General features: G+C 41.2%; 6 protein-coding genes, 1 long non-coding RNA gene and 2 pseudogenes across 11 annotated transcripts; 5 read left to right on the plus strand and 4 right to left on the minus strand.

Annotated features, from left to right (window-relative positions):
* The first annotated feature begins 8,932 nt into the window (after positions 1–8,932).
* Positions 8,933–12,064, plus strand: htr7 (5-hydroxytryptamine receptor 7). Its single transcript, XM_039685463.2, has 2 exons — positions 8,933–9,604; positions 10,760–12,064. The coding sequence occupies exons 1-2, from the start codon at positions 9,105–9,107 to the stop codon at positions 11,511–11,513; spliced, it is 1,254 nt and encodes a 417-aa protein (XP_039541397.2). The 5' UTR covers positions 8,933–9,104; the 3' UTR covers positions 11,514–12,064.
* Positions 12,065–76,805: 64,741 nt separating this feature from the next.
* Positions 76,806–106,366, minus strand: kif20bb (kinesin family member 20Bb). 4 transcript variants are annotated; one of them, XM_039685336.2, is made up of 31 exons: positions 106,260–106,366; positions 105,900–106,012; positions 105,714–105,803; positions 105,342–105,461; positions 105,100–105,238; positions 104,819–105,003; positions 104,656–104,704; positions 104,351–104,548; positions 104,030–104,141; positions 103,838–103,909; positions 103,611–103,760; positions 103,351–103,513; positions 102,982–103,239; positions 102,761–102,897; positions 102,396–102,525; positions 99,270–99,474; positions 99,136–99,197; positions 98,915–99,034; positions 97,589–98,643; positions 96,453–96,591; positions 96,243–96,365; positions 96,094–96,154; positions 95,865–95,987; positions 93,995–94,098; positions 93,775–93,906; positions 91,649–91,822; positions 91,324–91,518; positions 83,470–83,544; positions 83,220–83,358; positions 83,000–83,136; positions 76,806–77,742 (listed from the first exon to the last, which is right to left on the minus strand). In XM_039685336.2, exons 2-31 carry the CDS (start codon positions 105,999–106,001, stop codon positions 77,659–77,661), a joined length of 4,833 nt encoding a protein of 1,610 aa, XP_039541270.2. In that variant the 5' UTR covers positions 106,002–106,012; positions 106,260–106,366; the 3' UTR covers positions 76,806–77,658. The 4 variants fall into 4 exon arrangements, with proteins under 4 accessions (XP_039541270.2, XP_088977995.1, XP_088977994.1 ...); XM_089121869.1 differs by having other exon boundaries at positions 91,324–91,479; positions 93,775–93,909; XM_089121868.1 differs by having other exon boundaries at positions 91,324–91,515; positions 93,775–93,909.
* A 642-nt stretch (positions 106,367–107,008) lies between these two features.
* Positions 107,009–116,030, plus strand: rpp30 (ribonuclease P/MRP 30 subunit). Of its 2 annotated transcripts, XM_039685338.2 has the most exons (11): positions 107,029–107,392; positions 107,543–107,598; positions 107,686–107,742; positions 107,834–107,899; positions 107,990–108,058; positions 108,196–108,285; positions 114,789–114,905; positions 114,981–115,010; positions 115,107–115,144; positions 115,236–115,315; positions 115,556–116,030. In XM_039685338.2, the coding sequence occupies exons 1-11, from the start codon at positions 107,311–107,313 to the stop codon at positions 115,666–115,668; spliced, it is 798 nt and encodes a 265-aa protein (XP_039541272.2). In that variant the 5' UTR covers positions 107,029–107,310; the 3' UTR covers positions 115,669–116,030. The 2 variants fall into 2 exon arrangements, with proteins under 2 accessions (XP_039541271.2, XP_039541272.2); XM_039685337.2 differs by having other exon boundaries at positions 107,009–107,392; positions 115,236–115,630.
* ankrd1b (ankyrin repeat domain 1b (cardiac muscle)) lies at positions 115,769–131,550 on the minus strand. The gene is made up of 9 exons (XM_089121870.1): positions 131,524–131,550; positions 130,325–130,451; positions 130,138–130,247; positions 129,944–130,051; positions 129,764–129,862; positions 119,570–119,668; positions 116,981–117,079; positions 116,798–116,896; positions 115,769–116,257 (listed from the first exon to the last, which is right to left on the minus strand). The coding sequence occupies exons 1-9, from the start codon at positions 131,548–131,550 to the stop codon at positions 116,171–116,173; spliced, it is 855 nt and encodes a 284-aa protein (XP_088977996.1). The 3' UTR covers positions 115,769–116,170.
* A 15,586-nt stretch (positions 131,551–147,136) lies between these two features.
* pcgf5b (polycomb group ring finger 5b) lies at positions 147,137–187,897 on the plus strand. The gene is made up of 9 exons (XM_039685381.2): positions 147,137–147,294; positions 150,767–151,006; positions 153,262–153,358; positions 153,664–153,719; positions 153,883–153,942; positions 159,933–160,078; positions 178,609–178,707; positions 179,893–179,982; positions 186,195–187,897. The coding sequence occupies exons 2-9, from the start codon at positions 150,895–150,897 to the stop codon at positions 186,240–186,242; spliced, it is 708 nt and encodes a 235-aa protein (XP_039541315.1). The 5' UTR covers positions 147,137–147,294; positions 150,767–150,894; the 3' UTR covers positions 186,243–187,897.
* An 11,246-nt stretch (positions 187,898–199,143) lies between these two features.
* On the minus strand, positions 199,144–200,320 carry LOC120466946 (uncharacterized; annotated as a pseudogene).
* Positions 200,321–227,912: 27,592 nt separating this feature from the next.
* Positions 227,913–229,153, plus strand: LOC148971448 (uncharacterized; annotated as a pseudogene).
* Positions 229,154–240,964: 11,811 nt separating this feature from the next.
* On the plus strand, positions 240,965–242,058 carry LOC148971449 (uncharacterized). Its single transcript, XR_016147164.1, has 2 exons — positions 240,965–241,252; positions 241,368–242,058. It is a non-coding gene; the product is annotated as an uncharacterized LOC148971449 (long non-coding RNA).
* Positions 241,987–243,901, minus strand: LOC148971450 (uncharacterized). The gene is made up of 3 exons (XM_089122475.1): positions 243,330–243,901; positions 242,815–242,944; positions 241,987–242,692 (listed from the first exon to the last, which is right to left on the minus strand). Exons 1-3 carry the CDS (start codon positions 243,617–243,619, stop codon positions 242,306–242,308), a joined length of 807 nt encoding a protein of 268 aa, XP_088978601.1. The 5' UTR covers positions 243,620–243,901; the 3' UTR covers positions 241,987–242,305.
* Positions 243,902–257,725: the final 13,824 nt, after the last annotated feature.

Below are 257,725 nucleotides of genomic sequence, written 5' to 3' on the forward strand. Positions count from 1 at the left end.
AATTTTTAAAGCTCATTTCAAAAGTCTAGCTTTATATGTTACCTTCAGGAGCGCCAAAGTGCAACCAACAGTCCTGCTGGCTGAGCGAACCACTTTGTTCAAAGCTTTCTTCTCTTTTAGGGTGAGATTACCAAACCAAACAGTAATACAACTAGTTAAAACACTCTCAATTACACAATAATAAAAATTCAGAAGAATCTTAGTATTTTGAGTGAACTCTCGAAGCCTTCGTAAAAAGAAGAGGCGTTGTCTCGCTTTCTTAGCAATGTTAGTTGTATTTGAGCTCCAGTTCAAATCATGAGTAAGAGTAACACCCAAAAATGCATATTCCTCAACAATCTGCACATTGGAATCATAAATGGTAATAAGCACCTGATTCCTATTCTCTGCACCGGAAGAACCACGGAGAATGAGTGACCCTCAGAAAGGAATGACCACATGCGCTTTACTTACTCAGCAACACAAGAGAACCATGTGTGCAAGTGTCCATCTTCTCGAGCTTTCAAAGCGTTTAAGATTTATTTTACGCCATTGAGGGTGATTTGATATCTTACGCCGCTTTTCCACTGCTGGTACGGTTCGGTATGGCTCCGTACGGTTCGGCTCGGCACGGTTCAGCTTGCTTTGCTTTTCCACTGCGTGGTACGACTCGGCTCAACATGGCTCGGTTCGCTTTAGCTCGGTTGCTTTTCCACTGCAGTTAGTTTAAAGTGGGTGGGATTATAGACTGTTTGATAACAGCGGTGGCTGTTACAATAGACATAATATATACATAGACGCCCTATTGGCTCAAATATGTGGTTTGTTTATAAAGATAAGCCTATTTAAAAATTTGATCTGAAGTTGTCTCCCCCGCCTGGAACAGCCGTACCACGGCCAGTGCTTCTGACAGTTGCCGCTGGCTCGGATGTCTCTAGTCAAGAGGTTAAACATGAGATATAATTCGTATAATTTGTGTTTATCTTTGGTCTCATTAATCTATTAATGGTTCCCTGGTAAATAGTTTTGGCTGAAGGCAAAGTAAAGTTTCATAACTTTATATTTAGGCTATTTTAACAGTATGTTTGACTGAAGCTACTTCTTTTATAATGGCTAGCCTATTACTGATCAATAAAACTGAAATTTAGCACAAAGAGCTAAATATTAAATATATTTTTTGTGTGTGTTTATTCTCTAGAAATGTCTTATTCTATTGCTATTATTATAGAATTATTAATAAACTATTATCAATATTTTTACATGTATTCATTACCATTTTATTTGCTGTATACTATTTGTTTATTTTATTGACTAAACTATTTACTAGTACTTTTCACTTTATAATTTCTATTTGCATTGCACTACAGTTGTACCACAACATATGTATTATCATAAATGATCCATCAGTTATCAATATTATTGCTAAAATCTGGTCAATCACATAAAATGCTTTTTCCACAATGAGCAAACCTAAATATCTCAGTATGGGGATCTTCACCATTCTTATCCAAGAATGTTTTTTTTTTATCCAGAAAAACGCAGTTTACTTACATTTAATTACAATGCAGTCTTGACCTCCGCAAAATGGCGGACCCGTTGACGTATCGCAGCAACGTTCCAAAGCGGCCAATAGGGCGTCTATGTATATTATTATGTCTATGGCTGTTACTGGCTATTTAAATCTAGCGGGTTTGATTTCTTGTGTCGATGTCTATTGGTCGCAAATACAATGACGCTGGTAGTGACGATTCTGTCTGACCAATCAGTGATCTGCAGTGTTTCACGTCACATTTTAGTACCGGTACGATACGCCAAAGCGTGCCATACCGAACCGTGTCGTACCGTACCACGCAGTGGAAAAGCGCCATTAGTGTCTCTCTCTCAAGGTTCCTGTCTCTGTGATTTTGCCATACTATTGACCACTTTCGAATTCTTTTATCTTTCATTTTCTTTCACTGTTTTTTGCTATGTTGTATATATATTTAGGAAGCACTAGGGAAGCGCAAACCTGGTCATCAAGTTCCTGAGAGGCACCAGGAGGTTAAATCCTCCCAGGCACGGCCTCTTCCCATCCTGGGATCTCTTGGTGGTCCTTTCTGATCTGATGTGAACTCCCTTTGAGCTCAAACTGTAAGATCTTGATCTTGAGCTCAATTCAGGCATTTTCCTTGGTGACCTTACAGGCATTTTCTGTCAGCGAATCATGCCTTTAGTTTGGGCCACCCTCTACTTACGTGATCCTAAAGCCGTGTGTCCACCAAAGCGTTTTTATGGAGCTGAAAACGACACTTTGCTGAAGACGCCTAGCTTTGGGCACTTGAGAGCATTCTGGCAGCGCACCGTTTTTTTTTTTCCATTGAGACGTTTCGTTGCTATGATACGGAATATCCGTAGCACAGTTTAATTGTAACTGATTTCTGATTTAATTGTAACTGATTATAACTGATTTAAAAAAAATATTTTTCATCCATTTTGTTCTGTTAGCTTGTCAGTTGATGCTGTTGTAGCCTACAGAAAGAATGTTGTGACAGGTGGTCGGTGTGGTATTAGTCCCGCCTCTCCTCCACTGTGATTGGACGGCTGGGTAAAAAGTGACAGTGATGAGCGCTGCGTTTTACCCAAAGTTGAACATTTTTCAACTGTCGGCAACCAGTAAAAATGCAGAGTGCTCAAATATTCCTTGTATACTGTACGTTTTGTTTGTTACACTCTGGAAATTCTATTATGTGCAATAAAAAATAAAAAATAAAAATAAAAAAAACAGAGTGCTGAGTGCTTCAGTGTTCTAAAAACGTTCAGCGCCTCGCTCATAGCGTTAAAAAAACGTGGCGCTCCCATTGAAAACAATTGAAAACATACGCCAGGCGTGTGGAAAACTGCTTTGGTGGACACACGGCCTAAGACCCTGGCCCAGATATGAGCCTAAAGTTCCCAACACTCTTTTTCGGGAGCAGGTTGTAAACTTGCAAGCACAGCCTTTGTGTTGCTGTGTCCCATTCAAGCCCTGTGTGTTTACGTGGACTACACGCAGAGCTTAAGAAGTCTGCTTTGGAGGTCAGCAGAAGGGAAGTGCTGTCTCCAAACAGAGGTTGCTCCACTTGATAGTGGATGCCATCACCTTGGTGTACCAGTCATAAGGCGAGCTGTTCACTCAAATACAGTGTTGCCTCTTTGGCAGACTGCAGAGCTGCTGGCTTGGCAACAACTAATACCTTTGTGAGTTTCTACAATCTCTGGGTGGAGTCGGTGTGTGTTGGGTACAAACGGGTAATGTGCCGGAAGGTTGTTCGATGTCTCGCTTGCTGCGCCAAGGGGGGATACGATTGCCTTCTTTGCTTTTCAGGTGAGTTCTTCACTTGGCGAACCCTGGATTGAGTTTCCTCCGAACACCCTTTGGAAGTCAGGCGCAGTGGAGTCGTCAGATGGCAGGCCAAGAGCTAGATGCCCCAAATGTTGAGATTCCCCCTTACCAATCCTATATGTTTATTCTTCCACGGTACGATTTCCCAATCAGTAAACCCTTGTATTTTTCTGGGCCTTACATGTGCACTCATCAGCATTTTTTTAGAGTGCAAATGTAATGAATTATTTTTACACGACTATGGAGACAGTACCACATTACTGTAACTCACACTTCATCTTAAAAAAGGTCATAGATTCAGTCATATTGTAAAGTGAGAAGTTCGAACATTTACTGTATTGGCTGCATACTCTGTCCTAGCACAAAACCTTGTTGGCTGTGTTATTCCTCCATCTCATCTTTTGATAACACACTGGATGATACTATTACAAACATTATGGATTTTATATCAATTAGGTAAGTGATGTATTTTCTAATGTGGCACCTGTAGCCTGTATTACTTTAATTATTTCAGCAACAAGGGTGATTTGAAACATGCACTCTTAGAAAAGGGGTTCATTGGGGTTCTATATGAAGCATAGGGTTCTCTACTCAACTCCAAAAGAACCTTTTATGCTAAAATGGTTCTATAATGATAAGAAAGAACCCTTTTGGCACAAAGGTCTTTATAGGCTATTAATCATTCAAATATGACATTATTCTGCAACATTTTGTAGTTGTAATTAAATTATTGTTTATTAAACTGTTGTAGTAACTAATATCACATTTTAATCATGCTGATTTTTGGAGGAGAAAACCTGAAATGGCACTCTTCGTGTGATATTGATTAACTGCATAAAAATGTATAAATACTGTATATACATTTTCTAACCCCCATATTTTGAATTGTGTGATCATTCACGTGCATTCATAAATAATAATAAAAAAAAAAAACATTTTAGGGCTTGATGTTTGTCAACAATATGAAATATTTAATACAGAAAGGACGAAACAAAAGATAATGAATGAACCCAAAAGGTTCCTTTGAAGCTTTTTCCTGGTTACAAAGAACCCTAAAGGGTTCTTATTATTGAACCCTTAAAAAGGCTTCTGTATAGAACCTTTTAGGGGTTCCAAATATGTAGTGCTGATAGAACTTTTTAAGGTTCTATATAGAACCCTTTCTTCTAAGAATTGAATGAACTGATTTTCTTGAAATTACTAATTTCAAAGATCATACTGTTGTGTTTCGGTGATTAAACCAATTGTTCTCATTACATATTACAAGAATCTTGTGTTTTGCAACAATGATTATGTGGACTGAAAATATGTATAGACTAACTATAATAAAAGAATGAGATCAGGTTTTGAAAGTATGATTTGTGTTATAAGTGTGAAGAGTACACCTAAGTGAATAAAAAAAGACCTGTAACATCTTAGACATCATTAAACTGTACTTCAGAACTGTCCAATTATGCCATATGTATTAACATCTTATGCCAAACCACGTTCCCAAGATCCCGTACATGAAGAATTAAGTTAAAAAATTAAGATATGACATTATTTCAAGCTTAACATTGTTGATGTCATCATTGCTGGCATATTGTATGATTAAAACAAAATAAAAAATACTAAAAAAAAAACTACATTTAAAATGGCACAGGGAAAATGGAAAATCAAGATCATATGCTCCAAGGAGTTCATTTTTCTTCACCACAAGGTGTCACCTTTTTGAAACTGCTCATTCTTTCGGGGTAATTTCTGGATGCTTTACAGATGAATAGGCTGAAATATTAAAACATTTTTTTTTCTCATAATTGAATTTTTAAAAATGAATATTTTTTTAAATATTTACTTTATTTGACTTTTGTCAATTATCTTTTGTAGTTTTTACTCTGTGGTGGAAACTAGGTGTGTGTGTGTGGGGGGGGGGGAGGGTAAGAAGAAAACAAAAAAGGATGTCACACCTTCTGGACTCAGAATTTTACACAACAAGGATCATTAACTTAAATCAATAATTCACTGTAAAAAAATATTGTTGGTTTAACTTAAAAAAAAGTAACCTGGTTGCCTTTAAATTTTAAGTTGATTCAAATGGAAAAAGTGAGTTAATACAATGAAGGAGATTGATTTAATCATCAAAAACTCAAAATAATATGTTATCTGAACTAAATAAATTATTTTATTATTGATATAATTATTACGATATAATAATATGATATTTTATTATTATAATAGTTGATTTGACAAAAGAAAAAATGTTGTGATAACAAATCTTGAAAATATTTTTTTACAGTGCTGATTGAGAATTACCATGAACCGTGGTCTCTGTAAATTTTTCAGCAGATCAGGTAGGGGTGACAAATACTTTAAAGCAATCTAAGGTTTTCTACAATGCTATTAATTTTGTATAATTAATAATGTGTTGTAATCTCTTCTTCTTGTTCTTCTTGTTTCTCTCTATTTTCATTTGTATTCATCTTTATCGTGTTCTTGGCACACATATTTTACAAATGTGGCGTAGAAAGGTTTTGTAGCAATATGGTTTCCAATCCAGTGACCTGACCTTGTGCAGAACTTGTGCAGATGCTAAATGTTTTGAAGATGAATGTTGTGGGGTGGCAAGAAAAAGGGGTCCACAGCTGCTTCAAACCTAACTTTGACTATTATTGTTACATTTATTCTGCTGTATAATTTCAGGAATCATTGTCAGTATTATACTTTTGGTTTGGAAATAATCGCACTCCCTAGAATCAGTTTTTATCAGTTTTTATCTGAAGCTGCCTTTCTCCTATACATCTCCCAACCCAAACATTTATCATGCATATGAATGCCTTTTGGAGGGATAAACTAATTTCAATAAATTCAACTAGAAATGGCTCCGTATAATATAGGGGAACGCGGGGCACAACGTAAAGCGGGGCTAGTTGTAACACACTTGTTTTAAATACTTCCACACTTGCTGGCATGCATGACAAAACTTGGTGTATTTACTAGTTGCCATTTCAATATAGAGAAAAAAATTGTGCCAAAATTCCAAAATCTTTGTAAGATATCACTGAACATTTGTTTAACCATAGTAAAAGTACATTTCTTACTTAAGTTAATTTTTCATCTCTATTTTTTGTGTTTATTTAAAATTAGACAAATCTTACATTAGTTTAATATCCAATCTGTTGTTTAACAGTTGATATAGTTCTTTAATGCTTCGCTAACTAAGACACTGAATTCTTGCAATATCGAGGTGCTCTCCTCACAAATTACTGTTTCTTATTTTTCACTTCCACTTCTCTTAGGTGTTAAGCTATAGGGCATCTTTAAGCCTACATTCAGTACCAGTAAAATACTTAAGTCATATTGGCCTTTGGGTGTGAGAAAAGTGCATTATAAATAAAATGTATTATTATATTAATATTATGCTTAAACTTAATGCTTTTTAACCCTCTATCTACTATCTGTTTTACATAAAATAATCCAGTTGTGTCAATTAGTTATTTTTATTTTTTATTGATGTGGGTAAGAATTTTAATAAATTATAGTGAATTATAGTGCTCTGACAACATTAGCTGAATACATAATAAATACATTAATAAATACATAAACAAGTAAAAACAATTCATCATGGCCAAAAGTAGCCACTGTGAATGGATAGTATGTGAAACCTTTACAATGTTAAAAGTCATAAGATTATTTTTTGTGTGACTGCATGTTTATGAATAAACCTAAGTAATGATTAAAACTCTAACAATATGGATAATAAATTCAGTATCTTCATTGCTTAGTGGAGAAGAGGAAGTATCCTCAACTAAGCTGGTAAGTCCTGGTCACATATATTCTGTTAAAAAACTGAAAAGACAAAATAATGTATTGACATTTTAAGCATATCAAGTAGCTGTTGAGTGTCTTAGTTTGATGGTTGAGCTATAGAAAATCAATAATGAGGTGGGTTTGAAAGGATTCTTTGACAGTTATAAATGTTACAGTTTTGTTAACAAAAAAAGGCTGTCATAAAGATGCAGCATAAAAAAAGATTTGGGATGAAGTGGTGAACAAACATTAAAGAACCACCTTTTTAGAGTGTAAATGATCACAATATTAAATAATCTGCTAATAATTTTTCAGTTTGACATACATCAATTATGAATCTACAATGCCCACTTACATAGCCTTAATTTACACTGTCCCTGATGTCTCCCCGTCACTCTTCTTGATCCTCCTATTTGTACTGCCTCTTAACCTATCATCCATTTCTTTTTCTTACCTGTCCTTGCTGTCCATTTTTCTCTTGAATAATACATGGCCTCACCTCTTTATTTCTCTCCTGCAGGGGTTTTCTGAATGCAATTGTCCCTCGTTGTGTGCGCTGGGGTCAATCTGTAGAGGCAGAAGACATAATCATATTCTACCTCAGTTAATGATGACTGGAACCCAAACACTGTTCCTGTGCATCAGTGTTCATCCAATTTTAGAAGCTTTTTTCACAAATACTTCAGCTTTCTCTGCAGTTCTAAATGATTATTTGAAATTAATACCATATTCAAAGCTATACACTGCAGTTTACAAGTTTCAATAATGTTCTCCTTATTTCTCAAAGTTTCATTCACCAATTTACCATGCTACTTCTTAAATCTAAGATAATATTTTATTGAACAACTGTGTGAACATTGTTCACTGTTTTTACATTATTAAACAGTTTGTTTTGCCATTCAAGCTACTGCCGATAGTTCACCCAAGACTGAAATCATTTACTCACCCTCATGCTGTTCCAAACCTGTAGGCCTATGAGTTTTTTTCTTCTGTTGAACAAAAAAGAAGATATTTTGAAAAATGTTATAACCAGAAAGTTGAAAGTTGCCAACTGTCTGGTTACCAGCATTGTTCAAATATCTTCTTCATTTTTGAACGAACAATCCCTTTAAGGGGAATCAACCTAAAGAGGACATCTGTAAAAGTTATTCACATGAGGAAATAAGAGGAAACTGTAAAAATATATATTAAGTATGGTCACTTGTATACACTGCTCCTGGAAAACATAGTATTTCATAAAAAATGAAAACATCTTATTATAACCACAATAGATTCTCTCAACTTTTTCAATGGATTTAAACTTGAAAGTGATAAGTGCAATGAAAGCACTTTGTAACTGTGGTAGTGGTACCACTTTGATTTTATTTAAGGTAGCAAGTTAACTTGTTCAATTTGAGTGGTTTGCATTTTATAAAAGTATAAATATATGATCACACAATTGGTAATCATAATTCTATGTAAGGCCATGATATGGTAGAGAAAAGTCTTTCTTAAAGCAAAGTCTTTCAGAAAAGTCTTTCTTAAAGAAAGTATTATTTGCAATATTACTTTTTCTTTACATTAGCACCGAATTCTTTTAAAAAGGCAACTCTTAAAAAAAAAAAAAAAAAAAAAAAAAAAACAGATAATATTTTCCTGTTTGTCTTGTCTCATGACATCCAATTGCTACAGTCAGAGTCGCAACACTGCACATTTGCAAAAAACAAAACAAAAAAAAAAACACTTTAGCACTTTTTAAAGATTTACGCTTAGGCTATAAGCACCTCACGTCATTACGCACTGTCAAGACGCCATAAAATAAAAGCCGCGAAGAGCGCGCGGTTCATTCTGTGAGTGTTAACTTGACAGTTTGTGTGACTCTCAGCGTGTTGGGATGTTCTTCTATTATTTCAGATAGAGCCAGAAAAACCAGTGTAGTATAGGTGTGTGCTTAGTTACACATAATGTATTTAACTTGGACTCTGATATCTTATGGATAATGAGAGCAACATCGTTTCAGAACCAAGGACAGCTCTCGACAGTCAACATGATCTCCGCGGTGACGAAGGATCGCGTGCAAGCACTCATGACCAGTCTGACATCTGAAGTGATGGACACCACTACAACTTTGCCGACGCTAAGTTTTATGGACAACGAGACCAGATGCGGACAGCCGATTTTGAATTACGGACATGTTGAGAAAGTGCTCGTCGGAGGAGTTCTGACCTTGCTTACCCTTTTAACAGTTTGCGGGAATCTTCTGGTGGTCATTTCAGTGTGTTTCGTGAAGAAACTAAAGCAACCTTCTAATTATTTAATCGTTTCTCTGGCCGTTGCAGACCTTTCGGTGGCGGTGGTCGTCATGCCGTTTGTCAGCATCACTGACCTCATCGGAGGACAGTGGATTTTTGGTCGTGTTTTCTGTAATGTTTTTATCGCCATGGACGTGATGTGCTGCACCGCTTCAATAATGACACTGTGTGTCATTAGCATAGACAGGTAGGTCTCCCAGATATACGTGCTGTTTGATAGAAAGCTAACCAAGTACATGTTAGATTAGTTCAGATTAAATGTTTTATTCAGTCTGTATATTTAGCTACAGTATGTTGAGAGACCGTCAAGTCACACTTTTTATTTAAGTGAAAATTTCAGGGTGGGTTTATTTTTTTGTCATACTTTTAAGTTGTTAAGTCAGTTTCTTTATAGATACACACCTTAAGACTTGCCTAGCCTTCAAATAAGCCACCAAACATTTTCAACATTATTTGACCAAAAGGAAAAAAAAACACGCACCATATTTAGCGTACCTGCAGCGGGCATATTGTCACAGTTAGACCTGTCATTAAACAGCATAGGCTTTTCAGATAAATAATTATGAATGAATGAGGAATTTATATAGGGATTTTATATGTAGCCTACTTCTGCAAAACCCAAAGCGCTTTACAATCATATAAGGGTGTGCAGCATCCACTTGGATGAATTATGAAACACAATTCATGAAATCAGCCAAACTGTAAAGAGAAAGAGATAGAAGAAATAATAAAATAAAATTACAATACACTGAAAAAGTATATACTAAATTAGCAGGTTTTATACCTTTATTTAAAATATTAAATAAATAGCCTACTAACAATTTTAAATCAGGTAGAAATAGTTTTTTAAGGTATTGCTACCACTTTTTATAGATTTAAATAACATACTGTCAACTGTGTGCACAGTACATAACTGTTGAAAAAACAAAATAATACTGTAAAAACAACTAAATCTACTGTAACTTACTGTACATAGATTATACAGTAAGAAACTGTTGACAAAAACAGTATAATCCTGTGAAAACAACAGAAATCGTTTACAGTGTAGATTTAAATATTGAATGCATGCATGTCACTGTGGTTTTATGTGGTTTTGTGGTTTTTATGTCTAGGTTCAACTATATGTTGAAAACCACCATGTCCATATCAAAAACACTCAAAACCTTATTTAGCCCTTTTGACAGCAGGGGTCTCTTTTCAAGAAGTTATTTTAAGCTTCGATTTATTCCAAAGAAGGGCAAAGAATGTCACTGTGAAATTGCCCACCTTTATGCAGTCTTTGACTGATGCACTTTTTTTCTGCCTTCTTTCATTTTTCCCATTCTCCACTCCATTTTCTCAGATACCTGGGCATTACTAAGCCATTGACGTATCCTATGAGACAGAGTGGAAAGTGCATGGCCAAAATAGTGCTTTCTGTATGGCTTCTCTCTGCCTCCATCACCCTACCCCCACTGTTTGGATGGGCTCAGAATGTCAATGATGACAACGTGTGTCTGATCAGCCAGGACCTGGGCTACACTATATACTCCACTGCCGTGGCTTTCTACATCCCCATGTCCGTGATGCTCATTATGTATTACCGGATATACAGGGTGGCGAAGGTGAGTGCCGCCAAGCACACGATCGCTGGCTTTCCCAAAGCGGAAGACGAGGAAAGCGTGAACTGCGTGACTGCGGCCCTAAAGCTGCAGAGGGAGGTGAAAGAGTGCGTGAGCTTTTCTCGACGTCTCAAAAGTAATCGTAAAAACATCTCCATCTTCAAAAGGGAGCAGAAGGCGGCGGCCACCCTTGGGATTGTCGTGGGGGCTTTCGCCGTGTGCTGGATGCCCTTCTTCCTGCTGTCCACGGCGCGTCCGTTCATCTGTGGGGTGCGATGCAGCTGCGTGCCTCTGTGGGTGGAGAGGACGCTGCTGTGGCTAGGCTATGCCAACTCACTCATAAACCCCTTCATTTATGCATTCTTCAACAGGGACCTCCGGACCACCTACCACAACCTCATTCGCTGCCGCTATCGGAACATCAACCGCAAGCTCTCGGCAGCCAGCATGCACGAGGCTTTGAAACTTGCTGAGAGACCTGACCTGGTGCTGTAGGCTGTCCGTACCCTTCATGTCTCTCTAGGGACTGATGCAGGCACACGGAGGCTGAGAGACGTTTTTGACAAATTCCTTATTGCTCTCGAGGAGGAGCTTTTCAGTCACTTCAATTAAGTCGAATTGCGATGACTTCAATTACGTGAACTTGGAACGGTTGTAAAACTTAATTAAATGCTGTATAAAATGCTTTATAAATTAGAACTTATTGCTATAAAATTAGCTTGAAGAAGGGGAAAAATAGTCATCAAAATTTCAATGAGTGAGGAATCCTCCAGTATCTTGTCCATATTTCATGCAGTATAGGCTACTTTTTCCTGGTTATATTATATAAGTAATAGTCCTCTATAATAATGAACCCATGGCAGCATGGAAGTGGCATTTTTACATTATGGATTATAAATGACAGTTCAACCAAAAGATAAATACTGCCATAATTTACTCACCCTCATATCATTCCTAACCTTTACTAAGTTAGAAAAGATTTGTTTTATTTTTTTTTTCCATATAATGGAGGTCACTGGACCCTCTTACCACCTTAAAAAAAAAAACATGTTGTTGAGATGTTGTTAAAAATATATTTTGTGTTCCACAGAAAAAAAGTCACAGGTATGACAACATGATGACAGATTTTTCATTTTTGGTATCTCCAGGTATTCGACAAATTTATAAAGCAACATTAGAACTCTACAATAAAGTATGCAGTGTGCAAGCAATCATAAAGATGAACACTTCACTTCGTTGCAGTCCCGTCCCTTCTGCCCTCCAAACAGTCACCTGATTTGACCATCAGTGATTGCCTCTAATGTGACTGCAAGCTGAGCGTGTCTCACCTGTAGTTGTATTATTAGAAGCAAGTCATTTATTGTCTTCTAGCTGTGAGAACGGCAGAGTTGGGCACTGGGCAGGTGCCTTTAATTTCTGTCAGCATGCTTGGCCAACAGATGGTAAACAATACATCAACACTAAGTCAAGCTGTGTATTCATCAAGCGTTTTAGTGACCACACTTTTGGATTTTAAACGTCTATGCAAATACAGTTAAAATTAATATTGTAAGAAAAAGTACTGGACATGAATAAGGCAGAGTTTGAAGTAGGTGATTTTAAATCATGTGTAAAAAAAAACATCATTATTGCAGGGAAAGAAAGATTAGGCCCACCTGCCTGAAAAACATTGGACAGCTCTAATTGATATCAATACAATCAAAATTACTATGTACAACTATTAAACTTAAATAAATGTAATACAATTAATACTTATTTGGAATATTCTTTTCAAAATAAAAATGTAAAGAAACCAGTTCCAAAAATATAACAAAAACAAATATACAGAATATACCATATATTCATGTTATGCAGCTGATTTGTCTAAATAAATATATATTTGTAATGGACAAAAAAGTTGAGTGTTAGATGACAGCAAATAATTAAATATTAATTTGAAATATTAAACATAGGGAAGTGAGTATACACAATTAGATTGCCTGTATTGACAGATAACATTTCAAAATATAGACTAAAAAATGCTTTAAGATTTACAGGCCTATAAGAGAAAAGATGGAAGTTTATCATTAAGATGCCGAGGGCACCGAACAGGCACAAAACAACAAATCTGTTCTGCTCCACCAGCTATTGTTTGAATTTATAGAAGATGCAAATTTTGGGGGATGGTTTTGTGAGGAAAATAAATATATCATATGTTAATTCACAAAGACAAATTACTGTGGTCATTGAATTAATGATTAATTATAAAAAAACAAAACAAAACAATAGGTTTGCATACATCCATTTTGAGGTGACATGTTGTTGCAGCCCGTTCTCATCCTTTAACGTCATATAGAACGCTATATGCAAAAACGGCGCTATACTACGCACATGGCACCCTTTATCGTTAATATAACACGCAAACCCAAGACGTCATAAATCCTTTAGCATGAATATGACACGCAGACCCTACCCCACACCTAAACTTAGCCCTCACAGCGCGTGTTATATTAACGATAACGATGTTCTTTATTCTATCCACAAGTTTCCGAGGGGCGCTCCTGTGAAAAATAAAGTGGGTGAAACTTCCGGTGAGGCGGCGGAAGTAGCATTCCAATGGTATTTTGTGTGTTAGTTAGCGAAGAGGCTAGCTGTTTTTCGGAGAATTATTTTACTATTTAAAGACGCAAATCTTTATGAGAGATGTCGTTACGGAGCTCAGGGACATCATGTGCTGTTCGCGGTTGTATGTATAACCGGACTAAACTAATTCAGTGGCTTAAACATGATTGTTTTGAACATAAACTGAAAACGAAATCACAGTGATCCTACCAGAGCCCGTCTCTGATCCTGCCAACGACTGTAGTTTCCATCACCTCCCAAAAGACGACGAATCTTCCTGTGTACATTTGTTTAAATTCTTAATATTCTATAAACTCTATCAGCATGTGATTGGCTGTTACACCTAAACTCAGGATCTAAGCCTGTGTTGATAGAATACCACATGTGCCAGTTAATGTATTCAAGCAGCACATTCATTTATAATTTTGAATATACTCCAAAGCACAATGATTAAGTGTGTATTTTTTATTTTAATTGTTTGTCAGCTCGCACAACTGTCTGTCACCATGCCTTGATGAGTAATGATTATTAATAATGTTATTATAATACTCCCAATCAACTACTGCGGAGGGTAAAGGTACTGTTATTTCACCCTTTTGAATTTCGTTGAGGTTGTGTTCCCACATCGTTAGCTAGTTTGGATCGCTATAACTTGAATGACTGTCAACTGTTGAATGAACAAGTGTCAAGCATGTCAAATCGCGCTTTGTTTACTTCCAACCGGAAGTCGCGCCCACTTTTGACGCAAGGCATCATGGGGCGTAGGAAACTTGTGGATAAGCAGAAGTGGAAATTAATGCAGATGTAATCAGCATAATACGTTAAGCCTCCAAGACTAAAAAGCATATAGCTATATTGGTATTACATTAGTGAGAATATTATTAGTATATTAGAAAATTAAAATGAGAAAGCCTTTCAAAGAGTTTCAGAATCTATACAAGAGGTTTTGTTCTCATGTTTTACCAGAACTGAACATGAATGACTGCTTCGTAAATTCTTTCTGAATTCTGTGATGGTGACATGCTGCCCTGCTGAGTCTTTCAGTCCCATGAGCCAAGTAGACCATTTGCCATTGCCACACAGTCACACCTGACACCCCAGTTCTCCCACTACAATCCTCCCTCATTAGTTAGTACAAATGAAAATGTTATTCCTGAAATTAGAAATAGACTTAGTTTATATTAATATCAATAATTTTCATTTTGAATAGTGCAAATGTAATTAATGATATCAAAAATGCTTCCTAATATGGCTTGCCATTCCATGTCACTGTGTTTTAAATGATAAAAGCAATAATTGATAGGCTACTTGAAGGTTATTATTTATTGAGGGATGTGCATCCATAATGACCAGTATATCCAGCCAATCAACATTTTAAATGCATCATAGTCAATGCAAATAGATTGCTTTCCATCTTGCTTTATTGCAGAGTTGTATAAGTTATCACGGTGACTTGGAGACTAGATAATCATTGTCTTGTTTGAAAAGTATGAGAGCCTAATGAGGATTGCCATAATGCCCATATTGTACTGGTAACTGGTCCCCATATATGTTTTACTGGAAAGTGCGCGTATCATTTCATGCACGCGCATATGAACTCATGTTAACATGCGATGTGGTTCTCTTCCGAGCTGCAGTTTATAAACAACGTTGCCCTTTGTATTATCAAACGTAATTTCAAGAAAGTGCGTCTGTAACAAGAATTTAATTTCTCGTGCTATTTGTATGGCATTTTTTTTTTCATATAGCCTACACTTTGGGCGTATAAATGGCATGAGAAATTAAATTCGTGGAATAGGTGCTTTCATGAGATCGGGCTGGTTAGACAGACAGATAGAGAGAGATGCACATTGCTGTTCTTTGCTGACATCAAACTTGGAGAGTACAACAACACAAGTCTGCCTCATCTCTGTTCCGGCAATTTACTCACATGGTGTTTTTCTCTCAGTCTGTCTTTTCGATGTTGTAAACTTTGATTGACGCGCTTTGACATGAGGGGGAGGCGGGGCCTTGAGTAATTCGCGGGGCCCTACGCAACTTGCGTAGTGTGCGTATAGGGAGGATCGGCTCTGCAGCAAGGCATGAGGGCTGCTTCCTGTCCATTTCGCTGGGGCCTTTTTTGGAATTGATGTACCTGCATGAATTATTCAATGTGATAAGAAATAGCTGTGTACTTTATTGAGTATACCTGTCAGTTTAATAATGTAAATAATTAAGTTGTATTCCTGTAGTTTAATTCTAGATATGTAGGCCTAGCATCATTCTGAAATGGTAAATTTCACTTTCAAAGATCTCTATTAAATTAACTTGATATCGTTTTTTATGTTCTCCATGCAGTCTGGCAAAAATTGTCGGTAACACTTTATTTTGATAGTCCACTTTAGACATTCAACTAACTATAAGTAACTTTGCCGCTATAACTAACTATCATTAGAGTATTAGTAGACTGTCAGCTTAATATCTGCTAACACTTTATTTTGTTGGTCCCTCAACAGACATTCAACTGACTGTAAGTAACTTTGCAACTACAAGTCAACTTGTTCTCCTAACCTGAACCCTAACACCTAATATAACCCTAACCTAACAGTCTACTGACAGTCTACTACAGCCTACTAATACTCCAATGACACTTAGTTGACATGTAGTTGAAAAGTTACTTATAGTTAGTAGAATGTTTAAAGTGACTATCGAAATAAAGTGTAACCGAATTGTCTGCTTAACTAAACCATAACAGTGTTTGAAAGGCAGCACTGTTTTGATATTCCTCAATTTTTTATCTTAAATATAAGATTTTTTTTTTTTAAATAATCTCCCTTGACTTTCATTTATATGTTCTTACAACATATTCTCATCCCAAGACATCATCTAACTGACGCTTTTTACCATACGTCAACATCCAAAGTTTTAGGGTACCCTTTAACGCAGGGGTCTCAAACTCAAATTGGCTGGGGGCCACTGCTGTTAACGAAAACCCATAGGAGGGCCATTTTACCATTCAAGTACAAGAAAGCGCAATATTTTTCTGGAAATTTATTTCATATGCTGAAATGTTAGCTCTCATTTATTTCAGATTATGTAACTAACATATTTGTGTCATTCTTAAAGGGTTAGTTCACCCAAAAATGAAAATAAAGTCGTTAATTACTCACCCCCATGCTGTACCAACCCCGTAAGACCTTCGTTCATCTTCGGAACACAAATAAAGATATTTTTGATTGAATCTGAGAGCTAGATCAGTCCTACATAGACTGCCTAAGGGACTGGCTCTTGACGGCCCATAAAGTCATTAAAGAAAAGGTTTAAATATTCCATGTGCCTACAGCGGCTCAATTATAAGTTTATCAAGCGACGAGACTACTTTTTGTGCGAAAAAAACATAAATAACGACTTTATTCCACTATTCCATTACTTCCTAATGGGCGCATGCGCGAGAACTGAGACGAGGACGTTCTCATTCGTCTACTTCTTGTTACCGGCTGCTCACCGCTTAGGAGTTTTACCGCCCCCTACCGTATAAGATGATGTGCTGATATACATAGATATCATAGAGACCTATACGATGTCTATGCTGATATAGCTGGAAGCGCAAAACTTTCTGTTTACAAGCAGAGGAAGATGCGCGCTGTACATACGCTTTTCAATTTGCGTATTTTCTGCACTATAAGGTGCACTTAAAAGCATTTAATCTTCTCAAAAAACGACAGTGTTCCTTATAATCCGGAGCGCCTTATATATGGATCATCATTTTATACGGTAGGTGGCGGTAAAACTCCTAAGCGGTGAGCAGCCGGTAACAAGAAGTAGACGAATGAGAACGTCCTCGTCTCAGTTCTCGCGCATGCGCCCATAAGGAAGTAATGGAATAGTGGAATAAAGTCGTTATTTATGTTTTTTTCGCACAAAAAGTAGTCTTGTCGCTTGATAAACTTATAATTGAGCCGCTGTAGGCACATGGAATATTTAAACCTTTTCTTTAATGACTTTATGGGCCGTCAAGAGCCAGTCCCTTAGACAGTCTATGTAGGACTGATCTAGCTCTCAGATTCAATCAAAAATATCTTTATTTGTGTTCCGAAGATGAACGAAGGTCTTACGGGGTTGGAACAGCATGGGGGTGAGTAATTAATGACTTAATTTTCATTTTTGGGTGAACTAACCCTTTAACAAAAAATGTAAACATCAGTATGTATTAAACAGATATATTCAACAATATATAATAATTTTAACAGTTAGTGCAAGTCTTTTTCCCTTTATTTAACTTGAATAACTTCAAAACATTGTACTGAACTAAACCTTGCAGTGAATACAATCCCTGAATACATTTGCACACTATCACTATTCTATTTCTTGCCAGAAACTTGGCAGCGCTTTTGCTCACACAACTGAGCCACGCTTGCCCTTATGGAGGTCACAGTTGAAACCCTGAGTACAGCTTCAAGATGAGCGTCACTAAGCTTAGACCTACTTGGATTCATTGAAGTTCATAGTTGAGAACAATTTCTCACACAGATATGTGCTTCCAAAAAGGCAGATTACCCGACTGAACACTTTGGATAGCTATGGGTAGGAGGTAACTCTTTAAAAAAAACTGTCCAGTCTTTTCTGCTTTTCCCTGTGCCTCTCTGTATTAAGGTTTTAGCTCACTGTTGCACTGCAAGTCAACAAGCTCCATTTGCAACACACTTGGGACACTCTCCACGTCAGCTGAGAAGGGATCTGCGAACAGCTCGAAAGTGTCAGCAAAACGCTGATCAAATTCCTTCAGCTGTCAATAGCAGAAGCATATTCATCACCACTGAATGCTGTGCCTTCCTCGACAAGAGATCTGCATATAGTGAAATGACTGAGGTTTTTTGCAGAAAGCTGAGTTTTCCACAATTGCAGCTTGTGGAGAAAGCTTTCACACTTTCATATACTGCTGTGATGAGCTGACCAGGACCCTGGAGCTTCAAGTTAAGGACATTTAGCTCCTGTGTTATGTCCACCAAGAAAGGTCCATGACCCATAGGATCATCAAATTCAGGAACATCCATTCTGCCATCTTCCATAAATCTCTTCACCTCTGCTCTTAAGTCAAAAAACCTCTTCAGGACATTCCCCCTGCTGAGCCAGCGCACCTCAGTAAAGTAAAGTACATCGCCATATGTTGACTCAATTTCTTCTAAAAAGGTCAAAAACTGGCGGTGCTGTAAACTTCTTGACCTGATGTAATTGACACATTTCAGGACATCAGACATGACATGCTGCACAGCGCTTGTTGGTGTATAATGCAATGCAGAACAACTGCTGGATCTGCATTTTTTTTTCTTCTAACTTTCTTTGTACCAGCGCTACCAGCCCATTTTTTTTGCCTGTCATAGATGGGGCGCCATCAGTGGTAATGCATACCAATCTGTTCCACGGCAAACCAGCGCTCTCAATCGCATCGCACAGCTGCTGAAATATATCATTGGCTGTGGTACGTCCGTGCATTGGACACAAACTTACGTAATAACTCCTCCGTCACTTCAAATTGTTCATTTATAACCCTGATGAAAATGGCAAGCTGCGCAATGTCTGTTTTGTCTGTGCTTTCGTCAAACGCCACAGAGGCCCAAACAAATTTAGGTTCTGGGAACGTTCTGGGAACGTTAGTTTTTAGTTCCCAGAACGTTCCTAGAACTTTCCCTTAAGGTTAAGGGAACGTTCCCGGAACATTCTCCCTACGTTATAAAAATGGAACCTAAAAATAACCTACATGGAACGTTCCTATAACGTTCTTGTTTGGTTCCCAAAAAAATAACCTCATGGGACCATTCGGGAACGTTAGGGGAACGTTCTGTGTACGCAGTGAAATTCTCTAGCTTTGCCACACAACTCATATAACAACCCGGTCTCATCCCAAGACGTCATATAACTGGCGTTTTGGGACGTCTTTTGACCATTCGTCAATTTTCGCCTTTTTAGGGCCCCCTTAAACGTCGGTAGATGAGGTTATGGGATCCTAACTCTACCCCAGACCTAAACCTAACCCTAAACCTAACCCTAACGCTGCCTTCACACTGGCAGTTTAAATCAGCTCCGTAATACGCAATACGTTCCCAACGGACGTCGTAATACACAGTGAAAAGTCAGACGCGGGTAGAACAAAAATTGCTGAGAGATTAAATTTTGATTGTGTCAGTTCTGTATGATCTCTCTGATTAGGGTTATGCTGCGTGAGGAAAGTTGCTCAGGACGTTGACATGTCAGGTCGAATAAAAATGTGATATATAGTGGTCAATAGTTCAATGTCTACCTTCAATTTAATTGTATTAACTGCCCTTATAAACGTTAGAAAGTCATGAAATTATAAAATGACATGACAACTTACCGTTATAAAATCATTATTTATTTTATTTAAAGTTGATAATTCAGGTTTGTGTATCAGTACCATAGCAACGCTCAACTTCCGCTGGAATTGTCGGATAGGAACCGTCCGTAGCTTTTCGCACGAGTTCAAATTTTTGAACGCATCCGGATGACCAACGGACACGATTTTCTTCGCACCGCACTCGGTCGGACCCGTTTCGGACCCATTCGCATGCAGTCTGCGAATCTCCATAGGAAATGAATGACTTCCGGTCGTTTCGCAGCCGCATCGGAGCTGATTTCAACTGCCAGTGTGAAGGCGGCGTAAACCTAACTGACGTTAAAGGTAAAGCGTCAGTTGTATGACGACCCGGGATCGCCATCTACTGACGTTTAAGGGGGCCCTAAAAAGGTGGATATTGACGTATGGTCAAAAGACGTCCCAAGACGTCAGTTATATGACTTTTTGGGATGAGACTGTGTTAGATATAATAAATGTCACTGGACAACTCGCTATCCGCTCTGCCACTGTGTTTGTCGATAGAGAGATATTGTTGAACAAGCTCTTCTTTTCTGGACATAGAATCTCAGCGACTTTTAACGTACAGTCCTTCATAAACGGTCCTTCAGTGAATGGCTTTCCTGCTTTAGCGATCAACTCACTCACCACATAACTTGCCTCAACTGCTGCATCAGCATCCTTTTTGTCTTTGCGGAAAAGGCTTTGCTGGGATGTTAGCTCTCTCTTCAACTTCATGGCTGTTTTTTCTCTCTCGTCTGCCTGGTACTTCTCGTACTGTTCTCCATGTTTAGTTGAATAATGATGCTTGAGATTATACTCCTTTAGGACGGCAACCTTTTCTTTTACATATCAGACAGGTAGCATTTCCATTAAACTCCACAAAAAAATACTGCAATGTCCATCTTTCCTGAAACTGTCTGTGTTCGTCGTCCACTTTCCTTTTCGGTTTGGATAGAGACATTTTCGTTTTCGTTAGCAGCCAAACAAACTCCTATGACCAAAATCAGCTCTATTTACAAATATGCCGGGTTTGCGCGGGTTTTCTTCTTTTTTTATGCGTACACGCAGGTTTTTTTTATATATATATAGAAGGATCGTGTTTGTTTCAATTTAATTTAAAGTGTTATTTTTTTAATTGGCATGAAGCAACTAAAATAATTAATAAAAATAGTTTTGCGGCCGAATTATGTTATATTTTCTACATCTGATGTGGGCTGGAGGAAGGGGGAGGGGGGGCCGTAAATGGTCCGCGGACCGGCAGTTTGAGACCCCTGCTTCAGTTAGATAATGATCCTAGGGCCGCCATCCATCTGATGCTTTACCTTGAGCGTCAGTTAGATGACACGGGTGGGTTTAGGTCGGGGTAGGATTAGGATTAGATAGCGACATCTAACTGACGTTAAAGGGTGCCCTAAAACGTCAGATGTTGACGTATGGTCAGTTATATGACGTCTTGGGATGAATTGCATAACTCGTCTTAAAAGTTAGTAAACTATGTTTTTTTTTTTTCTACAAGACTGGTCCTAACTTTTTAAAATCAGTTACATAAAAAGGTAGATCTAATTTGAAACTGTAAAGTAAGACTGGTGACCTTTTGTCTAACTGCAAATTGGTCAAACTAGTACTTGAGACAGTCTTAACATATCGGTAGTTTATGCAACTGGCCACAGAATTTAAATAGTAATTTACCGCAATGTTGCCTTTGTAATAATTGCATAATCACACATTTCAAATTCCTAGTATATGTATACTGACAGCCCATTCTCACCCCCAAGGCGTCACTTAACTGACACCTTGGGAAGCATTTGGACATGCTTCAATATCTGACGCTTTAGGCGCCCTTTAGCGTCAGTAAGTTGACGCCCTAGGATCGCGTGTACCCTACCCCCACCCCACACCTAAACCTAACCGCGTCCTCTAACTGACGCTTTCCTTTAGCGTCAGTTAGATAACGGCGTAGGATCGCGTCATGTAAGTGACGCTAAAGGGCGCCTAAAACGTCAAATATTGAAGCATGGTCAAAGGTGACGCCTTGGGGTGAGAATGCATTGGTACACGCGATCCTAGGGCGTCATCTTACTGACGCTAAAGGGCGCCTAAAGCGTCAGATATTGAAGCATGTCCAAATGCTTCCCAAGGCGTCAGTTAAGTGAAGCCTTGGGGGTGAGAATGGGCTGTAATTCAGTATAATTCAAGTGTGTTAATGATTAGTCAACTAGAAGTGTGCTACATATTTTGGAACAACTCATTTTGTACTAAGTATATTTAAGTTGTAATTAAATTGTAGTAAATAATAACTTTATTTAGTGTACTTTAGTGTAAATTAGATAAACTTCAAGTATAATTAGAATTGTATATGCCTGTGTAGGGATTAATTCCATGCTTGATTAGTGATATTAAATTGATTTGTTACATCATGTCTTTGAAACATACAACTAATATACGAAATGTATTTGATTAAAAATATGCTCAGTAATACCTTTGGCTTATTCCAATACTAAAAATTGCACACATTGTCTAATACTTTTCAATGCATTGTTACAATGATCATTTCTGGACTAAAATATATTTTTAACCTCTTAAGTGTTGCACACCCTTTTTTGAATAAACATGAAAATGCACAATCTGAACAAAAAAAGGGTCTTGTTTTAAAGAAGAAATGTTGACATATTTCTATCAAGTTAAATAAATGAAGAAAGTGAAACAGAAAAAAAGTTATAGAAGTTTGAGTTTATGAATATGTAAAAGAAAATAATTATTCATATTTTATATAAACTATATATATATATATATATGTATTTCAAAATCCGGTGGACACTAAAACTGCACGAAAATCAAAGCCAAGTTGTATTTCAAATTTTAGGTTGATATCTCAGAAAATGAGCTTTCAGTAAGATTTTGATAGGGCGCGGTACCAAACTTTCCCATATGTGTTTTGAGTGATCTGGACCATTATTTCCACAATTTTCATACAATTTATGAAGTAGGCATCTGTCAGGGCTCCGGCACTGGCGGGCAGGCAACGGGCTCCGGCTCTGGAGGGCACGACGTGAAGCTCTGGCTCAGACTGAGAGGATACTGTGGGTTTGCATTGTTCCTCATCATTAAAACCCACAGTAATATTTGAGTCACTTGACAAAAGGGCATAATCGCTGTATTCCTCTAGGGAAAAATGAATTTTACCCCCAGGCAGTTTATAGCTTAACAATTCATTTAATACATGACAGAAAGTGTCCTTTAATGCTATGTTTTATTAAAGTCCACAGGAGATTTCCAGAAATTCAAAAACATAGTTCTCAATTGATCTGTTACCTTGACGTAGGCAAAGTAGGGCAACTGCTGGATTCAGCTGCCATATCAAAAATGGTGAATCTATAATTTTATTATAGACATATAAACATTTTCAGACCTTCTAAAAAAATTTATGAATGTTATCTTTTGAACTAATGGCATGAAAACAAACTGAGGTTTATACAATTCTTTCTTGATTTTCAAGTTCATAACTAATAAAGTTCTTAACACGCCTTAGGAGTATGAAAATATTCTTTTTTTCAAATTGATAGATTATAACTCATCTGTAATTTATTTTGAAAAATCAATCACCGCATATAAAAACAGATTGTAAGCTTTCAAATTATATATAGTTTGTCAATATTAGTTTAGGTTTAGTAAGGATATTACTGTTTTAATTGTTCACTTATTCGCTTAAAATCCATGGGTGATAGGGCTTTTTCTTCAAATGCTCCAAAACTTTGGAACTCTGCCAACTAAGATTAGTCAAGCTGAATCCATTAGTGTTTTTAAATCATCCATTAAAACTTATTTGTTTAGGCTTTTACATAATTGTTCGTAATTACAATATTATTGTTATTATTATTATAAATCGAACATTTCATACTTATTTTTGTATTTATTCTATTTTTTCTGTCATTAATGTATTGTTTGAATAATTGTATGTTTTATCATGTTTCTATTCTTGCGAAGCGCTTTGAGATGCTACTTTTAAAGGCGATATCGAAAATAAAGTGTAATAAATTATTATTCTGCATGACCATATTCTATATCCCTTAATCCTAATACCTAAACTTAACAGCTACCTTACTAACTATTAATGAGCAGTAATTAGGAGTTTATTGAGGCAAAAATCATATAATTAATAGTTAATTAATAATAGTGATAATTTGACCCTAATCTAAAGTGTGACCGAATATTTTTCATGGAACCCACATATTGATCATGATAAGCCACATATTTTGCTCTATATGAATATAAATGGTGTGCCATTCAGTCATGTTAAATAAGAAATATTTACTCTGCATCTCAATACAATAACATGTATGACTAGCTGTTTCTCAAGGTTCACTGAAGAGTTAAATTAGTGCAATTGCAGCTTTTCAAAAAAAGTTTACTTCACTGTAAAATAAATGTAATGAACTAAAACAATTATTTCATACAAATTATATTTTTTACAAAATAATTTTGGACTCTAAAATCAAAGCCACATCTAACCAAATTGTGTTCACAAAAGTTGTAGCTGTCTAAAGGGTTTAAAGTACCGTTTCAACACAATGCCTAATTTAACATCAGTTTTCACATTATGAATCTGTTTAAATTCAAAGTAGTATGCACACATGGAAACAACACTTAAGCTGCTCTGTCAAAAACAAAAAAAAAACAAACAAACAAAAAAAAAAATAATCTATTTCCGCTCCCCAAGATGACCACAGATGGTTTTTGTCAGGCTGTTCAAAGCCATTTCCACATGCAGTTAAGCTAATTTTTTTTTTCTTTCCTTTTTTTTCTGCAGGTCCTATCCAGTTCCTGTGACTTTCCCATTGGGAAATTATTTAATCATTTCACAGTAGCTAGTGAATTAACAGCATAAAACAGCTGAACAAATAAATCAGCATTCAGAGGTTGTCCTTTCTCTCTTTCGTACCTGTTCCTAATTGTTGTCATCCATTACTCCCTGACTTCTTGTTAGTAATGATACAGCTGTGGAGAAATCTCTGAGGTGTTATTTCTGACCGATTGTGAAGTCCTGTTAATATTGTAGTCTGATTCTATCAAAGGGCATTACTTTAACAGCCAGGACAGCTGGCCAATTACAGCTCCTTATCAAGGAAGGAGAAGTTCAGGCTCCTGGAAATAGATCAGGCACTACAACATATTTTTAAAAAGGTCCAGCAAGCATAGAGTGCTTAATGAGAATTTTGTGTTAGATACGTACAGTTTGTGTGCCAGAGCCCAGATGATGTTTGGCTAATAATATCGCCTCCTTGCGCTTTCAGTGCGTTTGGGACTGGCGCGGTTGGTCTGTCCTTCAGGACTGTGTGATTTATTAGTCTCGAGACTTTTTTGTTTCAGAGGTAGCGGCGGAGAGCATGTTCATGAAGCGGCGTATTGTGTGGAGTCTGCTTGGGGCCTGCGGTATATTGAGGAACAACAGACGGGAGGTCCAAGCACTGACAGGGTCATTCTGACTTTCCTTTGTAAGTTTAGGCTGCAATTATAGTGTGTAATTAGTGTCATTAAGTATTCAAGTATTCAAAGTATTCTAGTATTCAAAGATCTGGCTGGTGGAGCGACAAGCGTGATTATGTTTTATATATTATAAAACAAACCAAAAGTAGCAAATATTGGTGTGAACTTCTTTTTGATCAGCAAGATGTAAAGCAAGAAAAATGTAGCTTCCACAGGTTGATAGCTATATAGAAGATCAATATCTGGAGTATCTTTTCAAAACATCACTCTTACATGATTTGTACATGGTGTAGGTTTAAGAACGTGTCTCTACTGATATGTGTGCTGGTGCTTCTGAAACTACTAGCAATAGATTCACCTTGAAATCTTCCCTGCATTCGGGGTGTTGGGATACAATTCTGAAATATTTATTTATTTGCAGATGGCCTAATTTAAAACAGGGTGAAATTCTTAAAAAAGATAACACTGTCAACCATGGATGAAAAAAACAAAAACAAACAAACAATAATTATAAGTTCTGCAATTAATATATTAATAGAGTTATAAGTCAAGTCATTTATGTATATAGCACTTTATACAATACAGGTTGTTTCAAAGCAGCTTTACAGTGATAAACAGGAAAATGACTCAATGATGCAAACAGAATTCAATTCTGCTGAAAAGCAGCTCTAAAAGAGATGTATAGTTGTCACGGATCCACCCTCATCGGCACGTCACCCTCATCATCAATCGTGTTTATCCCGCTGTTTACTTAGCTGTCCATCATCCGATCTCCGTCCAGTCTCCTCGGCTTCTCGTCTCGCCTGGTCCACCTTCCAGTCTGGTCTTCAAACTCTCTTTCTTCGGATCCTCACAAAATCCTTGAATTCAGATAAGAGACTCTGTCAGACTTCCATTACCATCCGTCTTCCTCTTATCAGGTATATTCACCTATCTATCTGCCATTATCAATTATGTGCTCATTTAATAAACCTTTGTGTTTGCTGAATCTGTCTGCGTCTTGCCATTTTAATGACAGAAGACTGGACCAATATGCAAGAGCCAACAGATCACGTCGATGGAGACGGTTCTGAAGCTTTACTGTGGAACCGCTGGTCATCTCCTCTTCGCATGTCCAGTTCGTCCACCATGACCTAGGGTGACCTTCTCCATCTCAACCATAAAACATACCCCAGTCATGCATACGTATTTTCTACGATCTCTTCCAGTGAAAGCATTGATTGACTCTGGCTTCGTGGGCAATTTCATTCCTCTCTCTACACTTCATAGTCTCAAAGCTCATCGGAAATCCATTAAACAATGTTTGCATACAATCCATCCTGGGAAAAATGCTTGGTCGTGGTCACATCAAGTATTCAAGTCCCATCCTTTCTCTTCAAATTGGCTGCCTGCATGTCGACAGATTATCTTTTCTGGTACTGGAAGGCTCCACTGCAGACATCATCCAGGAATGCCCGTGGCTGGAACTCCATTCCCCAAACATCTTCTGGTCTACTGGAGAAATCCGTCATTAGGGAGAAAGCTGTTTTTCTCAGTGTCTGTCACCTGTCAAGAAGGTTGCTTCTTCCTCATCTACCTCATCTATCGGTTAAACCACGATCGTAAGCCCAGCCACCGACATCGAACCTGAGATCCCCATCTATTACCGGGCTTTCCAGGATGTGTTCAGCAAGCAACTGGCTACAAAACTTCCACCTCATCGGCCATGGCACTGTGTGATCGACCTACTGCCTGTGGTGACACCACCTCGCGGTAAAATCTGCTCGCTGTCAAACCTGGAACAGAAGGCCATGGAGGAGTACATCAAGGAGGCTCTTCGCCAGGAATACATCCAACCTTCTACATTCTCTGCTGCTTCCAGTTTTTTCTTTGTAAAAAAAAAAAGGACGGAGGCTTGCGCCCCTGCATTTATTATCGGACCCTCAACGCTTCTACTGTCAAGTTCCGTTACCCCTTTCCTCTGGTTCCAGCCACAGAGCAAACTACGTGATGCTCGGATCTTCTCAAAACTAGACCTTCGCAGTGCCTACAATTTGATACGTATTCATAAGGGAGATGAGTGGAAGATGGCATTCATCACCCCTGCTGGGAACTATGAGTACAGGGTCATGCCCTTCGGTTTATCCAACTTTCCAGCCGTCTTTCAAGGTTTTATAAATTGACCATTTTGTTTATGGTTTAAAAATATATATATTTTTTGTAATGAATAAATACTAAATTCTTTATAATAAGAAAACAATTTATGGATAAACAACTGACATTAATAATAAACTCTTAGACCCCATTTACACCTGGTATTAAAATGCGATCTGTATCCAGATAAGTTATCCGGATAATAAGTACCGATTCCATTTACACCTGGCCACATAAATGTGTTTTTGCAAAACGGATATGAATCCGATCTTAAACTCCCGCGTATGCAGATTTAATGGATTGCACGCCACCAAAAGCAACAGATTTGAGCTGCATTTTGTTGATCATCAGCTAATTTCCAAATCAAAGACATCAATAAAAGAGTGGCAACAGCGCAGGTAAGATAATTTCGTTTATTTACTTGAAGATGATTGTGTGTTAAGCGTCTTTGACTTACTTTCACTTTTATTTGCGATGTTTGCACGTTGGCTCGATGAATAGATGCTCAGCTGCTCATCTGCGGTGATGGGATGTCGCAGTAGCGCCGTCATATCTGACTATAACATGACATATAGCCTATATAACAAGCTCACTCGTTTATTTTTTGCCTTTTTGGGAGGAGTAAAATATACATATGTGGTTTCAACAACCAGACTGCGTTTACACCTAGTAAAGATCCGGACACAATGCGAGCCAGACTACCTCCAGATGTGGTCAGGCAGATCCGATCGCGATCCGATCACAACGCATTTACACCTTGCATTAACATGCGTTTTTTATTATCCGGATAACTTATCTGGATACAGATCGCATTTTAATACCAGGTGTAAATGGGGTCTTAGATTCTAAATTCAAATAACTGCGGCTTTACTTAAAATTTAAGGCCTGGGTGACAAAATCAGGTTTTAGTTGACATGTAACTGTAGAACTTGCATTTCACTTTGGCCAATAATAAACGTGCAGAGCGTACCCTTCTGCTGACATACTGTTATTCACCAGGGAAACGCTTTTCAAGGACCCTTCATCAGGCAGCAATGTGCCAAGGGTTTCTGGACAGAATGTCAGGTGTCAGGTTTATTGTCTAAATTGGAATTCCTCAGAGTATTTATTCACATCGTGAATTTCAATGAAGCCCATGGAGTGACATAAATCCTAAAGAGGTCATCTTACAAACTTTATGTGTTCAATTAGGGAGACTCATCTATCAATGGGGGACTAAAGAATTATCATTGAAATTCAACTTGACTTTGTTTGGTTTGGTAAACAAGGAACCTTGTAACTCATAATTTATCCTTGCAGGTTGTCTTTGTTTAAATGTGTGAGAGGGATGATCAAAGACAGAATGTATGGGTACCAGAAAAATGAAACACAGGGTGCAAATTGCAGTCAAATGACACAGTTGCCTTTGTCTTTTCAAGGTTACATCTCATTTGAGAATTCGATCACATTAAGCTCACTGATGACAAAACACACTCAAAATCAGAGGATCTTTTTGTTCACAATATGGAAAAATTTGGCTCAAAAAGATCCTCTCTCATTGTGTTTTACATATAAATAGGATGGACCACATGGCACGAATCACAGTCATGTACTGCGATGCTCAAAAATTATTCATAGATGCTTATGTAAGTCAATCTGAACTTCAGCAAAGGCGGACAGCAGTTAATGCAAGACTGGTGCACTCTAAGAAATAAATGAGGCTATGCCAGAGATACATTTTTTAACACCACTTTATTTATATGCTGTTATTTGTAACTAGCTCCGTTTGTCAGTTGTTTTATTGCAGAATGGTAGTTGATTAATTTGGATCGGTAATTATAAGGGGGAAAAATAGGTCAAATGCGGTTCACTGATCATGCAGCAGCTTAATGAATGTGAAACTGTTTCTATTAAAATCAATTACCCTTGCCGTGCTGAGCCCCCATTTCAAATGGCCAATGGTTGAACCAAAACCACAATGAAACTGATTAAATGTATTTCTTTCTGGAATTCAGAAAAAAATCTTGGTGTCTGCTGTCTTAGCTGTTTTAGAGAGGTGATGTACTGCCATTTGATGTTGCAAAACTAAAACTAATTCGCAATAACTGGAGTTTTTCCTCCTGAGTTTTAAAAAAAATCCTGTCCACATAAAAATGCAAAAACACGCTATCAAGCGCTGTTAAGAACATGCCACACCAGCAGGCGGCAATATAACCCTAACCGTAAAGCCACATTGGCCAATCAGAAGCCTAACAAAATGTTATTACAGGTTCCGGTAGGCGGATAACTCTGACGTCGCAAGGCGGATAACTCTGACTGTCTACATGACAACACTGTAACCGCCGTTTCTGAAAATCCTTGTTCCTTTGAAAACCCTGTGAAATCGACACTACAATCTGACAGAACAACATGAATAAAGTGGTTTTAGAAAAAAAACCCTGAGCTTCTAACTCCACCTGCTCATCGGGTCCAATCAGCGCAGGGGGGTGTGAGATCTGACTGTCAATCACAGATCGTGCACACGCCACCTCTCGCGCAAGTTACAGTCGGATCGACATTTTGAAAGAGTCAAAATGCTCTCATCATGAACACCATATATTTTATGAATCTTAAACGAAATTCATCTTCATCACAGTGTAAATGATGGCAATGGAAAAACGTGTATCATACAACCTGTTTTAGCTTTGCCTTAGGCTATAGACTAGCTCGTTATCGAAACTTTACCAATAGCTTGATGCTTGATAGTGAGTACTACAATACATCTTATTTGTTTATCTTCATAATTATAAAGTTAGATTTTTTATTTCATGTGATTCTGACATGATGTCACTACATGCACTACACTCCTCTCGTCTCAGGTAAATAATGCGTCTTCAGCTCAGCGGTCGGAGTCGCACGCTCATGTGTTTTACGGGCGTGGCTTTGGAAGGACCCCAGAAGGGAGGGGGTGAAGTGAATGGAAACCTTTGAATGGCTATCTTTAGAACAGTCATGAGTCTACAGACACTCGATTTTATACTTTCTTTTTCAGCGTACTTACATTTTACACTGACACAGAGTACATCACACTGACAGAAAAAAAGCATTTCATGAGAGAAAAAAAAAATATTTGAGAGAAAAAGTTTTCATACCAATAGCAAAAAATATATATATATATATATATATATATATATATATTTGAGACTAAAAAGGTTTTGAGAGAAAGTATTTTCTCACATAACATAAACAAATATAATTTGAAATTTTTTAAATTATTTTCTGAGAAAAAATTCTCTCTCAAAATACTCAAATATACTCAATATTTTTTGCTATCACTAGCTACATTTACATGGACACAATCGGAATGAAATCAATATGATTGATGAATCCGATCACGATGTTTACATGAATGATAAATCAAGTGATTGGGTTGATGTGCGTGTTTATATGTCACAAGATTCAAATTGGAATTGATTCTTTGACATGCGCACACTGCACGAATATGCCACTGACGCATAAGCATAACTATTCGAGCCCGTTCTCATCCCAAAGCGCCATATAGGACGCTTTTGCAAAAGCGTAAATATCCAACGCACATGGCACCCTTTAACGTCAAATGAGACGCAGATATATTTGGGCAGAAGGCGCCCCTTAGTGGTCTAACCCTTACCCTACGCCATACCTAAACTTAACCATAACCGAAGCGTCTCATTAGACGTTAAAGGGTGCCATGTGCGTTGGATATTTACGCTTTTGCAAAAGCGTTGTATATGGCGCTTTGGGATGAGAATGCGTTGACTATTCTCCCCTATTGGTTCTGTATTTGTTTTAAACAACAGACTTAATTTTTATCTGTCTCTGGTCATGATTTGGAGACGATGCATGGACCGTTTTGCCGTGCTGATTGTATTTATCACGCAGTAAAACCAGAGGTGGAAGTAACGAATTACAATTACTCAGATTACTGTAATTAAGTAGTTTTTTCGTGTACTTGTACTTTTATGAGTACATTTTTTAGTCTGTAATTTTCCTTGTACTTGAGTACAAATTAAGTTAAGTAATGTACTTCACTACTTTAAAAATCCCATTAATTACAAAGTACTTGTACAATTTGAATTCAACAATTATTCAAATCTTTGACCAGCATTTGGGTAACCAATGGAAATAACTGATCGTGGGCGGGCCAATAAAAACCCTTGTATTTGGAGCGGGAAAAAAGCCCTGTTTCTGGAGACTGAGAGCTATTTGTCCTCACACGTCCTTCGGTGTGTATTTTAGTGTTATCAAAGAACTTTGCCGTAATGGACATGGACATTCGAGACACTGAATTCATTGAAAATTCCGAAGAAATACCAGATGACGAGTGCCCATGACCCCACATGGAGGAGTTGTTCTTAAACAGAGGACGGAAAGGAGACGTTTTATAGAAACTTTGTTTCTGCAGTGATATGTGATAGTTCAGTTGTTTTTGTTTTTAAAGTTGGGTAGACCTCACGATAATTTGACTAAAAACATCACTTGAAACATGAGCTTCAGCGTTACTCAGGTGACAAGCACATATACCGTAATAAAGATTTAGCATTGTAAAGTTAGATTAAAAAGTTATATTGTATGTCATTGTCATCACATTGTTTTATTAATATAGAATCCGTGTTTCAAGCTTAGAATGAAGAGTTTAATAATGACTCTTTCATAAAAACAGTATCTTGCCAGCCACGACCCACTGGCATAACAGTGTAACTGCACTGATTGACAGTCTGTCTAGATGGCACATTTGTGTCAGCGCTAAATGCTGATAACTTTTGAAACTTTTGAAATATTAGTAGGGTACTTTTGGAAATCTTTATTGTAAAAAAAAAAAAGAAAAAAAAAAGAAGTTTATAAATAAAATAATCCAATAAGCTTATTTATTTTGCATTATAATTCATATAATAATAATCATATTAGACCATTTTTATAACTTGGTTACCATAAAAGTAAATAAATATCACAGGCTAAAAGTAATTAGTAATTAGTACTTGAGTAGTTTTTGAGAGGGGTACTTTGTACTTTTACTTAAGTACATTTTTAACACCAGTACTTTTGCTTGTAATCGAGTATTATTTTAGCAACTACTTGTACTTGTACTTGAGTACAAATTTTCAGTACTCTTTCCACCTCTGAGTAAAACCCCGCGCCCAAAAGTCGTGTGTGGATGAGAATCTAAAACAAGCACTGATGAGACGTTGTCCTGCTTCATTTAACAGACATGGACTGAAATGAGAATTTTTAAATAATGGAACACTCATTTATATGACACTTTATTCAACAGGAAGAACAGTTCGTTCCGTGCGTCATACGTCATTATGCTATTTCAACGTCATTGCACATGCGCAGTCCTTTTAGTTTTGGTTTTCAATCCGATCAAGTGTTTACATGTTCTCTCACTCGGATTACAAAACGAGTAAACCACCCCTTTCAATCCGATTGAAATTCTAGTCGGATCGAGCTCAGTCGGATCGATTACATGTTTTTTTAGTCCGATTGAGCCGTCAATCCGATTACAAGGTTCCATGTAAACGCAGCTTGTGTGAAAACCTTTTCTCTAAAAAAAGTGTTTCTCTCAAAATGCTTTTCTTTGCTCTTGATGCAATTTCTTGCTCTTGAGTCAGGATTTTGCTTTCACTGTGAAAATTGTGTCACGGGCGTGGCCACGTTCCTATTGGCCAGTCGGGTGAGCATCGTCTTGTCTTGGGAGTCGAACTGAATCATTACACCATTGTTCGTTTCACCTAGATAGATGCTTTAGTTGAGCTAGAGCTTAGATTCTCTGCCCGAACCCGAACTTGACCCGATTTTTCCCGTCACTATCCTCGGGCCGGGTCATTGATCTAGAGATGTGCACTTCCAACACAATAGAGTGCGGCGCGGGACTAGATTTGATGGCCGAGTGCGAGCGTGGAGTGCGTTCTCAACTCGTGTAGTGAGTTACCTCCTGTTGTAGATCAATCACGTTGCGTTGTGTGGTGTGAACAGCTAAACAACTTGAACACTCCTGATTTTACTGAGAGCAAGTCATGTAGTGTGAACCGCACAGTTCAGCCCGACGTTTTAAAATCATGTAGTGTGAACAAGGCTTAAATTGAGCATCCACACTCCAATGTTTGAGGTAGATGAGGTAGCTGGCTGAGCAAGTTCAGCATCACTGAAGATTAAACAATAGCAAAAAATAGCACTCATGAGTGAATGTGTATTATTAGCTTGCTAATCGCTAGTAAAGCTAAATGCTAATTAGCCATCATGCTAGGTAAACTTGAGTTTTAATATTTAATCTTCATTGATGCTGAATTTGCTCAGCCTGCTACTACAGCTACTCGAGTTGTGTGTGTCATCATACCAAACATTGGAGTGTCCGTGCTCAAGCAGAGGCGGCATCTATTTATGTAAACCGAACTATTCATCAACCGTGTAATGATTCAGTTCGAGAAGACAAGACGATGCTCACCCGACTGACCATTAGAAACATGGCCCCGCCCATGACACAATTTTCACAGAGAATTTTTTGTCTAAAATATTATTTTTTGCTATTGGTATAAAAACTTTTTCTCTCAAATATTTTTTTTCTCTCATGAAATGCTTTTTTGCAATCAGTGTGATAACTTTTTCTCTCATACTTTTTTTTCTCTCTCTCAGGTCATTTGTTTTCTTGCATGTAATAAAGACACAATCCTAGCTCCATAACTAATCCCTCGAGATATTCAAACGTCTTGACCCCGTCTTTGCTTCAGTTTCATTGGCTGAAGCTGTAAACCAATCATTCCCTTTCAGTCGCTCTCGTTCGACGTAACATCAATGTGACGATGTAATTGGTATCGCTTTGAGAGACCAATTAACTTCGCGAGTATTAAAATGAGCATTAATGCATATTGGCATGCGATAATTGCATCAGCTACTCTGCTTGCAGCGCTAGCATGTAACAAGCAGCAGGTGTGTCGCATATTGTCTATCGCTTCGGAGCTGAGCGGTTCAAATAAGAAAACGAGTCTGCTCTTTAGGGGAACGCCTCTTCAAAGCTGGTGTTGGTGTTACAGCGCAGACAGTGCTGACCAATCAGAATGTAAGAGCATATACGGTTTGACACTGCGTCTTTCAAGATGTCACTCAAACCTTGTGTTTCTGGATGCGGTCGTTTCTTATCCTCATGTAATGGCCACGATCACTGTTTCACATGCCTTTGGCTTAAGTTTGCTGAAACTTTGCTGGTGGGTGGTTTATGTTCACTCTGAGATCATGATCATGTAGGCACGTTGTTCATCTTGCCTATCTTAAGGTTTAAGTGATCAGTGTGCCTTCTAGCTGCCGGCTGGCGGTGTGCGTCGTTCGGCGCGGTACAGACTGAAGTGCCTCAAACGAGGTGGAGTCCCCTCGCCTATGCCTCGATCTAGTTCTTTTTCTGGAGCTTCAGAAAAGGGCTACTTCTGTGTATAGCCATCGATTGCTACATCAGAGAGATGGTTGTCATGCTCTGAAAATGAAGATGATGCTGAGCTCCACTATAATGGTGTGCATGCTCACGCTGAATCAGATTCAGACTTGACAGCCATGCTTTCCCGGATTACACTGGGGGAAGCAGTGTGACGCGTAATCGCCTTGCCCCGCCCTCGTGCTTTCTTGGATGTGTGTGAATAACTTTTTGCAGTATGGATGCATTTTGGTGCCAATAAGGCAAGCCAAACGTGCCAAAAGCTGCAGAAAATTTTTCCTCTCTCACTACCCTCAATGGTGGGGCGACAATGCTACTGCAGACCGCCTCTTCCCTGCAGGGTAGTTCTGAGTCGAGGTTGAGCTGCGCTTGGTGACTGACTGTGTTTTAAGTCACAGTGCTGGCCATCGGCCTGATGATGTCCACCCTAGTGGTCCAGAAGTGCCCCCTGGCTAAACCTTGCAGGGGTATGAGACATCACCAAAGTTCGCGTTTTTGATGCTCCCATCTCACGAGGTAGCCTTTCGGCGACACTGTTGGAGACGATGCCCAGCGGTTCTCCGCAGTTAAAATGCAGGCTGAGGTAATCAAAAAGCTTGCCACACTGTGCTCCCTGAGTCACTGGTGGGCTGCCCCTCAGTCTGTTTGTCGCCAAGGGTGTCAGTCCCCCAAAAAACAAAACTCCGCCACAGCCAGCTTTACTGGGATGTCAAGCTTTCGCAGGAAGATGTCACCACACGTCTCAGCAGCCCTGATATGGGCAACCCAGAGTCACCTGCTCTTCCCTGGAGGAGGGCCGGGTGGAGAACTTATGTTGAATCATTCTGTTCTGCCACTGGCATCCAGCCAGCTGTACCAAATTCTCAGCAATAGTATCTTCTCTATCTCTGGGTCTCAAGAGAGCGATATTGGCGGTGTGCGACGCTATAACTTGCAACCCTCTGCCCCCTCTTTCTTCGCCAGCGGTAGCCTGATGTGCTCAAGGCTGCACCTATGCCATCTCACTCATCCCCTACTGATCGATGGAGTCAGGTTAGTGTTGCACACTCAGACCCCACCTCGGGCCACTGTGCCATCCAAGTCGGGTCCCTGCATTCCGCCGTGCTGCCCCACCTTGAGGACGTCTGCCGTGCCGATGGTCCCCATTGTACGTTGTCTGGGACCCTGGCTAGTGCTTCCCAGCCCATCTCGCTGGCTCATCCATACCATCAGACTCGGCTATGTGATTCAGTCTGCCCAGCGTCCCATGCATTCACCAGGCATAGATTGCAGTCCTACTGGCAAAGGGCGCATTCGAGCTGGTCCCTCCAGCTGATATGAAGACTGGCTTCTTCAGCCCGTACTTCATTGTACCCAATAAAAGTGGAGGGTTACAACCTATCTTGGACCTGCGTGTCCTGAACCGGTCCCTTCACAGGCTGCCGTTCAAGTTGCTTACGCAGAAACGCATTTCAAGAGCATCCCTCCCCAAAATAGGTTTACAGCATTTGACCTGAAGGACGCATGTCCGATTCTACCTTGACACAGACTTTGCGTTCGAGGGATGGGCATATCAGTACAAAGTCTTACCTTGCTCTCAGAGTGCCCCGTCCTTATGGCACCCGCGTCCAGTCTTCTGGAAACTCCATGTCTGGTCCCTGTACAGGGCGGAGAGGTTTTAGGTGACCTACCTCTCGCAGTAGTCGACCTACCCCTCGCAGTAGCTAGAGCATCCTCTACAAGGCGCCTCAATGTGTTGAAATGGAACCTGTTCGTTGAGTGGTGTTCTTCTCATGAGGAGAACCCCCGAACTTGCTCGGTCAGAGCCATGCTTTTCTTCCTGCAAGATGGGTTGGAGAGAAGGCTGTCTCCCTCCACTCAAAGTGTATTGTGGTGAGGGGGGCGTGGTTTTCGCGCTGTCTGCACTGAGAGACGAGTCAAGGAGCTGTGCGGTGAGTAAGTGGGTCAAGTGCAAATGATAAACACCTGTGTCTGATTGCAGTGATTGGTGTGGGGAGACTGATGAAACCAGCACAGCGGGAGAAGGAGAGAGAGAGAGAGCAGGCTGGAACTCGTGCGGTGAACTGTGAATTGAGAAGCTGTCATTATCGACGTGGAAAGAGTTTTCTGAATGACATGTGGACGGAGTCTGCGGAAATGAGCATTGTGAACTGAGAAGCTGTCATCATCGACGTGGAAAGAGTTTTGTGAATGAGAACTGCTGTAGTATGAGCTACGGTGAATGCGCTGTGTGCGCGCCTTTTTGTTTTGTGTTTTGAGCAATAAAATCCAGTTCCAGTTCCGCCAACCCTGTCTCCTCCAGTTCCGCCAACCCTGTCTCCTTCTCATCACCAGAGCAAAATATACCTTTACAGTTTAGTAGTAATGATTTTATGAATTACTTCAACGCGAAAATAGAAAGCATCCGAAACAAAATTATAAATGTACAATCCGCTATGGTGTCTTATGATTCAGCTTCAATTATGGACCCTCTAGAACAACTAAACCGCTTTACAACGATAGGACAGGAGGAGCTAAATAAACTTATCATTGCATCTAAACCAACAACTTGTTTATTAGATCCAATACCCACTAAACTACTGAAAGAACTATTACCTGTAGTGGAAGAGCCTCTCCTCAATATTATTAACTCGTCTTTATCTTTAGGTCATGTCCCAAAAATATACAAGCTGGCTGTAATAAAACCGCTCATTAAGAAACCGCAATTAGATCCAAATAACTTGGCAAATTACAGACCCATTTCAAATCTTCCATTTATGTCCAAAATACTTGAAAAAGTAGTGTCCGCTCAATTGTGCTCTTTTTTGCAAGAAAATGATATCTATGAAAAATTCCAGTCAGGATTCAGACCGCATCATAGTACAGAAACTGCGCTAGTTAAAATTACAAATGATTTACTTTTAGCTTCTGACCAAGGCTGTATCTCAATACTAGTCCTACTTGATCTTAGCGCTGCGTTCGACACTATAGATCATAAAATACTCTTGGATCGACTACAAAACTTCACCGGTGTTCAGGGACAGGCATTAAGCTGGTTTAGATCGTACTTATCGGACCGTTCTCATTTTGTCTGTTTAAATGGGAAAAAATCAAAGATAACGTCAGTAGACTATGGAGTAGTACCGCAAGGATCGGTTTTAGGCCCTCTGCTATTCTCAATATATATGCTGCCACTTGGTAATATTATAAGAAAACATGGAATTAATTTCCACTGTTACGCTGACGACACTCAATTATATATTTCATCACGACCAGATGAAAACACTAACTCATCTAAAATGACAGAGTGTCTCAAAGATATAAAATGCTGGATGACGCGTAATTTCCTGCTATTAAATTCAGATAAAACGGAGGTATTACTTATTGGTCCAAAAAACTACTCACAAAACCTCTCACAATACAACTTTAATATAGACGGATGTCCTGTTACTTTATCCACAACAGTAAAAGACCTGGGTGTTATACTAGACCGCAACTTGTCTTTCGAAGATCATATTTCATATGTTACAAGAACAGCCTTTTTCCACCTTAGAAACATTGCTAAGCTACGTAACATGCTATCTATTTCTGATGCAGAAAAATTAGTTCACGCATTCATGACCTCGAGACTAGATTACTGTAATGCTTTATTAGCTGGTTGTCCTGCATCCTCAATAAACAAGCTACAGTTAGTACAAAATGCAGCTGCTAGAGTTCTTACTAGGTCAAGAAAATATGATCATATAACACCGATTTTATCATCTCTACACTGGTTACCTATTAAGTTCCGCATCAACTACAAAGTACTGCTACTGACCTATAAAGCCCTAAATGGTTTAGCACCTATGTACTTAACGGACCTTCTTTCGCCCTACAATCCACCGCGTTCCTTAAGATCACTAAATTCAAGGCTTCTGGTCATTCCTAGGATATCGAAGTCCAGTAAAGGAGGGAGGGCGTTCTCGCATTTAGCTCCAAAACTCTGGAATGGCCTTCCCGATACGGTCCGAGCCTCTGACTCGCTGACACAGTTTAAAACTAGATTAAAGACGCATCTCTTTAGTCAAGCATTCACATAATGCTTACCTTCTAGTCCTCTGTTATGCCATACGGAACCGTTTGCCACTGAAACTGCTTAACGCACCAGTGGGGCTCGACAGCCTTTTAGACAAACGGGTCGGCGCGTATGGTTGGGTTGCGGAGAGTTCGGGTTACGGAGAGTTTGTGAGTTATAACGGAAATTATTATGAACATCAGCTATGCTAATTATTTCCCATCTGCCTTTCTGCTGTTATCTCGGGACGCTTGTCCCGAGAAAAATGGCGTTCGTCAGGTCCAGTTTTGTGTCCAGCCTCTCACGGGGATTTCGGATGCCCCAACGCCTGTGATGAGACGACTCAACGCCTGTGATGAGACGACTCAACGCCTGCGATATGTTATGGCGCCGTTTGATTCATAAACAATATTTATATTTAATATTTATATTTAAACAATATGAATGTAAGCCAGAGGAGAACTGGCCCCCGACTGAGCCTGGGTTCTCCCAAGGTTTTTTCTCCATCCAATCTGATGGAGTTTGGTTCCTTGCCACTGTCGCCTTGCTTTTGGCTTGCTTTGAGCTTGCTCAGTTGGGGTTATTTATTTAGTGTTTAGCAATGTTGTTGATCTGTGTTGTGCTACTTACATGTTATCACTGTGAAGCTGCTTTGATACAATCTGTATTGTGAAAAGCGCTATATAAATAAATGTGACTTGACTTGACTTGACTTCTTCCTATCAACTTATTACGAACTTTGTTACATGTATGTTGCCGGTTTTGCCTCACATCACAATGCATTTGAAGGTAAGTGGCAGGAAAAGCATAACCTGATCGGCAGGTTCCTGAGGGGGGGCGAGGAGACTAAATCTTCCTCGCCTGCTCTCTATACCCTCTTGGGATTTGTCTCTGGTCCTTTCGACACTTCAGAGACCACCCCTTGAGCCTTTCCAATCAGCGGAGTTCAAAATTCTGTCCTGTAGAATAGTACTCCTGGTTGCATTCACATCAATCAAGAGAGTAGGGGACCTGCACGCATTTTCGGTTGACGAATCGTGCCTAGTATTCGGCCCAGCTAACTCTCACGTGTTCCTGAGACCCCGGCCTGAGTATGTGTCCAAAGTTCCTACCACTCCCTTCCAGGCTTCCCATCCATGCTCTACACCTGTACGTGGACCGAATGAAAAGCCTCAGGACCTCAGATCAGCTTTTCAAGGCACATATGGGTCCCATATGTGGTGATCACTGTGTAGGGATAGGAATCGAAAACCGGTTCCACTCAAGAACCGGTTCTAAATTTTACGATCCATTGATATTGTATGCCCTCGACGTTAACGATTCCTCTTATCGATGCTCCTGCTCAACCAGTCAACCAGTATGTAGGCTTCAGACAGTGAACTCACAACTGTCCCTTTGTCCTTTATCAAGCACCATAGCATGGCATCCAAAGCTCAAAACTAAGCACTGTCTTGCTCTCTCTCTCTCCCTCGCACATAATAATCAAAATAATCGACACATTGGTAAGGTCGGGAGACTAAAGTTTCATGTGCAGCATTCAGAGATTTGTTTTTCCTTAATTACCGCTGGTTGTGAATTGTGCTAAAATAGGCCTATGTTGCCTTATCTTCTCTCAAAACCGTTCCACACATTTAGCTGACATAAACCACACTTCAAATAAACGGAAAAGATGAAATGTTTCTGTGATGACGCACATCTTGTGTGGGATGTCCCAACCGCCGGGATAAATCACACACAATGCGCACACGTCTGATAATGATACGTTCAATTCGCGAACTAATGACTCATTTGAACCATTTGATTCGTTTTAATGAATGGTTAAAACAACTGAACTGATCTTCCAACACTGAACTCATGGGACGTTTAATCGGTGTATAACTAATCGTAACACTTTTCAATAAGGTTTCATTTATTATATAAATTGCTTAGTCAAGTGTAAGGTTTAACACTAGAATGGCCACAACGGTCATTTTGACCGTTTTGAATTTTATATAATAACTTTGTTGAAAAAAATAATAAAATCCTGCTGGTACCTGACTTTTCCTAAAATTGTCTGTATTTTCATTTTAAATGCTTTTCATATAAATTAAGTTACGTAAATGTAAGGCAAAACAAAAAAAAAATGAACATATTTACCTATTTCGGCCTTAGACGGTCATATTGACCGCACTGAATTTTGTGGTATTTTTTTGTTAAATATCCCGGGGTTGATCGTGGTCTCTCTCAACTGTCAACAGAAAGGTCCGTCCGGTCACCTCTGTAGCGGTGTTTGCAATATAATAATTTCTATAGTTGTTGATCAGAAATAAGCAAATAAAACCGGACTACAGTTATCTATAATACTTACGTTATCTATTAGGCTATATATATATATATATTTTGCCAGACTAAAATGTCTAAAATGAATGAGCGAATGAGGAGGAACATGACTCGAACCATGGCCCTGGATGCTTCAGAACTTGACGAGTGATGATTCGGATGCAGGGGAACAATCGGAGGTGGAAAGTGACAGCGACGTTTCCTGGGTGCAAGTTCCTCCTCATCAGAGAGTGATTGAGAGTCAGAGTCCACATCAAGGAAAAAGAGACGGCTGCTATCATCAGACACGGCGGATCCAGATGTTTCATTCATGTCGGGTGAGCTCTGCCCTGTCCTGCGCTGTTTGTTTTGCTGGGCTGTTCACTAGTTCTGCTAGTCCTATTATTATTATTAGCCTATTGACCGCTTCGCAAATCGTCACTATCTAACATTTTTGTTATAGTTTTTGTCATTCAAACCTAGTTTTTATTTAGTTATCGTCTCGTTTTCGTATTTGAAAAAACGTGGTTGACGAAAATAATTGCGAAAATTATTTGTCAATGAAATAAACACTGTTTTGAATCTAACGGTCAAAATGACCATTTGTGGCCGTTCTAGTAGTTTTGGAATTCTGGCACTTCTAGTGTTAAAACAAATAAAACCACTTGTTTTTTTCCCCCCCAAAAAAGCATATGACTACTTTTTCCCACACAGTGCTATCAGAAATCGTTAAAGAATCGGAACGATAAGCAGAATCGTTAGTGGCATTGATATCGAAAAAATATTTCCCATCCCTATCCCTGTGGCAGTCCCATATGCATATTCTTCCACCTGCGGTGATGTCTTTCCCTTGGCAGAGTCTGCCATGCGGTCAATGTCCGTTGTAGGCTCCCCCTTCTCAGGCTTGAGCTACCCCAGTGACATTCCATATATGTTGCACTGCCCCTTTCCGGCCAGTCCATATGTGTATCTCCACCTTACCTCCCTTCGGGTATGATGTAGCTTCTGCAGCGCCCCTCTCCCAGTGTTATCCAAGAGTTCCACTGTGTAGATTATAAAGGAACAGCAGTTCAAACTCCTTCTATGCAGGCCTACCGCGCTAGTCAGTTGGGGGTCTGTGAGTGTTGCGTAGGGTGCTGGATGTGGCAGCAACCGTGGAGTTTTCCATGAGATCCCAATTACGTCGAACATGAGTGACTGAAAGGGAGTCTCGGTTACTATTGTAACCCTCGTTCCCTGAAGGAGGGAACGGGAGACGTAACGTCTCGTCACCACAGTTGCTGACCATCGCTGTACGGCTGAACACATCTCGGCTCCTCAGCGTAAAACGATATGGGATGCACCTGATGCTCGTTATATGCTTGCCCTGCAAGCAGAGCAGCTGTTCCATTTATTGCATGCCAACATGCATTGACTCGTTTTAATACTCTCGAAGAAGATTTGTCTCTCAAGGCGATCCCAATTACGATGTCACATTGACGTTACGACTCCTGTTTCCTCCTTCAGGGAACAAGGATTACAAGTAGCTTTCCTTTCTGCCCTCAGAAAATTATTGAGTAAGTAAAACTCCCATCTGCTGTCTTAAAAACCTTTCCACAGCAACCAAACAAGCCACTTCTCTTCATTCTATGAAGGAAAACTTGGCAACATTTTACTTAAAGCCTTTATATATAATGCATCATAAAAACTTTTTTTTAACTCTTTCCACTGCCATTTGAGAAATATTTTGATGCAAAAAAATTGCATAAAAAAATATTATTACAATTATTATTAATAATTGTTATTTGCGAATTTCCCCACCACTTTTTGCTTTTTTGTCGATATTTCCCCCAGCACTTTTAATCATCTCGCGGCACGTATGTACCAATACAAATAAATAAACAGTGGTGGAAAGTAACTAATTACAAATACTTTCGTTACAGTACTTGAGTAGATTTTTTCATTTTTCTACTTTCTTGGGTAATTGTGGTACTTTTACTCTTACTTGAGTAAAATAAAAATAAAGTATTCAACTTCTCTACATTTATATTACATAAAAAGTACAAAGGACTTTGACAAAGGTGCCGACGGAGCAACAGGGCAAGCTGACATTTGACAGACACTTTTCAAACTACTGCGGTGGAGCCCTGCGCTTCAGCCAATAACAGACATATCTGAAGCAGTTCAGCCAATATATAAAACATATCCGGTTAACTAGCAGAGCATTCATTTGTTAAATAAGAGGCGATATAGCACGCTGAAGTGTGTTGATTTTTTAAATCAAGTGATCAAAGTGCTCGTTGACTCGATCAGTGGTGCTGATAAAATGTTCTCTTGTGGCTCGCGCTGCCACAAGAAACATCTTTTTTTTTCAGGGAAAAAAAAAAAGAATAAGTATATTTGGAAAAACATCAAGGCAGGCAAGACAGGCGAGAAGTGGTTTCAACGGGACAGCATCTCTGGCCCAATTTGAGACACTCTCGCACTGTACTCCCTCTTTTAATGCACTTTAGACATTGCACATAACACAAAAAAAAAAAAAAAAACAAAAAAAAAAAAAAAAAAAACGAAATAGGGACTGATGAGGTGTGGGGGAAGGTTGTCTTATATTATATTATATTATATTATATTATATTATATTATATTATATTATTATCATATTTTATTTTATACAGGATTGACAATGACAATTGTTACATAGGAGGAAGGATGGAAATAAAAATCTACAAACACAATATGGGCAGTATGGTGGTAGTGGGGAGTGGGATGGTAATGACAATGGTAATAAATAATAAATGGTTACTTTGTGTACACACGCATACACATACCCATGCTCACACACGCTCACTTACACACTTAGATCACTCTTGCCACTGCTGGAATTATGGATTTACAAGATTGCTCACTACTGCACTATGTTGGTTTGTTATGTATGTCTGACTGTTAAATAAAAAAAATAAATAAATAAATAAATAAAAAGAAACATCTTCACACGGACACGCGCTTGATCCGTTGCGGAGAAATCTCTATTCGTACCGGTGAAATCACAAAGTAAAATGCAGTGCTCTCAAACATGTCCCTGCCTGACAACCACTGATAAACATAATCGTTTTTAATGAGGGGGAAAAAAACTATGCGAGCGTGGATTAGAACCCATTAACTCTTAAGGCCATTGCACACCGAGTCCGAAATTCGCATCCGAAATTTTCGCACGTTAAAAAAAAAATTCGACCTCACGTTATGTCAGTCACGCTTGCACACCGCCTCCGAAACTTTCGTCCGTCACAAAATTAATCGGATCGGGTTCGATTTTCTGCGTTTTTCGCATCCAGAGCCAGCATTTTGAGAGGTCTTTTGACAATTCAGGGCCGGGGGGAGCTCGTCCTCAAATCATTGCACATATGCGCCGTGCTTTCAGTTTCGGTTTTCAATTCGATCAAGTGTTTATGTTCTCTTCTCTATATTGGATTATGAAATTAATAAACCTCCCCTTTCAATCAGATTGAAATTTAGGATCGAATAAGGTGTGATTGAGCAGCCTATTCGATAACTAATGTATTATTTGGGCACAATATACACAATAACAGCCTAGCTGTTCTGTCTGCCCAGCGCTTCCACCGGGCCGCGCGCGGGTGTGTGTTTGTCCGTGTGTGTGTCCATACCTGGTTCATTTCAGACACACTGCCAGTCTCCGTTCAGAATCGATTGGTTCACGGAAATTGGTGGTCTTGTTTTTAATATGTGGCTCCAGAATCGCAAAGCATCAAACTGTCCCACTGACATTCTGAGGTAATAATTTTGAATCGCTCAGGATAAATTCGCAACTCCTTGATAAGGAACACTCTCCTTCCTCTCGGCGCAAATTCAGGATTGGATGGACGCAATATTTTCTCTTTCTTCCCTTTTCAATAAGAGAGAGGGCAAAAATCATCCTCACTGCTTGACGAATCCATTTGGTATTTTTGCGTTTTTTCCCGCAAAGGTTTAAGAAATACGCAACGGACTCGGTGTGCAAGGTTTCTATGCGTGACGAATTTTTAAGCTGACGAACACGAAAATACGCATACGAATATTTCGTGCTCGGTGTGCAATGGCCTTTACACTCTAGTCTACAAAACTGGACCATTGAAGCACTTACGAGTAAAGGGCGGATTGGATTTATCTATTCCTTCACGTGAAAATTCTTGGCACCAACACATATTAGATCTCATTAGACAACAAATTAAACACAATTTACTATTTAAATAGATTGCTGGACATTTGGTATTGTATAGCCTACATCTGATTTATGATTTAGCATTGTATTAGAAACTGTGGTAGGAGGGGCATCAATGAGCTGGGGGCACGGCCCTCGAATGCCCCACCATAGCGGCAACCCTGCAGCATGCCCAGTCAGCTCTCGAGGGAGCTGATTGTGAGCATTGTGAGCCATTAAGAATGCTGTGCTCCTGCTGATCGCTCTCTTCGGGGAGGGCGGTTCAGTTCACACTCCTTGCGGCTCAGGTCCCGCTTCTGGCAAAACAGAGTGGTGACTTCAGATGTGGGGTTAGCAAATAGATCTGACAGAGGGGTTCGAGACAGGCCCAGCCCTTTCTCAGCCTTTACCTGTCAGATCCAGTCCCTCAGTTCAGGGTTAATAAGCATGCAATGCAGTCACTTTCGCCCAGACTGAGGCCGGTGTAGCAACCATCCAGTTCTAAGAAGCTGGATGTTGTTGTTAGTATCGGCACAGGAGATACTGAAGACTTGTCACTTCAGTCTCCTGCATATGAGGAGCTTGTGGAGGTGCTTACTTGTGCTGTATAAAAAATAAGTATTGAAAGGCCAGCGGACAAACAAGACTCAAGGCAGAAAAGCAAGTTAGATGAACGCTTTTTACTTTCCTGCATGCAGCCTCCACGCTGGGGCTTGCCGTTCTTTCCCAACCTCCACACTGAGGTGTCGAAGTCATGGAAAAGACCAGTTTCATTCCATGTATTTAGTCCTTCAGTTTCCACATATTCAAATATTCATGTCTCTAGACAATCGATTGTTTCGAATTTTTTCAAGAGGGCTTCATCTAAAAAAAAGTTCCTGATGCCACCGGTCACAGGGTTCTGAGGGTACTCCCCGCAGATTGAAAACTAAGGGCCAATCCCAATTCTACCCCTTACCCCTTCCCTTTCCCCTAGCCCTACCCCTTCGCCTTCCCCTTGACCCTTGAAACAGAGTGGCAATGCGTAGGGGTGAAAATATTCCCCTAAGAAATGGGACACCACTACGCCTCCGTTAAACGTCATTATAAGTCGTCGCTAGCGCCTACGTCACAGGATATGCGCCGATGTTTATCACAACTTCCAAGATCCCGTCGACAGCTGCAGTTATCTCAGTCGCGTGGGTTACAGCTATTTTCTTGTGAAGTTCGCAGGAAACAACGGAGACGACGAAAATATGTTGCGGGACTATCACTAGCAAACTACAGTAATTTTAGCGATTTTTTTACAAACGTTTCTGTGAAGAAACTGACCGTAAATATGAACACAATATTGAATGTAACATAAAGCAAATCATTATTTGTCGTTATAATACTTATTAAAGCCACAAATACTTAAATTTATGGGTCTCCTTTGTCGCTTGGGCAGCCAGCCTGGGTTAGCAGTGACACTTCTCATACCTCTTCGTTTGAAGTGTGCTCCCGAAAAATCTTCGTTTGAAGGGCTATCTGGCCCTTCACCCTAGCCCTCCTCCTCCAACCAAAAGAGAATTGGGACAGCCCTACCCCTTCACGTGGACGCGCAAAACGGAGGGGAAGGGGAAAGTGAAAGGGTAAGGGGTAGAATTGGGATTGCCCCTAAGTTCACCTCATTATATGGTGCCGTTCTCTCTCTGTGCCCTCAGGGGACCATTCTGCCAACCCTGCCTTTATGCCGGGGGGTAGAGGGTCCCAGCGAGCGTTTTCCCAAGGGGCATTTGCTCCCCCCGAGGAGGGGCCTAGAGCAGTCAGAACAATCGGTTTCTGAGGTTCACTTTCAGGGGCCAATATCGTGTTTTTTCGCCCGGCCTAGCTTTATCACCCCACATGTTCACAAAGTGAATTGGTTCTGCTGCAACTCCATGGCATCTGCATACTGAACTACATATTTCAATTGGTTGATTCTAGCTCAATCAGAGCATCAGGCGGTTCGGCTTTGAGATGTCTTTCTCGCTCACATCAAAAAATTGAGGTTGAGGTTAAATACCAAGAAAAGTGTGCTGTCTCCACTACAGAGGACCACTTTTTTGGGTGTGGTATGGGATCCGTGAAACAAGTGAAGCTAGGCCAGCCGCTCAGTTTCAAAGACTGTTAGGTCTGATGGCAGCAAGTTCACGTGGCGATGTTGACATTTTAGCGGTGTTCCAGGCTCTGAAACCAGTCTCTTATATAAACCATCAGTGGGGTCTGTGATCGCACCCCTAATACAACCTGGCTCACAAGATCCTCCCGTGGGCCCAGGGGAAGCTACTTTAATTTTGGGGCGATTTATATCCCAAGGTATCTAAAGGAGGGGGAAAACATCCTGTTGAGGTAGGGACAGAGGCCCGTGGAATAGAGACTTCTGTGGAATAGAGACGACCTGTTCACTTCCAAAGAGACAACACAGTGGCCCTCATTTATCATTCTTGCGTAGAAACGGGTGTATATGTTGGCGTAAGATTATGCTTACACTCCTCTCACCGCCTGATTTATGAAGCTGTGCGTACCTTTGAAATCCAGGTGTACGGAATGCCTGCCCTTGATAAATCCCGCGGCCGAAAACGATCGTCATTAGAATAACACGCCCCTAAATATTCAAGTCTCCGCTCCCCCCACGCCCTCATTTTACGCCATGGACACACGGAACACGGCAAAGAAGAGAATCATCACAATGCATGATTTTACAACACGTCTTTTGAATAAGCATTCAATTTAGAATCACTTCACATGTATTGGGGTGTACAATAGTGATGATGATGGTGTGATGTGGAGTACCATTAATTCACATTAATAATTGCATGACAATTTGCAATATTCTTCTTCTTATTTGTATTATTAATGGCGCTTGTTATTTAGAAGAAGAATGTCGTTATTCATTATTATTATTTGTATAATTTTATGTAAAAGAAGAGGAATGTATTTTTTATTATTTTGTCAGTCTGAATTATTTTTTGGTCATTGAAAGCCTTTCATTACCGAACCCAGTCCGTGCGCACCTACCGGGGCTTACCCTGAAACGGCAGGGTCCACAGGCTCGCAACTGAATGAATGCTTACAAATCAAATGCCTTGGTAAAGTCTCACAAATTAAACATTGAAGTCCATGTTGCACAAAAATAAATACTGAAGTTTATAATTACTATGTTGTTGATTTTTACACTGGGTCATAATATATCATATATTTTAGTTTGCCAGTGCGTTTTGTGGTGTTAGGAATTTTTCTGCGCATTTCTGCACTAACTCGAAACGTGCGTACACCACCTCCTGAGCTGGTGTAGGATTTGAGCGTGCCGTACGCCAACGTCCAACGTCTAAAATCTTAAAGTCAACGTGGTTTTGGGTGTACGCTGGAAATTTGGTGTACGCACTTATGAGAGCCAATGTCCACTATGGTTCTCTCTCAACCGTCCAGCCCCTCCGGGACTTGACGCTATGGTGCACTGCAGACATCATAAGTTCTTGAAGTGGAGATTATTCACTTCCGGGTGTGAAGAGCACTAGCTAGACGCGGTTAACTGCCCAGAGGGTGCATTGATGGAGTTTTTGCAGGTGCACTTGTCTGCTGGGTTATCCCCCACCACACTGAAGCCTTAGCTGCTTACCACGTCCCTTTGAGTGGAGAATCTCTGGGGGAGATATCCATTAATAACGTGTTTCCTTTGTGGCATTTTGAGGCTGAGGCAAGCAATGCTCATATGCATTTTTATGTCTGCTCAAAAAGGGGGTTGACAGTTGACAGGTTAATTATCAATGAACTATTTAATAAGGATGTAAAATATAAATGTATTTTTTACAGAACTGTATGCAAGCAATATCACATGCTGTACAACACACTTTGTGTGATATTGCAGTTGCCAGAGTGAGAAGAAATACTACTAGCCGTCATATATTCGGTTGCATAAAATCAGTTTGCCACAGAAATAAGTTGTTTGTTTTGCCAAGGGATCTTGTGGTAATTGATAAGTGAAGTTGTTGAGCTGGTGCAGAGACCCATTAGATAAGAGAGTAATGAAGCTCAATATGGCACTCTTGAAAATGTTCAAGAGGCGGCTGGGAACAGTATGGGATTTTCACTCTGAAACAAATGAGGTAGAAAACGAAAGCTGACATGCTAGCACAGATTTAAATTTTTAATGCCACTTTTCATAAGTCATTGCGCCTGCTGCTGTCTCTAAAATTGGCCATCCGGACAGTGTTTACATTAGGGCACCAAAAAGCCTTGCACATGAAAGCACTGTAAGCCCACTATACTATTAACTCCTGTCAGATTTATGGATGCAGATGAGCTTTTATTCTCAATAGTCAAAACCATTTTTTCTGAATTAATAACCATATTTTCCCCCTAATATTTATCACCCACAAACAACCAATGTCTTAATAATCATACCCATTGTTGACTGAAATTTTTGCAGAAGTCACCAGCAGTTACAAATTCAGTTCATGTAGATTTTATTTCATTAAAATTAAGTCGGACAAGATTGAAATGAGCCAGGGGCCACCAAATTTATCCCTCTAACCTTCAAAACATCATATTAGCGGCACCATGCAGTGTTGCCCTTTCTATGTTTAGTTGCATGGACAGAGTGAGGTCAAAAACAAGCGCTTTCTGTTAATGGACCACTTGCTGCCTAGAGAGTGAACAGATGAACAGCCACGACAGAGTGAAGATGTCAATCAATTCATCACACTGTGGCAGGAGCAGACACCAAAGCAAATCCCTCTTCAGGCTGGCCAATTATAATCCACTTATTATGTTTGACGGTGTTTTTTGTTATATGACACCAAAGATCATTGCAAATTCTCTGTCGTTTAGTTCCCTGGCTAATGCAGATTTTATCAATGTGTCATTTGTCATTTTCCTTAAATGTGCCTACTCGCCATATTGAAAATTAAAAACAGTTTTTTTCGCTATGCTCCTACAAATTTTGTCCAAAATTTGCTCAGTTGATCTTTGGACCGATCCGCACAAAAATTACTGAACAGATTTTTGATATTCTCTACCGTTCTTGAGAATCTCTAAAGTTGATCCTGCATGTGTTTGCTGTCTTACACTAGTTAGCTTAGGATGCTAACCAGTTGCTATTCTTTATAATGTGGCTCTTCAGGTATTAGGTTAACCATAAGATACATTATCATTACATTGTCCTGATGTACTTGTTACATCATAAGAAGAATGGCATCTACGCTAATTTGAGTAATTGTTTATCTCAATTTGTTAATCCCAAGGTTTTCCTGCAGCCTGGTGGATCCAGGCCGTATCCAGATCTGACGAGGAGCTTAGCGTGGACCCAAAGACAATGCAGTGCTGAAGTGCCAGCTAGCCTCTCCCTATGGAGGATCCCTTTCCCACTCTACAAATAAAGCATTGTAAAATTTGTTTCGTGTACCTAATAAAATAATGATAAGATAAAATTAAAAAAGTGATAAAATAAAACAAAATTCTGTATCACATTTATAGAAAAGACAAGTTGTTCAGACATGATTTGTTGGGAATTACAAACCTGCACACAAATATAGCCTATATATATATATATATATATATATATATATATATATATATTCAAACGCACATAACTATAGAATCAATTCTTAATGCGCATGTGAACAGTCGGTTTAGAGACATTAATATACATTTTTACCTTACAGTTACTGTAAATACGCCCTCTATCATAAACGCCCCCGACTGATCCTGGGTTCTTCCAATTTTTTTTTTTTTTCTCCATTGGGTCAGGAGTTTTTCGGTTCCTTGCCACTGTTGCCTTTGGCTTGCTCAGTGGAGGATATGAAGAGTTCAGATGCAAAAGCCTCTAAATGCCATTTGAAATTTTCTTCTTTAATGATGGTTTTTATCAAACTTGTATATTTAAGTTCAGTAATTTCACTTAAATAACAATTAATAGGTAATTATCATTGCCATTTAAGTGAAATTACTGAACTTAAATATACAAGTTTGATAAAAATCATCATTAAAGAAGAAAATTGGCAAATGGCATTTAGAGGCTTTTGCATCTGAACTCTTCATATTCAAATTAATTAAACATCAGTAATACCTTTGATCAGCTCTACCAAATGTGGATGTTTTTCCACTAAGAAACGAACATTGTTATTATGTTTTGATTGATACTGTGAAGCTGCTTTGATGCAATCTATATTGTGAAAAGCGCTATATAAATATACTTGACTTGACATTAGCTCAGCATGCTAAACTGCATCAAATGCATTTTCAGCTAAATGCATTTTCTGAGAATTTATATTTCAAGTTTTGACTGCAAATGTCACATCCATAACGCTGGAATAGCTCAATTTTAAAGAATTTTTCCAAAACTAGTTTTTGTGTGTGTGTGTGTGTGTGTGTGTGTGTGTGACAATCTGTAGCTGTAGTGCCCCCGAGAGCCTCTGGAGAGAACTCTCTCCCTGTGTTTTGTTTGGACTCTTTGTGTTTTATTATGTTCAGCTGTGTTTCATTATTGGTTATTGAGTTCCTTATTTAAACCTGTGTTTCTCCTTTGTCATTTGCGAAGTCTTGTTACACTGTAAGCATGCAATTCTGAGCGTTATTCCCTGTTCTGTTTCTCCGAGTATCCCTGGACTCTTGACCCTTGCCTGTTTCCTGGACTGTTCACGAACCTGTGCTGCCTGCCTCGACCCACGCCTGTTTAGACCACGAGTAATTGGATTGTCCCTTTCTTTCTCTGTTTGTCTGCTTGTGTTTCAAGCTGTAATAAAGTGCTGCACATGGATCCGAACGTCTCTGTCCATACGTTACAGAAAACTTCGCCAAACGAGGATCCAGCAGACTTTCAGTATCTATCCGCCGTGGTCAAGACCCGAGCTTCAATGCTAGCCTCTCATAGTTCTCAGCTGGCGAGACTAACTTCTCTCCTCGAGGAACTAGCAAGCTCATGGTCTCCGCAGAGCACAAGCACCACGGCTAATCAAGCCCAAACTCCCGCTGCACCTGTTCCACCGCAACCCAGTGTGAGGACCGCACCCCATTATACCAGTATGCCAGTTCCCGAGAATTTTAATGGCTCACCTGAAGCGTGTGAAGGATTTCTTCAGCAGTGTAGTTTATACAGTATATGAAGCATCAGCCCCAGTTTTACGCCTCGGATATCAACCGCGTTTCTTTCATCTGCTCACTGTTAACTGGAAAGGCTCTGGAGTCGGCAGGCACGTTTTGGGAACCAGGTCGGATGTCGTTTCCTTCTTTCGACGTGTTTGACGCCCTGTTCAGGAAGGCTTTTGAACTCCCCTCAGAAAAGGAGGGTCCCGAGGAACTGTTCTTTTCCCTGCGCCGGGGAGGTTCATATGCTGCGGATTTCTCTCACTCACTCCGCACGCCGCCTAAGCCTCAGCTCGCTAAACTGTTTGATCCTCCCTTAAGGACCATCAGAGGAGCTTCTAAGCATATTGTTCCTGCCAAACGCACTCATCGTGTCGGACCCCTCGAGCCCGTATCCCGCACTGGCCCTGTTAAAAGTACTGTTCCAAAGACAGCGGAGGTGTCGCGGGTCGAACCGGAGTTTGAGCGCGTGCCAGCCAACTCGAGTGAGTCAAGTGCCGAGCCGAGTGAATCAAGTGAGTCAAGTGCCGAGCTGAGTGAATCGAGTGCCGAGCCAAGTGAACCGAGTGCCGAGCCAAGTGAGTCAAGTGCCGAGCCGAGTGAATCAAGTGAGTCAAGTTCCGAGCCGAGTGAATCAAGTGCCGAGCTGAGTGAATCAAGTGTGTCCAGTGTTGAATCTAGTCAATCCAGTGTTTCTTCAAGTCAAGTGATTAAATCAAGTCCATCCAGTGTTGAATCTCGTCTGTCCAGTGTTTCTTCGAGTCAAGTGAGTGAATCAAGCCAACGGAGACGCCGCCACCGCAGGAGGAGAAGGAGAACTCGTTTGGTTCGCCAGGCTCCGGTTAGTGTTCCCAGACTCCTCGCCCTGCCGGCCCCGCCTCTGCGCCTCGCCCTGCTAGCCCCGCCTCTGCGCCTCGCCCTGCCGGCCCCGCCTCTGCACCTCGCTCTGCCTGCACCCTTCAAGCTCCGGGAGGCCTTTCCTGAACCCGTTTACCACCCAGAGGTTCCTCCCGTGAATTTCCCCAAGTATTTTTTATGGGGGGGCAGTAGGTACTCTGTGGGGGCCATGGAGGGGATGCTGACATGGACCTCATCTGTGTCTGTGAGGGCCATTGAGGCGACGCTGACATGGGCCTCGCCTGAGTCTGCTTCGCCCTCATCTCTGCCTGAGTCTGCTCCATCCTGGTACCCTTCCAAGTGTGCTTCCCCATGGTCTCTTGCCCTGCTCTGGTCCCCAGGCCTCTCCATGTCCCTGGCCTCCTGCCTCTCCATGGGCTTGGCCCTCCATCCCAGCCCCCGTTGACCTCCCCTCGGAGCTCTTAGGAGCGTCTGGAAGCCGCTCCTTAGAGGGGGGGTTATGTGAAAATCTGCAGCTGTAGTGCCCTCGAGAGCCTCTGGAGGGTTCTCTCTCCCTGTGTTTTGTTTCCCCATGGACTCTTTGTGTTGTATTATGTTCAGCTGTGTTTCATTATTGGTTATTGAGTTCCTTATTTAAACCTGTGTTTCTCCTTTGTCATTTGCGAAGTCTTGTTACACTGCAAGCGTGCAATTCCGAGCGTTATTCCCTGTTCTGTTTCTCCGAGTATCCCTGGACTCTTGACCCTTGCCTGTTTCCTGGACTGTTCACGAACCTGTGCTGCCTGCCTCGACCCATGCCTGTTTAGACCATGAGTAATTGGATTGTCCCTTTGTTTCTCTGTTTGTCTGCTTGTGTTTCAAGCTGTAATAAAGTGCTGCACATGGATCCGACTGTCTCTGTCCGTACGTTACAGTGTGTAGGTCTACATACAGTATTTCATTATGTTAACTTCAAATAATACTAATAGTAATTTAAAAATGTGGTAGCCCTACATCTAACACATCACAGTCCACTGTTATGGTGGCAATTTCAGTAGATTTACTCACAAACTATTGTTGTGTGCTGTAGCACAATACTTCAAATATATTTTAGTTTTCATTCTTATTGTGTTTCCACAACGTTAGTGAGTAAATCTACTGAAATTGCCAACATACCCTACTGGTAAGCTTCAGTCTGAAAGTTCTTTTTGTCTTTCTTTCTTCGTTTTTGTCTGGTGCACAATGACGTTGTGTATAAACTATTGCTCTGAGTCAACAGTTTTATACATATTATATATAGTTATTGTTGTGAAATAAAGTATTTTGTATTTATACAAAATATAAATATCCATGTCTCCTATTTTTCCGTGGTACCAAACCTGTGTGCCCTAATTTGGGTAGAAATTTCCCCGTTCACAGAAACGGGGTGGCGTAGTCTGCTCTTAATCTTGCTCTATTTGTACATTAGTGTAATTTTTGCCCTCCACCCGCTCGCCACAATTGCCGGGACGGAGTGCAGAAGACTGGCCCGCGGCAACTGCGGTGGCAGAGATGTCTGCTTCTGAACTGCTGAAAAATGCTGTGCAAGTCCTTGATAGTGTCACTGAAGAGGCCACCTTGCGAGATGGGACCATCGAGAAAGTGCACTGTCGAGATCTCGCATCTCTGCAAGGTTTAGTCAAAGATGGCGCTCCTGGACCACCAAGGTGGACATCGTTTGGTCGAGGGACCACGGCATGACTTCAGACATGGCCAGTCACCATGCGCAGGACGCAGGTCCTGCATCAACCCCGGAATTACTTATTACTCTTGTGCATTATGAGTGCTCTGGCCTGCAGGACAGCCATTAAATGCAAGGAGGAGGCAGTCTATCCAGCAGCACTGTGAGGCTTACAAGCCAAAGCTGCCTCACAGGCGCCGACCGGGATGATGAATCCTCCAGGTGGCGTTACTTTGAGGGCATAAATGCACCACAATTGCACACCCAACCTGAGGAATCCCTATGAGCACATCATAGGGGCGTTTTTCCCATCATGCTCCAAACTCAGAAATCAATCATCCGGCCACCAGCCATCACTCAGAATGAGTCTGTGTGCCCGAGTAAGCATGGCTGTCAACTCTGAATCGGATTCAGAATAGGCAAGGCAAGGCAAGGCAAGTTTATTTATATAGCACATTTCATACATAGTGGCAATTCAAAGTGCTTTACATGGAAGAAATTAAAGAAGTCAGAATAATTAAAACAGTTTAGAATAAAAAAAAATCATAATAATAAAAATAAAATACAGTGTCGAAAATAAAAATGTACAGTAACAGTCGGACAAACAGTGGCACAGTGCACATTCAGTAAATGCAATCAATATAAATAAAAACAGTTAAGAGTAAAAATAAAATAAAGTAATACCCCTATCTGAGATGGAAGAGATTGAGCTGGTTTACGGTGCTACTGGGCCTCCAGCCCAGGGACTTCTTATATTCTCGGCAGTAACTTACTTCTTCACTCGCCTCATCGGAGTGAAGACTCTCCCGCTCTCCATCAAGATCTCTTCCAGTATATCCCTATCTGAGGTGGAAGAGATTGAGTTGGTTTACGGTGCAACTGGACCTCTAGCCCAGGGACGTACTCTGCTGGGGTGGTGCTACACCAGTAATGCCCAGCGGGGCCCCCACAGAGCACTTTTCTCCCCTTAACGACGCTCTCAGCGACTTCTTATACTCTCAGCAGTATAAGTAACATACTTCTTCACTCGCCTCATCGGAGTGAAGACTCTCCCGCTCTCTATCAAAATCTCTTCCAGTATACCCCTGTATGAGATGGAAGAGATTGAGCTGGTTTACGGTGCAACTGGACCTCCAGCCCAGGGACGTACTCTGCTGGGGTGGTGCTACACCAGTAATGCCCAGCGGGGCCCCCATAGAGCACGTTTCTGCTGCCATTACCCTTAATGACGCTCTCAGCGACTACTTATACTCTCAGCAGTATAAGTAATTTACTTCTTCACTCGCCTCATCGGAGTGAAAACTCTCCCGCTCTCCATCAAAATCTCTTCCAGTCAGAGCAGTATTAAAGCAGTATTAAATCAGTTAAAGCTGTACAGTGCTCATTCAGTAAATGCACAGCTAAACAGATGTGTTTTGAGTCTGGATTTGAATGTGACTACTGTAGGAGCACACCTGATCTCTTCTGGAAGCTGGTTCCAGCTGCGGCTGACATAATAGCTAAAAGCAGACTCTCCATGCTTGGAGTGAACCCTTGGTATTTCTAGCTGATGTGATCCTAGTGATCTGAGCGATCTGTTGGGTTTATATTCAGTGAGCATATCTGAAATATATTGAGGTCCTAACCCATTGAATGATTTATATACCAGTAATAATACTTTAAAATCAATCCTAAATTTAACTGGGAGCCAGTGTAAAGACCTGAGGACTGGTGTAGAGTCCTGCGCGGGACTGTTTTCTTCATCCCGCTCCTGCCCGCACCCGCCGAATTTCTGACCATTACCGCCCGCTCCCGCAACGTATGTGTTCCGCTCCCGCCCGCACCCGCAAAATGTATGTCCACTCCCGCCCGCACCCGCAAAACTCTGAGAATTTATTCCCGCACAATAATAGAGATGCATTGATTTTGTGTCTTCTCCCGTCCCGCAGGAAAAAAAAAACACTTATTTGTATTACTATTATTAAAGAGATTCATGGGGTTGTTTGTTTCGTTTCCCTGGCCCGCATGTATTCTGATGCACTGATCAGGAAGATGAATCCTGGCTATCGTTCGGGGACATTTAAAATGCTTAGGCTACCGCGCGTTTCTCAAGTACTTTGATTTTGGCTATTGTATTCCGTCAGGCTTGATAATAATGTAGTAATTATTGTAAATGAACAGAAAGCAAGTCTGAAAGCAGCTAGCTTATGAGAACAAGACAAAACACAATACATTCAAATATAATTTCATTTTTATCAAAACCTTTTAAACCTTTTTTTAACATTTATCAAGCACCATCCCAGGGCACATAAAAAAAGACTGCTTTGCAAAAAAAAAAATATATATAGACGAGTATTTTTGCACATTTGTCAGAATGAACAAAGTCCAGTTCCTTTCCGTCTTTGTCACAGACAATTGAGAAACTTCTCCAAATGTCAGACTTGCCTTTCTTAGTTTTTGTGCTGAAAATACCTCTTTTGAGGTTATTTTCCACGTCATTTATTGACATCTTCTCATTCTCCATCATGTGAAGGCTACCTCCTGATCCCGCAGCCGTTTTTTTTCGCCGCCCATTCCCGCCCGCATCAAAGTTCAAACCGCCCGCTCCCGCGAGATTTGCGTTGGGTCCCGCGGGACCCGGCGGGACCCAATCCCAATGCAGCCCTCTAGACTGGTGTGATATGTTCATATTTTCTGGTCCTGCTCAGAATCCTGGCAGCAGCGTTCTGTATGAGCTGCAACTGATTTATGGTCTTTTTAGGAAGGCCAGTGAGGAGGCCATTACAGTAATCCACCCTGCTGGTGATGAAAGCATGCACAAGTTTCTCTAAGTCTTGACTGGAAAGGAAGCATCTAATTCTTGAAATATTTTTCAGATGATAGTATGCTGATTTAGTTATTGCTTTGACATGACTATTGAAACTAAGGTCTGACTCTAGAGACACGCCAAGATTCCTGACTTGATTTTTAGTTGTTAGACCCCTAGTGTCTAGGTATGCATTCACCTTGAGAACTTCATCTTTGTTTCCAAACACAATGACTTCAGTTTTGTCCTTGTTTAACTGAAGAAAGTTTTGGCACATCCAACTATTTACTTCATCAATGCATTTGCACAGGGAGTCAATGGGGCTGTAGTCGTTAGGCGATAGGGCTAAGTAGAGCTGTGTGTCGTCTGCATAGCTATGGTAAGCGATTTGGTTCTTTCTCATTATTTGGCTCATTGGGAGCACATACAGGTTGAATAGGAGTGGCGCAAGAATCGAGCCCTGAGGGACTCCGCAAGTCATGGATGTCCACTCAGACTTATGGTCCCCTATACTCACATAATAACCTCTCCCTTCTAAGTATGACCTGAACCATTTTAGGACTATTTCAGAAAGCCCCACCCAGTTTTCCAGCCTGTCAAGAAGTATGTCATGATCAACAGTGTCAAATGCAGCACTTAGGTCAAGTAGTACCAACACGGATAATTTGCCTGTATCAGTATTTAAGCGAATATCGTTTATTATCTTTATGAGCGCTGTCTCTGTGCTGTGATGCGATCGGAAACCAGATTTAAAATTGTCAAAGTATCCATTTGAGCTTAAGAATTTGTTCAGCTGATTGAAGACAGCCTTTTCAATGATCTTACCTATGAAAGGAAGATTTGAGATCGGTCTATAATTACTTAAGATGGTCTTATCCAGATTGCTCTTTTTCAGGAGGGGCTTGACAACTGCAGTTTTCAGGGAGTTCGGAAAACTCCCAGAGCGAAGTGAGGCATTTACCACTTCTAGGAGATCTGCTTCTAAACAGTTTAACACACTTTTGAAAAAGATGTGGGAAGTGTGTCAAGGGCGCAGGTGGATGTTTTAAGGTGCTGTACGGTTTCTTCCAAAATTGTGCCATTGATTTCTTCAAAAACAGACATAGTAACTACAGATTGTGGTCTGATCTGACTGACTCCAGAGCAACTCAAGGATGTGCTGATCATCTTTCTGATATTATTAATTTTCTCAGAAAAGAAAGAAGCAAACTCACTACACTTGCTGTCTGAGAGCATTTCTATGGGAATCTGGCTCGGGGGGGTTGTCAGTCTCTCTACAGTAGCAAAAAGAGTGCATATGTTGTTTATATTGCTGTTTATAATATTTGAGAATAAAGACTGTCTGGCTTTGCTTAGTTCCCTATTGAAAGCGTGGATGCTGTCTTTGTAGATGTTATAATGGACTACAAGTTTTGTTTTCCGCCACATGCGCTCTGCTTTTCTGCACTGTCTTTTCATATTTTGCACAGCTGTTGAGTTTCTCCAAGGTGCTTTTTGTCTACTATTCTTCCTGACTTTTACAGGAGCAATATCATCAATTACACTCTTAATTTTTGAGTTGAAAGAATCAAGGAGAAAATCAACAGAGTCAGCAGATATGCTTGGTTTTAAAGATATAGCCTCCATAAATAGCACACCAGTGTTCTCATTTAAGCATCTCTTCTTGACAAACACAGATCTAGCTTCAACTGCAGGAGAGATTAATATATCAAAGAAAATACAGAAATGATCAGACAGTGCTACATCCTTAATAACAATCGATGAGATGTTTAAACCCGTACTGATAAGTAAATCTAGAGTGTGTCCACGATTGTGTGTGGGACCATGTACATGCTGTGTCAGATCAAAAGTTTTTAAAACAGTTTTGATTTCTTTTGCCATATTGTTTTCTGCATTATCTATATGAATGTTAAAATCTCCAGCAATGGCAAAACAGTCAAACTCAGAGGCAATTGTTGATAACAGTTCTGTAAAGTCCTCAGCAAAGGCTGGAGAGTATTTTGGAGGTCTGTAAATAATTATAAGTAAAATATGTGGAGCACCTTTTAACACAATACCCAGATATTCGAAAGAGGGGTAATTCCAAAATGATATTTGCTTACATTCATAAACATCTTTAAAAAGAGCAGCTAAGCCCCCGCCTCTCTTACCCGCTCTGCAGACACTCATATAAGTAAAGTTAGGAGGGGATGTTTCGTTTAAGACCGTTGCACTGCAGCTGTCTTCTAGCCAAGTTTCAGTTAGAAACATAAAGTCTAGGTTGTATGTGGTTATTAAGTCGCTGACTAGAAGTGATTTATTTTTAAGTGAGCGGATGTTTAAAAGTGCTAACTTTATAGTCTTACTTTTTGTCCCCACAGCAGTCTTAGTTTGGCGTGTAATAGGCACCAGATTAGATGGGTTTGCTGTACGGCTGTTGAAGGCCTTAGATTTTCTATCATGTATTTGAACCGCTATAGAGAAGGATTCAGGCACACTGGGTTCCCGCTTGTTTTGTAAACATTTAAGAAAGTTACTGATATCAAAGCCGATACCCGACTCGTATCATTTAGAGTTGGTATCAGTTGTTTTTGGTTCACCTCGAGCAGATGGAGGAGGGTGTGAGCCCTGGCGCCGTGGCAGAGGCCAAAGAGCTCTATCAGGGGGAGGAGGAGGAGGGCGAGCTGTGCCCGCAGGCTTTGGTGGTTGTGGGGCCTGCTGGGGGCTTGCAGCAAAAGAGTGTGATAGTTTAGTTCCAGCATACACCCGTTTTTCCATTTTCTCTGAGAAGCACAGGAGTGGAGATTCTGGAGAGAGTGAGAACGTGTCAGGTGAGAGGGGCTGTTGCTCTGGTGTTATTGGAGGCTGTAGTATGCTGTCCTGGTTTCCCTCGTTGTTTTCCAGAAAGTCGTCCTTGGGTGCTGAATCTTGGAGCAGTTCTGATTTGTCACAGTCTGTCTGTGGTGAGCTCTGTGGGCAGGGCTCTGCTGAGATTGTATCCGTGAGCAGAGGTTGTTGTTGTGGCTGAGTGGTGTTATCATTGTCCTTGTGTGATGTGTCAGCAATATGTCCATTCAGGTGCTGAAATGAAGTCCTGTGGTCATTCATATTGTGTCCAGGTGTGTGTGTGCCATTCAGGTTGAGTGAATTGGCACACACTGCAGAAGGATGATGGAGGGAGAAGTAGATATTGTCCTTTAGTACTCTTGAACCGAGTTTGTTTGGGTGGTGGCCATCCCGTTGAAACAGTTGCCTCTGACTCCAGAAAAGATTGAAGTTGTCAATGAAGCTCACACCTTTTATATTGCAGGTTTTTTGCAGCCATGTGTTGAGCCCAAGCAACCGAGAAAACCTGTTTGTTCCTCTTGCTGGGAGTGGGCCACTGATGAATGTCTGAACTTTCAGTCTTTTAAGTGTTTCAAAAAGTTCATTGAAATCCTTCTTAAGGAGTTCTGACTGCTCTTTATGAATATCGTTCTTCCCCACATGAATGATGAGTCGATTTGCAGTTTTATATTTCACCAGAGCCGTATCTGGGGTAGAAGATGCTATTGCAGCAATATGTGATGCTTGTGAAAATCTGATGTCTCGAGTGCCTTTGGGTCTCGCGCCCTGTTTGTGCCATCGATTTGTGAGTCGATCGGCTTGTTTCTCTACACTCAGTACTGCCTGTCGAGTAGCACTAGATTTCTGGGACTCACCGGCTGTATGCTGAGGGCGTCCATGATGAAGCTCTGTTGTGTGTTCCGTCTGGTGTGGTGTTCCCGCAAGTAACTTTGTTTCAATAATTGCAATCCTTTGTAAAAGTCTCTGACAGTTAGTGCAGCAAGTAGATTCCAGAAGAGGCATTTTCTCTTATCCTTTGGAATGTAGGCAGTTGTGTTTTTCCTTCCCCGGAATGTAAGCTTTCAGTGGGAGGCTGGTCGGAGAAAAGAATTCTGCTTTTTTGTAGTAATCAAACGTTTGAGCACTGTACTGGTTTGCTGAACTTAAACTTAGGTGATAAAAAGGAGATAAAATAAAATAATAAAAAAACGATAGAGCGATTTAAAATTATAAAAGCGATAGAGCAAAGTGCGGAGCGGTAAGCAAGAGCGTCCGAACAGTAGCAGAGCAGGAAGTGGAAGTCATTTACCACTTCTAGGAGATCTGCTTCTAAACAGTTTAACACACTTTTGAAAAAAGATGTGGGAAGTGTGTCTAGGAGAATAAGCAAAGTTAAGTGTCATCTTCCTCTCCAGATGACAATAGCCCACTCACTGATGCAACTATCGACATCTGATCCTCATCCAGATCGCCCAATGACGTGCTGGGTTGCTGTGACAGCAACCAACGCTGTCACCCAATTCGAGGGCACACGACACGCTAGAGTTGCGGGAGATCTGTGGGGATTTACCCAGCGGAAAAAGGTCCCTCAGGTCCACCAAAATTGTTTATCAAACTCGCAGTTATGCTTTACACACAAGCGGCGAGCTGTGTAACAACAAAGGGGACTCTAGCCTTTACGAGAAAGGCAAGTCGCAGCCAGCGTGCCGACATGGTCATGTTCTCATAATGATACCATGATGAACCATCCACATACATAGTCTCAACATGCTGGGCATGTGAGACATTGATCATGGGCATCAGATAAGGACAGGAAACGTGGTTTTGTTACCACTTGGAGGTTATAAGGTTCCTAGACGAGACCCCATTACATCAGTATAGAGCATGAAATATTGTTGACAATAGTGATAGCATGCAATTACACATCTTTTACTATGTGCACTTTTTGGAATCAGTTACTGACAGCTGGATTTTGACACATGTGAGTTCCTAAATGAGTATGAAAGTCTTTAAAGGAGCCGTATGTGGCCAAAACTGGTACTGCAATCACTTTCAAATTACTGTAGAGCGGTGCAACTTCACTTTTTAAATGTCAATATCCTGGCCGGACTACTGTTGTCAATGATATAAATATTTGAAATGAACATGATTTCTTAATGTCTAATGAAATATCAGGGAAAATGTATGATTAATTGAAATAAATTTCTGGCATACAGCTACTTTAAAAACAGTAACTTTCAGTTTTGAACTTTCATTATGAAGTTTCAAAAGTCCCATTGAAAGAGCTGTTCTCATAATCCATGTTATGGAACAAATGGTTTTCATATCTCTAAATGTTTTTGTTTTGCATTGTACTAAAGCTCATTTGTGAACAGATCTTCTGAAACAGGAGACAATTCCTTTGGTAAAATGTTAAAAACGTTTCAAAGCATCAGTGACATGGATTAATAATGTAATAAAAACTAAAACAATAATATTTTTCAGGTACTTTCAGCAGAGGGAGCAAAAGTATTTAGGGTAACACTTTATTTTAAGGTGCTTGTAATAAGCAGTAATTACCAGTTAATAAGACACTTATAAGACCTTATGAGATGCATATAAGATGCACATAAGAAATATATAAGTATTAACTACTTCATATAACTTGGATGCTTTGTTTCACTTTTCCCGCTCTACTCTATTGTGCCCCTGACGGGCCTCACGACAGTTACAGCCAGGGACAGGGTGCGTGTAGACTCCATCCCCTGGGGTCCAGCTGGGTCATGACCACTCCAGGGCCGCTCAGTTGCCTCTCCCGGTTCATCTTGTGCTTTAATTAACCCTTATATGAAGTAGTTAATGCTTATATGCATCTTACAGTATATGCATCTTATAAGGTCTTATAAGTGTCTTATTAACTGTTAATTACAGCTTATTACAAGCACCTTAAATTTGGTATATAATTCAATAAATTTGCACCTTTATATTGTTTTTCCTTTACACTTTTAATGTGTTAAAGGAGTGGTTTACTGCATTTTTTCTTTGCATGATTGTGTTTATGGGATGCAATATAACATGTATTTCTGTTTTTTCTTTTTTAAAGTCTTATTTTCCATAAATTTCATCTTTATTGTAAGCTACTTTCTGCTCTGTCATTTGAACGACCGGTTTACATCCTGATTCTATGAAACCACTCCCCCAGAAACAATGGGCCTCAGATTGGTTAGTTTGGGCCGGTGTGATTGGCTAAACTGTGTATTGCACGTTGTCCGGAAACTTCACGCCCATTACCTTTACGGGTAACTTTTACGTCCTTTACGTCCAACCATGACCCAATTTGGACGTCATGTTGACGTTCAACATTTGACCGTTGAACTGGGTCATTTTTTGGACCTCATTTGGACGTCTATTAAAGGTGCAGGAAATTTACATGATTAATATGCAATTTTTTTTATTTACAAATATCAACATTGTTGTTATCAACATGATTAACTCTTTCCCCGCCAGCGTTTTAAAAAAAAGTTGCCAGCCACCGCCAGGGTTTTTGACGATTTTCGCTAAATTTGAATGCCCCCGCTGAATATTTTCTTCCATGAATATATGAAGATGATATATATAAAAATAAAGATCTGAGCCTCTGCTTCAAGGCAAAAAAAACGTTTTTATTTTATCTTCATCTGTTCTTTTTTTATTGCCTCTTGAACAGAGGTAGGTTTTGTCAAAAACACAACATTTTGGACAAAAAACTGAGAAAAAGGTGTTTTTATCAAACAAGTGCATTTAAAAGCAGAATACATTCAGATGTTGTTTCCTTCATATATAAAACTTTCCAAAATAAATTAAAAACATAAAATAAATGTAAAATATATCAAATTTCCCAGGATGTAAGGGAAATGTAACTTTTGCAATAAAACTTCTGCCTCTGCCTCTCTGTGTTCTACCTATGAATAATTGGAATTACAATAAACAGGCCTAGACACACACACACACACACACACACACACACACACACACACACACACACACACAAATACATATTACAATGTGGTAAATGTGCACAAAGAGAGAAATAATTTGACAATTACACCTTCATATTTAGACAGCCACACATAAATGCCTGCACACACACATACATAATATAGTGTCATAATATTATACGATCTATCTGCGGCACGTCCATGGCTAGCATGAACATGTGCATCTCTCTCACTGACTACTTCGTCCCGATCAGATTCAGAATTATCAAATAAAGAGTGATCGGACTCCGAGTCCATTAACCTCCAGTACTTCAGCCATATACCTCTGCATTGTCTGTCTGATACATTCTCACTACTCCACTGTTTGAGACGATTGCAATCTGTTTCTCTAAACAAAGAGTTGCGCAATCATTCAGGACATGCGCGCAGGTCTTCCTTACCGTATACCACCTAAAACACGGATACCCGGAAAATTCCGTGTTTGGCGCAGATGCGTTTTTTCATTAAACACGGAAAATTCCGTGTTTGGCGGGGAAAGAGTTAATACATATGAATACAGATTATTTATAATTATTTAAGATAGTTTTCCAAAAACTGCATTTGATTGTCTCGAGCAGAAGGTGGTAATTGACACATACAAAGGTCTTGTGACGATCACCAGTTGGAGTGCCCCAGAGAATCACCAGAGGGCACTCCACATCTGAACTGATCACCCCCACCAGAACTCCATTTCCCATAATGCCTCTTCCCTGTGACTGATTACACACACCTGCACCTCATTTCAGACTGCCTATGTAAGCTACACTCATACAAGGACTCTTTGCGAAGTATTGCATTGCCACGGCTTGTAATTTCTGAGCGTATATCCTGTTTCTGGTTTCTCTGGTTTTGATCCTGGTTTGTTTCCTGACTTCTGCCTGTTTGCTGCCTGCCCTGATCTTCTGCCTGTTACCTGACGACTCTCTGCGGTCACTCTCTGATATCCCTGTTTTGCTGTTTCCTGACCCCTGCCTGTTTGATGATTCTAAATAAAGCTGCACATGGATCTCATCTCGTCTCCAGCTTCGTAACAGGTCTAATGCTGTAGCTCAAACAATAGAGCACTTGTGAAACAGCCACCTAGTGCAATGCTTAGATCAAGGGTTTGATTCCGAGGGAAAGCAGGAATGTAAAAGTGCAATGCAAGTCACTGAGGATAAAAGCATGTGTCAAATGCATAAATATAAATACATGGTACAGATAACATCCTTTAAAAATGTTCTCTACCTTTTTGAAACATGGGACTACAGTTATAGAAGTTATTGAAGATACTAAATTTGATGTTGAAAAGACGTCGACAAACGACCACATTTGGTCCCACCGACGTCAATATTAGACGTGCAAAAGACGTCGCCTGGCATTACAAAACAACCCCTTCAGTGGACTTACATAGAAAAATTACATAGAAAGGACGTCACTCTAACGTCACATTGCGCAGTGGGTTGGTTTGCTGCAGTTTGGTCAGAGTCAGTTGTTCCTCTGCCAGACAAAGCCATGCTTCTGCCCTTTCAGTCTCTTTTTGCAGAAGTGCCTTGTAATCATCGTTTTTTTTTTTGATGAAGGGCGCTTTGAGGGTGTATTCACACCAGGAAAGTCCGATAGTTCACTTGCTTTTAGTCCGGCCCAAATAATAATTTTTTTTTTTTTGGTACGGTTCGCTTTCACACTGCTGTTTTTGCAAGTGAACCAAAATTTGTAAACAAAACCACACGTGTGCTAAGGTCGTCCATTCATTGGACAAGGATTCTCAAGTAGGGAAATCAGGAAGTGCAAAAAAGGCTCAGCAAGGAGATATTTCCTACTGCAACATTTGTTCTTGTACTAATTTTGTGTCATTCTGTACAAATGCAATATGAAGAAACTAATGAGTATCATATGATACAATGTCATCTATTCTATACGATGTTGTAATTCGGATTTTGAGAAGACGACGAGTGTAGCCTACCGTTTGAGTGGTTCTATTAAACGCGGGGAAATACGACAACTCTCGTCTCTCGTACAGCTTTTCATTCGACCATCTACTGTTATTTTTTTATCTCTGGGCAACATCTCAACTTTGCGCTACAAGTGGCACTGCGCAGAAGACAGATAATGCATGAAGTGTTCATTCATAGAGAGGGCGGGGCTATGTTCACACATTCAAATAATGAGATTCTTATTGTGTATACTGATAAAAGGTGCTGTCAATGTTAACGCTTGCGATTAGGTTTGTCCAGTTTAATATAAATTAACGCAGCATTTGTATTGTAACTATCCTTACATTATTCAAATTAAATGACCCATCATACCATTGATCAGCTCTACCAAACTTGGATGTCTTTTTTTCCAGTAATAAACAAACACTGTTAAAGTAACACCAGGGTACTTTTCAACCTTTATAATATATTTCCAAGTCTCTTGTGATGATACATCGACTTACAATAGGTTGAATGACACGTCTGCCATAGCCTGACGGGGTCTGTAGCGGTTTTAATCATACTTTTAAACTTCGGGTTTCGGGTAGTAACCCCGAAAACCGAAAAAAGAGAACTACAATATTCAACTGCTTGACGGCATATACATCACTTCCACCACCACCCTCACTTCCTTAAAATCGCGTTAAAGGCAGATCGAGGATCAACTTTGGGACAACGTTTTCTGGCGTGAGCTGAATGAGGAGGGGGGCAAACCGATGCGTACTTGGCTGTCATGCTTTTGGACTAGTAAGTACGTTATGTTGCTTGCATACTATCTCTTTGTTTTAGTTTTTTTGTCTGCCACCTTATTATGTTACAGAAGCTATCTTATCCTCCGTTTATCTTCAAAATAAAGTTAACTGGTGTTTTGACTTCTAAACGGCGTGTACAAGTTTGGAATTTGGTAGGGGCTACGTTCTTTCGAGTAAATATAGAAGATGTACAAAATCATATTTTAGGATACCTACATGTCTGTGATATTCGTTTATTTTTCTTGCCTCAAGCTATAGGCCTAATGCAAATCTATTTATAAAATTTGCAGATTCATTTATGGTAGCTTGATATTATAATATTGACGATATATGGTTATTATCTACCACTCAAACATTGCATTGAAGCATCATATGGATTCAGTAAAACGGTAACCAATAGACTAGGCTACTATAATGACGCTGGCTTGTAAACGTGAGCATCGCGATCATTTGTCATTAGAAAAAAAAATAAAACCCATGAAATGATATTCATATGACATGCTGAAATATGTGCCACTGTACCTGGGATGAAGACATTTCACAAGCGACGCAAGCAGAACACCCGCATGTGACCTCCTCCTACAGTGTTCAGGGCTATCAAGGTTGTCAACAAATGCGCGTGCATGTAAGATGACAGAGTTTACGACAGAAGTAGAGGACAATACTGTTTCCCAACTGTAGGGGGACCCCCGAGAGCAAAAAGGGGGACCTCCCTGGTGTTACTTTAAGTTGTTTCGATTGATAATGTGAAGCAGCGTTGATACAATCTGTATTGTGAAAAGTGCTATATAAATATATTTGACTTGACTTATGAACTGCAAATGCTTTTTTTTTTTTGCATCTATGCACAATATGACTAAAGAGAATGCTCTGTACGTTTTTTTTATTTGTTTCAAGGATAGCCCCTTTGGATGAACCATCTCATTTTCGAGGGGGTATGTCAATGTCCTGATGCACACACTCATTCATTCCATTCCAATGACACACACACGACATGCAGAAAGACACGCAACAGTATCGTGTGGCCCAGTGGCGTAGGCAGAAATTGTATTTTGGGTGTGCCAGTGAAAATGTGAGTGGGCCTATAGGTTTTCATAGAAAAAAAAAATACTTCAATAATAATTAACTTTAGAGAGTAGAAAAATGAATAGACAAACTGCAAAAACAGTAACACCTTTATATTCGGCAAATCATCATGTTCAACCAACAGAGCTCAATAAAGGCTAGTCAGCAGTGCAAAGACAGTTCACCCGAAAATTAAAGTAAGCTAAAATAATAATATCGCAGTTAGATCGGCGGGTAAACCCGCGTCAGGCAGACCGGGAGAGAGAAGCGGCCGCCGCCAGCACCTGACTACTCTTCTTGTGGGTTAATGAGTCTGAAGAACTGGCTGGATGGACTCGATAGAAGAAGGCAGTGGTGTGTCTTCTTCCTCAACTCTCGCTTTTTCCAAATAGCACATTAAAGAAAGAAACATACACAGCAGTCAACAATAATTCAGGTATTAATATATTTTCTTAAATACATTTGAATTATAAAAATAAACTAAAAATGTATTTTTATCAAACTTACCTGGGCGGGCCAGTGAGTAGTGTGGGTGGGCCAGTGCCGCCCTGGCCCAATACTGGCTACGCTCCTGGTGTGGCCAGACAGCGCGCCAGAATATTCTCTTTCGACGCAGTGCTTTCTTGCAATTGGGTCGGTTCATGTTCACCCCGTTCGCAAAACCCCTCATAAACAACAAAGTATAGACGCAATATAAATAAGAGATTCCCAGTGCAGTGCGGACAACTTCAGGGTTTATGATGAGTGTTGTAGTGTGAGTGCAGAACGCGGTAAGTCATTCATGGCTTAAAGGGAGAGATATTGGCTATAAATAATCATTTTGTTTGACTACGGCAGGTGGTTTTGTCCAAAAATGCACAGTTATTTGGCAGTTGGGTCTGTTCGAGGTCGGATCACGTTCTCACCACAAACAAACCGCTCCAGAGTTTGTTTGAAAGCGTACCGAGTTTGGTCCGCTTTTGGTGCGCACTCGAGTGTGATTGCTGCCATCACACCGAACCGCACCAAGAGGGAAAACGAACTCTAGTGCGATTCAACCCAATTAAATGAGGCAAGTGTGAAAGCACCCTAAGCCTTTCCTCTAAGATACTGTGGCACCTACCTCTGGCTCAACCTATGAGGATCCAGCTTTTTCCTCAGGAACAGAGCTGAGATTCAAAATAAATATGCTCTCTGGATCAGCCTCAGGAGGAACTGACAGATTCTCTTCCACCTCCTCCTTAATCCAGGGCTCATCACCCCCTACAACACCTTGAATCCCATGGAGAGCGACTTCTCACCTCCAATGATGTCGAGGACCACATCTGTGTAACCTCCTCTCTTAAATGGCTTGTTGCCTCTTTGTGAGTTTTTGGCTTCAGCATGGTCCTTTGTTGCCCTGGCCTTAAGATTCTTCCACAGCAATTTGATTTGGTCTGTGGTCCTCCTCTGGCCAGACCCTATGGCATTCACATTTTCTGATTAAAATCCAAACATCATTTTTCTTTTTGTTGGTATCCTTAGGAATTAAAACTTCCCACTATTGTTCCATAATGGCACTGAACACCCTCTAGTAGTGCATTGGTTTCAGCAGCAGTGAAGTTACATGGTTCCGTTGCTTTACTATCCACAAGTTTCCTACGCCCCATGAGGCCTTGCGTCAAAAGTGGGCGCGACTTCCGGTTGGAAGTAAACAAAGCGCGACTTGACATGCTTGACACTCGTTCATTCAACAGTTGACAGTCATAGCGATCCAAACTAGCTAACGATGTGGGAACACAACCTCAACGAAATTAAAAAGGGTGAAATAACAGTACCTTTACCCTCCGCAGTAGTTGATTGGGAGTATTATAATAACATTATTAATAATCAATACTCATCAAGGCATGATGACAGATAGTTGTGCGAGCTGACAAACAATTAAAATAAAAAATACACACTTAGTCATTGTGCTTTGGAGTTTATTCAAAAGCATGTGCTACTTGAATAGGCTGGCACATTTGGTATTCTGTCAACACAGGCTTTGATCCTGAGTTTAGGTGTAACATCAGTAGCGAACAGCCAAACACATGCTGATAGAGTTTATAGAACATTAAGAATTTAAACAAATGTACACAGGAAGATTCGTCGTCTTTTGGGAGGTGATGGAAACTACAGTCGTTGGCAGGATCACTCTGATTTCGTTTTCAGCTTATGTTCAAAACAATCACGTTTAAGCCACTGAATTAGTTTAGTCCGGTTATACATACAACCGCGAACAGCGCATGTTGTCCCTGAGCTCCGTAACGACATCTCTCATAAAGATTTGCGTCTTTAAATATTAAAATAATTCTCTGAAAAACAGCTAGCCTCTTCGCTAACTAACACACAAAATACCATTGGAATGCTACTTCTGCCACCTCACCGGAAGTTTCACCCACTTTATGTTTTACAGGAGCGCCCCTCGGAAACTTGTGGATAGTGAACAATGTTCATAAATTATAGACCTTGGATCCAATTGCCACAATTGAACACAAGACAAAACTAATCAGATGTAATAGGTGTGTTTGAAAAGACCAACTACATGGCCATATAAATCAGCCTTTCACAGAAGATTCACATAGAGACAGTGAAATGGCATGTGTTGTCCATCGCCACCACCATTTTGCCAGGAGAGGATACTGTCAAAGGGTGTATGTTGAACATACCAAGCCACTGGAGCAATACACCACTGAGGAGCTGTGTGGCCGTTTTCGCTTTGGGAAGGCTGATATAGAGTACCTTGTGAACCTTCTCAGGCCAAAACTTCAACACAGAACCCAAAGGAGTCACGGTCTGTCTGAGGAAGACTAGATCCTCATTGCTCTCTGAGTTAATGCATGTGGGACTTTCTATCAAGTTGTTGGTGACTATGGGAATGGTGAAATCAGCTGTGTGTAATGTGGTGAGAGATGTGTCAATCGCACTGGCCAGCCTGGTCAATGAATTTGTTTCTTTTCCATAGGACAATTTTGTAATCAGTTTTTTTTTCTTATTAAAAACCCATTTTCAAGATTTGATCCAATCCGTTATCCAAAATCATTGTGGATTACTATTGAAAAACCGATCCCAGAGTATACAAGCGATACCAGCAGCGCTCCCGCTTCCCTTTGTCTACACTTGAAAATGTTGATTATGATTAGGCAAATTTAATGATAGCCCCATTAAATAACAAAAAGTATAAACAATATTTAAATATTCCAAGTGACTACAGTGGCTCAACCATAAGTTTATCAAACAACGAGAATACTTTTTGTGCGCAAAAAAAAATAAAAAATATATATAACAATTTTATTTAACTATTAATTTCCATCTCTGTTAGCCTCGAGCTTCTGGTTGTCCGTCACACATGACCAGCGTCGGCCAACAGTGAGCCTACGTGTGGTGTACAACAAAGAAGCGCTGCGCAGTTACACAACGAGAACTAACTTGAGGCCAACAGAGAAGGGAATGAATAGATGAATAAAACAGTTATTTTTTTATTTTATTTTTTTGCGCAAAAAAGTATTCTTGTCGCTTGATAAACTTAAGATTGAGCCACTGTAGTCACTTGGACTATTTTGAACGATGTCTTTAATAACTTTTCTTGGTCGGCAAGTTTCAATCCCTTAGAAGCTTATGGAGGAGTGATTCAGCTCTCAGATTTAATCAAAAATATCTTAATTTGTGTTCCGAAGATGAACGAAAGTCAGGGTTGGAACAACATGAGAGTGAGTTACTGAATTTTCATTTTGGGGTGAACTATCCCTTCACAGTCCGTCCAGGATTTCGCGGGCCTTTTTTGTGATTGTTGCGGCCTAAAATGCCTGATGTTGCGGCCGCTTTTTTAAAAAGTTGCGATAAAAGTTGCGATGTTCTTCTGCATGTTTTTATAGGTTAAAACGGCAAAGATAGATAGATTTTTAATTAAAATGTCCATATTATGCTTTTTGGCTTTTCCCCTTTCCTTTATTGTGTTGTTATATTTTTTTGTGCATGTTATAGGTTTACTAAGAGAGAAAAGTCCAAAGTCCACCCCAAAGGGACTTATTATGTCCCACAGAAAACACTGTTCATCATCTGCATCTGCTCTATTGTAGTCCAGAATTGACTTAAGAGACAAAGTCACACACTTTGTAACACACGAACAAACTAACTAACCATTAGTAACCATAAAAGGCAAAACAAACGATTTAAAGACACAGCAAAACCTAACAAACTAAGCTTCTTTTTTTTTTTTTAAACAAGATCTGCACCTGCAAAAAAGTCAATGTGCAGAACCTCACAAACATTAAGCAGCATTTATGGGTAACACTTTAGAATACGGTTCCTTCGTTAATGCATAACTACACAAGAACTAATGAGTAACACAATATTAACAATCTAGTAACTATTATTAACTAACAAGAAACTCTGATTAACAAACTAGTAAGTAATAGCGCACAGACGAAAGTGGTAGTTCCCTATTAAGTAATCAATAACTACTATTTTTTTCATTCTTCCCAGAGAACTGCTGAAAAAGTTTATTAACAATCTAGTAACTACTATTAACTAAAATAAACTCTTATTAACGAATTAGTAAGTAATAGTTCACAGATGAAAGTGTTACTAGATACTTCTGTGGGAATTACTAATTATTTGGATTCGTATTATAAAGTGAAGATCATTGGAACTAACTAGTAATTACTCAAGTGTTACTACATGATCTAGTCATGATTTGTGCAAATGTTTGAGATTTTTGGTGAACTTTAGTATACTTTTAGAAAATGTCTTTAGTAACACTTGAGTAATTACTAGTTAGTTCCCATGATCTTCACTTTATAATACGGATCCAAATAATTAGTAATTAAGCTCATAGATGAAAGTGTTACTAGATACTTCTGTGGGAATTACTAATTATTTGGATCCGTATTATAAAGTGAAGATCATTGGAACTAACTACTAATGACTCAAGTGTTACTACATGATCTAGTCATGATTTGTGCAAACGTTTGAGATTTTTTGGTGAACTTTAGTAACTTTTAGAAAATGTCTTTAGTAATACTTTAGTAATTACTAGTTAGTTCCAATGATCTTCACTTTATAATACGAATCCAAAGAATTAGTAATTCCCACAGAAGTATCTAGTAACACTTTCATCTGTGAGCTATTACTTACTAATTCGTTAATAAGAGGTTATTTTAGTTAATAGTAGTTACTAGATTGTTAATAAACTTTTTCAGTAGTTCTCTGGGAAGTATTAAAAAAATAGTAGTTATTGATTACTTAATAGTGAACTACCACTTTCGTCTGTGCGCTATTACTTACTAGTTCGTTAATCAGAGTTTCTTGTTAGTTAATAATAGTTACTAGATTGTTAATATTGTGTTACTCATTAGTTCTTGTGTAGTTATTCATTAACGAAGGAACCGTATTCTAAAGTGTTACCCATTTATGTTTAAAGATGCCAATACTAATAAAGTGCAAAATACAGTTTTAGGAATAGCCACTAAAGTTAAATGGTGGAAAAACCAAATGTTTGATAATGTATTTTAATATAGCTAATATAATATAATATAATATAGCCGCATATCCAATAAAGCTGTTCTCATTTGATAATTTTTTTTTTTTTGTCAGACAATAGAACGAGTCGGCTAGCTATTTTTTATGTGTAAAATTTTCTGAATTGAGAGAGTTCGGGAACTGGGTGAACTAATGCACTGTGATAGTGAGTAGCCTATTACAAGTGATAAACACAAGAAAAAAAAGGAAAATAAAATGGTCAAACTCAATTCTTTAAATATAAAACAAAAGAGAAGCAGATAAGTGATAAGTCCGTGGAAACAACACTGCTCATTCGCGTCTGTCAGCTGCCGTGCTGCTCCTCTACTGCAGCCGTTCACTGAACAGGGACGCAGAGAGAGATGTGACGGCAGGGAGAAAGCAAACCTTGCGCTCGCTGGCAACATTTGGTTACTGAGGTTTGTCCAAAAAGCCGCTAGATTTGTCTCTAGTCGCTTTTTTATATCACTAAATATAGCGACAAAGACTAAGTTGGCAACATTGGCCTTTTCTGTTATTTTGGTAGGTAGCCTAAATGTGAGACGTTGGCAGTCCACATCTGCTGCGTCTTCTGAACAAAACAATTGAGTTTGCTGACGTATGACGACGCTTTGCAGGAGACCGCGGCGCGATGATTCGTCAAAGTTGCAGAAAAGTTGCGGTGATTTTTCAAAATTGCAAGGCGCACTGAATTCACGTGGATTTGTTGAAGTTGCGTTAATAGTTGCGATCGCGACATCGCGAAATCCTGGAGGGACTGGCTTCAATAACGCAATGTTCTGCATGTGTTCTATAGAATATAAAGCTTAGGAAAAATGTTCATCATAATAGCGCTGAGGCCCAGAATTCGCCCTACCTAAATTTACGGTCATGAGTGGCTACTGATTCATGTGCTGGCAGCCGCTGCTTTCTAGGCACGTGCTTCAGATGTGTCAAATTCTTCTTCTTCTGTGGATTTTTTGGCAGGATGTATACCATATTTTTAGGTACATACCGCCACCTCCTGTAAATTACTGTAATTTCAAATGCGTGATTCCAGATTCGCAACTTCCATTTCATGCTGACTTTAAACAAAATGTTCTCACATGCATTAAAGCTGCTGTAGTAAACTTTTGTAAAAAATATTTTTTACATATTTGTTAAAACTGTCATTATGTCCTGACAGTAGAATATGAGACAGATAATCTGTGAAAAAAATCAAGCTCCTCTGGCTCTTCCCAGTGGTCCTATAGAGCATCACAGTCCCGCCCACAGCCGGTGCCAGAAGTAAAAATTCAATACAATTTCTCCACTGACATTTGAGATATAAGCCATAAAAACGTAACCATAAATGGTAGACTTAAAACCAGCTACGGCTGTACCGTACTAAACGATTGTATATGCTCATATAAACGCCAAAAGTTCATGGGGCACTTACCTTGTTTTAAGATAAATGCCTTTTATTCGCGATGTATTGGATATGTACTTCATTACCCACAATCCAGAACAATCCCACAATCCAACAGTGATGCATCCGATTGGTGGAAGTCGTGTCACGTGTCTGAAACCCCGCGAAGGTACGTGAAGTGATGACGTAGGGCTAAGTTCATTGGTCGCACTTCTGAGACGCCCGCGCGCCATTGGATGTGCAGTTGCCACAGCTTAGCTAATGAGCGAGCCAGATACTTTTGCATGTCGAGCTGCAAATGCGTTTGCTTCAGTAAATCGAGGAAAATGAGTTTCCTTGCACATTCACTATATAAAATTCACTGGAGGAAAAAGTTCACGTGCCCGTCGTCAGATTTGGAAGTCACTCAAAAGGCTCTTTCACGGTGGCTTTCAGACTTCACTGAGGCGCGGTGGTTTATGGGAGTAGTTCCTTTGCTCGGAAATGAAAATATGTACACAGGCTTGTACCCTCGACTTTTTTTGGATTTTCTCTTCGTTTTTTCACTCGAAATGAAGTGTTGTATGCTTATGAGTTTAGCCGTAGCTGATTATCCTCAGACATGCTCTAGTACTCTTTAGATATGGATTTTACAAAATGTCAATGGGAGAAATGAATGGGAAATTCCGGCACCAGCGCTCTCTCGGGCTTTGGGCGGGACTGTGATGCTCTATTGCCATTTGCAGAAATACAACGCTCCCGTCAGAAACAACCAATCAGAGCCAAGAGTCTTAGCAGTGTCAATCGTGTACGCGCTGATCACTCCCCTCTCTTGCACAGCGCGAGCGTGTGCCGTCGTTCAAACTCATGATTGCCGGCGAGCTAAAAGTCCTGTGCTCATGACGGAGAATACCGTAAACTGCCAATTCTCGAGGGACACCTGCTCATAAAACAAAGAGGTAAAGGGAAAAAGACCGATGACGATAAACAATCTTGTCTTGTCAGTCAGCCCATTGTAGCCGCATGACATGTTGATAAAATCACGCCCTCTGCTAAGCAACAATTGAAACCTGCTAATTCACTGGCTTGTCATGTTGCTGAAATAATGTACTAGCTCACCTTATCTAACATTACATATCACTAGAATAATTACTTACATACTGTAGTTACGTTAGTTACCGTTATATTAACGTTATCTTACTAGCTATTTATAACTTATAGAAAGAGTGCAACATAAATTACATGTATTGGAAAATACATAAGGATTTGAGGACCAAGTTTGTAGTCAAAGTATGGGCAGGCCATAGTCAATGTAAAGCATATTGTTGACGTTTAGTCCCTATTAGTGATTGTGCCATATAACTTTTTATCCGCCGTCATCAGTGGCCCTGTTTACTAGCCTACGCGTTCACGGCCGGCACTGCTGTGGGTACGAGCTGTGGAGGGAGGGCTGTAGAGCAGCAGAGTCCAAGGGGGTGGGACCTGTAAGTTGTGCTTGTTCAAATTTTCAGACTAAGTCAACGTTTTCTCAAAACTCCCTACTGCAGCTTTAAGGACAGCACACTTTTATAACCCAATGCTACGAAGCAAATTGAAATTTGCTACTATGATGACATGCAAGCACACACCCACAAAAATGTTTGTTTTCAATGTTACATTACTTTCACCTTGGTGAAATTGTGTATTAGTGTGAGAAGTGAGATGTGTATTAGTGCAGGTTTGACCTGTTAGTGCAGAGATCATAAGGTGCAGATACAATGTATTACTTACTCTTCTCTGATGACAGCCACCCTCCATTTACTGACAGTGGAAATAAATGAGTATCATACAACAAATTGACCCCCAAACATTAATTTGGAACATTCTCTTCATCCCCATTCACCTTGCCTGTTTGGTACTGCTTTCCTCATCTGAGCATTTTTAAAGGATATCATGATGTGAAATCCAACATAAATGGACAGTAATGCAGTTAATATTTCTCTCTTAAGCATACAAAGTGGAACCCAAATGATATATGCTTTTAGGTTTTTTTTTTTTTAATAAACAGCATTTTTGGCCATATTTTGTCTAATTACCACAAGAAATCGAAGGCTAAATTAAAAAAATAAAATAAAAATAAAATATTTACAAACATGCCCAGTGTTAATAAAACAATTATGAATTATTCAACAACATTTACGTATTAAACAAACAAAATATGACAATTTGAAGAAAACAAGAAAAAGCAAACTAACTGAAATTACAACATCAAATTGTATGTTTGTGTCATCTCTTGGCAGTTCTTGTTCTGAGTTTTCTCTTGATTATGAGATGATCACTCTCTTTATCATCTTCACAGCTTCCATTGACCTGTAAAATTATTTCATGAATTTAATACACATCCATCTGGCATTTCTGCAGTTTTATGTTTTTACAAACAAACGTAATACTGTACCTCCATCCCACAAAAACACATCTCAATGAAATAATTAATCAAATTTCTTCTACTCAAACTGAACATTCAACAAAGCCTTAGAACTTACTGCTTTAAATACTCAAAAAGTTTAAAATAATCAAGCTCATAGTTAAACTCATGGAAGAATAATACTTAATAAATATAAATGAAATTACAAATGGAAGGTGGCACAATGGAGGTTTATTTTTTAAGTATATTTTTAAGTATAATGTTAACGTTTCAATATAGTGTGAAACATTTCACCAATTATTGATTAGATATCTTTTTAATGTTTAATAAATCTAGTGCCCAGTATAATAAAGGGTTAGTTCAACCAAAACTGAAAATTATGTCATTAATGAATCACCCTCATGTCGTTCCAAGCCCGTAAGACCTCGTTCATCTTCGGAACACAGTTTAAGATATTTTAGATTTAGTCCGAGAGCTTTCTGTCCCTCCATTGAACATATGCAAACGGTATACTGTCCTTGTCCAGAAAGGAAATAAAGACATCATCAGAGTAGTCCATGTGACATCAGTGGGTTAGTTAGAATGTTTTGAAGCTTTGAGAATACATTTTGGTTAGGGATGTCAACGATTAATCAATTATCGATTAATTGTCGATAATACATTAATCGATCAAAGTATCGATCATCGATTAATCAGGTCTATGCGCGTGCCTGCTGCTCAACCGCGAAACATGTAAGCGAGTGCGCAGGAGTTATGTTTGAGACTTCATCATGCAGGGAACTACACTAACCTTTTCCACTGGTGGCACTTGCGCTACTAACTTTTTCAGTTACTGGCGCAAAACATGATTTGGTCGCACAAATTATTTATAGTAAGCCGCACTCTGGGTAGTAATAAATAATAATGAAACTGTACTGCATTAGGGGTGGAACGGTACAGAAGTCACAGTTGGGTCGGGTTCATACCTTGGTTCAGACATTCAGGCGGTTCGGTACGATTTCGGTACAATGGAGTGAAAAGCAAAACAACTTAAATTTTTGTTTAAGTTTTATTAATAAAGGCATAGAACCAGTTTATTTGTAGTGCACTGACAATAGTTTTATATAATTAGTTTATTAATTAAATTAATAAAAAGACCAAATGACCTTGATATATTGTACTTGAATGAATGTAAAATTAATTTGCAATATTTCAGATCAATATATTTGTTTTCCTTAATTTTAACTAACCCTAACTTTATTAAATACATGATTTCCGTATAAAATAATTACCATTAAAACACATTTGATTTTCTTTTTTAATCAATGTAGAATCATACGCAGGACTGTTGGAAAGCTGTGATGACAATAAAATGATAGCTTATAAATATATCTCTGGTTGTTTCTGTTCCACAACATTTTGTATGTCATGTTTGGGGTGTGGGATAAAGAGAGGGATATTTTCAGTAATTATTTAATAAAACATTTAATTTATCTTCAGTGTGTAGTATTAGCCAATCAGGTGTCTTGACGCGAATCACGCGATTATGATTATGAAAAAACTAACGTTAGTCTAAAAAACTGCTAGTGATCATATAACGTTAGTCGATGTCAATATCAGCGCTAGCAATATAATGAGTTAGCTCATGGCAGAGTTTATCAGCCGAACACTAGACCGCAAATCTACCTTTGGTGTAAGGAAGAGACACGGTGTCTTACATCTCTGCGTTTTTTACCTGCCGCCATGCAGCCTCAGATGGTAGCCTATATGATTATGATTAGCATGCCTATTATAAAGACACAAACCTTTTACTATCATGTCATTTGAATAATATGCGTGCGATAGAGAGAGAGAGCAAGACAGCGCTTGTGTTGTGTGAAGACGTGATAGTGCTCGCGTGGCCAGGGCGCGCGCGCTCTCTCTCTCTCTCTCTCAGGTCGTTTGCGCCCTGTCAAACGCATCCGTCATTCTACTCTACAACACTCACTGCAATCAAAAAAGGCTTTGGCGGGACAAAAAGCGGACGATCCGACAGGTTTTAGAAGATTAAATACAACCCGAAAGAAACTAAAAAAAAACAGACCCGTCAAAATAGTCAGTGATACATTTGCGACCCATTAAAAATTAGGGTCGCAACGGGATTTCAAAAGGTCGCATAAGTGACCATTTTGGTCGCAGTGTAGTTCCCTGTCATGACTACGTTTGCGTGTGTATTCACAGCCTTTTGTTTTATGCAAATGTAGTTGTAATAGTTTAGTATGTGTACATCTATATCTGATTTATCTCATATTGGATGCATTTAGCTAAGAATTGAAGCGTGATCTTTAGCGCGCGCAGTTCAAACGCCAATGTACGACTAATGACGACTATTGGGAGTAGAGCCCGACCGATAAAGGATTTTGAAGGCCGATACCGATACAAATATTTTTTTGGTTTTAAAATCCGATATATCGGCCGATATTTTTTTTCGGAAACGCGCAACAAAACATTAACAGATTTCCTTAACATAAGTTATTTGCAGTTATTTATGAGTTAACTAAAATATTATGATCATGCATTTTAAAAAGAAACTTTTTTCTTTTATTGTCACAATAGAACAGACTGATGATAGTGATTAGTGATTAGCTAGTCTATGATGAGCCATAATTTAGCAATGGATGACGTCATACAACAAAGTGTAAAACATACATTTTAAATATAACAGGCCAAGGAGAGATGATACGTCTCATTGCTATAACTGTCACGCGAAAAGAAATACTTCAGTCATATTGTCAAAAGTTAAAAGGACAGTCAGTCAACTACACTTTAAAGTAACGTAATTATTAAACTAATTCTGCTTCACTCTTGGCTTATTTAACAGAAGCAAAACTGGACATGATAGTCTGATGGGGATGTTCTTTTAATTGTTATTCAAGCAATGTATGCCTCGTGACCAAATGGTGAAGCGTGCCCTCTGGTGGACAAACTATACAACTCCAACACTCATGACATGGTTCAAGCGTGTTTCGTCCGTTTTTATTTTTTTTAATTTTTGAAATATTCATTTATCGGCCATTATAATTGCCGATACCGATAGTTTGGAAAGTGCCAAATATCGGCCGATAATATCGGCATGCCGATATATCGGTCTGGCTCTAATTGGGAGTGTCATATTACATAACATCATAAAGAGAACAATATTGTAATAAAACGTGGTGAATAATTTGGGTTTAGTTGCCCTGTCGCGTTGTTCCAGGAAGAGCGGGTACACAACATTCAGTCATTCTGAATGGGACGTAACTTGGTTCAAGTTAACTTGTGCATTCACGTCATTTTGAAGATATTATTTGTAATATTATGTTCATTTTGTATATATCTGACTAATCTCATATCGGTTGTGTTTCTTTGATTTAAATAACGAAAGTGCTCAGCGGTTTCAGCATGCGCTGCTCAAGCAGCAATGCACTAATAATAACGATGATTAATTTGTGACTGTCATATTAGATAACATCAGAACACTATTTTATTAAATCGTTGTGAATTCATTGGGTTTGGTTGCTGTTTTCAGTGCGCATCCACAACACATTCTGACAAGCACGCATCTGAGGCGGCGTTGGTGACATGTTGTATATTGATTATTAAATAATTCAGTTAATTAAATTATTTATAATATTGTAACATTTTACAATCCTACTAGAACGAGGGGGATTATAAGTGCTGCTGCTGTAAATGTTTCAAGTTTTTCATACAAGTAGTTTACCAGATAGATTATTATGTAATATATTAAGGCTAAGCCTGCCCATATGGATTTTTATTAACATTTATTTTATCTTGCTTAATGTTTGCAACAGGTGAGCCAGTGCACAAATTTTTTTTATGTATTTAAATTTTCTGTGGATAATTTATTTTGTTAAACTACATAAATGCCATTCTGTACCATATCCCAACTGTTACAATAAAACATAATTTGAGCAATGTAACATGCATCATTTTTATTCAGTATATAAGCAATATGTTGCTTTTTATGTTGAAGACACTATTGATACAGTGAGAAATGTACATTCTCAGGAAAATAGCCGCTTATCAGTTAATCGATCGATAAGGTCAATCAATTAATGATTAATGAATTAATCGATAATTTGCATCCCTAATTTTGGTCCAAAAATAACAAAAACGACGACTTTATTCAGCATTCTATTGTCTTCCGGTTCTGTTGTCAATCCGTGTTCAGTGATGCTGCTGACGTGTATCTAGTGGTTCAATATAAAATATCTTAAAGGTTCTCTAAGCGATGTGGGGCCAAAACATTTTTTGTCACATACATCAAACGTCTCCTCACTATCGGCTAGCTGCCTGTCCCCTAAACACACTGTAAAAAACGCGGCCTCTGTAGACACCACAGGCTCCAAAAACGGCAATAAAAACAATCATGTCTCACCCGGACCACGAAACCTAACAAACAGTGTTCCAGCCAATCACTGGCAAGAAGTATTTAGAAGGGTTAGTGCACGTGCACATGAAGGGGGTGTGTGTGTGAAGGAGAGAGAAGCATAAGAGGGAAGTTTGAAAAATGGCCGAAACACGACCAAAGAGACGTTGTTCTGAGGAACAAATTAAAAAGAAGAAGGAGTCGGATAAAGAACGTGCGAAGTTCCGAATTTACATCGGTAGCAAATCTTTTGAACGATGGCGAGAACTCCGGCGGCAGAAGGGCTTCCAGTCCGACATTCAGGTTGCTCTGTTTTGGCTGGACAGGTGGGTAACGTTAAATTGTTTTTTTCTTCTAAATTGTGTTCGCCAAACCCACACAAGGATATAATTAGCTAGAAATGCACTTTCACAATTATTTCAGGAAGGACGGAAGGGAGGGGGAGGAGATGAGATGCGGAGGAGGGAGGGTCTAGCTAGCCTCCGATTTGTTTGAAAATATTCCGAACGTCACCACCCAGGATCGCTCAGAGAATCTTTAAACTGTGTTCCGAAGATGAACAGAGGTCTTACGGGCTTGGAACGACATAAGGATGAGTGATGACATCATTTTCATTTTGGGTGAACCAACCCTTTAACACTGGAAATCTTTAAAACAATCGACTATCAAACTTTTTTGTCTCTTGGGGGCTTAAATCAGATGTTACATAGTTGACATAATATTACTACATTACTGCGAACATAAGGCATGCTTCTCATTCATGACTACATGCATTTCATTTACTGTGTCCATGACAGAAAAGAAACATTACTTACAGGATGAGTGAGGATGTCCAGCGGAGAGGAAACCTGAGTCTTGAAGAGCTTTCGTTTGGATCTCTTGGGTTTGTTGTTTTCAGAAGCATTTGGCAGTTCAGGAGACTTAACATTCACCATGCTCATGATCTTCTTGGCTGAGGAGGAAGTTAAAGGTTTGTTGGCAGAGAGCTCCAATCAATACCATTGACTGCGTGTAAAATTAAGAGCCAGAGCTGACCTTTGCTTCCAAAGAGGGTTGGAGAGCTCTGGATGAAGTCACCAATCTTTTGGAGGGCTCCATCCTTTTTACCTTTCAGGCTGGCAGGAGAGTCTTTCTGCTTTAATTGACTCACCTTTTTTCCTTGCACAGTGGGAGTCTGGTAAGGAGCAAAAAAAATATTACACAAGACAGATGTAAGATGTCACAGGTAAACCGTATTAATAGAAAGATAAAAAAATATAAATAAATAAATAAATAAATAAATCACCTCAACAGACTGCATGTCATCCCAGTTTTTAACCTTTAGCCGTCGGTTTTTCCGATTTTCTGACTCTACCGAGTTCTAGAACAACAAACGTATACAATACAAGTTATGACTTTGTGTTGCATTACATGTAAAGAAGTTAAAGTTAATGTGTTTGCATACGTGATTAATTCAATTTGATTCATAGGCTGTGTTTACACTACAAGTCTTAATGCACAGATCCGATCTTTTAACCATATCTGATTTTTTGGACCGACCGTTTACATTCACTTTAGACACGAGCACACGACTGGTATCCGTCCGATATCTGTTTTTACATTAATTCCTGTCCAAAATGATTGTCAGTAATCACTTTACTGTGCACATGGTAGACCCTCTGGTTTTGGTTAAAATTATTTCTAAAACTCATGTTGTGGCCATGATTATTTGCCCACATGGACAAGATAAAAGCTATCATGGATGTTTTGCAGCGCAAAAAGTGACAGAATGGATATATACAGGAAAATAACAGTACATTTAATTTGTTGTTTTATCTACAGGTTGTTAGATATGGAATTCTGAAGTGATAAAGTGGCACTGTAAGATAAAAAATGTATTACAACTAATTAACGAGAGAGAGAGAGAGAGAGAGAGAGAGAGAGAGAGAGAGAGAGAGAGAGAGAGCGCTAGTGAATAGCCTAATAGAGCTGTTATATTTATAAAACTCACGGGGCAGAGGTTAAAAACCAACTCTTGAATATTTACATGTGCTTGTCAGATCATGGTCAGATCAGGTCAGATCATGTCCAAATATCTGATGTGTATCTGATTTAAAACCTCATTTGGAAGTGTCTCAGATCGGAGGCAAAAAAAAAAAAAAAATCAGATCTTGTGCGGATTTTTGTGTATAAACGTGCAACAAATTCCGATCCGACAATTTTAACAATGCTATTAAAGCCATTAAACTTGAAAAGGATGTGATATCTAATATCCAGATATCCAGTCTCTAAATAGACTGGAACGTCTCCGGTTACTATCGTAACCTCGGTTCCCTGAGAGGTGGGAACGAGACATTACGTCATACTGACGTATATGGGAGCTACCCCTTTCTCCATTTCCACTGAAATCTTATAGGCTAACGCCAGCTGGAGACAGCTGGCAAATTGACGCAAACATGCAAATGCTGACCGGTCCACGGGCAGTATAAATAGCATGGGCGCGCCAATTGCGTCAGAATCACGACTGAACGCTAGCACAGCTGATCAAACGGTGAGCACGGCGGTTGACGTAATGTCTCGTTCCCACCTCTCAGGGAACCGAGGTTACGATAGTAACCGGAGACGTTCCCTTTCAAGGCGGTCACTTCGACATTACGTCATACTGACGTATATGGGAACTGTATAGAATCCCGCCGTGAGCGCAGTGAAGATAAGCCCTGACAGGGTCAAGCTACACTCCCCAGGAAACAACAGTTCTAAGCCAGCCACGCCGCTTGGAGCACTCAACGGTAGGGTTGGGAACCGAGTGTTTTTGAAATAATACCGGAACCGTGCAAAATTCCTAAGTTTCGGTTCCGAAAACGGTTCTGATGCCGATGCGATATCATCATGTGGGCGAAGTGCTGGGAGTAGAAGACGCCGTCTTATTCCTAAATGACAAAAACTTCACCACTGAAGTTGCGATTTGCTCTCACACGCGCTGCATTTGTCACACACAGACACAGGCACGCTGCGCGCGCCGACCGCCGAGTCACTCTCTAGCCTACATTCAAATCTGTTTGCGCTGAGAGAGAGAGAGCAGTTGTCGATATGAAATTGCTTTACAATCACAGTCTCTATATTTATTTGTTTCACATATTCAAATGATTTCCGTTACAGAATTAGTGAGATTATAGTTTGAGTAAACATTGACGGTAGTGGTCAAAACAGATGCAGTCCGTATATTTTTTTTGTTCAGAATTTACAAAATATATACAATGAGCGAGTGCATCATGTTTTTTTTTTTTCAAACCGTGTTTTTGTCTTATCTTGAATCACTACGTAAAGCCTGTAATAAGCGTTAATACTCGGACTTCTTGTTTAGACTGGCCGGCGGATCGCAGCTGCTGCGGAGTAGCCCAATGCCTGCGTGACTCGTCATGGACATAAACAGAGAGAAGTAGCTCCGGCAACAATGTTCTTCCGCAAGACGCATGCAGTTCTGTTTATTAACTGCTAGAGCGCCGATTTATCCAGTAATGAAATAAGTAAAGTCTTAATTAATCAATCATTCAAACCGTTTTAAAAAATAATCTGTTCTACACACATATGTGTGTTAAAGCATATTCTACTCCTTCTGAGAGGGTATTCTTCACTGTTGGAGATACAATAAAGGAGAGGTCTAAATTATTATAGAGAATGCAGAATTTTTTTATTTCCTTTATATATCTCACGATTCCCAACCCTACTCAACGGATAGGCGAACTAGACCAACGTCTGCTCCTACATACCAAGTTGCACATCCAATGCAAAGAAGCGAAGGCTGCACTTGACAGGGCAGCACAACACCATAAGCACTAAAGCAAAGAGTTAATACAGTGACAACAGCATAGCGGTGACAGCTGCATAACCAAGTAGCCACACACAGAGTTAGCAGCAAAGGTAACCCTGCAAAAGACTACTGCACAGTTGATGGTAACAGTTCCATGAGTTCAAAATAACTCACTGAACCCACAACGCTATAGGCGGATCAACAAACTTGAACCCTGAACGAGTTCCGAGAAGACAGCCAGCAACCTAATCCCGAAGGTATTAAGCAAACAAAGCGTTGAAATCAGAGAAGAGTCTCTGTATAAAAAAGCACGTCCCTAGAACCATCCACCAAGCACACAAACAGCGGTTTGTCAGCCTGCTGCCCTACAGATCACAAATCTCTACAGGGCCAACATCACTCTGAGCATCGGCATATGCGAGGCTAACAGCTCAGCTGATAATGCGGGCAGAGATCCACCTGTGCTCTGAACGGTGTAAGCAACTTCGGAACGTAGCTAGATATCGAACGGAGATTGACGCTGCAGTCACCAGGTCCAAGACGATGCGACATCAGTCACTAGAATGAGCGTAGGATTCCAAGTGCTCGCTGGGCGAGAGCCGGTGGTAAGGCCATCTCAGGGAGAGCTTCGTCTGAGCACTTGTTAGTGTGAAGTGTCTTGCTCAACTATGGACTCAGCAGCAGACACATACGAAGGTTCCACAGCTGAGGGCAGGAGTGCCAATCGTCTGTAGAACAGAATCTTCCCGAGGGGGATTGTCGTAGGCCCCCCATAACTCACAAGTCCGTGAACCGGGGGTGATAAGTTTTAAAGTTTTCATATTGACACCACCATCGCCCAATCCGGCATGTGCGCTGGTCTCAAGCCCAGGAAAGCTGCACCCTGCTCTGGGGTGCACTTCCAGAAAACCAGCCTGTTTTATCCTGAAGGTCTAGTACTTCCAGAGCTCCACCGCGGCACGGCGCAATCTGGATTATATATACCCACCCAGAGAGACTCTGAGTGGAACTCACGACGGTCTGATCACCAGCAGGCGTCTTATGTGTTTGCCACCTCCACACTTGCCCTCTTCCATTCCAGCAAGCGGGTTACGAGAAACTGACACTTCCTTGTAGGACATAGCGATGTTCCAAGCCAATGTAAGAAGTGCAATCAACACATACTGAGTGTACATAAACACAGTGTCATTGGCCATAGCAACAACAACTGTGAATATACGCAGTCAGAAATAGAATAGGGTCAGTCTATTCAAAGTAGAATAGCCAGTTGCACTGGAGGCAACATAACAGCGTAGCACATGCACGTAACAGCATCGGTAGCCGTAGCTCCCTCATTGAACGCAGATAGCTCAGTATAGGCACTAAAGGACACTGGGCAACACCGCTGTTCATGAATACATCCACGTGTAGATATTACATCGCAGCCACCTATCGGAGACTGTGTAATGCACAGTTGACTGGAATAACTAGTTGCACTGAAGATACAGGGCAACAGAAAGCATAACATAAGTGTCACATCCTTGCATTTGTATATGCAGCGTAAGTCGCTGTAGCGACAGAACTGTGTAGACAGAACTAAGATGCAAGTAAAAAGGATGGCAAGCTGCACTGAGGAACAAGGCAGCAAACAGCATAAAACCTCCGTCACGTACATACATCCAGAACTGTGGAATGCATGGTTAGATAGAATAGCTAGTTTTGCACTGAAGGGACAGAGCAAGAATAGCAAAAAACACGTCCTTGTACGTGCAGTGTACTCGCCATAGCAACAAAACTGAATATGCAGTTAGAGGGTAGCTGGTAGTTGCACTGAGGAAGAGAACATAACAGCATAACCCAACAGTGTGTACACTTAAACATCCGTGGGAAAAATTCAGTGCGGGCCACCGAAGCGACTGAAACTGCATGAATATGTGCAGAACAACATCATTTTAATCGGGCTTCGAACCCATGTCATTATATGTTCTAACCGAAAGTGCTACCACTCGGCCATGTGTTCACTGTGGTCAGTTACGTTGGCAACATAACAGCATTACGCTTTAGTGTGCGCGCAAACAGCGCAAGTCGCCGTAGCGAAAAAACTGTGACTAGGCACAGTTGGATAGTATAGCCATGGAGCACTGAAGGATACAGGGCAACGCGATAGCATAGTGACATTAGTGTGCACAAAAACACTGCGTCAGAGGCATAGCGACATCGACTGTGAATACATAGTAGCTACATCAGAATAGCCGGTTGCACTGAGGATACAGGGCAAAATTAACGGCGTAACCATAACACATCAGTGAGTTAGCATGTACCCCGCGTCAGTTGTGACGCACAACTGTGCACATAATCAGAATAGCCATTAGCACATCATAACACCACAGTGTGTAGAGTGGGTATCAACAGGACACCGGTTGCATCACACGACAACTGTGAATATGCACAGTGTAGTAATAGAATAGCCATTTGCACTGAAGGGCACAGGGCAATATATAATGGCATAAATCATTACATGTAACAGTGTGTTACAGTGTAGCTTGTAAAAACGTAGTCGCATCGCGCAACGACTGTGAATATATATTGATACAATAGCCATTTGCACTAAACGACACAGGGCAGTGTACAGCGGCATAATCATAACACCACAGAGTGTAGAGTGTACATAAACACGGCGCCCGTTGTATCACACGACAACTGTGAATATGCACAGTGTAGTAATAGAATAGCCATTTGCACTGAAGGGCACAGGGCAATATATAAGGCATAAATCATTACATGTAACAGTGTAGCTTGTAAAAACGTAGTTGCATCGCGCCACAACTGTGAATATGTAGAAATACAATAGCCATTTGCACTGAAGGAGCAGGGCAATATACAATGGCAAATTCAACACATACCAAGTGTAGTGAATACATAACACGGCGTAGTTGCATGGCACAACAACTATGAATACACACTGCTTCGTAATTAGAATAGCCATTTGCACTGAAGTATACAGGGCAAGAATACTGGCATAAATCCTACACATAACAGTGTGAAGTGCTTACGTAACACAGCGCCCGTTGCAACACAACAACTGTGAAAATGTAGTAATCAGAATAGCCAACTGCACTGAAGGCACAGGGCAATATCGTGGCAAAGAACACACATAAGAGTGCACATAACAGCGGCAACGCAACAACTGTGAATACATAGTAATCAGACTGGCCAGTTGCACTGAAGGTACAGAGCAATATCGTGGCACATCATAACACACATAACAGTGTAATAACACAGCGTCAGTGCATAGCACAACCGTGAACAGAAGCCAGTTGCACTGAAGATACAGGGCAATTTTAGCGGCATGAATCATGTTAACACATCAGTGTGAAGCGTGCACATAATAACAGCGTTATCAATACATCGCACAACAGCTGTGAACACGTAACGTTAGTAATAGAAAAGCCATATGCACTGAAGGAACAGGGCACTATATAATGGCACAAATCACAGCACATATCCGTGCGCATTGCGAGTAAACACAGTGTCAGTGGCGTAGCGACAACAGCTGTGAATACGTGATTAATCAGAATGGAACCGCCCTGATGGGGGAAAGACACGGGACTCGCTCCGCTCGAGGCACCCGGGGACGGGGCTCGAGGACGGCGCGGCCGCTCAACTGCACTGTTAGTAATATTACCACCTAACAGTGTGCACATAACACAGCTTCAGTGGCGTAGCGACAACAACTGTGAATCGTGATTAACACATAGGATAAACAGAATGGCCAGTAGCACTAAGTTACTGTTAATAAGCACATAGCGTGCACCTAAACACTGTCAGTGGCGTAGCGACAACAGCTGTGAATACATTGGAAGAGAATGGCCTGAGGAAAATGGGGCAATATTTAAGGGCACAACAGTAGTACAAGACATATCAACGTGCACATAAACACAGCGTCAGTGGCGTCGCGACAACAACTGTGAATCGTGATTAACAGATTGGCCAGGTGCACTGGCGTTACCGTTAATATAGCACATATCAGCGTGCACATAGACACAGCGTCCGTGGCATAGCGACAACAGCTGTGAATACATGGTTAATTTCAGAATCCAGCACTTAAGGCCTGAGCAGGTGCCGAGAGGCAGCCAGGGAAGGACCCACTGTCTGGTGTGGCGCTCTCCGTGGCCCGAGTCGCCACATTCCCGGTCCCGCCCTCTGATCAACGGTGAGGAACCGGTTCATTCGGGTTCGGGGCCGATTGGCGGGCTGAGATACCGAACACAGAGTCCGTGCTAGGATCCCTTTTCGACGAAGCCTATCGCGTCGAGAAAGCGACGTCCACTCGACTTTGGGCGGGAAAGGGCCCACCAGCGGCCAGCTGGCGGCAGTGGGCCTCATCCCTGCTGAGGCGCGCATTGGAAGATCAGCACACCTGTCGTTCCGCGAGTGCGGCTTCTGTAGATTCCTTGCAGGGTAGAGCGAGTCAAGGACCCGCACATCTGGCATGTAGCAGCCATCGGATGCGGGGAGGAAACGTGGTGAGTAACCTCTATTGCAACTTCCACGATGACTTCAATAAGACTTCTAGCGTGAAGAAAGAGATTCTGACGCAATTGGCGCGCCCATGCTATTTATACTGCCCGTGGACCGGTCAGCATTTGCATGTTTGCGTCAATTGGCCAGCTGTCTCCAGCTGGCGTTAGCCTATAAGATTTCAGTGGAAATGGAGAAAGGGGTAGTTCCCATATACGTCAGTATGACGTAATGTCGAAGTGACCGCCTTGAAAGGGAACCTTCAGTTTATCATAACAGTAGCAGCAACACAAATATCCTCCTTCACAGCTAATTTATTTACAGATCTGTCTCTTTAACAAAAGTAAACTCATTTGGATTATTTTTATTGTGAAACGTTGGATTGAATCATCATTAAATTACTAAATCTATGGAAATTAACTATGGAAATTATTATAATGATAAATCATTATAAAAATGTAAATCAATGAATAGGTTTAAATTCTATGCTTTATGAAAAATACATTAATATACAATTAGGAAATGATTGCAAGACTAGTTAAAGGGTCTAACCAGTGAATCTCCATGATTTTTTTCATGACATTTTTATGTGATGAAAATCATTTTATAGAGACCTAGAGACCAAAAGGTAACAAAAAGGTACATTTTATCTTAAGAAATAGAACTGAGCATAAATTAAAAAAAAAATTATATATATATATATATATACACACACACACACACACACTATAGAAATATCAAATGTTAAAATGTCTTGAAATTTCCTGACATTTCCAAGTATTCCTGAACCGTCAAACATGAATTGTTTAGGAAATCACAACAAAGGGTTTAGAAATGGTATCTGTATACCTGCACGTCTGGGCTCTTTCTCTTTCTGGCTGTACGTCGGAGTTTGATTGTGACAGACTCTTCTTCTCCCGGTTTCCTGACATTCATTCGGTCAGGTTTAAGAGGTGTATAGCTGATTTCTAGCTCAGGCTTCGGGAAGCGTTCATCTCTGAGACTCTTTGTGGAAAGGACAGAGGAGTCTAGTACTGCAACCTGCTTTGAGTTATACCAACACATATTATGCACAGTAACCAATTTTCATACAGACCAGAACTATTTCCATCTTTGCATGCGTAAATAATTATTTTCAGCTGCATGCATTTTGCATTAATATCAATCTACTGACCTCTTGTGTTGGACTAAATGAATCGCCTTCATTCTTTGTCTTCACGTTTGAAGTCTGTTTGGGTCTGTCAATTTTCTGGGAACCAGATTTAAAAGTAGCAGCAAAATCCCCCTTTTCCCTTTGTAATTTTACAATGGTATCTTGCTTTTCAGCCAGCTGAAGCTTTAACATTTCCTGTAATCAGTATGCAGAGAAGTGAGGAAGAGAAAAATATGTTTTAATATTATACTAGAACACTACCACAAAACATTGTTGCTGATATAAAGTATTTTAAAGTATTCTAAAAATCACACATCTTAGCTAGCGATAGGCTGTTATACTGGTCAGAATGATCAATGAGGCAGTATTTAGTCATTTTGAAATTATTAGGCTTAGGTCAATAGGTCATATGACTTGACTCGAGTCGCAATTTTCTGGACTTGAGACTTGACTAGATCTCTGAAAAGACTTGACTTGACTTTAGACTTGTGACTTTAGACTTGACTCGGACTTGAAATGACTTGTGAAAAAAAAAATTCTCAATTATTGTGATTTTTTTTGTATACGCCATTAGAGGGAACGTGGGTGGTAATGCACTCTGCCAATCAGAAGCATTTACAATAGACTTCCCTCATCGCTCAAAACAGACTTTTTGTTCAGTGCTGAATTCTGTATGCTGGCAAATCCTCTAATTATAACAAACAAAGTGTATATTATGAAAGATTCATTGATAATAACAGATGTGTGAGATCGTGCACAGTCATGCCAAACCATGCACACAGGAGCTGCTTGCTTTAAATGTTATAACAATGGTTTGTGTGTTAATGCCTTAATAACAAATCATTTATAAGGAGCATTTATTCTGATGTGTATGGAGGCGACACGTAGGCTAAATTGAAAGTATTTGAAGGTACAGAAAAAAAACTCTTTTTGCGGAAGGGAGTGGGACGAAACATAAATGTTGTGGGTCGGGAGAAAGTAGCCTAATATAGAGAGTAGTTGAGAACGTCAGTCATAACGACCCACGTATTAAAAATTTACATCATTTAAATGATTAGATTTGTTTTCTTAAAATTTCCATTTATAATTTTGTGTTATGGGATCAAATCACCTGGATATTAAGAACATACAAACTTTGGCATACAGTACTAATTTAGAATGCAATATCTTTTTAAGATATGAACCAATCAAACAACTAGCTGAATTGAGTAGTTTATCTAGATTTTTTCCTATATATATATATATATATATATATATATATATATGAAGAGTTCAGATGCAAAAGCCTCTAAGTGCCATTTGAAATTTTCTTCTAGAATGATAATTTTTATCAAGCTTGTATATTTAAGTTCAGTGATTTCACTTAAATGGCAATGATAATTACCTATTAATTGTTATTTAAATGAAATTACTGAACTTAAATATACAAGTTTGATAAAAATCATCATTAAAGAAGAAAATTTTTTTAATGGCATTTAGAGGCTTTTGCATCTGAACTCTTCATATATATATATATATATATATATATATATACATATATATATATATATATATACACACACACACACACACAGTAATTGCAAGTATTGCACAGTAATATGCCCTTGAAGAAGTTATGCTATTTAAAGTACTGCCCCTACAGCAATACACATTGAGATGAACATCACTGGGCTTTTATAATATATTTTCCTGTTTTTAAATATAGCTTAAAATACAGTTTAAAATAGCCTAACATTTTTTTAAAAACACACTCAAGACCTCTGCATTCCTATCCACTGCAAAAAATAAAATAAAAAATTGAACACAAGTGACAAGTACACAACTTAATTTCATCAGATGACCCTGTCCCCCGTTTATTTATACAGGGTTTAGGTAAGACTGATTAGTGAATTAGTTGTTTAAGAAATTGAAAAAAAAAAAAAAAAAAAAGTTCTGCACATTCCATTTTTCCTGCTGTACCATTACTGTCCTGCTAGAGTCTTGTCATACCTCCTGTTGGCAGGTCACTCAAATCACAGAAGTGATATTAACTCAGAAACCTGCAGTGTAAATAAATTACTATTCTGAGCTAAATCCTGCCCTCAAGCCTGCAAAAAAAAGAAAATAACGAAGAAGGGTGAGAGAAATGGAAATGCTGATCCTATTACCAGCTCCAGCTGCAGCCTGTCCTGTTGGTCGCTTTCTAGTTGCCTTGTTGCCTGGGCTGCTCTCTCCTCTTCCCCCATGGCTGCTCCATCCTGCCCCTTTCCCTGCTTATCATCATCCTGCTCCTCATTAAGCTGCTGAAACATCAAAAGAAATCTTTCTAGTGCTGGGAAAACCCAGTTGTGGAAAATTCAGAGAGATTAAAGACTTCCAGGTTCTTACCTTTGTGCTTTCTGCAGGTCTGCAGGCTCTCCGTTCCTCTTGCTGGGGTTTATGAGAGAGACACACACTTGGTTTCTGATACATTTCCTGCAGTTTAGCATGATCTGAGAAGGACAAAGAGATGTTTGTGGTGTTGTTTAAATAAATAATAATTAATAAGCATTCTGAAAACAGTTATTTTCGTCTGTACAGCAGCTCTAAAAAAATGCCTTTGTTCAGCTTGAGTCAGTTCAGTGTTGATTCATTTCTGTTGTAAGGCTTTTTAAGGATCCGCAGGAACCCCGGCAGAAGAATGTCATTTATATTATTTTTTTCAATTCAATTCAATTCAATCTTTATTTATATAGCGCCATTATAACACCCAGAAAGGTGCACAAAGCGCTTTCCATAAAATACATAAAAAGATAACAGTATATAAAAATTGCAAGATAAAGCTAATCAAAGCAGTTAACAAAATAACTAACACAACCACTAAAAACAAAACAAATGATTACGTGTTAAAAGCCTTCCTGAAAAGAAATGTTTTCAATTGTGATTTAAAAACACTAAACACAGCAATGTTACGAAGGGTAACAGGTAAGGCATTCCATAAAGTAGGACCCTGGATGGCAAAAGATCGGCCTCCAAACTTTTTGCATCTACACTTGGGGATAATCAAAGAGGTGCTCTGAGAGGAGCGGAGGGTTCTGGCAGGTTGGTATACAGTGAGCAGCTCAGAGAGGTATGCCGGGGCCAGACCATTAATGGCCTTAAAAACAAACATGAGGACCTTATACTCCACCCTAAAACGTACCGGGAGCCAATGAAGTGAACAGAGGACGGGGGTGATATGAGTATGTTTATGGACATTTGTAAGGAGACGGGCTGCTGCGTTTTGAACCATCTGAAGACGGTTGAGAAGAGACGATTTTGTCAGTCTGAAATAGTTTTTGGTCATTGAAAGCCTTTCATTACTGAACCAAGTCCGTGCGCACCTGCCGGGCCTGACCCTGAAATGTCAGGCAAAGCCCACAGGCTCGCAACTGAAGGAATACATATGCCTACAAATCAAATGCTTTGGTAAAGTCACACAAATTAAACTCCATTTTGCACAAAAATAAACACTGAAGTTTATAATTACTCTGTTGTTGTTTTTTACAGTGGGTCATAATATATAACATCTTTTAGTTTGCATTTTGTGGTGTTGTTTGAGGAATTGTTTTTTTTTGCATACCACCTCCTGAGCTGGCGTAGGATTTGAGCTTGCCGTACACCAACATCCATATTGATAAATCTCACCATGGTTTTGGGTGTACGCTGGAAATTTGGTGCACGCAACTTTTGATAAATGAGGGCCAGTGTGATGATGATTCAGACTGTATCACAGTTACAGATGAGACGTTGTTAAAATGTAACTGAAGTAGTGTTACCATTTAACCAGAATTTCAGTACAAGATACCAAAACCAGGGAATTTTTACAATTCTCAATACCAATTCCAATCCATGATTTAAAATCATTCTAATATGCTGATTTAGAGCTAAATAAACATTTCTTACTATTATTCTTTTCATTATCAATTTGTACTGCTTAAGAATTATTTGACACAATTATTTTCAGGTTTCTGTGATGAGAAAAAGTCAAAAGTAAATATTCTAATATTATAACTAAAGAGGAATACTGTCAATACTTAATATTATTTAATCAGCAATATTGACTTTTTAATTTTAACAGATTTTATTTTTATAATTACAAATGAATCCTGCAAATACTGAAGAAAAACTTTTCTGTTATTAACAGTATTTTGAAATACCTACACTGAATCTTACTGACTTCTCAGTGTGTTGACTAGAAGAGATTTATAGGGATTACAATTAGAACAGACTCAGTCACCTTCAGTTATGGATTCAATCTCATTCAGCCTGGCCTCCAGCAATTCCCCCTCATCTGTCTGTGTGCAATCTTTATTTGAGTTAACACATGTCTCCTCAATCTGTTTCTGCTCTGCCAAAAGATCTGGAACCAAAATCAATCTTATTAAGGACAAAACGTAAGCCGATTTTGTAACACCAAATAGTATTGAGGAAAAAAAATGGTCTAAATGAAAAGACACATAGGTTACCACGGCAGGTTGTTTTGAAAGGCAGTGTGTTTCCTTCTTCTATTGCATGGTTTGACTGCACCTGTGATGAAAGGAAGAGGAATAATCCAGCATCTAAGACCTGATCGCATCACAAACTGAACAAAGCTGATGGAAAGAGCAGCACTCACAGTTTGCAGTGGATCAATAGTTTGCTCTGTGCAGCTCAAACTGTGTCCAGCCTGATCCCTCATCTCCTCCGCTTCACATAGTTTCTGCAGAAACATTTTGTTTTCTTCACTCAAGATTAAAATCTGTGGGAATAAAAAAGCACTGTTTAAAAAAAACTAATTAAAAATCACATTAGGCATACTAGCAATGGACAAAAGTTTTTTACCAACCTGTTTCTCTAACTGCTCCTTCTGCAAGTTAGCCTTACATAACTGATCACTGACATCAGATCGCTCCTTCTCCACCTGCTGCAAATTGCAACTCATGGTCTTGATTTTATTAAGTCCATCGGTCACAAGTTCTCTCGACCTGCAAAAAAACCAAAAGGTCATTCAGACCACCTGTTGTCCCTTAAACCATTTTTCTCATTTCCATGCTAGAAATACAGTGGTGTGAATAAGTTTGGACACCCATGCTAAAGTTGCCTAAAAAGAGGAATAAAAAAATCATCTTTTGGATGTTGATCTTAATGCCTTAATTAGAAAAATGAGAAAAACTCCAACCTTTAAGGACACAAATTTTATTTGTGGATGAATAATGTATCATGAATAAATAAATGTTTTTCCTTAAAATACAGGGTGCATAAGTCAGGGCACCCCTATGTTAAATTCCCATAAAGTCAGGAAGATTTTTATTTTTAAAAGCCAGTTATTTCATGGATCCAGGATAATATGCATCCTGATAAAGTTCCCTTGGCCTTTGGAAGTAAAATAGACCCACATCATCACACACCTTCCACCACACCTAGAGATTGGCATGGGGTACTTTCCATAAGATCATCTTTCAATGCAAATCAAACCAGCTATTAGGCTAACTGAAGTAAAACCATGCCAATCTCAAGGCATGGTGGAAGGTGTGTGATGATGTGGGGATATTTTAATTCCAAAGGCCAAGGGAACTTTATCAGGATGCATATTATCCTGGATACATGAAATAACTGGCTTTTAAAAATAAAAATCTGCCTGACTCTATGGGAATTTAACATAGGGGTGCCCTGACTTATGCACCCTGTATTTTAAGGAAAAACATTTATTTATTTATGATACATTATTCATTCACAAAGAAAATTTGTGTCCTTAAAGGTTGGAGTTTTCCTCATTTTTCTAATTAAGGCATTAAGATCAATATCCAAAAGATGATTTTTTTATTCCTCTTTTTAGGCAACTTTAGCATGGGTGTCCAAAATTATTCACACCACTGTAAATAGTTGAAAAGAAAGAGTAGTCATGCAAGGTCTAGTGCATATCAAACAACAGAATTGAGGACCTATTTTTTTGTGTTATCAGAAAGTTTGGATAAGACATACTTCAAAAGATCTTTAGTTTTGGTCTCTAGTTCTGCATCTTTATGAGACAGATCTTTCTCCATCGCATCTAATCTTCTCTTGGCCTCATCTCTTGCCTTAGTTATCTCATTCTCTACAATTGCTCTCACTACGTTCAGAACATCCTCATGTTGGTTCAGTTTTCTCAGCATTTGCATGAGTTTGTCCTGCAGAGTTTTCCAGCAATCATCTCTGGAGTCTTGCTCTTGGTCATCCATCCTCAGTTTCTGATGTTTCAGAGTGGTTAGCTCTTTCAGCAGCTCAGAGTTGCTTCTTTTTTGGGCCATGATCAACTTTTGAGCTTCATATCGGCTCAGTAGGCTCTGATATTCCTGTGCCTGGGCATCTCGCTCATTTTTAAGCTGATTGCAGAGCTCTTTCAGCTGGCACACGTTCGCTTTGGTCTGACTGACCTCCTGCTCCAAGGCATTGATCTGTCTGCTGTTCTCCTGAGATAATTCCACCATCCTCATGCATTCATCTTCTTTTTTGTCACGTGAGAGCTGGCAGGCACTGAGTTCCTGATGCAAATTACCTGTCTCTGTCATTAAGGATTCAATGGTTTTGGACTGACAGCAAAACTCAGCTTGATGTTCCTTAATCAGAGCTCTGGCTGTGTCAAGCTTTTCTGAAAGGTCACTGGCCATATTTGTCTGAGTGCTCAATTCCATCTGGAGAGTTTTGAGCTTTGAGCTCATCTCATTGGCTGACTGCTGAAGTACATGTAACTCATTGGCAACAGCCTTGTTCTCATTTGTGACTTTGTTGACCTCTGCTCTCTCCATCGCCACAGTGGCTTCATGTGCATGCGTCAGCTCTGCCAGTCTATCAGTGAGATCACACACTGTTTTTTCAAGTGAACATTTCTCAAGTGTAAGTTCATTCAGCAGGTCATCTTTCATTTTCAGTTCTTGCAGATGTTGAGATTCTTGACTTGTCATTTCTTCCCCTCGAGGGTCGGAGTCTTCATTCAGCAAACACTTGCAGTTGTTTCTAAAATGTAGGATTTCTTCTTTGATGTTGTTAATTAAGGCCCTCTGTATATGTAAAACAAAAGAAAAATCATGGGTCATTACAGTTCAAATGTACAACTCTGTATGACCTGATTAAAGTTAAAAGAAAGTTTTTCTTTTCCTTAGAACACAACGGGAGAATTTAAGAATTTTCAAACAACACTTTTAAATACACTGATAGTTTACAGTGACCATGTCTGTAAAACTTGGTAAGGTTTTGGGTCAGTAAGATTGATTTCTTTAGAAAGATTTCAAATAAAGGAAGTGTAATAATGGTAGAGTAAAATACATTTACATCTTTAGTGGCTGCCTCCACATTTTGGTCCAAAGCAGTCTGTAATACAGAGACCATGTCATCTTTCTCCTGGCAGATTGACATGAGTTCCTGACATCTCACTTTCTGGTTCTCGTAATTCTAAAAAGACAAACAAAAATATCAACACACATCAGAAGCCATATAAATTGTTCATTTACAATAACCTCAGATATTTAAAAGAAAACTTTAGTTCATATTACCCCATTTGCTTGGAGAAGCTGATCATTTGATTTTTGTGCCTGAACACACATTGCTTCAAACTCTAAAAAAGAAAACATAATTAGACTTATGTCATCAAATATTGAGCTTTCCCCTTTATGGCAAATTAATACACCTTTAGTTTTAAGACTGAGAAGTTGTTGGCTTTTGAGAAGCTCCTCTTTCATCTCCTCCAGCTGTGTCCTCAGACGACTGACTGTTCCAGGTGATTCAGGGACATTCGTCAGGCACATGTGTACTGCTTCTGCATCTCCCTTTATCTTAGCTAGATCACCTCGCATAACTTCAATCAGGCTGTCCAAAAGCTCAATCTTAGCATCCTAGAATGTTGAGAAGGAAAACATAATGTTTTCAAATGAATGTCTGTTTTTAGTCTTTTCTTTCATAAACAGATATATATATATATCTCGTGTTGAAATGTGTGCCTTGATACCGTAGAATTCCCCACTTTTCATTTGTGGGGAATAAAGTAAATGATACTAAATTAACTTAATGATAGAGGCAAACAACAGAAATAACAGCTATAAACTAGTGGTCGACTGATATATCGGTATTGGCCAAAGCGTTTTTCTGATTGGTTGATGTGATACACACACACACACATATATATATATATATATATATATATATATATATATATATATATGTATATATATATATATATATATATATACATACATACATACATACATACATACTACCGGTCAAGTTTTAGATTGGTAAGATTGCGTATGTTTTTAAATGAAGTCTCTTCTGCTCACCGAGGCTGCATTATTTGATGAAAAAAAAAAAAAGGCAAACAGTAATATTGTGAAATATTATGACAATTTAAAATGACTGTTTTCTATTTTAATATATTTTAAAATGTAATTTGAAAGCTGAATTTTCAACATCATTACTGTTGCTGATTACACATCAGTTTTCAGTGGCACATGATCCTTCAGAAATCATTCCAATATGCTGATTTTATGCTCAAAAAACATAAATTATTTTCAATGTTGAAAACAGTCATGTACCATTCCCCCCCCCCCCCCCCAAAATTCTATGATCAAAAGTTCAAAAGCATAGCATTTATTTAAAATATAATCTTTTCTAACATTATAAATGTCTTTATTGTAACTTTTGATCAATTTAACTCATCCTTGATGAATAAAAGTATTTTCTAATTTCTTTCCCTTAAAAATAAAAAAAATAATTCTTACTGACCCCAAACCTTTGAATGGTAGTGATTAATGTTACAACAGCTTTCCATTTCAGATCAATTCTGCTCTTTTGAACTTTCTATTCATCAAAGAATCCTGAAATAAAAATGTAAAAAACTGTTTTCAACATGGATAATAATCATACATTTTTCTGTTTCTTCATATCATTTCAGATGCACTCGATGATGGTGAGATCCGATCTCCGTGTGGAGCATTGGCTGTTGTCAGAATCCTTGTGCATTCAAAAATTTCACTATATATATATATATATATATATATATATATATATATCTGTTTTATATTTTATCTATATATAAAAGTTTTATAAGTTAAGAGCCATCTATAACTGTCTTCCATGTTTGTGGAGTATATACACTCACCGGCCACTTTATTAGGTACACCTGTCCAACTGCTCGTTAACACTTAATTTCTAAGCAGCCAATCACATGGTGGCAACTCAGTGCATTTAGGCATGTAGACATGGTCAAGACAATCTCCTGTCCCCATATCTGAACGCACAGTACGTCGAACTTTGAGGCAGATGGGCTACAGCAGCAGAAGACCACACCGGGTGCCACTCCTTTCAGCTAAGAACAGGAAACTGAGGCTACAATTTGCACAAGCTCATCGAAATTGGACAATAGAAGATTGGAAAAACGTTGCCTGGCACATTGAATACTAATGAGTCAGGCTGCGAATGCAAGTTACGCGCCCCAGTGCGCTCACATTAATAAACGCCTCACCTCAGACGCCGCGCACTCGCTACATTCCCAGCACATCTGGATTCATAACGCAAACCCAGTCAAACGTTTGACTGCAGTATCTTATGCGCCTTATAATCCGGTGCGCCTTAAAGTGCGGAAAATACGGGATACATGCGTTTTATATTTAGCCTGAAATAGACAAGGATTCGTGCGTGACAAAAAATCTTTAAGTTTTAGGAGGCAAAATATATTTTTTGTAATTCGGTGGATTACACTGCTCAAATCAGATGAGGAAGGGTTGGCTCTCCACAAAACATAAAATATTATTTTTCGTGTTCACAGAGGAAAAAACAATGTTACAGACGTGACAGTTCTCCGACGGACACGAGCGCTCTGAAGCAGCACTTAAAGACTGCTTTAAAACTTTCACAGACCTCAAACAGAAAAACACAAAGCCTTTCTTTAAAGTGAATTTTGTTTTTTTAGAATTTTTTTCTTGATTTTAATTAATGTTTCATCATCCAATTGTCTGGATTTAATAAATAAGAAGGAAGAGCAGACAATTAGGCTACTGATAATCAAGGCACGGAGGCACGTTGGAGGCACCGATGTGTGAACTGGAGCTCGTCTCATAAATACAGCTACCGCAACTCAGCGTATAAGTATAGTCTACTCCACAGACCTGAAACATATATCTATATTGAAATGTCTACTTGTAAATAGAACGATTAAAAACGAAAGAAAACGTAATGCTCTCTGCTTATGAAATGAACTGTGCATTTCTCTCTGGCGCATACACTATGCGAAGATCGCGCAGCATCGTCAACTTCATCTTTATTAATAAACAATTAAAATGTCTCCTTGCTATATTTGTTCTTTGTGACAGCTTTTTATTTTCGGCAGCGCCGCTGCTACCCTTAGGCTAAAGCATTAAGTTACAAGTTACAAGCTCACCACCGCATCAAAAACATGTTTGCGTGATAAAAACATGAAAAATACTACCTAAACATAGCCTAACTGTTTAGAAAAAAAAAGCAAAAAAACAACACAGAACGAATAGCCTAATGTGCATACGTCCATCTCTTTTGTTTGAAATGGAAAAAATATAGCTGCTAGACCTATCTAAAAAAAAAGGTTTGACTATCAGTCGACTACGGCAAAATCTAACGACTCAGATTCGACTATAAAAATCCTTAGTCGAAAACAGCCCTAGAGATTACAATCTTTTAACAATTAATCATGCAGCTCTACAGAAAATGCACAAAGGCTTATAGCAGTAGATGCTAATGGCACTTGTCCTTAATCTTTTATATTATTACAACTATCTGCACTCACCTTTGCTGCATTCTCATCAGTGTTAACAGCGTCCATTTCCTCAACTGTTCTGTTCACCAGATTCTTCAGTATCTCCAATCTCCTTTCTGCTCTTTCCTCAACTAGTTCCTTCTCTCTTTGGAGACGTTCACTGAAACATTGAAAAATAGCAACATAAATTAGTGCATTTTCAATAAAGATGAATTGCACCCATTGACGGTGCTGTGCTCTCTGCATTGTTATAGTGCACTAAAAGAATTATGCAAATAAAAGAATGGTATAAACACAGCCAAAAAATCTCTGCAAGCTCAATCTGAATGCTACATACAGTATGTGAAAATATCATCAGTTCACCACTATGATCTGTAAAACAGTGTTTGACTTACTTGTAGTCTTTTTCCATATTAGAAAACAGCTCCATAAACTCTGTAGTAACTTCTTCACGAATACGAGATTCCATAGTTAATTTTTCAGACTCCTCTTTGGACAACTTCTCTTTGAGCTCTTTAATTGTTACCTGAAGCTGTGGCAAATATATCATATAGTTTAAAACAACAATGAAAACTATTAACACGCTTGATGAAAACTGAAAAGACACCTTGAATACCTCACACAGTTCTTGACTTTGCGTAGTCTCTAGCACAGTGTTGTCCTCCATGCTCTCATCGCCACTCTCCACATCTTCCTCACCAATATCTTCATCATCTTCATCCTCTTGCACATCCTCTAGACTCATCTCCCAGCCCATGAGTGAACTTCTCCTGGTCCAATCCTTCTTGTCTGCATTATTGATTATCATGGACACATCTCTGGCAGATCTCTTGAGCACAATGCTAGGAGCTGGTTTAGGGTTGAGGACCACTACCTAAAAGGGAACAAAGTCAAAGTTCAAAATAAATAAATAGCAAAGAATCAAAAAATGCCCTTAATCATTCTGAAGCTGTCAGTGTAAAAAAGATTAATGGTCCTTGCAGACCTTCTGAGCCACCGCTGAGAACTTGAGGACGTTCAGGGTTTCATCGTACATCGAGGCACTCTGATTTATATTGATGAGCATGCAGGCTTTTCCACGGCCACAGAAAAAACCCTGCAAATAATGTGTGAGCTTGCTCTCTCTAAAGGGGACATGCTGATGAAACCTGCACGAAAAGACATACAAGTTCAGGTTCAAGGAAATTGCCATCTAATGCAGCCCATGAAACAAATTAATTGGTTAGAAAGTGGGCATTGTCTCACTTGGATTGCGTTTGGTTGAGCCTCAAAGCGTTGATGCATTTTCCAAGAGTTAACAAGGAAGTGTTGATGTTTCCAGCTTCTTTTAAGCGGTCACCTCGGTTCTGAGTCTTTGCACATCGCTCAGATCCAGCCAAATCACATAATGACAATCTTTAAAAACAAATCAATTAATGAATAAATCAATGATTCTATATCAAAGTAACAGTGGTGTGTTTAAGGTCACCTACTCGCTTATTGCCTGAATTCGAGGAACACCCACATCTTCAACCCGCAAGATTCGAATGGAAAATATACTGTGGCTATAGAGAAAATGTATAATTTAATTTTAGGTCACTTTAAAACGTAATAACATGATAATGAGAGTTAAAAATATCGAGAGTACAAAAAAAATAACGCTAAAGTGGTTTAAAATGAAATACCTTCTGCTTGAGATGTTGTTGAGCTTGGTGGATGAGAAACTTTGATTTTTTCTTCCAATTTTCATTACTTTTAATGCTTCTTCTGCACTGTTAACTTGAAACCATTTTAGATCTATGAAAAATATTTAGACAACATGCATGTCAAAATGTACAGCCATAAAGATCATTTCCTGGTAAATAACCTATATTTAATTATTGAAATGTAGATATTTATTTAATTATTATTTCAATGATTCACGTGTAGATTTGCTACACAAACAAGTGAACTTTTAGTCTGATAGTTATTGTTTCTAACTTTTTGTCTTAAGTTAATTTGGTTACCTTTGACAAAAGCGTTGCCTTTAACATCTTGGGCTAATCGCAAAACGCTCCTTCTGTGAGACCCATTTGAAACAAGATCAAGCAGATCATGGATGCTTTCATTGTAGATTTCACAAAAGGAGACCCACACTGAGAATTTGACATGAGAGGTCTCATCCAAACAGACACTGTCCCCATTTGTGTCACTAGAAGTGGAGCCTGGAAGAAGAAATCAATGTAAAGTGCAAGTTCACATTTACTGACACAATGCTCAAAAACGGTTTCAAAGGCAGGGAGAAAGTCATAGAATAATGTAAAATGCTTACTTTCAAAAGATGAACAACTAGAGCTGGACAGAGTTTTCTGGGAGTCATTCTGATAAACATCAAGAAACAGCCAAGATGTGAGTATGAGTAATGTACTTCTCTGTACTAAAAAATGGTATGTTAAAATGTTGAACTCATGTAAAAAAAAAAAAATAATAATTACATCTTTAAATCGCCGAAGAAGGTTTCTCTTATTTGTAGCATCCTCATCCTGCTGCTCTTTAGTGAGTCTTGTAAAGTCAACACATCTGAGAGGCTTGATGTTATTTTGAGAATAAATTCTACCTTCTATGCTGTTAAAGATAACATTCAATGACCTGGGCAGAATTCCACCATCTGACTCAGGGCCTATAACATACAGGTAGCATAAATAGACATTTAAATATATTAGTAGACAGCAAAACATACATAAAAAAAAAAAAACATCTCATACAAAACCCTTACCAAGAAAGGTAAATGTCTTCCCAGCATTGGTAACTCCATATGTAAAGATCAACGAATTCCCCCCCTCCAAGACTTCTTTCACGAGGCTTTTAGTTGTTCCATCAAATATCTGTCTTTGTGTTGTTTCTGGACCGAACACCTAAAATATGAATTAAACATTGTTACATCAGAAAACACTTAACATTTTTTAAAGCCTGTATACAATAAATTAAAATGCTAGAGGAGACTGTGGCCAATCATACCTGAGAGAACTGAAATCGTTGCACCAGCTGTGGGCCAAATCTCTCACTGTGTCTGGCTGTCAGAGATGCTCTAGGTGCTTTCAGAATCACAGTATCTGGAGGCTCAATTGAAATGCACTCCTGTTTGTACAGATTACAATTATAACAAATTACTGAACAATGGTTCATGAAAGAATTAAAATTCTGTCACCATTTACTCATCCTCATGTTGTTCCAAACCCAGATCAATACAATAAAATTGAATGAGGCTTTTACGTTAACCTTACTTTTTTTTTTTGAAGATGGTTATACGGGTATTGGAACATGTAGGTTGTGGTGACAGAATTTCTCAGAAATATTATAAAATATTGTCAAAATGTACAGGCACCTGACCTGTGATTCTCCGTCTGCTCTCTCTGCAGTAGTGAATGGACGTACACGGAGATAGACCTGCAAATTCTCTTTTTCCAGCAATACCGAGTCCTATGGAAACATATGCCAAATGAAATGATAATTACACCCTTAAAATCGGATACGAACTAAATATGAGTTCTGTCTGAAAATAATACATAAAGTTACCCTTGATAATTTGGAGAACTCGGCGAAGAGATCTTTCCGGAGGTCTTCAACCGTTATAGAGCCAACATTCTCAGACTTGTTATTTAAACACGAATCCATCATTTTGAAAAACCCTATCAAAATGTTTGACGTTTAGCTAAACATTTTGTTATTATATGATACTGATTAACTTATACAAGCTAATAATTAAGTGGCTAGGTACAAGCTAAATTAAAACAATATGACGTTTCGGCCATTGGACGAGTTAAATTGAGCTCTTAACTGAAATATTATCCTATTAAACTAAGAACCAATTTTGAATGACATGTAAGAATATAAAAATATTACCTATGTGTTCTCATTCTCGCTAATTGCACTTACTTGATACTATTTTCTTTTGTTTATCCCGTTTACGTTGCTAACATGCTTCTTTCTTGCCGTCGCGGTTCTCTGTTCAAATCGGACCAATCGGACTCGGAGAGCTCGCTACAGACGTAGCTCCGCCTCCAAAAGAGGAAGTAAATTTATTGTAGTTCTGGTTAACTGACAACTAAGGAAGGGAATGTCATATATATATATATAAAATACAAAATATATAAAATAAAAATTATAAGGAAAGGACCAGGCGGGAGGAAATACTATTTCAGGTTTGAATAGCACCTTGTTTTTATTGGGGAAAAAAGGAATAGTAAAAAGTGTGAAAAGTGTGGGATTAAAGAAAATTTTGAACATGTAATGTTGCAATATATATTGTTTGCGTTGAAAAGCCAGATATTTCATGATAGGTTACAGCCTGTGACAGGGCGAGAATAGAATCTGGTGGGGTTATTGGGAACAGAAGGAGAAGGAAAGGGGATAAGAACCACCAGGACGACATTATTTAAGTTTTTTAAAGACACTGGTTGGTGAACAGAATATGAGTGTACCTTAATAAGATACTTAATAGGGTTTATAGTTGACTGATGTGATGCTAGACACTCGAGTGCAGTAGGTGGCGGTATGCACTTTAAGAATGGCATATGAACTACAAAGCCCACAAAGCTCCATAGTGGTTCACGCTAGAGTAGACAGGGCGGGAGTGGAATCTGGTAGGGATACTGGGATCAGAAGGAGAGAGGCACTATTTAAATTTTTAAAAGACACAAGGTTGTGGAATAGAATTTAACTAATTATTAAATGACATGCTGATACACACTCCAGTACAGTAGGTGGCGGTAGGCACCTAAAAGTTGTTTGCAATCCGTAATTAAAGAAGAAGAAGAAGTGGTTCACGCTCTTACTGTCTATGTTCACGCTTCAGCGTGTAGTCGAATGTGTTAGTGCCTTTCTTTTACTGTCTATGGTTAGTGCATGTGGGAGTTAGATTTGTGTAATAAGAAATAAACGATAAATTTGCTCTAAAACCTTGCGGGTCGGTTTCAGTGGAAGAAAGATGTCGGTGTTTATGGATTTAAACATCATCAGCAGTAATGACAAGAACAGACTCAAAAGCATCATAGAGACAGCAGCTCATCGTAAGTATCATAAACAGAAGCGTTAGTTATTTTGTAAAAACCATTGAATATCAAAATATTGAAATCAGGGTAAATAAAAGCCTAATTAGACCGTCTGTGCTTTTAGAGAAACACTTGCTGTTATAAACTTTACGTTAACCTACATTTCAGTTGGCTACTCAACAGTCGCAATAAACTATGTGGTTGAACCACAACAGAAGAAAACGGTAACGTTATGATATAAATAAGTTACTCTTATCTGTACACTTTGAGAGACTAAGTTCATGTGATGCTAATATTTTCTTGTTTTACAGGAAATTCCTAAACCACAGAGTGTGTCCGACATATTTGATAAATTCCCAATAATACAGGTATTTTATTTCAGCATGTTTCCAGAGTATAATTAACCGTGATGAATATTCTCTTAATGAAAAGTCTGTTTTGTGTTTTTTTTTTTCATAGGGGAAATCATCACCCATCAAAGTACTGAACCGATTGACCATTGTGGCTTCTGATGCATCTCATTTTGTGAGTGTATAATGAGGAAACAACAAAAAACATTTTTGATACAGTATTCAAATGGTGAGATTTGTATTGTCTTGTTGTTATTCTCTTCAGAGACTAACCAGTGAATACAAAAACTTTGATCTTGTGGCAGTGTACCCCAAAACAGAAAAACTCTTTCATGTAAGTGAAATTGATTTTCTGAGTTAGCTGCAGTTTTGGCCAATTAGTATTAGTTATTTTCTTTACATTTCTGATGACAACCAAACAACAGTTGTTGTGTGTTAAAGTGTCTGTATGTTTTCCCTCATCTGAGCCAGGCAGCCTGCATGACTTTTGATGTCGACATTATCTGCATTGCAGCGACTGAAAAACAGCCTTTCCATTTTAAAAGGGCTCCGGTTAATGGGGTGAGTTTATATCAATTTATAGCCATACCTACCAGGTGATTTCAAGCACCACTAAGGCATTTATTTGAAAGTTGATTTGGTGGTTAAATAACCAAAATTACAACTATGTGAATATGAAGACGTATTTAACACCTAGATTAAAAAAAGGGTGTATTCACACCTGCCTTGTTTGGTTCGATTTAAACTCTGGTTCGTTTCCTCCCTTGGTGCGGACCTTTTGGGCTGGTGTGAATACAGCAAACGAACTCGGGTGCGGACCAAACAACCGAACCAAGACCCAGCTGAAGAGGTGGTCTCCGTAGAGTTCCAAACGAACTCTGGTATGGTTCGTTTACGGTGTGAACATGAACCGACCCAATTGTAAGAAAGAATTTTGCTGCGTTAATTTACGTTAAATTGGACAAACTTAATCGCAAGCGTTAACATTGACAGCACTTGTTAGCAGTACGCTCTATATACGTATCCATTATTTTCTCATATCATACGTATCTATTATTTGAATGTGTGAACATAGCCCCTCTCTATGAATAAAAACTTTATACCTTATTCGTCTTCTGCGCAGTGCCACTTGTAATGCAAAGTTGAGATGTTGCCCAGAGATAATAAAACAGTAGGTCTGATGAAAAGATGCACGAGAGACGAGAGTTGTCGTATTTCCCCATGTTTAATAGAATCACTCAAACGTTACACTCATCCACATACATAGGGATCAGCGAGAAAAAGTACACAAACAAACATTCAACTCTGGTCACAATAGACCATTTCACAAGATGTAAACAACACTGGTCCAGAAGCACTTCCTGTTTCAGTTTTTTAACACTACATATAAGCTGGGATAAAATACAACCAACAGACCATTTAAAACTGAATCAAAAAGTTAAACTAACATCTTTAAGATGTTTCTTTACATGTTAAATAAAGAAAACTGTTACAAACTGAAACAGGAAGTGCTTCTGGACCAGTGTTGTTTACATCTTGTGAAATGGTCTATAGATAAAGGAAATAAAAGAAAGAATACAAAGAAGTTCTCATCTTAACACAGATTTCCATAAAGCACAAAGTGACTGTTACACTGTCAGCATGCGCACATGAGAGCATGTTCTCTCTGCCAGAACCGTCTTGCAGCACATCGTCGTCTTCTCAAAATCTGAATTACAACGTCGTATAGATGACATTGTATCATATGATACTCATTAGTTTCTTCATATTGCGTTTGTGCAAAATAACACAAAATTAGTAAAAGAACAAATATTGCAGTATGAAATGTCTCCATGCTGAGCCTTATTTGCACTTCCTGATTTCCTTACTTGAGAATCCTTACTGGACGACCTTAGCACACATGTGGTTTTGTTTACAAATTTTGGTTCACTTGCAAAAAGAGCAGTGTGAAAGCGAACCGTACCAAAAAAAAAAAAAAAAATGTATTTGGTCCAGACCAAAGCAAGTGAAATATCGGACTTTCCTGGGGCCTGATGTATAAATGTTGCGTACGCACAAAATGGGCATAGAAATATGCGTACGCATTTTTCCACGCGCATATCGGGATTTATAAAAAATAAACTTGGCGTAAATAAGTGCGCACCGTAAGGATGCTCTTGACCGTGTGTACGCACTCTTTTAGAAGAGTATGGGTTTTGGTGACACTGATGGTGAGCTGGAGTCAAATGTCTTTTTGCTTACTATTAGACAGAGAATCTAAAGAAAATTATACATCTACAGAAAGATAATACAGATATAATTTCACAAACCTATCATCACTTGAAGCAAACATCCATCCCTTCTTAAATGACCGCGCCAGCACGCGCATTGGGCCGTTTAGTGAAACTGACGCACATATAGCCTATAATCTAACGGCAGATGGAGTAAAACCGTAAATCTTCATTATGAGTCCAAATCATAAATACAGTCCATATTCACAATAACAGTTTAAATAAATAAGAGAATGGTTTAAACTATGTTTTACTTCTAATATAAACATTTAGATTAAATATGCCATTCTCATTAATGGAGTTAAACACTTAAACTACAAGAAAACATTACTGAGAAGGTACAAATATATATATATATATATATATATATAAAAAAATTCAATAAATAGAAATAGACCTATTTGTTGTGGATGCATTGCTTTTGAACACTTTTCTTCTGGCATGCTGTGTTTTAATGTTTTAACTAGAGATAATTGCTAATCACGATAATAGCAGATTGTCTGAGAAAATTGTTTCGTGCAAATAATGCACAACCATGTCTATCTGTTTCCATTAAATTATAAATCAATTAAAAATACTATTTGGCCAGTGGAAAAAATTGAGAAAAACTTTCTCTGAAATGAATTTAATACTATTTGATTTATTCATTAAAAACAAGGCAAGGTTATAGGCTACTAAAAAAAAAAAATCTTTGTAATAATGTGACGGCACGTCCGCATTTCATATTTTCCTAACGTCTTGTACCGTTAAACTTGGTATCACGTGGATGAATAATCATATGCAAATGATATGCAGATGAGGATATGCATATTTAAACTAGGCATTGTAATCTCCATATATGGTTATTTCGGGGAGGAGACGCACGTGCGCAGAATCTCCCGCTGACTGGGATTTATAAAGTGAATTCTGCGCATGTTCTGGCGTACGAACGTTTTTATAAATCTGAAAATGTTTGTGCGTACGCAAATTCTGCCTTATGTGCGTACTCACACTTTAAACGTGCCCTATACTGTTTTTTTAAATTATTTTATAATGTTTCCTGGGTTGCCCTTATAATGTTAGTATGTTTTTTAGATCAAAAATAGTCATAATTTAGAAATAAAAGGCATTTTTCCTAGCCTGATTTTAGCCTCTGCTTTGAACACTCTGTTTGAAGGGGCGTGTCTGCTGTGTGTAACCGGCCTCTGCTGTGATTGGCTGACATGCTTGCATATGAAATAGCTATGTATGACATGTGAAACTCTCTCGAATAATTTTACTACAGCTATTATAGGTTTTTACTATTACAGCTGTCGAGATTAACGAATCGTGAGATGTTTTTGAAGTATTTAGATCTATTCCCATCACATAAAGTGTTGCTGTGATTGAGCAAGCAAAGAACATTGAGTGTGTCGATCGCGAGAATGCAGATCTTATCATTGCAATGCAGTCTCTCTGACGTTACTCTCTAATGCAGCAGACATGATGTAAAAACAGTTAACGTTAGAGCTTCGTTGTGCAGTGTAACGTGCGTCATTGAATTCATAACGAGTTTGGCAAGTGTCCAGATCAACTCGCGCTGTGATTGTTCTTTGATCGCTTTCTTTCTGTATATAATTCACAATTTAAATAAGATTTTTTTTTTCATCCTACTAAAATAAACAATGTGAAGTTGATTTTTTAATCACTGGCCTAACTTACTGATACGATTTTAAAGTGAAAGATTACCTGTCTGAACTTGAACAACAACACATCAGCTCGATCCGAGGCCAGCTCTTGGCAAGTTGAGGAAACGAGTCGTCGGTGAAATGGTTGAAAATTTCCAGAGAAAATAAAATTAATCCATTGTTTCTTCAGAGGCTCGGACGAAGGAACTAAAATATACTTTTGTATTCGTGTGTAGATCCGAACACTGATCAACTGCCATGCTTCGGCTGCGCAGCTCAGTCTCGTCTATCACTGAACATGGGCTGGCATTATGCAAATATTTTGGGTCATACATATTAATGATCCCGACTTTTACGTCAGAGTCGGTATTATGTGGAGATTCGCCCGTGTTTCAGGGGTGCTTTTCAAAAACGAGATTTAAGTAAGAAGGAGAAAACAATGATGTTTGAGACTCACTGTATGTCATGTCCATGTACTGAACTCTTGTTATTTAACTATGCCAACATAAATTCAATTTCACAGTATAGGGCACCTTTAAAGGGTTAGTTCACCCAAAAATGAAAATTAAGTCATTAATTACTCGCCCCCATGCTGTACCAACCCCGTAAGACCTTTGTTCATCTTCGGAACACAAATAAAGATATTTTTGATTGAATCTGAGAGCTAGATCAGTCCTAGATAGACTGCCTAAGGGACTGGCTCTTGACGGCCCATAAAGTCATTAAAGAAAAGGTTTAAATATTCCATGTGACTACAGCGGCTCAATTATAAGTGTATCAAGCGGCGAGACTACTTTTTGTGCGAAAAAACATAAATTACGACTTAATTTGACTATTCTATTACTTCCTTATGGGCGCATGCGCGAGAACTGAGACGAGGACGTTCTCATTCGACTACTTTTTGTTACCGGCTGCTCACCGCTTAGGAGTTTTACCGCCACCTACCGTATAAGATGATGTGCTGATATAGCTGGAAGCGCAAAACTTTCTGTTTACAAGCAGAGAAAGATGCGCGCTGTACATACGCGTTTCAATTAGCGTATTTTCCGCACTATAAGGTGCACATATAAGCCTTTAATCTTCTAAAAAAAACGACAGTGTTTCTTATAATCCGGAGCGCCTTATATATGGATCATCATTTTATACGGTAGGGGGCGGTAATACTCCTAAGCGGAGCAGCCGGTAACAAAAAGTAGTCGAAGGAGAACGTCCTCGTCTCAGTTCTCGCGCATGCGCCCATAAGGAAGTAACGGAATAGTCGAATAAAGTCGTTATTTATGTTTTTTCGCACAAAAAGTAGTCTCGTCGCTTGATAAACTTATAATTGAGCCGCTGTAGGCACATGGAAGATTTAAACATTTTCTTTAATGACTTTATGGGCCGTCAAGAGCCAGTCCCTTAGGCAGTCTATCTAGGAATGATCTAGCTCTCAGATTCATTCAAAAATATCTTTATTTGTGTTCCGAAGATGAACGAAGGTCTTACGGGGTTGGTACAGCATGTGGGTGAGTAATTAATGACTTAATTTTCATTTTGGGGTGAACTAACCCTTTAAGGATGAAATCTATGCAAAGTTTTATACATGAGGCCCCTGGTGTGAATACACCCTAAGGGTGCTTTCACACCTGCCTCATTTAGTTTGGTTGAATCACACTAGAGTTCGTTTTCCCTCATGGTGCGGTTGGTTTGGGCAGGTGTGAAGGCAGCAATCGCACTCGGGTCCGCACCAAAAGCGGACCAAACAAGCGTCTCGGTATGCTTTCAATCAAACTCTGGAGCGGTTAGTTTTTGGTGAGAACGTGATCTGACCTCGAACAGACCCAACTGCCAAACAACTGCGCGTTTTTGGACTAAACCAGCTTCCGTAGTAAAACAAAATGATTATTTATATAGCTAATAGCACTCCCTTTAAGCCATGACTGACTTAACTCTAAAACTAAAACACTCATCATAAACACAGAAGTTGTCCGCACTGCACAGGTGATCTCTTACTTATATCGCGTCTATACTTTGTTGTTTATGAGGGGATTTGCGAACGGTGTGAACATGAACCGACCCAATTTCAAGAAAGCACTGTGTCGAAAGAGAATATTCCGGCGCACTGTCTGGCCACACGATACTGTTGCACGTCTTTCTGCGCGTTGTGTGTGCATCATTGGAATGGAATGAATAAATGAGTGTGTGCATCAGGACATTCACATACAGAGCGTTCTCTTTAGTCTAATTGCACAGATGCAAAAATAGCATTTGCAGTTCAGAATGTAAGCATAGTAACAATACAAATGCTGCGTTAATTTACATTAAACTGGACAAACTTAATCACAAGCGTTAACATTGACAGCGTTTGTTAGCAGTATATACAATAAGAATCTCATTATTTGAATGCGTGAACATAGCCCCGCCCTCTCTATGAATGAACACTTCATGCATTATCCGTCTTCTGCGCAGTGCCACTTCTAGCGCAAAGTTGAGATGTTGCCCAGAGATAAAAAAATAACAGTAGATGGTCGAATAAAAAGATGCACGAGAGACGAGAGTTGTCGTATTTCCCCCGCGTTTAATAGAACCACTCATACGTCACACTCGTCGTCTTCTCAAAATCCGAATTACAACATCGTATAGATGACATTGTATCATATGATACTCATTAGTTTCTTCATATTGCGTTTGTACAGAATAACACAAAATTAGTAAAAGAACACATATTGCAGTAGGAAATATCTCCTTTCTGAGCCTTTTGTGCACTTCCTGATTTCCCTACTTGAGAATCCTTGTCCAATGAATGGACGACCTTAGCACACGTGTGGTTTTGTTTACTAATTTTGGTTCACTTGCAAAAAGAGCAGTGTGAAAGCGAACCGTACCAACAAATAATAATAATAATAATAATACAAATAATTTATTTAGTCCGGACCAAAGCAAGTGAACTATTGGACTTTCCTGGTGTGAATACACCCTGTACTTGCCTCATGTTGAGTTGTTTGAGCCCTTTTTATAATGTCTCATGGTGTTTTCGGCCCACTTTTCTTATACTTTCATTATATCTTTGACATTTCACTTAAAACGACATGAACATTGATAAATATGAGGATTGCAGTTTTTGTGTATTTATGTATCATCAATGATGTTGTATTGTTTATCACTTCAGGCTATCGACAGGGGGGTTTTCTTTGAGATCTGTTATGCAGCAGCCATCAGAGACAACATTATGAGAAGATACACCATTTCCAATGCCTTTGTCCTCATTGAAATCTGCAAAGGAAAAGTATGTTGTCCCTTTTTTACACATAAATGCCCATAAAACGTTAAGCCGATTCAGAAATTGCATTTCCTCCCACAGAATATCATACTGTCCAGTGGAGCAGAAAGGGTAAAAAAAAAAAAGTATTTTGTTAATATTTATTTTCAATATTACTATATTTGTATGGTCAGTGATGTTTTCATCTGTTGCTCTTTTTTTTCTTAGTCTCTAGAGTTGAGAGGCCCATATGACATTGCCAATTTGTATCCTTTTTAAATTAGTATATAAACAAGGTATCTTGGTACATTTAAAGCACTGTGTGCATGTTGGTATGTTCCTTCATTGAGATTTCAGGGGGCTTGTGTTCAGCCTGTCTGATGGAGATGCCAAAGCTGCCGTTTCTACTAACTGTCGATCTGTCCTGCTGCATGGAGGTAAATTGATAGGAAAGAGCCTCACTATTTCCCATTTCTTCAGTAAAGGCATAAATCTATACCACATGGTCCTGTTTCCAGTTAGTTTGCTCTTTGATTTGCAGAGTATACATTTATATTGGTTGGCATAAGAGGTTTTTATTGATCTTTCAGTCTTCTTTTTGATATTACATTTGTTTAAAATTATGAGAAAATAGTGAGAATGTTGTTCATGGGTGATTTTCATGATCTTTATAACAGAGACGAGAGCTACTGCATTTGGTGTTGTTCACACCATGAAGAAACCACAAACTCCTGAGAAGCAAGAAGAGGAAACTCCAGCACCTAAAAAGGCCAAAATTGAACTAGTGTAGGGAGTATCAGTATTCTAGCTGGAGTTTAAGTATTCATGTATAATAACTATAGCATTTTAAAATTCTGTTTATTTTTTCCCTGTTCCTTAAAGTCTTCAAATCTTCTTAAAAATTGAACACAGTCATGAAAAAAATGACATTTATTTTGTCAACCTTTGGAAGAAATGCAAGCAAAATGGTTCATGTCTTACTAAATACTTTCAGAAAAAGTCAATCAAGATCAAAACTTGGCATGAATCTTAATCTAAGCAACAGGGCTAATTCAGGCAGTGCATTTCCATTTGAGTTTCCATTTCTGTTTCTCATTCCTTTTTGCCTTATCTATACTTCAATAAAAAGTTACCGTGCTTCACTTTCAGAAACTCTTATAAAATTTTCCTTTTAAAAAGGTGTAATGTCACGCAGGGCTCAATAATATACCTTTCCTAAATATCAGATTCTAAAAACACAGGTTAGGAGCATATTATGGCCAAAGTGTAGCTGTGGTGGTCAAGTATTGCTTCTATTTTTTACCATCCTTAAAGTTGTCAAAGATGGTTTTAGCTCCGTTTTGCCACTCACAAACACTGTCCATTGGTGACTTTCCCTCCTGAAGAAAACAAAGCAATGGCAAGTGTGATCAAACAATAGTTAAAGGACTAAAAATGTCAACTAAAAAATATTTTAGATAACTTTTTTCCCCACTAGCAAAATGAATGTTTACATAATTACCAGAAGATGGCACTGCACACAGCTTAAAGGGATAGTTCACCCAAAAATGAAAATTCTGTCATGATGTTCTTACCCTTGTTTTTCCAAACCTGTATGAATTACTTTATTCTGTTGAACTAAAAGAAAGCTATTTTAAAGAATGTCAGTAAACCAGACAGTTGACAATAGCCATTGACTTCCGTAATATATATATATTTTTCCTACTATGGAAGTCAATGACTGACTGTTTGGTTACCACCATTCTTAAAAAAAAAATGTTTTTTCATTAGAACAGAGAAACTCATACAGGTTTAAAACGACATGAGGGTGAGTAAATCATTACAGTAAATCAAATTACCATTTATCAGTATCAGCATCCTAAAACATCAGCAACAGGATAATAGTATATAGATTAAACATTACATTTAAAAATTCTTACACAATTTTTGAGCTTTAAGTCTCCTCCGTGCATCAGAAGAAGCTGGATCAGTTGGAACCGATTCAGTCTGACAGCATCGTGCAGTGGTGTGTCACCCTCCTGATGTAGAAAAACATTTAAGTGACCATTAAAGTGATAATTTACCATTTTCTGACTCAAAGTCTGTGTTGCCTGATTTCTTACTATGTCTTTTGCGTTGACGTCTGCGCCACAGTGTATGAGATGTTCAGCACATTCATATTGTCCTGTCCTGACTGCCACATGAAGGGGAGTGCTGCGAAGCTAAGGACGCCAAGAGTGACCAAAAGAGACAGTATGTCAGACCACACCAGCTATATAGTCAGGTCCAAATCTCCCAAGATTGTGTAACCCTGTAGGTATTTTTGAGGAAAAGTTTTTATACCACATTTTTAGAAAGTTCAATGTGTCCTGAATAAGGATCCTCCGTATAACATTGAAATAAGGGTACCTTTTCTTGTTATTGTTATCGAAACAATAGGTGCATTATTCACAGCCGAAACACTACAGGTGGATAGGGTAAAATTTTTAAGTTATAGATATAACCATTAAACTTTTCCAGTTTTTCAGTTATATAGAGACAAAACATTTTTTGTATTACAAGTTTTCTGAAATGGCATGTTTACATATGCAAATGCGGCATTATCTATTCAAATATGTGCTAATTTGCATAATCTAAACTTTTATATCAGAATTAAAATGTTATGGCAGGGAAGTCTTACAACAAAAGAATTTGAGCCCCCAAAATCACTCTGCAGACCATGTGGAGGATTCTGTTGTTAACAAGCAGAATCACTGAAGGAGAAAACCGGAATTTAAAGTCACCATTATGGAGAAGAGTGTTTTTTTTTTAGTTGGGCTCTTGACCCCCCACATTATTAACTTTATATTTTGTCTGGCTGCTGTATCTGAGTTATAACAGCCAGATAATCAACTAGAAAATGTGATCTGTGGATGTTTGTGTATTAACATTATCATTATATCACAGTCATTTGACCTGAATCACTAAACTCATACAGAAGCAAATTTCTGAGTTAATTTTAACTTATGGTTCATAGCAGCACTGCTATTGTAGAGCATACATTTTTTTAGCCAATCCAAACAATAAAAAAACCCTTAAAACAAAAAGTATTTGTATGCATACACACACAGACATCAATATTTAGCGTATGGATCTCAGCAATGGTGACAAACAAATCACCTCTGAACATAAGCTCATTATTTATTCATGCAGCAATTCATGATGGGAGCCATAAATGAGTTTTGATTGGTGGCACCCAGAATGCACTTACAACATGCTTTATAATAGTCACTTGAGATTCACAGGCTGATTCTTGATGTATGTGTGTGCCTACATAAAACTACTTTGTTTTTTAGAAGTTTCTTTTTCATTGATTTGATCATTTGGAGTTCTTTGAAATGGCTAAATGCTATAATCCATAAAGTAAACTTAACAGTGGCAGTAGCTCATGCAGGTTGTCTACAAATTGGAAGGTTGGTGGTTCAATCCCCAGTTCCACCTGACCAAGTGTCGAAATGTCATGTTTTAACATATAATGTTTATGTTAAAACACATCCAACATCATCAGATCACCTTTTCTATGTGATCATCTGGCTGTTATACCTCACGCATGGCCAAACATATAATCGAAAGTTAATAATGTGGGGGTCAAGAGCCCAACTAAAACAAACATTCATCTCCATAATGGTGACTTTAAATTCCGGTTTTCTTCTTCAGTGATTCTGCTTGTTATCATCATGTGTCTTCAATAATGCTCAATCATCACTCAATTATTCACTTAATTGTCTCATTAACTTTTAACACTGCTTCAGTGTTCATTTAGCACTCAGCTCAGCTCAGAGTTTAATTGGGTGGCTTAAAATGACTTCCATGATGTTGAAGATACATGAACAAATTATGTTTGTTTAACGAAACCCAGTTATGTGGAACTGGTGTAACCTGTTTACATAAAAAAGTTAAGTAAAGCCAACACATAATTTTTTTGAGTGATTAAGCGCTCTCACTTCCAGGCTTTGGTCTGGAGGCAGGCCCACTTGCAGCAGTCAGTTCTGCCACCCCCTGAAACCATGGGATGGAAGACAGAGGGGGATTCCCTTACTCCTCAACTCATGTCACTACCCCCAGTTCCAGATGCCTGTGAGGAGTTAATCACCTGTGCCTGCACCACTGGGTGCAAGACAGCCCGATGCGGCTGCAAGCCTAATCCATGCACTGCATCCTGCAAATGCAGAAAGTCCAATGATACTTGTATGAACTAATAACTTTTGGAATATCTGTGATCACACTATTGTTGCTTGATTTTGTTGAAATTTCAGAGTTCCAGCAGCCATTTAAACAGTAAAAACCGTCCCTTATGTTAACAACTTTTTACATTGTTTACATGTTTAAATATTCTGAGAATGCACAGTTTAGTTCTAAAGTTTAATGTTTAAACTGCAATAAATGCATTAAAACATAATAAATGCTTTAAAAATGTTTAAATGCTTTAAAAATGTTTAAACTGCAATAAATACATGTTTTTTGGCAGCCATTTTTTTTATTGTTTATGCCAAAACAGTGATGTTTACAACTTGTGGCAGAAATGGATTCAGCACCTAAAAATCATATAGAAACAACACCTGAAGTACTTTTCCTCAAAAATGCCTACTGCATCTTATCCATGGCTATTTATCTATTTTGGGACTCGACTAATATCATTCAAACAAATTTGCAGTTTGAATAAGTACTTCTACCTTGTCTCTGGAATCCAGTTTTGCCCCATGTTTAAGCAGAACTTCCAGCACTGGCAAACTGCCGCCACGACAAGCCCAGTGAATTTCAGTTGCTTGAAGCTATTTAAACAACCATGAGAGTAAGAAGTAAGTTCCACTAATATCATCCAAATTTGTATCCACACAATAGATGTAGTATGGAATGGCATCCTGCTCATTTTTTAATTACATTTAATTAAGAAAAAGCAATTAACACATACACCTGACCTAATGAAAATGGAGTAAACATTTCAATTTATATAAGCAGCTGTCAGTTTTGTTTAAAATTTAGAAAACAAAATTTTGTGCAACCAATGTGCAGGTCATAAAACGAAGCGAGATAATAGTGAGAACCCCTGACATAAAGATCAAAGATGATCAAAAATAATTATGTTTATGAATTAATTTAAAACAGAACCAGAGTATAATTTTGAGGCCCTAAAAGATGCAAAAAATGGAAAAGCAAAATGGATATGTCCTTCTAAAAAAAATAGCATATTGTGATAAAGTTCATTATTTACCATAATGTAATGATAAAAATTAAACTTTCATATGTTTTAGATTCATTGCACACCAAATGAAATATTTCATTAATACTGATGATTTTGGCATACAGCTCATGAAAACCCAAAATTCCTGTCTCAAAAAATTAGCATATTTCATCCGACCAATAAAAGAAGTGTTTTTAATAATAAAAAAAAAAAGAGTCAACCTTCAAATAATTGTGTTCAGTTATACACTCAATACTTGGTCGGGAATCCTTTTGCAGAAATGACTGCTTCAATGCGGCGTGGCATGGAGGCAATCAGCCTGTGGGCACTACTGAGGTGTTATGGAGGCCCCAGGATGATTCGATAGCGGCCTTAAGCTCATCCAGAGTGTTGGGTCTAGCATCTCTGAACTTTCTCTTCACAATATCCCACAGATTCTCTATGAGGTTTAGGGCAGGAGAGTTGGCAGGCCAATTGAGAACAGTATGTTCAGTAAACCATTTACCAGTGGTTTTGGCACTGCAGGTGCCAGGTCGTGCTGAAAAAATTAAATCTTCATCTCCATTAAGCTTGTCAGCAGATGGAAGCATGAAGTGCTCCAAAATCTCCTGCTAGCTAGCTGCATTGACCCTGCCCTTGATGGACCAACACCAGTTGCTGACATGGCACCCCGGCCCAGACCATCACTGACTGTGGGTACTTGACACTGGACTTCGGGCATTTTGGCATTTCCTTCTCCCCAGTCTTCCTCCAGACTCTGGCACCTTGATTTCCGAATGACATGCAACGACTGAGCAACAGTCCAGTGCTGTTTCTCTGTAGCCCAGGTCAGGCGCTTCTGGTTCAAAAGTGGCTTGACCTGGGGAATGTGGCACCTGCAGCCCATTTCCTGCACACGCCTGTTCATGGTGGCTCTGGATGTTTCTACTCCAGACTCACTCCACTGCTTCCGCAGGTCCCCCAAGGTCTGGAATCGGTCCTTCTCCACAATCTTGCTCAGGGTCCGGTCACCTCTTCTCGTTTTGCAGTGTTTTTTGCCACACTTTTTCTTTCCCACGGACTTCCCACTGAGGTGCCTTGATACAGCACTCTGGGAACAGCCTTTTTGTTCAGAAATTTCTTTGTGTCTTACCCTCTTGCTTGAGGGTGTCAATGATGGCCTTCTGGATAGCAGTCAGGTCGGCAGTCGTACCCATGATTGCGGTTTTGAGTAATGAAACAGGCTGGGAGTTTTTAAAAGCCTCAGGAATCTTTTGCAGGTGTTTAGAGTTAATTAGTTGATTCAGATGATTAGGTTAATGGGCTATATGCACGCATAAGTTTCGCATTTGACACAAGGATGCTCTTTAGATTCCGGTTGGGGAGATTAAAGCAGAGGAAAACCGAGGAAAATGGGATTATGGCAGAGTCTTCAATATTTACTGTCCTCCCGTCTTTGAAACGAAACTTTCATACGTTTTAGATGTAATTTTATTAGGGCTGTCAAACGATTAATCGCGATTAATCGCGTCCAAAATAATAGTTTGTGTTTTCATAATATATGCACTGTGTACACACATACATGCTTGTATATATTTAAAAACTATTTTCATGTATATACTATATATAGATTTATATATCATTTATATTATACATAAATATAAATATTATATATATGGGTCAGTGACATATATACCATAAAAAAGTGTTTTTTCAAAAATTTCAAATAACAGGCATAAAAATGGTTGACTTTTGTTCTACTAACTCTCATCTTTATAGAAACATATGTTGTTTCAAAATTTTCAATTGGAATCAGAATTTATGTGATAATTTGTTGAATTAGTGCGTACAATCGTCATATGGTGTGACATGAAAATAATTGTATATAAACTGAAAATGGATTATACCTTTCTTAAGTTACTCACTTTATCAAAGTAATTTATCACAACTAAACTGTGATCCATTATAGTTTTGTGAAAATTAATTAAATTTGTGTATTATTTTCTAAAACATTGCTCAATGTGAGACCTATGGCGTCGGCCTTTCAACATATTTTCTATTTATTGTGACAAACCTTGCTAGAAAATTATAAAAGTATTTGTGACTCTTGCTGATACTATTTTCTATGTATTCCATGAATATTTTCTGGTTTTATCATTAATGAAGGTATGTTATTTTCACAATTTGGAATGTCACACCAAATGATATAGTGTCACACCATATGACAATGTCGCCATGTGTCAATGCAAACCATGTATTATCCTACTTATTGGTGAGTACTGATCACTCATATGGCAGGGAATATTTAACCACTCGTAAATGCTGGAAGGTAATATTCAAATTTTATTGATTTATTTGATATTTAACAATAAAACAAACAGGTTTTTTTAATATTGTATGAGCCATATGAACATAATGTTTGTGTATTAAATTTCATTTCAATTCAAAACTGGTCTGCAATATGTATTAATATAAGTAAAGCAAACAATTTTTTATACCATATGAACCGTGAACATACAGCGTAGCTGAGTGGATCCACAAACAAATGAGTTAATCTAGACTCCAATGTACTTTGTACATAAGCCAGTCAAATTTGGAGAGAGTGGCAAACCGACTGCCTTGCTGAGGTTGTGTTAAGCAGTGTTGTGGACTCGAGACTCGGTCTCGAGACCATATTTTAATGGTCTCGGTCTTGTCATGGACTCGGAATTGACTCGTACTCAAACATATTAGGACTCGGACTTATCCCCGAGTCCACTCAAGTCCCATTCAAAATATGTCATGATTATTACTGTATGTTAATATTTCTTTAAATTGCTGTTTGATTGAAACGTCCAATGATTGCTTACTTTCTTGTGTGCAACTGACTCTAACGACTATAACGACTATAACTATAACGTTCACGGCACGCAAATGTAGCAGGACCCAGGTCAGATGTGATGTGGAGCCTCTAGCTCAACTGTGTATTGAAAATGTCTGCCTTATCATCCATAATTCAGTTTGCATATAAGAGCCACACAGAATTCGTATGCAGTAAAGTCATGTGAAAGAGCACTTTTTGATTGTAATAATTGTAAATCATATAATAAAATTACCTATACACCACTATGTGGCCTTTTTACAATTACAGTGTACATAATTCCATGGTATATTTGGTTTACTGTTTGAGTATGGTGCCAATTTTATTGTTACCACCAAATATTTTACATATTCTTGAAGATATCTTTAAGTGGTTCGAGACCCAACCTTAGGTTATCCAACCTCTCTCGTTTCGGTCTCGATTCAGACTCGACTCTCGACTCAGACTCGACTCTCTATGGTCTCGGTCTCGACTCGGACTCGACACTCTATGGTCTCGGTCTCGACTCGGACTCGAGTGAGCTGGTCTCGACTACAACACTGGTGAACAACTTCCTGATCTTGATAATAAATGCAGTCTCGCCTATTTGGCCAGACAAAACCATTTTTGTCTCCATATTGTTTCATGCAGTATGAAACATTCATACATCATAATTACAGCTTTTATGTGATGATGGACCTAAATAAATGTTTAAAAGGACAAACCATACATTGGACTTTGTTATTTATTGTTATATATGCAGGGAATTACAATTCATATCATATGGTGTGACAATCAAATCATATGGCGTGACAGGCGGACATGTCACACCATATGATGAAGTGTCACACCATACGATGTTTTCTGCACTTAGCACAACATTGAGTCTTGTAGCTACACATTAGCATGCTAACAACATGCTAGCTATAACAAAGCAGCATAGATTTACATATAATTATGACAAAATAATAACATTTATTTAGCATTTTTATAAAAAAATGTGTCACACCAAAAGACATCTGAAAGTGGGACTTTTGTCAGAGTGCCAACAAGATCTGATTTATTGTAAATATAAAAATGCTGACTTGCCTCAGGTTGTACAGCAGCAATACACTGCTAGTTCTGTACAACATTGCTGAAGAAGATCCTCTACTTCCCAAGGGTGTCAAAACAGTTGCCCTTTCAAATATCCCAAAATAGTGTCGCACCATATGATTTTGATTTGTGTGACAAAATCTTTTTGATTAGAACTGACTCAAAACATTATGCTTGGACTTTGAAAAGAGTAGGCTCACAAATAGACATCTGTATTATTTTTCTGTATTTTTTTGAGAATTTTTGCATTTATTTTTTTTAGTTTGTTTTAAGTTCTCAATTTGAGAAACAAGTGCCGGACAGTCACACCATATGAGTTTTGTTATGTTTGGTTGAAAATTCTGAAAAAATTAGTGATGAACTGTTTTAATTTTGAATATGTTCCCATAAAGCATAATGTTCTGCACAATATTGAGAAGGTTTTTGGCAAATATATTTTTTACTCATACATGTTTGACACTGAAGACAGCAAAATTGCCATGTCACGTCACCCACCCATATATATATATATAAAAAAAAACAATTTCTATATTGTTCTATATTGTATATTGTGTATTTATATACAAAATAATTATACACAGTGCACCCACATATATTATGTAAACACAAACTTTTATTTTGGATGCGATTAATCGCGATTAATCGTTCGACAGACCTAAATTTTATATATAGTTATGTTTATTTAATATAATTTTAAAAAGAAGCATAAACACAACGAGGGCGAGGGGTGTCGGTTTTGTCTGTTTTTGTGACTAACGTTTCTTTAGTATAACCATGGAGTATAAAATTAAATATAAATTCTCGATATTGCATTGGACTCTACGATGGGCGTAAGTTATTGAGCATCCCTTCACCGGAAATACCGCCGTAGAGCCCATAGCTCGTTTAGAGAACCTTTTCATGATATGGTAATTTTTTGAGATAGGAATTTTGGCTTTTCATGGGCTGTATGCCAAAATCATCAGTATTAAAACAATAAAAGACCTGAAATATTTCAGTTGGTGTGCAATGAATCTAAAATATATGAAAGTTTGATTTTTATCATTACATTATCCTTTGATGGGCAACATGGGTCTAAATAGACCCGACTGAGTTTTCATTTTCTATATCTTTGCAAGAAATTAATTTCATCATTCAGTATTCCAGGTATTCCTCAATTAACTTGTTTTTGATCATCACAAATCCTTATTTTTATTTTTCCTTTCTCACTTTTTGAATACAAATGGTTTTTGTATAGCAACCCTTCTAATGCGCAACATGGGTCCAAAAAGACCCGTATTCATTTCCTATGTTATTTCAGTGATGGCTGAGTGTTTCTTTGCTGAATCCTTAAAATATATGTTTTTTTATCATTTCTTATTTCAGATATTCATTAAATATCTTGTTTTTGATTTCAACAAATCATTGTGTTTATGTTTCCTTTCTTACTTTATAAACAAACACAAATTTTGTATTTCTACATCAATTTTACATACATGGGTCTAAAATGACCCATATTCATTTGCTATTTTATTTCAATGATGGCTGAGTGTTTCTTTGCTGAATCTTTAATTTGGTTACACTTTATTTCGATAGTCACTTTAGACATTCTACTAACTATAAGTAACTTTTCAACTACATGTCAACTAAGTGTCATTAGAGTATTAGTAGGCTGTTGTAGACGGTCAGTAGACTGTTAGGTTAGGGTTAGGTGTTAGGGGTGTTATTTTACTTTAACCACAAACATTTTTTTTATATATATATTGTAAAAGATAACATAATATTTGAATATAGGCTATGGTTACCTTGACCTTGTAATCCTAGTGAGAAATTACTGAGAAGGAGAAACATGTCCAATACTATTAGCTAGCTATAGCTGTTGACATATTCTAGCTAGCTAATGTTAACTACAGTAAAAAGAGATTGTTTTTTAAAGCTTATTTACATTTAGTAGGCCTAACAGTTCATAATCATTCATAATCTGAAATGATTCTTTGTTTTAAGAGTTTAGAGAGAGCTGCCAAAGACAGAAAAGTCAGCAGCTGGTGTTCCCAGTGTACCAGGCCTGTGCAAGGAGCACAAACATGTAGTTGTCATTTGTGAGGCATGTAAGCACTAAGATGGCAATTTGAGATGTCGCTGTACCAGTGTGAATTTTGTTTCTATTTTCTTTTATTTGATCACATTCACCACAATTCAATACAGTTACACTACACCACAGTTCAATTTCAGTGATATGTGAATGCTATGCGAGACAAAGTGGCAAATAAACATTTCAAGTGTTAAATGTGTTGTCTAAATTACTTCTAAATTAAATATGTTGTCTAAATTAAGATGATTAATTTAACAAAATGTTGTCTTTATTCTTTTGTTTTATCATGCTTGATAAGTACATTTGATAAAGTAACACAAAACCTAGAAAATAAAATAAAAGTTATTTTTTGGTAATTGAAAAAAATATTTTTTAATATTTATAAATCATGAAATCGTCACGGTTCGTGTAATCAAAAAGGTGTGAGGACTCAAGGGCTGGAGAAAATATTAATTTATTGCCAAAACAAAACAAACACAAAGCAAAAACCCACGAAGGGCAAAAACACAATGAATAAAAATAAAACAATAACGGAACCTGAACAGAGGGTCACGGGGAATGGGAGACATTAGACAACGTACCGACACAGACTGCAAACAAGAGGAGACTTAAGAAGGGAACTAATCAGGAGGGAACAGGTGAATGAACTCAAACAATAATCAGGTAACGAGGGGGAGGGATCAGACAGTGACACAAGCACATGGCCCAAAATAACAAAACACCCATGTGCAACACAAGACAGGACAGGCATGTGACATTACCCCCTCCCTACGGAGCGGCTACCAGACGCTCCATCAGGCGGGACGGGAGGGACGGGCGGCCAGGACGAAAAACAAAGTTCATCAAGCGGCCAGGGCGGAGCAGACCCCTCGGTCGGCCAGGGCGCAGCAGACCTTTCGGGGGGCCAGGGTGGTGAAGACCCCTCGGGTGGCCAGGGCGGTGAAGACCTCTCGGGTGGCCAGGGCGGTGAAGACCTCTCGGGTGGCCAGGGCGGTGAAGACCCCTTGGGCGGCCAGGGCGTTGAGGACCCCTCGGGTGGCCAGGGCGGTGAAGACCCCTCGGGTGGCCAGGGCGGTAAAAGCATCATGGGGACCAGACACCGGCTCGGGAACAGACACCGGCTCGGGAACAGGCATTGGCTCTGCCTCCGGCTCTGGAACAGGCATTGGCTCTGGAACAGGCACTGGCTCTGCCTCCGGCTCTGGAACAGGCACTGGCTCTGCCTCCGGCTCTGGAATAGCAGCCACCGGCTCAGGAACTGCCGACACCGGCTCAGGAACTGCCGACACCGGCTCAGGAACAGCCACTAAAACAGAAATGGTCACAAGGACAGACACAAACACAGGGTCTGGAACAGGCACTGGCTCTGCCTCTGGCTCTGGAGCAGGCATTGGCTCCGGCTCTGGCTCTGGAACAGGCACTGGGTTCAGCTCCGAAACACCGGACACCGGCCTCTCCAATATCCGAGCCAGCCGCTCCAGATAGTCCCAGCTCAGGAAGGCAGACGGGATGTGAACAATCTCTGACTGGGCAGACATGTCGTGAACAGTCTCTGACTGAGCAGACGGGACGTGAACAGTCTCTCGCTGGGCAGACGGGACGTGAACAGTCTCTGACTGGGCCGACGAGACGTGAACAGTCACTCGCTGGGCAGACGGGACGTGTCTCCTTCTCCGGACCACCGGACTTGGAACCACCGGAACAGGGACCACCAGACTTGTGGCAGTGTCGGCATGGCGAGGCTCCAATACATCCCACTGACTCCGATGCTCAAGGTATCTGATAAAACCCCGGAAGTCCAAGACTTCCAGACCCTTCACTTCCCACCCCGACAATGGGTAATCAAGACAGGTATGAAAAATGCTCTTTAAAGCTGTCTCATTGTAACCCATTCCCCCTGAGAGCGTCCAAAATGACTGAGCTATGCAACCCACCGGCAGGCCCTGCTGACGCAAGCTCATCAAATTTTGGACACACCCATCCTCTCCTTCTCCGTGGTAGGGGGAAGGATACGGAACCCCATCATGCTGGATCTCTTAGTGATGGAGTCCTTCTCTTTCTTCGCCGAGTCCTCAAGTGGCCGGTACATTCTGTCACGGTTCGTGTAATCAAAAAGGTGTGAGGACTCAAGAGAAAATATTAATTTATTGCCAAAACAAAACAAACACAAAGCAAAAACCCACGAAGGGCAAAAACACAATGAATAAAAATAAACCAATAACGGAACCTGAACAGAGGGCCACAGGGAATGGGCAACATTAGACAATGTACCAACAGAGACTGCAAACAAGAGGCGATTTAAGACGGGAACTAATCAGGAGGGAACAGGTAAATGAACTCAAACAATAATCAGGTAACGAGGGGGAGGGATCAGACAGTGACACGAGCACATGGTCCAAAATAACAAAACACCCATGTGCAACACAAGACAGGACAGGCATATGGCAGAAATTTATAGATCATGGAATAGTAAATGCTTAAATAAATTGATCTCAAAAGATAAAAAGAAAAGAAAAGTCCAGCCATGCATTAAATAACATAGGAAATGAATACGGGTCTTTTTAGACCCATGTTGTGCATTAGAAGGGGTATCCATAGCTTGCGCATCAAAGGGTTATGGAAAATAATGATTTTTAGCACAATATGCTAATTTTTTGAGAAGGACCTGTAAAATTTCTTTAATCGTTTTCTCTTGGTAGGCTAATTTCTTGCAAATTATCCCCAATATTGTTTTGTTGCATCGCTGATAATATTATTATGAATGTAACCGTTTAATACAGAGTGAATCTCTGTAAGTGTATGTTCTTGTCAATGGAATAACTTTTAAATTAGATTTATATATATATATATATATATATATATATATATATATATATAAAAAAAATAATTATGTGAAATGTTACATGCAAATTCATGTTTTCAAGAAAACATGCCATACTTTTTACTTGATTACACTATTTAAGACCTTTCTTGAAAATGGTAAAAAGTTGTTCAAAACCATTGTAAAAATGACATGAATACACATATTTCTAAGAATTTGGTACATGGATTTTAAGCTGTTTGTGTCCATAGAAAAACTACATGTAAACAGTATTCAGTGTTAGCCTGTTAATACCAAACTCTACTTCACTTTGCTTCGTAGACAGAGTCTGGAATGGCATACTTGAAAAGTATTCTTTTCAATTGTTCTCTTCTTGTTCGGGCTTCAGTTTGCAAATGCCGTCAATATTCTCCACAGGGAGCAAATTGCATCCTGTGTCTCCATAATACAAATTATTTTAAAAAACTTTTTTCCCCACTATCAAAATGAATGTTTACATAATTACCAGAAGATTGCCCTGCACACAGCTTAAAGGGATAGTTCACCCAAAAATGAAAATTCTGTCACGATTTTCTTACCCTAGTTTTTCCAAACCTGTATGAATTACTTTCTTCTGTTGAACTAAAAGGAAGATGTTTTAAAGGATGTTTATCCGCGGTCGTTTTCGATTTCCCTGCCTAAAATACGATCTTAAACTCTGCTTAGTGTCTACGTCACGGCTCTCAGCCCGGCCTCTGTTCGTTGATTGGCCAGCTGTTTTCAGGCCGAAAGAAAACTGAGAGACATGTCGATGTCTCACACTGAGTGAGTACAGAAGCGAACTGAAATAGAGTGAACTGAAGTACGAAGTCTGACGCAGTCAGGCTGATTCAGTATTTACCTTGTCCTTATTTTCAATTGAAGCCCCGGCCTCTAGCAGCGTGTTCACAATCTCCACGTTTCCTTGTGAACAAGCTCTGTGTAGAGCTGTACGGTTGAACTAGGAAAAAAAAACAGTATTGTGTTTAAGTCCTTTAATGCTAACAGTTGACTTGTATTTCATTGTGCTGGGTAAACTCACATTATCACATGCGTCTGGGTCCGCACCTCTGGCAAGGTAACTCTTGATCATTGGCAATTTGTTATCCAGCGCTGCCTTCAGGAAGTCATCCTCATCAACAAAATCATTCTGTGACACAATGAGATATGATTATTTCAGGGATTGAAATCTCTTATTAATGAGGATTATTCTGAAGCAAAATGACCATTGTTCACTATCTCTTGTTCAGACTTTATTTTGTAGAGTGGTGTACTGATTTGTATCTTCTGACTCCCTTGTAGAATATCCTGGAGGTCATTTGTGCTGTTGTCAGTCAGCAAAATCATTTAATATGCCAAAGAAAATACACTTCTAATCACATGAGGAATGCAAATGCATGTTTATATCTTACATTAAAACCATCTTCACTGTCACTCTGAAGATTATTATGGCTTTTCAGATGATGGTCAACAGAGATCTTGCATTCTTCAGAAGGATATTTTTGTTCCACATCGTTCTGCTCTTTGCTTCCACTTGTTATGTCTGTAACCTAAAATAAAATAGCATAAAAATAAAATAAAAAAACACATATAATTATAACCAAAGAAATCACTTATAGTCTGTCATCATTTACTCATCCTCATATTATTCCAAATCTGTGTGACTTACTTTCTTCTGCAGGGCACAAAATAGCATATTTTGCATTATTTAATGTTAGTAACCAAATTGTAAATTGTATTGTAAAAATATCTTAATTTGAGTTCCATGCAAGAAAGTAAGTCATGGTTTGGAACCAATCATTTTTGGATGAAATATCCGTTATAAAACACAGAAAATGCAGTGTCATATATATATATATATATATATATAAAGAGATATAATCCATCTCCTGGCTGTCCTTTCAGATTTCTTATCTGAAAGCTGTTTGAGCCATTTGGAAAACGAGTTCATATAATATATATATATATATATATATATATATATATATATATATATATGAAGAGTTCAGATGCAAAAGCCTCTAAATGCCATTTGAAATTTTCTTCTAAAATGATCATTTTTATCAAGCTTGTATATATAAGTTCAGTAATTTCACTTAAATGGCAATTAAAATGACCATTTTTATCAAGCTTGTATATTTAAGTTCAGTAATTTCACTTAAATGACAATTAATAGGTAATCTTAATTGCCATTTAAGTGAAATTACTGAACTTGAATATACAAGCTTGATAAAAATGATCATTTTAGAAGAAAATTTCAAATGGCACTTAGAGGCTTTTGCATCTGAACTCTCTATATATGAAGAGTTCAGATGCAAAAGCCTCTAAATGCCATTTGAAATTTTCATCTTTCATGATGATTTTTATCAAACTTGTATATTTAAGTTCAGTAATTTCACTTAAATAACAATTAATAGGTAATTATCATTGCCATTTAAGTGAAATTACTCAACTTAAATATACAAGTTTGATAAAAATCATCATTAAAGAAGAAAATTTCAAATGGAATTTAGAGGCTTTTGCATCTGAACTCTTCATATATATATATATATATATATATATATATATATATATATAAATGCTTTTTATGCTTTTTATAAAAAGACATACAGAAGTGCCTACCAGTTCATCAACCTGCAGGATTCCCATGACTTTACTTGAAAATTCCCTTGTGTCAAAACTATAGCATCTGAGCCAAGAGTTACTTATATATGTGGTGGCGACAGTTGGAGGAGGTGCTTGTTCAGTGACTCCCACATCTAAGGTGTCCCTTGTCGCTGTGAGGTCACATTTTGGGTGGCGCTGAGGGTGTAAAACAGAAGTTTTTGGGAAACATTTGACGTAATGTAAATTAAACCTGAGGAGTATTAGGGGGTGGTGATGGCGCAGTGGGTAAGACACATGCTTTTGGTGTGAGAGACCCAGGTTCGAATCCACTGTGAGACACCAATGTGTCCCTGAGCAAAACACTTAACCCCTAATTGCTCCAGAGGCGTGCAACCTCTGACATATATAGCAATTCTAAGTCGCTTTGGATAAAGGTGTCAGCTAAATGGGTAAATACACAGTAAATGTAAACTTGAGATGCCACCACAACCCTTTGCCTCCAAGGATGAGTTACAGTTGTCTGCAGAGCTGAAATCACAGAACACCATTTCACATAACACACACACACACACACACACACACACACACACACACACACACACACACACACACACACACACACACACACACACAAGATGACAGGGAATGTTTATGAAGTTATGAATATAACATCATAATTAGTTTTGACTGTCTCATATATTAGGGGAGCTGTCTTCATTTATGAGGCTATTTTCTTCTGGGTTTAATCATTTACATCTGTTAGAGCAGGTAAAATTGTCACACCCTGTCACTATTTTAAATGGAGTTGCCCATGAATCACTTAGAGTAATGAGTCACATGTATGGTTGACTTGTCACATGTTCATGGTCTATAAATCTGAAAAATGATGCAGATTTAAAGAATTTATATGTTAAAATGAATATAGTGACATTGTGCATGTCTAGTTGAGTTCAATTTTCAAAGTTTTCTTAAGCACTGTGAGAGGCTACATATAATATATTTTAACAAGCAGAATATTTCACTGGTGTTAGACAGAAAAATCTCTCCATAATACCTATTTTTTTTTTTTTTGTATCATCAGCATCATGAAGAGTACAACATATTGTCATTGGAGTCTCAGCAACTCAAAAAATAGAAATGGAAGATTAGCGTATTTAACATATTTCAAAAAGTTGAATATATAAAATTACAATATTGGTGCAGGGCTTTTAAACAGACATGTGAGTACATAAAATTTGTGAGAAAATCTGATTAAATATATTTGACATATGTGTGTATAAAATAACATCGTTTCAAAAACACGACAATGTATTTAGAGGGTTGATCATTTAATAATCATATAAATCATATAAATACTTTTTTAAATGCACAAATTGAATAACATTCAAATTGTAATTAATCTATATTGTGAATCAAATCAAAGATTTTGAATTTGCAAACATTGCTTTTAAATCTGTGAAATTTCTGAATTTTCTCTGCTTAAACTTCTCTATCTGTATCATTAAAATCAAAATGAAAGCAAAATGGATAATTCCTATTTTTTATAGAAAATTTCACATCTTTTCTGTTATAAATGATTTATCCATGGACATCCTTTTTCTTTTTAAAGCATGAGCCCTCATAATCTTTAATCAAAATAATGGTATGTCATCTCTTCTCTGATTTGTTCACTGGTCTGAGGGCAGGACTTCACAGATCTTCATTGGGCAGGGTTTAAACAGTGTTTCTAATGCTTATTCAGTAAACAATTATTGAACTACCCTGAACCAATCAAGTTTACAATACAATAACTCAGAAAAACACCTTGGTGGAAAGATCTGCAAAGTTTGTTCTGTTTAAGTCTCAATTGTTGAATCTTTTTATGTATATTCAAATATTTACACGTTAATTTTGCAGGTTAAAAAGCAGCTGAAATCGAGAGGAAGTTTCATTGATAAGGGAATCAATCCAATCAGATAAAAGTGAGACTTCTACATTTACACTATGTATGTTGTTGATGTATTTAGGCCATGGGTTAGTAGGATATTTGATATGTGAAGTGAAGCGTCCGTCTTGTGTTTTTATCTGTCCTCATTCTCAGAATGTTATTAAAATGCTTTTAAAAGATGATATGTAACTTAACACGTTGCCTGAATACCTAGCAACCATTTCTGGACTGTGTACCAGCCTCTACCTGCTCTTTAATGACCTGAGGTCTGACACGCACACGCAACGCTGTACACAGTTTTTTCAGTAAAGAGACCACTTAAAATCATCTTTGGTGTTTGCATTACCATTTTAGACTTTTTCTTAAATCATGTGATTCTACTGTCATCTTTAATCTTTTCATTAAATCTTTTCTCATTTTAAACAGTATATTTTTGACTGTATTTCCATAAAAATATGTAAACATGTTTTAAAAATACTTTTTTAACAAGTGTCCAGTGTTCCTCTAATCTGAAGGCATGTATAACATTAACGTCATGCTTTGAGTTTTCAGTCAGGTGTACACTCTGACTGATTTATCTACTATGGCACGTGTGTGTGTTGAACTTGTCACCACCCAGCTCTGGTACAGCATACCTTGAGCAATATTAATATGGAATATGAAACATGAACTTTATACTGATACATGATTATACATCAGAGTTACTGTATGCAAGGCATGTTTTCAAATCTTTCATCACATTAAGTGATGCTTAATGTCAAATAAAATATTATTCAATGTTGATGACAGACATTTTTAGCAGTCATATTACAGTCGAGCATTTGAGTAATCGGCAGAGCAACAGGTCATGAGCCTCTTGCATTAAACATCTGAGACACTTGAAGGCAGGATAGTGGGGACCACAGAGACTCCAGCTTGTAAATATAGATGATCCTGTTCATAAACAGGTGAAAATATTATTTCACACTCTTGCTTGCTTATTTAATTTATCTAATAATTACCTCCAGTGGACATAACAGGACAATTTTGATGTTTTCATTGTGATTAACATTTCATTATGTATAGTTTAACAATATCTCTGGCTAATTTCATAGCTAGCATTTCATGTATTCTATACCGTAAATACAATTAAATAATTGTTTTCCATTAAATAATGTAGTTGTCACGGATCCATCTGCGTCAGCACCAGACACCTTCACTCCGCCCACTCGTTCCAGCTCCCCAGCATTCTAATCACTGTCACCTGCCCGCTCCAATCACCGTCCCAATCATCCTCCCTTTATAAACTCACTCCTCACAGTCACTCACCGTCTGGTCTCGTCGACACTTCGGCTACAGACTCCCGCTACGCTACTGTTGACTTCAAAGGAATACTTACCCGCTTACTTCAGCCCGTCTGCTTCTCATCCGCTCCTGGTCCCCGGTCTTCCTCTGGTCATCCGTCCGCTGCCACCGCTCTCCAGCTCCCAGCCCTGCTCAAGATAAGAAATCCATTATCAGACTGTTTCCCGCTCCATTACCGAACTTTATCCCTAATATACTTACCAGCTGTCTACCCTTTCACCTGTCTCAATAAACCTGGTTTACACTCATCCATCTGTGTCCTTCTAGTCTGTGACAGAAGACCAGACCAACAAAATGCAGCAATCTACCCCGAGGACCAGCGCTACACCGACCCCACCTCTTCCTACCATTCCCAGGACCAGCACTCCAGCACTCGCCACATCCACCGTGACCACTTCTTCCGCATCTGCCTCTGCCAGTCCCATGGCCCAACCAGCGCCCTTCTCAGGCGAGGAGGAGGAGTGCAGCGGCTTCCTCTTGCAGTGCGAGCTCTATATGGAGATGAACCCGTTATCCTTCCCCACTGAACGATCGAAAGTGGCCTTCTTCATCTCACTCCTGCGAGGCCGAGCGCTCAACTGGGCTCACGCCCTTTGGAAGGATCATGGCCCAGTTACCCGGACATTCGCCGCTTTCTCCGGCCACTTCACCGAGGTGTTCTCGCAGTCAGCCCACTCCATCTCTGTCCAGGATCAGCTGTACCGCCTGAGACAAGGGAGATCGTCCGTCGCCTCCTATGCGCTGCAATTTCGCACCCTCGCCGCCACTCTCGGCTGGAATGAGTCTGCTCTCATCACTGCCTACCGTCATGGGCTACATCCAGATATCCGCCTCCAACTCGCGGTTTATGACGACAACGTCGGTATTGAGAGCATCATCCAGCGATCCATCCGCATCGATCAGCGACGCACTGCATGCCAGCTCGACAGCCCTGTACCTCCAACTCCTCGTCCTGTGCCCCGCCACCACAGTCCTCCAGCACCAGAACCCATGGAAGTCGGTACCACTCATCTGGCAGTATCCGAGAGGAATCGTCGTATCGCCAACGGGCTGTGTCTGTACTGTGGAGCCTCCGGTCATCTGCTCGCCTCCTGACCCCCGACCAGCTGTGAGTACGGTCCAGTTACCATTGCCCATCTCCTCCTTGAAATTCACTGCGGCCACTCTCACTTATCTGAACCGTTCCATTTCAGTCCAGGCGCTGATCGACTCCGGATCAGCGGCCAACTTCATCGCACTGACCACGTTAAACCGGCTACAAACCAGGCAACGAACCATCCCTCACAAACTTCAAGTCCAAACCATTCTGGGACAACCACTAGGACGTGGCCGGGTTGGCCATCGTAGCCCTGACCTGGGGTTGGAGATCGGCTGGCTCCACCGGGAGGAGATATCCTTTCTGGTGCTGGAGGGCTCGACGGCTGAGATAATCCTGGGACGCCCCTGGTTGGAGACCCATTCGCCTCACATTCAATGGTCCACCGGTGAGGTTCTACGGTGGGGCCATGACTGTTACCAGCGTTGTCTATCCTCCGTGACGAAATCTCCAGTTCCTTCCGTCCCTCCGACCGTTCCACTCTCCACCACCTCCGTGGAAAGCCCCCCCCGTGGAAAATTCTCCCGAGATCCCCTCTCCCTACCGGGCGTTCCAGGATGTCTTCGATAAACGTCACGCCACCACTCTACCCCCACATCGGCCATGGGACTGCGCGATCGACCTGCTGCCTGGGGCGGTCCTACCGCGAGGTAAGATCTACCCTCTGTCCATCCCGGAGCAGAAGGCCATGGAGGAGTACATCCAAGAGGCTCTCGACCACGGATTCATCCGCCCATCAGTGTCCCCTGCCGCTTCGAGTTTTTTCTTCGTGGGCAAAAAGGACGGAGGCTTGCGCCCTTGCATCGACTACCGTATCCTCAATCAAGCCACAGTTAAATTCCGCTATCCCCTTCCTCTGGTTCCCGCCGCCCTGGAACAACTCCGAGGGGCATCCGTTTACACCAAGCTCGATCTTCGTAGTGCCTAGAACCTCATCCGAATCCGGGAAGGTGATGGGTGGAAGACCGCCTTTATCACTCCCGCAGGGCACTACGAATATCTCGTGATGCCCTTCGGATTGTCCAACTCACCCGCCATCTTTCAAGGCTTCATGAATGAAATATTCCGCGATCTCCTCAATCAGTTCGTCGTCATCTACATTGACGATATCCTCATCTACTCTCCCGATCTGACCTCCCATATCCATCACGTTCAGACTGTGCTCCAACGCCTTCGAGATTACCATCTTTACCTCAAACTGGAGAAATGCGAATTCCACCAAAGCACCATCCACTTCCTCGGTTACGTCATCACCCCACACGGAATCACCATGGACCAGAGGAAGGTGGAAGCGGTACTCCATTGGCCACAACCCACCACCCGAAAGGAGCTTCAACGTTTTCTGGGATTTGCAAACTTCTACCGCCGTTTCATCCAGAACTTCAGTCCCATCAGTTCTCCACTCACCGACCCTCTCAAGAGCGGGGCCAAGTCTCTGTCCTGGAACACCCGAGCCACCCAAGCCTTCCAAGCCCTGAAGTCAGCAATTGGCTCCGCTCCTACCCTCGCCCTTCCGGACCCCGCCGTGCCCTTCCTCGTCGAGGTGGATGCCTCCATCTCGGGGGTAGGAGCGGTCCTCTCTCAGCGGCAGGGGAATCCATCTCAACTCCATCCATGCGCCTTCTACTCCAAGAAACTGTCCCCGGCGGAGCAGAATTACGACATCGGCAACCGGGAGTTACTGGCCATTAAATTGGCGTTGGAGGAATGGAGGCACTGGCTGGAGGGAGCCCAACACCCGTTCACAGTGATCACTGACCACCGCAACCTCGAGTACCTCCGGGATGCCAAGAGACTCAACCCCCGTCAAGCCCGTTGGGCCCTGTTTTTCACTCGCTTCAACTTCTCAGTCACCTATCACCCCAGTGAAAAGAACGTAAAAGCAGATGCACTCTCCCGTCAGTTCCAACCTGAGACACCTTCTTCCGAGCCTGAACCCATTCTCCCTCCAGCCGTGGTTGTCAGCCCCATCCAATGGAGCCTAGATGACCACATCGCCGACGCCACGCAACTCGAACCTGCTCCGCCGGGAGGTCCCGAGGGACGGGTCTATGTGCCAACCCGTCTACGCCTGTCCCTCATGGACTCAGTACACACCTCTCCGGGCTCTGGACACCCAGGCAGCCAAGCCACTCTCTCGCTCGTCCAACAGCGCTATTGGTGGCCGGGTATGGCCCAGGACGTCTCCCGGTTCGTCAGCGGATGCTCAGTCTGTGCCATGGCCAAGGTTCCCCGTCATCTCCCGGAAGGCAAGCTGGTCCCTCTCCCTATACCCACTCGACCTTGGTCCCATCTTGGAGTGGACTTCGTTACCGACCTGCCCGTGTCTAACAACCACACCTGCATTCTGGTCGTCGTGGACCGCTTCTCCAAAGCTTGCAAGCTAATTCCCCTTCCGGGCTTGCCAACAGCCCTTGAAACAGCAGAGGCGCTGTTCCAACACATCTTCCGTAACTTTGGGATCCCCGAGGACGTCGTCTCCGATCGAGGACCCCAATTCATCTCTCGAGTGTGGAGGGCATTCTTCAACCTTCTGGGAGTGACCGTCAGCCACACTTCTGGATACCATCCCCAGTCCAACGGTCAGACTGAGCGGAAGATCCAGGAGATTGGGAGATACCTGCGGTCATACTGCCACGACCACCAGGACTGCTGGAGCCGTTACCTGCCCTGGGCCGAGTATGCACAGAACTCCCTCCGACAAACCACCACCGGACTCACCCCATTCCAGTGCATACTCGGCTACCAGCCTCCACTATTCCCCTGGTCAGGAGAACCATCTGACGTCCCAGCAGTCCACCATTGGTTCCAGACGAGCGAGAGAGTTTCAACCTCCAACCTCCAGCGGGCTGTTTGGAGACACCAGAACCAGGCCAATCTTCGCCGTACTGACGCCCCTCACTACCTTCCCGGACAACTGGTCTGGCTCTCCACCCGGGACATCCGTCTCCGACAGCCCTGTCGGAAGCTGAGTCCCAGATATATCGGTCCTTTCGCGGTTCAGAGGCAGATCAACCCCGTCACCTACCGGCTGGCACTCCCCGCTCACTACCGCATCGCACCCACCTTCCATGTCTCCTTGCTCAAGCCGTACACTAACCCTCTCACTCCTCCTTCCCCAGGGTCTGGTGCTGCGGAGGTGCCCCCTCCTCCTGCGGATCCCGAAGATGACAACATCTACCGAGTCCATGAAATCCTCGACTCCCGACGACGGGGCGGCCGCTTGGAATATCTCGTGGACTGGGAGGGATTCGGTGCCGAGGAGAGATGCTGGGTCAACCGGGAGGACATTCTGGATCCCTCGTTACTCCAGGACTTCCACACCAACCACCCAGATCGTCCAGCGCCCCGGAGCCGTGGTCGTCCCCGTCGTCGGTCCCGTCCGCCAGCTGGAGCTGGCCATGGGGGGGGGGGGGGTACTGTCACGGATCCATCTGCGTCAGCACCAGACACCTTCACTCCGCCCACTCGTTCCAGCTCCCCAGCATTCTAATCACTGTCACCTGCCCGCTCCAATCACCGTCCCAATCATCCTCCCTTTATAAACTCACTCCTCACAGTCACTCACCGTCTGGTCTCGTCGACACTTCGGCTACAGACTCCCGCTACGCTACTGTTGACTTCAAAGGAATACTTACCCGCTTACTTCAGCCCGTCTGCTTCTCATCTGCTCCTGGTCCCCGGTCTTCCTCTGGTCATCCGTCCGCTGCCACCGCTCTCCAGCTCCCAGCCCTGCTCAAGATAAGAAATCCATTATCAGACTGTTTCCCGCTCCATTACCGAACTTTATCCCTAATATACTTACCAGCTGTCTACCCTTTCACCTGTCTCAATAAACCTGGTTTACACTCATCCATCTGTGTCCTTCTAGTCTGTGACAGTAGTCACCGTCTCACCTGTGGCCATCCGGCGAACTGGTTTACTATATTTTACAGATGCCTCGTTTATCCTGCACCACGTGCAGAGGCCCTCTGCACGAGGCAAACCAACACGTGAGCTGCATTTCCTGCCTTTGCATCGACCACGTGGAAAATGCTCCATTTCCAGCGGATGTGCTGTGAAAGCATGCCAATCTCCGTGCTGCGCAATCGGCTAGCTCTCTCTCTCTCGAGACGGTGATGCCGCTTCAGCGATGCTCTCTGCTCCAAGGAAGAAGTGTGTCGTAGCCAACGGCAACCGGAGGGTTTGGCTGTTAGTGAACACACACCGGCCGCGTCCCAGCGTGCTTCATTTTCTCCTAGCCGGACACCATCACCGGTTCTGTTCGCAGGAGACCATACCTGTATGGTCAGTCAAACCCCCAAAAAAGTATGTGCACAAATCACATAATAAGGGTATCAGCTATGTTGGGGGGGAGACAAACTGATACTTCACAGGGATTTGATTCTCGGCCATTTAAAATGCTTGGGTCTCACAATCAATATTGCCAAGAGCGAACTGTCCCCCAACTAGTCTTTGGGCACAGTTTTAGACTCGGTGACGATGAAAGCGCGGCTCACTCTACAGCGTCCACGCTCTGTACAGGCTCTGGCAGCCTCGTTCAGGGCGTGCGAGCATATGCCTCTGAAGAAGTTTCACAAACTGCTTGGTCTAATGGCAGCTGCATCATCAGTACTCCACTTGGGGTTACTGCGCATGCGCCCGCTGCAACACTGGCTAAAACGCTGTGTGCCAACCCATGCACTGCAGTCAGGCAGCCTGCGCATTATTGTGAATCACGAGTGTTTAACACTAGAACGGCCACAATGGTCATTTTGACCGTTTTGAATTTTATATCTACAATAACTTTGAAAAAAATAATAAAATCCTGCTGGTACCTGACTTTTCCTAAAATTGTCTGTATTTTCATTTAAAATGCTTTTCATATAAATTAAGTTACGTAAACGTACGGCAAAACAAAAAAAATGAACATATTTACCTATTTTGGCCATAGACGGTCATATTGACCGCACTGGATTTTGCGGTATTTTTTTTGTTAAATATCCCGCGGTTGATCGTGTTCTCTCTCAACTGTCAACAGAAAGGTCCGTCCGGTCACCTCTGTAGCGGTGTTTGCTATTTAATAATTTCTACATTAGTTGTTGATCAGAAATAAACAAATAAAACCGGACTACTGTTATCTATAATACTTACGTTATCTATAGGCTATATATGAAGTGTTCAGATGCAAAAGCCTCTAAATGCCATTTGAAATTTTCTTCTTTAATGATGATTTTTATTAAACTTGTATATTTAAGTTCAGTAATTTCACTTAAATAACAATTAATAGATAATCATCATTGCCATTTAAGTGAAATCACTAAACTTAAATATATAAGCTTGATAAAAATGATCATTCTAGAAGAAAATTTCAAATGGCACTAGAGGCTTTTGCATCTGAACTCTTCATATATAGCCTATATACATTGCTAGGCTAAAATGTCTAAAATGAATGAGCAAATTAGGAGAAACATGACTCGAACCATGGCCCTGGAGATGCTTTTTGACGAGTGATGATTCGGATGCAGAGGAACAATCGGAGGTGGAAAGTGACAGCGACGTATCCTGGGTGCAAGTTAACATTTCCTCCTCATCAGAGAGTGATTCAGAGTCAGAGTCCACATCGGAAAAAGAGACGGCTGCTATCATCAGACACAGCGGATCCAAATCCATTCATGTCGGATGATCCTGGTGAGCTCTGCTTCCCCGTACTGCGCTGTTTGTTTTTCTGCATGGGCTGTTCACTAGTTCTGCTCTATTATTATTATTATTAGCCTATTGACTGCTTCGCAAATCGTCACTATCTAACATTTTCGTCATAGTTTTTGTCATTCAAACCTAGTTTTTATTTAGTTATCGTCTTGTTTTCGTCTTTGAAAAAATGTGGTTGACGAAAATAATTAAGAAAATTATTCATCAACGAAATAAACACTGTTTTGAATCTAACGGTCAAAATGACCGTTTGTGGCCGTTTTAGTAGTTTTGGAATTCTGGCACTTCTAGTGTTAAGAACACTGATTCCCTGGCGGGCTCAGAACTGGTACCACAATGGGGTGACCATGGGGGTAGTTTCCAGAAGGAAAGTGGTGTTTACAGATGCTTCCAACCAGGGTTGGGGAGCGCTGCACGAGGGCAAGCCTACATCCAGCCTCTGGTCGAGCACAGAGCAGACCTTACATAACAACTGTCTGGAAATGAAAGCAGTTGGTTTGGACCTGGAAACCTTTCTGTCAAACCTCAAGGGCCACCACGTCATAGTCCGTACAGACAGCATGTCTGTGGTGTCCTACATATATCGCCAGGAGGGCACCAGGTTAGGCAATCTGTACGCTATGGCAAGAGACCTCTTGTGGGCGCAGGCCAATCTGGGCTCTCTGAGAGCATCGCACATCCCGGGTGTACAAAACTTGGGTGCAGATTTGCTGTCACAGGGCAACACTCCCCAAGGTGAGTGGTCCCTGAACCCTCAGATGGTCAATCTAATATGGGAGACGTTCCTTGAGGCCGAGGTTGACCTTTTTGCCTCGAGAGCCAACACCCACTGCAGGGTGTTGCCGAAGAACATGGCTCACTATATTATTTAATACATGGCGCGTGTTGACGCGCTGGCTCACTCCTGGCCCAGCCGCCCCCTTTATGCCTTTCCCCCCGTCTCGTTGATCCCACAGGTCAACGAACGGGTCAGGGAGAACGGAGGCCCAGTCCTTCTAGTGGCTCCATGGCCTGTTCCATTGAGGAATGATCTCCACACACAGGCCAACGGAACGATATGGGATTCCCATCCCTGAACGGGTACCTGGGGACCTGTCTGACAGGGTCTTACTGTACTGTACGTTCACACCAGACACGTATAGCGCGTCAAATTCGCACCTTCCTACACATTCGCGTGTCAAGAGCGAAATTGACGCGTGTAAAAACAAAAGTTTGAAGCGAAATTTACGTGCGTCAGAATCAAAACCCGTGGGCGGCCATCTTTTTTTCTGTTGATTGAGCATTCATCAAGAGAGCCACCACTCTGGATTTGCTCTGGAGAGCAGAACAGTGACGTGGGGATCATCGTCGCCGTATTTGTGTCCACTAGACTCTTTGGAGGCGAACCGTTTGGCGAGTTTCACCATTTGCGCCTGGATGACGTCCGCTGTCAGCAGTACTTCCGGCTGTCCCGTGCCCAGTTTGATGACCTGTTGTCCCGCATCAGAGCAAGCGGGACAACAGGTCATCGTTTCGTTGGCCTGTGTGAGGAGTTCTGTTGGCGTGTGCGAGCGAGGATCACCCTTGCCCTCATCTACCTATTCTGTCATTTATTTTTGTTTTGATGATAAAGAGAGCGAGCCTCCCAAAGTTATTAACCTGTCCTGTGATTTTTTCTCTCTCACATCCAGACACGATATTATGCACGTGTATGTTGTTGGTTGTTTGTACATTATAATAATATTTCATATAATCTAGATATGGAATAAATAACATTTAATACAAAATGAACATGTCTCGTACTGTATGTTGAAATAAAGTTTTAACTGATAAAATATTTGCTTTTTTGTGCATTAGAACCACACCAGGCATTTAGTCATATTAGAAAATAATTTATTGAAGCATCAAGTTACTTCAGCACGTGAGCAAGTAGCTAGGCTCCTGATTGGTTAACATGGGGTGAATTGACACCAAAGTTCAGATTTTTCAACTAAGGCACCAGCTGGTGCTCGAAAAATTAAGTTGACCCGGAGTCAGGTATCGGTGGTACTCTCCTTCCTGCAGGAGCTGCTGGATGCGGGCCACATTTTGAGCCGCTCCAGTCGGTTGATGTAAAACTACTCTCGCTAAAGACTGCTCTCCTGTTGGCATTGGCATCTATCAAGCAAGTAGGAGATCTGCAGGCTCTATCAGTGAGCCCTGCATGTTCGGAGTTTGGAACAGATGACTCCAGAGTCATTCTCAAACCTATGCATGGTCATATACCCAAGGTGCTCTCAACTCCATTTAGAGCACAAGTTATTATATTGTTAGCCCTTCCCCCTTCAGCAGAGGATGGGGAGGCTAATCTTCTCGGCCCGGTTAGGGCGCTAAGAAACTATATAGACCGTTCTGCGTCTTTTAGACAGATTGAACAGCTATTAGTCTGCTTTGTTGGCCGATCCAAGGGTGATCCAGTCACTAAGGAAAGACAGTCTAGATGGATAGTGGATGCCATTTCTTTGGCTTATGCTTCAGTGGGTCAGGTTTGCCCCATGGTTTCAATGCCCATTCGACTAGAGGCATGGCCTAGTCATTAGTCGACTAGGCTTAGTGATCTGGGTTTCCCATTTAAGATATTTGTGATATATTTATATTAAGATATTTAAGATATATCACTTCCTCACTTCCAAATTTTAAATATTATGGATGGGCAATACAGGCTAGGATTCTCCTAGATTGGATACACAAACCTAAAGATGCCCTGTGGGTAGATAAGACAAAAACAGTTTTGTAACCCAGTTTCTCTGATTAATTTATTAGACCAGAAAACCCAAATCCCTGACAAGGTAAAAGAAAACCCACTCATCATCAGAGTTGTCAAAATATGGTCACAGATCAGAAGGTCTCTCAAGTATAATCAGAGTTTACCTATACTATCCACACTGACGGGTAATAGAAATTTTCACCACACCAATATGGGCTCTCAATTTGGTAGCTGGACTCATTTGGGAATATACAGGATATATGATCTATTCCATAAGGGTGTTTTTATGTCATTCGAGTTACATTTCAAGCATAATATCCCAAAAAAGGACTTCTTTAAATACTTACAGATAAGACATTTTGTCCAGACCAGGCACACCAGTCTTACCCTGAATAGCTCTGATTTCTTTTTGGATAGATTTTTTTTCTTAGGGATACTGAAGTCAAACACTTCATATCCAAATTTTACTGTATGATAAGCCATCACAAAACAGACAACCTGATTTTGTTGCAGAGGGCTTGGAGTAAGAGCCTGAAATTTAACATTGACAAAAATGTCTGGGAAGATATTGTTAAGTTGCCATTAAATGTCTCTGTCTGCAACAGATTTAAAGAGATGCAATTTAATATAGTACATATCTCAAAATAAATATAGCTAAATAAATAAAACTGTATCTCCCCAATGTCCTAAATGCAACAACAATATTGGAACATTCTTTCACTCTCTCTGGGAATGCTCATTGGTTGTTAAATTTTGGAATGATATTTGTGATAAATTATCGTTAATATGTAAACAGAAGGTTACTGCCTCCCCACTCATGTGCTTGCTGGGTATATTGCCCCCCTCATTTCTGGAATATGCGGATGTCTTTAGAACCTTACTAATGTTGGGGCGGAAATCAATTATGAATAAATGGGTTGGCACTGACCCACCCCTTATTAAGGACTGGATAATCCTGATTAAAGAGACTATACTTGTGGAGAAGATTGGATGTATGATAAAAGGTAAATCTGAATCATTTCAGAAGTTGTGGAAAACGCCGTTGAACTGTATTGGCATTGAATATAAGTCTATCATGTATCCTTAAAAGCTTACATGAGGATATTGTAACTCGGTATTTGACTACGCTGCCCTTGTTTTTTTTTTTTGTTTTTTTTAAATGATTAATGCCAATGCTCCATGTATGCTGTTTACTCTAAAAAAAAACTAATAATAAAAAAAAATAAAATAAAAATAAAAATATTTGTGATGCGGCCGGCTGGTCCTCACCTTCCACATACGAAATTCTATAATATGGAGGTTCCTTCCCTGCATATATTATTCAGGCCTGACAGTGTCTGGTATGTTATATATATGGTTATATATGTATACATATATATTAGTGGGTTCTGGCTTGTTCTGTCAGCTCAGGGGCTGCGTTGCAGGGTGCAGCATTTTGCATGGTATCCCCGCTGCGTATAGCTATGCAATACTAAGTCACTGTTCGAAAGGGAACTAATCAGTTACTATCATAACCTCAGATCCCTGAGAGAGGGAATGAGTATTGCGTACTATATGAGACCTGTGTCACATTTTTACATACAACCCAGTTACATTCATTCATTCATTCATTTTCAGGTCCTCTTTTGTACTTTATTTATGGAAAGTGTTCTTCTTCTATACAACACACTGTAAAGTAAGGCGATCATTTCTGAATTTTATGGTGTGCTTTAGATTTCTCAGGTATAGGCCAAGTCTTTCATGCAACAGATATGTACACATTAGTGCTGTCTGATGGTTGTAGTTGTGTTTTCACAGTGTGACTGATGTGAGGTGCTGATTGAGCAGACATGTGGGACTGGAATGTGTGGTATGCCTCCTAATGAGAGATTCAGAGAACTTTCTATACACCAGTCTGCCAACAAATTGTTAGTTAGAAAGAACAGAACACAGTTCTGCAGTTTCTTGAAAACTTTTTTACAGCTTGTTCATTTACATTCCATAGTTTACTTCATTGTCCAGGTCCGGGTCCGTCATTACGATTAGGAGTTAGGATTTTAAAATAAATTTGCATTAAATATATTTAATTACTGTAAGTGGAAAAGATCGTAGATGATTATTCCCTTAAACTGTGTGCACTGTGTAAATCCTGCTCATCATAGATTTAAAATAGTTATTCTCAGTGCATTTTACATGCAGTCCTAATTGTCAGATAATGTTAATTTAGGGATTAAATTCATCTTCACATTTGCAGTTCCATTATGGTCAGAGTCCACTTGTTTTATGCAGTGAAGTGCTTATTGCCTAGTTTTTGTGAAATATGTTCTATTGCCACCAACTGTAGGAATTTTACAACAGCCACATTTCGATGAATTCTTTCGGTGATAGTTCCTTGTTGTCACACAAATGTTCATCTGAGCATGCAGTAATGTGCACACTGAACATTAATGTTTTGCGAGAGTTTAAATTTGTTTCTCATCTTATATTTTTACCTAAAACATCTTTCTTCTTTTATTCTAGTGGCATGCTGTGAAAAATAACAAAAGGGAAATTTGTATATATTAAGGGGGATTGAGAAGGACATGTCAAAACATTATTAAATGCCTCTCCTTAGCCAATGCAACCCAGTCTTACATGAACTGGCAGGTATACCTGCCTTAATAGCTGGTACCTGCCTTGTGCAGCTCTTAGTAATGCAGTAATAACGAATCCACCAGCTTGACAAGGCTGCCACATGTCTGTCTTCATTGATAAACTAGTTCTAAACTGTTACCGGACTAACTGGTAATTGAAGGCTGCGCCCTAGTTTGTGTCCAATCAGAGACAATCTGCCATGGAATGAATAAAACAGCAATGCGTAAACAAGAACGGGAAAGTCCTCCGCCCCCTTCCCCATAACATCTCAAATGAAAGCAGTTCCGTATTCCGTGCCGCTATTACAACCATCACTTTCAATAGCCCAAATTCGGTCAAGCCTGTTTGTAAAAATCATTGCGCATCATCGACATGGACCCATCATAGAAGGTAAGAGATGGTCTGTCTGACTGCAGCTGCTTGTCGTTTTCACGCTCTCTCTTCATCGTAAAGTTTCGGGTGGGATGGGAATGCGGTCTCGTGTCATATATCAAGTTCGTCAGCACGTCTGTGTCTCTGTAGGATACTAGTTGTCAGGGTAGAGTTGGTTATTTTGTGCGCACTAGTAACCGATAATAAATACGTTCGGCTCTCGCTTGCGGAAAGTGACACTTGTACAAATGGCAGCAAGTTAAAACGAGTGCAGCACTGATCGTTCATTATTCGTTATCGACGTAACGCAGCGCAGGCTTTTTACAGGAAGATGACGCAGAGAATGACACTGACGGTGGCCATGTGAGGATAAACCGACTAGTTGTTGACAGTAGACTTTAACAAACAGTTACTGTCGTGAAGATGTCATGAGAAGTGACGTAGCTCATGAGGATTAACTGGGGATTCATTTTGGTGTAGCCTATAAAGGCTATATTGCAAACCCGTTTTGAATCTATTTGTCAACTTATGTATGATCCCAACATATGGGGCGTCAAACGAATAGGACAAAATACGTTCACAGGCCCACATTTTGCGTCCGTTGATGGCTATTATTACAAAATAACACGTTATACACGACTTTCTGTAAGAATAAACGCCGTTAGACTTGTTTTTAATGAATTTTTGAAGCCCCTATACTTTGAGTTTAACCCGGTGGTTTCGTTTTGAGGCAGTAGGCGGGGCTTTATTCGCATACGTGATGATGCACCTGTAGACTGCTCGAACAAATGTAAGCCATTCAGTTTCTCAAGTAATAAAGGTTGCACTCAGAATTATTGATGATATTTAAATAATCATATATTAACTTTATATTGCGGTTTTACCACACAATATAGATAGCCCTACTCTTACAACTTAATGAAGACAATCCAGAGAGGTGGTATGGACTTGAACAAACACAATGAGTAGAGTAGAAAAAATAAATGTCCAAGCAGCTCTCACACTACCGATCAAGGATGAACCATATGAAAATATAGAAGTGAATTGGGGAATGTCCAATGTGTTGTAGCCTAGGAGTAGTAGTAGTTTAGTGTAAGACAGAAAAAAATAGATGGAAAGCTGTGTGCTGTTAGTACATAATTCAGTAGTCCAGTAGGTGTCAGTACAAAATCCAAAACCACTGGTACTTTTGGCATAAGAGTGAGCGTAAATCAATCCACCCTTAATCAAATACTTTCCCACTACATACAAAACATAGTAAAAAAAAAAAAAAAATAGTATGTGAAAAGAGTAGTATTTCAGAATTCACATAAAACAGTAAGTGAAAAGTACCTTGGATGACTTCCTACTTCCAGATTCTGAATTGTGCATAGGCTATAATGGACACTTACTATCCCATGATGACTTCCTATACTTTCAGATTCTGAATTGTGCATATAATGGACACTTACTATCCCATGAGGCCACAGAAGAGGTTTTGTGACTGGCAGTGAAGTGATGCAACAGACCACTGATTTATATAGACCATTTTACTGCCCACGTGTTCAAATAGTTGCACGCGCATTTTGGCAATGGAAGTGTTGTTTCCCCACTGGCACTATTGTATTCCCAGATAGCAAACTGACATTGAATCAACATGGAAATATGACATAGAAACAACGTTGATCTGACATTGTTTTGCTCATCGAATTAACGTTGAACCAACGTCAGACGCGTCATTCTTTCAAAACTAACGGAAAATCAACTTGAAATCAACGCGTTGTTTCAACGTTATGAAAGCAAACCAATTTTCGATTTTCATTTATAAGAATGCCGCGTCTGACGTTGGTTCAACGTTAATTCGATGAGCAAAATCAACGTTGTTTCAATGTCATGAGAGACGTCGTTTCCACGTTGATTCAATGTCAGTTTGCTGTCTGGGTTAGCAACTTTGAAAGTTTATCAAAGCGGTTTCCCAGCATCAAAATGTCTGGTTGTTGTGTTTACGGTTGCACTAATCGATATTCACCAAGGTTTTATAGGATTCCGACAGGATCACAATGGTTCAAGAGGAACCGGCGGCGCCTGTGGCTGCAAGCGATTAAACGTGTTGATTGGAGCGAGGACATAGTAAAAAAATGCCCGTGTCTACATTCACAGTGCTTTTCAACTTCATTTGTAATTGTTATTAGTAGTTTAATTGCAATGTATGCAAGCAACATAGTTACTATTAAAGTACTATCCCAGATAGCAAACTGACATTGAATCAACGTGGAAACATGACATCGAAACAACGTTGATCCAACATTGTTTTGCTCATCGAATTAACGTTGGACCAACGTCAGATGCGTCATTCTTTCAAAACTAACGGAAAATCAACTACGTTGTTTCAACGTTATGAAAGCAAACCAATTTTCGATTTTCATTTAGCTTTGAAGAATGCCGCGTCTGACGTTGGTTCAACGTTAATTCGATGAGCAAAACAATGCTAGATCAACTTTGTTGATTCAATGTCAGTTTGCTGTCTGGGATAGCATTAACTTTAAACAAAAATGCGTCAACACAGCAATCAATAACAACATAAAATGTAAGGACAAGGATAAATGTAGGTCTGGGTGAAGAATAAGAATAAATGTAGGAAAGAATGATGGAAAAGAATGAATGTAGGGAAAAATTAAGGAAAACAAATGTAACGTTAGGTCTGGGTGGTTGATTATAAGCCTCATACATCGTTGTCTTGTGTCCTTGTCTTTGACTAACACGAATTTCTGATTTCAACACACAAAAGTCTGAGTCTATGCCATGGTATTTGGCATTCTGTACATGACCACAGATAACATATTCATAAGTATCCAGTGATTTATATGCTCGTAATTTTTCTATCGGGTGTACACGCTCGGTTTCTCAACTAAATACGCATATATATCTCGCCAATTTATATTTGGCCATCTGATAACGTCTTCTATCCACTCCACTATAGAACACGGATCTGGTAGCCGGATAACATTTGATAAAGTTAGCTTTTTGAAATAACTTTCTCTGTCTGTTGCTTGATCCACTCGCGTAGCTTGACACACTGCTGATTCTCGCCATACTTCCGTTGCCAATATGCGCGCGCATGCGTTGCCACGTCATCATTGTGTACAAACAGTAAAAGGGTCTATAATGACATGTCATTCTATATAGATCAGTGCAACAGATGCTGTTAGATCACATGACTATAAAAATGACAACAGGATGAATGTTGGCTAGTTTATCCAGATTACATTTATAGGCCTACTATGCTAATTCATATACTTTACACAGTTGCAAAATAAGGGCTTTTCAAAAGAAGTTCCTCCTACTCAGAGAGTTTGCAATTTTTGGATTCAGCCTTACTGAATTAACCTTTAACAAACTAAAAAGTTTCACATAAAGATATAATGTTCCAAAGCAATAAAAGTAAAAAAAAAAAAAAAATTTTTTTCAAAAAGAGATATCACAAGTCTAATTGTTGAATCCGCATCCACAGGTCTGTCTAAAAGGTATGTTTAATTACCTTTGATGTCATGAAGGACGAGAAGGCCAGGGGCCCTTCAGCAGTTGAGCCACGGAGTGGTTAATCTGTTCTCCCTTCATTCCCACTTTGGTAACTTGACAATGACATCACATAGAAATCACCTGGTGAAGGACTTCAACCATTTCATCACCTGTTATGTCTGTAAAGGGTACCTGATCAAGCCAACTACTGTGACAGAGTGCCTGCACACCTGTGAGTACCTACAGTCTTTAGCCCTATTCACAATGGATAAGTATAATATATGGACCTCGTGTGATTTAGACATTACCCACCCACATCTGAATTTCGTGTGACGCATTCGCATGGAATAAGTGAATTCTGTGCTTTCACTCAAATTTACTGACTTCTCCTGGATATGATGTCAATAGGCTATTGCTTGGAAATGTCTTGTCATTATAGGTCTAGTCTAGATATTTGATATATCATAAACAGAAGAATGTTCTTTACCGCATGCTGCTACATGTCATCCATCACCATCTACTCATTATTTTTGTTTTTGCTCTTCTGATGGTTTTCAACTTTCTCTTTCTGCAAATTGTATAGTTGTATGGTGTAGGTATAGCGATATGACCCAGCACCCAAAATACTATCAAAACACTCCCAACACAGCCTCCATTCTTCATGAAAGATGGATAAAAAGATGCACAGGAATCAAAAACCTTGAAAAAAATTATATATATGTTAATAATAATAATCCATATAAACCTCCCTCATCCACATCATGAAGTGGAACGCATTTCAAAATCTTGGCATTGATTCCCCCAAGGGAAAGTGCTTAGGGACGTTCACAAGTGCGTGTCTGAAAGTTGAGTGGAACGCAGCCCTTGTTTGCTTCTTAAGAGATTGTTCAGTCTCAGATGTTCCTTGTGTGTATATACTGTGCGCACAACCATTTCTAGGGTTTACAAAGGATGATGTGAAAAGGGAAATACACCCAGTATGCGGCAGTCCTGTGGGTGAAAATGCCTTGTTGATACTTGAGGTCAGAGGAGAATGGGCCGACTGATTCAAGCTGATAGAAGAGCAATTTTGACTGAAATAACCACTTGTTACAACTGAGGTATTTAGCAAAGCATTTGTGAAGCCACAACACGCACAACCTTGAGGCGGATCCTTTAAATGTCCAACACGCACAACCTTGGGCATCGTTTAAATGTCACGGCCTACCTGAACATTTTTTGTGACCATGTCCATCTCTTAATTTGCCACCATGTACCCATCCTCTGATGGCTACTTAAAGGCAGGATATGTCACAAAACTTGAATCATTTCTAATTGGTTTCTTGAACATGACCATGAGTTCACTGTACTAAAATGGCCCCCACAATCACCAGATCTCAACCCAATAGAGTATCTTTGGGATGTGATGGAACGGGAGCTTCATGCCCTGGATGTGCATCCCACAAATCTCCATCAACTGCAAGATGCTATCCTATCAATGTGGGCCAACATTTCTAAAGAATGTTTTCAGCACCTTGTTGAATCAATGCCACATAGAATTAAGGCAGTTCTGAAGGCGAAAGGGGGTCCAACACAGTATTAGTATGGTGTTCCTAATAATCCTTTAGGTGAGTGTGTATATATATATATATATATATATATATATATATATATACCTCTGTGTTTCAGCGCTTTTTGAATCATGTTTCATGTTCCTGGTTTTGATTTAGGCTTCATTTTGTGTTATCTTTTGTTTTATTAAATTTCTGCTTACATTTGGATCCAGTCTCTCCTCTTCCTTGCATCGCCCAAGTCAAGCACACTAGATGTGAATATTCCCACTCTTTCAAAATACATGACCATCAGTCATCTGTTAATCAGTCACCATGACCACCATTTTTCTTCTCAATGCATATGCTATTTTTACTCATAACATTTTCATTATATAATATTCTTGATTGTGTCAGTTTCTGATTTCAGCTTTATTTATTTTTTGGCTTTTATGTAATGTTCATTAATGCCATAACAAGAATCCGATATTTTGAACGCACTATGCATTTTTTTAGACTATGCACTATATTTTAGCCCATACCCAACCAATAATTCCACACAGTGATGACCTGAGTGTGTCTTGTATCAATATCAGTGTGGGGGGTGTCTATCCCCCAGTGACTATCATATAAGGTTTGTTCGTTGCTGGTAGAATGCGATAGGTGTTTCTGGTCGCACTTTATCACATGCATAAAAAAGTTAGGTATATGTACTTATGTACAACATGCAGAATTTCAATTGTGAAATGTAAAATGGGATGCAAGAGATTGTGGGATAAAATCGTAGAAACCACAAATACCACCATGGAAGACATTGAGCGTGTTTAGAGCCCATCCTTATGTTCAAAGCTGCTTTAATTTTCTTTTGACTTGTTTTAAATGTTCATTAAACAGGTAACATTATTTGTGCATTCAGTTTTTTAAGAATAATTTCCTCTGTTTTCTTGTTTTTGAATAGTTTGCAAAAGCTGTATAGTCCAGCATTTTGAGGACAGCAATGATTGCCCAAAATGTGGTATCCAGGTTCATGAAACGAATCCCTTGGAGATGTTAAGGTAAACAACACTGATCCATACTACTAAGACAAAACCTCTTCAGAAAAAAAAAAATCTGTTTCAAGTGGTCTGTATATTGTAGATCAAGCCACAATACAAACCATAAGGTTTAATCTACTTGATTTCGCATCCTGGTTGGGAGGCACTCCAGGCAACAGCCAGGCCTCTCCACTCCAACACCAGACAGAATGATAACATGATAACAAGATATAGAGCAGTATTAGCCTGAACTTGTTAACAGATGGGACAGGGAAAATATGACTGTCATCATGTGTTCTGGTAGCTCACATTTCTTTTCTCCAAAGGCTGGACAACACTCTTGAAGAAGTGATATTCAAACTTGTGCCTGGTCTTAGAGAAAGTATGTATTTTACTGAGCCATTTCAAGTAACTTTTGTGTTATATATAGATATCAAATAAAATAAAAATAATTAAATAAATAAATAATTATATATATATAAACATATACCAAATTTCAACTGGCATTTATTTAACCTTTTCCCTGCCTCTCATTTTCCTTCCAGAGGAACACCAGCAAGAGATTGAATTTTGGAGAAGAAACAAATCGAAAGAAAATTCGAATGGTAAAATGACTCACAATTTTTCTGCACTCACCTGATAGCCCCGTTACCACATAGCTTCTCTATTTTTAATGATAAACATGACACAATATAACATTGCGACTACGTGAAAAGACTGTTTACTGTTATAAAAAAAAACTGATTTGTGAGCTTTACTGTACTTCACACCGCCGCTGACTTGAGCGTCAAAGAAGCTCTGGCCTCTCTGTCAAGGACACTTGTCAAAAGAAGCTCGTTGACGCTCGTGGACGCTCTGACACTGCAGGGAGAAGAGAACTGTCACAACATGAAATGTAATAAACCGAAAAAAAACAAGCAATACATTGAAGAAAACTTTTATAATGACAGCATTTTTATAACCGTTTTGGTCAAATTTGGTCAGGAAAAAATTTTTTTCAGCTAGTGTTATTATTTGCATTAGGCTATTATTTGCATTAGTGCAATTGACCTATGGCTAACCCACGCCCTCAAAAGCGATGAGCCAATCACAGTGCGCAGCTAACCTCAATACACTCGGACATTTTCTGCTTCCACTTCCATTGAAATGCATTGGAGTAAGTCAGTTTTCATTCGTTTTTTCTTGTTATTTTAAGTTTAAAATGGTCAAACGGTGTGCATGGGGTACATGCAACTCTGACACCAGGTTCCTGAGAGGCTGGGCGACGGTGTGTATTTTTTTACCCTTTCCCAAGCCACATCTCAACCGAGATAAGTGTCTGCTCTGGATAAAGTTATGGGGTAGCTAGACCACAACACCAACTAAACGCGGATAAATTAAACAAGGATGTCTACATCTGATCTAAGTTAAGTCAGCAACGTATTTGAACGTTATCTTTAAAATCTCTAACGTAACGTTAGTCAAACGTTAGATGTACATTAGAAAACATTAACGTTAGCTTCTAGCTGCGTTGTACATCATGTCAATTAGCTTCATTAACATATATCTGTTTTTAACCGAGATAACAAATGTTGTGCTGAATGTTTCATGTAAATACTGTAGCACCAAACGGTGATGGCAACGATATGCGGGTTATCATGTTTACACTGTGACCTGTACATCTCTGCCTGGAGCTGAAGCTTTTCATCGACCTTCTCAACAATAAAATTATTAATATAACCCTCCAATGCATAGTTAATGCCCTTTAAGTGACTTCAAGATGATTTATAATTTTTCTGTCTCCAAAAATCGGCAATTGCCTCCTGTGAAATGTCTCCTACTGTGACAGCTGCCATAGCGCCCGTGCCATCTTTGTCCGAGTGAGTGGAGGGGGCGTGGCTTAGCCATAGGTCAATTGATAAAATCGTTGTCACCGTGAGCAAATGAATTGCATTCCCGCTTAAAACGAGCGTTCGTAAATATCCCAGCTATTTTATTCCATGCCTCATTCTTTTGTAACTGGTCCCTGTAAGCAAACAACGTCATATCATATATGATAGGAAACCCTGCAACAGCTATTATCAGCTTCTCCTCCATTTTCTCGGAACTAATGTTTTGGTAGGAACGAAAGTTCACATCGGATGTTTCTCCAGAATCAGCCAGAGTGAAGGACGTCTTTATCCTGATTGGTTGCTGACGTTTTGCCGCTGCTTGCCGCTGAACCACGTTATAGCTCATTACCATAAAGTTGAGCTTCTTTCAACTTTCTGATTGACGCTCAAAACGCCCAAAATGCGACGCTGAGGAATTTGATGCTCCTTGCAGCGGAGAGAAGCCAGCTTCCATTGAAAATGAATGACTTCCGGCCACTTTGGAAGCTCAAGTCGGCGTCGGTGTGAACGTACAGTTGGTGGAACCAAAGCTGTGAGAATAAACACGAAACGCACGTGAGCGTTCTGCTGTGAATCCGGCGAATCGTTGAACAGCTGTGTCGTCATCAGAGCTTGTGCAGCCACACTTGAGAAGCTGCGCTAGCTGAGTCCTCCGGCTGCTCTCAAATCGCTCTTGCGGTACCTTGATAGCAATCGTCACAGGCTTGTCATTGCCATGTGATATTATCCCTGCGTCCCAATTCGCTTACTTATACTACGCCCTAAAATTATGTACTCTTTTTGTGAAGAAAAAGTACATACTTTTGAGTGTGTAGCAAAAAAGTAGGCAAGCTTTGGGACATACTATCACATCATCTTTAACGGACGGCTCTGTCGCGTGCTGCGTGCATCCTGTCACCATAAACTGCCCTGTCAATCATCTCGTCACAGTTAAAATCCTCCATTCAATCCAATTTCCTACCGTATCGGAGCACGTTAATCTGCCAGTGTATACTTTCCTCGTGTTTTGCAATTTGAATATAATGATGCATTTAAAAAGTAATGGCTAAACGCATCCTTACAAAAGTTCACAATGCTGCTGCAGATGCAATATAATGTGGAGAACATTGAATAAATAAATTTTCCTCAGGTCAGATAGTGTTAATTAATCACTCAAACCTCTTTATCTAAACCTCTCAACATAACCGCGGGACTCACGCGTCCTCTGTGTCTGTAGTTTTTTAACACTTTTTACTCGTGTTTGTAGTTCTAACCGAATCCTCGTTTAACGCGCAAAGGGTTGTGGGCAATATCAGCCGTTAGAGTGTGCATCGATCTACACTTCGGATTCTGACCGGAAAAAGTAGACCATCCGGGTATCTTTGAAACACTCATTTCAACATACTACGGTTTGGGACGCACTAATTCTATTTTCGAATACTATTTAGGACGGATAGTATGCGAATTGGGACGCAGCAATTGAGAGAGTTCTGACACTGCCATAGACCGCCATTGTAACTCAGGAATGCGGAAGTAACGCGTGTCGTGGACCCGCCCATTAGTTCCAACCACTGATAGTTCCAGCATTGAACCCCATGCATTTTCGGTGCTTCCGATGTCCTCTCGCTGGTAATTTAATGAAATTACTGTTTTTTTTTACTTTTACACACATTAGCCAACCTCTCGTGAATCTAGTCTGTAGTTATATGTTATGTAGCCAGGTCTAGTAAATGTTTATTGGAAGATAAAAGGTTAATTGCAGCGATAGCTTACGTGACCAACACTTCACTAACGTTGTTAGCTAACTTATGGTAACCTGATGTATATAATATTTTTTAGAACATCATATAAATATATAGCATATTATTATATTATTTAAAAAATATATAAAATATTATATATATATATATATACTTTGTAGATGGGGGGGTTAGGGTTAGTTATTATATGTGATTGAAACGTGTAGGCCAATACACAGTACATCGTATAAATGTATTTGTGTGTGTTTTCTGATAAATGGTTTAGTCAATGATTAGGGTAGGATGAAGGGGTACATTAGCCATACTGAATTGAATCCCAACAGTTATGGATCATATTTAGGAACAAATAATTCACTCATTAACTCATCATCATCATCTTTATTCAGGACATACATATAAAATGGTCCACAGCACTATACAAAATAAAGTACATTCAAAATAGAAGAAGAAATAAACAACAACAAAAAAAAATGTAAAAAATGACTACACAGTCAAAATTACTATAATACAATCTATAACACAATACTATAACACAATCTCTATAATAAGAAAAATAACTATCTCTCCGGTTTCATTTTATGAAGTTAAAATTTACCGAACATTACTGTAAATATGCTCATTGCTACGTTATGGGAGCAGTCTATTTCCCCCCTATCATTCATTTGTACATGCACAGCGTAATTATTTATATTTTATGTTGGTTGTCATGTTTGTAATCCTGAATGGGCCACCACGGCAGACCAGCCTTGCGTGATCACGGTAGGCTAATGGCTGAATCGGAATTTATAAGCAAGATCACGGGAATCAATAACCTAACCTAACCTAAACCTAAAAAAACGTATCTAAGTTGACACCCTGCCTCTCAAAATGCAACACTGACATTAACCAAATGCAATAAAAGCTTAAAAAGTACCTTTTTTAAGTAAAAAGTGTGTGTTTTATTTTATATTTACCGTTTAATAATGCAATCGCCCGCGTCTTTTTTGGAACTATTGGGGCTTCCATGAACCACGTGACAGCCTTGCGGCGACATCAAAGCGTGTCGCAACTCTCTCAATACATGGCTCTGATGTGACCTACCAGCGTCAGTTGTGTCACTTCACTGGCATTCTCAAATCCTCACCCATGGCCTCATGGGATTGTCAAAAGTATTGATTGGATGCACAATTTTTATTTTATGAATACTGTAAATTCTAATATACTAAATTCACACACTATTTTTCGCCTACTATGAAGTAGAAAAGTATATGATTTCCGTTGCAGCCTTAGAATACAGCACACCATTTGTATGGACTAGTTTTATGGTACATTTATGCTGCCTATTGTCCTTTTTAGGAGCTTAACACCTATTTGTCACTTTTTCATTGTATGGAAAAGAGCAGCATTAAAAGTCTGCATAACATCTTTTGTGGTTTGCAGAAGAAAAAGTTATGGATTTGCATGAGGGTCAGTAAATGATTTCCAAATGTTTAATTTTTGGCTGAACTATCCCATTAATCCAATACATTAGGCTCTCATAGCTATGAATCAGTCCAATGTGACCTCATGGTACAGGCTACTTTGCTGTATTCAGCATTTACACTTCTTTCATCAGACTTTTGGTATAACTTTTTTTCCCTATCAGGAAATGTCTTTACAGCTCAAATGAATCTACCACAATCTCTCTACACTCACAGGTGGTAGAATGATGTGAGTCATCAGTATAGGTGTCCTCAATCTGTGTCTCTCTTTCTGCTTATTTGATTCCAGAATCGCTCTGCACAGCTATGTTTATTAACTTGAATTATTTCTCTTGATGAGCACAGAAAATGTTAAACTGTAAGACCTTAATGGTTAAATGACTTTGCAGAAAGTGTGACATATTGTATGTAGGCCTATTGTCAAATTTAGACACATTCAGACTGTTAAATTGCGCTCAAAGATACAAGTAACTGTTTAGTTATTTACATGCCCAACACTATGGCTGCATGTGTTTATTTATTAATTAATTATTGTTTTAAATAAAACTGAATTTTCAGAAACCATTACTTCAGTGCTGTCCTCAGTCCCACATAATCCTTCAGAAATTATTGTAATATTTTTATTTTTTACCAATCATTACCAATTATTGGTGCTCAGTTATTAACAATGCTTCTTATTGTTAGCTATGTTAAAAACTGTTTTGCTTTCCACAAAATTTTTAATTTAATTATAAAATTTTGTTTTCAACATTAGTAAGAAATGTTTCTTTAGCACCAAATCAGCACATTACAATAATTTTTTTAAGGAGCATATGACACTGACTGTAGTAATGGCTGCTGAAAATTTTACAATAATCTACAGACCTTGTGCTCTATGAGCCAAAATGAAGGACATTTAATAATAGTTGGAGTCTCCAAGGTAACTTGTAAGTGTTTGCAGCTCCAAATAGTTCTTAATGATGAGATAATTACCACATTTATAAAAAGAAAATCTGAGAAAAGATGCAGATGCTGCTTTGGATTAGCATATTTGTGCAGCATTTATTCCCCACATTGTCGAAGAAGCACATAATGTAGCACTTTTTTTTTTTTGCTAGAAATCTATATAAATTCTGTTGAGTATTTTCTCAAGGAAATCTTGATGTGTATATTGGTGGATACAGGGATGTTGTCTTTTTACAATATCTGGGAGTAAAAAAAGTAAATCAATTTAAAAGTATGTAGAGCTTTATACAATACAGATTGTTTCAAAACATCTTCACAGTAATAAACAAGAAAATAACAGTGCTAATGTTGAAAAATGCATCAATTATAAAACAAATTAAATTACAGCTGTAAAGCAGCTCTATAAAAGACAACAGTGTCATTAGCTCAATAGCTAATTTAACTTTTATTAGTTCAATAAAAAAAGCAACTGTACAGGTATTTAAGAGAACATATGTGAACATATGATATAACAACAGTTCATTACCTTCAAATGACAATCCCTTAGCATGAGAACCACTGTTTTGTTTTGTTTTTCCAGAGGATGGCCCTATATGTAAGAAAGCCCGAGTAGATGAAGATGATGATGATAAAGGTGATGGTGACTACCACAGGAGTGATACTCAGATAGCCATCTGTCTGGACTGCTTGCGTAACAATGGGCAGATAGGAGAGAACATTGTTAAGGTTAGCAATCTTGAATTTTGCAATATAACTACTATCCTCCCCCTGTCACCATTTCTCGATGTCACTCTATGTCTTGTGCTTCCTTTTATCTTCTATTTGCATTGGTCTTGCCCCCTCATCCCTTATAAGGGAAAGGTGAACCGAACAGATTTTCCCCACAAGATCCTTGTGTTTGAGATTTTAAGATTAAAGATCAGACTGATCCTCAGTCTTTACTAAAGCCTGGTATCAATGAGTGTGATTCCAAGGCTCAGTCCTTTCTATCACCTTCTAATTTACCATTATCTTCCTGATCTTGCTGATAGCTCTTTCTTTCTTTCTTTCTTTCTTTCTTTCTTTCTTTCTTTCTTTCTTTCTTTCTTTCTTTCTTTCTTTCTTTCTTTCTTTCTTTCTCTCTATACACACACACACACACACACACACACACATATATATATATATATATATATATATATATATCTCAGTCTTTATACATATGAAGAGTTCAGATGCAAAAGCCTCTAAGTGCCATTTGAAATTTTCTTCTAGAATGATCATTTTTATCAAGCTTGTATTTTTAAGTTCAGTGATTTCACTTAAATGGCAATGAAGATTACCTATAAATTGTCATTTACTGTAAGTGAAATTACTGTAAAGACTCTGGGTCGGTTCTGATCAGGGGGGGATTTGCATATCATAATTAATAATTGATAATTAATAATTATTCATACAGATTTGGATCAGACCGGTCTTACATGTTAATTTATTAATTTTACCCATATGCATACATGTGCATCCCCGCAATCCACCACAAATTAATTGTTATTGATTGCAAGGACCACGTTTTACAAGACAGGTAAAATCAATTAGCTCAATTAAGTTATATAGCTTGTGAAAACAAATTCTGTGGCCACTAGAATCTGCCTTCCCTGCTATATAACCAAATACCCTCTTAGGTATTTATAGTTCTGTAAAGCGTGTAGCTTTAAATTGACATTTCATTGACCCGTATCATGAGCAAGACAATCAGTCAAGGTAAGCATATTTTGCATTTAATAAAGTTACTACTTAAGCATTCACTACGTTACAATGATACATGTATTTACAAACATTAAAACACAAACTAAGACGACGCAGAGCGTTTAGACAATGGATACGCGCAAGTTAAGTGAGTTTGAGAGAGAGAGTGAGAGAGAGAGTGAGTTGTGAGAGAGAGAGAGAGTTACGTTCATCAAAACAGTCAGTTAACCTTTCTGGACACCCCAAAAACATCTTCTTAATGCTTCTTAGAAGCTCTAAAAGAAGGTATACTTGCAAGGCACATGTGGTCTGTGTGAGTCGTGGGCTCGTTGCTCGACCCGTTCGGGCCACGTGTCGGCTAGAGGTGCGCCGGTCCGGCGCGCGTGCGTCACGTGAAGCGCGGCCGCGGCATGTTTGCGCGGCCCGTCCCGGCTCGTTCATGGCTGCTTTGTTCCGTGGGGAGTCACGTGGCGTGCGTCGGCATTTAGCGCCAGTGTTTGAAAGGCTGAGAGTTTTTGAGGTGACGTTACCCGAGGAGATAGTTCGGCAAAGTCCACTTCCTTTCCTGGCAGACAAACTTGGTAGTCCACTTGAGGAAAAGATGAAACTTTTAGACGAACAAAAGGAAAGATCCATCGTTGGATCAGAGTCCCGTGAGGTTTACATGTTGAGCGCTGGAAAGTTAAGAAGAGAGAGGGCGGACCTGCGTTCTCACATTTATCACCTTGGAGAAATCCATCCCCTTCCTGTTGGCTTGAGCCAATCGGAGAGTGGATGTTGCACGCGGGAAGCTTTCTTTTGTTCCTCAGCGCGTGCTTCTCGTGGAAGGGGGTGTGTTAAATGAGGGTTTTGCAATAGCAATTTGATCTTCATTGGCAGTACAACGAATTAAAAATACACTTTACTTTACATCTCTATGCATATTCGAGTGTTTCATTCAATAAGCATTCTAGAGATATCAAGGAACATTATGTTATATCAAAGGAATATACACTTATGTTTCGAATGCATGGCGAAGGTATTTTTAATTCCTATTTAAACTGTGACCAAACAAAGTTATTTTACTGTGACATGGGGAAGACACATATACATAAAAACCATTGAAAACATTTTGTTGAATGTTTTTAAACACCAAAAGTCCTTCTCTTTGTTCAAAAACAATCCACACATTCCGATGTGTGGGGGAAGTGAAAGGTTTGTGTGTGCGTGTATGTGTTTCAAAACGTCGCCTGGCCAAGATTCATTACATCTCCCCCTTTTCGTTAGGTGAAGTCCTTGTGTGACTTCATCGAACGACACCATCGCAATGGACGGATGGCAGGTGAATCATGAGGGTCAGGTGGCAGGCGGCGGCTAGGCTGAGGTGGGGACTCAGCTTGCTGAGGTTTGACGCAGTCTCCAGCGTGGTACCCTCTTCCCGAGGGTCCCGTGGTGGCTGTGGAGGTTTGCATTTCCTTGCCTCTTGTGCAGCGTGAATGTCAAGTGTCAGGGTGTGGTTGATTACCGTAGAGGTACCCAGTGCAGAATCAGCTGCAGTCCAGGATTGGACTACCGGTGAGGCAGTTGTGCAGTGCAACAGGTGTGCAGTTGAGACACAGCGGTCACTGGGAACAAGTCCAGTTTGGCTGGACCCCTCCTATCATCGTTCATAATTCCAGTTCTGGAATCAGGGTGAAATCGTGGGTTTCGTCCTGGCTGGGACTTGACTCAGGCTCGGTTGCAGCAGGGTAGCTCGGGTCTTGGAGCCAAGGCTGCTTGGCGAATTTTAGCAAAGTCATTCTGGCAGACAGTGAACAGTTGTCTCGCTGGAGCTCACTTGTCTGGTTCAGTAGAATGCTGTGTGCGTTTCGGATTTATCACAGTTCCTTTCAATTTCTTGATGGTCTGTGAGGAGGCACTCTGTGTTGTGAGTTACCTTTTGGCTGTGGAATTTCAGTTCGTTTGGTTGCTGGACAGGCCGGTGTTTGACTGCGTACTGACAGCAGCGGCGTGGGAGTCCATTTAGCTCTGCTTGCGTGGCAGTCGACCATATGCTGTCTGATGTCGGCCCCGGCGGTGAGGCGGTCGACAGTAGCTGTCCTCTGGTTGGCTGGAGGCACAGGAAGACGACCACAGCAGCATCCTGTAACAGAGACAGGGGAGAGAGAGAGAAAGGGAGGAAAGAATTCAGCGGCTGTCGGCTGGGACAGTCTGATGCCTTTGAGGATGCCGAGATGTCCTGGTGCTGCGGTGTGCAGCCCACATGGTGCGTGACTGGGCATACACTGGCATATCCCCCTTTCTGCACCGTGGCAGCACAAGCCGTGGCGAAGTGATGTCACGAGGTGCATGAAACTGAGTTGTAGGGCCGTTGAGCAGCATGTTCTTGGTGTGCTGCCTGATGTGTCCGACGGCAGGCTTGGGAGGTTGGAGGGGTAAAGAGGTGGTAGTTTCAGAGTTCATTTGGTTAGTCAAAGTCTTTAGTGAGCTGAAAGGTGCAGAGTAGCAAGTTCACCTCTCCATTTGGTGCTGAGGCTGTGCCTTCATGGCTGGCTGCGGGAGTTCTTGTGACCTCTGTGACCTGCCAGTTAGGTTCTCTTGACCTGTATGACTGGAGGGGGAGGGGTTCTTGAACTTGAGCTCAGGCATTCAGTTGATTAAAGTCTATTAAAGGCTCAAAGCGATCTAACAGATCTTGGGCAATCAGAAGTGGGTACGTGATCGTTCTTGATCGTTACCCTGGGTGAATCAGGCTCATAGGACCTAATGGATGAATGGGAGCTACCTGTTTTGAGCCAGAAGTTGTTTTGGCTGTAGGGTTTTCATTCAGCTCACATGTTTGGGCTTTGAGAGTGCGTTCTTGACTCTTAGCTTTAGCAGTGAGTCTTTCGAAGAGTTGGGCTGACATTAGCGTGATGTTTGAGCTAGTGTCTGACAGGCCTTCAAGGCTCAAATGATTGTCTCTGGTGGTGGTTATGTAGAGTCTTTTGGGCCACCCCCTTTTGTTTAGGGTTCCCAGAAGTTTAGGCATCTGGGCTGGTGTTGTGATCGATGAGCGGTTAGGGCCGGTGTTTTGTGGGACACCGGACTGTCATGCTCAGGTTGTGCAGCTGTCAGTTGTAGCGGCTGCTTGGTGTTGTCGCTTTGTGATGCGACCGTGAGCTCTGTGGTCTGATGCTGACAAGCAGTGTTCTGGGTGTCTGGCTTGGGTCTTGCGCTGAGACATAGGATGTCTGACTTGTCTCCTTGTGATGCCTCGTGCAGAAACGCTTTCAGCACCTTCAGGATTTCTGCCGTCTGTGACGTGGTTGCACTGTTGTTATCTGATGTGTGCTCAGACTTGTGCTTACCAGTGGCGTGTTGAGAGGGTACCGCTCTGGGCTGGTTGGGCTTGAGTCTCTTGGTGCTGGGCGGTCCATTCTGGGTCGCCGGCTGGCTTCCAGAAATGTTTCAGAGCTCTTGCTCTGGGGCGTTAGATGAGCACCATGACTGTTGTGTTGCCCTCTGCTGGCCTGGAACGGTTTAACTCTCAGTGAAGGTGTTTGTGATGTATGGGGTGCCTTCTAGGGGCAGCTCTGAGTCGTGCCCAGAGACAGGTTAGTCTGAGGGTTTTTACACAGTCTTTTCGGACAAAGTCTTTGCTTAATGTGAGCTTTGCGGGCCCAGTCTCGTAGCTGAGGTAGACAGGCTACAAGCACAGGCCAGGGTGCTTATCGACTAACTCACTGTGGGATGCAGGTTTTAAGGGAACAAAGTTCTGAAACTGGTATCCTTTTCATACCTGATGGTTTGCTTCTCGAAGTAGGCTTGCCGAAGTCGGTGGAGTTTCAAGTCGGTCTTACTTGATGTCCACGGTGGTGATAACCCTTGGTCTGATTCTGGATCAGGGAGTTAAGCGATCAAAGCTTATTGCAACAGCTGGTAGTCCATTTTGACAGTCTCTGTTTGACGATCTAGGAAGCTGTGCACTTCGCGACTGGACGTAATCCATATCAAGCAGAATCTGTTTCATGCAGTCATGTTGGTTAGACAGTTTGCAAGTGAAAGTCTTGTCTGCATGTCGTGGGTAGATGCAGGGTCCTGAGTGAATCTTGGGACCTTTCTGGTTAGCTTTGTTGCATCCTTTTTGAAGCCATGCCGTGGTTTGGGGCAGTGGTTCCTTGGCAGGTTGAGGTCGGTTTAAGCAGGGGCTCTGTGGCATTCTGGCACACTTGTTGTGAGTGACTAATGCATGGCCCTAAAAGTTCAGAACTACTGCTTAATAAGTTAGTTAAGTGTTTAGCATAAAGCTAAGTGTCTCTTGTGTCCTTATCTTAGCTGTGCATGTTAGGGCTAAGTCTTGTGTGGTTCCGAGCGTATTTCCTGGAAAGGACATATCCGAGATAAAATAAATAACATAAGGTGGTCCTTATGACTAAATTATTTCTCTGGACTTAGCTGGTGGTCCACTATGGCTTGACGAAGTGAACAATAATAGGAAAAGGACCGCTTTCTTATTTAAATTCTGCTTATTATCGACCCTCAGGACTCTAGTAGTGCCCTAGTAAATTGTTGAAATTACTTGCGTTGCAGGGTCACAAACGAGTGCATTGGTTGAAACTAAGCCAAAATAACAAATAAGAGGGTCTCTGTTTCCTTTCTGGGCCCTATGAGGAATAGAACCACACTCGGACAAGAGAGGAAATGAAATTAAATCATATAGATGACCTAAGGGAATAGCTGCTTGCTATTATCATCAAGGTCGAAGGAATGAAATAATCAATGAGGCAAAATAAAATTAAAATTAAAGCAAAAGGAAATAAAGTGATCAAAACACGGGAATGATCTGAGGTCAAGAGTGTTCAGTGGCATTAGTGACTAAACTTTGGATTTTCTTTGATCAACACTATAGTGGGTTGTAGCGGTTGGGTGTTCAAAACCACATTGTGTGTCCCTCCAAAGCTTTAGTCAACATGCCGATGAAAATTCCTACGGTTACACGCGTTATTCTGTAGTTAGTCACGCAGTTTTCATGTAGTTAAACTTAAGTTTAATTAACAAGGCATCTGCGAAGTTCGCCCTTAACGGTTAGCAAGGAGTATTCCTAACCCTGTGAAGGTAAACTTTAGCTAATAAGAATGGTAAACATGGAAAGTGAGTAATTTAAAACCCTAACTGGTGTTGAGAAAGTATTCTAGAATACTTTGCACTGTGGAACACGAGCGGTGAGTAAGGGTTCACGTAAATGATGCTAACTCTTAACTGTGGAGGTTATTCAGCTTAGCTTATGTTGGATGGGAGCTAGGTAAGGTTAGCTTAGCCTAAGTTAGCTTGATGCTAAGCTAGGTTAGCTTAGCCGGAGTTAGCTTAGTGCTGGGTTAGTTTAGCTTAGCCTAAGTTAGCTTGATGCTAGGCTAGCCACCCAGGCTGGTTTGCTTACAAAAATGACATTACAAGGTAACACTTCCTGTGACAAGTTGTTGTCATGGGAACCAGAGCGTGTCGCTAGGCTAGGTTAGCTTAGCCACCCAGGCTGGTTTGTTTACAAAAGTGACATTACAAGGTAACACTTCCTGTGACAAGTTGTTGTCATGGGAACCAGAGCGTGTCAGAGCAATTCAACAGTATCTGAAGAATGTCTGTATATTTTACATGAATCATGCACGTTTTAATGGGTTAAAAGGAGGCGCCTATACTTTATGATTTTCAAGAACTTTGGTTGCATTCAGTAAAACGCAAATGTGTTTTGGCATTTGCTGATTTTCTCATGGAACTCTGTTCTTTACTTTACACGTCTTCTATTTGTTTACAAAGTAAGGAAATAGATTTGCTGCAAGTCAAAGCTTGTCTTGTTCTATTTGTTTACAGAGTAAGGAAATAGGTTTGCTGCTGAGTCAAAGCTCGTCTAAGCATATATAGGTACGTCTCTCTCATGCATGAGTGTTAGCTCTTCCGCGAGTAACTTGTTTTGATCGTTTGGTGGCTTTCTGCTTGTCGATGCAGCTAAAATTTAGGTGAATTACATCAATCTAACAATAACATTAAGGCCTTTACTTCGTAGAAAGGGGGAGCGTCTCCCAGGTCTACCTACATATAACTCTGTCCTGGGCTTCCTTCGTCAGGAACAGGTTTAGTCATACCGCGATTTGGATTTCTTTTTAACCAAAGCAGAATAGATATCGGTACAGATTACAAGCTGCTGAGGTGATACCTTTGTTACACAGACTTACGCTTTAATGCTGACGTTCTTGATATCAGTTGGGACTCTAAGGCTGTTTTTTTTTTTCAAAGTAGAGATGTCAATTCCAGCTATTTGTTTTATCTGCATTTAGATAAGCCAGCGATCAAGATGCGTGTTGCACGTTGCGTTTTAGTTGGGTCGCGATGATCGAGTGCACGCCTGTAGGTTAACAATAGTTAAAACTCGGGTGATTTTACTACACTCTGTCGTCAGGGTAACGTACTGTATGCCCTGTTCGGAGTTGGTGTTTTCTGTAATTCTTCACTGTCACGAAACCTAATGATTAACGGTGCTGATTTAAACAACATCTAGAAACTGTCTGTTTCAAAAGAGTCGTGCATAGTCCGTCGGCCGTTGAGGCTTACATGCCTATCTCAGATTCCTTTAACTTAGTAAAATTCTAATTCTACAAACGCAGAGTCTTGCATGGTGTTCGTGCTGTGTGTCTTCTGGTTCTGCAGTTCAGAATAATTTGGGTTTTGAGGAATTTTTACTGGGGGCCTTCACGCCTCGTTGAGTGGGCATGGTGTGGGGCCGAGAGAACTATGGTGACTGACGGGTTTTTTGGAGGGAAAGTTTCTTGAAACTGGCGTCCTCCTCAGTTACATGTTCGTTATAAGTTCCACAGAAAACTCGTTCGGAGCCGGTGGTGATGGTACAGGCCCTCCGGGGTCTGTCTTGCTGGGTGTCGGTGTCGTGTTCACCGGTTGGAGACAGCAGGTGAAAGGTCACCGTCTTGTAGATTGTCAGAGATGTTGTGGAAGGCGGGCTTTTCCACCCCCCTTTTTCAGCTCTTGTGCATTGGCTGAAATGTGCAGACTGGTCAGGGTAAGCTTGTGGTGTGTGTCCTTCCCTTTCCAGTCATGCTGCAGTCTATCAGAGTGTTGCAACTCTGTGGGTCAAGTTCGTGTTCGAGATCTTGTCTCTGCTGAACGAGCTTGTGGGTGGTCGCACGGGCCTCTTGCGCAGGCCGTGGCTTTTGAGTCTCTTTCAGTTCAGTCTCTGCTCTTTGCAAGAGACTTCACTTTGTCGGAGTTTCTCGTTGAATTCTTTTTAGTTCTTTTCTCTGACTATTTTTCTTCAGTCTATGTAGAAAATTAGACAGGGCAGTTTGAAGTCTTTCCACTTCCTTCGGTAGCTCGGGGTAGTTGTCATCCTCGGCGTTACAACCTTGTGCTCCAGGGCGATGCGGCTCCTTTCGCGGAGGCGTGCGTGTGCGTTGAGCTGGTGAGCGAGGTTGTGACGTGTCTGGCCCAGTCTTTGTCAGCTGCTCTTGGCTCGGGGCTCTGAGTCGCTGGTGGCTTTGGGCAGGGATGGAGATGTCATGAATCTCAGCCATGTCTCCAGGTTGTCCCAGGTCGTCCCAGCGGGTTGTGGGACTGTAGGACTGGAACATACTGCCTTCACTGTGGACGAGAGGAACACAACACACACAGACAGACCAATGCCAGTTCGACTACTTTTAACGAGCTATAATACAGGCTAAGCCGTGTATGAGAATTTTGGTTAACTGATGCAGACAGTTAAACCGTTTGGTGGGACAATTTGGGTAGGTCATCATGGGTCTGAATGAAGGTTTTTGACAGGGCGCTAGCTTAGGGGTCACCTGTTGGTGCTAACGACTTGGTTGTCAAACTATTCTTCAGCTTTCCTTGGTGTGTCAGAGAGGTTCTGTCTCTAGGTGAACTGAAAGGAACAGAGCACAACAGAACAAAGCAATGGCAATCTAGCAAAGTTTGAAGTAACATGCAACCATCAGAGATGGGGAGGTCTGTACTGAAATGGCATTAGTAGTAGTACACCAGCAGTGTTAGAAAGGGGAAGAAGAGAAGGCCTAAGCCTGTTTGGAGCCGGTTTGTGGCTCGGAGAGGAGGAAGCCAACCACTTCAAATTACCAGGGGAATCTCTAGGTTCTGTGGCAAATAGTAAGTGAATGGGTTTTAATACCTTTTCTAGTTTGCCTGGGGTGAAATGAGGTCATTCTGGCCGGAGTCAGCATCGTGGTTGGTCCTTCTGTCGCCCCACACATGACAGCAGTGTCCCGGGCCTTTCGGTGCATCTGTACCGAGGTACGCCCTCTCAAGCAACTTGACCTCGAACACAACCGGCGGTGCCAGATTGGTGATATCGTGTTGCGGGCCGCACCAACAGAAGATACAGAAAAGTCCGAGACTCACGCTCAGTCAGTGATGGTGACGCAGATTAGACGAACCAGCCCGCTGGACCCCAGGCAGAGATGACTGTCAAATCATCACAGCACGAGAGAGATTTCTACTTGCAAACACAAAACAGAATGAAGAACAAGTGTACTTCAATGTGAATTAAAGCTCCTTTATCTAAATCAAATTGAGTGTTTTTTGTAGAAAAATCAAAGGCAACAGCTTTACTAAAATTATGGTATAAACAAAAAAGGAAATTATGACAATGTTACTTATCAGAATAACCTAGCCTCCATTCAGGAAAGGGATAGAGTGCCGCAATGAAGAACACAGGAGGAAGCGAGCTGTAGTGGCGGGTTTTGGCCACTAAGGGTTTTGGGCCACTTCCTGCTAGTGTTTCACCGGGCTGACAGAGAGCTTGATTTAAATTGCATTCAAACTGATTTAAACACAATTCAAATTGAGCAAATGCATAGGGGTTAAGTAACCATTAGATTAGTAAGGATACAGTTGTACCGAGACCAGATCAAAATTATTAAAAATAATTTGAGGAGGAAATATAGAAATAAAGCCATAAACAATTCCCAATGGGAAATGAGAGAATTAATTCAAATTAACTTCGAAATTTGTCTGTTTCAAACCAAATTTGAATAAGTGTAGGAAATTAAAAGTTGGTGTCATATTTGATGATAATCACGATTACGGTGAGGGATCAGTGATAACCAGAATACAACCAACAGAGAGAGCCATGCAAAAACAGAGTGATGTTAGCTGATGACTTAGCAAAAGGGGCTGCCACAAGGGGGCGCTTTCCTCTAAGTGGTCATCAGAAGCTGCTAAGACTTAATTCTGAATTTTAAATTCAAACGTGGTTTGAACCAAATTCAAAACAAGTGCACACAGTCAAGGTAAAGAAAATCATGTTATTACAACGAGGCTGTAAATTGCACATGCATTGAAAGTTAGAGAAACTAGTTCAAAATTTCAGTAAGAAAATAGGAATTTTCTAACAGAGAATTTTGAGGAAAAGATGACCTAGCTGTTGTAGCGGTCCACACGATGGCGCCACTGCGCTCACACGGGGTAAAGTCAGGACACCGGTGGAAATTTAATACTGCAAAGCACTCAAGGGCGCACCCTAGTGTCTGGCAGTAGTATTACAACCACCTGCTGCCCCTGTGATTTTCTCAGAGGGAGTGGAGCGTTACCACCCTCCCTGCTGTATAATCACAAATATTACGGAATTTTAAATCTCGACGGATTTCTTTCCGGTACTATATTTTACAAGCACGTTTGGCAGGATTTTTTCTTTTCGCTGCGTTGTGCAAAAGAAAACAGGAATTACTCGTCTGTTTCAAAACTCCAAATAACATTTATCACAACTAGTATTAATGCTTGGAATGTTTTCAGTTTTGGATTTTTTTGGTGCTATATTTGTTTAAAACACGTTCGCAGGTTTTCTTCGCTGCATTGTGCAAAGGAAAACAGGAATTACTCGTCTGTTTCCTGCTCCAACAGGCATATATCAAATAGCACTTATGATAATATGCTTGGCGGTTTTATACATTGAGTAGCTAAGTCAATGTTTTTTTCAACCAGGAGCTTATCGTTACTCTAACGATTATAATATAAGGCCTTTTAAGAACAGTAAAAGAGCATCGTTTTACCGATCTTGTCTTCGACTCTTTCAGAAGATTATCGTTCATTCAGAGGAGTTATAATTATTAAAAATGTTGTTTATGCGCAGAGGTTTCTCTTCCATCTGTGCCAGAACAAGTTTAATACTATGGAAACTGCAGTTTATTTTTAACAATTAACAGTGACTAAAATGTTTGAACATTTAGCAGCTTGTTAAATGTGCTTGACTGAGGCGGCTTTCGTGCCCAGATCAGTCATATCGTGAGTTCGCAAAGCGTTCACTCCGATGCGCGTGTAATATTAAATATTACATAAACAATATTAAATAACAATATACACATTAGCTTGAAATTGATTGCTCATAAACAAGTTTGAAATGCCCGCATCCTCCACCATAATGTAAAGACTCTGGGTCGGTTCTGATCAGGGGGGGATTTGCATATCATAATTAATAATTGATAATTAATAATTATTCATACAGATTTGGATCAGACCGGTCTTACATGTTAATTTATTAATTTTACCCATATGCATACATGTGCATCCCCGCAATCCACCACAAATTAATTGTTATTGATTGCAAGGACCACGTTTTACAAGACAGGTAAAATCAATTAGCTCAATTAAGTTATATAGCTTGTGAAAACAAATTCTGTGGCCACTAGAATCTGCCTTCCCTGCTATATAACCAAATACCCTCTTAGGTATTTATAGTTCTGTAAAGCGTGTAGCTTTAAATTGACATTTCATTGACCCGTATCATGAGCAAGACAATCAGTCAAGGTAAGCATATTTTGCATTTAATAAAGTTACTACTTAAGCATTCACTACGTTACAATGATACATGTATTTACAAACATTAAAACACAAACTAAGACGACGCAGAGCGTTTAGACAATGGATACGCGCAAGTTAAGTGAGTTTGAGAGAGAGAGTGAGAGAGAGAGTGAGTTGTGAGAGAGAGAGAGAGTTACGTTCATCAAAACAGTCAGTTAACCTTTCTGGACACCCCAAAAACATCTTCTTAATGCTTCTTAGAAGCTCTAAAAGAAGGTATACTTGCAAGGCACATGTGGTCTGTGTGAGTCGTGGGCTCGTTGCTCGACCCGTTCGGGCCACGTGTCGGCTAGAGGTGCGCCGGTCCAGCGCGCGTGCGTCACGTGAAGCGCGGCCGCGGCATGTTTGCGCGGCCCGTCCCGGCTCGTTCATGGCTGCTTTGTTCCGTGGGGAGTCACGTGGCGTGCGTCGGCATTTAGCGCCAGTGTTTGAAAGGCTGAGAGTTTTTGAGGTGACGTTACCCGAGGAGATAGTTCGGCAAAGTCCACTTCCTTTCCTGGCAGACAAACTTGGTAGTCCACTTGAGGAAAAGATGAAACTTTTAGACGAACAAAAGGAAAGATCCATCGTTGGATCAGAGTCCCGTGAGGTTTACATGTTGAGCGCTGGAAAGTTCAGAAGAGAGAGGGCGGACCTGCGTTCTCACATTTATCACCTTGGAGAAATCCATCCCCTTCCTGTTGGCTTGAGCCAATCGGAGAGTGGATGTTGCACGCGGGAAGCTTTCTTTTGTTCCTCAGCGCGCGCTTCTCGTGGAAGGGGGTGTGTTAAATGAGGGTTTTGCAATAGCAATTTGATCTTCATTGGCAGTACAACGAATTAAAAATACACTTTACTTTACATCTCTATGCATATTCGAGTGTTTCATTCAATAAGCATTCTAGAGATATCAAGGAACATTATGTTATATCAAAGGAATATACACTTATGTTTCGAATGCATGGCGAAGGTATTTTTAATTCCTATTTAAACTGTGACCAAACAAAGTTATTTCACTGTGACATGGGGAAGACACATATACATAAAAACCATTGAAAACATTTTGTTGAATGTTTTTAAACACCAAAAGTCCTTCTCTTTGTTCAAAAACATTCCACACATTCCGATGTGTGGGGGAAGTGAAAGGTTTGTGTGTGCGTGTATGTGTTTCAAAACGTCGCCTGGCCAAGATTCATTACATTACTGAACTTAAATATACAAGTGTGATAAAAATGATCATTCTAGAAGAAAATTTCAAATGGCACTTAGAGGCTTTTGCATCTGAACTCTTCATATATATATATATATATATATATATATATATATATATATATTATGCTCTTCAAGGCCTCTTGTATTTGATTAAACATAGTAGTAAAAACAGTAATATTGTGTAATGTAATTACAGTTTAAAATAACTGTTTCCTATCTGTCAGCCACTTTGACATTGACGTTGAGACTAACACCTCCAAACGAGCCCCAAACACCTCTGATACTTAAGAAAAGGCCAATGAGAATTGGTGAGGGGAATTTGCTTGCCAGCCACTGTATATACTGGCTATACAGGTATAAAAGGAGGCTGGTGTGCTCCACTCATTCAGATTTATTTTTCGGAGCTGAGAAGATGGATCTGTGATTCTCTCTCCACTCACCTCTGCCTAAAAGCTTTGTTGTATTTCTGCATGGCACATTTAATCTATTCTCTCTTCCACACACAAAGTTTAGTGCAAAAAAGTTAACCTGGGTGCTTCAACTAGCAACTAAAAAGAGACATTTCCAAAAAAAAAGAACATAGCAATCTAGATCTAGCAAGAGAATTTTTCTATAAAACAGAAATTTTCTCTAAAAGAGTAAATGCGGACAAAAATGTATTTTTAAAAATGCTTTATCGCATGTGTATTTCTGGATGTGGTTGACAATTGTCACCATTAAAACAGCCCTATCGCTGCTGCATGCCCATGCTGGAGCAGCTTATGCGGACGGTTCATGCTCTCACTGCGTCCTGGTCCTTCCACCTCCAGGTGCGAGGTGTGACGCTGTGCAGAGAAACAGAGCTGAGGCTGGGTCCAAACGCAGTGTAGCTTTATTAAACAAACTTAAAACAAGACACTAGAAACAAGACTCGAGAGACGTGAAAGCACCAACGTAACACATAAATTCAACAACCAACAAAGACAGGGCAGAAACACAGGGCTTAAATAATCAAGGACAAACGAGCTAGACAAGATAACAAGGGGGCGTGAGAAATGAGAAACACCTGGGATAAATAATAGACGGGCAATAACTAATAACAAAAACACACAAAATCACTTCGTGACATAGCCTCCCCCCTATGGGCGGCTCCCGACGCCCATACAAACATCAAAAAGTTCAGGAGGGCGGTGAAGCGGAGACAGTCTTGGGGGAGGGACGGAGGGCCAGGCCCGTGCAGGGGAACAGGACCAGGAGGTAGCCAAGGCGGGCCTGGGCCGCAGAGCATGGGCCTACCAGACTGGGCCGGAGACCAAGGCGGAGCAGGACGAGGCGGAGGCCAGGGCGGAGCAGGACGAGGCAGAGGCCAGGGCGGAGCAGGACGTGGCAGAGGCCAGGGCGGAGCAGGACGTGGCAGAGGCCAGGGCGGAGCAGGACGAGGCAGAGGCCAAGGCGGAGCAGGACGAGGCAGAGCAGACTCAAACAGAGACGAGGGCGGAGCAGACACAGGCAAGGTCCATGACAGCCTCGCCTCCATGGCCCCCACAGAGTACCTACTGCCCCCCCCCCAAAACATACTTGGGGAAATTCACGGGAGGAGCCTCTGGGTGGTGAACGGATACAGGAAAGGCCTCCCGGAGCTTGAAGGGTGCAGGCAGGGCGAGGCGCAGAGGCGGGGCCGGCAGAGCGAGGCGCAGATGCGGGGCCGGCAGGGCGAGGCGCAGAGGCGGGGCCGGCAGGGCGAGGAGTCTGGGCACGCTCACCGGGGCCTGGCGAACCAAACGAGTCCTCCTTCTCCTCCTCCTGCGGCGGCGCGTCACAGGGCTAGACACACTCGCTGGGCTGGACAACTCACTCACTTGAACTGGAGATGCAGCGCTCACTTGAAGAGGAGATGCAGCGCTCACTTGAAGAGGAGATGCAGCGCTCACTTGAAGAGGAGATGCAGCGCTCACTTGAAGATGAGATGCAGCGCTCACTTGAAGAGGAGATGCAGCGCTCACTTGAAGAGGAGATTCAGCGCTCACTTGAAGAGGAGATTCAGCGCTCACTTGAAGAGGAGATTCAGCGCTCACTTGAAGAGGAGATTCAGCGCTCACCTGAAGAGGAGATTCAGCGCTCACTTGAAGAGGAGATTCAGCGCTCACTTGAAGAGGAGATTCAGCGCTCACTTGAAGAGGAGATTCAGCGCTCACTTGAATAGGAGATTCAGCCACTTGAAGAGGAGATTCATCCACTTGAACAGGATCACTCACTTGAACTGAAGATTCACTCACTTGAACAGGAGACTCGCTCACTTGAACTGAAGATTCGGCACTCACTTGAACTGAAGACTCAGCCCTCACTTGAACTGGAGATTCATCCACTTGAACCGGAGATTCATCCACTTGAACAGGATCACTCACTTGAACTGAAGATTCACTCACTTGAACCGGAGACTCATCCACTTGAACTGGAGATTCATCCACTTGAACTGGAGATTCATCCACTTGAACAGGAGATTCATCCACTTGAACAGGAGATTCATCCACTTGAACAGGAGATTCATCCACTTGAACAGGAGATTCATCCACTTGAACCGGAGATTCCCTCGCGGGGCTCACGTGAATCGCGAGTTCGGCTGGGCTGACGTGAAGCGCGGGCTCGGCTGGGCTGACGTGAGTCGCGGGCTCGTCAATGCGCACGTGAAGCGCGGGCTCGTCGTGACTGACGTGAACCAGCGGTGAAGACGACGAGGGCTTCGCGGGTAAAGTACACTCGGCAGGTGTCGAGTAGAATAAGCGCGCAGTAGTGAAGAGGTCCTGCAAGGAACAAGCCCGAGCGACATACCCGTCAAGAGTCCAGTTGGCAAGGTCCCCCGGCATCCATCGAGCGATCTCATAATCCAGCCCGTTCCGAAACAGGCCCATGAGCTGGATATCATCTAGCGCTCCCACACTGCAAATGGACAGGAACTCCTTCGCGTACCTTTGGACAGACCGGCCCTCTTGCAAGACTGACGACAGGTATTCTGTCATAGCCCGGTTGCTGACGACTGCTGGACCCATATTGAGGTTGGTTGTTCTGTGACGCTGTGCGGAGAAACAGAGCTGAGGCTGGGTCCAAACGCAGTGTAGCTTTATTAAACAAACTTAAAACAAGACACTAGAAACAAGACTCGAGAGACGTGAAAGCACCAACGTAACACATAAATTCAACAACCAACAAAGACAGGGCAGAAACACAGGGCTTAAATAATCAAGGACAAACGAGCTAGACAAGATAACAAGGGGGCGTGAGAAATGAGAAACACCTGGGATAAATAATAGACGGGCAATAACTAATAACAAAAACACACAAAATCACTTCGTGACACGAGGGTACCAATGGATGCATTTCTGCTGGGTGTGTCCCCATGGACTTTCTATTCCTCCGCATTCCCATCTCTCCTAGTTGAGTTCATGGATTAGATTAGGCGGTTTGTCCTATGGTGAGCCTAATTTATTATTCAGGGCTCCAGGTGAGGATTAACAGTCATCCTGGCAGAATCGTCCCAGACTTCCTTCTATGGCATGCAAGTTAACTCTGTCTCTAACGGCAGAGCCAAGCAGTACTCCTTGGCAGGCCACCATCCTGCTGGTCAAGGCATTAAAAGATTTACATGAGGGTAGTTCTGAGCCGGGATTGATGCAGGAACTGGATTCCGTGAAATGGGCACATCTCTAACAAGACTATGCTTGATCAGTACTGAACTGCTTAAAGTGCAAGTTCAAGTGCAAGACAGCGGTACCACTGAAATATTTTCAGAGGTTCCTGTGGCATATGACATCCTCAGTCACAGTGACGCCACTTAGGTTGATGCATATGAAACCACTTCAGCATTGGCTTCATGCTTCAATCACGAGATGCACACATCCAGTGAGCATCACGTCGATATGTCGCCGTACTTTAAGTCCTTGGACAAACCTAGCATTTCTACGGGTGAGAGTTCACTTATAATAAGTGTCCAGACGTGTCGTCGTCACAATAGACTCTTTCAAGACAGGCAGGTGTGCTGAATGCAATGGGCATGCAGCCTTAGGAACCTGGACAGGACAACTGCCTTGAGATGTTGGCTATGCTGCTAGCCTTGAGAAGGTTTCGGCTATTGATCCATGGCAAGCGTGTGTTGTTCCGAATGGACAATGTGGCGATGGTGGCATATGTTAATCTCCATGGTGGTATCTGCTCTTGTCGCATGTCCCAACTCACCCACCGTCTCCTCCTTTGGAGTCAGCAGCAAATTAAATCACTGTGAGCCACTCATGTCCTAAGCGACCTTAGGCCCCGTCCACACTACTGCGTTTTCGTTTAAAAACGGAGAATTAAAACGAATACGATCTCCGCCCACACCAGCGTTTTGTCTGCGTATTAGAATTGATCTCCGTCCACATTAAAACGACTGAAAACGCAGATCACGTGACCATTCACCAACACTGGGCATGCGCGCGCCGGTGTAAACAGTGTTTGGCGAATCAGGGAAGGACACGTCATGACTGATAACACCCAATCATAGAGCCGAGCGTGAGCTTCTGCGTCATCGTTTGTAAACTCCTCCGTTTTGTCTCGTCCACACTAAAACGCCCTCCGGAGATTCAAAACGCAAAACGCAGCTGCAGCGTTTCTAAACTTCTCCGTTTTAGGTCTTCGTTTTTCCCGTTTTAGTGTGGACGGGAGGTGCAAACGTAGCAAAAGGTCTCCGTTTTTAAACGAAAACGTAGTAGTGTGGACGGGGCCTTAATTACGCAACTGACTCACTCTTATGAGAGGCTATGCTCCATGGGGAGTGGAGACCCCATCCCCAGTCTTTCAGCTGATTTGGAGTTGATTTGGCAAGGCACAAATATAGTCAAGTTAAGTCATCCTCATTTATATAGCGCTTTCAACAATGTAGATTGTTTCAAAGCAGCTTTACAGAAATAAACATCATTTAAGGCAGGGTTTCTCAAACCCTGATCAAACACACCTGAGCAAGCTAATCAAGGTCTTCAGGATCTCGAAACTCACAGGTAAGTGTGTTTGATCAGGGTTGGTGCTAAACTCTGCTGGACAGCGGCCCTCCAGGACCGAGTTTGAGAAACCCTGATTTAAGGCAACAGAGATTGGTTTGGTTTTATAGCGGCTCTTGAATAATGTTATTTTACAGCTAAAGTTAGTTTTAGGGGCCGCTAAGATGACATCGCTCTCTCAAAACAGCGAAGAACACCACAACATCAGAGGTGTTTACGGCTCCCAAGTGTGACCCATTATGCCAGTTTTGACACAACATCTCATTCCCTCCATCAGGAAACAGAAGTTACAATAGTACAGAGATATTTTCTATTGCTGAATAATTTTCTGTATGGCTCTGTTGGGATCTGTAGTCCCCATTTAAATACAGTTTTGTTTTGTTTTTTTATTACTGTAATGGCAAAGCTGAATTTTCAGCAGCCAGTTTTCAGTGTCACATGATGTTTCAGAAATTCTCATTATAATATTCTGAGTAATATTCTTTTTTATTTGTTTTCCAGGGTTTAATGAAAAAATTTATTCGCTGCTCAACAAGAGTGACTGTTGGAACAATTAAGAAGTTTTTAAGTCTGAAGTTAAAGCTTCCCAGTTCGTATGAGGTAACATTTGGATATCTTTAGCCTATGTATTTGACCATTTTCCTGTACAAAGATTGAATGATTTGTTGGAATTTACATATTGCCTTTGCATTTTGTTTAAATCTCATATTTATATGAATATGTTGTTATGCATTTTGCAGGCACATTTATGCAAAGCTTATAGTGCTTATAGTGGGATAAACATAAGTTTTAGCAGTACATGGTAATTAAATTTGAATTTGGCACTGCTAGAGATATTGTCATGATTCAAGTCCAATGATAATGAGGAAGGCAGATTAAATTGTTCAATAATAACAAAAACAAGGTTTATTTAACAAGAGCAACAACACAAGACATGGGGTAACGCTTCCTTTTACAGTCCAGTTACCCATGTAAATACCATATACTTATTTTAGAAACTACAACAACTAGTACAACTAGTACTAACCCTGAACCTACCCCTAAACCTACCCCTGTTCCATGTACTTACCTTATATTAGCCAGTAATTTCTAGGTAAGTACACTGTAAGTACTGTACTGTAAAAGGAAGCGTTACCGACATGTGCATGGCATAAACAATACAGAACGAGGAGGGAAAGGAAATGAGGAACTTAAAAAGACAAGATGATTAACTAAATACAGTGTGCTTGTTATTCAATGTCCATGACAATTAATGACTGTCGGAAATCTAGACCAAAGGAAACAGGTAACTAAAGAGAAACAAACTAAAAATCCATGAAAGTTAATCTAACCTGCGGAGTCCTGCAAATGACATGCAAGAAAATAAATAGTAGGCTAAATTCGTTCCCTCGATTTATAGAACTAAATGAATGAATAAATGTATAAATAAATAAATGTGTGAAAAATACAATAATACATAAATAAGGAAATAAAAATATAAATACTCATTTATTTGTACTTTTTTACATTTCATTGTATATTTATTTATGTATACGAAAAAATGTGATATACGAAATGTAATACACGAAGATATGTAAAAAATCAATAATTTATAATAATTTATGTATTTTTTTATGTATTTTTGCTTTTTTACATTTCTTCGTATATTCATTTATGTATTTATTTATTTTTTATTAAGTCAGCTTTGGCATACCATATTTATGTTTTGTTTGTTTTATACTTGCCTTGGTGTTTTGTACTGCCATACATTTAAACAGATCTGATAATATCTAACTGTTTCTGCAGCTAGATGTTCTATGCAATGGTGAGATCATGGGTAAAGACCACACCATGGAATTCATCTACATGACCCGCTGGAGGCTTCGGGGAGAAAATGTAAGCCATGAGAATACCAGTATCTCCTCCTCTCCTCTTATGCGTGAAATCTGAATCCTCTCATCTTTTCCACTGGGAAGAGCAGTGTGGCAGACCCTATTACCTAAAGGAGCTTCATAGCAAGTGTGGTTTTTCTCTTCATGGTACTAACATTGCAGGGCTCCAGACCAACTTTTTACTCCATTTACTCGGACAAACAGTCAACATTCGGGGACAGGCACTATGGCAGCTGAGGCAATTGGTGATTTTTGGAGACAGAAAGATTATATATCACCTCGAAGTCACCTAAAGGGCCTTAACTATGCATTGCAGGGTTATATTAATAATTTTATTGTTGAGAAGGTCGTTGAAAAGCTTCAGCTCCAGGCAAAAATGTACAGGTCACGGGTTAGCTGCACATTATGATTGGCTCATCACGTTTGAGGACGTGGCTTTGCCATAGATCAATTCAGTCGCACACTCAAATTTTGCATTACATATAACTAAGACAGCCATAAAACTTTAAGGTTAATTCCAAAACAAGTCGGTTCAGTCGAGTCCCCACTCTTCAACTGAGCAGGTGCTTCATTAGTTTTAGCATTATGATTGTAACTTTTGCACAAGGCTGGAGCTATGTATGGTAGATATGAGGACTGGATCAATTATTGGACGAACATTTTTTGGTCCTCAGGCTTCCACAAAGATACATGTACGTTTTAATTGATTAAAAAAATTAACTAGATTAATCTGATTTTCATAGATTTTCTATGATCAATCACTTATGTTTTGAATATATTTTATAATGTAATAATTTCACAGTTAATATCCACATTAATGTAGAGACAACTTAAAGACTTATTTTAAATACTTGTTTAATGGCATCTTTTTATGAATGAAGGCCAGTATTACTAATACTAATACAGCTACTGAAGTCTCATGAAAATTATTTTTCCCCCAACTTTGAATATTAATTATAGCCATTCAACATTGCAGTGTGAAAGCTATCAATTTTTTTTTTCTTCATTTATTAGGCTTAAAAAAAAAAAAAAAAAAAAACTTTCAAACTAATGCTGCTCACATAAACCCATAATCAATGTCATTGTTACAATTAGGTTGAAACGAGGAGGAAACAGGATCCAAATGCAGCACACTTTATTAAACAGAACTCCAGACTTTACAAACTCAGAAATAAGACTCAGGAACAGGACAACCAACATACAACATAGCAATATTAAGAACTCACAAAGATTGAACTAGACACAGGGCTTAAATACATTCTAGACTAATGATAAGACAAGGGACACCGGTTAACATTTAAACAATCAACCAATAACAACAAGACTAGAACAAGGGATCACATGACAGGCAAGAACCAGGAACAAGAAACAAAACCCAAACCGTGACCGTCATATATTTAGTGGCTGCTGTCACTTTAAGCAGCTGCAGCTGCTGACAGAGAAACGGCTCTCATTCTCTCACAACTCTTCGCTCATTTAAGACCTTCTTTAACTCATTTAAGACTGCTCTTATGAGGATACTCGACAAAATGGACATTTTGGTATAAATGTATGTTACTATTCGTTCAAGCACGAAAGAGAACTCAAATATAGCACATTCTCTTTTGTCTTGTCGCACTTGAATGGTTTAAAACCATTTCCATGAAGAAGAGTGTGATCATATAATGTAACTCTAGCCAAAGGATGACAGAAAAAACAGATGCGTTAATTGTGTTAAATATTTTTAACGATTTAAACTGGAAAAAATAAAATCCATTAACGTGTTAACATTCACAGCCCTAGTTATAATATTTAGACCACTTCTATTATAGATTGCTATCAGGATGTGGAGAGAGTTTTAACCAGTATAACAAAAAGTGTTTGTAAAACAAATTGCCTACCCTACCTTTAAAAGAAAGACGTTCCACGACCTCAGAAATTGTTAAATGACAGTATGTCAGCGTGATTTCAACTTCAATTTTAAAATTGTGTTTAAAGGTGTGTGGGGGGTTGACTGCGATTTCACTTTTTTCATTTTAAATAGTGTGTAATGTTGCTGTTGGTGCATGAACATCATCATGAGCACTTCATCAACAATGGATACTATTTATGTATGTTCCTGAAAATGACGATTGTAATTTAGCTCTCTGTGCTGTGCATTTTACGGAAGACAGCTTCCAGAATCTCCACGAATTCAATGCCGGATTCAACAAGAAACTGTTACTAAAACATAAAGCAGTTCCAACTTTAAAACCAGAGGCAGCAGTTGTTGGGCCACAAACTGTAAGTAAGCTAAAGGCAGTCCCTCCAGAAAAACGCGATTATGCGATCGCTGAATTCAATGCAAAATCAGCCAAAGTCCGCATATTTATGCGGGGGCCGCATTTTTTCAAATACGCCGCACTTTCGCCGCATAAATTGCCGATTTCCTTGCAAAATATGCGGGGTTTGCATAATTTCATAATCCTCGCATTTTCGTTGCAAAAAAGTCACATGTATTTTAGCAGAAAGTTAAAAATGTTCCGTTTGCTTCACACAAGAGCAGCCATTTCCCCCTGTTTCCATGGGAACGTTATGAAGTGACGCATTTACGCGACGCCGGACAGACTCACGGAGGCGATTGACATCTCACAAATCGAACTCGTATAACTGTCTGTCACACGATCTACTGTCACATCGTTACTTAATAAACAACATAAGATAAAAGAAGTAGCATCAAACAGAAATTACCCGCACACATGGGGTGTTTGAGGCGCACATATAACACTGCAGAGAGTTCAACAGGGAGCGCGCAGCTCTTAAAGGGGCCACACCTTATTTACACTCGTTACAGTCTGAAATAAAACAAGATGAGAAATTAAATTCCCAGCACTTTCTATGATGTAGTATGCTTGCTTATCAAAGGAAGTAATAAGAAATTACTCTTACATTAGCCTAGTGAGAACAGGATGTTGGGGGAATCACTGAAAAAGAGAAATCTTTTTCATCAAACCACAATTTTTGCTACTTCTCTCAATTTTTGCAAATTCCTGCAATTTCATCGCATAAAATTGCATAAATATCCCGCATATTCCATCGCATTTTTAAAGAAAACGGGCCGAGTAATCAATCAATATTTGCCCGCAACAATCACAAAAAAACTCCGCGTTTTTCTGGAAGGACTGAATACTATTATGGTAAATGTTATATATAAATCGCAAATTTTTTCACAAATTTTTGGAAATTACCACCACAAAATCAGTCATTTTGATCGCAAAAATCACAAAAAAAAATCGTGAAATCCTGGAGGGACTGGTAAGCTAAAGGCCATTGCACACTGAGTACGAAATTTTCGTATGCGTATTTTCGTGTTCGTCAGCCTAAAAAATCGACACGTACAAAAACCTTGCACACCGAGTCCGATGCGTATTTATTAAACCTTTGCGGAAAAAAATGCAAAAATACCAAATGGATTAGTCAAGCAGTTAGGATGATTTTGTTGCAATCTCTCTTATTGAAAAGAGAAGAAAGAGAAAATATTGCGTGGGTCCATCCAGTCCTGAAATTGCACCGAGATGAAGGAGAGTTCCACCTCCTTATCAAGGAGTTGCAAATTTATCCCGAGCGATTAAAAATTTACTTCAGATTGTCAGTGGAACAGTTTGATGCTTTGCTTGCGATTCTGGAGCCACATATTAAAAACAAGACTACCAATTTCCGTGAACCAATCGATTCTGAACAGAGACTGGCAGTATGTCTAAGGTATGGACACTCACAGACGCGCGCGCGGCCCGGTGGAAGCACTGGGCAGACAGAACAGCTGTATAGGCTGTTATATATTGTGCCCAAATAATACATTAGTTATCGAATAGGTGGTTTGCAGTCACGTGATTGTGTTGACGCGCGGAACGGAGATGGAGGGCAAGGAGTGAAGAGCACAATGGACGAGATAGAGGAAAATCCGTACTGTACTACTTTAGACGCTATTACAAACAGAAAATCAAAACATATGTTGGACGTGATCCTTACGTTATGAAGAGGACTGATTTTCAACTGAATTGAGAGATTTGCCTGCCATCGGGCAGCTAGATATCAGCAACTAACTCATCTTACAGACATACTTTGACTTTACAAAATTCGGAAACTGGTACTTTACACAAACAGCCACATAAGTGTATTTAAACACCTGAATGATTTAATTATAAGCCACATAAATAATGTATTAACTCACATTTGACGAAGTGATCACTGCACACACACACAGGCATTTTCCCATTCGGTTGCTCCCGACCGCAGACGTACGTTTGCAAGGCATTTTCCCCGGTGTTTTTCTGTCAATTTCTTGTATTTTCCCCCCTTATGAACAACAACTTTTGGCACACGATAAAAACTCCTCGTGTTTTTATCGATTTGAGCGACCATAAACGACGCAAAAGACAGGCATTTTGAGTGTGTTATAGTGCTTCCTAATATAGAAAATCACTTCCTGCCCTCCATCTCCGTTTCGCGCCATGGCAACGCAGTGGCGTGACGTCACGTGAAAACAAGCTATGGGCTATATGCACGCATAAGTTCCGCATTTGACGTAAGGATGCTCGTCCATTTCCGGTTGTGTAGATTAAAGCGGAGGAAAACCGGAGAAAACGGGATTATGGCAGAGTCTTCAATATTTACTGTCCTCCCGTCTTTGAAACGAAACGTACATACGTTTAGATGTAATTTTATGTATAGTTATGTTTATTTAATATAATTTTAAAAAGAAGCATAAACACAACGAGGGGTGTCTGTTTTATCTGTTTTTGTGACAAACGTTTCATTAGTATAACCATGGAGTATAAAATTCAATATAAATTCTCGGTATTGCATTGGACTCTACGATCGGCGGAAGTTATCGAGCATGCACCGCCGTGCATAGAGCCCATTGGCTGCTCAATCACTCCTTAATCGATCCGAAATTTCAATCTGATTGAAAAGGGAGGTTTATTCCTTTCATAATCCAATCGTGAGTAGAGAAAATAAACACTTGATCGAATTGCAATGATGTGCGGAATAAGCTCCCCCCGGCCCTGAATTGTCCAAAAAACTCTCAAAATGCTGGCTGTGGATGCGAAAACGCAGAAAATCGAATCCGATCCGAATTTTTTATGACGGACGAAAGTTTCGGAGGCAGTGTGCAAGCGTGATTGACATAACGCGAGGTCGAATTTTTTTTTTTAACGTTCAAAAATTTTGGATGCGAATTTTGGACTCAGTGTGCAATGACCTTAAGACTTAATCATTTTAAATGCATTTGCATGTATAATTCCAGACGTAGCCTTGTGTTTTTTTTTGTTTTTTTTTTCAAATGCCAGCGTTGGCTTTATACCCACTAGGCTACTAGTTATGCTGTTTTGTGTCTAAGACAAACGCGTACAAACATTATGGACCTGAATTTTGTATAAGTACTAATGTTTTAAACGTATTTTTCATGTATATGTGCTTTATGGCGTTATTTTTGATTTGATCAAAAACGTAAACTAATGTTAGCGCTGTTAGAGTATAACATTAGTAGCCAGTCAGTTGCTATTGTTGCCAGTCAGATGCTATTGTGTTAAACAAACGTGTATAAAGTTAAAAAAATGTAGCAAAGTATCATTCAGAAATGTTTAGCCGTGTGTGGTGAGGTTCTGCTTGACTCTCTTCAACGCCGCTTTCTCGGTCTGATTCTGCCTCAAAATACTGCAATTCGACACCATTATTTACATCTGGACCTGAGCGCAGACATAATTCGCTCGTAAAGGTAATGGGCGTTAATCTTCTGGACAACGTGAGCGACAGTTTAGCCAATCACCACACACCAGCCCAAAGTAACCAATCTGAGCCCACAGCCTGTTTCTGAGGGAGTGGTTTCATAGAATCAGGAAGTTAACCACTCGTTCAGGGGACAGAGGAGAGCGCGACTTACAATAAAGGTAAAGTTTATGATAATGAGACTTTTTAAAAACGAAAAACCTTAAATACGTGTTATATTGCACCCCATAAACAGAATCATGCAAAGAAAAAAAGCAGTAACCCCCCCAAAATGTTAATTTTGATTAACATTTCCCATAAACTTGATGAGCAATCCCAGCTGGATTTTAGCAGGGTAGCTTGCAATGAACTTGAATTATATTGTATTTGTAATCAGTGATCATAAAATACTTATATATTGTACAAAGCTTGCATATCGTCATAAAAAGACATTTTTTACACTTATATACAACATGTCTCTTTCTCCAGGTATACCCAATGGTACTTGAATATCGACCACGCATCGACTTTGGCTAGGTTGAAATACTCTGCACTAATTTCATCCTATGAACAGACAGCGAATTGAATGGACCAGTTCTGAAGATGTACTCTACCCATCTCTTCTGTTTAGTTTCGTTCTTTTTTTTGTTAAAAGATTGTCATTTACAACATTGTGAATTATATTTCTTCCGTGTTGTGGTTTATTTACTAAAGTGATGCAAAAGTCATGTTTAAAGGCCTTCCGTAATTTGCATATGATGGTAGCTCCCTTTAAAAATGTCACGTTATGAAAATGTAAGTAAATGCGGCAGTGCCTTTTCCATTACATCCTCTTATGAAGAGATTCAGGCAGACGTTGAGTTTATAAAGAGTTGTTTTTACAGAATTGTTGCCTTTTGTGTTCTATGGACAAAACAAGCCCTACAAGGTTTTGAAAAACATAAGGGTGAGTGTCAGAATGTGAATTTTAGGGTTTTAATATAAGCTCCTGGTGTTTAAAGCTTATGGGCATGATTAGAACTTCAAACATCCTCTAAGGCTTTTAAGCTGGTCTGTTTTTGATTTTGCGCACTTAAGGGGTTTTATTTATTATTGGCCATACCTCTATGCTCTCAAAAATGCAGTTTCTTTTACATGGTTTTGGTGACTTCTGCATATGTGCCTCATTTAAAAAAAAAGTTGAATTTAACTTTGCTAAACACATCGAATAGAGGCTTAAAAATGTTATCATACTTCCGTGGCATCATAATTGAGAAACAATTCAGTTTTACCGTCATTTCATTTTGGTTTATGGATGGCAGGCAATGAGTTAAAATCTTCCTAACAATATGTAATGCTCTGGTTATTTTTTTTTTATTTTTTTTTTTTTCCTTTGGATTTTATAGAAACATAGGTATAATGTTAATTGCTTTCTTAAATCAAAGCTTTTGAGTCATGCTTGCCTGTTTTATGTCAGAATAAAAACCGAATCAAGGAGTCCAAAGAAAGAAATGTCAAAGCAAAGGAAGAAACCATACTTAATTCTTGCAAAATAGAATTAAGGGATTTGCTGGGCCACATTACAGTATATTAGTCTGGTCATATTGCACCAAAGACACTCTACAGCATCTGACCACATAGCATAACAGGCCAAAAAACTGTTTGCTTTGCAACTATACTCACAAGAGACCATGTGGCAAAGATAAAGCTTGAATTTCTGAGCATGGAACAAAACAACCTAATTTCTCAGAGTTCAATTTTGTTCCAGTATATTTGTGAATTTTTCCTTAAAAATCTCCCTGAAACATAACTTCTGATAAAATCACATACATTTGAGTTGTTTCTGTTTCCAAAAATAGAAAATATTATTTTGCAATTGTTTTCACATTAAAAAGGTGACTGAAATATAAAATAATGTACGGACACTGAATAATATTTGTTTAGAATGGTCCCTTGAATGTCCTTGTACTGCAATGATAAACATGTATTTTTGTAAGAAGCCCTTGTAGATATTTTATCTTTAAAAAAATGGATATATATGTTGTATGTAACAAACATGAAATGCTGCTTAGAATATTCTATTTTTTTTCAATGTAAAGTTCCTGAGGTGATTCCTATAGATTAGAAATGTATACAACATATGACTTGTATACTTGAGTTATTGTATTTGTGTGTATTTGTCCGGAAAAAAATACACTCTTGAATATCGATGACATTGGTCTCCACGTACCATTTTTGATCTTTATACTTATGTCATGGTATTTAAAATTTCTAAAGAGACAAAATACTACAGTATTTATTATATTTAATGCATTTCAGATGGATTTTTAAAATGGAAAAGTCATTCAGCATCATTTTGATAAAAGCCTGTCTGTGGCTCACACAGCTTTACTTTCTGAAAGATGTGCTGCTCTGCAGAGACACTGCCTGGGCTCTGAGCTCATGAAAGTGGATTTCTTCACTTTCTACAAGTCGGTCTCAACACCTCTGGATTTCCACTTTTTGTCATGGCCAGCCATTCAGTTTTTCCAAAAGCACTATCTTCTGTCTAGGAGAGTGTCTGTCTGTCCTAACTGTGCAAAATGTATTCTCCATCTGCACAATAGGGAATTGTTTAGACCTTTGTGTCTTTAAACTGTCTTTTTCCATGAAGGTGAACAGTAGTTATATTGGGAAATTGGAGGAGGAAAAACACCAAACATTTGGTGGTGAAACTGCCTGGTGCCCTCGGCAAGATATTGCTCCGGTTACGAATGTAACGTCCCAGCTGCGTATGCAACCCACCGTTCCCTGAAGGAGGGAACTGAGGACTTAGTCGGCGTAGACTAAATGGGACCATGCCAGGGAGCCAGTCATCTTCAAGTACTATTGAACAAGCCAATGGAATTTGGCCAAACAAGTAGGAGAACTGTTTCTTTAAAAACAGGACTTTTAACTCACTGCCTGAAGAGGCTCAGGGGAGGTCTCTGAAAGCAGTAGCACCAGAGATAATCCCAAGAGGGTAAAGAGGGGGCGGAAGGCAGATTTATTCTCCTTACTCCCCTCAGGAACCTGATGATCAAATCGTACTTCCCAAGGATTTTCACCTTACTGCATCATGATGTGAGTCAATACAGAGGCAACATGGGCCCAAGGGACCCACCTCTCTAGTGGCGCTTTTCCACTGCATAGTACGGTACGGTTCGGCTCAGTACGCTTCGACTCGGCGCCGAACAGTTCGGCTCGCTTTGCGTTTCCACTGTAGTAAAGTGTGTGGGACTGATCGTTATTTGCGCGCGCCTTTACTGCCATGACATCATCTTAAAAGCGCCACATTTTCAAACCCACAACACAGGAACAATGGAGACTATCAAGGGGATGATGTTCCTGATTCTCGGTATGTGGTTGTTTTTAACTGCTAGACGGAAAAATGTGTTTAAAATGAGGCTGATGGCAGCAAAACAAAAATACTGCTAAAAAAGTGTCTCGTGTCGCAAATCCAATGACGCTAGTAGTGACGCTGGTAGTGACGATTCTGTCTGACCAATCAGTGATCTGCAGTGTTTCACGTCACATTTTAGTACCGGTACGGTACGCTTGGAACCTCAACAGACCAGGTACCATTTAAAGCGACCTGAAGCGAACCGTACTGTACCGTACCATGCAGTGGAAAAGCACCACAAGTGAGCCGTACCGAACCGTACCGTACTATGCAGTGGAAAAGCGCCATGTGATACAATGAAGTTTAGTTTGGGGCCATCTGGACCGTTGGGAAGCATTTTTGGGTTCTATGAACCAGGCCAGGGAACCACAGACATTCCCGAGGTGGGGCAGCGAGGTGGAGGACACGGACCCGGCTCGGAAGGCCCAGAGGCGGCCCGAAGCAGGGTCTGAGTGTGGTGCACAACACTTACCTGCCTCCACGAGACGGCCAGGGATGTGTGAGAAGGCGGATGATTGGGTGCTCAAACCGCACCCAGCAGCCGTGCTGGTGAACAAGAGGGGGCTGAGAATTTATGGGGTCGCCAACACCAGACTTGTCCTCTTGGGACCCAGGAACAGAGGAATTTGCTCTTTCTTTGAAGTGTGAGTACCGCTTGCTCCTTTTTTTGTTAGCCAGTGGTGGAACTAATTAACACACAAACGAAAACTCCACACGGCCCTCACCCGGAGGGAGGGTGTGGATCGGTGTCCAACTCCAAGAGCATCCCACTCCACCCCTGTACGGCCCACTTAGGAATGCTTTCGCTGTCGCTTGCCACCTGGCTTGGCAGCATCTGGAGCTGGCTGGGCGTCCATACTGCGGCCGGCTCCATGCTGAGGCCTGGCTGAAGGCTGCTGCGGATGCCCAGTGCACTTGCACAGTCAAATGGCCTTTCAGCAGGCCAGAAGGGCATATTTAAGTTGCACAAAACTTGCCATTTTGTCAGATTTTCTCGTCTGAACAGCAGTAGCATCGACTCACGCATGAGCACGGCAGGATACTCGAGCACTTGCTCCCTTTAGATACGGTTCACTTAACATTGCGTCAGAGGATCTTCTCTGAAAGCTTTGGGGAACGGCTGCAAAACACTGTGTTTCCACAGGCAGAATGGTGCACTAATACATGTACTTCATAACATCAGTAACTCGACAGAACAACCTAGAACAGTTTTCCTCTGCGTTTGCAATGTCTGCACAAAGGAGACGGGCAGCTGCTCGAAGATCTCTTTTGGAGAAAACTGTTGATTTTATACTAAAAAAAATGTAAGTATCACTCCTTAAAAATTAATATTAGCTCAGAATGAATTGCATTGTTAGCCCACCCCAAAACCTAAACAAAATAATAATATTAAATGCTGACCAATAATTATATAACTTTTTTATATACTAAAAATATAATTGAATATATTAAGCCAAATGTAATTTTTTTTTCATATGACATAAGTTATGCATGAATACATTTATATTGCTAAATGCAGTGAAACTTCTCAATTGTCAGTCAATCGATGAATTAATGCATACATTAATTAAATAATTACAGTATATTTTATATACAGACAACAATAAGAAACATGAATAAATGAGTAAAAGAACATATAAAAGTAACCAGCACAATAAACAAATGCATATACAAGTCAACAACACATGAAGCAAAGCTTTAATCAAACTACAAGCATGTATTTACAGGCGCTGAACACCAAACCCTACTGCCATCTCAACTCAGTGGTTGCGATTCTGCGGCTTTATTCTGCTGAATTAACCACCACAGGTGACTGTGCCTTCGTGCCAGAGCTTGTTGCTGCGCTGCGCTTCACAATCTGAGGCAATAAGGGCAGGTGGAGCGATAGAGGGTCTCGTAAGGGCAGGTGGAGAGATATCCATGGCACCACTTCCAGGAATCAGCTCTGGGCTTCTCATCCTCAGTGCTCACACCAGTCTGCAGACATTTCAGATCATACAAAAATGCACAAACATTACACAAAAGCAGTAATTTTAACAGCACAATGTCATTTGATTTATGTATTAAAAATAACCTTACTTTAAATTTGAGTAAAATCCCAACCCCCCATAAACTACAACTTAAGATTTAATAGATTTTGTTATCCATTTCTGTAGTATAGCTACTCACTCAAAGCCTTTGATGACAGCATCAGCATCATGAGCCTCTTTCCACCAGATAAACACACGCGTGTTCTTCTGTCCCTGTAACATACAGACAGATTCACATTACTTCTGTGATTTATGAGCTCAACACTGCATTAACATGCTGAGAAGGTTGATGTGTTAACTCACTTTTTATCCAACTTAAATGTTCCTCAATATATCCACACTAATAAGGGACAAATTCAATATATATCATGTTTAGTTACTTTATAGATTTGTTTATTTGTCTAATGTAAGCAGTGTTGACAACAGTGAATTATCTTACATAATAGCACACATAACGTTACACTCAGATGTATTTTTCATGTTGGGTTGTGCTCACCTGCAATACTTCTACAATATTTTCCTTCATGATGAAAATAGACATTTTAAATAAGCATGTTTAAGATGTATGGTTATGTAAATCCACTTTAGAAACGTAACGTTATGTGTTACTGGAGCTCCCCTGTTTGCTATACATAATAAAACATGTGTTTACAGCTAAACACAACTGTACTATACTGTCTAAGTCCTTTACACCTCCAACAGTTAAAACGTTTACTCGATAGTAGTTTAAAGCATACGATTTAAACACAAGGAACCGTGTTTACTCACATTTGAAAACCTCCGCGTCGCTGATCTCCGTGATGTTTATAATGACGTATCCACTCGCGTGGCCTCCTGGGATAGATGAGTATCATGAGTACCCATCGGACACAAGGGGGTAATCCATCGACCGGAAGTTGAAGCCTCGCGGGAGCTGACATCTTGTAGCAGAACTTCACTTGCGTTAGCATTCCCATTGACTCCCATTCATTTTGGGGTCACTTTGACAGTGAATAACTCTACATCTGAGGCGTTTGAAGACCCCATTTGTCCATTATTTATTTCTAAAGAAACACGACAATGTATAAATAGCTCCATTACCTTGTAAAAAATCGCCAAAAACGGGCTTCAATCGTCTCAATGGAGTTCCAATGAGATGGCTCTGTCCATTTCTTTTACTGTCTATGATCGGACAGCACTCAAAAATCTGGGCGGAAGCAGTAAGCCATCCAGGAACTTCTCGCCTACTCTTTTATGAATACTGATGTTTCGAACGTACTGCTTCTTTCACGTACTGTTTTTGCCTACTTAATAGTAGGAAAGTAGGCATATTCGAATGCACTTTAGGTATGCGTACATCCGAATCTCGCGATAATTAGTACGTCACTCAGGTAATTCTCGCCTACTCTTTTGGATTCATACTCTTTCGCTCGCTTACTCTTTTTCCCATACTAAATATAGGGAGGTATGCGGTTTGGAACGCAGCATCGGGTTTGCTGACCGGAATCTGAGTGTATAGCAAGTCTAGAAAAACCCTTGAGGGTGGAGCCTGGTCTAGGCCGGCAGGTCTTATGCCAGATATAGGGGCATGGTACGTTGCAATAGCTGCCATGTATACTCTAAGAATGGACTGACTTCCAACAGCTCCAAAAGAAATGAGAGAATGGAAGCGATCTCTGGGGAGGCTTGAAGGCTCCCATCAAGAGGCCATTGGTGGAGGCTCCACATCTCGGATTGGGGGATGCCAGATTGACCCGTTCATTAGGGAAAGGAAGCAGTCATCTCCTCCTCTGGAGTAAGAAGCATCTTATGTGCTTAAGAGGTGGAATATGTTCATGGATTGGTGTGTTCTTCCCACCTGGATGACCCCCGTAAATGCCCGATCAGAGTCTTGCTTTCTTTTCAGCCTGAATCAAATGAATCATGTTTGTTCATTGGCCAGAGGAGAAAAGTCTATGACTGAGACTTTTTTCCCAAAGTTTTTTTCTCCATTCTGTCTCTGATGGAGTTTTCGATCCTTGCCACTGTCGCCTCTGGCTTGCTTAGTTGGGCACTATTAAATTTTAACAAAATTATTGATCTGACTTTACTGACACGCATTTTCGGTCAATGGAACAGGCCTGGAATTCCTCTTACGAAACAAAAATATATTGCAGTATATCGAAATACCATGTGATATATTAGGCAATATATTCCCATAATATTTATATTGTCCAATATATTGCAATATATGCATAGTCCATATATGTATATATATATATTGATACATATATTGCAATCAATACCAAAAAGGGCACTATATTTTTTACATATAGTTTGTCTTTTTAAAGTTTGTCTTTATATGATTTAATATACTGCAATATATGCGCTATATATATATATATATATATATATATATATATATATATATGAAATTATATGGAAATATATAAATAAAATATATGTATAGATATGCGTTTCATATAATGTGGAATATATTTTAAATATATGTACAATTACATGGAAATATACAAATAAAATATATGTATGGTTATGTGTTCAATAATTGTGGAATATATTTTAAATATATTTAAAATTGTATGGAAATATATAAATAAAACATATGTATAGATATGTGCTCAATATATACAATTATATGGAAATGTATAAATAAAATATATGTATAGTTATGTGTTCAATATATTGTGGAATATATTTTAAATATATGTAAAATTATATCGAAATATATGTACATATATTGTTTATATCGAAATACATGTACATATATCAATATATATTGAGAACATGCACATTCTGTAATGATGCAGGCAGGAATGAAGCAGAGATTGAACAATATATATATATATATATATATATACAGTATATATATATATATATATATATATATATATATATATATATATATATATATTATATATATGATTTTACTTTATACTTTCCAAATATATTTACATGTTATACTTTCCAAATAAACAACCATGTGGACATGCATGGCATAACTATTTAGCTCAATTAAAATATCTTTAATAATTTACAAATAATTACTGCAACTGCATTACACAAATAAGTTCTATTGAAACATACACTCACACCTGTCCAACTGCTCGTTAACACTTAATTTCTAAGCAGCCAATCACATTATTTCCTTTATTTTTTAACCAGGAAAGTCACATTGAGATATTACTATCTCTTCTTCCAGAGAGACCTGGTCAAGACGGCAGCACAAGAAGTTTCATACACAAAATCACAGAATAAAATACCACAATTTACACATCACAAACAACATGGATAAAGACGAGTTAAGAAAAACAATTGCACTTGTCCTTTAAAACATTAGGCAAGAGACGTTTAAAGGAGGTCAGAGTTGGGAGTCCATCTAGATTCAAAACATTTTGTAAATCATTCCAACTCCAAGGGGCGTAAAAAGAAAAAGCACTTTTACCAAATTCTGACCGAGCCCTTGGGACTTTTAGCCGGAGATGAGAGCCAGACCTAGTTTGGTAGGTATTTGTGTGATAAATTAAAAGATTTGATATGTAGGAAGGTAACTTACCTAAAAGTGCTTTTACAATAAATAAGTGCATGTGTAGTTTTCTCCTTTGATTTAAAGATGACCAAGCTAAAGAATCATAAAGAATACAATGATGTGTCCGTGACTCTGCACCAGAAACAAAGCGTAAAGCAGCATGGAATCACGGAATCTAATTTTCTGAGTAGAGTAGTGGCTGCATGCATATATAAAAGATCACCATAATCAATGATGGATAAAAAAAGCACTCTCTACTAATTTCTTTCGGGCCTCAAATGGGAAACAATTTTTTAAGCGATAAAAGAAGCCTATTTTTGGCCTAAGCTTCTTCAACAACATTTCGATATTGTTACGACCTCCTAGTCCAGGGTTAGGAACGCCAATAACAAATAAAACAATATAGATATCCCCTCTCCTGTCCCAGATCACAAACAGAGTACCACACCAGAATATAGTGTCAAAAGAATAAGCTTTTTTATTTACACAGAAATAAAGAAAGCTGAAAGCGTGAATCTTCAGGAGGGGTTCAAGCCAAAATAACAAACCAAAATGAATTCTAACTAACGCCGACTTAAATATAAATTACCTAACAAATAAAAATCCCCAAAGAAAATACAACAAACTTCCCTTACTCCCTAACTAGTCAATAACCAAGAAAAAAAAATGTTTAAATAAAAAAAAGAATGGCAACCTCCTCCCTACGGCTTTCTAAAGAAACATTCAAACATTAGTTTAATGACATAAATCAAAAACGAAATAAACGAAAACAAGTAAACACAAATCAGTAAACAAGGAAATAAACTTACAACAATCAACTCAAGAGAAAAGTGTTCTCTAAAACACACCGTGAGTATTCCCCACTAGGAAAACTCACTAAAAGATCAACACATCAATATCATTGATCTCAACAGCGTGTCTGGGGCAGGCGACAAGGACCACGGAACTCCGCGACGCGCATTCTAAGGAGCTCTGTCTCACTGCAGTCTGTCTCCGCTTTTAAGCGCTCCCGCTCCTCATCGTAATCGGCCGCAGCTGAACCCAATCAAGGCCTGCACGGAGGGAGAGAGAAAGAGAGAGAGAAAGAAAGAGGGAGGAACCAACTGCACACACCTCAAATCACAACACAAATTAGAAAAAAAAAAACATAACAGCAAAACACACTACGTCCTAGGACGTAACAATATGTACATCAAATGCTAATCTTTCATCCAACCAAATACCTAAGTATTTATAGGAACTAACTCTTTCTAGGGAAATACCATTTGAAGTTGTAATTGAAATGTCAGTTACCTTGGAGCGACCACGACTAAAAATCATATATTTGGACTTTTTTTAAAGCCAATTTTAACTGGGACAATGAGTGCTGCAGAATTTGAAAAGCGTTCTGTAGTTGATTCAAGGCTTGATTTAAAGTAGATGCTGTTGAATAAATTATTGTATCGTCTGCATACAGATGCAGTTTGGCAGACTCTATTCCTTTACCTAAGTCATTGATAAAAATAGAAAATAAAAGAGGGGCTAAAACAGATCCTTGAGGAACCCCTGTGTTGACTTGAAGGAGAGGTGAATTATAATTTTCCACAGACACGCATTGGGTGCGTTCTGAGAGGTAGTTATCAAACCAGCTTAAGGCTGCTTCACTGAGGCCTATAGATCTAAGTCTCTGTAACAATAATTTGTGATCTACAGAATCGAAAGCTTTTGATAGATCAACGAATAATGCAGCACATGACTTTTTATTATCTAAGGAGGAAATAATATCATTAGAGACTAGCATAGCTGCAGTAATGGTGCTATGTCCTGTTCTGAAACCTAATCAGCTGAACCAAACAAAGAGAGTCACAGGTCTCCTTGAAGAGATCAGAGGATGGCGACAGCCAGTCCCAGTTGAAATCGCCAAGAATAATCAATTCATATTTAATCCAATCATGAAAAAAGTCTGCAAGTAAAGTACATACCTCGCTTGAAGATGATGAAGGCGGGCGATAACATCCCACCACAATAATATCGGGGCCGGCAGACAGATTTAATTTGAGCGCTAAAAGTTCGAGACCATTCGGTTTGCTGATTGACTGTATGCAGGAACAATTTAACGTGGATCTTACATAAATCGCAACTCCTCCTCCTTTTTTTGCACGATCAGATCAGAAGACATGTGTATGAATCGATATTGATCAAATAATTTGTAACTGAGGCATTTAACCATGTTTCAGTTATGACCATTATATCTGCGCCGGTCGTGTCAGCCCAAACTCTTAGAAAGTCCATTTTATTAATCAGACTGCGCACATTCAAATGAAAGAAACGTAATCCATGAGAAGATTTGAGATCGTTAGGCATTTGTAGTTGGGATAACGTTGGACCAGGGTTGGGGTGAACATTGCCCGATAATAGAAGCAAGATGAGAAATAGCCACGATCTCCTTGCCGGGCCTTCCATCGTCGAATCTTTACAGCAGGTAACGCTGGGCGTTGCTCCAGCTGAATATCTCCCGTTCCCGTGGACAATAGAAGATTGGAAAAACGTTGCCTGGTCTGATGAGTCTCGATTTCTGCTGCGACATTCGGATGGTAGGGTCAGAATTTGGCGTCTACAACATGAAAGCATGGATCCATCCTGCCTTGTATCAACGGTTCAGGCTGGTGGTGGTGGTGTCATGGTGTGGGGAATATTTTCTTGGCACTCTTTGGGCCCCTTGGTACCAATTGAGCATCGTTGCAACGCCACAGCCTACCTGAGTATTGTTGCTGACCATGTCCATCCCTTTATGACCACAATGTACCCAACTTCTGATGGCTACTTTCAGCAGGATAATGCGCCATGTCATAAAGCTGGAATCATCTCAGACTGGTTTCTTGAACATGACAATGAGTTCGCTGTACTCAAATGGCCTCCACAGTCACCAGATCTCAATCCAATAGAGCATCTTTGGGATGTGGTGGAACGGGAGATTCGCATCATGGATGTGCAGCCGACAAATCTGCGGCAACTGTGTGATGCCATCATGTCAATATGGACCAAACTCCCTGAGGAATGCTTCCAGCACCTTGTTGAATCTATGCCACGAAGAATTGAGGCAGTTCTGAAGGCAAAAGGGGGTCCAACCCGTTACTAGCATGGGGTACCTAATAAAGTGGCCGGTGAGTGTATATGCTTTTCCACAGTTCCCTAAGGTCCTTGAAAGTTTGTATATCATTTATTTATTCATTTATTTATTTATTATTTGTGCATTTTGTTTATAGATATTTTATTTATGTTTCATAACAGCACTGCTGAAAGATTGAAATAGACATTGGTCATTGAAATTCCTTTAATTTATATAGTATAATTTGTATATTTTCTGTTCAATTGCACTCTTTCACGAGTTCACATTTACATCAATTAAACAGAGTAAAGATTATGCGTATTTGGCGTGCTGTCCGGGGGGAGGGCTCCGAGCTCTGAATTTTTTGCCCGAACCCAGAGTGCTCCCCCAAAAGCAAAAAGGCAAAGGACAGCCACCAGACTAAAGACCCCCCCAAAACGCAGAATTTTGGCGGGCTGGGTCCGTTTGAATTGCACCGTTCTTAACGAGCGCATCTTACTGCGTCGAACGGGCGAGCCCTTACTGGCCTATTGATGAGGAACAGCTTGATTTATGCCGCCTGACCAGGAGGGCCCGTGTTGCCTCTGGCGGAAGCAGCTCACTGCGCTGGGCGGATGGGCCCTACTGGTTGACGAATGAGGGGTGACAAGATTTGGGGATGCCCAACCAGGAGGGCCCATGTAGCTTCCGACGGGAGCAGCTCACGGCGTCGGGCTGATGGGCCCTACCGGCTGACGGTGGAGTGTTTTGGAAGCCCGGACTGGAGATTTTTTGCGGTCCACTGGGAAATCGTTACCTGTTGGATGGAAAAGAGAAACATAGATGAATGCTACATCCGCTTAGAGACCAATGCTCGCTTGGCAGAAAAAGAGGAAACAAAGATGCATGCAATGTCCGCTGGGAGACCAATGCTCGCTGGACAGAAAAAGAGGAAACTTAGATGCTTGCAATGTCCGCTGGGAGACCAATGCTCGCTGGACAGAATCATGCAATGTCCGCTGGAGACCAATGCTCGCTGGACAGAAAGAGAGGAAACATAGATGCCTGCAATGTCCGCTGGGAGACCAATGCTCGCTGGACAGAATTAAGCAATGTCCACTGGGAGACCAATGCTCGCTGGACAGAAAAAGAAGAAACATAGATGCCTGCAATGTCCGCTGGGAGACCAATGCTCGCTGGACAGGATTATGCAATGTCCGCTGGGAAACCAATGCTCGCTGGACAGAAAAAGAGGAAACATAGATACATGCTATGTCCACTGGGAGACCAATGCTCGCTGAACAGAAAAAGAGGAAACATAGATCCATGCAATGTCCGCTGGAAGACCAATGCTCGCTGGACAGCACATGCTTGCTGGACAGAGAAAAAGATAATATAAGTCTTCTACAGGGAGAGTTTTTGCTTCGTCTGCTGGGAACTAGATCACTGGATAAAGGAAGAACCCCCAGGTGGACAACCTGGAGGGTTTTATTCAATGAGGGTTTGGTGGGCTTTTTTAATGTGGAACCGGTTGGTCCTGATGTAGCTTTGGAAAGCGTCTTAGGACCATCTTCCGAGAGCTTGGATCTGCTGCTGGGAGAGGCCTTTTTGGGCTGCTGAGGTTGCTGCTCCGATGCGGAAAGAGTGACTGGAGAAATGTTTTGCTTGGATGCCTGACTGTTGGAGAACGGATTTGAGATGTTTCTGGAACCAAAAGCGTGTCACGGGTTTGTTGGAGTCATCTATAAATAGGGGATCAAGAGGGGATTTAGCCTGGGAGCTTCTCCACTGAAGATATGCCTGAATGGATTGGTATGGTTGGATTGGCGATGAGAGTTTGAAGATGTAGATGAAATGGCCTTTTTTGGATTGGTCTGTCTTGCTTTGCTTAATCAAGTATGAGATGGTTTCGCTATCCAGTACTGCTAAGTCTGAGATGGTGGGGTGGACTCTTGGGTCGAATTTGGAAGTGATGGCGAGTTCCGAGCATCTAAGAAAGCCAAAAAAGGCTAGAATAAACATAGCATCGAGTGTGCGGGCTGTCTCGAGAGGCTGGTAGACTGTGCGGAGGGCATGAATACATTTTGTGAGAATATCTAGTAGTATGGGTTGTCTGGTGTCAGGATGGGTGGGATGGGATCGTTGAATTCCTTTGACCAAAAGGGAGGTTTGAGAATTATTTATCTCTGGAGAGGGAGCGCCATACATCAATTTGTGGAAAAACTGGATGCCGCTCAGGTAACCTTTGATGGATCCCACTTGAAGGCCCTTAATGCTGTTAAGGTAGGAGATGAATGAGGTGATTGAAAGGAGAGAAAAATCAGGGAATGGCAAGTTGTATGAGAAGTGGAATGCTTTAAAACAACTCCAAGCTGTCACATAAGATTGGAGGGTCCTGGGAGAAACTGCTTGGAGGATGGTGTCCAGTGATGTGTCGAGGAGTTGTTTTAGAGGGTGGGTTACGGGAATATTAGTTCTGAATAGTGAGGTACTGGAGTTGGGAATTGGTCTGCCTCTGGAGCCAGCGTCCTGAATTTCTGACAGGATCTGTGCTCGGATGTTGTGGGACACTGGGGGTGGCTCCGCAGCAACGGCGTTCGATAGGACGGGCATCTGAGTTGCTGTGAAGAGAGAGTGCTGAGATTTTGCCTGGAGAAGAGAGCTGAAAGGAACCGAAGCCGGGGCTGCAATTGTCAGCGGAGGCAGCCTCACGCTTGAATCGGCCTCTGGGGCTTGGGGAAGAGGGTTAAAAGTATGAGAAGGAAAGGAAGGTTGAAACTCGAAAGAGTGGGCTCATGCTGCAAGTGGAGGCAGCCTCACGCTTGCTTGAGCTACTGGAGCTGCTGGCCACTGAAAAGAAGAGGGATTAGTAGCTGTTGCGAAAGCAGGTTGAAATGATTGGGCCTCCAATGCTAGCGGAGGCAGCCTCACGCTAGCATCTGGGACAGGTGCTGGAGGCCACTGAAAAGAAGAGGGATTAGTAGCTGTTGCAAAAGTATGTTGAAATGATTGGGCTTCCATTTCTAGCGGAGGCAGCCTCACGCTAGCATCTGGGACTGGTGCTGGAGGCCACTGAAAAGAAAAAGGATTATTAGGAACAGCAGGAGCCATGTTCTGATATGGTGAGGGCCTGGTTTCAGCCAAAGCTGCAGCCTGCTGGCGAGGTCTGACGGCAGAAGGAACTGGGGCGCGGCCCAAGCTTGCTGAAGGCCTTCCGCTGCGGTTTGATGCAGGAAGAGAACTAGATTTGGTATGCTGGGATGGTGGTGTTGTCGAGCGAGGTGAATCCTGAGCTTTACTTTGCCTGCTGGTCCTTTTCGGGGCAGACATGGACTTCAGAGAGAGGTTAGTCGATTGCAAGGATACATAGAGGGCATATAGTTCCGCTTTGTTCATCCTTCGCGAGAACTGAACATCCGAATTGATCAGCGCTTGCCTCAATCCTAAAACTGTCCACTTTCCAATTGGTGGAATTGTTGGGACTGCCAAGCGATAGGAAGAAGCAGGGGAGGGATTGTGATGTCTCGCTGGTGGAGGCGAGGGCTGGCCTCTGCGTCTAGGCGAGCGTGTAGCTGTTCGGGTAGGCAGGTGGCCACGTGGAGAAGCCTGGGGATCAGTTGAAATGTTGGGCGGAGAAGGAGTGGTCCTTGGGTCAGCTGATTTTGGCTGAGGATCCGGTGAGAAGTTGGATTCATCATCGGATGGGAAGAGCTGGAGTTGAGACATGGTAGCAAAAAGGTTGAACCAATATGCTGTTAGACTGTCAATGACCTGAGTTAAGTTTGCTGTATATATACCTCTTACTTCATTGATTGGGAGTGTGCTCCACTCGTGTCTAATTAGGCTTGATTACCTGAATGTGCTCCACCTGTGTTTAATTCTGAACATGCTCCTCCCGAACTTTGTTAGTAAAATATCATTAAAAATATTGCACAGTTAATAAATGTATTCAATCGCATTCCCTTTGTCTGACCATATGCAAGGCGTTTAGTGGTTTTGGCTTGTTCCTTGTTCTTGTCATGTGATTCCCTGTTTGTCATGTGATCCTGCCATGTGTCTTCTTGTCCCATGTTCAGCTGTTCCCCGTTATGTTGATTAGCGTTTCAGTTTAACCACGCCCCCTTGTGTTCACTAGTGTTTAAGCCCTGTGTTTTAGACTATGTGTACACGGAAACGATTCTGAAGAGAAAACGCAAAAGTAGCATTGCGTTATCACTTTTTATTCTGCGTTTAGACGAGCGTTTTGGGTGGGAAATCAAATTTGGGTGCGTGCATACAGTGACGCAAAAGTGCGTGAAATTTACAGTGGCCGAGAGAGCTCACCGCGCTGCAACTTGATGAAGATGAATGCAAATACAAAAAAACGTGTGCAACTATAAAAACGCATGCAAATACAAAAAAACATCCGCAAATTAAGTAAAACTTCTTCATCAGTTCCACAAAACACGTGTGCTCCAAGTACTCACAATACAACCAAATACAGAAACACGCTGCAAACGATCACAACACCACCAAATACAGAAACGCGCTGCAAATAACACGGTCCACAATGGAAATGTTTCCGGGGAACCAAATAAGTGATGGAGCCAACTGGGACTTGCTTATTGCTCGTGAGCTTCCCTATGCCCTACTCCCTTCAAAGGGCAGACGGAATTTGGCGTGAGCATGACACCTAGTGTGTCATTTATGTAGCCGCTTGGAACTTGATGAAGGGAGCAACAACAGACAACGTAATGTAATTATTTTTACCTTGGATGTTCCTATGACAACACAGCACTTTGTCCATCAGCAGTATTGAGAATGAGGAGTTGACGTCATTTTACAGAGCCCCTCCCCTCTCCGCCATGTTGGTTGGATTCCCACGGCAAAACAGTATTGATTACGTGTGTTTTTAGCTCGGTAGTAGAGGAGTTTCTCGCAATACCGCACTTTTTTACCATGCCTGGAAGTAACTGCTGCGTTAAAAACTCCTCCAGTAACTCACACGATACATATGGAAAACATAGGAACAGTGGAATTAAGTTTTTGGGGTTACAGAAATTGACACAGCAGGGAGAGTCTGAACTAACGAGAAGACGCCGGCTTGCTAGGTTTGCTGATGCCTTTAGTATACGATTTTCACTGTTTGCTGTGCCTTAATGAACATATGCAAAAGTGTCGTTTTTCATTACAAGTTCATTACTTTTTTATTTCATTGAAATAAATGTTTGAAACAACTTGATATGGCTTAACAATATTTATTGAGAACTGAAATATATAGGCTGTTTGGACAAGATAAGTTTCATGGACAACATAAGTAATAATAATAAAATAATAATACTGTTATTAGTGCAAAAGAACAAATATCTTGATGCTGCTTCTCCAAATACAGCTGTTTTGCACTTTGTGTGAGTTTGTTCCTGTAAGGTCCCTTTTCTATCGCCTTATCTTTTAGCATTGCTTTGCTTTCTTCCTTTTTTTCTCGTATTCTTAGATCTGTCTCTGTCCTGCCAAAATAATAAATGCGCGAAAATTTAAGAGCTCTGGAATGTTTAGTCGCGTCTATGGGTTCTAAAGGCGTTGCCCCTGGTAACCGATAGCGTTTCCTACCATCATGGCCGACCGGCTCAGACCCCGCCCAAATCGGCACGTGACTCCTCATTCTCAATAGCTGTTCTGACGACAGAAATATAATGATTAACATAACGGTTGTACATAAATTATTTATTATTTATTTTTACTTTATAAAAATCTGTTAAAATATATCCGTTTTATATATCTGTATGTCAGTGTCATACATTACCTAACATTTTTAGGAAACTTATTATTAAATTTAAACATAAAATGAAACTATTTGTATAGTGTAACTGATGTATAGATTAATATCTTGCCTTCATGTTCTTCTAGATCTTTTTTTATTTATTTAGTGTAACGGATCACAGAGACAGATGTAAATGCAAAGACTCTTTATTGAGGTGTACACAGACTCGATGGTCAGACACAACACAGGTAGACTCCACAGGTGCGGTCGAGCGATCAGTGCTGGATGGAAGGGTGACACAGGGACCTCAGTGAACGACTGGTGAAGGGGATATCCGTGGTGACCCAGTGAAGTGCTTGGAATCCAGTGCAGGTGAAGAATCTAGACGAGACGAAATACACAAGGAATCCACGATCCAACACGAACACGATCCAACACGAACACGATCCAACACGAACACAGGAACACACCGGGGAAAACCACAACGATCTGACAACATGAGACACCAGTTACTGAGCTTATAAAGGGACAAACGGATTGAAACCAGCTGGCGCTGCTGATCAGTAGTGATCAGTGACCACGCCCACAGACACAAAAACACACACAAACAACAGCACGCGAGACGAGAGAGAGACAGTGAATTCATGAACCGTGACAGTACCCCCTCCCCTAGGAACGCCTCCTGGCGTTCCCCAATGGTCTTACCTGTCGATTGTAATCATCGATAAGGGAGTGATCCAGAATTTCTCTAGCAGGAACCCAACTTCTCTCCTCCGGACCGTAACCCTCCCAGTCCACCAGGTACTGAAATCCGCGTCCCCTCCTTCTCGAGTCCAAAATACGATTGACCGAATATGTTGGTTCCCCATCTACGAGACGCGGCGGGGGGGGGGGGAACCGGGGGACCGGCGGATTAATTCGTGAATGAAACACAGGTTTGATCTTAGATACATGGAAGGCGGGATGAATTCTCCTGTACGCAGGAGGAAGTTTGAGGCGGACTGCCACCGGACTAATGATCTTGGTGACAGGGAACGGGCCAATAAATTTGGGAGCAAGTTTATTAGATACGGATCGGAGAGGAATGTTCTTAGTAGAAAGCCACACTTTTTGACCCACGACGTATACGGGAGGCTTCGACCGGTGGCGATCGGCTTTAGCCTTGGTGCGCGCCCTCACCTGGAGAAGAGTCTCAGGTTCTTTTCCATGTGTGGAGACACCTCTGGACGAAGGCGTGAGCGGAGGGGACCGCGACCTCGGATTCCGTACTAGCAAAAACTGGTGGCTGGTAACCTATGCTACCTTCAAACGGAGTGAGGTCCGTGGCTGACACTGGTAATGAATTGTGGGCGTACTCCACCATAGAGAGTTGCTGACTCCAGGAGGAAGGATTCCTGGAAACCAGACATCGCAACACTCTCTCCAAATCCTGGTTGGCTCTCTCGGTCTGACCATTGCTTTGGGGGTGAAAACCCGAAGAAAGACTGACAGTCGCCCCCAGTAACTTACAAAACTCTTGCCAAAATTTGGACACAAATTGGGGACCCCTGTCGGAGACCACGTCCGTCGGGAGGCCATGTAAGTGAAAGACGTGGTCTATGACAGCTACCGCTGTCTCCTTGGCGGAGGGTAATTTAGGCAAGAGAAAAAAATGGGCCGCCTTTGAGAACCGGTCCACGACGGTCAAAACGACCGTCTTACCCTGGGAGGGTGGGAGGGCGGTAATAAAATCTAGCGCAATGTGGGACCAGGGTCTCGAAGGGACAGACAGCGGTTGGAGTAACCCATCTGGGGGTCGATTGGAAGTCTTACCAGTGGCACAGTCCGAGCAAGCCAACACAAAACTGTGGATGTCACGAGCCATCAATGGCCACCAGAATCGTTGCTTGACCAAAAAACTGGTGCGATTGACCCCAGGATGACAAGCTACACTGGAGCAATGACCCCACCGGATGACGTCGGACCGAAACTCTTCTGGCACAAATAAACGATTCAGTGGGCAATCGGGCGGAGGCGTTACCCCTTCTAAGGCCTTCATGACCTTCGATTCGACCTCCCATCTGAGAGTGGAGACTACTAATGTCTCAGGCAAAATACACTCGGGAGTAACCGGGCGTTCGGATAGGTCAAAAATACGAGATAAAGAATCGGGTTTGATGTTTTTAGAACTCGGGCGGTACGAGATAGAAAAGTCAAAACGTCTGAAAAAAAGTGCCCACCGAGCCTGCCTAGAGTTGAGTCTTTGTCACGATCCACACACAGGAAACAGGGATTAAATCCAAGAGCAGTTGTTTATTTAAAGGGTAATCCAAAATCGTAAACCAGTCCAAGCAAGGGTCATAATCCAAAGGCAATCCAACATATACAGGAAACCAAAAACAAGACTCAAAGAAACCAGGACCTCAGAAGTGGCGTGATAATTGAAAGGACTCCATGGCACACACTGAACAGACAGGGTATATATACACACAGGGAATGACAATGATAATGGTGAATTGGCAGAGTGCAATGATCAGTGATGAGGAACAGCTGAGTGCAATGATAAAACAAGGATCATGGGAAATGTAGTTCCAGAAGTGAATGACACAGTGGGGAAGGAGGACATCTAGTGGACAAACAAGGGAACACATCCAGACACTGTGACATAACCCCCCCTCTACGGAGCGGCTACCAGACGCTCCACGACAACATTAAAAAACATGACACGAGAGTTCAGGAGAGAGGTGGAATGGTGGAGGATCAGGGGGGAGGGATGGTGGGCCAGGTCCATGAAGGGAGACAGGAACAAGGGGTGAGAGTTTAACCGAGGACCAGGGCGAGACACAGAGTCCATCGGGCGGCCAGGGCGAGACACATAGTCCATTGGGCGGCGAAGAGCCCTCGGGCGGCCAGGGCGGTGAAGACTCCTCGGGTGGCCAGGGCGGTGAAGACCCTTCGGGCGGCCAGGGCGGAGAAAACCATTCGGGTGGCCAGGGTGGAGAAGACCCTTCGGGCGGCCAGGGCGGTGAAGACCCCTCGGGCGGCCAGGGCGGTGAAGACCCTTGGGGCGGACAGGGCGGAGAAGACCCTTCGGGCGGCCAGGGTGGTGAAGACCCCTCGGGCGGCCAGGGCGGTGAAGACCCCTCGGGCGGCCAGGGCGGTGAAGACCCCTCGGGCGGCCAGGGCGGAGAAGACCCCTCGGGCGGCCAGGGCGGAGAAGACCCCTCGGGCGGCCAGGGCGGTGAAGACCCCTCGGGCGGCCAGGGCGGTGAAGACCCCTCGGGCGGCCAGGGCGGTGAAGACCCTTCGGGCGGCCAGGGCGGAGAAGACGCTTCGGGCGGCCAGGGCGGTGAAGACCCCTCGGGCGGCCAGGGCGGTGAAGACCCCTCGGGCGGCCAGGGCGGTGAAGACCCCTCAGGCGGCCAGGGCGGTGAAGACCCCTCGGGCGGCCAGGGCGGTGAAGACCCCTCGGGCGGCCAGGGCGGTGAAGACCACTCAGGTGGCCAGGGCGGAGCAGACCTTTCGTGTGGCCAGGGCGGTGAAGACCCTTCAGGTGGCCAGGGCGGAGATGCTCTCTCAGGAGCAGGCACCGGCTCGGGACCAGACACCGGCTCAGGAACAGACACCGGCTCTGCCTCCGGCTCTGGAACAGGCACTGGCTCTGTCTCCGGCTCAGGAACAGGCACTGGCTCTGCCTCCGGCTCAGGAACAGACACTAGAACAAAAACAGTTACAAGGACAGACACAAACACAGACACAAACACGGGGTCCAGAACCGACATGGGCTCCAGCTCTGGAACAGGCATAGGCTCTGCCTCTGGAACAGGCACTGGCTCTGCCTCTGGAGCAGGCATTGGCTCTGCCTCAGGTACTGGAACAGCAAAGACTGGCATCTCCAAGATCCGAGCCAGACGCTCCAGATAGTCCGTCACAACCTTGGCGGCCACGCCAAACGGGATCTCTGGCTCTGTCTCAGACTGGACAGACGGAACTTGAACAGTCTCTCGCTGGGCAGACGGGACAAGAACAGTCTCTCGCTGGGCAGACAGGACGTGAGCAGTCTCTCGATGGGCAGACAGGACATGAACAGTCTCTCGCTGGGCAGACGGAACTTGAACAGTCTCTCGCTGGGCAGACGGAACGTGAGCAGTCTCTCGCTGGGCAGACGGGACGTGAACAGTCTCTCGCTGGGCAGACGGGACGTGAGCAGTCTCTCGCTGGGCAGACGGGACGTGAGCAGTCTCTCGCTGGGCAGACGGGACGTGAGCAGTCTCTCGCTGGGCAGACGGGACGTGAGCAGTCTCTCGCTGGGCAGGCTGGGCAGACGGGACGTGAGCAGTCTCTCGCTGGGCAGACGGGACGTGAGCAGTCTCTCGCTGGGCAGACGGGACGTGAGCAGTCTCTCACTGGGCAGACGGGACGTGAGCAGTCTCTCGCTGGGCAGACGGGACGTGAGCAGTCTCTCGCTGGGGAGACGGGACGTGTCTCCCTCTCCGGCCCACCGGAACCGGGACCACCGGGACAGGAATCATCTCCCGACGACCTCCTCCACTGTGGCCTCCACGGGTCCCACGAAACTTGACCAGCCGGGTCCCTTTAAAAAACTCCCTTCTCTCCCGCTCGCCGGCTGGGGAAGGGACATTTGTAATGAATCTTGGCCAGGCGAATTACATCAACACATACACGCACACACAAACCTTTCACTTCCCCCACACATCGGAATGTGTGGAATGTTTTTGAACAAAGAGAAGGACTTTTGGTGTTTAAAAACATTCAACAAAATGTTTTCAATGGTTTTTATGTATATGTGTCTTCCCCATGTCACAGTGAAATAACTTTGTTTGGTCACAGTTTAAATAGGAATTAAAAATACCTTCGTCATGCATTTGAAACATAAGTGTATATTCCTTTGATATAACATAATGTTCCTTGATATCTCTAGAATGCTTATTGAATGAAACACTCGAATATGCATAGAGATGTAAAGTAAAGTGTATTTTTAATTCGTTGTACTGCCAATGAAGATCAAATTGCTATTGCAAAACCCTCATTTAACACACCCCCTTCCACGAGAAGCGCGCGCTGAGGAACAAAAGAAAGCTTCCCGCGTGCAACATCCACTCTCCGATTGGCTCAAGCCAACAGGAAGGGGATGGATTTCTCCAAGGTGATAAATGTGAGAACGCAGGTCCGCCCTCGCTCTCTTCTTCTGAACTTTCCAGCGCTCAACATGTAAACCTCACGGGACTCTGATCCAACCATGGGTCTTTCCTTTTGTTCGTCTAAAAGTTTCATCTTTTCCTCAAGTGGACTACCAAGTTCGTCTTCCAGGAAAGGAAGTGGACTTTGCCGAACTATCTCCTCGGGTAACGTCACCTCAAAGACTCTCAGCCTTTCAAACACTGGCGCTAAATGCCGACGAACGCCACGTGACTCCCCACGGAACAAAGCAGCCAGGAACGAGCCGGGACGGGCCGCGCAAACATGCCGCGGCCGCGCTTCACGTGACGCACGCGCGCCGGACCGGCGCACCTCTAGCCGACACGTGGCCCGAACGGGTCGAGCAACGAGCCCACGACTCACACAGACCACATGTGCCTTGCAAGTATACCTTCTTTTAGAGCTTCTAAGAAGCATTAAGAAGATGTTTTTGGGGTGTCCAGAAAGGTTAACTGACTGTTTTGATGAACGTAACTCTCTCTCTCTCTCACAACTCACTCTCTCTCTCACTCTCTCTCTCAAACTCACTTAACTTGCGCGTATCCATTGTCTAAACGCTCTGCGTCGTCTTAGTTTGTGTTTTAATGTTTGTAAATACATGTATCATTGTAACGTAGTGAATGCTTAAGTAGTAACTTTATTAAATGCAAAATATGCTTACCTTGACTGATTGTCTTGCTCATGATACGGGTCAATGAAATGTCAATTTAAAGCTACACGCTTTACAGAACTATAAATACCTAAGAGGGTATTTGGTTATATAGCAGGGAAGGCAGATTCTAGTGGCCACAGAATTTGTTTTCACAAGCTATATAACTTACTTGAGCTAATTGATTTTACCTGTCTTGTAAAACGTGGTCCTTGCAATCAATAACAATTAATTTGTGGTGGATTGCGGGGATGCACATGTATGCATATGGGTAAAATTAATAAATTAACATGTAAGACCGGTCTGATCCAAATCTGTATGAATAATTATTAATTATCAATTATTAATTATGATATGCAAATTCCCCCCCCCCTGATCAGAACCGACCCAGAGTCTTTACATTATGGTGGAGAATGCTGAGCATTTCAAACTTGTTTATGAGCAATCAATTTCAAGCTAATGTGTATATTGTTATTTAATATTGTTCATGTAATATTTAATATTACACGCGCGCATCGGAGTGAACGCTTTGCGAACTCACGATATGATTGAGCTGGGCACGAAAGCCGCCTCAGTCAAGCACATTTAACAAGCTGCTAAATGTTCAAACATTTTAGTCACTGTTAATTGTTAAAAATAAACTGCAGTTTCCATAGTATTAAATTTGTTCTGGCACAGATGGAAGAGAAACCTCTGTGCATAAACGACACTTTTAATAATTTTAACTCCACTGTCCGGACGAAATTCTCCGAATAGTGTCGAAGACAAGATACGGTAAAACGATGCTCTTTTACTGTTCTTAAAAGGCCTTATTATAATCGTTAGAGTAACGATAAGCTCCTGGTTGAAAAAAACATTGACTTAGCTACTCAATGTATAAAACCGTCAAGCATATTATCATAAGTGCTATTTGATATATGCCTGTTGGAGCAGGAAACAGACGAGTAATTCCTGTTTTCCTTTGCACAATGCAGCGAAGAAAACCTGCGAACGTGTTTTAAACAAATATAGCACCAAAAAAATCCAAAACTGAAAACATTCCAATCATTAATACTAGTTGTGATAAATGTTATTTGGAGTTTTGAAACAGACGAGTAATTCCTGTTTTCTTTTGCACAACGCAGTGAAAAAAAAAATCCTGCCAAACGTGCTTGTAAAATATAGTACCGGAAAGAAATCCGTCGAGATTTAAAATTCCGTAATATTTGTGATTATACAGCAGGGAGGGTGGTAACGCTCCACTCCCTCTGAATAAATCACCGGGTCAGGGGGCTGGTTGTAATACTACTGCCAGACACTAGGGTGCGCCCTTGAGTGCTTTGCAGTATCAAATTTCCACCGGTGTCCTGACTTTACCCCGTGTGAGCGCAGTGGCGCCATCGTGTGGACACTAACAGCTAGGTCATCTTTTCCTCAAAATTCTCTGTTAGAAAATTCCTATTTTCTTACTGAAATTTTGAACTAGTTTCTCTAACTTTCAATGCATGTGCAATTTACAGCCTCGTTGTAATAACATGATTTTCTTTACCTTGACTGTGTGCACTTGTTTTGAATTTGGTTCAAACCACGTTTGAATTTAAAATTCAGAATTAAGTCTTAGCAGCTTCTGATGACCACTTAGAGGAAAGCGCCCCCTTGTGGCCGTCCCTTTGCTAAGTCGTCAGCTAACATCACTCTGTTCTGCATGGCTCTCTCTGTTGGTTGTATTCTGGTTATCACTGATCCCTCACTGTAATCGTGATTATCATCAAATATGACACCAACCTTTAATTTCCTACACTTATTCAAATTTGGTTTGAAACAGACAAATTTCGAAGTTAATTTGAATTAATTCTCTCATTTCCCGTTGGGAATGGTTTATGGCTTTATTCCTATATTTCCTCCTCAAATTATTTTGAATAATTTTGATCTGGTCTCGGTACAACTGTATCCTTACTAATCTAATGGTTACTTAACCCTTATGCATTTGCTCAATTTGAATTGTGTTTAAATCAGTTTGAATGCAAATTAAATCAAGCTCTCTGTGTCGGCCTGGGGAAACACTAGCAGGAAGTGGCCCAAAACCCTTAGTGGCCAAAACCCGCCACTACAGCTTGCTTCCTCCTGTGTTCTCCATTGCTGCACTCTATCCCTTTCCTGAATGGAGGCTAGGTTATTCTGATAAGTAACATTGTCATAATTTCCTTTTTGTTTATACCATAATTTTAGTAAAGCTGTTGCCTTTGATTTTTCTACAAAAAACACTCAATTTGATTTAGATAAAGGAGCTTTAATTCACATTGAAGTACACTTGTTCTTCATTCTGTTTTGTGTTTGCAAGTAGAAATCTCTCTCGTGCTGTGATGATTTGACAGTCATCTCTGCCTGGGGTCCAGCGAGCTGGTTCGTCTGATCTGCGTCACCATCACTGACTGAGCGCGAGTCTTGGACTTTTCTGTATCTTCTGTTGGTGCGGCCCGCAACACGATATCACCAATCTGGCACCGCCGGTTGTGTTCAAGGTCAAGTTGCTTGAGAGGGCGCACCTCGGTACAGATGCACCGAAAGGCCCGGGACACTGCTGTCATGTGTGGGGCGACAGAAGGACCAACCACGATGCTGACTCCGGCCAGAATGACCTCATTTCACCCCAGGCAAACTAGAAAAGGTATTAAAACCCATCCACTTACTATTTGCCACAGAACCTAGAGATTCCCCTGGTAATTTGAAGTGGTTGGCTTCCTCCTCTCCGAGCCACAAACCGGCTCCAAACAGGCTTAGGCCTTCTCTTCTTCCCCTTTCTAACACTGCTGGTGTACTACTGCCATTTTAGTACAGACCTCCCCATCTCTGATGGTTGCATGTTACTTCAAACTTTGCTAGATTGCCATTGCTCTGTTCTGTTGTGCTCTGTTCCTTTCAGTTCACTTAGAGACAGAACCTCTCTGACACACCAAGGAAAGCTGAAGAATAGTTTGACAACCAAGTCGTTAGCACCAACAGGTGACCCCTAAGCTAGCGCCCTGTCAAAATCCTTCATTCAGACCCATGATGACCTACCCAAATTGTCCCACCAAACGGTTTAACTGTCTGCATCAGTTAACCAAAATTCTCATACACGGCTTAGCCTGTATTATAGCTCGTTAAAAGTAGTCGAACTGGCATTGGTCTGTCTGTGTGTGTTGTGTTCCTCTCGTCCACAGTGAAGGCAGTATGTTCCAGTCCTACAGTCCCACAACCCGCTGGGACGACCTGGGACAACCTGGAGACATGGCTGAGATTCATGACACCTCCATCCCTGCCCAAAGCCACCAGCGACTCAGAGCCCCGAGCCAAGAGCAGCTGACAAAGACTGGGCCAGACACGTCACAACCTCGCTCACCAGCTCAACGCACACGCACGCCTCCGCGAAAGGAGCCGCATCGCCCTGGAGCACAAGGTTGTAACGCCGAGGATGACAACGACCCCGAGCTACCGAAGGAAGTGGAAAGACTTCAAACTGCCCTGTCTAATTTTCTACATAGACTGAAGAAGAATAGTCAGAGAAAATAACTAAAAAGAATTCAACGAGAAACTCCGACAAAGTGAAGTCTCTTGCAAAGAGCAGAGACTGAACTGAAAGAGACTCAAAAGCCACGGCCTGCGCAAGAGGCCCGTGCGACCACCCACAAGCTCGTTCAGCAGAGACAAGATCTCGAACACGAACTTGACCCACAGAGTTGCAACACTCTGATAGACTGCAGCATGACTGGAAAGGGGAGGACACACACCACAAGCTTCCCCTGACCAGTCTGCACATTTCAGCCAATGCACAAGAGCTGAAAATGGGGGGGGGGGGTGGAAAAGCCCGCCTTCCACAACATCTCTGACAATCTACAAGACAGTGACCTTTCACCTGCTGTCTCCAACCGGTGAACACGACACCGACACCCAGCAAGACAGACCCCGGAGGGCCTGTACCATCACCACCGGCTCCCAACGAGTTTTCTGTGGAACTTACAACGAACCTGTAACTGAGGAGGACGCCAGTTTCAAGAAACTTTCCCTCCAAAAACCCGTCAGTCACCATAGTTCTCTCGGCCCCACACTATGCCCACTCAACGAGGCGTGAAGGCCCCCAGTAAAAATTCCTCAAAACCCAAATTATTCTGAACTGCAGAACCAGAAGACACACAGCACGAACACCGTGCAAGACTCTGCGTTTGTAGAATTAGAATTTTACTAAGTTAAAGGAATCTGAGATAGGCATGTAAGCCTCAACGGCCGACGGACTATGCACGACTCTTTTGAAACAGACAGTTTCTAGATGTTGTTTAAATCAGCACCGTTAATCATTAGGTTTCGTGACAGTGAAGAATTACAGAAAATACCAACTCCGAACAGGGCATACAGTACGTTACCCTGACGACAGAGTGTAGTAAAATCACCCGAGTTTTAACTATTGTTAACCTACAGGCGTGCACTCGATCATCGCGACCCAACTAAAACGCAACGTGCAACACGCATCTTGATCGCTGGCTTATCTAAATGCAGATAAAACAAATAGCTGGAAGTGACATCTCTACTTTGAAAAAAAAAACAGCCTTAGAGTCCCAACTGATATCAAGAACGTCAGCATTAAAGCGTAAGTCTGTGTAACAAAGGTATCACCTCAGCAGCTTGTAATCTGTACCGATATCTATTCTGCTTTGGTTAAAAAGAAATCCAAATCGCGGTATGACTAAACCTGTTCCTGACGAAGGAAGCCCAGGACAGAGTTATATGTAGGTAGACCTGGGAGACGCTCCCCCCTTTCTACAAAGTAAAGGCCTTAATGTTATTGTTAGATTGATGTAATTCACCTAAATTTTAGCTGCATCGACAAGCAGAAAGCCACTAAACGATCAAAACAAGTTACTCGCGGAAGAGCTAACACTCATGCATGAGAGAGACGTACCTATATATGCTTAGACGAGCTTTGACTCAGCAGCAAACCTATTTCCTTACTCTGTAAACAAATAGAACAAGACAAGCTTTGACTTGCAGCAAATCTATTTCCTTACTTTGTAAACAAATAGAAGACGTGTAAAGTAAAGAACAGAGTTCCATGAGAAAATCAGCAAATGCCAAAACACATTTGCGTTTTACTGAATGCAACCAAAGTTCTTGAAAATCATAAAGTATAGGCGCCTCCTTTTAACCCATTAAAACGTGCATGATTCATGTAAAATATACAGACATTCTTCAGATACTGTTGAATTGCTCTGACACGCTCTGGTTCCCATGACAACAACTTGTCACAGGAAGTATTACCTTGTAATGTCACTTTTGTAAGCAAACCAGCCTGGGTGGCTAGCCTAGCATCAAGCTAACTTAGGCTAAGCTAAACTAACCCAGCACTAAGCTAACTCCGGCTAAGCTAACCTAGCTTAGCATCAAGCTAACTTAGGCTAAGCTAACCTTACCTAGCTCCCATCCAACATAAGCTAAGCTGAATAACCTCCACAGTTAACAGTTAGCATCATTTACGTGAACCCTTACTCACCGCTCGTGTTCCACAGTGCAAAGTATTCTAGAATACTTTCTCAACACCAGTTAGGGTTTTAAATTACTCACTTTCCATGTTTACCATTCTTATTAGCTAAAGTTTACCTTCACAGGGTTAGGAATACTCCTTGCTAACCGTTAAGGGCGAACTTCGCAGATGCCTTGTTAATTTAACTTAAGTTTAACTACATGAAAACTGCGTGACTAACTACAGAATAACGCGTGTAACCGTAGGAATTTTCATCGGCATGTTGACTAAAGCTTTGGAGGGACACACTATGTGGTTTTGAACACCCAACCGCTACAACCCACTATAGTGTTGATCAAAGCAAATCCAAAGTTTAGTCACTAATGCCACTGAACACTCTTGACCTCAGATCATTCCCGTGTTTTGATCACTTTATTTCCTTTTGCTTTAATTTTAATTTTATTTTGCCTCATTGATTATTTCATTCCTTCGACCTTGATGATAATAGCAAGCAGCTATTCCCTTAGGTCATCTATATGATTTAATTTCATTTCCTCCCTTGTCCGAGTGTGGTTCTATTCCTCATAGGGCCCAGAAAGGAGACAGAGACCCCCTTATTTGTTATTTTGGCTTAGTTTCAACCAATGCACTCGTTTGTGACCCTGCAACGCAAGTAATTTCAACAATTTACTAGGGCACTACTAGAGTCCTGAGGGTCGATAATAAGCAGAATTTAAATAAGAAAGCGGTCCTTTTCCTATTATTGTTCACTTCGTTGAGCCATAGTGGACCACCAGCTAAGTCCAGAGAAATAATTTAGTCATAAGGACCACCTTATGTTATTTATTTTATCTAGGATATGTCCTTTCCAGGAAATACGCTCGGAACCACACAAGACTTAGCCCTAACATGCACAGCTAAGATAAGGACACAAGAGACACTTAGCTTTATGCTAAACACTTAACTAACTTATTAAGCAGTAGTTCTGAACTTTTAGGGCCATGCATTAGTCACTCACAACAAGTGTGCCAGAATGCCACAGAGCCCCTGCTTAAACCGACCTCAACCTGCCAAGGAACCACTGCCCCAAACCACGGCATGGCTCCAAAAAGGATGCAACAAAGCTAACCAGAAAGGTCCCAAGATTCACTCAGGACCCTGCATCTACCCACGACATGCAGACAAGACTTTCACTTGCAAACTGTCTAACCAACATGACTGCATGAAACAGATTCTGCTTGATATGGATTACGTCCAGTCGCGAGGTGCACAGCTTTCTAGATCGTCAAACAGAGACTGTCAAAATGGACTACCAGCTGTTGCAATAAGCTTTGATCGCTTAACTCCCTGATCCAGAATCAGACCAAGGGTTATCACCACCGTGGACATCAAGTAAGACCGACTTGAAACTCCACCGACTTCGGCAAGCCTACTTCGAGAAGCAAACCATCAGGTATGAAAAGGATACCAGTTTCAGAACTTTGTTCCCTTAAAACCTGCATCCCACAGTGAGTTAGTCGATAAGCACCCTGGCCTGTGCTTGTAGCCTGTCTACCTCAGCTACGAGACTGGGCCCGCAAAGCTCACATTAAGCAAAGGCTTTGTCCGAAAAGACTGTGTAAAAACCCTCAGACTAACCTGTCTCTGAGCACGACTCAGAGCTGCCCCTAGAAGGCACCCCATACATCACTAACACCTTCACTGAGAGTTAAACCGTTCCAGGCCAGCAGAGGGCAACACACCTCGTGACATCACTTCGCCACGGCTTGTGCTGCCACGGTGCAGAAAGGGGGATATGCCAGTGTATGCCCAGTCACGCACCATGTGGGCTGCACACCGCAGCACCAGGACATCTCGGCATCCTCAAAGGCATCAGACTGTCCCAGCCGACAGCCGCTGAATTCTTTCCTCCCTTTCTCTCTCTCTCTCCCCTGTCTCTGTTACAGGATGCTGCTGTGGTCGTCTTCCTGTGCCTCCAGCCAACCAGAGGACAGCTACTGTCGACCGCCTCACCGCCGGGTCCGACATCAGGCAGCATATGGTCGACTGCCACGCAAGCAGAGCTAAATGGACTCCCACGCCGCTGCTGTCAGTACGCAGTCAAACACCAGCCTGTCCAGCAACCAAACGAACTGAAATTCCACAGCCAAAAGGTAACTCACAACACAGAGTGCCTCCTCACAGACCATCAAGAAATTGAAAGGAACTGTGATAAATCCGCAACGCACACAGCATTCTACTGAACCAGACAAGTGAGCTCCAGCGAGACAACTGTTCACTGTCTGCCAGAATGACTTTGCTAAAATTCACCAAGCAGCCTTTGCTCCAAGGCCCGAGCTACCCTGCTGCAACCGAGCCTGAGTCAAGTCCCAGCCAGGACGAAACCCACGATTTCACCCTGATTCCAGAACTGGAATTATGAACGATGATAGAAGGGGTCCAGCCAAACTGGACTTGTTCCCAGTGACCGCTGTGTCTCAACTGCACACCTGTTGCACTGCACAACTGCCTCACCGGTAGTCCAATCCTGGACTGCAGCTGATTCTGCACTGGGTACCTCTACGGTAATCAACCACACCCTGACACTTGACATCCACGCTGCACAAGAGGCAAGGAAATGCAAACCTCCACGGCCACCACGGGACCCTCAGGAAGAGGGTACCACGCTGGAGACTGCGTCAAACCTCAGCAAGCTGAGCCCCTACCTCAGCCTAGCCGCCGCCTGCCACCTGACCCTCATGATTCACCTGCCATCCGTCCATTGCGATGGTGTCGTTCGATGAAGTCACACAAGGACTTCACCTAATGAAAAGGGGGAGATGTAATGAATCTTGGCCAGGCGAATTACATCAACACATACACGCACACACAAACCTTTCACTTCCCCCACACATCGGAATGTGTGGAATGTTTTTGAACAAAGAGAAGGACTTTTGGTGTTTAAAAACATTCAACAAAATGTTTTCAATGGTTTTTATGTATATGTGTCTTCCCCATGTCACAGTGAAATAACTTTGTTTGGTCACAGTTTAAATAGGAATTAAAAATACCTTCGTCATGCATTTGAAACATAAGTGTATATTCCTTTGATATAACATAATGTTCCTTGATATCTCTAGAATGCTTATTGAATGAAACACTCGAATATGCATAGAGATGTAAATTAAAGTGTATTTTTAATTCGTTATACTGCCAATGAAGATCAAATTGCTATTGCAAAACCCTCATTTAACACACCCCCTTCCACGAGAAGCGCGCGCTGAGGAACAAAAGAAAGCTTCCCGCGTGCAACATCCACTCTCCGATTGGCTCAAGCCAACAGGAAGGGGATGGATTTCTCCAAGGTGATAAATGTGAGAACGCAGGTCCGCCCTCGCTCTCTTCTTCTGAACTTTCCAGCGCTCAACATGTAAACCTCACGGGACTCTGATCCAACCATGGGTCTTTCCTTTTGTTCGTCTAAAAGTTTCATCTTTTCCTCAAGTGGACTACCAAGTTCGTCTTCCAGGAAAGGAAGTGGACTTTGCCGAACTATCTCCTCGGGTAACGTCACCTCAAAGACTCTCAGCCTTTCAAACACTGGCGCTAAATGCCGACGAACGCCACGTGACTCCCCACGGAACAAAGCAGCCAGGAACGAGCCGGGACGGGCCGCGCAAACATGCCGCGGCCGCGCTTCACGTGACGCACGCGCGCCGGACCGGCGCACCTCTAGCCGACACGTGGCCCGAACGGGTCGAGCAACGAGCCCACGACTCACACAGACCACATGTGCCTTGCAAGTATACCTTCTTTTAGAGCTTCTAAGAAGCATTAAGAAGATGTTTTTGGGGTGTCCAGAAAGGTTAACTGACTGTTTTGATGAACGTAACTCTCTCTCTCTCTCACAACTCACTCTCTCTCTCACTCTCTCTCTCAAACTCACTTAACTTGCGCGTATCCATTGTCTAAACGCTCTGCGTCGTCTTAGTTTGTGTTTTAATGTTTGTAAATACATGTATCATTGTAACGTAGTGAATGCTTAAGTAGTAACTTTATTAAATGCAAAATATGCTTACCTTGACTGATTGTCTTGCTCATGATACGGGTCAATGAAATGTCAATTTAAAGCTACACGCTTTACAGAACTATAAATACCTAAGAGGGTATTTGGTTATATAGCAGGGAAGGCAGATTCTAGTGGCCACAGAATTTGTTTTCACAAGCTATATAACTTACTTGAGCTAATTGATTTTACCTGTCTTGTAAAACGTGGTCCTTGCAATCAATAACAATTAATTTGTGGTGGATTGCGGGGATGCACATGTATGCATATGGGTAAAATTAATAAATTAACATGTAAGACCGGTCTGATCCAAATCTGTATGAATAATTATTAATTATCAATTATTAATTATGATATGCAAATTCCCCCCCCCCTGATCAGAACCGACCCAGAGTCTTTACACATTGTAAAACATACCGCTGGATTTAGGGTGGAAGGATGGAGTCCTTCTGTCACGATCCACACACAGGAAACAGGGATTAAATCCAAGAGCAGTTGTTTATTTAAAGGGTAATCCACCACGTCTGGAGGGAGAAGGGTTTGGGTTCCATCAAAGATCTTTATATTAATGGGCGGTTTGCATCTTTTAATCAGTTAAGGGAGAAGTTCGATTTGCCTCATGCACATTTTTTTCGTTATTTGCAAATTAGACATTATGTTAAGTCCAAAATTAGTAATTTTGAACTTCTCCCGGAGAAGCATGTTTTTTTTGATATTTTTTTTAATCCTCCTGATTCTAGGCATCTTATTTCTAAATTTGTTTGTTTATTTGGAAGCTGCACCTCAGCTCCTACTGTAAGGTTTAAAGAGGCCTGGGAGGAAAACCTAGGAGTTGAGCTCTCCGATGACACGTGGGACAGATGCTTGGCTACGATACATGCCTGTTCAATCAACAGCAGGCACCAACTGATCCAATTTAAAGTTATTTACCGTTTGCATTATACTAAAGATAAATTGCATAAAATATACCCTTCTGTTTCACCAATGTGCGACAGGTGTAAGGTGGCAGAGGATACAGCTTCCCATGCTTTCTGGTTTTGCCCTTTACTATCTGGATTTTGGTCAAGCATTTTCGACTGGTTTTCCAAGGCTTATAACACGCCCCTTTCACCGGACGCTGAACTTGCCATCTTTGGCTTCTCGCAGCATACCTCTCGCCTTTCAGGCGCGTTACAACAGTCTTTAATGCTAGGTATGGTCGTGGCTAAGAAACTAGTGCTTAAAAATTGGAAGTCACCCTCGCCCCCTTCCTTCCGAATGTGGATTACGGACATGGTCTCTGTCATACAGATGGAAAGGCTTCGACATTTGAGGTCTGATTCTATGGAAAAGTTTTCCGCTGCTTGGGATTCATTTCTGGGACACTTGGACAAGTTAACAACTCAATCGGCCTCCAGTGACTCCTCTAAGGTTTAGGCTGCGTATTCCCTCTGGGCACCTAGTCTGATCTGCAGCCTTTTACTAATGTACTAAAGTTTTTTTTTTTTTTTTTTTGAGTGTGTGTAGTCCGAGCCATTGTTTGTTGTTTGTTTTGTGTTTTAACTTGAAAAATCCTTTAAAATAAAGTAAAAAAAAAAAAAAAAAAAAAAGGGTAATCCAAAATCGTAAACCAGTCCAAGCAAGGGTCATAATCCAAAGGCAATCCAACATATACAGGAAACCAAAAACAAGACTCAAAGAAACCAGGACCTCAGAAGTGGCGTGATAATTGAAAGGACTCCATGGCACACACTGAACAGACAGGGTATATATACACACAGGGAATGACAATGATAATGGTGAATTGGCAGAGTGCAATGATCAGTGATGAGGAACAGCTGAGTGCAATGATAAAACAAGGATCGTGGCAAATGTAGTTCCAGAAGTGAATGACACAGTGGGGAAGGAGGACATCTAGTGGACAAACAAGGGAACACATCCAGACACTGTGACAGTCTTTTGGCGGTTCGGATATATTCTAGGTTCTTATGATCGGTCCAAACGATAAAAGGTACCCCTGACCCTTCTAACCAGTGACGCCATTCCTCCAGTGCCAACTTGACTGCCAACAACTCTCTGTTACCAATGTCATAATTACGTTCAGCAGGTGATAAACGATGAGAAAGAAACGCGCAAGGATGCATCTTGTCATCTGAAGGAGAGCGTTGGGAAAGAACTGCTCCTACCCCCACCTCTGACGCGTCAACCTCCACCACGAACTGACGTGATGAATCAGGGGCAACGAGGATGGGAGCCGAACTGAAGCGGCTCTTGAGTTTGGTAAATGCAGCCTCAGCTGCATCAGACCACATGAACGTCGTTCTGGGGGAGGTCAAGGCCGTCAGAGGCGAGGCTAGTTGGCTGAAGTTGCGAATAAAATGCCGATAACAATTGGCAAAACCCAGAAACCTCTGTAGGGCCTTACGGGAATCTGGACTAGGCCAATCCATCACAGCCTTTACCCTGTCAGGATCCATATGCATTCCCTCAGATGAGACGATGTACCCTAGAAAAGGAACAGACTGTGCATGAAAAACGCATTTCTCCGCCTTGACAAAAAGTCCATTCTCTAACAACCTCTGAAGCACTCGTCTGACGTGCTGAACGTGTTCCTGGAGAGAAGATGAAAAAATCAAAATGTCATCCAGGTAGACATAAATGAATTGGTCAACCATATCTCTCAGCACGTCATTGACGAGTGCCTGGAAGACCGCTGGGGAGTTGGACAAACCGAAAGGCATGACCAAATATTCAAAGTGCCCCCTAGGGGTATTGAACGCGGTCTTCCATTCATCGCCCTTCCTTATGCGGACCAAATGATAAGCGTTACGCAAGTCCAATTTTGTGAAAATGGATGCTCCCTGCAACCGCTCGAAGGCTGAAGACATCAACGGCAAAGGATAAGTATTCTTTACCGTGATGTTGTTCAACCCCCGGTAATCAATACACGGTCGCAGAGATCCATCCTTCTTTCCCACAAAAAAGAACCCCGACCCCGCCGGAGATGAGGAAGGTCTAATGAATTTGGAAGCTAGAGAATCAGAAATATATTTCTCCATAGCCTCCCTCTATGGAACAGAAAGTGAATACAACTTGCCTTTAGGCGGAGACTGACCTGGCACTAAGTCTATAGCACAGTCATAGGGACGATGAGGAGGAAGAGAAGCAGCCCGAGACTTACTGAACACTTCCTTCAGATCCTGGTACTCCTTAGGCACGTTAGACAAATTCACCGCCTCCTCCTGAAACACAGACACAGGAACAGACGTACACGCAGATACAAGACATGACTCATGACACTCATTACTCCACATGGAAACAGAATTTTGACCCCAATCGACTCTAGGATTGAGTTGCAGTAACCATGGGTGACCCAGCACCACGGGTGCCAGTGGGGAGTCCATTAAGAGAAATGTTATTGTTTCAGTGTGGTTGCCAGATGTTATGAGTGTGATGGGTTCAGTAGTGTGAGAAATCTGGGGAAGTTGTTGTCCATTGAGAGCATTGACCGAAATCGTGTGAGTGAGTCTGGAGATGGGAAGATGAAGACGTTGAGCCAGTCCAGAGTCCAAAAAATTACCTTCCGCTCCCGAATCCACCAAAGCCTTAGTGTCGTGCGTGTGAGTCGCCCACCTTAGTCTTACCGGAAGGAGAGTGGATGATGATGGTGATGATGAGGTCTTCCCAGCGGAGATCCCACCCGATAGTAGCCTCATTGTTACTACCGGGCTTGATCTTTTACCGGGCAGGCGAAGATGAAGTGGCCCGCAATCCCACAGTATAAGAAAAGTCCCTGGGATCTCCGCCGTTCCCTCTCCTCCCGGGAAAGCCGAGCTCTGCCCACCTGCATGGGTTCAGGATCGGAAACTGGGCTGACCGTGTCCAGACTGTCGACGCGCAGGGTCTCCATGCCGCGAAGCGGGTTCCTCTGCTGAAAGCGGCCCATGCGATCCAGTCGTGCGTCCACTTTTAATGCCAGTTCGATCAGTCCATTAAGGCTAGTGGGAAGGTCCAGCATATATATCTCTCTCTGGACACGATCAGCCAACCCATGCAGGAAACGGTCCCACTGCGCCTCCCCGTTCCAACGGCACTCTGCAGCCAGGGTGCGGAACTGAATGGAATACTCCGACACCGAGCCGTTACCTTGGCGGAGATCAGCGAGTAGTCTGGCTGCCTCCCTACCCGCTACCGCCCGATCGAACACTCGTTTCATCTCCTCGGAGAGTGCCAGGAACGAGGCACAGCATGGGTCTTTGTTCTCCCACACCGCTGTTCCCCAAAGAGCCGCTCTCCCAGACAACAGGGTGAGAACGAAGGCCACCTTGGTCTGTTCCTGGCTGAACGTAAGTGGCTGTAACGAGAAATGCATAGAACACCAAGTCAAAAAGGCTCTACAATACTCAGGTTCACCTGCATAGCCCTCAGGCGCCGGAAGACGAGTTTCACCCCCATAAATCCACTTTTCTCAGGATGGAATTTTTTGTCAAGTAATTTGAAAGTTGCTTTCAAAAGGGAAGGCTAAGATAATACACTCAGCTGAAAATTGCATTTTTAAGTTCACTTATCTGTTCTAAAAATCCGTTCAAAAATGTGATGACGTCACACAATAGCAGAATGCTAGCGTGTTCCGGCCAACAACGGCCTAACCTGTAAGAAATCAAAAGGACATAAGTTCTCGTTCATTCCACTTTTGGCCTATTATCTATATTGAACTTGTGGAATCAACAATAAAATCTATGTAAATTTAACGACAAGCAGGTGAAAGAGACACTTTTAGCCGTTTAGCCCCATAGACTCCCATTCATTCTGATCTCGCCCGCGATCACCTCCAGTGGGATTCTAATGGAACTGCAACCAGGATGATACACAACGGGGCTAATAGGAAGTGCCAAGGCTCTCCGTTAGACGGGCTCTGGTTTCACTTTTTTTACATTTTTAAGCCCCCAAAACACCGTCGCCATGTAGGCTAAACACAAGGAACATCCGATCAAATATTTTATGTTTTCACCCGCGAGCGATCTCGTGTAGCCTATTAGTTCAGACCTTGTGAGTTCTTGATGTTTAATGTTTGTTGTCTCCTTATTTCCGTCCTGAGTTCCCTGTTCCTGTTCTGAGTGTTCTGTCGTTTACCCTGGTTTACCTGTTTGTTTGTATATTAAAGTGCTTGCGATTGGATTCACTCTCTGCTTCATTCCTGCCTGCCTCGTTACAGAATGTGCATGTTCTCAATATATATTGATATATGTACAATATACATATATTTCGATATAAACAATATATGTACATATATTTCAATATAATTGTACATTAGAACAATATATATTAAAATATATTCCACAATATATTGAACACATATCTATACATACATTTTATTCATATATTTCTATACAATTGTACATATATTTAAAATATATTCCACAATATATTGAACACATCTATACATATATTTTATTTATATATTTCCATATAATTTCATATATATATATATATATATATATATATTGCAATGTATTCTACCATATATTGAACATACATGTGACCTTATATCTTTACATATATTACCAATACATTATCCCATACAAATTGTAATACGTTACGGTGGATATTAATAAATATAAAATTGCATATATTTTCAGATATATAATTACATATATTATATATTCATTTACCATATATTTCAATATATTGAAAGCGATCATTTGTATATATTGCAATATATTTAATATATTGTATAATATATGTATCATCAATATATTACTCCGTGTATTTCAATATATAATATATTGGAAAATAGAAAGGAAAATAATAGATTACAATATATTACAATATATTTCAATTAATATATTAAAATATTAATAAATATATTTTTCTTTCATAAGGGGATCAAGTCCCCAGCCTGGATACCAGTGTTGGGGAAGCTACTCTGAAACTGTAGTTTGACAAGCTACAAGCTACTCGTAAGTTAAAGTAGTTAAACTACAGCTACTCTTTTGGAAAAGTAGTTAGCTACACTACAAGTTACTATCAAAAAGTAGCTAGCTACATTGAAACTACTTTTGCTTTTTTGAACAACGTATTATTAATAACTGAATAAGTGTCTGAGGACAGAAGAGGACAACAATACTTTTTGAAATCATAATTTTATTGCATTGTTTTAAACACTAAAAGAATGCAATAAAATTATGATTTCAAAAACTATTGTTTTATTACACACAACACCCAAATATCTCAGATTGTTTGTCAAAAGTGCAAAATTGTAACCAATAGGCTACAACATTGCAAGAAAAAAATATACATCCAACGTAAATTGCATGTAGAACATTTTCTCAAAAATACCGATTGAACTTGGACAAATAAGGCCATGGGTAATTAACGTTAGTTGTTTCTCCATCCTCCAAATCTGCTGTCACATCTTGCTCCATCATCATGTGTGTGTCAACACACTTCTGTACGTCAGTGAACTGTTAGCCGCAGATGTGTGATTAAACAACAGGTAGCGGTGATGGCAAAAAAATGAGTTTGTAATCTAACAAGAAGAAGAATATCCTAGCAGCGCGCTGATTCGCGCAGGCTCGACAAACACAATGTAGCTTTTGCTCTAGCTACACCGCTACTTGCTGCAAAAAGTAGTTAGCTACTGGAAAAGCTATACTGTTTAAAAAGCAACTGAGCTACTGCCAAGCTACTCAAAAATGTAGTTAAGTTAGTAGCTTCGCTACTTGTAGTTAACTACTCCCCAACACTGCTGGATACATGCCCAAAGTTCCCACCTCTCCCTTCAGGTACCAGGTGGTGAACTTGCAAGTGCTTCCCCCAGAGGAGTCAGACCCAGCCCTTGCATTGCTGTGTCCCATTTGCACCCAGCGTTTAGACGAGGACCGCACACAGAGCTTCAGAAAAGTTTGACTTGAAGCAATTGAGGGACAGCCATCGAATGAGGAGCGGATCCAGCTTTATAGGGCGCAGAGTAAGTTCTACGGCAGCACCCTCCAGGAGAATCTTTCAGCACCATCAACAATGTCAAGGGCATACGAAGCAGAAGAGTGAGCGTGGCTGAGTAGGGGGTGCGTCACACTGGTAAGATCAACATAAACGAATGAGGTAGATTCCTGGTGAGGGGCTCACTGATGGTGCCCCGGCTGCAGGAAACAATTTGTTGAGTGGCTGTGGTCCGGCATTTCCAGGGCCGACCACTCCAAAGCAAGCAACAAGTTCGAGCCAGGCCCTTAACTTTACCTTGCTCCTTTGATGTTAGGTGGTGGAGTCCTGAAATGAGTTCGATCAACCCTCTGTATTTAAAGCTGCCAATATATAGTCTTCTTCCTTCGGAGTCCAGCAAGGAGAACATCTTCGCACTGAAGAAGAAAGATTCTGAAAATTATGGTGAGATATGCCCGCTTATATTGGTAGCCCCGCCCATTTCGGCAGGCTACAGCGCCATAGGATCATGTGGTTTCACTGAGAGAAACGGGTATAAAATATCTTTCTGTGTCTGGAGCTGAATTCAGTTATAATGCTTGTGCATCTTTTACAAGGGTGCATTCTCTCTTTAATGAATGGCCTCTATGCACGGCAGTGCGTGACGTATTTCCGGTGAAATATAAGGATGCTCATCCGTTTCCGGTTGGGGAGATTTAAAGCGGAGGTAAACGGGATTATGGCGGAGTCTACTAAATTTTCTCGTTGTTTGCTTGAGTTGCCAAAATTTAGTATTCATAATGTGCGAAGAATTGTACGATTGTGCAGTACAACGCCACAGAGCAAGCTTGAGAAAGGTTTTAAGTTTTATGTTTCGTCTTATCTCTGCAATTATGAAGGTAAGTTCAGATAGCCTGAACTAGTAGCTACGTTATGGCTAACATTGTGCTATCATGTTTACATTCCGGCCAGCAGCTGACTAATCACGCTAATATAAATGTTTGGCATGTAATGTGTTTGTAATTTTGTTTGTAATAGTGTCAGGTAAAAACAGGGCCACAAATGAGATCTCAGTGAAAGCTCAGTGTTACCGCTCTATGAGGAAAGCCGAGGCTCCACACCAACTAAGAGTAGGATTGGTATTTTGAAAGTGACGTTCAAAGTTCTTTTGAACATGTTCTAAGTTTTTACTTTTCTAACGTTCATAACCACTGTTCATTTTGGATAACCATGTTATCTTAGCTAGTATGAATGCTTATTGTACAAAATGAATAACAATAATAAATGAAATGCAGTTCTAACGACAGATGAATAGTACTGCGTTATTGCAAATTCTAGCTGAAAAAGTGGTAATGGAGATACACTGCTGCAAAGTTTGTTTCCTATTCGCACATACAGACTTTTTGTCAGTAGCTTTCTAACAGTAGATGCAAAAGAGTTAATATCATTGACAATGAGCTAAAAAAAAATTGTATGTAAAAACAACAACAACAAAAAAAAAAACACTACAAGTGGAAAGAGTTGTAGGTGATAGTCATACTTGTTTATAAAAATAATTTACTCATTAATCATTTTGCATACACCATAAGAAAGTTATTGAGGGCAAACATCTGAATGTATGAAGCTAACTTTACTGCAATTGCAGATACAGGGTAGCAGAGTGTGCAGGCTTTCTAGTTAGTCTACAACACAAAATCAGAGTTTATTTTAAAACTCTGCAGAATAGTGATATGAAATGTTGTTTTACCGGACATGGTGGCTGCAGATGCAGAATGTATTTGACTTACTCGGCTACCCTTCAAACTGCTCATGTTCTACCTTGAAACTGTTGTTGTCTTTACCTGTTCACAGCATAGACTAGCTGATATACTTCATGTTTTTTTAAACACATTTTGTTTGTGTATTTCAGATGACATTATGTGATTCAGAGCCAGTTGTGCTGGTTAACAGCTCCTGCTCCTGTGTGGCTGGGAGTGAGATGTGCAACCATTTGGTTGCTTTGCTTTACCAAACAGCCCATTACTATGAAAGTGGAATGTCTGTTGTCCCTCCTGTCCTATCATGCACCCAAACAGAACAGAAGTGGCATAAACCACGAACAATGGTTTGTATCACTTAAATATCTGGCACAATGTTTGTTTAGCTATAGTTTTGATGGCATCTAATAAATAGGGAGTGAAGCCGGGACCGGTGGATACCATGGTGGTAGTGAAGCCCAAACCAGGTGCTACTTCAGCAAGTGGAATCAGGTATGCAGTGAGTGTAACCATGCATGCCATGCCATACTATACTATGTAGCAAAAAATGTTTATTGATTCCCTGATAATGTTATTCCAGATCTGCACTTTACAAGGCCTACAGTGGTGAGCTGCTAGATCCATCAACACTCGACCCTAATGCTGCCTATGCTGACTTCAAACCAGGATCTCTTCCCCTTATCTGCACAATGAATATCTCACCTGACAAGCCATTCGTGTACTCTATTTTCGGTAAGGTACAAGCTGGCAGTATCCTATCATACCAGCATCCACCACCTACACCGGATGGTGTTATCACCCATAAGGATGCACCTCCATTCCCAAAAGTGCCACCAGAGGGCTACCAGTTAAAGCCAACAGACTGTGCATATGTGCCAACAAACCAGAAACAGCTGCATCTCCACTCACTATCTGTGACATTGTTGCAGTCACATCTCATTGAGGAAGCAACCAGGTGTCAAAGTGCAGCACCTGAGTGGCATTCACTGAGGAAAGAGAGGGTGACTGCTTCAAATTTTAGGTTAGCCATGTTAGAGGTCCAAATGCTGCAGAAAACCTAGCTGAGAGGATCATCCGAGGGACACGACAAACAACACACATGAAGAGGGGACTGGATATGGAACCGGGTGCGTTAAAGGACTAAGCAACTCTGAAAAACCTGAACTTGAGGAAATGTGGATTGGTAATTCATCCAGATGCACCTTGGCTGGGTGCGTCACCTGATGGGCTGGTATATGACCCGCTTGAGAGACCATCATTTGGTTTGGTGGAGATGAAATGTCCAAATGCACTAAGCTACATTGACTGCAGGTACCTCAAAGTTAATCATGGAACATATACATTAAAGGAAAGCCATGCTTATTATTGGCAAGTGCAGGGGCAGTTGCTTATTACAGGTATGGAATGGTGCGACTTTGTTGTCTGTGCCCATGATGACATGTTTGTTCAGCGCATTTACAGAGACCCTTCTGTGTTAAGCTCCCTGAAACAGAGGTGTGATTTGTTTTTCTTTTTTACATATCTGTCAAAATACCTCTCCATGCACAAGTAACTAAAGAGTACTTAGGAAATGAATTGATGCATGATTTTACAAACGTGTAATTTTATTTTGTAATGTCATCTGATTAAAATATGTTTTACAATTATATACATCTTTTTCACATATCTGCCAAAATACCTCTCTATGCAAGTAACTAAAGAGTGCTTCGGAAATGAATTTATGTATTATTTTACAAACGTGTATTTTTTTTTGTAATATCATCTGATTAAAATATTTGTTTTACAAATTATATATTTTTTTGACAATTTCATTTAAATTTTATGTACAGCGAATAAGGACTCTTCTAAGGTGAAAACCAAAATTATTATTTCAGGTGATTATACAGTAATAAACACTTTTACTTCTAAAGCATTAGGAATTGCTTGCCCAGGCTTTAAAGGCACACTATGCACTCTCTGGTTTTTTTGTAAAACAGTGACCTCTAGAGCCGCTGTGGTGTACTTGCACTGTCGTAAATAACCGTTATTCCCCTGTTACTGCATATTGTCACAGTCTGTCGTCCTCACCTGTTTTTGTCCCGTCATCTGCACTACACTTCCCCGGATCCTTTTGTTCCTCTCCCGGACTCACTTCCCCAATCAGCCACCTGTTCCTCGTCCTGTCATGATCATTTTCACCTGTGTTCACCCCAATCAGCCTTATTCCTCTGTGTATTTAGTTCAGTTCTGTTTGATTCTGTTTTGTCGGTCAATGTTTAATGTTACGGAGTGATTCCCGTCTTCCTGTCTGTATTTATTTAATAAATCAATGTTATTCGTGATTTTGGACTCAGCCTGTCCTTCTGCCTGAACCCGCACCGTGACAGATTGACCGACCCAAAAAACTTCATGGACGTCGTGATCTTCCGGGGGATTCCCTACCCGGTCCTGCGACCCCGGTTACGGCTTGTTCCCCGGAAGTCTGCGCTCACCGTCAGCCCTGCCGAGCCCGCACTCACCGTCAGCCCTGTCGAGTCTGCGCTCACCGTCCGTCCTTTTGAGCCAGAATGCTCTTCACTGCTGGTTCCGCCCAGCCCTCCAGAGACTGTATGCTCTTCACCGCTGGTTCCGTCCAGCCCTCCAGAGACTGTATGCTCTTCACCGCTGGTTCCGTCCAGCCCTCCAGAGACTGTATGCTCTTCACCGCTGGTTCCGTCCAGCCCTCCAGACAACAGGGACGTCGTGATCTTCCAGGGGATTCCCTACCCGGTCCTGCGACCCCGGTTGCGTCTCGTTCCCCGGAAGTCTGCGCTCCCCGTCAGTCCTTTTGAGCCCGAACGCTCTTCACTGCTGGTTCCGTCCAGCCCTCCAAAGACTGTATGCTCTTCACTGCTGGTTCCGGCCAGCCCTCCAGAGACTGTATGCTCTTCACTGCTGGTTTCGTCCAGCTCTCCAGAGACCGTCCAGCCAGCGCCAGAGACCGTCCAGCCAGCGCCAGAGACCGTCCAGCCAGCGCCAGAGACCGTCCAGCCAGCGCCAGGGACCGTCCAGCCAGCGCCAGAGACCGTCCTGCCAGCGCCAGAGACCGTCCAGCCAGCGCCAGAGACCGTCCAGCCAGAGGCCGAGACCGTCCAGCCAGCGCCCGAGACCGTCCAGCCAGCGCCCGAGACCGTCCAGCCAGGGCCCGAGACCGTCCAGCCAGAGGCCGAGACCGTTCAGCCAGAGCCAGAGACCAGGATCCCACCCTGCCTCCCTCTCCCGCCTCCTCTCATCTGTCCCCGTTCTTCTCTCCTGCCCTTCAGCTTCCCCAAACCAGCCTGGTCCGTGTTTCCCCGGCCTTCGCCTCACACCTCCTCCATCTGGACACTTCCTCGGCCCCCGGTCCCATTGGCTCCCCCGTGGCTCCTACCTCCCTCAGCTCCTCCATGGCCCCTCAGTCCACCAGCTCGGCCAGGCTCCCTCGACCCTCCGGACTCCCTTCGCTCCCTCGTCGTCCTCCCTTCACCTTTGGACTTCATTCCTCTGGCTCCGCCCCGTCATGTCACCCCCCCCGGTTCTGTCGGACTCCTCACTCCCTCCAGTCACCCGTCAGCCCTCACGCCCTCTGACCTCACTGTGTCCCTCCGTGCCCCTGTCATCACTTCAGTCACCAGAGCCTACGGTATCACCATGTTCCCTCAGTCCCTCATCAGCACCACATGTCGTCGGTCCCTCAGCTGCACCCTGGTCTCCTCTCCCATCCGCTCCGCCCCTGTCAGTCGGCCCCCTGGTGTTGTCAGCCCCACTACCATCGGCTCCACCAGGGGTCCTCCCTCCAGCTGCTCCGCCCTGGTCTCACCCTCCATCTGCTCCGCCCTGGTCTCGCCCTCAGCCTGCTCCGCCTTGGTCTCGCCCTCAGCCTGCTCCGCCCTGGTCTCGCCCTCAGCCTGCTCCGCCCTGGCCACGCCCTCAGCCTGCTCCGCCCTGGCCACGCCCTCAGCCTGCTTTGCCCTGGGGACGCCCTCAGCCTGCTCCGCCCTGGCCACGCCCTCAGCCTGCTCCGCCCTGGCCTCGCCCTCATCCTGCTCCGCCCTGGGGGGCTGTCTCCTCCTGACGACGCCCTCCACAGCCTCCAGGGTGCCCACCCCCCCCCTCCCCTTGATGTTATGGCGTGAGGCCACGCCTTCCGGGAGGGGGGAGTAATGTCACAGTCTGTCGTCCTCACCTGTTTTTGTCCCGTCATCTGCACTACACTTCCCCGGATCCTTTTGTTCCTCTCCCGGACTCACTTCCCCAATCAGCCACCTGTTCCTCGTCCTGTCATGATCATTTTCACCTGTGTTCACCCCAATCAGCCTTATTCCTCTGTGTATTTAGTTCAGTTCTGTTTGATTCTGTTTTGTCGGTCAATGTTTAATGTTACGGAGTGATTCCCGTCTTCCTGTCTGTATTTATTTAATAAATCAATGTTATTCGTGATTTTGGACTCAGCCTGTCCTTCTGCCTGAACCCGCACCGTGACACATATACTGTCAAGTGCTAGACTGCTTTTTAATAATAAAGTTGCCTATCGCGTTTGCTGGCTTATAGCGTTTTTACATGATTTCTGCAAAATCAGAAGTAAATAGCCTATAGTGTATAGGCTACTGTATAATTTCATTCATGTTTTTTGATTGTAATGTTAAAATTACAAAATGTCAGATGACATCAATCAAGTTAAATGTACGTCGCATTATTTCATAACATTGGACGTTATGATTTAGACATGATTACAATTTATCATAATAGCAAATTGTGTTCAATTATTTACAACCTCTAGGCTTATATATGTCCTAATTATGTGAGATATTGACTATGTCCTCATGGTAATCGCAAGAATCAACATCAACAGCGTCAAGATTTGATTGATTCATAATCAACACAATTTGAAGTTACAGTCGGGAAGTGTACTGTTAGTCAGATAAACTTGATATAACAGTAACTTACACACGTCATAAGAAATCCGAACCAGACACAGGACTAAAGATACGTGATAAATACACATCACAACACCTGAGTTCAGCTGGCAAACTAGCTCTTGTGGCAAGCTCGGCAATAAAACATAACGGGAAAAACAACAAGACTAAGAGAAACGACTGTTTTTAGGAAGTCTGCTTAAAGCTCTGGTAATCGAAAGCTATAGACATGTGAGAATTATTGAACTGGTCTTATTGTCAACAACGGATGAATGAACAGCACCGTAAAAAATTACATACCACAAGCCAGTGCAGCAACATACAATATAGAAACAACTAGTATACAAATACAAACAAGTTTATAAATAAGAGATTTACTTAGCTGCTACAAGTCCATCAACAAGATCGCCAGGTCAGCATCGCAGTTACAATCCAGTGCAGCTTTTAAGCTCGCGCCAACGAGTGAAAGCCCGACCGAGTGGACTCTTCGGTTTCTAGCACGGTCCGATTCTCTTTCCCTGTTTCGAAAGTAGCTTCATACAGTCTTTGACTTTGAAGCTGTTATATTAAGGTACAGATCTTGCATAGAGTGCCTTTAACTAAGGGCTCGTTTTGGTAGTTAACCAAGAGACAGGATACTGTGTAAAGTTGATTGATGCTTCCTGTCAGTGAAAGTGGGATTACTGTACTGAATATCTTGTGCTCCTTCACCCTTCGAATGAGTCGCTCAACATGGACTCTGAGTCTTGCAATAGACTGTTTTCCTGACCTCTGGCCCAGACAGTTGTGCTCTCTTTGACAGGAAGGAAGGGATGTGGACCTTGCAGGGCACACAGTCTTCCACAAGGAAACCCTTATCCACCATTACAGCCATTGTTGGTTTTAGAAGAGACACATGTAACCCTGATGTATATATTTGTTATTTTCAATTTTTTTATATTTACGGAGGGTAAAATTGTGATAAAAGGTTTATTTTATGTTATTGTAATTTGAAATAAGTTTGGTGAATATGTATGTATTGTTTTTTTTCATGCATATATTAGAGTTTGGTTGTGGTGTACATGTGGAAAACGTGTCAAACCTCAATTTGGGTTGTGAGTTGATGTGAATTGGTCAATTAAGAGACTGACAAGTTTGTAATCCAATCAGATTGGGAGAGGGGAGGGAAACCGAAAGAAAAAAAGTTCGAGAGAGTTCGAGAGGAGAGATGAGAGAGAATTCGAGAGAAAAAGACGCAGTTTCAGCGATGTCTTTGAGTGTTTTAAAACAAGAATCTGTTCTGTAATGAGAAGTACTGCTCGTATTTCTTCGCTAAAGAAAAGTGACTTGTTTTAACTTGGGACTGTTTCAAGTAAGTTTACTGTCATTGCATATTTGGCTCGGCCAGAGTTGAACGCTGTGCATGTTAGCATACTTTATGGACCGAAACTGTTGTCGTCATCTGCTTAAACCGAGTGGAGTTTCAGGATAAAGAGACGGACTTTCGTTTCCCGGGTTGGAGATGTCGGTGAGCGTCGTCCAGTGATCTGGGGAGAAGACGCGTTGGCCGGTTGTGCACGGAGACATTGCCGCACGCGGGACTCAGGAACATTTCAGTATGATGATGATGAATGCGAATGTGTTTCAACGCACCCTAGAAATCAGATTGAGGTAACCAGTTAACTCAAACAATCTTTTTGTTTGCTCTCGTGAGCGAAGGGGCCAGTTTCGTTTTCTCGGCCACTACGCACTCAAGCTCCGAATCAGGCCTGCATCGGGGTGGGGAGGTGTTTAAACATTCAAGTGCACTAACAATATTGTAACTGTGTTTTTTCCCTTTTATTTTGATTGTATTTTTGAGTATTTGGAAAGTTTAAAAGGGTTAGAAAAGCTTGAAAAGCTATACAGAGCTATACAGTTAAGATTCAGGCTTAAATGGTTAACTTTAGTGAGTTAAATTCATTCAAACAGTGACTTAAAAGTTAAATTATACTGTAATACTGTACAACAGTGTTTAGTTGCTGTTAAAAGACAATCACAGAGGGTGTTTTGATATTTTATTTGGTTTGTTTTATTTACATTTGTCAAATTCTAATTTTATTTTATTCAATCTCATTTAAATACAAAGTTTCACTTCTATGGACATTTAATACAAGTTTATTTGTTAAACATTTATTTCTGAGTGTGTGTGTATTTTTGTAGTTAAAAAGAAACATACAACTCATGCGCTATAAGTAACCTGACGGCTTGTATAAAGTGATTCAGTGGAAGTTAATCTATTAGAAGACAGGGTAAAGGATCGTTAGAAATAAAAGAACTCAGGTCCCTATCAAAAAACTCTGACCTCGTGTAAATGGTTAGTGGATAGGGGTTACATAATGGAGGCACCGCTGGGATCTCCTGTCTTCTAAACAATAGGTAAAAGAAAAATGTCAGAGAACGATCTTTCGCAGGAACTTTGCAGCTGGTCTGCAGAAGAGAAAATTGATCCCCAACATGCTATTTTGATTGTTGGTGTGCCAGCTGACACCGATGTAGCGTTTATTGAAGACACGGTGCAAACGGTTAAAGCCTTTGGTCGAGTACGGGCTCGCGCAACAAAAGAAAGCACAGTTCCTGGGACACTTTTGGTATTGTGTGAGTGTAGAGAGAAAATCTGCCCCGCTCAGGTGCCATCTGAAGTGTTGACATCTGCTGGGGAGAACTGGGAAATTGTTGTGATAAAAGAGGATGCTTTTTCAGACCGATTAACTCAGTTCCTAAATAGGGAGGGCAAAAGCATAACTGACCTTCAAAGCTTGATAAACCCCTTGGCTTCAAATGTTACATCACCTGAGTCGATCATTCGTGCCATTGGGGATTTATTTAAGAGAAAACTAAGCCTACTAGCGATGGTCAAGCTTACCGTCGCCTACGCATATTTTCTGGTCTTGAGCCTACCCCTGTAGGTGAAGAGAATAGTGAGAATTGGCTTGAGCAAGCTAGATTGATGGTTTCTGAGTCAGACTGCTCCGCCAAAGAGAAGCGTAAACGGATTGTGGAAAGTCTTAAAGGGCCAGCCTTAGAAGTAGTAAAGGCAGTAAGAGCCAACAACACAGATGCTACAGCACTTGAGTATATTGAGGCTTTGGAGAGTGCTTTTTGCACCTCCGAGTCAGGTGAGGACTTATATTTTGCTTTCCGTTTGCTTCGACAAGAGCCTGGAGAGGCGTTATCTGATTTTCTTCGCAGACAAGAAAGATCGCTAACGTTAGTGATCAAACGTGGGGGGTTAAGTCCCCAGAGAGCTGATCGTGCCCGTGTAGAACAACTGTTAAGAGGTGCGGTTGAATCAGATTTGATGCTTTTGAAATTGCGGCTGCATGAACGGAAAGAAAATCCCCCCACGTTTCTTAGGCTTCTCAATGAGATTCGAGAAGAAGAAGAAAATGAAGCTGCTAGACGTAAGCTTGGTGTCAGTGTGAAAGAAAAGACAGCAAAAGATAGAGTAAGAGGCTCTCTGTCAAATCGAGACAACTTCAAAGTAGATGCTAAAGAGTTAAGACTCCAACTGGGCAATACAAGTCTGTCGCGGCCTTCAGAGAGGGATGACGATAAAAGCAAAACTGAGGCAAGGCCCTCCGAAAACCCGTTAAATGCAGAGGTTCTAGCCCTAAAAGCTCAAGTAGAACAACTACAGAAACAATTGTCTGTGCTTAGTATAGGGGCAAGTAGTCAGAATACTCCAGAGTTCCTTGTAGGCCGTGGTTCCATTGCCCCAATAAGATCAGCAGGGAAAAGCAGTGATGGGTTTTTCTGTTACAATTGTGGAGGAGATGGCCACATCGCCAGCAGATGTGAACATGCTGCAAATTCTGCTTTAGTTATTCAGAAACTGCTGCAATTACTTCGCAAATCTAAAGAGAAAAAACCCGCTTCAGGACAGAGAAATACTGAGGTAAGGAAGAGTGATTGTTTTTCCAAGAAAAGCCTACTTGAGGTTCCTGAGCCAAGTCTTGTACCAGCTGGTTTAGTAGGGCCATCATCCACAGTCGAGGTCAAGGTTAATGGACAGCCTTGTTTGGCTTTGTTAGATAGTGGGTCACAGGTGACCATTGTCTTTGAGAAGTGGTACTTACGTCATCTACCCCAAGTACCCTTAAATCACTTTGATGGGTTAGCCATCTGGGGTTTGAGTTCTGCCAGCTATCCTTATCGAGGGTATATTGTGGTAGACATGGAATTCCCACAGGCTCTGATGGGCTCAACTGAGGTAATGTCAGTACTTGCATTGGTGTGTCCGGATCCAGTCGGGCCTGAACAAACGCCAGTGATTCTAGGGACCAATGCCAGCTTTTTCCAAAGGTTAGTTGACATTTGTACTGGAAGTCCAGAGCCTAAGACTTCTCATGTTCTGAGGATACAGTCTCAGTGGATAACAGATAGGTTAGTTCCCTCAAGTGAAATTGCTGCTCCCGAAGAAAAGCCTGTGGGTGAGGTGAAGTGGTCAGGTGAAAACCCTCTTACACTCCCTCCTCAGACTGAGACATGTGTGGTGGGTCACATAGACTGTCAGTCTCCTCTGGAGAAAGATATTTACCTTGTAGAGGGTCCTGAAGAGGATGTTCTTCCTGCTGGAGTGTTAGTTCCTCCGGTGGTGGTTCCCTTTTCGGCAATGAAGGCAAATCAACTCAAAGTCTTGGTTCGCAATGACACTTTTAAGGAAAAGTTAATACCGAACGGGACAGTGCTAGCCAGGGTTTATGCCACAGACACAGTGAGAGACGCACGTGCAGTAACAGAGGACCATCAAATTCTCGATCCAGAATTGTTTGATTTTGGTAACTCCCCTGTGCCTCAGACATGGAAAGATCGACTCCGACAAAAATTATCAGAAAGAGTGAATGTGTTTTCCCTATCTGATATTGATGTGGGGTTAGCGCAGGGAGTTAAACATAATATTCGGCTGAGAGACGACACCCCTTTCCGTGAGCGGTCACGGCGTATTGCCCCTGCTGATGTTGAAGACGTTCGTCGGCACTTAAAAAATTTGATGACCACCGGAATTATTAAAGAGTCGCGGAGCCCATATGCATCCCCCATCGTCATTGCTCGGAAGAGGAATGGTGATGTAAGAATGTGTGTGGACTACCGCACTCTAAACAGTCGCACCATACCTGACCAATATACCACCCCCAGGATAGATGACGCATTGGACTGCCTTGCGGGTAGCCAATGGTTTTCTGTTCTGGACCTCAGGAGTGGGTATTATCAAATAGAGATGGCCGAGGAGGATAAAGAAAAAACTGCGTTCATCTGCCCTTTGGGGTTTTTCCAATTTGAACGTATGCCCCAGGGAATAACTGGAGCCCCAGCCACATTCCAACGGCTGATGGAGAGGGCCATTGGGGACATGCATCTCCTCGAAGCCATCGTCTATCTTGATGATATCATTGTCTTTGGACGAACTTTGGAGCAACATGAAGAGCGTCTGTTTAAAGTTCTAGATCGATTGGAAGAATGTGGTCTAAAAGTCTCTATTGACAAATGTCAATTTTGCCAGCCTGAGGTTAAATATGTTGGTCATATGGTGTCGGCAGAGGGTATTGCGGCCGACCCTGGAAAAATCGAGGCAGTAGCAAAATGGAAGCAGCCACATGACCTGAAGTCGCTGCGGTCCTTTCTGGGCTTCTGCGGTTATTACCGCAGGTTCATAAAGGGTTATTCCTCTGTAGTGCGACCACTCACTGACTTAACGAAAGGGTATCCACCTGCCGGTAAAGGGAAAACAAAGCCTAAGACCGTGGCGGCTCAGGGGTACTTCAAAGAGGCAGAACCTTTTGGAGATCGCTGGACTACCGAATGTACTGAGGCGTTTAGGGAAATTATTTACCGATTGACTCATGCACCAGTTTTGGCCTTTGCAGATCCGTCCAGGCCATACATCTTGCATGTAGATGCAAGTATGAATGGTCTTGGAGCGGTCCTTAATCAAGAATACCCGGACGGGTTGCGCCCAGTCGCGTACGCCAGCCGTAAGTTGAGTGAAACGGAGAAGCGCTACACTATCCATCAGCTTGAATTCCTAGCCCTTAAATGGGCTGTGGTCGATAAGTTTCACGATTATTTGTATGGGGTACGGTTTACTGTTCGCACCGACAACAATCCTCTCACTTACGTGCTGAGCAGTGCAAAACTGAACGCCACTGGACACCGTTGGTTGGCCGCTCTCGCCACCTACGAGTTTACTATTCAGTACAAGCCAGGTCGCATTAATACGGATGCTGATCTATTGTCCCGCAATCCGCACGATGACCCAGCTCCGGATAAGTGGACTGAGATCGCGCCTTCTGGTGTAAAAGCTGTATGCAAACTCGCTCAAGTTGATGTCCCTTCCAGTACTCCCCACAGGTTAGCCGATCAGTTAGGGGTTCATCCTGATGGTCTCCCGGCGGCATTCATTTGTCCTGTACAGTTAGGTGGTGAGTCTTTGGAACTGTTATCCTTGGATGACTTAAGGGGGGCTCAGGATACCGACGCTGTTATTGGAGTTGTGAAGAGAGAACTAGAGACCGGAAATGTAGTATCTACTGTGAAGGGAGATAGCCCAGCTGTTACCCTACTTCAGCGCCAGAGACAAAAATTACGCCTTTTGGATAATGTTTTGCATCGTGTAACGCAGACAGATAAGGGTGAAGAACGTACACAGTTAGTCTTGCCGGAAGTGTATCGCCAGACAGTTCTAAGGTCTCTTCATGATGAGTCAGGGCATTTAGGTATTGACAAGACCAAAGAATTGATTACAGACAGGTTTTACTGGCCAAAAATGGGTCTTGACATTGAGTCTTACGTGAAAAATTGTGGTAGGTGCATTGCTCGCAAGACTATCCCACAGAGAGCAGCCCCGTTAAATCAGCTTACCAGTAGAGGACCCCTTGATTTAGTCTGCATAGACTTTTTATCCCTAGAGCCTGACAGCAAAGGGTTCGCAAATGTCTTGGTAATTACCGATCATTATACTCGTTACGCTCAGGCGTATCCCACTAGGGATCAAAAAGCGACCACCGTGGCAAAGGTCCTGTTTGAGAAGTTTTTCGTCCACTATGGTCTACCTGCACGAGTACATTCTGACCAGGGGCGAGATTTTGAGTGCCAACTGATCCAGGAGTTTCTCCGTATGCTAGGTATCCGAAAGTCTAGGACAACGCCCTACCATCCACAGGGTGACCCACAGCCAGAGCGTTTCAACAGGACGCTATTGTCAATGCTGGGCACTCTGGAGTCAGCAAAGAGACAACGGTGGAGTCAATACGTTGCCTCATTGGTACATGCGTACAATTGCACATTCAATGAGGCAACAGGTTACTCGCCCTATTTTTTGCTATTTGGGCGAGAGGCTAGATTGCCCATTGATGTTTGTTTTGGACTTTTTCCCCATGGGAAGGAAAATACTACTCATACGCAGTATGTTCAAAAGTTGAAAGCTGATCTGCAGGAGGCCTACGAACTTGCTTCTGCTGCAGCATTGAGAAACCATCAGAAAAACAAAACTTACTATGATCGTAGGGTCCGGCACCAGGTCTTAGCTAAAGGAGACAGAGTATTGGTTCGAAATGTGGGACTCAAAGGGAAACACAAACTTCAAGATAAGTGGTGTTCCGTTCCGCACCTTGTAGTGGAACAATTGCCCAATTTGCCTGTATATCGTGTGAAACCTGAAAATGGATTTGGGCGAGAAAGAACGTTGCACAGAGATCATTTGCTCCCAATTGGAGAGTTTGTCCGGTTTGGTAACTCTGCTGTGAAAGAAAAAGTCTCTCGTAAACCGGTGACAAGGGCTGAACGAGCAAGGAGAGAATCCACAAAAGCATCAAGAACCGAGGCTGCTCGGTTACCTCGTGTTTCTGTGGATTTTTCAGTAAGCTCATCTAGTTCTGAGGATGAAGTGTATTATGGCGAGTCAGAAATTTGCCAAGAGTTACTGGATTCCTTCAGAAAAGCGCCAGAACATGGGGATAGCGAGCCGGTAGCATTGGCGGAAGATAATTTGTCTGTCAGTGAGCAGAGTGATGTAGAAGAACCACCTGTTGTACCTGATGAAATGGTGGGGAACAATGCTGAGTCTGCTGTAGCTGAAGCAGTAGAGTCGGAGTCTGAAGGGGGAGACAATCCCGTTTCATATGACTCTGGTAAAGCTGAAGAAAGTAGGCATACTTATAGACTCAGACGCAAGGTAGAACCCGTCATTCGACTCAGTTATGATGAGCCAGGAGTACCTACAAACCGGCCTATTACCTTAGTACATCGTGGGCTTGTCATTCGAATAAGTTATGAAACCTGAGATGTTAATTCATTTTGACACAGATTGTGAACGTGTACCTGTCCCCTCTCAGTGTAAATGAGCATAAGTGTTAATCTTGGTCTTATGGGGGCATGAAGACCATTTGAAGGGGGAGAGTGTAACCCTGATGTATATATTTGTTATTTTCAGTTTTTTTATATTTACGGAGGGTAAAATTGTGATAAAAGGTTTATTTTATGTTATTGTAATTTGAAATAAGTTTGGTGAATATGTATGTATTGTTTTTTTTCATGCATATATTAGAGTTTGGTTGTGGTGTACATGTGGAAAACGTGTCAAACCTCAATTTGGGTTGTGAGTTGATGTGAATTGGTCAATTAAGAGACTGACAAGTTTGTAATCCAATCAGATTGGGAGAGGGGAGGGAAACCGAAAGAAAAAAAGTTCGAGAGAGTTCGAGAGGAGAGATGAGAGAGAATTCGAGAGAAAAAGACGCAGTTTCAGCGATGTCTTTGAGTGTTTTAAAACAAGAATCTGTTCTGTAATGAGAAGTACTGCTCGTATTTCTTCGCTAAGGAAGTGACTTGTTTTAACTTGGGACTGTTTCAAGTAAGTTTACTGTCATTGCATATTTGGCTCGGCCAGAGTTGAACGCTGTGCATGTTAGCATACTTTATGGACCGAAACTGTTGTCGTCATCTGCTTAAACCGAGTGGAGTTTCAGGATAAAGAGACGGACTTTCGTTTCCCGGGTTGGAGATGTCGGTGAGCGTCGTCCAGTGATCTGGGGAGAATCCGACGCGTTGGCCGGTTGTGCACGGAGACATTGCCGCACGCGGGACTCAGGAACATTTCAGTATGATGATGATGAATGCGAATGTGTTTCAACGCACCCTAGAAATCAGATTGAGGTAACCAGTTAACTCAAACAATCTTTTTGTTTGCTCTCGTGAGCGAAGGGGCCAGTTTCGTTTTCTCGGCCACTACGCACTCAAGCTCCGAATCAGGCCTGCATCGGGGTGGGGAGGTGTTTAAACATTCAAGTGCACTAACAATATTGTAACTGTGTTTTTTCCCTTTTATTTTGATTGTATTTTTGAGTATTTGGAAAGTTTAAAAGGGTTAGAAAAGCTTGAAAAGCTATACAGAGCTATACAGTTAAGATTCAGGCTTAAATGGTTAACTTTAGTGAGTTAAATTCATTCAAACAGTGACTTAAAAGTTAAATTATACTGTAATACTGTACAACAGTGTTTAGTTGCTGTTAAAAGACAATCACAGAGGGTGTTTTGATATTTTATTTGGTTTGTTTTATTTACATTTGTCAAATTCTAATTTTATTTTATTCAATCTCATTTAAATACAAAGTTTCACTTCTATGGACATTTAATACAAGTTTATTTGTTAAACATTTATTTCTGAGTGTGTGTGTATTTTTGTAGTTAAAAAGAAACATACAACTCATGCGCTATAAGTAACCTGACGGCTTGTATAAAGTGATTCAGTGGAAGTTAATCTATTAGAAGACAGGGTAAAGGATCGTTAGAAATAAAAGAACTCAGGTCCCTATCAAAAAACTCTGACCTCGTGTAAATGGTTAGTGGATAGGGGTTACACACAATACCAGACTGTTTAACAATCTCCTTATCACTGATAGCGCCTTCATAGAGAGATGATACAAAGGTTATAGCGCCATGAGGGGCCATCCCAATCAACCCTTTTTAAAGTGGAGTGAGATTTGTAGTTGGAGAATACCTCGGTCTGAAGGAGAAGAGAAATTGGTGTTTGACACCGCAGTTCAGTACAATCCAAAATCACTTGTGTATCAGAGTAAGTCTGAAAAACATCTGGCATGTGAGCTTTGACAGTCTCGTCATCCATCCAAATGCCCACAGCTCCAAGCACAGTGTAGAGAAAGTTAGCCCATGTGTTGATTATGCGGCTAACAGTTGATTGGTAAATTCTGAATCTGTGAGCCAGATCCTTCTGCACCAAACCCAATGAGAGATATGTCATAAAAAGGAAAAACTCATCGATGGGTTGAAGAGACTGAAAAGAAGAAAAATATTTTATTTATTACTATCACACAAACACCATAACTGGCACAGAAAGTTTGATTGTAAAACAAAAAAATCATCTTAATCATAATAAATGTTTCAGAATAAATGTACCGTTGCATTGGCAGTGTGGGGAACCTCATCTGTCTTGGCTGCAGTCCGTGCTCTTGTCACGCGCACGATCTTGCCTGTTGCTGGCTCTATCTGCCTCCAAAAGGCCATTAAGTGGGCATGAGTTGCAAACCTGTGGGACATACAACATTTAAGTAACACTTTATTTTAATGTGTTACTAAATGTACAGATTTTGCATTTTATTTATTATAGTGATAACTATAAATTATTAGACATATTACATGCACCTAGCCCTACAGTAAGTACATCCAGTTCATTAATATTACTCAACATTTAAATTACAATAACAGGACATTGTCAAATAAAGTGTTGTCAACCCATATTTTATTTGATTGTATGTTAAGTGCCCAAAGACCATTTTAAGTTGCAGATTTATTAGCATACTCATCATTAACATATTCAGTCCTTTTTCAAAAGAGGGATTGCATAAGATTGCTGTTGTTGGTCACTTCTGCAGGACATGTGGTTAGGTGAAGGAAAATTAATGTGTTCTTACCTTGTGAAAAACCGAATGTCATCATCGGAGGCAGCAAACCGCTCCAAACAGAACCTGCTGCTGATGGTTATCTCCTCAATTCGTTTTTGCAGCCTCGCTATTTCCGCGCTTTGATCTTCAGTGTGGTCCAGGCATAAATCCAGGGCAGCAGGCTCAGCACTGGAGCAGTAATCGTGGTCCGAATATTCCACAACATTCATAGAGGGAGCTTCAGTGGGCAATGTTTCTATGTTTGGTCGCTCTACCCTTTCCCAAACTCCAGTCCGTGGGGCAGGAATAGTGAAGTCCATCCACTAAAAAAGCACCGGGAACGCTCCATTTTTCAGACGTCTGCGTCCGTTTGGCGTTTGCGGCTTGATCATGTCTGTCTTATTGAAATGTCGGCTGCACACTCTAGACTGGTGTGTAATTCTATAATGGTCTCATCTTATAGACGCTTTCATCAGACGCGTTGCCATGGTGATGAGCTGGCCCAAAGTTAACTTCCGTTCTGTTCGTTTATTAGTGTTTACTGGATAATATGGCATTGACTACAAATGCAGTGAAAGTTAAGGTGATGAGCAGGTTGGTGAGCTGTGGGGTGCAACCTGACCTAGGGAACTAACGCAATTTTTAAAAATAAAAATGTCAAGGTTTCCTATGAGGGAGACGGCGGGATTAAAAATAGCCTATGTTTATCTGAGTGATAACCGGTACAGTGTTTCCCATACATTTATTAGTGGCAGCCCACCACATTATCAGCGCTGACCGCCACATATTGATTTCCGTGTTTTTAACAATTTAAGATGGGAAAAGTTGTAAGACTAGAGTTGCGTGCAGCGCATATTCGCATGCTCTCTCTCTCTCTCTCTCTCTCTCTCTCTCTCTCTCTCTCTCTCTCGCAAACACATTGACAGCGGACCAGTCTGTGTATTGAATGGTTAGTATCATAAACAGCGCTGCACAGATCCATCCAACATGCTGTCAATGTGAAGACCCACCTTAAAAAAAGGTTAGCAAGCATGTAAGTAGCCTAGCTAATAAGGAGCTATGTTAACCTTATCAAGCTCGCCACAGTTTTTTTTTAACACTGCGGTAACTCAGACTCGTCGGTAGAAAAACATCTTGTCTCCAATTTTTGTTCAACGGGTAGTGTCACATTTCAGTTTGGCCAGGTAACATTTATTTTCTTTGACTGGCAAGAAATACCAGTTACTAGGTTATTTACTTGTTATGGATTGTCTCTGCAAGTCTGCCGGAAGTTAAGTTTGGGCCAAATTAATGCACATGCGCAGTATCGTTTGTTTATGTTGTCACTGCTGAAAGCGTCTATATTAACTAACCATCTCTTCTGAATTTCCTTGCCTTTAGGAAACGTATGGAAACTGAGAAATGTGTTAAATTTTGCAGATGCTGTACACTGCGGCACACAGCAGTGGTGGCTAGAGGTGCTGTCCTCCCGTCTTTGAAACGATAGTCTCAGTCTTTTAGATGCCATATATATAGTTATTTTTATTTAAAATAAAGCAAAAAAAGCATAACCAAAATGACAGGTTGCTGTTTTGTAAATAATGTTCCTTTAGTGTATAGTAAAAGAGCATAGAATCCTACATCAGTTCTCGGCATAGCAGCGCTCTACGATCGGCGGAAGTAATCGAGCATCCTTATTTCGCCGGAAATACGTCACGCACCGCCGTGCATAGAGCCCATTGCCTCTCACAATTCAGAGAAGGAATGAGAGTACATTATCGTGCATGTCTTATGGCTACAGAATCTTATGGCTTCGGCTTGTTAGGGGGTAACAGTTTAGGACCCAAGGACCAGGGCCCATATTCATAAAGATTCTAAGAATCCTCTCAGAAAACTCTTAATTTAGCTTAAAAACTTTTTACGTTGGAGTCTTAGCTTAAGAACGATTCGGGACTGATCTGAGAGCAACTCTGAGTAAGGAAAAGACAAAAACTTTAATCTTAGTGAGGAGGCGGCGTTGACCCTGTTGCTATGTATGACACAATCTTTTGAAGACTGTGATTGGTTGGTTGTACATGCATACTTTTTCCTATATATATATATATATATATATGTGTGTGTGTGTGTGTGTGTGTACATAAATCCATTTTTTATTTACCATACTGTTAATTTCCTATAAGGTATTTTATTGGCTTAGAATGATAAAAATTGTTCTGTTCTTTCCAATTACACTGATTGCTGGCATGTCTATTTAAGTGATGGTTTTAATGTTGGTTTAATGTAACAAACATGGAATCAAAACCAAGATGGACGAGAAAGCCAGACTTGGCAGTGGAACAGTGTTTACTGTTAGCCCAGTTAGTGGATGAACTTCAAGGCCATACTTAAAGGTGCATTGCGCAACATTTCATGTTAAAATATAATTTTTTCTAACCCATACATGTTTAAACAATTGCCTGATAGGCTGAATGAGCCCTTCTCTGATCACTGCAATTGAATCTATAATCCTGTACAATAAAATAAATAAGAGGGATTCGGGACGGAATTTGAGACTGGGCGTGACGTCATGCTCACCTGGCTATGTCTGGCAGGGTTGTGTATTTGCCGCCATTCTCTGTATCAGCGAAGACAACTCAGCGACAAAATTTAGTCAACTTTCGACAAAAGTAGAAAGGATTCAAAGTAGTAGTAGATGGATTAGTAGTGGTAGATGTAAAAGTGGTAGATGGATTCAAAGAGACCGACTTGTAGTTCATTCTGAAGCGTGTGCAAAGAGTTGAGTTTGAGCATGTTTAGGCCCTAACTAAAAACTAATTATTTTAAGAGAAGAAGAAGAAGAAGAAGAAGAAGAAGAAGAAGAAGATGAAGAGCAAAAACAATAGGGTCCTCTCACCATCGGTGCTCTGGCCCTAATTATCGATTTTCAAATATTGCCATTATTTTTGCCTATATATAATTACATTTTTTCTGTCATTTTTTCTGTCATTGTCATTTTTTTCTGGTGTCCACTACAGAGGTCATAGCATAACATGACAACAAGAAAAATAAACTAGAGGTATTCTGGATTTAATGGAAGGAGAGCTCGATTGCATTTAGAGTGCCCCTTAAAAACGTCTCTGGTTACGTATGTAACCTTAGTTCCCTGAAGGGAACGAGGCGCTGCGTGTAATCGCAATGGGAACGCCCCTGCGTGAGTGCGTATGAAGCACGTATGAAATCAGTCCAATGGCGAGAAGGAACGTCATAGGCGGGGTGACGTATCGACCAGGAAACTATAAAGCACACCACAAACACAAGCACGACAGCTTCTGATAAGACTGAAGCAAGTGCTCATGGGCATGCTGGGAGTATGGCGTGGACACGCAGCATCTCGTTCCCTTCAGGGAACTAAGGTTACATACGTAACCAGAGACGTTCCCGTTCAGGGAACTTTGAGCTGCGTGTAATCGCAATGGGAACGCTAATACCAACTAGTGGTGCAACGGATCATCAATGATCCGTGATTCGTTCGGATCAATGTCTTCAGTTCGGCACTCCGCGGATTGATTATGAAAAAAAAAAATGTGCGCATGTTGTTCAGTCAACACACAGCTTCGTTATAGTGAGCGGAGGAACGGAGAAGCTTGAACGCCCCGCGTCATTTAGATCACCTGTATGGGACCATTTTGGATTTCACATCAAATATAACATTACGGAAAGAGGTTAGTAGATAAAACCAAGACGTACCACCGCGGCATTTAAGCAGCCCCTAGTTGCATAATCAGACCGGGCTAAAGCCATCACAAATGCTATCGGTGTGTTTATAGCTGCAGACATGTGGCCATATTCGGTTGTGCAAAACAAGGGATTTAAACACATGCTGAAAGTACTTGAGCCACGTTACGACATCAACTGTTGTGGATGAACTATCCCGAGCATCTGTTGCGCTCACGACAGACGGGTGGACTTCTAGGAGAACGGAGCTATGTGACGATAACCGTTATCGTCACATAGCTCTCACCACTCACAATTTAAAAGTGTTAATAATCAAAAAGACAAAACCTATATTTATTTGTCTTGTCTTTTATTTATTTTTTTATTTTTTTGCTGATCCGAAAAATGATCCGATCCGTGACTCTGATCCGAGAAACGATCCGATCCGTGAGTTTTTTGATCCGTTGCACCCCTAATACCAACGCCGCCATGCGAGCAGGTGCCCGTAGTGTGAGATCACGAAGCACATACTGATGAAAGCACCTGAGCTCCCGGGGTGGAGCTAAAGTCAAGATGGTAAAATTTCACAAATGTGTGCGGGGAGGACCACCCCGCTGCATCACAAATGTCACCAATAGGAACTCCTGACACAAATGCCTTAGAGGCAGCCATACCCCGAGTAGAATGGGCACGGACAGCCAAGGGGGAAGGCTGACCTGCCGACTCGTAAGCAAGTGAGATGGCCTCGACCACCCACTTACTCAACCTCTGCTTCGAAGCCGGACAACCTCTATTAGGAGGTCCAAAGCAGACGAACAGCTGCTCAGACTTCCTCCACAGGGCAGATCTGTGGACGTAGGCATCCAGGGCCCTCACAGGGCAGAGCAGATTTAACCTCTCCTGGTCTGAAGTCCGGAACGGAGGAGGACAGAAGGCCTGCAGGATGACAGGCCTGACAACGTTAGTCGGGACCTTAGGGACGTACCCCGGTTTAGGGAGGAGAAAGGCCTTCGCCATACCGGGAGCAAACTCAAGGCACGAGGGAGAAACCGACAGAGCCTGAATATCTCCTATCCTCTTCAGGGAGGAGATGGCTAGGAGGAAAATGGTCTTTAAGGTGACAAATTTCTCAGGGACATCTTCAATGGGCTCAAACGGTGCCTGGCAGAGCCCCTCCAGAACAACCGCCAGGTCCCATGTCGGTACCCTTGTGCGCACTGCTGGCCTCGGCCTCAAAATACCACGCAGGAAACGGCTTACCAGTGGGTGTCTCCCGAGAGAAACTCCACTCAAAGGGACATGGTAAGCTGACAACGCCGCCACATACACCTTCAGTGTGGAGTGGGATAACCCTGTGGAGAAACGCTCCTGAAGGAATTACAGCACCGCCGACACCGGGCTGTTAACTGGATCCAACTGGCGCTCTCTACACCAAGAGGTGAACATTTTCCACCTCAAGGCATATAATTTCCTCGTGGACGGAGCTCTGGACTGGAGAATGGTCTCTACGACCTCAGCCGAGAGGCCTGACCCTATGAGCTGGGCCCCCTCAGAGGCCAGGCCCATAGTCTCCAGAGAACTGGGCGGGGGTGCAGTATCGACCCGCACGCCTGGGAGAGAAGGTCCCCCCTGACCGGAATCTCCAGCGGAGACCCGTCCAGGAGAGAGACAAGGTCCGAAAACCACACTCGGGCCGGCCAGTACGGGGCTATTAACAGTAGACTGACCCTGTCCCGGCGAACCCTCTCCAGAACTCCTGGGAGCAGAGCAATCGGGGGAAAAGCATACAGGGGTGACCTCGGCCACTCCTGCACCATCGCATCCATCCCCAACGGGGCTAGTGGACTTAGAGCGAACCACAGCGGACACTGTGAATTCTCGCTGGAAGCAAAGAGGTCTACCTCGGCACGACCGAAATGATTCCAAAGGAGCTCCACCACCTCGGGGTGGAGTCTCCACTCCCCGGGCCTCGGCCCCTGCCTCGACAGGAAGTCTGCTCCCTGATTCAGATAACCTGGAATATACATAGCTCTTAAAGAGAGAAGTTTCCCCTGGGACCACAAAAGGATCTGGCGAGCCAGTTTGTACAGAGGGCGAGAGCGCAGGCCCCCCTGATGATTTATATAAGAGACCACCGATGTGTTGTCTGACCGGACGAGCACATGGTGGCCCCTTAGGTCTGACAGGAAGTGTTTCAGAGCCTGAAACACCGCCAACATCTCCAAGCAATTTATGTGCAGATGACGAAGATGGTCCTGCCACAGACCCCGGGCTGAGCGACCACTCATGATCGCCCCCCAGCCTGTGAGGGAGGCATCCGTTGTTAAAGTCACACGACGACACGGAGCTCCCAGCACCGGTCCCAGGGATAGGAACCAAGACTCTTTCCACACAGCCAGGGCACGGAGGCAACGTCTCGTGACCCTGATCGTGCGAAACGGGCCACCACTGTAGCGGTCTCATATGCAGCAGGCCACGGGGAATAACGTTGGACGCTGCCGCTAATAGACCCAGGATTCTCTGATAATCCTTGACCGTAAGTGACTGGCCTAGCTTCGCTTGCCTGACGGCTGCGAGAATCGCTGCTATACGGGCAGAAGACAGATGAGCCTGCATTGTCGTTGAATCCCAAACGACGCCCAAAAAAGTGGTCCTCTGAACCGGAGAAAGCACACTTTTCTTGGCGTTGAGTCTCAACCCCAACCTTCTTATATGGGCGAGGACGACATCTCGATGCCGAATCGCCTGATGCTCCGATTGAGCTAGAATCAACCAATCGTCGATATAATTCAAAATGCGAATGCCCTGGAGCCGCAGCGGAGCCAGAGCCGCGTCCATGCATTTCATGAAGGTTCGAGGAGACAGAGCTAGGCCGAACGGAAGAACCCGATATTGGTACGCTTCGCCCCCAAAAGCGAACCTCAGGAACTTCCGGTGTTGCGGAAGGATGGAAATATGGAAGTAAGCGTCTTTTAGATCGATCGTGACAAACCAGTCCTCGGATCTGATTTGTGACACGATTTGTTTGAGAGTAAGCATTTTGAACTTGAGCTTCCCCACAGAGCGATTCAACAGGCGTAGATCTAAAATCAGACGTAACCCCCCATCCTTCTTTGGAACGATGAAATATCGGCTGTAATAACCTGACTCTCTGTCGGGAGGAAGAACTCGTTCTATCGCCCCTTCAGTAATAACGTTTTCACCTCCTGTTCCATAACCAGAGCCTGCTCGGGGACCACCACTGTGGGTAGAACCCCCCGAAAGCGAGGCGGGCGCGACCTGAACTGGATCGCGTACCCTAGCTCGATATTCTGCAGGACCCATTGAGACACATTTGGAAGACTTTTCCATTCCGCCAAAAATTCTACTAAGGGTACCAGTCTCTCGAGACTGGCCTCTGGATGTTGTAAACTGCTCCTCTGTGTCGGCGAGCGTCCCACGGGAAAACACTCGCCGGGACCGACCACGCCCCCACCCGCGGGCTGGGTTAGTAGACCGGTCCGCTGAGGGCGCCGCGAAAGAGCGGGCACCGTATACAGCGGTGAACACCTCTCTTCCATGGTGGGGACCACCCTCAGCACCCTGACAGCACCCTTGACGTCAGGGCTTCTTCGACGAGGCCTTCCTGGCAACAATAACTGACGCTCTTCTTCTGTTGCGCTCTATGCGAGGAGCTAGGCGGCGGGCGGGGCTGCTCGCGCCCAGCAGCCCCGGAGACATGCACCCGGAGGGGAATACATTTCTGGAGCGCCGCTGCCTGCTTTTTTGCCTCCTGAAACCTTTCGATGACTGAATTTACAGAGTCACCGAAGAGGCCAACAGCAGACAGCGGCGCATCCAGAAGGAAAGCTTTGTCTTTCTCTTTCATATTTGACAAATTGAGCCAAAGATGCCTCTCCGTGGCCACCAAGGCTGCCATAGAGCGGCCGATTGATCTTGCCGTCTCCTTAGTGGCCCGGAGAGAAATATCAGCTGCTTTGCGTAGCTCTCCCATGGTTTGCGGACTAATGACTTCCCCCTCACTAACTTCCTTCAGTAAATCTGCCTGGTAAGCCTGAAGAATAGCCATAGTGTGAAGACATGAGGCTGCCTGTCCCGCCGCCGAATAAGCTTTGCCCACCAGCGCCGAGGTGTTTCAAAGCAGCTTGGTGGGCAACGCCGGCACTTTAAAAGACGATGCCGTATCAGGAGAAAGGTGGCTCGCCAACACTTCCTCCATCCTCGGCACCGTCCCATACCCCTTACTCTTTACCCCAGAGACGTTAGAGTATAGTGATGTTTGCTGGGTGAAAATCCTAGCAGAAACAGGTCTGTTCCAAGATCTCGACACCTCAGTGTGTAGATCTGGAAAGAACGGTAACTGCCGGCGTGGAAGAACTGAATGAGATGAGAGAAAGCGCTCGTCTAATTTACTTTTTACTTTCGATTCACGTTTCTCTGCTGGCCACTCAATGCTTAACTTCTGCACCGCACGAGTTAGAACATCCATAAGCTCCTCATTTGCTGGAGACTGGGATGGCGAGTCCCCTGTCTCCATAGTGTCCACACTCACAACATCCAGCTCCTCGGAGCTGGATAGCTGCAGCGACGGCGCCTCGTCCCGAGCGGGAGAAACCGCAACGCGGACCCCCGCTCGATCCGAGGCGCCGGATCTGTCAGGTAAGGGCAGAGATAGAGTCCCTTCGGAACTCGTCTCCATCCCCGCTGACAGATCCATCTGCGAACCCCACGATGCGAGCCTTCGCTGTGCCTCGGCAGCAGCGGGACCCGAACCGCGGGGAGCGCGAACCGAGCCACTCTCCTCAAAGAGAGCCCGGCGGGAGCGGAGCGTCCTCATGGGCAGACGCTCGCAATGCTCACAGCCAGCCCCCTCGAGAGCTGACTGGGCATGATGCACTCCCAGACAAGCAACACACAGGTCGTGTGTATCCCCACCCGTGATGTATCGTGGGCAGGGAGGAACACACTTCCTAAACTGCTGCTCGCTCGCCATAATATGCCTTTTTAGTTTTTTTTTTTTATATATTGTGAAAAACTCCTGCCTAGCAATCACTAAGGACAGACAAAAACACCAAATGGACACAGACTGATATAGAGATCACACAGAGAGCGCTTGCTGAAGACTTCAGAAGCTGTTGCGCTTGTATTTGTGGTGTGCTTTATAGTTTCCTGGTCGATACGTCACCCCGCCTATGACGTTCCTTCTCGCCATTGGACTGATTTCATACGTGCTTCATACGCACTCACGCAGGGGCGTTCCCATTGCGATTACACGCAGCTCGAAGTTCCCTGAACGGGAACTGCTAGGTCTGCTTTTTTTTAAAAAACCTATTTGAAGAAAATAAACATAATCCTAGGTATCTATTTGAAACAGTGGCTAAACTAACGAAAAAGAAAGCTTCAAGCCCAGAACTGTCCAAGCAACACAGCAGTAATGACTTTATGAATTTCTTCACTTATAAGATAGTGAAAAGGAACAGAGGAAAAAATTATGCAACTGTCTACTACAGTATCACATCAGGGGGTGCATTGCTGTCTCCCTGAGGAAATATTTGGTTCATTTGATGCTATAGGAGTGGAAGAGTTTTGCAAACTTGCTAATTCATCTAAATCAACAACTTAAATAAGAATCATATTAAACAAACATCACATTGATCAAGACATCCCATTTGTCCCCTGTAATACATCAGAGTTGGTATGGTTTAATTTCCTTTAGAATTCTCATAAAACAGATCAACTTCCTGTTTGAATCTCTTTGTCACCAGGCTGGTCCATACCACAACACAACAGGTACTAAACATTTGAAGTCATCTTAATTACAAAACGAACCAACAGTTTAAGCTATGTTTTTATAGATCACATTTTAGCCAAAGATTAATTTTAGCTGGTTTTAATGTTTTAAAGGGCACCTATTATGCCCCTTTTTACAAGATGTAATATTGGTCTCTGGTGTCCCCAGAATGTATTCGTGAAGTTTCAGCTCAAAATACCCCACGGTTAATTTATTATAACCATTTAAAAATGTCATTTTGGGGCCTGCTTAAAAATTAGCTGTTTCAGGGGTATACCACCTTAAATGCAAATGAGCTGTATATCCCCGCCCTGCCTTTGGATGAGGGCGTAACTTGATACCTATGGCTGTCGGTACTGAGAGAGTGAGAGAAACCGCTGTTTTGAGTGTCATTCAGCGTACGTTTGAATCGTAATGTATAAATAGTACGAAGAGACTCCGGCAGAATAAACACAAATGAGAATGGACCAGTACGTCTCGGTATGGTTATTTGATACATTTATGTACTTATAGAGTTGTTGTAATCGCGTCCCATTTGCAATTATGGATGTGGAACACACACACACAGACACACACACACAAACACTAATGCTGGCGCAATTTTTTGAAACTACATACACATAACGTTACTGTGATAAAGTTTGCTACGTACAAGCGAAATTACATTTATGCAGGGACCTGTGGCATCATGTTTACTTGTCATACAGGTGCTTCTGTGGCAAATGTGAGGAGATGGCTCACTTACAGAACAAGAACATATATGCAGTTTTTAATACAATATCTTTAAAAATATATATATTTATAAATGTGTGGTTACACACTATACAAACAAGGTTTAAATTATTTAGCCTACACAGACATCCTACGACGACAACAACTTTAGACGCATTTGTTGTTGAATTGGCTGACATTGACTGAAAAGACTATTTGCTCAAAAATCATAAAATACACTTACTGTTCCCTTTCAAGGGAACTTCGAGCTGCGTTGTCAAACGCGATGGGAACGCTCTGCGTGATTGCGTCGTGAAGCGTCTGTACAATCAGTCTAATGAGAGAGTAGGACGTTAGGTGACATCACTGACCAGGAAACTATAAAGCACCCTTGAAATCAGACCGCGAAAAACAAAAAACTTGAAGAAAAAAAATGTTCTGGGCCTCAGGAGGATATAAAGATAGGATAGGCTACAAAAACAACATAGTGTGTCTTCTGAGTGATAGTCCACCATCAGGCTAAATATAGGCTCTTTAAAGTTACAAAAATGTGTAAATGTTATTGAAGGTGCCAATAAGCAGCAGCTGGAGGGATGTAGAGGTCAGTAAGCTGGGACGTCAGAGTCACTGTCGAGCCCTCTTGAGGTGTCGTGGGCTAGTCGACGAAACACTGAGGACGGAAGGTGCCCACTTGAAGACCCAAGAGATGTCCCCTACTCGGCTCAATCCAGACGGTTATCATGCTGGTCCACTAGGGAGACCACACTGTAGTTGCAGCCGTTGTGTGTGCTGACACGCCAAGTACGCTGCAGCCGTTAACGCCGGACAGAAGGAGTGTCACACCACCACATGGAAAGAAACTTAAATGGATGGAGAAGCATAGTTTACTGTAAAGCTACGTCATAGTTTTGCTTACCTTAGCGAAAGCCGAGTAGAAATCAGCATGAAGTTTTAACATCTACTCTCGTGTAATGGAAATCATGAAGATATGGATACGTCCACTACGGTGAATATTGCTGCTTGCAACAAGGTAAAGACCTTGTGACAGCCTGGAGAGACAGCTGACAGGAGGAAAGAGACCCCAACGGGGCTGGTAAGGGTAAGCTACCCGTGTCGGCAGTATCCAACTCCGTGTTTACAGGATGCTGGCGACACCTGCCCAAGGCTTCTGAGAAATTAAAGAGAAAAATACACATAGAGTCTGCGAGAGCGGGGGCTGAAGATGACTCAATGTTGGACAACATGGTTAATGACTTATGAATGGAAACAGATATGAGTGTGTAGAGTAAGACTAGCTCAAGATCAGCAGTTAGTAAAGTCATCGAACTCCAAGTTTGTATCTGTGACTGGAGCAAGGCAACAACGATCAGGGGTTTGAAGGTTCATCAAGGGAAAATGAAATGCTTGAGGGAGAAGGGACAAGGGCCTCGCATTGATCAGTACTTCTTACGAAGTCAGTCAAGTCAGTCGATTGAAATCCAACGACAGGATGCAAACCACAGCTCGCAGGATATCAGCACCCCTGTCATAAAGGAGGGGAGGGCTTTCACAGTTAGTGGTGAACATATTCATACTTGTGAACCCGGTCAGACTAACCAGCATAAGAGAGAAAAGATAACCTCAATGGGCAACCTCAAAGAGCTTGTGAGAAAGCTACATGGGGCACGGTAAACATAGATCTATGCTTTGCATTGGAAAGATTAACTGGTACAGTTGAAAAGAAGCTGGATAAATTTGGGGACATTATTTACGCATATGGAAGTGAGAGGTTTGGTGTGGAAAAAAGGAAAGAAAAAGTAAAAAACTACTCCTGGAATGTCTAGATGGCAGAAGAAAATTGAAGGGTTAGTTGGAGAAAGGAGACAGCTGAGGAACCAATGGAAAAGAGCAGAACAAAGTCAGAAGGAAGGACCCAGTCACTTACAAAGGGCCATAAAAGATAAGCTAGCAACATTACGCAGAGCTGAGTACCTTTGGAAATGCTACAAAAAGAAAGAATTTGCGAGGGCTAATTTCTATAAAGACCCATTCAAATTCGTAAAGAAGTTATTCACCAGGGAGAAGAATGGCACTTTAAAAGCATCTAGTGTTGAGCTAGAGAGATATTGGAGGAAACGCATACAGATGCAAAAAGGCATGATCCAATGTCAATTCCATCAGACATACCACCTATCAACCCACCAGAATACCAAATGGAGGTCTGTGCACCTAAGTCGAAAGAGGTAGAGCAGGCTGTGAGAAAAGCAAGGGCTTCATCATCTCCAGGGCCTAATGGAGTTCTGTACTACAGAGTGTATAAGAGTGTCACCAGGTGAACATGCAAGGAACCAAAAAAATATAGTTGATTCGTTTCCAGGGGGAAGAAATGCCGATGTAACACCGGGCCGGCTTTGAGTAAACATATACTGCGTCCCAATTCGCATACTATCCGTCCTAAATAGTATTCGAAAATAGAATTAGTACGTCCCAAATCGTAGTATGTTGAAATGAGTGTTTCAAAGATACCCGGATGGTCTACTTTTTTCGGCCAGAATCCGAAGTGTAGATCGATGCACACTCTAACGGCTGATATTGCCCACAAACCATTGCGCGTTCAACGAGGATTCGGTTAGAACTACAAACACGAGTAAAAAGTGTTAAAAAACTACAGACACGTAGTCGATACGGAGGACGAGCGAGTCCCCGCGGTTGTGTAGAGAGGTTTAGATAAAGAGCTTCGAGTGATTAATTATCAGTATCTTACCTAACGAAAATGAATTTATTCAATGTTGTCTACAATATATTGCATTTGCAGCAGCACTGTGAACTTTTGTAAAGACACGTTTTAGCCATTGCGTTATAAATGCATCATTATATTCAAATTACAAACACATGAGGAGAGCATGAAAGACCCACAACTGGCAGATGAACGTGCTCTCCGAAGCGGTAGGAAATAAAATTAGATAGAATGGAGGATTTTAACTGTGACAAGATGATTGACAGGGCAGTTTACGGTGACAGGATGCACGCACTTTTGCCACACACTCAAAAGTATGTACTTTTTCCTCACAAAAAGTGTACATACTTCTAGGGCGTAGTATAAGTAGGCGAATTGGGACGCAGCAAAAACTGACATAATAAATACATAGACGCCCAATTGTCTGCTTTGGAAAGTTGCTGAGATACGTCAACGGGTACGCCATTTTGCGGAGGGCAAGACTGCACTGTAATCAAGTAAACGGGTGCGCTGCGTTTTTTTTTTTTTCTAGATAAAAACAAACTGTTTTTACATTTATCAACCGATTTCAGTGGTTTGTATGTGCTGTACAAAAAGTTCCATCTCTAATTATTTAAAATCTCGATAGTTAGACTTTTTTTTTTTTTTTCATAAAGAATGGGCTTGTCATGTCTCTGGCTTTTTATTCTTGGAAAAGAATGGTGAAGAACCCCATACTGAGATATAATTTAGGTTTTCTTATTGTGGAAAAGGCATTTTCTGCGATTGACCAGATTTAGCAATAACAAAGATAACTGATGGATCATTTATAATAATACATATGTTATGGTAAAACTAGGCCTGCAATGCAAATAGTAAATATGACATAAAGTGAGAAGTAATAGTAAATAGTTTAGTCAATAAAATTAACAAATAGTGTACAGCAAATAAAATTGTAATGAATAATAGTATAATTATATAATATCATAAGTACAATAATACAATCATAAAAATATTGATCATAGTATATATATTAATTATACTATAATAGCAATAGAATAAGATATTTCAATTACATAATATATACAATTAAAAAATAGGTTAAATAGTGACATATATTTAACCCTTGTGTGGTGTTCATATTTTTGTTATTCAGCCAGTGTTCGTGGGTCTGGTGGACCCGCTGCATTTTGGAGTTTTTAATTCAACACAATCAAACAATTTCATGTTAAAATACTCAACAGATGTTTCCTTCATCCCAACTACAAGCAATACATACAGCATATATGGTTAATATTTTCTCTTTACCTTTGTTAGATCACATTTAAGAATTAATGGCAGAGGGTAAAATGTGCGGGACTGGTAGAGCAGGCGGTGGCCATGCATGAATTTTGAAGCAATGTTGTGATATTTTGTGGGAACGTCAGGTGCAGAAACACAAAATTCACACTCACACACACACAATGACAGGAGGAGGACAGAGTAAAGGTACACAGGACCTATAGTTTTATTAACCTCGGGTCCTGAACATCTTGTGTGCAATGTAAATGTGAAGGG

Source organism: Pimephales promelas, chromosome 17 (genome assembly GCF_988280905.1).
Source record: "Pimephales promelas chromosome 17, fPimPro1.hap1.1, whole genome shotgun sequence".
Classification (NCBI taxonomy): domain Eukaryota; kingdom Metazoa; phylum Chordata; class Actinopteri; order Cypriniformes; family Leuciscidae; genus Pimephales; species Pimephales promelas.

Excerpts from the sequence above, each read along its gene's own strand:
- htr7 (XM_039685463.2), top strand. The coding sequence starts at position 9,105 with ATGAGAGCAACATCGTTTCAGAACCAAGGACAGCTCTCGACAGTCAAC. Across the intron at positions 9,605-10,759 it reads TGTGTCATTAGCATAGACAG|ATACCTGGGCATTACTAAGC; the intron begins GTAGGTCTCCCA and ends CCATTTTCTCAG.
- kif20bb (XM_039685335.2), bottom strand. The coding sequence starts at position 106,001 with ATGATGGATTCGTGTTTAAATAACAAGTCTGAGAATGTTGGCTCTATA. Across the intron at positions 105,804-105,899 it reads AGTTCTCCAAATTATCAAGG|GACTCGGTATTGCTGGAAAA; the intron begins GTAACTTTATGT and ends ATGTTTCCATAG. Across the intron at positions 105,462-105,713 it reads GAGCAGACGGAGAATCACAG|GAGTGCATTTCAATTGAGCC; the intron begins GTCAGGTGCCTG and ends CTGTACAAACAG.
- rpp30 (XM_039685337.2), top strand. The coding sequence starts at position 107,311 with ATGTCGGTGTTTATGGATTTAAACATCATCAGCAGTAATGACAAGAAC. Across the intron at positions 107,599-107,685 it reads AACCACAACAGAAGAAAACG|GAAATTCCTAAACCACAGAG; the intron begins GTAACGTTATGA and ends CTTGTTTTACAG. Across the intron at positions 107,743-107,833 it reads ATAAATTCCCAATAATACAG|GGGAAATCATCACCCATCAA; the intron begins GTATTTTATTTC and ends TTTTTTTCATAG.
- ankrd1b (XM_089121870.1), bottom strand. The coding sequence starts at position 131,550 with ATGGGAATCCTGCAGGTTGATGAACTG. Across the intron at positions 116,897-116,980 it reads ACGTCAACGCAAAAGACATA|GAGGGTGACACACCACTGCA; the intron begins GTAAGAAATCAG and ends TTTCTACATCAG. Across the intron at positions 116,258-116,797 it reads ACTTAAAGCTCAAAAATTGT|GAGGGAAAGTCACCAATGGA; the intron begins GTAAGAATTTTT and ends TGTTTTCTTCAG.
- pcgf5b (XM_039685381.2), top strand. The coding sequence starts at position 150,895 with ATGACATCACATAGAAATCACCTGGTGAAGGACTTCAACCATTTCATC. Across the intron at positions 153,943-159,932 it reads ATCGAAAGAAAATTCGAATG|AGGATGGCCCTATATGTAAG; the intron begins GTAAAATGACTC and ends TTGTTTTTCCAG. Across the intron at positions 178,708-179,892 it reads AGCTTCCCAGTTCGTATGAG|CTAGATGTTCTATGCAATGG; the intron begins GTAACATTTGGA and ends CTGTTTCTGCAG.
- LOC148971450 (XM_089122475.1), bottom strand. The coding sequence starts at position 243,619 with ATGGACTTCACTATTCCTGCCCCACGGACTGGAGTTTGGGAAAGGGTA. Across the intron at positions 242,945-243,329 it reads GACATTCGGTTTTTCACAAG|GTTTGCAACTCATGCCCACT; the intron begins GTAAGAACACAT and ends TATGTCCCACAG. Across the intron at positions 242,693-242,814 it reads CCCACACTGCCAATGCAACG|TCTCTTCAACCCATCGATGA; the intron begins GTACATTTATTC and ends TCTTCTTTTCAG.